This window comes from Astatotilapia calliptera, chromosome 8 (assembly GCF_964374335.1).
Source record: "Astatotilapia calliptera chromosome 8, fAstCal68.1, whole genome shotgun sequence".
Taxonomy (NCBI): Eukaryota; Metazoa; Chordata; class Actinopteri; order Cichliformes; family Cichlidae; genus Astatotilapia; species Astatotilapia calliptera.
In genome coordinates, this window is record NC_137429.1 from 2,358,808 (window position 1) to 2,585,981 (window position 227,174).

At 43.2% G+C, this 227,174-nt stretch overlaps 11 protein-coding genes across 21 annotated transcripts; 8 read left to right on the forward strand and 3 right to left on the reverse strand.

Moving 5' to 3' along the window:
• Positions 1-22,549: 22,549 nt before the first annotated feature.
• On the forward strand, positions 22,550-23,754 carry atoh1c (atonal bHLH transcription factor 1c). The gene has a single exon (XM_026177830.2). It carries the CDS (start codon positions 22,697-22,699, stop codon positions 23,261-23,263), a length of 567 nt encoding a protein of 188 aa, XP_026033615.1. The 5' UTR covers positions 22,550-22,696; the 3' UTR covers positions 23,264-23,754.
• A 2,236-nt stretch (positions 23,755-25,990) lies between these two features.
• LOC113027962 (wings apart-like protein homolog) lies at positions 25,991-61,130 on the reverse strand. The gene is made up of 20 exons (XM_026177828.2): positions 60,797-61,130; positions 59,670-60,133; positions 51,940-52,681; positions 49,805-50,193; positions 46,565-46,689; positions 40,185-40,280; positions 39,920-40,090; positions 39,694-39,830; positions 39,239-39,350; positions 38,708-38,953; positions 38,291-38,402; positions 38,099-38,196; positions 36,619-36,695; positions 31,647-31,783; positions 31,429-31,544; positions 31,110-31,283; positions 29,739-29,955; positions 29,562-29,650; positions 29,097-29,192; positions 25,991-26,415 (listed from the first exon to the last, which is right to left on the reverse strand). Exons 2-20 carry the CDS (start codon positions 60,109-60,111, stop codon positions 26,350-26,352), a joined length of 3,642 nt encoding a protein of 1,213 aa, XP_026033613.1. The 5' UTR covers positions 60,112-60,133; positions 60,797-61,130; the 3' UTR covers positions 25,991-26,349.
• Positions 61,131-64,470: 3,340 nt separating this feature from the next.
• Positions 64,471-66,140, reverse strand: LOC113028363 (nuclear factor 7, ovary-like). The gene has a single exon (XM_026178572.2). The coding sequence runs from the start codon at positions 66,003-66,005 to the stop codon at positions 64,602-64,604; it is 1,404 nt and encodes a 467-aa protein (XP_026034357.2). The 5' UTR covers positions 66,006-66,140; the 3' UTR covers positions 64,471-64,601.
• A 5,387-nt stretch (positions 66,141-71,527) lies between these two features.
• plekha1b (pleckstrin homology domain containing, family A (phosphoinositide binding specific) member 1b) lies at positions 71,528-96,389 on the forward strand. 8 transcript variants are annotated; one of them, XR_003273174.2, is made up of 13 exons: positions 71,528-71,633; positions 78,539-78,724; positions 80,126-80,182; positions 81,616-81,661; positions 82,364-82,461; positions 84,044-84,169; positions 85,180-85,317; positions 85,765-85,833; positions 87,298-87,362; positions 87,443-87,506; positions 87,875-87,964; positions 92,120-92,303; positions 93,327-93,466. XR_003273174.2 is itself a non-coding variant. In XM_026177835.2 (13 exons), exons 2-13 carry the CDS (start codon positions 78,584-78,586, stop codon positions 93,556-93,558), a joined length of 1,200 nt encoding a protein of 399 aa, XP_026033620.1. In that variant the 5' UTR covers positions 71,528-71,633; positions 78,539-78,583; the 3' UTR covers positions 93,559-96,389. The 8 variants fall into 8 exon arrangements, 7 of the variants coding, with proteins under 7 accessions (XP_026033620.1, XP_080161094.1, XP_026033621.1 ...); XM_026177835.2 differs by lacking the exon at positions 92,120-92,303 and adding an exon at positions 90,537-90,610 and having other exon boundaries at positions 93,327-96,389; XM_080304968.1 differs by lacking the exon at positions 92,120-92,303 and adding an exon at positions 90,537-90,577 and having other exon boundaries at positions 93,327-96,389.
• A 10,422-nt stretch (positions 96,390-106,811) lies between these two features.
• On the forward strand, positions 106,812-136,880 carry htra1b (HtrA serine peptidase 1b). The gene is made up of 10 exons (XM_026177837.2): positions 106,812-107,568; positions 116,389-116,488; positions 117,615-117,729; positions 118,559-118,648; positions 129,483-129,677; positions 130,555-130,587; positions 130,964-131,078; positions 132,783-132,840; positions 135,148-135,243; positions 136,248-136,880. The coding sequence occupies exons 1-10, from the start codon at positions 107,109-107,111 to the stop codon at positions 136,414-136,416; spliced, it is 1,431 nt and encodes a 476-aa protein (XP_026033622.1). The 5' UTR covers positions 106,812-107,108; the 3' UTR covers positions 136,417-136,880.
• An 11,588-nt stretch (positions 136,881-148,468) lies between these two features.
• On the reverse strand, positions 148,469-160,180 carry c8h10orf88 (chromosome 8 C10orf88 homolog). The gene is made up of 9 exons (XM_026177842.2): positions 159,997-160,180; positions 158,580-158,764; positions 158,224-158,421; positions 158,033-158,102; positions 157,760-157,951; positions 157,403-157,531; positions 156,462-156,585; positions 156,116-156,323; positions 148,469-149,531 (listed from the first exon to the last, which is right to left on the reverse strand). The coding sequence occupies exons 2-9, from the start codon at positions 158,726-158,728 to the stop codon at positions 149,309-149,311; spliced, it is 1,293 nt and encodes a 430-aa protein (XP_026033627.2). The 5' UTR covers positions 158,729-158,764; positions 159,997-160,180; the 3' UTR covers positions 148,469-149,308.
• On the forward strand, positions 160,159-166,837 carry asb3 (ankyrin repeat and SOCS box containing 3). The gene is made up of 9 exons (XM_026177841.2): positions 160,159-160,590; positions 162,904-163,074; positions 163,178-163,290; positions 163,705-163,837; positions 163,987-164,164; positions 164,243-164,461; positions 164,552-164,854; positions 165,467-165,600; positions 165,690-166,837. The coding sequence occupies exons 1-9, from the start codon at positions 160,389-160,391 to the stop codon at positions 165,920-165,922; spliced, it is 1,686 nt and encodes a 561-aa protein (XP_026033626.1). The 5' UTR covers positions 160,159-160,388; the 3' UTR covers positions 165,923-166,837.
• Positions 166,838-166,987: 150 nt separating this feature from the next.
• On the forward strand, positions 166,988-184,880 carry abca5 (ATP-binding cassette, sub-family A (ABC1), member 5). Its single transcript, XM_026177839.2, has 38 exons — positions 166,988-167,124; positions 168,196-168,365; positions 169,462-169,648; positions 169,743-169,916; positions 171,195-171,292; positions 171,420-171,646; positions 171,731-171,872; positions 172,008-172,196; positions 172,496-172,643; positions 173,339-173,516; positions 173,794-173,852; positions 174,060-174,346; positions 175,297-175,416; positions 175,503-175,641; positions 176,139-176,229; positions 176,374-176,513; positions 177,081-177,200; positions 177,305-177,506; positions 177,818-177,984; positions 178,456-178,583; positions 178,801-178,938; positions 179,021-179,134; positions 179,294-179,464; positions 179,548-179,661; positions 179,808-179,945; positions 180,080-180,148; positions 180,237-180,328; positions 180,547-180,670; positions 180,840-180,957; positions 181,051-181,142; positions 181,258-181,433; positions 181,601-181,676; positions 181,993-182,087; positions 182,253-182,372; positions 182,460-182,612; positions 183,724-183,803; positions 183,888-183,943; positions 184,035-184,880. The coding sequence occupies exons 1-38, from the start codon at positions 167,112-167,114 to the stop codon at positions 184,173-184,175; spliced, it is 5,046 nt and encodes a 1,681-aa protein (XP_026033624.1). The 5' UTR covers positions 166,988-167,111; the 3' UTR covers positions 184,176-184,880.
• Positions 184,881-189,914: 5,034 nt separating this feature from the next.
• LOC113027986 (uncharacterized) lies at positions 189,915-200,773 on the forward strand. Of its 2 annotated transcripts, XM_026177878.2 has the most exons (6): positions 189,915-190,117; positions 196,347-196,492; positions 196,568-196,642; positions 198,878-199,421; positions 199,538-199,707; positions 199,880-200,773. In XM_026177878.2, the coding sequence occupies exons 1-6, from the start codon at positions 189,997-189,999 to the stop codon at positions 200,411-200,413; spliced, it is 1,590 nt and encodes a 529-aa protein (XP_026033663.1). In that variant the 5' UTR covers positions 189,915-189,996; the 3' UTR covers positions 200,414-200,773. The 2 variants fall into 2 exon arrangements, with proteins under 2 accessions (XP_026033663.1, XP_026033662.1); XM_026177877.2 differs by having other exon boundaries at positions 196,347-196,642.
• Positions 200,774-204,337: 3,564 nt separating this feature from the next.
• Positions 204,338-212,669, forward strand: LOC113027983 (uncharacterized). 2 transcript variants are annotated; one of them, XM_026177860.2, is made up of 4 exons: positions 204,338-204,665; positions 206,205-206,291; positions 209,112-209,251; positions 209,688-212,669. In XM_026177860.2, exons 1-4 carry the CDS (start codon positions 204,484-204,486, stop codon positions 211,136-211,138), a joined length of 1,860 nt encoding a protein of 619 aa, XP_026033645.1. In that variant the 5' UTR covers positions 204,338-204,483; the 3' UTR covers positions 211,139-212,669. The 2 variants fall into 2 exon arrangements, with proteins under 2 accessions (XP_026033645.1, XP_026033646.1); XM_026177861.2 differs by lacking the exon at positions 204,338-204,665 and adding an exon at positions 205,329-205,470.
• Positions 212,670-216,693: 4,024 nt separating this feature from the next.
• Positions 216,694-225,911, forward strand: LOC113027976 (uncharacterized). Of its 2 annotated transcripts, XM_080304969.1 has the most exons (5): positions 216,694-216,919; positions 217,950-218,092; positions 219,056-220,477; positions 222,116-222,808; positions 223,839-225,911. In XM_080304969.1, the coding sequence occupies exons 2-5, from the start codon at positions 217,984-217,986 to the stop codon at positions 225,044-225,046; spliced, it is 3,432 nt and encodes a 1,143-aa protein (XP_080161095.1). In that variant the 5' UTR covers positions 216,694-216,919; positions 217,950-217,983; the 3' UTR covers positions 225,047-225,911. The 2 variants fall into 2 exon arrangements, with proteins under 2 accessions (XP_080161095.1, XP_080161096.1); XM_080304970.1 differs by lacking the exon at positions 223,839-225,911 and having other exon boundaries at positions 222,116-222,866.
• The last annotated feature ends 1,263 nt before the right edge of the window (positions 225,912-227,174 follow it).

The following is a 227,174-nucleotide window of genomic DNA, read 5'->3' on the forward strand; positions in this document are numbered from 1 at the left end:
ACACACACACACACACACACACACACACACACACACACACACACACACACTCCTTAGAGCACAGACAAGAACAAAGACAGTCATTATTTCCCACCTCAGAACTGTTCGTTACGCTTTCACAACAGCCTAACTTCACTCCAAACTTATTTTCATTCCACATTAGTCACTTGATTTCTGCTCCCATTGTTTCATTGACTAATTAACCGTTAATAAAGCGATTGCGGACAACTTTTGAACTCTCCCGTCGGTCCAGATGGTGAGTGTCGCTTTGTTAAACGCGTTTTTTGATTCACGTCGGCGTGTGCAGAAGGTGCGATATTTGTCTCATCTCCTTTCAGGCTGAGAGGAGCATCGTCGCTGTTTAATCCCACATTCCCTTCCAGTTTATTCCCACTGTCCCCGCTGCTTCATCACAGCTACACAAAAGAAACAGTAAGATTTTCTCTCATCTTTCAAAGATTTAACAGACTCCCAGTTTGCCCATCTTCTTCTGCTGCTACACCAGTGTGTTCCCCAAGTCTGGGGATAATGTTCAGTCTCACCATGGTGCTTTATGTTAATCTGAGAAGAGGAGGAGGAAGAGGTGCTGTACCCTTCCTCATTGATAGGCATTTAGAAAACTGACAGCTCTCCATGCATTTGAAAAAGCTACAAAAGAAGCTACAACAAAACTCAGAGTTTATGTGGAAGGTCATTCGTGATGAGGAAGTCACTCCCAAATCTGTTACAGTTAAGAAGTTAATTTAGTCATTTCCTGACCAATTAATAGAAATTCAAGTTATACCGTTATATATGAAAAGGGGAAAAAAAACAAAAAAAAAACGCTTGGACACTGCCAGCACGGGGCGCCCACACAAACGCAAAGCAGGAGATGAGGCATCGCTGAATATGTTTCCAAACCAACTTCATTCTAAGCCAAAGACTAGAAAATATGTTGGAGCAAATCTGCCCTTTGGCTTCACCTGCACAGGTGCCGAGGTCGGTCTCCCTGCAGGAGTGCTGGGCTGTTCAAATCACAGACAAACAGGATCCAACAGTTGTTTACATTTTTAAACCCATTTTGCACAGAGAGCCAGAAAGAATTAATCCAAACACATCCTGAGTAGAATGGGGGCCTTTTTTAAAATGTCAAGTCTCACAAGTTTTCAAAGCTTTTATGAGATTTGTCTGGCGATTCTTTACATGAAAGGAAATTTATCGACGTCTTGTTTAGGACAGAGCTTCAAATTAACTCACCAGATTTGTTCCCAGATGGCTGTTGAGTTACCTTTGTCTTTTTCCTCTGTGAGTAAGTGATTAACTGGCTGGAAACAGATGCAGCACACAAAAAACAAAAAAAAAAGGCAAGAAGAAGAAATAGATGAAGTGTGTGAAACAGAATAAGAAGCATATTTGGTTTGTGTTTGTTTTCCCTTTAAAGTGAATGTGTGTGCATCAGACGGCCATTAGAGCGGACTATTATGCTTTGATTTTCTTTTCTTGTAAAGATCTGTTGTTAAATCTTCTCCCTCAGTGACATTTTAAAAAGTTTAAAATATATACAAACAGGTTTCCAAATTAAACAGGATGTTGCCAAACAGAAACACAAAACCATGACCGGATCAATCGAAGGTCAGATTTTCTCTGGTTTCCTGTAAACTGGATTTTGGTCACTTCTGTCTTCATCTCGCCCAGATTCCAGCTGGAACATCTTTACATTACGCGGTGTAAATGACAGAGGTAGAGCAGCAGGATACACTGCAGGAATTCTTTAGTCTATGAATAATGAAGGACGCTTTGACAGGACGTCAAAACATGTCATATTGAATTCACTAAAAAGTTTGCCTTCGACTGCTGAAGAAACACCGACTCCGTTTCCTTCATCGCCGCTCTGACAGACCCGTGAGCAGCAGATGCAGAGCAACAGCTGTCAATCAAACGCGCCGTAGCCGAGGCCGCGATGGAGAAGGGAGAAGCGACTAAATCGCTTTTTTCCCCCCACAGCAGGAAAACAGAAGAAGCGATGACACATCTCAAACCCGGATGCTGCTGAGGAATATGAGATGAGATCTGGTATGCCAGTGAGCAGGAGTTACTGTTTAAGAGGTGGAAATGAACAAAAATAAGATACATCACAATACATCTCAGTATATGTAGTAATATAGATGAGAAAAGCGCGGAGCCACAACACCCATCAGACAGAGGTCACCTCGCTACCAAAGGCTCCACCGAGAGTTCAGCAACACGTCACCAAACAGAGACTTTAACCAAAACAATCAAACACCAACAAAGTCTAAAAAAAAAAAAAGAGGACGACACAGGGTTTCTTTTTTTTGATGATTAAACAAGAACATGACCTGATATTAAGACTAAGGACCACACATCCAATAGTCTCAATGCTTTTTCATTTGAAATGGTCTCCATTTCTGTGTCTCCTCAGTCTGGTAAGTCCCCTGTGTGCGAGCCCGGCACATGGCTGTATCAGTTTTTACTTTATGTAATTTTGACTTTGAAGTTTTTCAGATTTTTATGTTTTTTGTTGGGTTTTTTTTAAAGTTTCAGCCCTTTTAATTATTATAGCAGAATGATGGTGAGTGTCGCTTTGTTATATGTCGCAGAATCATTTCTCATCCAAGCCATTTACACACACCACCACCATCAGCAGCACCACCACCATCAGCAGCACCACCACCATCAGCAGCACCACCACCATCAGCAGCAGCACCATCAGGCTAAGAGCTGTTTCCTTTTTTGGAAGACTTCATGTAAACATGCAAAGGTTCAATTTCCAGAGTCCTGATTTCTGTTGCAACGTTATATGTTGTTTTGTCAGATGCTGCCCTCGTGCACTGCACGTGACGCATCTTTGGTGTCGGTGCTTTGATGCAGAAAATATTGGCTGCCAAGAGATAATAGGCTGGGACCTGGTTTCATGATTCCACTTGCTTGGCTAGTAATAGTCACTAACAATGACTTTGTTATTAGGTTTAAGTTTAATACACTCCCTAAATGACAGGCTGGGAAGGGACATCCTGTCTTTTTTAGTGACACGGTGCAGCCAACATTGAACAGCCTGCAAATAAACCAAATAAACCTGAAATAAGTGGAGCTGAAATACAATAAGCTTTAATAAGCAGCGGTGAGTGAGTTGGAGTGATTTTTGCCCGGGGTTTCACTTCTCAGGTAAATCAGGTTGACCTGAGAGGAAAAATACTGCAGCTGCTGCAGCCTGTGTTTCTCTTTCTTGATGGAAATCAATTCTTCAGTAAAACCAGTTCACCACGTGTCTTTGTACAGCTTCACTCCTGCTTCTTCCTCTCTGACTCCAGCTCTTTAAATAAAGTTTCACACTCCTGTGTCAGACTGACTCACAAGAAGGTTGAGGCTCCAACGCTGTCAGCGTGCAGTCTGTACGAGCCAACACTCGACTGGTCACCGAGCAGGCCGTGGCCTTTTGTGACCAGGTGGGAGCCAATCACTGCTCATTAAGCCTGTACTGCTTGTTTACCTGCTGCCGAGAGACAACACACAGAAGCAAAGTCTGTTACATACACGAACACCCACAGGTATCAAACAGAGATGGACAGAATTACCCCCAAGGCTATTCAACCCAACCCACACACACTACTGCACACTGCCAGTCCACAGCTGCAACACAGTTTTTGTTGTTTAATTTAGCACACATGTCATCCTCAGTCTGTACGTGCGGATGAGTCTCTACATTGCAGATACGCAGAGTTAGAAAACTAACTGCAGAGCTGTGGTTCCTTTCTCTGGCCTCAAACTGAAACACTCCAACTGTTCTGCAAACGATTGTTTTTATTTTTACTATACATCCAATGACCTGTGAAGGCTTTTCTTTTTTTAAAATTGTTAGTCATCAAAATGCATGATGTGATTTTTACATCTTATGTCACCATTTCTGATTTTTTAAGCTTCATCATTTGCAGCTAAAAGTGAGAATATCTGCAGAGAACAAAGTTTTCAGTCAACACTAGCACATGTTAATCCGTACAAACTTCACGGATGATCTTTACTACATGCCATCTTTTCTTTAAAAATACTCAGCTCAAACTTGCAGAGGTTTGCAAGGCGTAGAAGAAAACAAGTCCTAGAAAAATAAAAAGTGAGTGAGAGTGAAAATAATTGGCAAGTGGGCAAAAGGCAAAACCGAGTACAAAGCGCTGAGATCTGCAGGGGATGAGAATGGCGCTCCCCTGACTAATAAACCCGGGACTTATTCCACCGCCACCCCTCCAGCCTCCTAATGCAGTCTTTGCAGGTCTATAAAATCGGGCTGTTATTGTTGGTGCATCAAGACAGCAAAACAAAAAGACACTTTGTGTGAAACGCTGAGATGGACGAGGCATCTGGTAAAGCTTTTTACAACGTTAACTAAATGTTAAAAAGCTCACTTTCCTTCTTTTAAAAGGGTAACTGCCACATCTAAAAGGGGAAACCCCAGTCATCGCACTCTGCTTGTCCAGACTCAGGTCCTTCTGCTCAGCAAAGCTTTCTAGTTCCTCCTGGTTATTCCTGAGACCCTCTCAGGCCAAATGAGACAAATATAATCTCTCCAGGCCCGACTCAGGGTCTTCTCCCAAGAGGAAAGCATTCAGGACTGAAGCAGCTGATGTTCAAGCTCCGCCCCCTCTAAGGTTGAGCCCAGCCACCCTAAAAACGTCAAATATTTGTTCTAGAGGTCGATCATCTTTAAAACACAGCTATAGAGCACGAAGATAGTTTTCCAAAAGTGACCCATCAGTTCATCAGTCTCTGTTCACACTCGGAAGCTAATAAGCCTAATATCAGTGGGACAGGCTGTATTTGACAGACATTCTGCAAACCTCCCGTTTCCAGAAATCCAACCCACTGTAGCAGATGATGGAACCAGTCCACTGAACTTGTCTCCTTCCTGTGTGCTCCATGCTTGAGCTCAGAGTGCAGGTACAGCGATGTTAAAGCAGCGAGGCCAGGCACACCTTCCAAAAGATGCTCAGTGTTTTAGATTCCAGCTGCCTCGCCGGGCACTTACTGATATTACCTGTAACACCCCTGCTTCTATGGTAACCATTCAACCACAGCCTGTCAGTGATATAATCTAACTGAAAACACCTGTGTGAGTGGATCAAGTCTCTACCGCCACTTTCAGTAATCTCACTTCATCGGCTCTTCTGTTTCCATCAGAGAAAATGCTGCTGCAGTCAGTGTGCTGACAATTTGTACGATTTTCCCCTCAAACAGACAAATTGTCGCCTCGTTTTTTCAGCTCAATATTTACCTGCTTCACTCGCTTTTCCACTGAACATTCACACACACTCACACACAGCTAGTTATGCCAGGCAATCAAATCAGCATCTCATTCCCAGCTGGAGCTATAGCAGCAGGACACACTCACACACACAGAGCTCATCACCGGCCCTACTTTCAGCTCCCTGGTGCCTTTAACTAGCCTGGAATTTCAAAATTGAGGGAATCGATTTTCCACACACGGTACCGTACGGCTTTAAAAACACCAATGAGCAGGGAGCTTTTAGTGGCGACTGCCCACAGGTGCACCGTTCAAGTGACTGCAGCAGGAACTGATGAAACCGTGCTAGTGCCTGGCTCAGTCATTTCAAGCCACACGGGTCAGGAAAAGGAGATGTTGGATCCAGAAACAGGTGCGGTGTCATTTTTTATGAAACGCACATCACAGACTGAGCAGTGAACCACACAAGCCTCTAGGTGCCAATTTCAAGCTACATGCGCATACGTCCACGGGTCTAATGAGAGTGTTAGCTGTTGTATTAGGGTGATTAATTAGCAGAGCTGCTAAACAGACAGCATGATGAGAGTGAAAAGTTGGCTTGAAATGACAAAATTCTATATGTTTAGTAGCTGCAGGGGCACAACAATCACAGAGACTGTGTGTCTGGTCTGAGATTCTCTGTAACATCACAGCTCAGGCTAACACAGTCAGCAGAGCCCAGACCAGCAGAGAGTCGACAAGTTGACAAGTGTCAGTGGGGAAAGTTCAGTGGAGGATTCGGTACTGAGACAAAGTTGTGTGTCGTCAGCAGAGGAATGGAAGCAGAGACCATCGCGTCAGATGAGCTAAAGGGGAGCACGGAGACAGTAAAGAAGGGGTCCAAGCACAGAACCTTGAGGGACTTCCTCGGAGCCTCTCATAGTGGCAAACTGTGCTCAGTTGGAGAGCTTGGACCGAAACCAGGAGAGCTGTCAGCAGCAGTGAGAGTGTCTTTAGTTATTTTGACGACATACGGACATGGAGTTGTGTGGCTGCTGCTTTTTCCATGACGCTACATTTAACCTGGTTATCTTCATAACCCGACCGGTGTGCTCCGGATGATCTCTTAGCTACAAAAGTTACATGTTGATACGAGGTGTGAATAGATTAGGTTCTCAGAGCATGTGCTGACAAACTGACCGGAGTCTTCACTAAAATCTTCAACCTTTCCATCAAACACCGTCCCGCCCTGCCTCAAAACCTCCACCATCATCCCCATCGCCAAGAAGACAGCTGTGGCCAGCCCAAATGACTACAGGCCTGTTGCACTTACGCCTGTAGTGATGAAGTGCTTTGAGAGGCTGGTCTGTCAGCACATCAGGGCCGGTCTGCCTCCCACTCTGGACCCCCACCAATTTGCCTACAGGACAAATCGATCCACCGAGGACGCTATCACCATAGCGCTCCACACTGCGCTGAGTCACCTGGAGCACCGAGGAAGCTATGTGAGAATGCTCTTCCTGGACTTCAGCTCAGCATTCAATCATATCATCCCGGAGATCCTGGTCCAGAAACTGTCTCACCTGGGACTCTCCACCCCCATCTGCCTCTGGATCAAGGACTTCCTGACAAATAGACCACAGTCTGTCAGACTCGGCCCCCACCGGTCCAGCACCATCACACTCAGCACCGGGTCTCCACAAGGATGTGTTTTGAGTCCCCTCCTGTTTACGCTCTACACATCCGACTGCTCCCCTACCCATCTCTCAAACACCATCATAAAGTTCGCGGATGACACCACAGTGGTTGGACTCATCTCAAGGGGGGATGAGTCGGACTACAGAGATGAGGTCAACAGACTGACTGAGTGGTGTTCAGTTAACAACCTCCAACTGAACACCACGAAAACTAAAGAACTTATCTTGGACTTCAGGAAGGGCAGAGCAGACCCGGCCCACTTTACATCCACGGGAACTGTGTGGAGAGGGTACGCTCCATGAGGTTTCTGGGCGTGCAGATCTCCGATGACCTCTCCTGGACTGCAAATACCACGGCGGTGGTTAAAAAGGCCCAGCAGCGTCTCCACTTTCTGAGAGTGCTCAGGAGGAACAACCTGGAGGAGAGGCTGCTGGTGACATTTTACAGAGCCACCATAGAGAGCATCCTAACGTACGGCACAACAACATGGTATGCAGGGTGCTCAGGTGCGGACAGGAAAGTACTGCAGAGGGTCATCAACACAGCCCAGAAGATCACTGGCTGCTCTCTGCCCAGCCTGGAGGTCACTGCAAACTCTCGGTACCTCAGCAGAGCTGGCAATATCATCAAGGACCACTCTCACCCCAGCAACCAACTGTTTGAACTATTACCGTCAGGCCGACGGTACAGGTCACATAAAACCAGGACAAACAGATTCAGGGATAGCTTCTTTCCCAGAGCTATCACCGTAGTAAATAAGCACAAAAACAATTGAACCTATTCCATACCGTCACTGTCATTATATTATGCTGCTATTCATACTGTCATTATATTAATGCTGCTATCCTGTATATATTGTACATACTATTGTTTGAGTACTTACGATTGTTTTTTGTACTTTTTATATTTTACATTTATATTTATAATTGAAACTTGCACCAAGGGAGTGGCACTCCAATTTCGTTGTACTCTGTACAATGACAATAAAGGCTATTCTATTAATACGCCTTACTGTAACCAGAAGACAGCTTTCTTAACCATGAACATGAATCTAGTGAGCAGTTAAAACTAGAAATTTCTCACTCTGGTACACACACACACACACACACACACACACACACACACACACACACACACACACACACACACACACCTTAAATGAGTCTGACGGTCAGAGCACAATCACACACTGACAAACATCAGCATCGCTACTTTTACACTTAAAGTGTGAGAAGTGTTTAATCCATCAACTCTGTACAAACAGCGCCCTCTATTGGCCAACAATAACACTTTGAAACCTGCTGTGTGCAGGTGGAAATCACGTTTCTATATCTAAAAGAATAAAACTGATAGGTCATAATTTATTTATTTTCCATAACCTGTCAGCTATTTGTTTGTCACAGCCCTTCAGTCCTCCTGTTACACCTGCCTGTTTTTCACGCTCTCTCTCCTCTCTGTGTATGTGTCCATGGTAACAGCGCCCTACCTTTCAGAGGCGGGATCCTCTTAGTCCCCGCCTTCCTGTCTGTCACACCAGGAGTAATCAACTCACCTGCTCTTCATCTGACCGATTGACTGAGAACATTCCTTCAGCCTGTGATTAGGTGTTAAACTAGGTGCAGTAGATGCTCACCTGTGTTCATGTGTGCGCGCCTCTCATCATTCTCTCTTCTGTCCAGGAGCCTGACCTGTTTTCCACAAGGAAAAAGAGACGTAGTGGAATCTATCCAATCATCAGCTTGGATATTGTACACAGAGACAGTGGATGTCTTCCCTTTTTGAAGGACACTGTAAACTGTTTCTTTACATCACTGTAAATAAGTTCTGTGTTTTCAGTCCTTCCCCCTCTCGGAGTGACGTTGTTTTCCCCTGATTACAAGGCACATAAAGTGCATAAAGAGGTCTAAGATTAGTTTTGCCTTTCCTTTGACTAAATTTGTACTTTTTAACTTTCTTAATATTTTTTAAGATAGAAAGTTAACAGAAAGACCCAGGGGGCCCAGGCCCCGCCAGGGAGGGAGCTAGTGGGCTGAGCCCAAGGACCTATGTGCGCGTGTCATGAGGATATAATAATGAGAGTGTCTAAGCTGTGGAATAAAATATGGAGGCCATGAGGGCGCAGAGAAGGAGCACGCTCCGCCTGGAGCAGTCCTTCCCTTTAAATCTAAGCTCTCTTCTTCCTCTCCTGTCCCGTCTTTCTTATCTTTCTCCGTCTCTGAGTGACGTTTGCTCTCCTTCTTTTCTCTCCCCCTGAAATACAGCAGTTTTGCTAGAAACACACTGTGAGACAAACTGCACACAAGCATCCTAAAAGGCTGAGTCTGTTCATCTGGATGTAGCGTTTTCAGTGGGAGAAACGTTTCATCACTCATCCAGGTGACGTCTTCAGTCTCAGCTGACTGCAGGCTTCAATCTTATAAACAGAACATTTGCATAATGACTGAAACCAGCCCAGTGAAGGAACAATGGGCTGGGAGGGCAGTTCCTTTATCCACAGCCACTGATCATTCATCGATGGCCATGAGTCCCATTAACAGAGAGTTGGGGAATGGCTGCAATCACAGCATTGTAAGATGGGGACAGATGTACCCTTAGGCCCCTCCTCGATTCAGAGATGGTCTTTCCCTTTTCACATCAATGGCCTCTTTGACTCCGCCCTCAAACCAGCGTTCCTCCCTGTCCAGGATGTTACATCCTCATCACTGAAAGAGTGTTTACTGCACACAAACAGTTTGTGTGTTTGCTGATAGAAATGCTGCATTTCAAATTACCTAACACTTAAAAAACACTCACTTGTTTTCTCTAGCACTAGCTCGATGCTGAGGTAGCACAACTTATGGGACACCTGCAGTCGTTCCAGTGTTGTGCCCAAAGATAAAGAAAGACAACCCGACCCACTATGACACACAGCTTTGATCTCCTGGTGATTAATAAATGAACAGCACTTCCTTTCACGTTTTTCCTGTTTAGGCTCCAATCAGTTTGATGTTTAGAGGCTCGCAGTGACGTCAAACAATAACTCCACTAAAATCCGTTAAACCAAAAGCCTGTTTTTAAAGTGTGAGAAGTAGAAACTACAGATACTTGTTTAAAAATGTCACGAGTCAAAGTATAAAGTAGTCAGAAAAATAAATACTCAAGTAGAGTACAGATACCTGAAAATTCTACTTTGCTACTTCCCACCTCTGCCATTTTTAAAAATTCAGGTCAAAGTTTTCTTGAGTTGTTCATAACTGATGTAATATTTTTTATCTGCCTGATTCTACTTGTTTCACTTCCAAATGAGTGGACTGAGCTCCTCCACGGATGACCCAGGATGACCCAGAAGTACCCAAACCACCTCAGATCAAAGATCTCTAAATGTGATTTTTAAGAAACATATTCTAAGATAAATCTACAACGAAGAATAAGAACCAGGAAACTAAACTAAAGCTCATTTTGTGGCCATAACTCCACACGCTGCCTGAACGCAGCACCCTGTCTTCATTCAGGGTATCGACCCGGCGGGACGGAGACACACACTGTCACATTAAACAGGATGGATGCTCCTGGACTGCACACAGGGAGCTATTATACCCAGTACAGCATCATTTATAACCACAGTGCACAGTGAAGGGGAGGTGCGGTTTCCAATTTATTAGAAACACATAATACGACACATCAGAGGCAGATTTATCCAGTCCTGCCATCCACTTTAGTATTTAGTTTATTTTTTTTAGTTTTTAGAAGTATTGTACTTCCAATAATTCTACTTCATTTTAAAGAATATCACCTTCTAATACAGTCATTTGCCTCCTTTTGGTGCATTCAGGGACCTTTGGACACCTGATGTTTCCATTCATGCTAAATTAACAACAATGAAAGTGTTAAAATGGTCAGAGCTCACTATTCACTACTAAATCCTCTCAACATGTTTCTGTGTCTCTCCCACAAAGCCCTAAAGACTCCCATCCTCCTCCTCCTCCTCCTCTCAGTCCTGTCAGACAGTTTCTCAGAGCCACAGCTCCCTCCTTCGGATCGCTCGTGCACTCTTTTACTTGTGAGGACCCCTCTGAGGTAACTGTATAAAATAATCCCACTCTCCCCAACTCTTCACTTCCAAAAGGATCTCGGTCTGATTATCACTACTTTCCATAAATGTCCTCATTTTGGCAGCGCACTTGTTAGATTCCCATGCTCTCTCACCTTTCTTAAACTTCCCAAAAATTATCTTGACATTTTATCCATTTTTTTTTTTATTTTGAAATTTTCTGTACATGTCCTCATTTCTAAATGAGGACATGTCCTTCCCTTTTTTCCAAGTTATGTTGGTTTCATTGGACATCATTAACGGAGAGAGGCTGGGAAGCATGGAGGTGAGATATTGACATCAGGCATCATCATGATCATCATCGAGTCATTTGTCGTCTATGAAATGTATTATTCAAGAAAGTTTTGAATGTATTATTCTCACATTATGTGCTATGGGCAGCACTTGGAAACTGTAGGGAGAAAGAACTCCCATTTAACAGGAAGAGACCTCAAACAGGACCAAGCCCAGCCATCCAATGACCACAGGAGAGGGGCCTCATAGCTGAAGGCTCTGCCTCCCATTCACACAGAGAGCGGTACCTCCGTCTACGAGGTATTTAAGATTTTGTATGAGCCAATAAAGGGAACCTAATATGGCTAATGGTGCTCTTAGAAGACCCTCGTAAAAATGGATATCTGCTATCCAAGCAGGCTGACTGTGCTTGCAAGAAAGAGCCATCTTGATGATCTTGGACAACAAAAGAAGAGTTTATACAACCCAAAAATCTAGTCCCTCGCTTTCCAGATCTACATATTCATATCCAAACATCCAACTATAACATCCTCCATTTAATTTTACTTACAAACACAATTATTTTAAGGCAGAAACACATTAATAGAAACACGAAGAGAAAAGTGAACATTCAAAGTTGTAATTTGACTCCGCTTCCTCTGATGGACTCCCTCTCTCTCCTCTCAGGCAGTATTCATAATCCAGGCTGACGTTTCTGTCATCTCCTCTCCCTCCTGCCTCGCGCTTCTATAATTAATCGCTGGTTGGTGGAGGTTACAGGAGCAGCGTCAGTCGGGGAGAAACAGGTAGAGGCCAGAGGGTCAAGTTATCACAGTGAGAAAAACACGGATCGTCTGTCAAAGGCGGAGACAGCTGAGAAAAGTGGGAGAGACGCAGAGTTCAGAGTGGCAGGGAGGAGGAGCGAGGTCAATAAACAGCGGATAAAAGGAAATTGGAAATGGCAGCAGCAGGAGTGGAAGGGTGGGATGTGAGGTACAAAGGAGGAGGTGGGAGTGGTGTCGGTGCAACGACAAACACTTTGTTTGTTATAGCTGCAGTTTGCAGATTTCTGCTAACATGTCACATGCAGGCAGTCATAACATGTTTCCATCTCAGGACGGCGTCTTCTGGTGAAAGTGGGCGTTGGCATCATTTCTCTTATGCACCAAAGTTATGTTACTTTCATTCTGTGAGGACACTGTTATGGCTCAAACATTCAGTATGACTCAGCAGATGCGTTTGTAAAAAGCCAGCTCACTCGTCATGTTCGGTGGCTGAGAAATAAAAGAACTGACTCAATGATAGGATGACAACCTCCTTGTGACAGGGATAAATCGCCTGTTGCACTGAATTTATTTGCTTTCAGAGATGAACTGCAGGTAGTTCTGGTGACCAACCAGAGGCTGAGCATGCAACATCTCCACCTGATCACCCAGGTCACCTGTTGGGAGGCAACCTGTCTCCAAACAATAGCAGTCTGACTCAGACCGAGTTCAATTACACTCTATTTTGCACGTAATTGCATTTCAGGTTTCAAATTTAGACAGATTGGCAACACTTCCAATCGATCTGAGTCAGTTGGTTGATGAGTGTGACTCATCTGCAAAACGTTTGCCAACTAAGACAAAAACACATCCCTGCAGTGTTAGAGCCTTGCACTGGTTCCCTGTGCACTACAGTCCTGTACGAAGTGGCACTGTTTGTGTTTAAAGCTTTAAATGATTTTGCACTTAAATATGTGGTGGATATGCTACATATAGTTAGTCATTTTAAGAGGTTATTTAATAGAATAAAGGATGAATATTGTGCCGATAGTGTTAGGGCAGCTGTCCCTTTAAGAGTTCTGATACCTGGTGACATCACAGGAAGCAGGAAGTAGTAAGGTTTAGTGAAGTTTGCACATGGCCAAGGAGACTGCCATGAATCCACATGCATCTGCCTTCAATCCTTCGTCTTTTGGAGCATCGTCTGTATGTGTAACTTTGATACGTTGTTGAAACCACATGTTTAGAGCACGGCTAATGCTTATTCTTGCAGCTAAAGTGCTACGCTATGTTGATTTAGATTATTGTAGACTTGTAGGTACAGTGTATATGTAAGATTTAAAGAATATACTGTAATTATAATTGTGTTATGTTTGTTTCAGTTTCACACTTTCTACATCATTAAACCTGTGGACAAAGAGTAATGGTCTTCAGAGTCTTGATGGAAGAAAAGTGTTGAACCTTGCTGCCGGTTCCTCTTCTGTGCAGTGTGAAGAGGGAAAGACAGTACAAATATACATTCCAACTAACCATGTTTTACATATCTGGCCAAAAACCAGACACACGTGTAGTATGCCAAAAGTGAAAGACAACAGAAGTCGTTGGTGTTCAAACATCCACGATGTCCTATAACTAAACAACAGCTGGTTATAAGCTAACATTATGCCAGCTAATGTTAGACTCAAGTGTCCTAAAGATCACAGATTCCCTGTGATAAAGAGTTTGGTTATGTTCTGACATGATATGAGAGTTTATTCACTAAGTATTAAAAGACAACAATGTTAGATAAACTTCAAAGTCATTAATTGATGCAGGCTAGCAGCAGCTAACAGAGACTAGCAGCAGCTTACCAAGAGAAAAGTTTAGGCTATGCTCGATAACTCACCGCAGTATCAATGTCACTGGACAGAAGTGAGCTTCAGTGACTCTTCGGCTCATATTAGACTCCTTTCCCAGTTTTACAGCCGTCCCCAGAGTAAATAAAGGAGGACATGTGTCACCCGGCATTGTCAGCTGAGGTAAACAGTAGCCTGACAGCCTTGCAGAGCTATGGAAAAACTTTGGATCCAGTCCAGAGTCACTTTGCTATTTAAGTGCACTTACTACAGATGAAGGCTTGTCAGGGACACTGGGGTGAAAAATGTAAAATACTGCAAAATGTGTAACTGACCATTAATGGAGCGGATCCATGTCTTATTTCCTGATTTATGCACCAAAGTCTCTTTGAAGATGGCAACTGACCATGACACAGGAATTATACTTCTATATCAGAGATATGTTGCATTCAATTCAATTTTATTTATTAAGCACCAAATGAAAACAACAGCTACATCTAGCTGCTTTTGCCATGTTGTAACTCAGAGATTCCCAAAGTGTGGGGCCCGCCCCCCCCAGCCATTGCGGGGGGGGGGGGGGGGGGTATGAAAAGGGGAAGAAAAAACAAACAAACAAACGCTTGGACACTGCTAGCACGGGGCGCCCACACAAACGCAAAGCAGGAGATGAAGCTGAATATGTTTCCAAACCAACTTCATTCTAAGCTAAAGACTAGAAAATATAATGAAGCAAATCTTCCCTTTGGCTTCACCTGCACAAGTGCCGAGGTCGGTCTCCCTGCAGGATTGCTTTTCCTTTCGTCAGGAGCAGCTCTGGGCTCTTCAAATCCCAGACAAACTGTATTCCACATGCTTGATTTTTAGTTCACAAACACTTGTCGTAATGACTAACTACTCCTGACATGTTGGAGACGTTAGCTCTTTATACAGTAAAGTTACAGCGGGATACAAATAACATCAGGCTGATCCTGCCACGATTTGTTCCCCCGGTTCAAATCAGACAAACAGTATTCTACAGCTGTTTATGTTTTTGAACCCATTTTGCACAGAGAGGCATTTTTTAAAAATGTATTGACAGCAATGTTGAACATTATTACACAGGAAAAAACAACTACACGTAAAATAATCACACCGTGACGCCTCTGCCTTTCTAAATGGAGGGACAGTAACTGCGTGTGTATGTAAGCATGTAAAACTGAAGATAGAGACAAAATACTGTTAATTTTTCTGCTATTCTGCAATTCATCTCATGTAAACAATAACGTGGCGCACAGCGTGACGTGAAAAAAGGCACATACCTTCAACGTTGCGTGACGAACTCTGTATTCCTCGTCCACACGTAAACGCAAAAGAGGAGTTTTAAAAACGAGCACTGCGCGAACATTTTTCTTGTAAAACAAAGGGGGGGGGGGCTAGCAAAAAAGGTTTGGGAACCACTGTTGTAACTTATGCCACAACTGAAACCCCATTTTAACCCTACACATCATCCTTCTACGTAACCTGACGTGCAGCTCCTGATAAATTTAAGTACACATCGGGTCCACAATGACATGAATGCTGCGGAAGGTTGCGGTGTACGGATAAAAGGCATTTCCAGTTACGACATCATCAGGCTTGGCCAACTCCAGGCCTCGAGGGCTGGTGTCCTGCAGGTTTTAGATCACCCTGGGTCAGCACACCTGAATCACATGATTAGTTCATTACCAGGCCTCTGGAGAACTTCAAGATCATTTAGCCATTTGAATCATCTGTGATGGATCAAGGACACATCTAAACCCTGCAGGACACCGGCCCTCGAGGCCTGGGTTTGGACACCACTGGTCTAAATCAAGTTTAAGTGATCACAGACAAAGTCCCTGTTTTCAAAACAACTATTGCAACTTTAATGCACACAGTCGAGGGATTTTGCTGCAGTCTCCAACTGCTGCTCTTTATAATGTGACTGTGGCATAAGCCAACAAGGAGTCTTGCAAACACAGAAGCACAAATGTACATTTGCTTCAGGAGTGACAGTGAATGCATCACAGCACAGTCGAGAAACAAACCATTAATAAAATAAAAACTCACTTTTTACTCTCTAACATGCACACACACACACACACACACACACACACACAGACTGCAAACGTCCTGAGGGGGCGATAGAGGAGGCCGATCTTTCATTAGTGGGGCAACACGCCTGATTAAACTCCTCGTGGCCACACACACACACACACACACTCACACACACAACACTGAGCTGGACTGATCAATGATTAATGATTGGACCTGCAGGGAGAGAGAGCAGAAGGCTCCTGTGATGTGTAGTGAAACAAATAAGTGTGTGTGCATCTAAAGAAAGACACAATGAGGGAGGAAGGAAGGTTCAGTGGTGTGAAATGAGACAAATGAGTGTGTCGGGGGCTTTGTGTATGTGTGTGTTCACTGTAGTGTGAGGCTGTTCTTCCATAGGTGTTTGGCTATTGATCTGCGCTTGTTTTCTGTGTGTGTGTTGGTGGTTCCTGTGTAATCACAGTATCAAAGCATTTTTGTCACTCCTGACACACACCGAGCCGGCGGCCGTCGTGTGTGGACGACCGTCACCTGTAGCGCTTCCTGTGTGGCTCTGTCAGCATGTCAAATTGCACCTCTTTGATTGGCTCCCTTTTCTTTCTTTTTCATCTTTTGTGCAGCCGAAACTTTGTAGTCATGTTTGTTATATGAGACAGATGACACACACAGAACATGGTCGGCTGGTTCGGCTTGTTTCCTTCTTTCTTAGTTCTGTCTCCTCGTTCAGTCCGACATCTTTAGATGTTTCCAGCTCCGAACGCTTCTTCGGTTCAAAATCAAAACTTCAAATTGGTCAAAATTCCTGAAATAAAAGATCACTGTTCTCTCCACAGCTGTTACAATAATGTGTAGACGACGGTTAGTGACATACAGTTATGGTCAGAAGTTTAATGACTTTAAAAAAAACACGAAATAGGTGCACAAGTTTAAATTTTTCTACAGGGTCTACAGGAACAACACAGGTTCAAAGGTAACATAGAGGCTCAAATATACCAACATTTGGTTAAATTACACCTCGATCAGACAGTTTTGGTTTCCATCAACAAGTTTCTGGCATTTTCTTGGTGGATATTTGATTTTTAGAATTGATTTTAATTAGTTGGTTTATTGTCACTGTTTAGGTACAGTCTTAAAGGGCTTAGTATAAGTACTTAAGTATAAGTATAAAAAAAGAAAAATGACTACTCCATGTGAATGCTCACTGTTTTTAACGTGCTTTATAAATAAAGTTGGCTTGGCTGTTCTCCATCTAGCCATTGATTTGAGGTGAAGTTAAAGAATTTGGAGGTGGTCCTTCTTCTTCTTCTGCCAGTGTCACCAGTACCAAAACAGCCCCCGAACACGATGCTTCCACCACCATGCTTGGTACAGTAGTTTTATCTGACTGTACAAAACTTTACCAAAAGACAGTTTGGCAAGTTCTAGAAGAAGAGCCAAGTTACTTGGATGACACACTAGAATACATACATATTGTTCTTACGTAAAATTGTTTGTTTCACAAATGTGAATTGTTTGATTTTGGGATCTGCAGTTGTTTAGAAATGGCTCCAAGAGAGCTTCCACACTTCGACAGTTCTGATCTCCACTGAGTTACTTGGACTTTTAAACTGTTCTGAGTATTCATCAGTCCAACGAGTGCTGCCATTTTTATGCTGCAAAGAGAAACTACCAATGTTAGTCAATCACGGTCAAAGATACTGTAGAACCTTCAGCATGACGTGAAAAAAAATTCATTAAAGGCCCAGAATGACTCTGACCTTCATGCCGATGGTTGGACAGAAATGTCTGACCACAACTGAAATCCTGCTTTGTAGGGTGTGACTCAGAAGTGATGTGCCAATCTATGAGAACAGTGTTCACACTAAATCAAACCAGTTACTGTGATAGGCAGGAGGGGACCTTCAAGACCTTTAATTCCATTAATGCTCATTGAAACTGAGTCTTGGGATTAAACATGTCCAGTCAGCTTTCTCACTGAACACGTATTAACAGACCTCTCTGCACTGAATCATATCTGTTATTAACCTCTGTCTCTCTTCCACAGCATGTCTTTATCCTGTCTTCCTTCTCTCACCCCAACCAATCACAGCAGATGGCCCCGCCCCTCCCTGAGCCTGGTTCTGCCGGAGGTTTCTTCCTGTTAAAAGGGAGTTTTTCCTTCCCACTGTCGCCAAAGTGCTGCTCATAGGGGGTCATATGATTGTTGGGTTTTCTCTGTGTGTATTATTGTAGCGTCTACCTTACAATATAAAGCACCTTGAGGTGGCTGTTGTTGTGATTTGGTGCTATATAAATAAAACTGAATTGAATTGAGAATTAAATACATTTTATTGTCTTTTTTAATGAAAGTGTCAAACTTTATCGCAAACTTCTGACTTTTCTCAGCATTAGTAACAGCTCTCACGTCGTCCTACAAAAACACACTCTTTGCTCCACATTCACGTTTCGGGATCTGGTCACTCTGCCCGGAGTGAACTATCACATTAGTGTGTTTGGTGCTAAATTGACTCAGACTGGTTTGCGTTTTAGCCAATTTGGGTGACTTTTAGAGTGTAATGGTGCCTGGAAAAATGAGGAAGCTTGTTAAGATTTCAGCTTTTGGCAGATGGGTTTTCAGGTCGACAGACTGAGCGAAAATAACCTGCAAAGAGAAGCAAAAAAATGTAAGCATTTATCAGACAGCTGGTCTCTGACACAAGACACTGAAATGAACATTAAAAATTACAGAGTGATACCACTGCGGTCATGGTGACTGACATTCAGCCTGTCTGTTACTGACACGCTGGGCTTCCTGTTCACACTGCAGGCTTTTATTCCAAACTCAACAAAAAGAAGCAGACAAAGATGAAACGCATGCTTCGCCCAGGCGGACATTTATGATTTTAGAAATCTTTTTTTGGTCCCAGTATTTACAGCTGTGAGATAATTCATGTCTCTTTGGTATTTTATAGTTTTTTGTCAGCAGCAGTGAAAATGGAGTCATTGTGATAACGTGACCGTCTCGAGCCAGGATCAGGTAGCTTTGAACGGTGGTGAATAAATGTGGGGTAAAAGATTTGAGTTTATCTGGACAGAAATGACTTATTGTGTTAAAGTCCACTGTGGAGAGAAAGCTCAGCTGTGTTGCTTCAGCGACTCTGTGGGAAAAGGGTTTGATCTGCAGCCCATGTCGGTCCGCTGGCTCCAACGAGCCGTCTCATTGGGTTTAATAAGGCGCAGCGTGTTAACGAGTGAAGCCAAACCTCTTACCTCTAACTAATAAGCGCTCGTTCCATGTTTGCTTCCCAAACAGAGGAATGCAGATGTGCTTTCTGTCAGCATCAGAGAGCAATTCATTCTTTTCATTTCAGGGCTTTTTGTTGTTAAATTACCTGCACATCAGTTTAGGAGAGCAGCTCGTGAACTGAGCGCGCCTCGAAACCTTTTTTGTCCAAAAACTAATGGAAACACCCTCGTATTGCACTGTGTACACAAATAACTTAAACAAAAATAAAGCTGAAGGTGAAAGATGTTCCCACCTGTAGCTGGTGGCACATGTGACATGTTTGCTACCCGTTTCATCTACAGGAGCAGATCACCTGTATGCTTTCCTCTCCTTCCAAATAATAATAATAATAATAACTGCATTGGCATATAAATACTTAAAGGCAAACAAAGCAGAACAACATGTCAGGTTAGGTTGTGCATAAGTAATTTTGAGTACAGTGTAATTTCTTGGTAATTTTGTGGGAAAATACAATAATTGCACATCTTACTCTGCAGGTAGACTGTAGCGTTTGTCGTGGCCTTAATGATAAAGTTTCCCCAAAAAACAATAGCATGCTAAAAAAAGACCCCTCAGTAATTCGAATTAAACAAAAAGAATCAGTTTAACTTGAGAATATCAGAGGAATGTTTTAAACATGTGAGCTTGTGCGCTTTCAGATCTGTGTGAAATCAGCTGAAACACACACAAAGTGTTTTTCTGTTTAACTTTAAAAAAATTAGAAGTTAAACTTTTTGCAACAAGCCCAGAAAAAGCCAAACTTGCAGATGTGCAGCAGGTCGGTGTGGCGTGTACGTGTCATCTGCACGGGCGCGTCACAGCGGTGGGAGGGTTTGATCTGCGGCCTGTGTCCGCTCTCTGGCTGCAATGAGCCGTTTCATTGGCTTTAATAAAGCGGAGCGTGCCAGCAACTGTCAGCTAAGGCGTGAAGCCAAACCTCCCCACGTGCTCCAGATTGGAGGATAAAAGGAAAATGAGCCAGGGGCCCCAGACAGCGAGGGTCCCCCCCACCCCCGGCCATAAGGAGTCCATTATGCTCCCGTGTGTCACGCAGCCATTTTTGTGGCATCTCGGTGGCACGCTGTGGCGTTTGCAAAGGCCCGGCCCGCCAGAGCGCTGGCACACGGCGGCCGGGACACGCTGCTAAATCCCATTAGAGTCTGTCCAGAGGATACGAGGCTGCCAGCGGCTGTCAGTCATCGTCAGGCTTTAACCTCCGGGAGCACAACACTTTTAATTAACCTTAAAAGCAAGTTCCAGTGACGAGCTTTAATACATCAGACAAATGTCTCAGCAGCCTGCAGAGGGAAACTCAAGGACGCTGCAGCCGTGAAACGCTGAGCTTTTTAATCAAGTGTGTGATGCTAACATCATCCCCCAGCCATTTAGGAAAAAATACTATTAAACCAAGAAAATGTCTTCACCTACGTGCTCTGTGTGGCATTTATTCATGTCACTGTGCATGAATAATTAATGCTCAGCCCAAAGTCGGACAGGATTACAAGGCTGGGACGAAAACCTTCTTCTTCCTTAGTCCTTCGCTGGCTGGAGACTTGAATCTATATTTACACGTTTAGTTGCAAAGTGGAACAAAATAAGAATTTATTCAACTGCAGTCAAAATGATTTCTCCAGTGAAAGTGCGGTTTAAGGAAACAGATGTTGTTCCAGGGACCTGGAGGCGATGCGAGGTCAGAGATGTAGTAATCATCATGTCCTCTACTCCACCTGTCCAGGCGACTTGTCCACCTGTAGAGAGGCGGGGAGACATTTTTGTCCTTTGCTGAAACAGAGAAGAGGCCTAACGTCTTAGAACTTGGTTCTAAAGATGATCCAAACATCATTTGTTTCACAGTTTTCAAACCAGGGTTCTCTGCTGCAGGCTTAAATGTCCCAACACCGGCATGGAGGGAGAATCTGTTTAGTCTGGACACAAAAAGAAGGATTGAAGTTTTCTCCCAGCTCATTACAGACAAAACTTAGATTAATTCTGATCTGAAGGACAAATGTGTTCGCAGAAAAAAAAGTTACCTGAATTCTGTGGGGATATTACAGGTAACTTAAAAAAAGCCACATGAAAAACAAGATCCTAAATGACCGATTATGAGGGAAATTATATTTCTGTAAGAAATATAAACACTGTGGACTCTTCCTCACAGAGCGCGCCGGTGTTTCATCACCACAGAAGTAAGAAAACAAGTAAAATCTTGAATTTGAATAAAGTTTCTGCCTCAACACGTGAAAAAGAAACAGATGTGATGTCAACTTTCAATCAAATAACAGAAAATAAGACAAAAACCAGTGAAAACATCTGATTAATCACAATTAGAGATCATTAAACATGGCTGCTGTGTGACAGGGCGGCCTCAAACTTTCCATTTAAACATGCGCAGATTGGGAATTTATTAATTATTTGCTCCCAAACCTTCACTCGATGGTCAGCTGAACCTTAGAGTTAATAACCTGCGTCTCTTTTACAAAGTTCACATTTAAAATGTGATTTTCTGAAACACAAAACCTTCAGAGGAGGATGATTTAAAACAACAACAACAACAAACATAAACAACAAGAAAAAAAATTGTTGATGTAGAATTTCCTTCATCTTTGAATACTGAATGAATGATGCTCCGTCCTGTGTGGACCACAGTGCGCCCTCTGGCAGGCCAGTTCTGGTCCCAAACTACATGTAGATTTTTTTTCTTTTTTACTTTTCGGATTTATTTTCATGTTTGTTTTTTTATTTTAATTTTACTCTGCAGAGTAATAATGTTTGAATGAAGAAGAGAGAATCTATTCATCTGCTGTTTGTTTTACAAATGATCCCTTTTCACTGATCTTCATCAAATTAATTCATAACTGAAATTTTGACTTTTTTTAAATGTGTTTGCATTAAACTGGTCGTGCAGCTTCTCAGCATGAATGATTGTTCCAACTGTTCCATGTTGGGATGAATGTTTCTGTGTGGGAAAGAAACTAATTGTGCAGATTTCTGGTGACAGAACAGAGAAATACTTCCTTCACTAACATCTGTGTGGTGATGGAAGCAGTGGAAGTGTACCAGCTGTACTCAGACTAACATACAAACACGTTTTCTTTAAATCTGAGCGCTAAAATGTTTCACTGCTTCTTAAATGATCTGCTGCACGACACAAGTTTGCTTTCAGCTCCAAACTCTTATTACAAACTTTTTATAATTGAAAAACTGTACGTGAAGTTTGTGTGAGTGAAACTTCACACCGTGGCTGCTGGCGCTCTCCGTCCTCCTCCTCTTCAGCCCTCAGCGGCGCACTGAGACGCTTCTAATCCTCTTTTGATGAACTCGGTTAATCGACTTCCAGCTGCGCATCTGGCAAAGTTCACTGAGCAGCACACGACCCTGTCCACGCCCCCGAAGCACGCAAGGCCCCCCACTCCATAAATTCTCCCATCAATGCTGAGAAACGTGAAGGGTCCCGGTGAGGCTCAGCGGCTGTGGCCGTTTGGTGAAGGAGGAGAAGGAGACAAGAGGAGGAGAAGAGGAAGAAGTAGACAGTAGGACAAGGAGAAAGGGGAGAGCGGAGGAGGAGCAGAGATGCCTCCGCGTAAAAGCCTCTTCGCTCCCTTCGTGTCCGTGGACTCTGAGTGCGGTCCCGCGGCCTCGGCTCTCCATGCGGATCTCCACGCGCTGCTGCAGCGGAGCCTCGCACCGGACCGCTCCGGGGACTACCGGGACCCCCCGCGCGCCATCGTGGAGCTCCGGCTTGGTCCCGCCGGGGGCGCGCTGCATTACCTGCCGCCGGACACGAGCGCTCTAGAGCGCGCACAGAGACGCCGGCGTCTAGCGGCCAATGCCCGCGAGCGGCGCAGGATGCTCGGACTGAACGTGGCCTTTGACCGGCTCCGCAGCGTTATTCCCAACACGGACAGCGACCGGAAGCTGTCCAAGTCCGAGACCCTGCAGATGGCGCAGATCTACATCTCCACCCTCAGCGAGCTGCTGCAGCAGGGCGCGGGCGGAGCACGCAGCCCGGGCACCGACAAAGCGCCGGCGGCCGGGGATCCGCCTCGGCCCGAGAGGCACTTCCACACGGCCAGGAGCAGCGGCGGAGGCCCGGGGTGCCCCGAGGAGGACGTGCAGGGGGGACGTGAATATCTGTGATTCTTTCAGCGTCAGACATTAAAGGACCAAAACGTGTTTCACGTGTTCGAGGACTCAGACACCGAGGACGACAGAAAGAAAAACTCTGTGCCAGAATTACTCAAAGTATCAATTTTTATTATTTTAAAATTATGTACAGGTAACCAAAGACATCGGTCTGCAAATTGGTACAAAGATCAAGTTTTCCTGCAGGCGGCTCGTTAAGAAGCTCTCTGTCTGTCCAAAAACAACAACACGGCTGGGAGAAAAAGGCTTAGAAAAAAGAAAAAATAGAATCAGATTCAGAAAAGTAGAGTCTACGGTCTAAATTTAAATTTAACCCCGGCCCACCCACGACCCTCCCCAAACTGCCCCCTCCGTCCCAAACTCCCTCCATCGCTCCCCTCCTACATGAGGAGGTCCAATCTATTTACAGGAAACTATGTACAAAAAGCTCTTCCATTCATTCTTCCAGACGTCTGTGAATAAAGCTCTTGTAAACTTTTCATAAAGGAGTGTGAAGTTTTAACGTGTGTGTGTGTGTGTGTGTGTGCGCGCTGATGTCCACAGACAAACAAATACAAAACCACATGAACAATGACACAATCTTTAAAGGTCAATTCAATGTCATTTTTTTTTCCAGCTCTAAAGATGAAATCAAACAGCAGCAGGAGCTCACGGCGCTGATGACAAACGCCACAGAGCACAAAGGAACAGACGTGACAACTTTCAACGTTAGCTTGCTCAGACGATGCTCTCTCTCTCTTAATCTGGACCTTTAAAAAAATCTGTTTTCGAGAAAAGAAATTCAAAGGCGAATCTTTAGCTTAAAGCAGGAACGAAGGAAACCAAGCTAGCGTCAACCACTGCAGGTCCTCTAGCATCCACTTGAGGCTCCAAAAGCGAGTGGGTCCCCACACACTCGCATTAAAATGTGACAGATTTACAGCAGTAATTAACACGCGCAGACTGCTGGAATTTAAAAACCTGTTTTGGCCTCTATGGACAGCGTCTGTGTCCTTTATCTCACAGCAGTGACCTTTAGTGCCACGGGTTTCAGCGTTGATGAGCGACTGTGGGGACCTGAGCGTGGCTGCAGACAAAGAGCCAACACTAAAACGATGCTCACGGCCATCTTTCTTCTTTTCTTTCTTATTCAGGTTTCCTTTATAACAAGCTTATTAGCTGGAGGTCATTAAAGGGTTAATAAAGCAACTGAAGGGACGCCTCAGTTTGAGGCGCCCAGTGAGAGTTAGACCAAGGCTGTATGGTTTTAATGGAGTGGGCGGGGCTTATCCGAGACATCTTCCAATGAAATTATTGGAAAAAACAGTGTTTCTATTGTGTGAAAGACTCACATGTTCCCCTGGAGTTTCGCTCTTTTGAGAGTCTCCAAACTGACGAAATGTGACACTAAACTTAAATAACTTTTTTTTTAGCTTTTTAACAACAATGAGGCTGGAAATCTTTTCAAACTAACTCATATCTATTTATTCTATTAATAAAGCCTTTAGTTACAACGCTGCACTTGAAGGAAGGAGGAACAGAAATGACTCGTTTAAGGCTCCAGACTTCCCTTTCCCCCATCAGGGAACATCTCTGGAACTTCAGCTGCACTGACGGTGCACAGAGGACAGGAAAGGCCGGGGCGGGTTAAAGCTACAAGTGCAATGGCTGACGTGTAATGAGTGGCTGTTTGTACTGTAAGCGCTGCTGGAGTTTTGACTTCTTCACAGGTGCGCCATCTGAAAAGGCTTCAAAGATGAAAACCACAGAAGGTCCAACGGAAAAGCACGGGGCCGATTTCTATCATTTACAAATTCCCAATCCAACCTCAGCATCGCTGAAATGTACGTTAGAGAGTGATGCACTCTTGGAAAGTCCAAACACAGGATTTGGAGTTAAACTGCGGGTTTGAGGATCTTGAGCTCCAGCTACAGTGTTTCCTCCTAAAAACACCTGAGCAGGAGGGACAAACAATCGACCTCCTCTGTGAAAACCCCTCTGCTGGCGGCCCAGTTCAAAAGCAACGAGCCTGGCCTTCACCTGTCAGACTGGGGGGGCTTACTCGGCCGTCTTTACTGTAACTGAAGTCTCCACCATGAGCGGCGAGCTCAAAGGCCTGGCGGTAATTGAAAGGAGCAGGAGGAGGACCGGTTCTGGCCCAGGGGGCTCGGGAACCCGCTGAGACACAAAGCTTTTGATGTTGAGCGAGATCGATCGTTTGAAAGGGAAAAACTTTCTGCTTTTTGGAAGCAGAGGTTGTCCAAAGTTTCTAAAACCCCCAAAAGCTTTGAGAGTCAGGTGTGAAGTCGGCACAAAGGCGCCGCCACGAAACGAGGTGTCATACAAAAGCAAGCAGTCCCACCTCGACTTCACCGCGGGTCAGGCTTCCCACCCTCCGCCCACAAATGATCAATACGCGTGGTTTCTCAGCGCTAAAGCACCTCCTTCAAACAGAGCCAAGAGGTTACAGCAGCAAAGAGGAGAAGAAGAACACAGCGTGAGAGAAATGAGGCGGCCTGTGAGGAGCCGGGGTTGACGTTTTCAAAGTAAAAGCCATCTCTTCTTTTTAAAGAGCTCAGCTTGTTTGTTTGGCAGTTATCAGCTCCAAAAGGCCGCGCTCAGGGCCGCGAGGCTTTGATGGCAGGCTGGGGGGGGGGGGGGGGGGGGGGGCAGCTTCACTCCAATCTGCCATTGCTCAATACGAAAGGGGTTTTCACGAGGGAGGGGCTGAGAAGGTGAGGAGACGCTTTGAAATGGAATTTATCAGAGAAGAAGAAAAACATCGCTCTGAGCAACTTTTTTAAACTGAGGAAAAAGGAAGAAGTAACAACCAAATACTGACTTGGATTCTTCAGAAAAACAAAAGCATGTGATCTCTGCTGCAGCTTCAAAGGGTTTATCCTTTAAAGTCACAGAGGAAACGAGCTGTTTCCAGCGCTGCCGAGGTGAAGCTCCTTTAAAAGGAGGAAGAGGACGACGTCCCGTTAGTTTACTCCAGCGGTCGACTCTGAGGTGGTGGTGATGGTGGTAACGATGATGAAGGAGATGGTTGTGTTGCATGTGTCTTTTTGTGTGAGTACGTATTTGAGACAGACTTCTCTCTAGCAGTGCTCCAGATAGTCAATGACCCGGGAGATGGACTTCTGTCCTGTGGTGCCGACGTCACACTGCAGAGAGGAAGCAGGGGTCAGAACACACACACACACCTGGAAAATTAGACGTGCAGATCGTTTCTTTCTCACCATTTCAACAAACTCACTGCTGGTTTTTTATTTAAATCACAGATTTTACTCTTGAATAAACTTGTCTGATAATCGTCGTTGAATAATGAGCATTTTCTCTCATTAGTCTGCGTCTGACAGACGTCGGGCGGAGAGCAGCACAGGGCAGATGAAGGATTACGTCGAACACTAATCAGAATATATCAGTTTGATATTGTGGAACGAGTTTCAGTGTTGCGTTAGTCTGGACTTACAGCAGCCTCACGTCCACCTTTGTGAAACAGCGACTACGTTTCGCAGTCAGCAACAGCTGTGATAGTTCTGCTTGGAGGTAATGATGATGTATAAACTAGAGATGGCACGATACCACTTTTTTATGTCCGATACCGATATCATAAATTTGGATATCTGCCGATACCGATATGAATCCGATAGTGTTTTTTAATCAACAAAATTGTTGTTTTTTTTTTTAAATATCTTGCTGCATTTTGTATAAGTTCATACTCAAGTTTAAAACAACAACTACACTAAAGCTATTCTGTTATACCTGTATGCAAAAAAAAATTTCATAGTTCAGCAATACTGATCAATCTAATAAACTTAAACCTACACCATCCTCCCTATTCTGGTATTTTAAAGAGTACTTAGCGTAAATATTAAGCAACCTAACTAATAGGGTTCCAACTCCCAGCAACAACAAAAATAAATAAATAAAAAATAAGGAACCACCCCTCACGCTCCACCTCATGATGCTTAATCGACGTAATCAACCTTAATTTGATGCAGTGTGAAAAAAAATGCACAGAAATCAATTATTTTTCAAGAAATATTAAATAGATTCAACATCTTTCTTCAGCAAAATTGCAGACTGCACAGATGGTACCTTCCCAAAGGAAAAAGTACTATAGCTTACTAGGGTATATATATTAGACTTAATAGTCACTATATACAGTAATTGACTTCTATTCATTTTGCATCAAATTAAAACTTTGGGTGTAAGATAATTATTTATTAAAAGCTAGACATTTTAAATGAGAATAAGAAAGAAAAGTATGTCTTTGTGCCCCCTTTTCCCTGTTCATGCCCTATCGGCCCCCCTGGCTAAACTTTGCTAGATCCGCCCCTGCACAGTTACCAGCCGTCAGCTGTAGAAAAAGATCCTGGTGTAGAAAGTAATATTAAATAAATTCTAACAACAGCTGATCAAGCTTAAACGTGCTGCTGTTGTTCAGCCGCTGGTTTCCTCTTTCTGGTGCAAAGTGGGCCAAAAACAAACAAGAGACACGGACTCGAGACAGAAAAGCCGATCAGCTGATCATTGATCAGTTTCATGATTGAAGTAGCAGCCTGAGAGCGAGAGGCAGTCGCTCGTTAAGCTTAACGTGGGAATGCTTTACAAACATTCAGAGATGGACTTACACACTTGCTTTACTTCTCTCGGGGATAACTTTGTCGGAGATGAAATGCCGGGTTGCTAGCGAAGCTCCAAATGCTATCCAGACCACCGACAGGTCCCGCATGCCACAGCCGCTCTATCACGTGATGCATACTGCTCCGACGTGCTAACGTTCTGAGGCGAGTTACGGCGTGTTGCAAATTTTGTGAGGTGCTTTCGTGATATTTAATGGATCGGATTACTTTTTTTTATTTTTCTCCGATATCTGATCCAGTAATTTAGGTCAGTATCGGACCGACACGATACGTAATATCGGATCGGTCCATCTCTAGTATAAACACATTATGTTGAACAAGCAAATGCTGGAATTGTAGCTAATGTGTCCATTAATGTAACGCATAACAGCCAGTATGCTGTCAGAGTAAACGTACGCCGTTTTTATTGCCTTCACAGTGAAAACAAGCGTAGATGTAGCTTCATTCATAAAAACAAAGCCAGTTCCGAAGTGCCTAAAAACCTGCATTCTATCTGATGACCACCAGATGGCGATAACTGTGGTTGCAAGTCGACTTGTGGTCCTAAAGCATCCTATGGGAAAACGGCTCCCCGTCTAAGCCTCAGTACACAATTTCCTGCTTTCGTAAATCTTGGTCATGCCACGTTTCAACAAAGCCAGTGGTGCTTGCTCATTGGCTAATGGCTTGTGATTGACAAGTCTTTAGCCAATGAGCAAGTGATTTCAGGATGAGACCCACCCCTCCTTGTCACATCCAGTTTTTTGTGACAAAATGGCTTCAGAATAGTTGGCGTCAGCGTAGCGACGTCCCTCCTTTATACCGTGTTTTATCGCAGCTCTGATGCGTTTCTACAAACTCGCTCGGTTCTGAAATCTTCCCCCCTTCATGTATTTGGGTAAAACGACCCGCGCTTCCGGGTTTATGTGTCCAACATGAGCAGGATATACGGTGATTTGATAAACTAGCTTATAAAAAAGGCCAGGGGTCAAAATTTCAACATTTTTGTTTCTTATCTGCTTCAGCAACATTTCTTTATGTAAAACGATGATCATCTCCACAAGAAGTTTTAAGCTTTAATTTAAAAAAATACATAAATGATCCCCAAACATATTCAGAGTACGTTTGGATCCGAGTCATCAGGACTTTTCTCTCCGTGCTCACTAGAACAGAACTAAACACATTACAGGGATTCTTTTATTGAAGCTGTGACTCACAGTGAGGTTCATGAAGTTGAGGAACTTTTTCAGCATTTCTGTCATGATGGAGAAATCTCCTTTAGGCAGGTTCTCTCTCACAGTAGTCACATTCATCTGCAGGACAGTCAAAAGAAATCAATCACACACACGAAGATGAATCAGACAAATTCAAACGAGCTCTGAAGCCTCAGAACAACAAGTGCTGCTGTGAACTGTACGCCTCAGTGTGTCATGAGGCTGCATTTATGTGTTTTTGAGGGTAAATGTGTTTCTACTGTGTTTAAAATGCAGGTGAAAACTTTGAGAAACTGCCTACAGACACACAAATCTGTCAGTCGCATTATGGGGACATAAAGCACATACCCAGCATGCAATTCATTCATGTTTTGATGTTCGTCTCCAGGAAATAAATGAGTCAGGGTGACGTCTTCTCAACTTACAGATACACAACTCTGTGTGTGTGTGTGTGTGTGTCAGACTCACCGGGCTCCCCTGGCATAGGCAGCCCAGCAGCAGTGCCGTGTAGGAGGCCACAATACTGTCCTCCATGTGCTTCCCTGCATGCTGCAGAGCTGGGACAGAAACGAGGATCATGTCTCACTTTTTGCTGCTCGATGGTAACGATCGTCAGGAGTGATCAAAGCCACACTCTGGTTGTACCTTTGTTTAGGTCCAGCTCCTCGTCCTCCTCGTCCTCCTTCTTCTTCTTGCCTTCGTCCTGTTTGTCGGAGTCGTTGTCGTTGGCGACCCACTGGATCTCGCCGCCCGTCTCCTGCCACTGGCCGCTCTGGTCCAAAGCAGCTTTCGGCGCCTCCTTTATGAGGTCGTCGGTCTGGGCCTCGGCCAGGACGGCGGCCCGCTCCCGCTGCAGGAACAGCTGAGGGCGACAGAGAACATCAGAACCAAGGCCAAGCGATTTATAGGCTGTATATACACAATCATCATTTTGTGTTCAATAAGATTTGAAGCTAGCCAAAGTTTCCCAATAACTTCCTCTCAGATTTCGATACCATCTGATTGTTTTTACAGCAGAGGGGTCGCCCCCTGCTGGACAGAATAAAAGAGCAGGTTTATGCACTTTTCAAATGCAGAAACGACATCCATGAAAACAGTTCACAGATGGTTTCCTGACAGGCAGTGACTGATATTTAGGACCGACTTAATGGAGCTCATAGGAAACGCTGAGTAAGACGGCAGAAGAGAACAAAACGCAGACGAGACAAACTCAACTCAGAGGATCACGCGAGCATTAATTTTCACACTAAAACATAAAAGTGAGCTTGAAATATTCCTCACAGCTGCTGCTGGAGACATTAATCATGATTGTGCTCCATTAATCAAAGACGCAGTGAGGGAATGATCAGCCTTTTCTTTTAATGCTGTGAATCGTCTGAACACCAGGAGACAAATTCAATTCAGTCTGATCTTAACTGTTTTAGAGGGAAGCAGAAAACTAAACTCTACACCTGACAGATGACACCAAAACTACCCACGACGAGACGTCGCTCATACAAAGGTTTATTTTCTCCTTCCAAACTGAGAAGGGTCCACACTGAGCACCGAGATGAATCTGAATGAAGGTCGGCATGTGAGAAAGAATTTAAAAGCATCCAGTATTATTTTAGAGCCTATTCTGGGAGGGAAATTTCCCCTTTTCTGGTGAAATAAACCAACTGAAGTGACAGAGAGTGCAGCAGATCCACACTCGCTCCTCTCTGAGCTGCAGAAAGTTTTAATACAAACGAAAACTTTAAAAAAAATAACCGGATTTACAAAAACAAAACATTTTGATAGTTTGTTCCTAAAATATGGACATTTATGTTTGTAAAGTGGCGACTTCACTTCAGTACTCTGATGTCGAACCTCTGCTCCTGAGGAAGATACTGAGGGACTTTGAGAACACAGTTCAGAGCCGTCACTATCAAATCCTCCTGCTCTCCCGTCTTCGTGCTGCCCCACTCTGCAGACCGAGTTTCACACACGTTTATCGTACTCTTCTTTGGGTTTTTCCATCCACTCCTGAGTTTGTACCTGTACAAGAGCAGCGATGGCGCTCAGCGGGCCCGTGCTGGCGATGTCCTGGTGCTGAGGGTTGAGCAGGACGGTGGAGTCGCAGGGACCCTGGCCCCCTTCCATCTCCATCTCCATAAGGCAGTACCTGTTCCTGGCACTGTACTCCACCAGGTTGATGAGCAAACCCAGACCCTGAACGCAGCAAACACACAGTGGCACTCATGGGTCAGTCATTTTAACTCTGTTTTCACTGCTGTCAACATTAATACCACTTTAAGTCTAATTTTAACCCAAACCTGTGATGGAAACGGTCACATCACTCATGTTTAATACGCACCAGTACTCTGATGTCGAACCTCTGCTCCTGAGGAAGATACTGAGGGACTTTGAGAACACAGTTCAGAGCCGTCACTATCAAATCCTCCTGCTCTCCCGTCTTCGTGCTGCCCCACTCTGCAGACCGAGTTTCACACACGTTTATCCATCAGATTAATAATGTTTAAGTGTTTCAATAAGCCGCAGTAAAGTGTGTTTGGAGTGTTTTGGTGCACTAACCGTTGTCATGTGTCAGGTTGAGCAGGACTCCTATGATGGCCCTCATGCAGTCCTCCACCGCTTTCCCCACCGCGGCTCTGTCGGACTTCACCTCCCTGCTGTAACGCTGGATCATCTCCTCACACCTGCTCAGCGCCCTGACAGACAAAGAGAGGCCCGGTAACTTCACAGAACTAGGCTCAATATTTCTTCCAAATAATTACTGACCTTACTTACCAAGTGCTAAACACATAACTGAAAGGGCTGCACACTGATAACTCTGAACAAATGTCCCATAAACCTTTGTGTTACCAAGAAATTCAAGCTAAAATGAGCCGGTCCATGCGGGTTCACCTGGTCCTCCTTTTCATTTACAGTCACTTGATCGTCCTCAGTGCAAACTGCGCTCACATCCAGATGTCTGAACATGACTCGCCTCCTTCCTTTTCTACTCCATCATAAAACAGAGCAGCATTCACACACACTCACTCTTTCTTGAGGACGGCTGCAACCGCAGAGGGGCAAGGCAGGGCAGCAGCCTGATGTAAATAACCAAATTAAATCTAATGACAGTGGTGACTGAAAACAGAGCAGAAACCAGAGTCTGAACATCAGGACACAACGAGAGGAAGGAGAAAAAAAATGGCAGGTGGTGTGTCACAGGAAACTGATTGTGGGGTACAGAGAAGGGAAAAGAGGAGAAATGACTTAGACATGAATGTAAAAATGAGGCAGAAATACTTGGTCCACCTTTGGAAAATTAACGTGGAAACTTGCAAATGCTAAAAACTGCAGTTCCTCAAATGTCCACTCGGGGCTGGCTCCATGAGTGAGTCAGTCCCCACAGACTGCAGTGTTCAAATATCCAACTGTACAGCAGGAATGAACATGTTCACAGCCTGATACAGAAATACGGTTTAGTCCTCTCAATCGACCCCTTTCTGAAAATCAAGACATTTAAACTGTTTTAAGGCTTAAAGTTTGCATTATTAGGTGCGCGACTCATTGTACTGACACGGATGGCCGTCAGTGAACTGCACCTCTGCACCGTGCTTGTGCTACTGTAGCCTTTTAGAGCATTTTAATGCAATTGTCTGTCAAATAATAAGACCTGCTGTGCAGTTAATTTTGCTCAAAGACCATCCGAGAAACCTGAGCTCCAGGTTATCTGTGTGATGAACAACACTGTTTGTGTTGTTTGATAGCTCAGCTAAGTGCCTCTGGGTGGAAAACCCAACATGATTGTGACCAAAATACTAACACTGAGACAAAAAGGGTCAAAGATGTGACTGTATGGTGGCTACATCCATCTGTTAAAACACGCTACAGACGGCCCTGTTAGCAGGTTTGCTCCGACACAGAGTTTATGCCGAGTGTCCCTCCTGCCTTAAATCTCCCATTTATGGGGCGTGGAACCGACACCAGGACTGAACGAGCTCATCGCATTCATCGTCTCGCTGCAGCTCAGAGGTGCTTCATCAGAGTTCAACAGTTCCAGATTTGCTAAGTCTGGCCTTAAGCTGGGCTTTCACTCTTCTGGTTCACTTACAGGGAAATACAGTCAAGACAACAAGTGCAGGCAAAAATAAAACAAGGAGCATCATTAACTTCCTTTATATGATAATTCTATCAGCAATGAGTCCGGAGGGTGCAGCACACAGCTGGGCGCTCTGTGACAGGCTTCATATTCACAACTTTTACATTTCGCTCTGCTTAATTTAACAGAGTGATGCGTTTGTGTCCAGATGCAGACGAGGCTCGTCAATAAGCAAAAGGACGGGGGGGTGTGTGTGTGTGTGTGTGTGTGTGTGTGTGTGTGTGTGTGTGTGTGTGTGTGAGAGAGAGAGAGAGAGAGAGAGAGAGAGAGAGAGATGGGGTTGTTACGGGGCTTATTAAATTAATCCTGCAGACAGCTGAAAGTCTCAAAGCAGCTCAGGGTCGAGTTTGGTTTGAAACAATGAGGGCAGCGTGTGTGGGAACCAGGAGGAGTCAGGAGGAAGAGGAGGAAAACAGGAGTGAGTGATGAAGAGTAAACACTGTTGGAGTGTGTGAGAGTAACTTCACAGTTTCAGCTGCGTGTGTGAGAGAGAGAGCTTAGATGGCGGTGCTCGCTCTCCCACTCACCCCGCAGTTTCTGGGGTTAATCGAGTTAGCGCAGCGGACAGCTGAAGGCTCAGACTGAGGCCTGTGTCACCCGCCCGAGGGAACAGCAGCTCTTTGTCGAGCCATTCGACCTTCATCCTCATCATCCTCGACCCCCACCCTCACTGCAGACCTTCTGCAGAGGGCAAAGGTCCGGTCACACAAAGGACGCAAGAAGGTAAATTAACTCAGCGCAGCGCGACAGATGCTGGAGTTTGACTTGATGAACAGTGAGTACAGAGATTGGTGCATCATTCTGCAGCTGAGAGGAGCTTCAGTTTACCGACGGAGGGACCCGAGGCTGGGCTGACGTCAGGTGCTCACTTGACCGGTTCATGTTTACGTAGTCGGATCAGCTGGGCCTCGCTGTGCCGCGCATGTTCTCCAGGTGACTGCGTTAAGCCCCTCCCACAGGCCAAAGATTCAGGTGAGATTAAATGGTGCAACACGGCCAGAGGTGTGAATGTGAGAACGGGTGAATGCGACTTGCTGGATAAAGTGGTCATAAAGACCAGAAAAGCACTTTGTGCCAGTCGTATATGTAAAACCTGGAAAGCTGGTGGAAAATCAGACGTCACAGGACAGAAATGTGATGAATCCACAAATGATTAGAGGGAAGATTTTAACTGTTTATTCTTCAATACAAAACAGAGCATTTCACTGCTGTAGACAGCAGCGCTGACACAGCCAGCTGTAAAATTTCCTCAAACTTAGAGTTTGAGGAAGCTCACTAATAAGTTCTCTTTGTTTATTTAGTATGAATTATAATTAAATTCAACCAATGTATAAAATAAACCGTAAACGCACAAAATCTGGTCTGTCTGTATGAATCAGAACACCTCGACGACTAAAACACACTAAAGAATGAACAGAGACCAAAGCGGAGACTCTGCTGACAGCAGGGGTCAGGGTCGAAAGGTCACCGCTATGACTGACAGGATGTCACAACCAGGAAATGAAGCAACAAAAAGATGATGGCGATGACACACACAGGATATACAGGGAGTGCAGAATTATTAGGCAAATGAGTATTTTGTCCACATCATCCTCTTCATGCATGTTGTCTTACTCCAAGCTGTATAGGCTCAAAAGCCTACTACCAATTAAGCATATTAGGTGATGTGCATCTCTGTAATGAGAAGGGGTGTGGTCTAATGACACCAACACCCTATATCAGGTGTGCATAATTATTAGGCAACGTCCTTTCCTTTGGCAAAATGGGTCAAAAGAAGGACTTGACAGGCTCAGAAAAGTCAAAAATAGTGAGATATCTTGCAGAGGGATGCAGCAGTCTCAAAATTGATCTGAAGCGTGATCATCGAACAATCAAGCGTTTCATTCAAAATAGTCAACAGGGTCACAAGAAGCGTGTGGAAAAACCAAGGCACAAAATAACTGCCCATGAACTGAGAAAAGTCAAGCGTGCAGCTGCCAAGATGCCACTTGCCACCAGTTTGGCCATATTTCAGAGCTGCAACATCACTGGAGTGCCCAAAAGCACAAGGTGTGCAATACTCAGAGACATGGCCAAGGTAAGAAAGGCTGAAAGACGACCACCACTGAACAAGACACACAAGCTGAAACGTCAAGACTGGGCCAAGAAATATCTCAAGACTGGTTTTTCTAAGGTTTTATGGACTGATGAAATGAGAGTGAGTCTTGATGGGCCAGATGGATGGGCCCGTGGCTGGATTGGTAAAGGGCAGAGAGCTCCAGTCCCACTCAGACACCAGCAAGGTGGAGGTGGAGTACTGGTTTGGGCTGGTATCATCAAAGATGAGCTTGTGGGGCCTTTTCGGGTTGAGGATGGAGTCAAGCTCAACTCCCAGTCCTGCTGCCAGTTTCTGGAAGACACCTTCTTCAAGCAGTGGTACAGGAAGAAGTCTGCATCCTTCAAGAAAAACATGATTTTCATGCAGGACAATGCTCCATCACACGCGTCCAAGTACTCCACAGCGTGGCTGGCAAGAAAGGGTATAAAAGAAGAAAAACTAATGACATGGCCTCCTTGTTCACCTGATCTGAACCCCATTGAGAACCTGTGGTCCATCATCAAATGTGAGATTTACAAGGAGGGAAAACAGTACACCTCTCTGAACAGTGTCTGGGAGGCTGTGGTTGCTGCTGCACGCAATGTTGATGGTGAACAGATCAAAACACTGACAGAATCCATGGATGGCAGGCTTTTGAGTGTCCTTGCAAAGAAAGGCGGCTATATTGGTCGCTGATTTGTTTTTGTTTTGTTTTTGAATGTCAGAAATGTATATTTGTGAATGTGGAGATGTTATATTGGTTTCACTGGTAAAAATAAATCATTGAAATGGGTATATATTTGTTTTTTGTTAAGTTGCCTAATAATTCTGCACAGTAATAGTCACCTGCACACAGATATCCCCCTAAAATAACTAAAACTAAAAACAAACTAAAAACTACTTCCAAAAACATTCAGCTTTGATATTAATGAGTTTTTTGGGTTCATTGAGAACATGGTTGTTGTTCAATAATAACATTATTCCTCAAAAATACAACTTGCCTAATAATTCTGCACTCCCTGTACAGCAGATGAGGTAATCTGGGCTCAATGTGACCGGGTTTAAAGATTCTGCTGTTACATCACCACATTTACTGATTTTCACAATAACAGTGGAGAGCTTGCGTCCATCTCTGCTCAGAAACCCGACTGGAACGGCACAAAAAGATGATAAAAGAGGAAAAGGCAACAAAACAGCGAGTACAAAGTAGAAGTTTTCAGCAGACGTGCCACCTGATAAAAACTGCTGAATCTAAGCACACAGAGCCGAGCGGCTCCACACGAACACATCAGGGGTGAGGAGCGTGTGTAATCACTCACTTTGCAGAAGAGATGATGAGCAGCGAGTCCTTGTAGGCGATCAGGTAGCTCTGGTTCTCGGGGTTGTGGACAGTCACCTATGAGTGCAAACACACAGTCAGCAGGAGAGCACCAATGAACTCGCTATTTTTACCCTGGCTCTCTGCTCCAGTGTGAGGACGCTTCTCCAAACAGAATAAGTTTGAAACACCATCATCACGTTCAAGCCAACTGTCAAATTGAGTGATGGTTTTGATTTTCAAACATCAAAACAGGTGTTAAACCTTTTCTGAACAAACATGTCGGGAAACGTGACGACGAGCAGAAGCTGACAGAAGCTTCAACGTGACTGAGCGGGTGGGACCCAGACCTCCACGTCTAATCAAACTGCCCCAGCTGTACAATCAAAGAGGTCAGCAAATAGCTCATTGATGGTTCAAAAGAACCAGTAGTTTTATGCTAGCTAGGAAGAACCTAACTCTTCATCAGTATCATCTTAAGCCTCTTTTCCACAAGTACCTACTCAGCTTGGCTTGACTTGGTTTTTAGCGTTGCTCATTAGGTGGTAAAGCCTGGTTTTGGTGCCTGCTCAGGTGGGGCTCCAAGCAAGCTGAGAATGCAATAAACAGACAGCAAACTGCTGATTGGCCAGGGAGTGACATCACTAGATGAGTCATGAGAGCGGCGACTCCGCACGAATCAAACCCCCAAACAACGAGGGAAATGACCGCACACAAACCAGTGCCATGGTCCAGCACTGATTTAGCATCACCTCGGCGTCCTCCATTGCCGTGACGGTACGGGGCTTTTGGTCTGCGTTGCTATAACAACAGCACCCTATTTAAGTGGTACTCAGTCGTAACAGAAAACTACCAGAGGCGAGTGGAGCCGAGCAGAGCAGGTGCTCGTGGAAAGGAGGCATTTCTGTTGTTTGGATGTTTTTGGCCAGACCAAACTTTTTGGTGCTTTCTGGCTCAGCTGTAAAGAAATAAATAAATAAACTATGTGATCGGGAGGGGCACAGGGTGTAAACAGCATTTGTGCAGCGATGCCACTTTGCCACACTCAGGGAGCTGAGAGGTTGTAGTCGGTGGTCTGCTTGTCACGGTCGTCACTGGTACAAAACATTTGAGTAAGTGGACGTCAGCAGGCCCAAAGATAATTGTAAAACTTTAATAAGGTTTCCTCACAGTTCATTTCCCCCTCCCATAATTTAATTTGTCTTTGTGTAGGACAACAAACATGTCTCCCAGCGAAGGAAGCATGTCGGCTCAAACTTCCTCGCCTGTTCGCACCAGCCGAGTTTAACTGAACGCTTCTTTTCACTTTGATACTTTATATTCTCTGTTTTTGGCATCAAAGTAATAATGTGTGTGTATATCTGTTTTTTTATTTCCAATTACATTTTGCTCTGAGCCTCGCAGGCTTATAAAAAAGAACACAAGTGGACTTTAAAAACAAAACCCTGTCACGTCTTTTCTTATTTTGATTTGGCACTTACACTCTCCAGCACGCGTAAACACCGCTCAGCCCCCCACAAAGACGACACCAGCTTCTCCTTATCGTCCTCTTGGTTCAAGTTATCCACACATTCCTTCACTGTGGGCAGAGAAACCAAAACAAGGACACGAGGTGAGAAATGAAACGCTTGACAGTTTTCCTCTTTCTGCTGGACTTCTGTGTAATGGTCGACCTTTGTCTACTATGTGGTCCAGTCCTCCCAGCAGCCGCAGCTCCTCTTTGAACCAGTCACCTGCTCGTTTCGAAGTCAGAGACAGCAACGTCTCCATGGCCAAATGACCCGTCTGTAGGGAGAAGGAGGAGGAGTCAGGAGCTTAAATCTAAACTCTCAAGCATCACTTCACACGTTTAACACGTTGGAGTTATTCTGTGCACCGTGGGCAGCTTCCTGTGGTTGTAGAAGTTGAATTTTGTGTTTTTCTGGCTCAGCTCTAACAGATCTGTGAGAAACATCCTGACACATGTGGGAGTCTGTGAGTCACCCCGACTGGAGCAGTCGAAATAATCGCTCAAAGCTTTTTCCGCCCTCAAAATAAACCCCCTCTGAACACGTGTAATGTTAACGTCGCCACCGCGTGCGTTTGTGTACCGTGATGTTCTGCAGGTCCAGGTGCTTGTTGTGCACCGTGTCGCACAGCTTCCTGATCTTCTCCTTTATTTTGGCGATCTCCTTGGCACTGAAATGGACCGTGGAGTCCGCCCCATTCCCGCCCCCCTGGTCCTGGTCCAGTTCGAGCAGGCGGAGCATCAGGTCCAGGCAGGACCGGTCCAGATCCATGTTGAGCCGGTCTCTGCTCAGGATGTACATGAGAGAGGCTGTACACAGAGCCAAGTTCTGCAGAGGAGACAGAAAAAGAAACTTTAAATTATTTACTGTTGTTCTCAAACTTCCTTCAGCTCTCTCAGAGGTCGCCTTCTTTGGTTTTTTTGAACATTTGTTTCCAGATTACAGACACTGGATTTCAGCGTATTTACTCACTATCCTGACCCAGAATCAGTTCTCACCAAATTATTTGTTCATTCTGTTAAACAACAAATTCTGAATTTTGGATGTAAAACAACAAATAACAAAAGTGAACAGCACTGAGTCGGGGCTCAGTGCTCAGCTGCTGACCCTCACCGGGTGCTGTGGGGCATCGTTGAGCGTTTTGAAGACCTGAGCCACCTTCCCTCTGGCCCTGAGGTGCATCCTGAAGCTGGGCATGGCGCAGCGTGTAGCCAGGCTGATCACACTAAAGACACAACACAGAACATCAACACACAAAATGAGTGTTTGTAAGTGTGAAAACGAGGTTTAAATGTTGAAAATGTAACGCTCTGCCTCCTTCATTAGCGCCCCGATGCTCATCCCAAATTTCAAACACTTTATATCCCACTTCCCAAATCTGAACTCCGATACGTGTTAAGACACTGCAAGGCAACCTCCACAGCTGGTTTCATCTCATTTGTATTGTTGTTATAACCAGAAAGTGAGTGTACGAGGGGTGTAAATATCACCTGTAATCACTGGCTGCTGGACTGTTGTTGGTAAATATGGGAAAATTTTAACTTCCCATGGAACGTGGAGACTCTCACCTAAGGCATCGCGTGTTGAGAGGCTGTCCGCTCTTCAAACCAGTAGCTAGGTATTCAAAGTCATCGGTGAACTCCTGGTTTTCCCCGAACTCCACCACGTCGTTGAAATGCTTCACGTGTTGGACGACTGTGTACAGCTGCAAAGCACAATGAGAGACATGTTGATGTTTCTGGTGTTTCTTCAGCGTGATGTGCAACGAGCTCAAGGAGAACATTTTCTGTGCACCTCTTTATGTTCTTTGTGACACTTGAGTGCAGTGACGGTGTCCTGGTATGGATCTGTAGGGACAGTGACACACTTTGTGACCTTTGGAGGAGGGGGCGGAGCCTTGAACACACCATCGTCCTTCTGAGAGTTAGAGGGCTCCTTACTGGAGCCTCCAGCTGAGGCTGAGGCCTGGAGACGGAGCAAGGTTGACATGAGTAAGCTGCAGCTGCTTTGTTTTTGATGCAGGCTGAAATCGAATGTTTGGTCTGAAAGCGAGACTTACGGGAGTCGTCTGTGATCGCGCGAAGAAAGGCGGAAGGGGCTCTTCTTCGCTCTCCAATGTCCAGTGCCTGGCGTTGTACACCGCTTTGGTGGGAGACTGAAAAATAAACAAACATATAAAAACATAAACATCGCAGAAGCTGGAAACAGACATGCAGTTCCTCAAATGGCCACTTGAGGCTTCAGCGTGCACTGTGCTGTGGGTGCTTTTTACAGCAGTATTAATGAAATACCTGACAAACAACGAGCCCTGCTGTGTCGTGGGATGCTACTGAGCACACAAATATGTGTGTGTTTGCACAGCACCAGCAAAAGGATGCACTTGTACAAATCTAACACCGTAGTTAAAGTCAAGGCTTCAAAACCGGAGCCAACAAACCAAACAAAACTAAAGTGTGAGAAGATTACACTGAATAATTCAACTGTTACTAAAGCAAAGCATCTCAAATTCAGGAGAGTTTGGTGGATAACAGACAGAAACCAAGACGCTCGAATCCAGACATGTTCTGAACCAAAGTGTTTAATGTGAGAACCCACAGCAGAGGATTTTTAGGGCAATATGGTACAGGGTCAATATTTATTTTAAATGAGAACAAAAACTAAGCAGCCGTTGTGAACTCCGCTCCATTTATCTGGAACCTGTTATAACCGGTATGACATGCATTTCTGCACACGTGCAGTCGACGTGCCATTCTCAGGGGGGGGGGAGAAGAAAACTGACTTAATTTATATTTTTTAAACCTTTTCTGACTCCTGACTTTCTCCAAATTTCTAAAAATATTAAATTCAATATTTCAAGTTCTGTATTTTTACTGTGTCACCAGACAGAAGCCTTTGCTGTTCACCGTGGACCAACTGTTCTTTTGTATCTTTATGATTTTTTAAAAGAACTTTTGGAATAAAAATCAATAAATAAAATCGACTTGAAACAATCGAGGAGAGCAGATAAATAAAAGAGAACATAGTGGATAGAAACTGATGCTCAGGGTGAAGCAGAAACGGAGGAGGGGAAGCGCATTAAACTGAGCAGAGTTTGCCAGCGTTGATCAAACAGCAGGACACACACACGCACACACACTTAAAAAACAAACACACACACCCTCCCACGCCACCGTCCACCCTCATCCTTGGCTCATCTCCTGTCCTCTTTGTATATTTTTGCCAAACCTGTGGTTGGTGGTTGCCGGGGCATTCATAATGAAAAACAAAAGAGGACGAGCGGAGAGAGTTGGCTGAGGAGAAGAGCGGTGAGGAGGTGGGGCGGGAGGGGATTTCTGCACCGCGGGGTTAATAAGCAGAGACAAAGGGGAGTTTGGGGATGAGCTTTGCTGTGCTGGAACATCAACACACCAAATTAAAGCCTGCGACAGTAATCTGAATGACACAGGCAGACACCCAGCCCACCCGCCCCGCCCACCTGCTGCTAAGAAGTATGGGACAGATGAGAGGGGGGTGAACGTGCCGTGTCCCTGCTATGGGCCAGATTAAAAATATTAGAAAAAACAAAAGCACGCTGTTTTTGGCATTGCGGGTGTGCATTAGGAGCAAACTACAACTTCACTGCCAAACCTCGTGAATTAGTTATCCCGACTTCACCGGAGGGGTCAGAATGGCAGGAAAACCATGATCAGAATATGAAAGTAGTGTAGTGTGGGGAGCATATTTGGTTCGGACAGCTCTCTGATTCTGGCTTTCCCACCAGGGCCCAGTGCCAGAGTGAACATGGAACTGAGAAAGCGAAGAGCAAAGGGCCAACAGTTTGGAGACATTTCATGCATGCCTACAGATTTTCTCTGATAAACTTTTCTCTCCCCGTCAGCTTCTCCCTCTCATTATGCTCGGTTACCACTGATTGGTAAGCTTTCGCTGCACTGGCGCCAACGTAACACGTTGATGTTAACTTGATGAACATCGTTTCATTTCTCCCGTCTGTCCGCTCCTCTCTGCGTGTTTGGGCCGTAAATAACACTCAGTCTGCAGTAAAGACTCCCCAAACATCAGGACTGCAATCACAAAAAAACTTTGCCGTGGCGACGTCATCGTGACTGTGTCCATCGGCAGGACGGGTGATTACTCATTCCTGTCATCCTTCTCTGAAGCTCACTCCTTAGAGCACACGCACAGTTGGTGCTTTGCCACCTGCACAGCAGCAGACTCACGGAGGCGGAAAGTAAAATCAAATCCTATGTGAAGCGGATACCAGCGCCGTGTGACCGAACCATGGAAGTTAAGGCGGCGATGCCGCGTGTTACTTTGTGTTAAAGAGCAGGCACGCTCCAGTTATGCTGTTGTGTGCTTGTTTCACCCCCAGCACCCATCCTGTGTGTGTGTGTGTGTGTGGTAATTTTGTAGATTTTATACAAGAGTCTTTATGGTACAGCAGTGGAATGAACGACATTAGGACAGTGGAGAGGGTCACTGTTATGGATGTAATAACCGCTCGTCCCTTAAAAACATTCCCCAAACAAAGCCAGCGCCATCTCCTAAATATGGATGAGCCTGTCCAAGTGTTGTCATTATGGTAACATCTAATATCTCCCAGAGTCCTCAGCTCAATAACCTAACAACGCCCAGGCTCATCTGATGGCACAGACGTACAGTTTACTGTAATCAAAGCAGAGTTCTGACGACTCCACCGTAGGCCGCTCACTTCCGAGGGTTATTATTTTTATAATGAGCTGCACTCCTCTCTCGCTCTCGATCACGTTAATGGGAGATGGAGCGAGATCTGAGCTGTACTGCGGCCCGGGGGAGGGGGTAATACAGGGAGGTAAAAAGTATGATGAAGCGGTCAAGACAAAGCGATGGAGACAGAAATTCAACTGAGAGGGAGGAAAGTTATTTTAGGAGTCAGAGCATGAAACTGGAGAAGAAGAGAGGATGAGAGAGTACATTAAGTGCGTTATTATGCTCCTATGGGCACCGTGTCTTCTAATGCCATTACTGCTTGTCTGTAACAGGGAGGAAATTAACTTCATACTTTGGCACTTCAAAAGTTCTCTGCAGGTGCACAGATTCAAAAGCTATCTCATACCCAGGACAGGCTTCAGACTATCAGAGCAAACCAATCAGGTCATTTCAAAGCCTGCAACTAGACTGCAGTGCAATAAATACGTTTGTGCAGAAGACACGAGGAGCAAAATGAGCAAAGCATTTCCCCTTTCTAAAGCAAAGCCTGTATATAAAAGAAGGCTGCTGGAAGTGCTGTGGATTCTGAAGAATTTCAGTTTTAAAGTGTCTTGTGATTCGGTGTGAAGTTAGTATGTTTCCCACCTCCAAAGTTCCTTTTTCATGTCATACAACCTGTATGTATCGGAGATCTATGAGGTATGACTGTAAAGTTTACATATAATTAGTAGGGTTGGGCAATATGTACAAATTTGCCAACCCGCAATCGTCAGTCCAACAATCGCCGATGGACGATATATTCGCGCATGTGCAGACTTTTTGATGGGCGGAGCAATGTAATCACGCGCAGACTGATTTGTGCGTTTACAACACAGAAGTCGTCCAAACATAGACGAACTAATCCCCCCCCAAAAACCGCTGTCAGCGCTAACGTGGTTTAAACGCGGTCATCACGATTACAATTTTTAACGCTCTCGACCCATCTTGAGCGCAGAATTAACAAAATTAGGACAAACTGCCAAAATGCGTTGACAAGAGACATTTCAGGGATTTTGACTCCAGATGGGTTAATTGTTAATCGCTTTAGTCGTGATGACGGCGCATTAACGCTGACAGCGCTAAAAATAATAATAATAATAATAAAGTCACCAATTTGGGATTTCTTAGGTTTACGTCTTTTATTTGGTTTAAAGCCAAAGGATGTAACCAAAGCTGTGTGCCGCTCGTGCAGATGTATGGTGCGAGCAAAGTACTCAAACACTACTAACTTGCATGAGCATGCACGTGCTATGCTAGGCTATCACCAGCTTCTATAGCTCCATCAACAAGCACTTGGGCGCACGCTGAGGTGGGGGCATTTGCTCGCAGATGAAAGAGGGTGCTGTTAAAACAGCGCTATTATTTTTTTTTCTGTTGACTGCTTTTATTAGCGCCATCATTATTAGCAAACTCACTCATGGGCAATCAGATAAATAAATCCCCCTTGTAAAAAGTAGTCGTTATATTCGTCCAATCGTCCAACCCTAATAATTAGAAAGGAGGCCATGAAAACTCAAAAAGCTAAAACACAGGTAGCTATCACTGAAAGCAGTCATGCCTCTATAGGAAAAATTAAACAGGTGAGCAATAAGAAGAACACCATGGAGTCTTTGCCTGCTGCAAAATTCAACCGTAACTTTTAGAGGGAGCCTCAAGTGGACATTAGAGGAACTGCAGATTTTTTTCTTAACTTGAGGGTTTGTTGACAGTATAAGAGACATCGAACATTCAACGAATCCTGAGCTGAAAGCAAGTCTCCAGCTGCAAAGATGGGATGGAAGAACAACTTCCAGGTGGAAAACCCCTGCCACTGAAATGAAAGTTAATTTAGATAATGCCTCACATAGATCATTTTGGCATGGGACCCACCTGACATGCTGAAAGAGCATATGAGGTTGCATGAGGCAAATATGAGGCTAATTAGGCAGATAAGATCAGCTGCGATCAACACATCTTTCTTTTTAATCGAGTTTCAGGATTTCAGCTACAACTTTAATTCCTTTATTGGCTCTGCTGAGTCTGCTCACAGTGCTGCAGCGGTCCTTTGCCTTACACAACCTTATAATAAGATGACTCCAATGCATTTGCAGCATGTTAAAGTGAGGGGAAAACAATACTGGATCAGCAGATTCCCAAAGATAGGGCACTAAAAGGACAATCAGCGGAGCAAAAGCAGCCTGCGGTATTAACTCCAGAGGCAGAAACTCTGGTACAAATTACCACATTCCAACAAATCCTGACACGCTGCCGCAAAACTAATTTGGATGCAGAAATCAGTCTTACTAATTAAAACGATAATCACGCGTCACCTTTTCAAACAAAGTTAAAACGCCTGCAAACTAAAGAGAACACAATTAACACGCGGCTGTAATAGAGAGGCGTCGCAGAGCTCATTAGGACAAACTCGGAAAAGTACGGAAGCGGCAGAGAGGCCTGATTAAAAACACTCCTACAGTTTAATGCAAGTAAGTCCAATTAATCTCTCACTTCAAGTTTTTCACCTGATGAGAGGACAGGAGATAAACACCGCCTCAGGTATGAGACGCTGGCAACTCATTTACAGTAATATTAAGATGTGCACTTCCACCGCTGCGGCTCGCTAGCATCGATCCGTCTTCGCTATGAAACGGGGACCCGGCTCTTATGAGATCAATAGTCTGATTTGCAGACGGGGAGGTAGAGGCCATTAGCAGGCAGATAAATAAAAGACTAGGAGTCAAGAAATGTTCAGAAACAACTCTGTCTGTCCCTCATCGATGCACTGATAAACCTCAGCTCTGCCCGCCCCCGCACACACACACACACACACACACACACACACAGTACTGAGTCATACAGGACGTGGGTGGACAGTCTCGTCCCCACAGGTACATTGAGATCTCTTTCTGTAACAAGTCCTGGTTTTACATTTAGAGATGAGGATGTTTCTCTGAAGAGGTTCATATGGATTAACGAGCTTCTTGATGAAACTCCTTTGTGTTTGGTTTCAGCTGATTTTCATCCGCTCATTCCGTCTGAATTCTTGTTTTATGAAGATGTTCACTGATTGAATGAGAGTGAAGAGCCCGTAAAACCATCCTACAAATGTTTGCTATCAGGTTGGATGACACGCTTTCTTCTAGTGAGCACTTTGTTAAATGCTCCTGATTATAATTATGGTGACACTTTGACTCTAATCTCTGCATATCACAATTCATGTTATCCTTCTCATTATCCAGCACGAATATTACAACTGTACGCAATGATCTGCTACTTGGCCTCTAACTAAGCCTAAAGGAGACAACAGCACCAGTAGATTTTATTTACTAATCCATAATGTATGAACCGTATTATGATTTTGGCTCTTCTCAGTGGCTCCTCAAATCCTAACTCTTAAGTTTAACTAGACCATTACTTGTATGACCTTTATTGTGTAACTGATGAGCCAGACTTTCTATTATCCTCCATGTTTTCTGATGTTTATGTTTCATATCTTTGCAGCTCTGTAACTGTGTGCTTCTTTGGACCTGTCTCCGCTGTAAAGGATTTTACTGCCAAGGGGCTTCCTGGTTAAATAAAGGCAAAATAAAGTTTTAGTCTGGCTCTCTGCACGAGATTTCCTGGCCCACACGTTTGCAGTGCATCCAGGTGACATTTCAACACACTTAAGTCACTCAGCCTGTCACATAAACACTGCAAACCCTCATGTGACTCAGCAGCGGTGTCACGTCTGACCTTCTTTTGTGCACTGAAGATCCTCCGGAGGGTGTCCGGGTTCTTCTCTGCAGGTTTGCCCTGAGGCGGCCTCCTCGGGCCGCTGGCCACCACCCTGAGGCCGTCCTCTGAGAAGTCCAGGACATCTGCAGGGAAACATTTTTTTTTTTAAGTAATTAAATTTGAGATTATGTCACATCTATTTATACTTTTAAAGCCCTTCTCCTGGCCAAACTAATTATTTTTAACAGCACACATAGAAAGAAGCAATATGCTCATGAGCTGCCTGAATCTGAAAGCACACGCTTCTTCATCATGTTTAAATCCAGGAGTTTTTCCACATGAGAGAGAAAAAAAACCATGTTATTAGAAACAAGGTCAAATGAAACTGTGTGTTTGTGAGCTTTAGCTCATTTCCAGCAGTCCTAACAGTGAGCGCCTGCTGGATAGTGAAACAGGATTAGCTGATTGTGTTTGTTGTTAGAGTGTGTCCGTGTGTTCAGTCTATGCTGGCGTGTTGGCTTTCTCTAATGTTTATCCATACACAAAACAACAAGAAAAGCACACACAGCTCCAGTTTTATTCCACCCGATCGTGCCATTTTTACTTTATTCAGCTTTTTTCGTCTTGTCGTTTTGTAAATATATTCTATTGAGCTGTTATATTCTTCTGCATTTAAGATGAGTAATGTGAATGCTCCTCAAACCACCTGCGCTCATAGAAGGAAATACTGTAATAAAAAGGAAAATCCAGATTCAGAGACTCAGAGTTTGATGTAATAAAAGGTGTTTGCTTTAGTGTGCAAGAGACACGAAAAAGAAAAAACCCTACGAGCTGAATGAGGTGCAGGGCAAAATGTGTTGGTGTATTTTGTGACGCTAACCCACTAAAATAAACTGTTCAAACCTATTAAAATCTTTGCATTTCCCTTTTTAAACAAGCTGTGCTTAATGTTTTGGCTGCTGTTACACAGTAACTTCCTTACTTTTGGAATAAATGAAGTGTATCTCATCTTATTCCATTTCATATGGAATTACGGCACACTGTCGTAGCTACAGACTCTATGATGTGACCTTAAAATAATGACAAAATAAAAATCAGTGTTCACTGGAGGACCGCTAAGAATCTCACTCTCTCTTTAAAAGGCTGTTCCAGAAACAGCGCGACTGGCAAACTGGTGTCAGAGGGTTTTCCCAGTCAGACTCAGACAGGCATGTGTCAACAGGCTCAGGGCAGGCGTGCAACAACCCCGTTTTATCATCGCTTCACATTAGAGCTGGGCGATATGAGATTTTTTCATATCACGATATGTTTTTTTCATTTCAGGCGATAACGATATCTATCACGATATAACCCAAATAACTATATTTGTAAGATTTAAATGTGCCGTTGCTCACAAGTAAAATGTGAAATAATCAGCAGCTTGTTTTGATTTAAATATTTATTTCCCATAATAAGTTCAACAGGGTAGATGTACTTAAGGAACATGAGACTTTTTCAGATAAATAAAGGCAAATATTGCAAACTACACAAAAGGCAGCCGCTAAAGCGTTTAAGTTTCAAAATAGAACAAACGAAACAGACAAAACTGACTAACTTTTGTCAATATCAAAGAAACTGAGAACTAAAAGGAAATTCTCAATCTCTCCTTGTTGTATAGCTGAGCTTTTCAAACAGTTGTAACAGTTACTTTAGTCTGACAAAAGCCGAATGACGAATTAGCGCTTCCAGTCAGAGACTGAGGCTACGTCCACACGTACACGGGTATTTTTGAAAACGGAGATTTTCCGTTTTCGTTTTAAAAAATAATCCCGTCCACACATAAAGGCAGAAATGAAGGAAAACGCTGCTATGAACATGCCAAAGCAGCAGGTGGCGCTAGATTCCTAACCGTGCAGAAATGTTGGCCAATCAGAAGTCTAGAAGCCTCGGTGGGAAAAAGTAAACAAAGCTGCGGCACAGAAGCAGAACCGAGTCGTATGTGTGGAGGGACAGTAACTGTGTGTATATGTAAGCATTTAAACACTGCAGAGAGTAGAATTAACAGTATTGTAGAAATTCATTTCACCGAAACAATAACGTGGCGCACAGTGTGACGCATGCACCAGTTTATTGTATTTCCAGACTTGCTTTCGGCACAATTTACAGTGCACGCTACTCTGTTTTTTGTCAGACTTGAAATAGCCGAAATACCTTCACACTACGGAACTTCTATGGCTCTTCCGTTCGACAATCTCTCCGGCGTTGGAACCATCATCTGTTTTCTCTTCGGTCACGCTCGGTTGATTTTTCTAGTCGGCACACTCATTTCCTCCATTACGCGCTGGCTGCTTCCCAAACAAACACATGTGCGGCTTGGCACTTGTGCTGTACGTAACAAGTCACACGACGTGACGCTGCGGCTGTGATTGGTTCGGCTCTGCGCTACTTAGTTTGGATTGGCTAAACTTTTATTTTTTTTATTTTTTTTTATTTTAAGAGGACAAGAGCGGCGAGGTCTATCGCGATGGTTTAATTTCTCTATCGAGTAAAAGTTATATCGCGATACATATCGTTATCGTTCTATCGCCCAGCTCTACTTCACATATAAGGCGACGTCCAACTAAACTTGAACATCGTTTCAACTTTGCAAAACAAATAAATGTTATTCGACCAATTTATTCGCCAGAGTTTCATTTCGGTCTTCACTGCTGTCGCTGCAGTCCGTTCCCCTCTCCCTGCTCTCTGAGCACACACCTCACACACAGTGTGAAGCAAACAGAGGCGCCAGACATGAAATAACACAACAGGACCTTCCCAACAAGTGTTACACTGAAGAGATCGAGTGAGCGAGTCGAGCCGACGCTTTTCAGTCGTGTTGGCTTACGTTACCACAGATTATACTTAAATCAGAAATTTTAAATATGAAAAGACAAGAAGCACTCGGAGAATGCTTTTTAAGTAGCTCTATAAATCATTATCATCACTTTGACCTGCAGATCAATGTGTTGACCTTGAAGGAAAGGTCAAACTGAAGGAGAGGTCCATAATCAAGACACCTGATCCAGGTCGGCGAGCTGGGATCAGAATGTTATTTGATACTCAGCTCAGTCCTTCCTTAATTAATTGGATGATATGCACAGGATTAAAACAACAAGCCTGCTCATGTTACCGTAACACTTTGCACACGGCTCTGTGGCTGATTTTGTAAAAAAGGTGGTTTCACGAGATATCCTCATCACTACATCGGCGTTATCAGTCAGGCAGTGTTGGTGTTTTAACCTGTTCGTATCCTGCTCTCCTGCTTCTCAGAGTTCTTCTTGCTCTCCTTGACTGCCGGCCTTTCCTGGACCTCCAGCATCTCCTGGACCTCCAGCCTTTCAAACGGATCTGGCGGGTCATCAGCTGGCATTTCCTCTATGGTGACCACCGGGGTCGCTGTGGTGATGGCGGCCTTCTTTTTGGCCCTCCTCCTCTGCTTAGCCCTGCCGCCGTCGTCTTCAGCGCCGTCGCTGTCGCTCATGTCGTCGAAACCGAAGTATTTGATTTTGTAACTGGACCGGCCATCAGCGCTGTCGCTACTGTTCTCCTCCTGCTGGGCCTCCGAGTCCTCAAAGCCAAACAGGTCCAGCTTACTGTCCTTCTTCGACTTGGTCTGGGTCTGCCTGAACCTGCGGAGAGGACATCCAGAGGAACGGCGTTAATATTCTGCTGAGACGACTTAATTAAAACTGAATGTTAATGTGTAAAAGTATACTTGTGGAGAGGATTTTTCATTTCAGGCTTCAGTCTAACGTGTTTCATGATTAGCACGAACATGAAATGGCAAACCACCATATTCTAGTTAACACTTTCCCTCATAAAATGTATCGTTTTCAGCCCAGGTAATGAAAGCAAAATCAATATCAATTTGATTTCTTGCAGCATTTTAAAAGAAAAAAACCCTGCAATTCAGATGGATGGACTTTTTTCTGTGACCATGGTCATTTAATTCAAATGAAAAAAATTAAATCACCGAGCGCTCGTTCTTCTTGGCAAAACAAAGGGCATTACGCTAACTGCCAAAATATTACAGTGGAGTGGAAGTAAATGAAGTCTCAGCAACTGAAATGAGACCAAAGAGGCCCACGGCCTCACGCTGAGACGGAGATATGGTAAAGATGTAAAATGTGTGAAATGAAAGGCATCATAGATGGTTTTCACTGAATAATATGTCCCCGTGCCTGTGAGAAGTCACACAGCATAAACAACTACCTACATGCATTTTTATGTATTTGCTTTATGTTTTTCTCCTCTCAAACGTCTCAAACCTGATACTAAATGACTCTTTGCTTGTTATAATAAACTACTTTGAAACAGTCTGATTTAAATCTGTATTTTCTCTCCAAGTCTGTTACAAATATTTTATTAAGCAGTTTAATATAAAATATTAAAACTCAAAATATGCTTTTAGTGGCTGCAATTTCAAATGAAGTACTCTGGGTGCTTCGTGCTGGCATGTTCAGCATCCAGGTTCTGTTTATGGACCTACTGAATCACTTTCTACAGGTCTGCTGTGGATGTGGACTCAAGAGAATGATCATCAAGCTTTGTGTCCATCACCAGATGTCGCACAACTCAGTTACTTAAAAAAAAAAAAAAAAAAAAAAGAGACAGAGCGAGTTGTTTGACTGAGGGATGAGGTCGATCTGTTGTTCCTAGAGTATTTAGAAGTAGAATGGGAGGCAGAGCCTTTAGTTTTCAGGCCCCTCTTCTGTGGAACCAGCTTCCAGTTTGGATTCAGGAGACAGACACTATCTCTACTTTAAGATTAGGCTTCAAACTTTCCTTTTTGCTAAAGCATATAGTTAGGGCTGGACCAGGTGACCCTGAATCCTCCCTTAGTTATGCTGCAATAGACGTAGGCTGCCGGGGATTCCCATGATGCATTGAGTTTTTCCTTTCCAGTCACCTTTCTCACTCACTATGTGTTAATAGACTCTCTGCATTGAATCATATCTGTTATTAACCTCTGTCTCTCTTCCACAGCATGTCTTTATCCTGTTTTCCTTCTCTCACCCCAACTGGTCGCAGCAGATGGCCCCGCCCCTCCCTGAGCCTGGATCTGCCGGAGGTTTCTTCCTGTTAAAAGGGAGTTTTTCCTTCCCACTGTCGCCAAAGTGCTTGCTCATAGGGGGTCATATGATTGTTGGGTTTTTTTCTCTGTATCTATGAAGCGCCTTGAGGCGACTTTTGTTGTGATTTGGCGCTATATAAATAAAACTGAATTGAATTGAATCTGTTAGATGGAAAACTGGGATACTTTAGACTTCCTGTAGTTCTTGTGGGATATCAGCAGGTGTAGGCAGTTACACATCAAACTGTCCACACTGTGGAACACCCTGACACACAAGGACCGCCGGTGCCCGTTAACCAACCTTGTATTCTGTTGTTCCAACTTCTTCCGCTGCCACCCGGCCTCTCCCAGCTGCGTCGTGCTGCCTGAACCGGCGCTACCGCTACCACAAGCGGGTGCTGCATCAGTCCCAAACTCCTCCACCACTCGGTCCTGGATGGTGACGTTACACATAGATATGGAGGATGGGTGCAACACTGTGTAGTCCCTCGTCCTGCCCTGGCTCCCTCTGCCACCTGTCGTTTTGTTATTGCTGTCAGATGCGGATTTGGGAAGATCTGAGCCAAAAACAGTGGCTGCGAAGCTGCTGGAGTCCGAGGCTTTGCCCTGTTTGTTGGGCCTCCTGTATGTCCGACAGTTCGAGTTCCTTTCAAGTGACGATGAGGTCGACATCTGGGAGTAATCCGACGTCTCAGTGAGGTCAGGGTTGCCCTGCAGGTCGTCGCTGTCGCTGAGGAGCAGCTGTGGAGGAGAGGGGGTCTTCTCGTGCCGAGTTTGCACCGGGTCACAGCCGCCTGCCGTCGTGACGCCCGCCGAAGCCCATGACAGAGTAGGGGCAGGGTTGCGGGGTTCCTGTGTGGGAGAAGGTGGCCGGAGGCCCATTATAACATCCCACGAGTCATAGGTGGATTCTGCCTTGGAGCCAGTCTTCAGGGTGGTGGTCTGGGCGAGGGGCTTCTTGTCGCTCTCAGAAACGTTTTGGTACCACGTGTAGCTGTGCTGGTTCTCTGACGACGAGGACAACAAGCTCTGCTTGGACTTTCCTGAGAATGAAAACAGAGTTAGAGTCAGTGCATCAAAGTCACTGAAGGTACCGGTCATTTTTATGCTGGTCCAGTTCCAGTTTTCACAAGCAAATTTGTATTAAAGATCAAATGGACTAAACTTTAATATTTGAAAGAGGAAAAGGTGCTGCACAAATAACTAGAACAACAATGAAAATACATCTTTGCTGACTGAAAAAACATAAAAACTAGACCTGTGTGCTTATAAAAATAATGAAAAGAAGATAAATATACACATAAAATGTCAGTCTTTATATGCCTGGAGGGGGGAAAAGAAAAGACCTTCACACAGAACCTTGTCTGAAGCCAGCAAAGTGAATTAAAAACAGAAAAATAGTAATAATCATAATAACAACTAATTAAAAAAAAATATAATAACTGCAGCTTCATTCTCACCATGACAATGAACCCAAACACACAGCCAATGCATTACACCTGGACACACACACACACACACACACACACACACACACACACACACACGCACACCTCAACGTTACTGAAACTATCCCTGAAGACTACGATAGGAAAGTTGCCTCAGAGAGTTCAGGCTGTGCCGAAGGTTAAAGGTGGCCACACCCAATACTGACTTTCAGGTTCATTAGAATTTTAACTGGAATTTATGCTACTGAAGGAAATTTACGCTGCAGTTTGTGACTATTACTCTTATAATCAGTAAGTAAACTGACAATAAACTTCAGGGTTTAAAGGTGAGGCTTTGCTTTTGAAACCTGTTGCAGTTTGTCTACAAACCAGAAAACACAGAATTTAAAAACTAGACAAGAACATGTTGGTTAAACTGAGAAACTTTTCTGCCAACTTCCACCTCCAATGTTCTCTGAGCCGGACTCGAAGGAATGAGACACCGCGTGGTTCTGCATGATGTGTTCTTGAAACCGAATGCTCAAACTTGTTTAAGCAGCTTAGATCTGCTTAAACATCTGCTTGCCAAATAATTCCCCCTCATTTTATTTCTTTAAATTTGAAAAAAGAAAGCCCCCCAACCACACACACACTCTATATGCCCTACATTCACTTTACATTTTACCGCTGAACTTCACAGACACCTCGGCACAATGATGATGCACCCAAAGCTTACACCATTTCAAAAAACACCGTTACGCAATAAAAGCAGGTCACACACACACACACACACACACACACACACACACACACACACACACACACACACCTGGAACAGCAGCCAGGTCTCACAGCAAACAGTCATTTGCCAGCAGCTGTAATTCTTCAAGAGAATCAAAATGGGTCTGGAGCCACTTCCAGGACAATTCATGCCGTTTGGTTATTAGCACCCCCGGTTATTTGTGTCACTTCTGCCGTGGCACATAACTCACAATGCTTCACTTTCCCCTCTGAGCAAACAGGAAATTGCTTCACGCTGTAGCGTCACATAATATCAGCTTCTGCGGTTTTTGATTCAAGGTTGATTGGTAGCAAATTTGGAATGGAGGCAATTTCAGTTACTTCAGCTTATGATTCAGACTTTATTTGACAAATTAAAAATAAAGAGAGAAGATCAAACACACAGAACGAGCGAGGCCCCCAGAGGACTGCTAAAGGTCCTTAAAGGCCCCACACTCCAACGCCACCAAGGTGTGTACGTCTGTGGACACAGGTCTTTTTCTGGTTAAGATCTAAATGCTGTTTGTTCGTTTTTTCCCCAAAGTGTTTAATCTGATATCAACTGAGTGTAAAACGTATAAAGTGCTATGATTCCTCCATGACTTCAAATATTTTACTGTCCTTTCAAAGCGTGACGTGAACCGAGAGCTGCAGATGAGTCATTTAGTCTTTTCTTCTCAGCCCTCCAACGATTTCTTCTAACTTTATCAAAACAAGTCCACGTGAACGACGCCGTGCAGCTCTGAGGGTTTCCGTGGCTACAACTCAGGTACAGACACAGGTTAGCTATTAGTGTCTGCCAGTTCTACGAAAAACACTCAAGTTATTCTGACTAAATTAACCTAACACATAAATTAATTATCGGACACCTTCATGACGGCTAACCACAAGCAGGGTTGGAAGCAGGCCTTTCTGAGCGCCCTCCAATCCCCTTCTTTTGAACGTGCACGTGTAAAACGTCAAGTCTTAACTAAAGGATCCCAGATAAGCTCTGAGTTTGGCGTTTTTGGAAACCAAAGGGCTCGGGTTTGTTTTTCCAGTCATGTGCTGTTTTTACTGCTGACGCGGTTGCAAAATGTTCTAGTGATTAACACACTTTCAGTTCTTTGGCAGATGGCAGAGCGAGGAGCAACACACACACACACACACACACACACACACACACACACACACACACACACACACACACACACACACACACACACACACACACACACACACACACACACACACACACACACACACACACACACACACACACACACACACACACACACACACACACACACACTGTGTGTGTTCTGTAGCCTACGAGAAACTCAAAATGTTGCTCTGAAGCCGTTTGATGATGGAAGCTGATCGCCTTGCATTCCTTTAAAGCCGGGCAGATAAAAATAAGAGTCTGGAGAGGTGACACCTCGGGAAGGTGCAAAGCCGGCAGTTTGCGTACTTTGGCTTTGCGAGGCAGATGGGGCTTGATGTCAGTATGTGTTCCAGCCTGTGTGGGTGTGCGACTGTCTAAAGGGTTTGCAGAGCGGTGTATTAAAAACAAAAATTAGGCAGCACAGAGGTACTCTGTGTTTAATCTTTAACCAGGTAAGAACCACCAAGTCAGAAGGACTCTGGGCTCCAACCTGCACGAGCCTCCAAATGTTTGTCTTGAACTAAAAGATTCCTTCACTAAAGGAAGAAGAGTCCTACTCTCTGTTACCCTCAATATCATTTAATAACCCGTGTTCATTAACTGTGGAGCCAGCCATTTCCCCCATCAACGAAGACTTGGTTTGTCACCAGTCGGCTTCATTAGTTTCCCTTTTTTTTTTTTTCCCCTTTTTCTTTTTTTTTTTTTTTTTTTTTTTTAAATCAGCATTAGTTTAGGACCGAGTTTAGTGTTTGGTTTAGGCTCTCGTCTTTGGCAATAACTTGTCTTCATCTTATTAAAATGCCTTCAAACGCAGCAACTTTGTGAGCTCCAGTAAGTTGGATTCTTTCTACAGCAGTGAAACGTCACAGAAAGTGACTCTGAACTCTGAGAGCGCAACACGTCTGTGACGGGCAGATAAGAGTGAATGTAACCATTAAGATTCTTCTTAGATTCATTGTATCTGAACTTGCCCAGCAGGACAAGTCCTTAAGAAAAAAATTCTGTGGCAGATAAATTTAATTTTATTCCTCCAAACGGTTTTAAACGATGACGCAGCAGCGCTAAATGAACAGGTGTAGCTTCTCAGAATGCCAAATATGACAAACAAAGCAAATTTTCTCATTAAAGTTCAAAATAAAGCTGCATCTTAAAAAAAAAAAAAAAAAAAAGAAAGACTTCACTCTGACTCACCCTCACACTGCAGTAGTACAGTACAGTAGTTTGCATTTGCTCAGCTGATTATTAACCACCTGGTTTCGAATTGCTCAGTTTACCGGACAATCCGAGTCCCTTCAGCTTCAGAGCGCCCTTTCAAAACAGCACAACTGCACCACCACCACCACCTTCTTCCCCCGACTCTGACTCTCAGTAAATGTTGACACAAGAAGCCCAATTTCTGATCGTCTGTGGCAACAGAAGAATCGAGCTCAGCTGAGTGATCCCGCTAAAACATTTTCTCCTGCAAATTGAATCCTGAACAGTCTTCTCCTCTGTTCACATCAGTGGCGAGTCTTTGATGGTTTCTATTAGGGGTGGGTTTTTAATAATCGGTTTATCGATTAAAATCGATTCTGGACCTTGTGAATCGGAATCAAATCGATTCTAGAAATCAGTGACGACACCCAGCCCTAGTTTCTATCGTTGCCCGTCACATCACCACATCGCAGAAAGCACTTCCTCATCATTAAGTGCGAACGGTATGGGGAGAAATTTGACTCAAAATAGCTAATGCTACGGTATGATCCACAAGCGTACGCAAAGATTTACAAATATGTGTAGTGATTTGTGTGCAACGTTTGAGGACTCGTAAACGTCTGCGGCTTATGATGCAATTTAACTGCGCGTAAAACGTGCCTCAATGCAAACCTGAATAAATACTGATCACTTAAACACAATTTCTGAAGTTCAGCTTTACTAATGTCCCACGTGTGGGACTAATAAAGGTTATCTTATCTTATCTTAATCAGATTATTTTCTCTTTCTAAGACCTTTCTTTGAACGCAAATGTCTAAAACTAAACGTAGCATCCCCGTCACTCACAAAAGCTTAACTGCGTGTGGACGCATCGCCTGACACGCACAGATCACGTCACATGCCCTCGTGGGGTTTGGACACAAATTTCATGCTGCCAGCTTTGCACAGATCCACAAATGTAAGCTGCTGATTTATTGGTTTTCTTTGTTTGTTTGTTCAAAGAAAGCAGGCAGTCCTAAATAAACAGAACAGCCTGTGACCGTCGACTAGAAACAGAGTTAACAATTACAGAAACTACTCATTAGCCTGTGACAGTTAATACATGGCTTAAATAAGCTGCTGCATCCTGAAATGTTCAGGATTAGACATTAAGCTAACAATAATGTAAGCCTGCTGTTATTACAGAATAGTAAGATTAGCATCAAAGTGCTATTTCCATTGCCTGGATTACATGTATATTCAAACGGTACAGAGATCAGCTGCATATACTCACTGCGGAGCTCAACCATTACGCTCCCTCCATCTGGAGCTGTGCACTGACCCAGCAGAAGAACAACCAGCACGTTGCAGCAGCTTATTTAAATAATATTTTAACCTTTATAGCCGGGGTAGGAAACTCCAGGCCTCGAGGGCCGGTGTCCTGCAGGTTTTGGATCTCACTCTGGGTCATCACACCTGACTCAGATGATTAGGTCATTACCAGGCCTCTGAAGAACGTCAATACATGTTGAGGAGGTCATTTAGCCATTTAAATCAGCTGTGTTCGATCAAGGACACATCTAAACCCTGCAGGACACTGGCACTCGAGGCCTGGAGTGGCCTATCCCTGCTTTCTAGGCCCCTGCAGAGGTCCCAGTTTTACACTGGGACGTCAACAAAGCCTACATTCGTGCATCTGTGCACCACGAGGACATGTGAGGTGATCTGTGCGTATCGGGCGATTCGTGCACTCGTATTAGTTTTAGACATTTGTTTCCACAGAAAGCTTTTTCTAAGGGAAAAATCTGTTTGGTGAAACTGAACTTAATATATGGTGTTTAAATGACCAGTAATTATTCAGGTTTGCATGTACACATATGTAAACCAGTCCTGCATGTGGTCAGATTGTTTTGTATTTTGCATTGAAGAAGGTAATCATCTGGGAGTCTCCCAATGCTGCTGAGGATCAGACGATATGGACATAAAAAAGGAGAGCATTCGGGGAAGAGCGGGAAAACAAATCACAGAACTTCCTACAATTTCTAGAAATGTTTCAGTAACTCGAATCAGCTATGAGTTGTATGCTGGCGGCGAATATCTGTGGGTATATGAGGCAAAACCTCACTTCAGCGCACTCTTATGGGCCAAAACAGGGAACAGAACAACGGCAGAGTCCGTGGGAAAAACTTTGAAGATCAAAAATGCAGCCTGAAAAGCAGATGGTGGCTGCAGTGGACGCTTTTCATTGTTTTTAACACTCTTCTTCACTTTGCTCTTCTGCAGAGCTGACTGATGGTAGCTCAGACCTGTGTAGCACAACCTCAATCGACAACAGCTTTCTCTGCAGGTAGACGGACCATCCACAGACCGCCACTGGACTGCAAAGACGCTAACCCCACTCAACCACAATTCTACTCCAGAGGGTGAAGAGCTCAGAGTAGAGCTGCTGCTCTTCCATGAGGCTGATAAAGCAGTTCGGGAATCCGACAGGACGCCTCCTGGATGAGCTGTTTTGTGACATCTTTGCTGAAGGAGACCTGAGAGAGGTGTGTGCCTCTGCTCATATTAAATCTTTGTTAAATACAACCACACCAATGTTATGTAGGTCCCATAAGACATTAGAGTTTGAAAGGAGGAAAGTGATGAGGGTTAGACATCTGCCTTCAAGAACAGGAAAGTAAACAGCCTGCAGCTAACCTTGCTGGAGTCTGTTTAAAAACCACAATACCCCTCATCTCACCACTGCAAACACAACGGTGGCACGTTCAGCGTACCTGTGGTGTAATAAAGCCAGCCAAATGTGCTTGTTACTCACAATCTTTACAGCCCTTTGTAAGCTGACAAGCTTAAATGTACTTTTGATTCACAGCCACGTGCTATTGACTTGTTTAACTGTACAAACAGACCACTCTGAAAGAAGCTGTCGTCAGCCCTTTATTTTATAAAAAGAACCATTTCATCAATGACATCATCATATTTATCGAGTCAACATCTGCAGCCTTTGTATGCAGATAATACACATGTTTATGGCAGGGTTTAACTTCAGTGTCATGCTAGCTTCCCGTCAGTGTGGCTCGGTGTACCATCAGTGTGAAAACAGCCCTCTGAGCCATCTGAGGTGCTCGCTGGGGCAAAGCTCGCTGTGAGGAGCGAGCTCGCATCTCTGGCAGGCAGCCAGAAGCAGTCACAGAAAGCTGAAAGCGAGTCAAGCTGACAGGGAACGGCTGAGAGGGGTACAAACGGGGAAACTGATTTCTCTGTGTCTGAAATGATATCACTGCCAACTGAAAGGGAAGCAGCTGGAAGAAAATAACGAACATTAGACTTTTCTTCCAAGTTTAAATGACTTCACCCTGATGTGCTTGACACGCGATGCAAGACACCCGTGTCCTGAGCTTACTAGCTGGCTCATTTAAACTAGCAAGGCTGTGAATGTCACCTCTTTGGCGTTACACTGACACACTGCAGATTTAACTTTCAGGAAAATCTTAACAGACTGTGTATTACCTGTGCTGGCACTGCTGCTGTTGAAGAACCGAAGGGTGTCGTCCATCGCCCTCGGCTGGGTCTTAGATGCTCCCTGGAAGCTGGACCTGCTCCCTGTATCCGGGGACACCCCAGGTCGTTCTGCCTGGGGCGGCTCTGCTGAGGCTGGCTTGGCGGGAGACGACTTGCTCCCGCTCCGGGACGACACGGGCTTGGATTCCTCATCACTGTCAAACCCAAACGGGTCATCCAAACCGTCCCCGCATGGACGGGGCCTCTTATACACCTCCAGGACTGAGTCATTCTTGGGAGCGCCAGCACGCTTTGAGCCCACCTTGGCCTTGTAGGTGGTGTCACCCCATTTGGTGCTCAGGGTGCCTCTCTTGGTGGAGAGAACTTCGTCAAACTTGGACGTGCCCTCACCACCCTTGCGGCTGTAGGTTTTACCAAATCTAGATGTCATTGTTGCATCTGGGTCATATTCTCTGAAAGAGGAGGACCAAGGAGTAGAAAGAGAGGGCATCTTAGGCGAGACGAACATGTATGTGATTCTCTAAATGTAATTTACAACTTGATCCGGAGCCGCCAAGAGAAATACACAGAATCAATCAACATCTGTAAAATGAAGCTCTGCTTTTTTAAATTTTATTTACAGGCAAACTGACAATTAAAAAAAACATATTTTTTGAAAAAGAAAGTCGTTTATTCTTAGGTTAACACAGGGCAGAAGTGCCAGCTAACAGCCGGAGTACTTCTCAGCCAGCTGGTTATACAAAACAAGGCTACCATTAGCTTAGCACCATGCTAACCGTGCTCATTTGCAGCTTTCTGCACAGGTTGGTCGCTAGCATAAATATTAATGAAAACATAACAAATTTTACAAGTGGATATCACGTAGAGCAGACTGGGTTTCCATTTAAATGCGCGGTGAGAGCTCTTCTACATCCCTGAAGTTGGTATTCAAGCAAGTCGAGTGTCAGCCGTTAGCATAACCAGTAAGCTCAACACAGACAGCGGAGTTAGCTCGAGGCTAATGGCTAACAATAACTAAAAACTGACATGGCGTTACGTCGAAACTCCAAAAGAAAAACTCAGAGAATATCCTGCATTAAAACTGGCGCTGTCTGTTTTCTGGTATTTTCACTTACTTGGTGAGCTAAAGGGCCGATCCGCACAAAACACGCTCCAGCCGCAGGACGGCCGTTAAACGGGCACAGGAGAGCCGGGCCTGCTTCCCCGATTCAAGCAGCCCTGCACAGTATAAACAAGGCCGAACGGACGCCGTTAGAGGCCGATCGGTGAGTTTGAAACCGAATGTGACAAACCACAGACCAAGGCTGTTGAGAAAAGAAGCCCTTTAAAGATCCATCTAATGAAATCAGCTCTGCTTTCGAGTTAAATCTCACTCGATTGTCTCCTCCGGGCTGCGACGAAGGCTTCCATTGGACTCCCCCGCGGTGTCAAGCTAGCCGCGAAAATACTGTAACCGGAAGTCACGCGGCCGACATTTCAAAGTAAAAGCGTAAAATTGGCGCATGTGAACGTAATTTCCTTTAAAAGTAACTGATCTGAACGCTTTTGTAAAGACGGAGCAATTCGAAAATGTGGATTTAATGGTGAACTATTCGTCTATATATTATTCACTGTGACGCGGATTTATTATTTTGCTAAGTTTTTGTAAAAGCGAAGTTTTTTGTCCAATTTTACATTTTTTACATTAAGCGGAACTGCTTTACGTTACGTTTCAAACTTCACACAAGTGGCTTCATGAATCTTATCGTTTCAAATGCTGCGTTCAGGTAAACTCGCAAAATTCACTATTGTAGACACTAAATGCGACACAAATAATTGTAGAGGCTTTTAAAGTCTGCAAAAAAATCCAAATGAGTTCAAGAATCACCAAGTTAATAATTTAAACCAATCTAGTGAATTACTAACGTATTGTTAGTAACTTATTGTTAATAATTCACTGAAAATGCAAAACTACTGTACTTTTTGTTTACTTGGTAGTCACAGTTTAAAAAAGAAAAACCACAGTGATATACACGATGAGCAGTTTACTGAAAAAGCAATCTTCCACTGTTCACCAGGCTGTTCATCAGCTTTTAAATAAAAAGCAACAGAATCAATGCAAAAATACTCAAATCCATTAGTGCACCTTGTTTAGCCGTTCACATAAATAATACACAAACCAGCGTCGAACAAGCAGCAGTGTTCATTGTTGCCTTCTGTAAACAGATCCCTACTGTGATTTATACAGGTCTTATAAATATTTTCAAAGTGTTCATTTAAGGTACAACATTTGGCAAGATTACATTTAAAGTCAAAATCATTTGTTGTGCAACACAAATAGTTCCTCTGTTGTGTGTTTCATGCAACAACTGTAACCCAAACTGACCCAGTTCTGGATGGAAATATTCAATATCCTCTGTTGTGTCCCGTGGTGCAGTCCCACATGAGAGAGTGGTATCGATCAACCAGACTGAGGCCACGGCAGTCTCCACGTTACTTGTTAGAGGCTTGAAACTCGTTAGCTGGAGGAAAACAATGCCACTGTCACACCTGTGCTGGGTGGAGGGGGTAATGTCCTGTCTCTAAATGGAAAAGCTACACTGTGTGACAATTTGTCCACTGTTTCAAAGACAAGCTTCCCCTTATCAATAAAATATAACACACTCTTCTCTTCTCTCTAAATCCATCAAACACGATAGAAAGAATAACATCTCAGAACATGAAGCAGCATCTTTGTGTTTGTATTCTGGACTGTTGAGCGCTACTTTGATTATGTGATATGCCCTGAAAATCAAAAAGATTACATAAGATTAATGATAGCATCAAAAAAGAAACATTAAGATGATGAAACAACTGAACACTAGATGGTAGTTATACTTCATATAATTGTGTCAAAATCCATATTCGTGATGGTGATGAGTGTCTCTTTGAGGAACAGACAGAACGATGACAAATAAAAGAGTCTTAAGAAGATTCGCTGCTTCTGGTCCCCCATTTGGTGCTTTGACGATCAAGGTCACAGCATATGATCACTGAGCTCTATGTGAACTGTATTGTCATCCAGGAAGAGACCCCTCCCATTAGGAAAGGATGCTTTATCAAAGATTAAAAATAATCACTTCAAACAACCTTGCATTAATTTGTAATGAGCATTTCCTCTGTGGTGACCCAAAACATGGGACTATTGGATTTTCAGTTCTACGGTGTTGTTGTCACAGAATGGAGAAGCCTCTCTTTTTGCTTTTCCAAAATTAATGAAGTTCAATAGATGTTTTCGGCACAACTTCACCTGCTGGTGCAGGGAGTCGAGCACAGAGTCTGAAGAGTACAAAGTTCCAGCGACGCTGGAAGTGCACTGAACAAATCCTTTACTTACTCGTTTCATCAACACTTTAAACTCCGAGTGCTGCTTCTGCTTTAACCTCTTCAAGTTACTGGAACTTCCTTGGAGAATATCAGGGCCATCATCAGTATACAGTTATTGTTGAAAGGTCTCTGCTCCTTTTGAAGGCTGTCGCACTTGGTGCTGTGTTGTGTCAGCAGTGTTTCCACAGAGGGTGTCACCGGCTCACCTGGAAATATAATTTGTGCCCATGCCACCCACACCCATGCTGCCGGGCTACTGTTAATCTTACACCACTGAATAGTAGTGTGGAATTTAACTCAGTGCTTTTAGGCCTCAATCACACAGGCCTAGAGACCCGCTGGCAACCTCTGGTTGCTAGGGAAAAATCTGTATTCTCCGACCATTTGGAGAGTGATGGTAAATGGCCTGTATTTGTATAGTGCTTTACTTAGTCCCTGAGGACCCCAAAGCGCTTTACACTACAATCAGTCATTCACCCATTCACACACACATTCACACTTGTTAAGCAATTACAATCTGTCAAAGTGAAGAAACGTTCCTTAATTAATACCTTTGTATGATTCTTGTTCTAGTTTTCCTTATTTTCTCGTGTTTTCACCTGTACCAGTTTCACCTGGTTGCTCGACCTTCTGGCTGTCACCAGGTGAAATTGGTAGCAGACATTTCTGCAACAGAGCTCTCCGTGTTGTTGCTGCGGTCGCTGGCAGACTGCTGCTGTTAACTAGAGTTTGCATTAAGGACACAAAAACTTCACACTTACTCTCCGAGCTTTAGTAAAACTTTAGTAAAAGTGTGAGAGTTGGCAGAACATTTGGCCTTCTCTATGGAAACTACTGGTTACCGCGGCAACCTGCTATGATCAAACAATTTAGAGGAGATCCTGGTGCAGCTCCATGCACTTCTTTAAAAAACACTTTCGTGCCAGCAAAGTTTGTAAGCCACTCGTGAACAACCCAGGGGCTCACTGACTTTAGGCCTGTGTGACGGGAAACTTATTTAAATACTATTTACTATTTCATTCTACTTACAACCATTATATTCTACACTTAAAGCTTAAGCTAATTCTTATTTTTCAAATTTTAAAATATAGATCTATTAAATTATTGTGCTGTGTTGTGGGGGACAAAGCTTCACATTCATATAGACGTTGGTAAAATCATCTGCTGCTTAAACTTTTGTACTACTATTACTTTTGCTTAGGTAAAGAGTCATTGTAAAATGTTATTGACTACACTTCTTATCATCTGCACGAGTCTGTTTTCTGCTCCAGTTCTGGTCACTGAACAATCCTGGAAACACTCCTGGTAGCAAACTACGAAATGTCAACTAAGGTAGCACAGTGTATATAGTGTATATTTGCACTTCAGCTTGCCAGCATGTGCAAACTGAAGAGCAGCAGTATTTACACAGTAACAACGCGCCCTGACAAGGCTTTATGAAACCATTTCGGGCTATGAGCACGTTGACGAAGGATGCCAGATTTGTGTAATCGTGACTGTGCCTCCATCTGTCCTGTTTCTAATCTGTGATTAAAGCTGTGCTCTTACATGGTTAAAGCCCAGCTAGCCGTAACTTCACTCCTCCTGATCTGTCAGCTTTCTCACACACACTTTTACAGGCACTATTTTCAGAAGCTGTGGGTTCCTGGTGCAAAGATAGGGGCACAGTTTTTCAGTGAATATGTGTGTGAAAGTGTGAATGTGTGTGTTTGTATCAGGCTCCAAAAAAGACAGCTTCCCTTCGTCCCAGTCCAGATGAACTCTGACCTTCTTGACCTTCTCTGTGATGGAGAGAGCGATGTATTTGTTGGTTGGGGAGAACGCTCTGTATCCGGCATGGCTGCATTCTACGCTCCACACTGTGGAGCCCACAAATTCTCTCCTGCACATAGACTCTGCTATCACCCCAACCTCCCAGTCCTTGTTGTCTCCAACCTCCACGTCCCAGCTGTGAGTTCCCGAGTTAAAGCCCTCAGAGCCCAGGACAGAATCCCAGAATTCAAACCTCTCCGGGTTTTCTGGAAGGAGCCTTCTCTTTCCGTGCCTCACGCCAGTCAGATCTTCAGACAGAATGAGCTCTGGATTGGCTGAATTTGGATCCAGAATCACAGGACTGTAGGAGACCATGTCTGTCATCTTATTCCAGATGTTGAAGGTCAGGTTGCCCAGGTGTTTGGCCACATCTATCAATGCTCCTGAGCCCAGCTGTGGATCATCCAGCTGGGGGTGCTGCTGGACTCTTTCCACCACAGCCTTGTAGGTCCTCAGGAAGGATGGATCTCCAGCTCTGAGGTGCTCCTCTGTGGCTCTGACTGTGTCTGAAAGATTCGCCATCTCCCTACACAGAGCCTCCATCTTCTCCTTCATCACTTGGCTCTTCTGCGCCTCTTCCTCCCGCAGAGCTAACATCCGTTCCTCCTCTTCCTCCTCTAGGAACTGGTGAAGCTTCTTAAACTGCTCCTTAAGCCTCCTTTCTATCTGCAGAGCCTGCACTTTAATGTGCTCTGCTGTTTGATGTAAGTTCACTTTAACTTCATTAAAAAGCTTCAGCTTGTGCTGCAGAGGGTTCAGGAACGTGTGAAGCTCCTCTCTGTGTTCCTGTGCAACTTCATCAATGGGTCTGAACTGATGGTCGGCGTGGATTTTTGCATCCCGACAGATGATACACGCGGGCTGCTCATGGTCCAGACAGAAGAGTTTGAGCTTTTCAGAGTGCAGACTGCAGAGACTGTCAGACCCCGATGAAGCTCTCTGACTCTGCAAAAATCCCTCACAGAGGTTCTTCAGTGCCCGGTTACAAGGTGGATCACTCCACTCGCACACTGTCCGACAAACCAGGCACTCTTTGATTTGCTTCTCTTTCCACCAGCTCTGCAGACAGGCTTTACAGAAGCTGTGGCTACACAAGAGGAGGACGGGATCTTTAAAAATGTCATGACAGGCAGGGCAGCATAAATCCTCCTCTGAACGGAAAGCCATTTTCCCCTCAGCGACAAAGACACCTGGCAGAGACGGACAGCAGGGAGGAGGCAGTGCCAAAACCTTCCCAACAAGTCTTCGGCAAAATCTTTCCTTCAAGCGTTCTTAATTTGTAAGATCCCAGTGCTCCCGGTATTCTTGCTGCTGCTCAGCGCGTCAGTGTAAAGGTGACGCTTTCCTTCCCTTTACTGTCAAGAAGTCGTGTTTCCTGATAGTCGTGTTTGTCAGGTGAGCCAGAGTGGGTGGAGCTCTGTCAAATAACTGTAACACTCCAGAGACTTCTCTTACACCACTCTCTGGAAACTGCAGGTGCTTGCACCTTCCACATGCTCTTAGCTTTCAGTCATGCACAGACACCAGCGGCATGTGTGAGCATGCTGTAGATCCGTTAAATGAGATCATGAGATCTACAGCATCTCTTGGATGAGAGAGCGGACTGATAAGTTCAGCTTCTTCCATAAACACAGATGTCTGCTAATCAGTGCAAAGTAACGGAGTAATAAATAAGAAAAGTGCACTCTCTAAAACTGGAAGCTTCTGTACGCCACAGAATTCCTTTAAAGAAATGCTCCAAGCGGCACGAGCACATTGGAGAGGTCCAAGCTGTGTCAGAACACCTGTCAGTCAAAGAGACCACGCACTTAACTTCAGTATCCAGGCGAAGCTGCAGAAAGAAACTATTCAGGCTTTAAATATGTTTGTTTCAGCTGTAAATCTCCAAAGGTTGAACAGAATCAACCTTTTGGGATCTACTTACCTGGACGGTTGAGAATGCATCAAGACGTTTTAGCTGTAAAGTTTTCATCTCAATAAGTGTAAGAAAACTCCTTTTTGGTTAGTTTGCCACAAAAATCTCCTTTATTGAACTTAAATACACAATGACTTCCTATTTTTCTCCCTGGTTGTCTTTGCCTCACCTGCTGCATGTCGGTGGGGCTCAGCACACAGTTTGAGGAGCTTTGTTCCACATATTTATTTTGTCCATCTCACAGCGCACCCCCTGGTGTCATTTCAATAAATTGCAGTACAGTGGCATTTCTAAGAAGCGAGCATGCTGTCTGCAGACACGCTCTGCTGCTCTGATGTCTGACATGGTTTGTTTTGCTTGAAAAAAGCCAAATTATGGGAGCTGAAGATGCTTCCCTTTGGTTGCTGCATGTGCAGAAACACGTGGGAGATGTTAAAGTGGAAAGTGTTTCAGCTTGAACACAAAGCTTGCAGGTATGCTGACTCAACTTCACTTTAAAAGGAGGAAGGTGTGGAGGAGGCAAAAAACTGGGCTATCCGGTATGTTCCTAACTAACGCTAAGTCAGACCTGCCTCACACACACCCAGCAGGCTACATGTTACATGCTACTGCATTACACCATAGATGTATTACCATAAAGCAAACAAGAATTTTCAAGAAGCAAAATTTTTCCACGAAGTTGAAGCCGTGCCTCCATTATGTGTCACTGAATGTGATCTGTTCTGCTTCTCCTCATATTCTGTGTACACCTCTGATGGTGGATGTCTGTATTAAATATGGCCAAAGATTCAAATCATAATGTCCATAACATGGATGCGGCCCAGATTAAGATGCAGAATGATTATTTTTGAGCACCAAATGAGAATTTTGCATTTGAATGCTTTGTGAAAAACTAGTTTTTGAAGAGAGATGGGGGGACAACATCAGAGATGGATGGATGTCCCAGTACTTGTTGACATGCACCCCGCTGTGGCTGTCTGTTTCTCCGGGCCACTCAGGTCATGTTGGCAGCGACCCTGAAAAATCTTTCCAACAGTTACTGAGGAGCACTAAGCCTGGATGAAGTCCCTGAGTGGCATGCTGTGGCCCCTGTGCCAGCATCAGCCTTCCTGCCAGCCTTCAGACCAAAAGTTACTGTACCAGGAGGAGGTGGGGGTTTGATATTCTGACAATAAACAGATTTCAGATCTTCGCGCTGTTGCCAAACGCTCCCTGAGCAGGAGCTGGTTGTTGAGAACCTGGCAGAGCTTTGCAGTGACACCTGGAGAGTTCAGGCTTCACACAGCTCTGAAGAATAAGCTGGCACAGCAGCTGGCAGCAGCGCTGGCAGTGGCTTCTTTAAAAACAATTAGGCCTTTGACATTCGGCAGACAGACAAAGAGAAAGATGAGTGCAGCCAAATGACTTACCACCCAATCAACTCACTTTCTTAAAGAGATTAAAATAGAGGATTCTGGGCAATACAGTCAGTCTGCTAACAGCCGACAGAACAAACATCTAAGGGCTGAAACTGACATATAATAAATCATCGTCTGCATACAAAGAAACTTTTAGTTACAGAATAACCATTTGTCAAAAAAACCCCCAAAACACTAAACTAACAAAGACAGCTTGGTCACGAAGCAAAGCATCACACTCACAGGCAGCCTGTTTGTTTTATTACAATAGCTTTTATGTGAAGAAAATGAGGTACAGCATGAACAGGAAGTGGGAGGTGTTCAGTGTCCACGTCAAATATTTCACAAACTGCTTTGTTACACTGGAGCTGGATCATAGTGTTAGTGACTGCTTTTACCAAAGGAAGCAAAACTATCTGAATAAATGAATCTCTGCTCCTGGCTTTTATGATGTGAACCAATATAGATTTTGTTTTTTTGTTTTTTTGGCTAACTATGCAACCTATTCTCTGTTAAAGTTTGATTTTAAGACCCTCAGAGCTGGAAATATTAGGCTTCTGGACAAAAAGTGACATGGAAAGCCTTGTTTGGGCCCTTTTAATAGGTGGTAAAACACATACATAGTGGCTGAAAACCCATAATATCAGCAGCTGAAACATACCGAACAACATTCAGGACACAGAGGCATTCCCAGGTTGTAGGTCTGCTCCTCCCAGCTAGACACGAGGCTCTACCCTGTGGGCCTCTTCAATGACTGTCAGGCTTTCAGTCACTATTTACAGTCTGTGGCTGTGCTGTAGGTGAAGGCAGGAATGTTGATCGACCTGAAAGTGGTTCTAAATACATGTTTTCCCCCTCACACATCCTTCCACACAGATATACACAGGTACATCCTCCTGTTAGGCCTTAGTGATGGATTTATCACTGCAGTCATGTTGCCACAGAGTGAGTGAGCTCAAAGAAAGCTTTTAGCTATTCTATGCTGTGATTGAGCAGGAGTCTCGGGGAAGTTTGGGTCAGTTTTGCAACACTTCCAGCCGTAGATGTGAAAGAAAAGAAAAGGCATTTCGTCACTGTGATTCTAGTCTCTCACCACTAGATGTCAGAATTTACAAATAATCTATTTCTGCTTCATCGTCTTGTTCTTCTGCCTTCAGCCTTTTTATTTTTCCTTCATTTTGGAGCTGCTGATGTCTCAGTTTCTGTCAGTGTGTTTCAGGGGTAGAGATGTGCATTGTGACAGCTTCTCATACTAATAGCATATAAAGGAAAGTATTAAAAAATGCAAAAAAAAAAGAATGAGTTGCATTTAAAAAATCAGTGAAAAATAAAAATTTTGGATATTTGGGGTGGGAGCACAAAATGCACAGTTGAGCAATGAAGCGATGATTGTGTCTTAATGTTACCTGTCGTTGGTTTGAGGCTTAGGGTTCATGTGTGGTCAAACTTTCACAGGTCTCTCTGCAGTGCTGTGAAAAACGAAATACAACCCACAGCTCAGCAGCTTGTAGAGGCTCCTTCAGCAGCAGTAAGTCAAAGTCATTGATGTCTGCACGACTTTGTTGCTGTGGAGGAATTTTGTCTCACACTGCTTGACTTCAAAGAGGTTTTCAGTGTTCGTTTATGCACAGCTCTCTGAAGGTTGCACCACATCAGTTCTTTTTCTGCCATTTTCTTGTAGACTTGCTGCTCTGCTTTCATGACCTCATTTTGGCCTCATTTAGCTGTGAAGCAGGTGGCCTCACATTTGCCTCAAGAATAATTTGTTATGCAGACGAGTTCATGGTCAAATGAGTGACAAGGTGCCCAAATCATCATGCCTGCTCCACTGTGCTTATAGGTGCTGTGTGCTCTTTTTAGACAGCAGATGTTTTCTCCTGGCAGCCCGTCCAAACATGTTATGTTCAGTTCATAAGAAGATGTTGTGTAGAAGGGAGTGTTTTTATTAGAAGTGCTCGCAGCCTTTAGTTTAGACAAATGAAGACAATCAGGTCTGAGAGAGGTGACTGTAAACACCGCCTGCCTGTGTGTGTTTGCACGTTTGTTCGCCCACCTGTTTATTCGGCTCCGTCCTGTGTGTGTGTGTGTGTGTTGGTTTTGTTTTCTTCCTCCTCCTCATCGTCCTCACAAAGAGACTATCCACACGAGCAAACAAATGAAACAACACCCACACACACTTAAGGCCAGTCGCGGGCTCTGGGAAGTCCCCTGGTTGTGTATGAAATGGTATACCAGATCATGTGGGGTATGCATTTACTTTGGATGTTTGCAGTAACATAAAACATTAAAACAAACAGTCATTAGTTCCAGGCCTCAGGATTGTAATATCACAGCTTGAAACGTTTCCTTGTGCACATAGATCTGGATAAATACGTCCTGCTGAAGAGCCCCCCTTAAGCACGTCGCAGACTCTGTGCTCGCTGTCCTTCAGCTGACCTGCTGACATCCTGCTGCACAGGCCTCCGTGCTTACAGCTCTGTTATTGTTTCTGTGCATCTACCATAATCCTTTGCAAAGAGAGCGAGAGACGAGGAGGGAAAAAAACTTCATCTCAGTTGATTGGCTGGAAATCTGCAACATGATCAAGCTGCCAACAGTAGGAATGTGTCACATCTATGCTCCCTTCAAAATAAAAGCAGAAATGTGACCATTCAGACAAAATTCGGACTACATTTATATGTTTCTATGAATTATGAGCACTGGAAACAATATGTGAAAATTTTAATAAAGAAAGGAATGTAGACCTATGTTGATTCATTCACTTGTCTGTCTTGGACTGTATTGCTATTTCAAAAATAAATGTGAATAAAATATGACATAGTGTAAGGTTTTTCTTCTTTACAGCAGAAATTTGACATTTGGCAAAACAGTGTTTGAGCAGATTTTCCCCCATAATCACTGTAAACTAGGAAAACATGAATTAGCCTCCCCATTAGCACCCTTTACATAAAATACATTTCCCCCATAAATTAGAAAAATTGTTTCATTTAAACTTTGTGCATTAAACTCATCATCAAGGTTTTCAATGAGGTAAGATGACATCAGCTGTCTGTGTTACAGGAACTAAAACAGTGAAGAAAACAGTAACAAAAAATTAATAAAAAGGCAATAAAACACAATTACAAAATAAAATATCTCATCAGTTTTAAAAAATAATAATAATAATAATTTAAGAATTTAAGTTTAGATAATAAAACTGAATGTAATCCCATACAATCGAGTAGGAAAGGCTCAATTTAAAAAGAGAGCAAAATTATTCTCAGACAAAAGAAAGAAAATTGAAGCAAACGTTTACTTTATTTACTTTATTTACTTTATTTACTTTATTTACTTTATTTTGAAGTCCAGACGGACGTAACGCGGTCGTCAGCAGAAGCTTTTATTTCTAAAGGCTGTAAGCGGAAGCAGTGTGGGTTTATTGTGGTTTAACTTGACGCTGGTGCCGGACAGCTGCCACACTGGACTCGGACTGAGCCGGACTGTGTAAGTAAACCTGAAATCCGTCGCTTTTCCTGCCTCCAGACGGTCAGACCGTGTTTGTAGGGATGGTTTACCCGGGCAGCAGCGGCCTGGTTCAGGGCCACAGGCTGTCGGAGAGACGGTTAATGTAGGCGGGAGAGGAAATGGGTCGATGTTTTTAGGCCTGTGACTACAGTTTGAGCTCCACGGGGATGAATTGAGCACTGGTGACAGTTTAATAGGTATATTTACCACCGTGAGTATTATATCTGTACCAAACACGGGAAATGAAAAGCAGCGGATTCACAGCAGAAACACCTTAACTGATCCAGGTTGATCTGATTCATGAGGTGAAAGAGCTGTAAAATCAGGGTTTATTCAGCTTTGTCTGTAAAAGGTTCATATATTACCAGGAGCGACTGTAGGATTCTCATAGGGTGGCACAGGGACCAAGAACACTACTTATATATTAGTGTACTTGATTTTTAATATTTGTGCTACTTATGTTATTCAGCTCTTACATCGTGTTTTCAGATTTATTTTGTCCTTTATGTTTTATTTTTCCTTTTTCTGTCTTTAACTTTATTAATGTTTAATTTACTTTAGTTTCTTGTTTTACTATTTGTTTGATTTCAGCTCATTTTGGCTGTTTTGTTTGTTTTAGTTTTTCCATCTTTTTTGATAAACAAGTTATTATATATTGAAGGCCCAGAGGAAATCAGAATACCTGATCTGAAATAAATACAATGTAGAAAATTAGTATTAAAAAGATTAGGAGGTATTTTTAGGCTTACGTGCTGCCCTGTGGCTTCATGCAAATGTTCTTACACGAGAAGAAGTGAATAATTTTTTGTTCTGAATAATTGTTCAGGTCGTGAAACGAGTATTTAGACTCAGAGCTTTCTGTGGAATATCGATAAGAGTGTCCAATCGAGTGCACTTCTTGTCCTTCCTTTGTGTGTATTTTAATTTATACTTTTTATTTTCCCTTTACTTTAAATTATTACATTCTTTTATTTATACATGTATTTTATTTGTTTCATAAAGGAAGTCTTTGTAGGGTCTGTATAAAGTTTTTATTTGATGTGCCGTATTTGAATGCATCACTCGGGCAGATGTTCATTGTACACCTGTACGATGACAAAAACATTCATTCTAGTCTATTCTGTTGCTTAATCAAAAATTATAGTCCTATATAAGCACAGAAGTTTTAAAGTCAAAGTTAGGGGTCATCAGGTCAGCAGTATGTACTGTGACATCATCAGTCAGATGTGAGAACAAGAGAATAGCCGTGTTTTCCCCTGAGAACTTGAAGTAGCAGTTGAATGTAACTTCTTAACAAGTTTACAGTAACAGTACATCAACCTTGTGATCTCAACAGAAAGCCTTCTGCACGTCGTAAAACTGAAAGTGAAAAATATCGTTGTGGAGGATTTAAAAAAGAATCTTGGGTCAGGATTTTAAAGCTGCTGTTTAACCTCCATCAGTACTGTTTGCTCTTCCTGTCATATAGAACACAGCTATAGTATCAATACAGGGACACCAAATATCAGTATTTTATTAATTAATAAGAAACGCTTAGCTAACAAATCTACCTGCTAATTCAGAGCGAGCTAATTACTTTGTCACAAGGGTAACCATAGACAGCTAGCTGAGGCCGAGGGTGTTGCACACTCTTTTTTTACGACAATCATCATTAGGGGCTTAATAATTTTCAGTTGTAGACCTTATAAATGTGAATACTGTTAAGCAAATAGCTCCAATAATAATAATAATAATAATAATCATAATGGATTGCATTTATATAGCCCTTTTCTCTCACATTCACACACTGGTGGAGGCTACAGGTGTAGCCACAGCTGCCCTGGGGCAGACTGACAGAGGCGAGGCTGCCATATCGCGCCATCGGCCCCTCTGCCAACACCAGTAGGCGGTAGTTGAAGTGTCTTGCCCAAGGACACAACGACCGAGACTGTCCGAGCCGGGGCTCGAACCGGCAACCTTCCGATCACAAGATGAACTGACAACTCCTGAGCCACGATCGCCCAATACTTACTATGTAGTTATAAATATGCAAAATAATAAGAAAGGAAAAGCTGTGTTGGCACCAAAACACTAGTTGGTGGTAGAATTGCTGCCTTCAAGTCGATCCATTCTCTTCTAGTAGTTTGGACAGTGGAATAATTCGATGGAGATGCATCATCTGCTTATATTTCTATTTACAGTGTAGGGTTTCAGAGTACAACACAGATTTAACACAGAACAATTAATTCTCTGTAATTTGTGCTAGTTTAACGAACGAAGGGGGAGTTACCTGAGTGTCACTGGGTTTTTTGGTGTTTAAGATTTCAATCACTGAGGAGCTGCTGAGCCGGAAAAACCGTGGACTTAAAATAGCCACCGTGACATCACTTACTGGTCTGTGGATTATGGTTTTGAAGCTTTGCATCTGCCATTGTTGAATTTGAGAGCTTGCATGAATGAATGACAAGTGAAAGTCAACATGTGGTATGACCTCTTTTATTATTTAACACAGTCTGAACTCTCTGAGGCGGCTTTATTGTCCCTTCTTTAAGTAGTCTTCGGGAATATCTCCCCAGGCTTCTCCAAGAACATTCAGAGCTCTTCAGTTCCAGTAATGGGATTACATAATTCCATCAGTTTTGACAAAGCTGCCGTCAAACTGTTACAGAGCCTTCACTGTGTTTCACAGATGGCTGAAGACATTGTAAGAAGCATGAGGGGTGTCTCGAGACTTTTGCACTGAGCCGTTTCTTTTACCTGATCCCAGTTTGTTTTACTCCTTCTCTACTCGTGTGCTGAATATTTGCACATTTCCAAAAATAACCCAAATCTTTTTTTGCTCAAGTAATTCAAAGTGAAAATTCGAGGAACTGCGTTTGTGTTTTTTAACACTCATCCAAACAGTCCTAACTGGTGACACCAATACTTCCCCTGTTAGCTGAGGAAGGAAAGGCAACAGTATGAAGCTCTTAGAGACTTTTTTAGAAAGAGAACCTTATGAGTGTCTGCCACTTATCTGCTGTACAACTCAGACCAGGGTAGGTGGAAGAAAATGAATGGATGGACTTGCATTGCTAACATTCATTCACACTTATTGTGTTCTAAATTTGCATTCCCGTACCTTTGCTAGCTTTCTGTCTTTCAGCAACTCCTGCGTTATGTTATTTTCCTTTAATCAAACAAAAGGTTAAAGTGGAAAAAAAGCTAATTTTTAGTTGTTTTTCTGATTTTTGTGCTATTCTAAAACTCTCATGGCTTCATGTTTTCTATTGATCTCTAAGTCAATAGAGATCTTAAAACTGTAAGATCATTCAAGATTCATTCCCCCTTAAAACTGTAGCATCACCTCACTGTCAACCGTGTACATTAAACTAATATTCATACAAGTTTGTCATTGTTTAGGCATTTTCACCAAATTTAAAGAAAGTTGAAGAAATCTAAAGGCATGAAATCAGGTGTAAGATATATTCATCCTTCGGCGGTGCTCTGAACTGTTCCAACAGGATTTTTTCACTTTGAAATTGAAAATGAAAACCACAAAGTCGAGCTCTGTGACAGCGAGCCGCCTCCCTGTGAAACTTCTAACCTGCTTCTGCTGTTTTTTTGGCTTAAAGTCTGCTTTTACGGACCAAATTTTACTCATCCCATGATGGGTGGGTGTGCCTGAGACACTGAGGAAATTGCACACTCTTACAGCGGTGACTCGTCAGCGACAGGGTAGTCACACCCTGAAGCAGTGGTTTTCAGGCTTTTTGTGCACAAGCCACAGCAAACTGTCTGCCCTAATTTGAAGCCACACCTGTTTTCTGCTCAAAATAACATCAGAGTCATCTAGCGTGCCATCAGTTGTTCTTTTGATTGTCTTTTGTGGTTTCTTGACCGTGCACGACTCTTTTATGCCAACACATTAGCATAAAGGTTGCCTCCGACGTCTTATCAGACACAGCTCAGTGGACCAGTCCTGCAGCGTCTGCTTCAGACTTGACTAGACCAAGTTTGTCTCAGAGGGAATGTTTGTTTTCAGACTGGCTGTTTAGTTTGTTCGGCGCTATGTTAGCATTACCCAGATAACACACTCTGAAAATGACTGACATCCCCACTCCAGCTTCCAGTAGCTTTAGCTTTCCCCCCACTTCTTAGTCAGTCGCTTTGTTAGCTGCACTGGCAAATTGCAGTTTTCCATTTAAGAAAATGATCTATTTCCCTTTTATTGTCAATCAGGGCCTTTGATGTGTTATGTTCTAATAATTCCCACCATTGTGCAATAATGGGAATGGGCTGTGGTTTTCCTTTGACACACATTTTTTAAAGCAGTATTTTAGGGGAAGTGACTGTGTATAAAGTACTGATACAGTACAGTACATTATGCAGAATACAGCATGTGATATATGGCTGTCAAAAAATTCAAGGCTCACCTACTCTTGTCTGAAGTCACACCATTGTTCCTTGGACACCATCTGGGGGTCGGTCCCCTGAAGCATGCCCGGCCTTATTGCCTGTTTAAGTCTGCAGAAATGACAAAACGAACATCATTGTTGTAGCGATTGAAGCCTTAAACTCTTCAGGAAAATGTTTACTCAAGTACTAAATTAAGTTAGCAGTTGGACTATGTTTAGAGAGTTTTTTGTGGGTCGTTAACATCTTTTTTTCTCAACATCCATCTGTGTTATCTGCTTTTTAGATGCTAACATGTGAATATTAGCCTAACCATAGCTCTGTAGGTCACCAGGCATCACTAACCTTTCAAGTGCTGCAGGTTAGTTTTCATCTTTGTTTACGTCCAAAGTTAAAGCAGAACTGCGTGTTTAGTGTTTTTTTTAGAAATACTTAAGTCAGATATATCATCTTCAGATGGAAACCAATTAGATAATTTAATTGTAATTGTAACTTGGCTTAATGTTGTATATTCCCTTTTCTTGGGAATGTGAGAATATGTTTATAATATGTATTTATTGTAACACCCGTGGGAGTAGCTAAACTAGAATTTTGCAGGTATCTGAACTTGAATCTGGGTGTTAAAACTCTTTGTTGGCCAAAATGCTCAGGCAGCAATTGGAAAGAAAGGGAACACGTTTGGCTTTTCCTCCTGCTTTAAAGGAAAATTGAGCAAAGCTGGACATGACATAAGAAACGTGAAATGCAAAAATCTCGTTACTCCTGATGGCTGGAGCAAAGTTGAAGTTCAGTTTGGACCAGACATTCAAGGCAATTAAACCAGTCATTGAAAATGTTGATACATGGTGAGGTTTGAAGCCGCTCTGGGGTGAAGACACAACATAAATGTCTGTATGATTGATTTCAGCAGACATGTTGATTCTGGCATTGCAGTGTGAGAGTAAATCACAGAGCTGGAAATGGAAAACAATAGTCTTTTACCTCTTAGGGTGTGTGTGTGTGTGTGTGTGTGTGTGTGTGTGTGTGTGTGTGTGTGTGTGTTACTCATATTGTCACGGCATGAATCTGTTTGCATAGCCTCTATGGAAACAAAAGACAAGTCCCTGTAATGTAAATCATTAATTTTCATCCTGAAGTCCTGGCAGCATTAGGGTAAGGGTTGGATTAGGATTAGTAGAGTTAAGGTTAAGTCTGTTGAATGTAAATCAATCGAATGTCCTCTGAAGTAATGGAAAGACAAGGGTGTGTGTGTGTGTGTGTGTGTGTGTGTGTGTGTGTGTGTGCGTGCCTGAAAGTTTTTAGTGTGACAAACCACACTTTACATCTGCATGTTTCAATGACACGTTGTGTATTTGATGTGAAGAAAACTGTCATTTATGTATGAAAGGAATCCGGTGCACAAAGGATTCTGCACAGGAATGAGCGTTCATGTTTCCCCTACTTAAAGACAGTGGTATGCACTATGCATGAAGGAAACTGGTGAAGAAAAAGTAGATTCTGAAAGTGAAGGTTGGATTAGTATTATCTTCCTTATCTGGAAAACTTCATGCTGGGCTTCATTAGCTATGAAAAGGCTGCAGGCGTTTCAGCGACTTACCTGCCAGTAGAAACTCGGAGGGGACTGAGGCTTTTGAAAGACATGAATCTTAGCAGCCGGCAGTAAATTGCTGTAATTGTTTTTTATTTAAAATTAAACTTTGAGGTTACAGTTAAAAGCAGGTGAAACATGCAGTCCAGTAAAGTCCACTCCCACTGGAAGAGTGACCCTTCAGAAACATTAAAAAAACTTTGGGGACAGAGAGTGCACAGAGAGAGCAGTTTATGTGGAAAGGTAAAGACGATGCAGTAATACAAAGAAGAAGAAAAAATGAGAACGCCCCAAATGTGCAAGCACTTGGCAAAAGTAGAAAGAAAAAACTCCCCTTTAGAAGGAAGAGACCTCCTCCAGAACCAGGCCAAACCAACTTAATTGGCTCCTTTTATTGTGGAGGAGTTGCAGCTCTCCATGAGTTCCTGCTGAAGGACTGAGCTCTGCAGCACCCACTCACAAACAGGAACCCAAGATACTTGAACTCCTCCACCTAAAGCAGCAACTCCTTCCCACTACAGAGTGACGTCAGACTTGCTAATTCTCATTCCTGTCAGTTTTTACCTACTCAGCTGCAAACTGGAAGCTGGACGTCACGAAAAACCAGATCTGGCAGGCAAACCAGTCTTCCCATCCTTACTGGAAAAATGGAACACAAACTTTCACTTGTTTCACTTTCTCTACATGTTTTTGGGATACAAGTTTAGCAATAAGATAAAACAGAAAAGCAACAGACTTTGTAAAAACAGAAAAACACCCAAGCTGCCAACCACTGTTAATTAGACCCGTATGTCTGTACTGAGTCAGCAGTGTAAAGAAATGTGCATTGTTCACTAGTCATAGATCAGCCATAGATCAGTCATAAATTCCAAACCTAGCACCTTTAACCTGCCTTGACACTTGTGTCTAAATGTGTGTGCAGAGTTCCTGTGATGCCCCAGAGCGGGCTGAGCTGGTCGGGGTTGCGATGCCTTACGTGGACCGACAGAATCGCTTCTGCGGCTTCCTGGACATCGAGGAGAATGAGAACAGCGGCAGGTTCTTGCGCCGTTACTTCATCCTGGACACTGAGCAGGGCAGCCTGCTGTGGTACATGGATAACCCCCAGGTAAGGCTGTTTATGAGCTGAAAACATCTTTATCATCTGAAAAGAAACTGTTTTTATAGGTGTTTTCATCTGAGGTCTGGGTCATGATGTCTTGGGGTGTGTAGTAAGAACATAAATGTAGGCCTTTTATTTTGAAGTTCAGAAGCCATTACAGGTATTGACTTTGGTTTTCTTACCTCCAAGTGGCAATAAACAGCTCGTGAAAATCATCATGCAGGGACTTGAATCGCTTCAGGGATGTAATCCATCACATTGTTGCACAGCTCATATTTTAGATGCACCTTAAGAATCAGCTGCATGAAGCATCAAAGTCTTTATGCTACAGCAGCATTTTTCTGTTGTCGTGCGCTGACACCATGAAGCTCGGCTCTCGTATTGTTCTGCATTTTTCTACTACCTGAAAAGGTGCTGCAGACGTCTCTGCCCGTGACTCTGAAGCCCACTGCTTTTTTGCAACAGGAGGAAGTAGACGCTGTTGCACCGGGGAATACATTTTAATTCACTTTCACACTCTGCTGTGCAGCAGGATGGTGTGTGTGGGAGTGAGTCAAAATGAACTCCTCTGTGTGCGAGCTCATTGTGATGAAGGGACATGTCAGACACGTGAATCACACCACTGATGTGTTTTTCAGAGGCGCTGGAGCCGTACAGCCCCCTGAGACCCTCCCCCCTCATATGAGGACGTTACACTTTGGCTTTTCTGCACCTTATACTTCATTAAAGGGTTTTGTTAAGCAACGGTTACTTTAGAAAGAATGCAGGATTAGGGCACTTCCTCCTTGGCTTCACTGTTCAAATCTGAAATCTGATTGAGTAGTCTCACCTCTGCATGAAACCAAGCAGACAAACGGGAACCAGAACAGAAACAGGTTAGCGATAGCACTGAGATTTCCTACTGTTGGGGAATTTCTAAAACTCGTCGCATCCTCATGCAGAAAGCTGGTCGGACTGCCAGCGCACAGAGCTTTGGTATTTTCCAGATGATCTTCCCACATAGATGTTTATAACAAGTATTGTGAGATCAGAGAAGACTGAAACCAGTTCTGACCATTTTTTTTATTCATATCTGACTCTTTGGATGAAGTTAAGCTCTCTTATGACTCCACATCATCGTCTTTTACATTATTTTGTCATTTTTACTGAACATTACTGAAAGGGGAAAAAAGCAAACTCTTCTTAAGATCATAAATTTAAGAAAAAGAATAATTAATGTTTTTAAATATCATGTTGTGAAATCTGTAAATAAACGCAGGAAATACTGTTGTTGATTTCCATCATAGCAGGCAGCAGTGATGCTAGCGCTACGACCTTGTTCACTTCTGTTAGTTCTACGTCTTCTCGATGCAATCACGAATGGCTGATGCTTATACATTTGTGTACATTTGTGCTTTTTCTCTTCAGAATCTGCCCAAAGGTGCAGGAAATGTGGGCTCTCTCAATCTTTCCTACATCTCCAAGGTTAGTCCTCACTCTTCCACACACACCGTTTCACCTGCACTCTCTGTGCGTACAAACGTGCTTAAATCTGTAAAATCCGTTGTTATTTTGCCGTGTGATTTCTCTTGGTACCAGCTGTAGACTGAACAGAACATCTGCTGGATTATCGCCTCTTCCTTTTCATGACTCTATCCTAAAGCCTGTCGAATTCCTGTGGCGTCAGCCGGATTTTAAACTCAAAAAAATGAAATGTTATATCATAACAACCGAATAAATTCAGAAATTCATTTGAAAGTCACACAGTAAATAGATGCTTCAGAACAGGAAGAAACCTCCAGAGGAACAGGGCTCAGGGAGAGGCGGCCATCTGCCACGACCAGTTGGGGGTGAGGTGAGGGAGACAGGACAGACGATACACTGTGGAAGAGAGCCAGCGATTAATAATAAATTGGACTTTTCTAATTTTAGAGATGTTGCACAAATACAAGAAAGCAAGCCTACAGTTTTTTCAATATGTGCATTGAAGGACAACGCCGAGATTCCTCAAAGTGTTACTGGAGGCCGAGGTAATGCCATCCAGAGTTAGCATCTGTTTAGATACCACATTTTTATATGAATTTTGAAGCAGGAAGTTAAACCTTATTCTAAGATGGGCATAGAAGTGAAAATGTTTTCTGTGCTTTGTAATAATACTGCTGAAGGGAAGCATGTATAATGTAAACAGAACTGGTCCCAGCACTGAACCCTGTGGAACTCCATAATTAACCTCAGCGTGTGAACTCTCCATTTACATGAACAAACTGGAGTCTGACAGCTAAGATTCAGACCACTGCTGTGAGTGTAGCATCTTTATAGTATGATATGTCGTTTGCAGCACGGTGGCACGGTGGTTAGCACTGTTGCCTCACAGCAAGAAGGTCCTGAGTTCAATTCCACCATCAGGCCGGGGTCTTTCTGTGTGGAGTTTGCATGTTCTCCCCGTGTTTGCGTGGGTTCTCTCTGGCTTCCTCCCACCGTCCAAAGACATGCAGTTTGTGGGGATAGGTTAATTGGATAATCCAAATTGCCACTAGCTGTGAATGTGAGTGTGAATGGTTGTCTGTCCCTGTGTGTTGGCCCTGCGACAGACTGGCGACCTGTCCAGGGTGCACCCCGCCTTTCGCCCTATGACAGCTGGGATAGGCTCCAGCGCCCCCCGCGACCCTGAAAAGGATAGGCGGAAGCGAATGGATGGATGGATGTCGTTTTCCTGAGTTTTTCCCAAATGTGTGGTTTTCTGTAGGCCACATTCGTCTTGTCCCAGCCACAAGTCCACCTTACATCGGCTAAATGACAGCGGTGCCAGGATTTATCCGTCCCGTACTCTGCCATTAGCAGCATAGAATTATCACAGATGAGTGGGTTCATGTTTTTGGTGCTGACACATTCACCCTTTACTCTTCTCTCTCGCTAAGGTCAATGATGCCACCAAACAAAGACCAAAGGCAGAGTTCTGCTTTGGTAAGTTCATCTTTATTCCCTCTCACCCTGCACTGCGTCTCTCTGCCTCCTTCCTCTTTACCTGCGTAGTGACTCTGGCCACATACATTTCTCTTTGCTTTGCTTTTGACCTGTTTGTGTGTGGCTTTGTTTCCAGTGAGAGGAACTATCGGTGCTCCAACACGCTGACGTTTTAAACAATAGCATGCTTGTAACTTTGTGGCAGCAGATTGTCCCTTTCCTGTTTCAACATCACAATGTACCTGTGTGCAAACAGCTGTGTACGAGAACACAACCGGCCTGCACAGAGCCCTCAGACCCCACTCCTTCCTCACTTCCTTCCCAGTCTCCTTTGTCCTCAATCCTTCCTTGTTTCCTTCCTTCCTCGTCGTTCTGCCCTACCTCTTTTCTTTCTCACTCCCTTCCTCCCTCTTTTCCTCATCTGTGCGGTTTATTTCCTCTCTTTTGTCCCTTGCTACTTGTTGTTCCTCTGCTGTCAAACAGTAGGCCTTTGTCACTCAATAGGAGGAAACTGTACAATGACAAAGACCTGACCTCTGTGTGTGTATTTGCATCTGGATGGGATAATGGCACACACACATCCTCTGGCTCTGAAACAGAAATAAGACGATATTTTTAGATACCCATGGAGCTCGTTTCTCTTCTTCCTCTTGTGCTTTCGAGCCTTACACATTCCTCTCTCTCCCTCTCATTCGTTCACAGTTATAAATGCAGGAATGAGGAAGTTTTACCTACAGGCCAACGACCAGCAGGATTTGGTAGAATGGATCAGTGTTCTCAACAATGCCATCAAGATTACTGTGAGCAACACACACACACACACACACACACACACACACACACACACACACACTCTGTCTTCAGGCCACTGTGATAAAGATCAGTGCAGGCGTAGCAGCGTGTAAAGACACAGCAGCATTAAAGCCACCTGCAGCTGCTGTGGTCTGCAGTCAGCTGACAAGTTTTCTGTGCACACTTTCACCTTTTCAAACTCCCTGCCTCTCTATAATCAAGGAATCTCCGAACTCGTGCGCCGATATCGACGCACGTGCTGCGCTGGCCGCTGCTGAGTTGAGCAGGCGGGCAAAAATCTGTTGGGTTGCAAATGGAGGGTCCTGTAGAGATGCACGGCCAGCTGAAATGACACCGAGACATCGCTTGTGTCAGCAGATGCCATTTTCCTTTTTGTGTGCACCATCCTTTGCAAGGGCGACAACAGCAAGTGCATTAGCCTCACTAAAGGACTCGCAGCATTGGTCGGGTTATGTGCAAACAGTGACATCGCCACAGCTCTGTACCATTTATACCAGCGCTAAGGTCCTTGGGCTATTCTCCGGAGTACATCCACGTCAGCACAGGAGATGTTAAAAACCACTGAAATCACTTTGCTCCTGATTTTGACTTTCGAGTTTTGGTGGTAAAAACTGACAGTCGTACACGCTAAAACCCAGCAGGCCACCTGCATTAGATTACTGCATTAGCCGGCTGCTAAGCAGAAAGGCGCACTTGCTGCCAAAACTACACCACAGTGTGGTTTTCACCAGCAGATGTCATGCCACTATGTGCAGTCTCAGTAGCAGCTAGAATAGGCTGACCGACGCCATGCTGTGGATGGATAACCTCAGACGCTCTGGCTGAAGTCTGAAGTCTGTTTTCAGTGTTTACCTCTGCTTCTACTGAGAGCGATCCTCGTCATGTCTTCCCTGTGCTGATGTGCTTATACTAGGCTAACAACAGCTCTATAACTAGTCACCAGGTCAGTCCTCATACAGTTTAGACCACCTGTACGTGTAATGTCATGTTTCCTGTGAGGCTTTAGTGCCTTAACACGCAGGGTGTTACAGTATTGGCTGCTAAACTACAAAGTCGAGGTTATTAAATCACAGGGGTGGAGGGAGCATAGTGGGAAAAGTAATACCCATCACAGCAGTAACACTGCTTACTGAAAAATGATTAGCTGGGAGTGGCAGATTCACACCACCCATCCTTTTATCGTTTATTCCTTTTCCATCTATCAGAGTCCAGGAAGGAGTCTAAAACAGCAATGATTTTAAAGTTAATTTCTGGTGTCTGCTTGTTATTTTAAGCTGTGAGCACCTCTCCTTTAAAGGAATGGTACATATGTAACATGCTGGTTGCAGAATGAGCTTCCTGTCAGACTCAGACCTCTGCTCCAGTTCAAGGTGTGAAAATAACCATCGTCACTCTTTAAGACCAAAGCCAATAACTGATCCTAATAGCTTTTATCTCTATTTAATTAGCATTGCTAATGTAATGTCAATTCCTATGATAAATAACATTCAGAGAGTTAAGAAAAAAGGTGAAATAAAGCCCACGCTCTTAAAAATAGTGAGATGTGGAGCCTTTTTGCTCTGTTTTCAGGTGCCAAAGCCTGGCGAGGGCCACAACACCCACGCAGAGACTCCCCAGGAGCTGCTTGGAACCGTGAAACAGGTCTCCTACAAAACTGAGATCATCGGAGGAGTCCCCATCATCACGGCCACTCAGGTAACGCTCACAGCTGCGAGCGGCAGGAGCAGCTCGGCAGGTCCGGTCCTGCCTGTGCTGGTATGCAGCTGCAAATATGAGTCAGCTCGCAGGAACACAGGCGAGTTAAGGCTGGTTTAATTATGAGTCGGAGGTTTTAAAAATATCGAGGGGAACGCGCATCGACATTTAGCTGCTGATAGCTGAGGTTTGTTTTTATTTGTTAAAGGGGACCTCTGACAGTTTTGCACATCTGTGATTGTTACGCCGGTTTTAGGAAGTAAAACTGCAAAATCTTTGTAATCCATCGTTTGTTTATGATTGAGACTAGCGACCCCAGTCAGAGGAGTTGCATTATGGGTAATATATCATTGAAAACAATGACAAGAACAGGAAGAATGCATGGATTAAAAATATCATCGCTGACTGTCGTCTTATTTTTATTCTTGGACTCTCTTAGAGTAGCTTTGGATGATTCAGAGTTCATAATAATCCTTATTTGTTTTACACCGGGCTTTCATGCTGCCCCTCAGTTCATCCTCTGTGTGAAAACAACACGTTTAGCTCCTCCCTCTTAAAGTCTTTCAGCTTTCTTCTGATTGGCTGCCCCTCAAAACGCAAGATTGGATCAATGGGCTGGCAGGTGGCCGGTGTGTCGTGGTAGGGGTATCCCCTCTCGATGACATCACCGGGTGTCAGAAGTAAAAAAAAACAAACTGTGTGAAACCGAGTGTTCAGAGCAGTTTGAATTGGAGAAATGAAGTGTGGACGTGCTGACTGGACACGGCTCAGTGTGGAAGTAAAAAGTCCACAAACTCTTCAGCAGAGGACGACTTTAGAAATCAGTTGAAACTTTAAGACTTCAGTGTTTTATATATGTGAGAAAATCCCGTAAAATGAATCCAGATGAAGTCTAGTGTGTGTGTGTGTGTGTGTGTGTGTGTGTGTGTGTGTGTGTGTGTGTGTGTGTGTGTGTGTGTGTGTGTGTGTGTGTGTGTGTGTGTGTGTGTGTGTGTGTGTGTGTGTTTAAGGAGCAGGGAGAGGGGCACAATGGAGCTGATCGTGGAGGCGTAAAGCGGGCTCAGAATCAAATGCCCTACTTCCTGTCCAGAGGAGCGCAGGATCAGGCCATCATCAAAGCGGGATACTGTGTGAAACAAGGAGCTGTGGTGAGACACACACACACACTCAGGGTTATTCAGTGTCGTCATAATGAACCATCACGTTTGGTTGGATAAAATCTCACACAGTAATCAGATAAAAATACTTTTGTGTTATTAATGAGCAACAGTCGATGTTCAGAAGAGAAAAATCTTTGAAAATAACTCTGTCACTGGTTTCAATCTTAGAAAAACAAAGTAAACCTTTCGCTGCAGTTACCTGCCATATTAAAATAATGTTTTTTAACAGAAAATATTTCTTTCCAAAAATGAACAATAACCACAGTAAGAATACAGTCTGGTGCCTTATAAATACACCGTATGTACAGGTGCGGCACAAAAATGTTAGAAAACAGAAGGAAGTGGCAGGCGTAGAACTAACCTAACTGTATTTCAAAATAAAACAGAAAGCAGCTAAACAGAAACTTTGAAACGTGCTTTGCTTCTTCCTCTCAGATGAAGAACTGGAAGAGGCGGTACTTCGTCCTGGATGAAAATTCTCTCAACTACTACAAAACTGACATGGTGAGGAAACGGTGAAGAGCTCAAACACGGTGACATCAGTGCTCAAAGACGCATCACGTTGCTCCCAAACAGACACTGAAGAAGAAGAGAGTGAAAAAAATCTGTGCTTGTTGCAAAACTTGCTGCGTGTCTCCACATGCAGAGGCATGCGTCCTGAATACCTCCTCATGTCATCTACGTGTGGACAGATTAGCCCTAACTACGGCCTGTCTGTGCACATATATGGGCACACCCCGTGTGTGTGTGTGCGTACATATATGTGTGTCTGGCTGAGTGTTCACACCTTTTTATGTGTAATCATGTCCTGAGTGAGTGCAGCTGCTGCAGAGGACATTTGTTTGCATGCTATCGCCGCTGACTGCGAGTTATACAGACCGACACGATCAAGCATTTAGATCATGCATATCATCAGCACACGCGTGTCTTCATGGATGCTGATCCGAATGACACACGGGCGAACTATCTGACAGTCAAATAACCCCAGCCTTCAGCAATAGCACACACTGAGCACCGTTTATAGGTGATTTACTTAGTTAGCGTCGCCAAGTGCTGATTATAGGCAGCTCGTTAAGCCAGGTGATGCTGCACATCAGGGATGTCAGACTAATCTTCCATCGTGGTCACGTGCGCCCCAGTTTGATCTTAACTGGGCCAAACCAGGGAAGGTGGTGTTTCTGACAGCGTAAAGACATTTCATCAAACATTTAATCCCTGAAATGTCTTAATACATGAAATATAAGTGCAGGTTCAACAATACATCTCAGTTTTCTACCTGATAAATGTGTAAAATTACAGTCAATGTTCTGGCAGCTCATTGCTCACATGGCCTTTTTTTAACCCTGGAGCCACTGTAAAAAAATCAAAAACGTCTGTAGCAGAGTGGATAGTAGAAAAAGAGGAACTTTTCTGTCATTTAATTGTTTAACGATTATTTTACTACTTGGTGCACCATGAGTGTCCATGGCGAGGTCTTTATTGATTCAAAAATACAGTTAAAAGTCTAAAATTGATGCACTCGTTCACATTTTATTGCAGTGGGCCGGATTAGAGTCTTCGCTGGGCCGGTTCTGGCCCTTGGGCCTTACGTTTGACACCCTTGCTGCGTATGTTATGTATGTATGTTGGTGTAAGCCGAGGTGATGATCTCTGATCAGTGTAAAAGCATGCCGCTCACTGCCTTCTGTGGTTTGACAGAGTGTGAATATGAAAGTTCGTCAGCTCAGCCGTGGCGTGAGTCGTCCTTTGATTGCAGTGAAGCCGCCGCGCTGCAGAGCTGTGTCGGCTATCTAAACGTCTGACTTAGAGTCGCGTTTCCAATCGCTGTGAGACGACTGACGTTTTGTTCACTCGACTGACCACAGCAAAGATTTAAGCAGAGGTTTTTTTCTCACAAAATTTAAATGAAATCAAACGCAGACACTAAATATGCTTTTGATATGTACTTCCTCTCCTCCGTCGTCTCAGGAGAGGGAGCCGCTGAGAGCCATCCCGCTGAAGGAGATCCACAAAGTGCAGGAGTGCAAGCAGAGGTCAGTCAGCCTCCCTGTCAGCTCTGTGTTTGGGTTGATTCAGGGGAAGTTCACTAAAACGTCTCCTCTGTGTCCTCCAGCGAGCACATGATGAGGGACAACCTGTTCGAGATGGTCACCAGCTCAAGAACCTTCTACATACAGGTAACACGCATGAGGAGGACGCGGTCATCAGTCAGGAGAAGCTCTTTCTGCACCGTTGTCTCATCTGTTCTGCTTTGAGCCAAATGAGTGTAAATTAGATTCAACATTTGGATGATTGCTCCACGCCTCCATCTTCTGAAGGATTTACTCTCTCCGCTGTCTCCACATGAGATACTGATGAGGATGTACTGATGGGACATTTGGTCGTCTTTGTTCTTTCCAACTCTTCTAACTCAACTACTGAGAAGGAGTGATTTACTGACAGGAAGACTTCGTTTAATCGAGTTAAAGTCACCGTATTATGTCATATGTACGTGTTTAGAATCATAGCGTGCATTCATTTACATTCCTGTGTTTCTCTCTGTCAGGCTGACAGTCCAGAGGACATGCACAGCTGGATTAAGGCCATCTCAGGCGCCATCGTGGCCCAGCGCGGTCCCGGGCGCTCCGCTAACACTGTACGTATCATCTCAGGTGAAGCTACTTGGTAAAAGAGGTTTAGGTGACATGGAAAAGGATGAGTTTGATTTAGCAGGACACATGTAGCAGTTTTAGAACATGAATAATTCAGTTTAACTAAGATGGTACAAAGATGCTGCCATAATTGAAGATGCATTCCTTCTTCTCATTGGTCTTTAAAATGATATGAAGTGTTTCTTCCTGCTCACTTCACGCTGCAGCAACATGTGGCTGCATGAGCGAGTGCAGCAGTGCCACCATGTGGCAGAAACACAGCACTGCAGCAGCTTAATGAGGTCTATAACTCTGTAAACCTTTATTAGATTTCTTTAATTAATTCAAAGATTTTTATTAACAAAACAATCTTCAGATGATTTGGGTGCTTAACCCAGTGTGGGAATATTTTAATTGTAAATCTGTCATTCGGGATGAGACTGAGTGTGAAGTCATTTGTGTGTGTGTGATTTTAATACCCTGCTCGTGATTTTGTGACACTTTCACAGATGATGATGACCGTGACTGATGCATGTGTTTTTGTGCATTTCTGTTAAATCTTTCTCGCTCTCACACACACACACACACACACACACACACACACACACACACACACACACACACACACACACACACACACACACACACACACACACACCTAAAGAGTTTCCTTCCCAAACTACAAAAAACTATAAACATTCAAACCGAAGCTCGTCTGCATTACTGAAACCAACCTGGATCACGGTCTGAAGCTAAAGTCTTTTAACTTAACGCAGCGGTAAACTCCTGGAAGGATTTAAAGGACACCTCCTTGTTTTGTAGCAAATGAGGCTTTTTTGACTCAGAGCCAGTTTTGATTTTAACTTGCAATATTAACCAGATACAGTTTGTTCAAAACCTGAAATATTGTTTCACATGAGACCCAGATGCCAGACTGACATGAAGAGGAGTGGTGATTCTGCCAGTGATGACAGCTGGAGTGGAAATCAAACTGGTTTGTAAGAGAAAAACAAACCAGTTTATGGAAAAGCTCTAAAAGACGTCGATTTCAGACATTTTAAAGGTTTCTGATGCAAAACAACATTGTTATCTTTACCCTTGTAACTGGTGGAAGAAGCAGACCACAGACAGCTTAGACAACAAGCACCTCTGGACAGCTGTTATCTTAGATCTCTCTGTGAAAGTCCCGTCATGTCCTCTTGTACTTGTGCATCTGTGATTGCTGCTCCAGTGTATCAGACCTTATAAAAACCCGCCATTCTCCCGGTAACGCTCCTCGCCTGAAGCTATAACTAAGTTTGGAAACTATTAACTCCAAGTGAAAACTGCTCAGCTGTAGTCAGAGGTCCCCCCATCAGAGGAAATTCAGGCCGACCAAAGCAGAAGTCCATGACTGATGGTGAAATCACCGATTGCACAGTGCAAAGTGTTCAGAACGGGACGTCCGAGCACAGATTTCACAAACAGCAGCAGAGCTGGAAGCTGTGTGAACCTGCCCGGAAGAGGATTACAGCCGCTGAAAAAAATGGGGGAATTTGGGGATTTCTTTCTCAGAATTCTGGGAAAAAATTCCAAAAGACTCCTCACTCTTTTCACTGGCCCTAAACTTCCAGTAACCATGACCCTGAAGGGGGATTAGCAACTTTTAATTGAGCTGTCCTCAGAATGTCTGGATCACACCTCACACAGATGTTTGTCACAAGAAATAAAAGCAGGTTGGCTGGGTGGATGGATGGATAGATGGGTGGGTGGATGGATGGATGGATGGATGTGTGGGTGGATGGATGGATGTGTGGGTGGGTGGGTGGGTGGATGGATGGATGGATGGATGGATGTGTGGGTGGATGGATGGATGTGTGGGTGGGTGGGTGGATGGATGGATGGATGGATGGATGGATGGATGGATGGATGGATGTGTGGGTGGATGGATGGATGGATGGATATGTGGATGGATGGATGGATGGATGGGTGGGTGGATGGATGGATGGATGGATAGATGGATGTGTGGGTGGATGGCTGGATGGATGTGTGGGTGGATGGCTGGATAAATATGTGGGTGGATGGATGGATGGATAGATGGGTGGGTGGATGGATGGATGGATGGATGGATGTGTGGGTGGATGGCTGGATGGATGTGTGGGTGGATGGCTGGATGGATGTGTGGGTGGATGGCTGGATGGATGTGTGGGTGGATGGCTGGACGGATATGTGGGTGGATGGATGGACGGATAGATGGGTGGATGGATGGATGGATGGATGGGTGGATGGATGGATGGATGGATGGATGGGTGGATGTGTGGGTGGATGGATGGACGGATATGTGGGTGGATGGATGGACGGATAGATGGATGGATGGATGGATGGGTGGATGGATGGATGGATGGATGGATGGATGTGTGGGTGGATGGATGGACGGATAGATGGGTGGATGGATGGACGGATGTGTGGGTGGATGGATGGACGGATAGATGGGTGGATGGATGGATGGATGGATGGATGGGTGGATGTGTGGCTTCGCTTGAATAGGAGCTCTCTTCCGCGCTGTAACTGAGTTGTGCTGTAAACTGTTGTTTTCAGATCCGTCAGGCCAGAAGGCTGTCCAGTCCTTGTATACAGAGGTATACGCCATTCTGCAGCGGTGAATGCAGCACGTATGTGACCCCCGTGCCCTTTACCCCCAACCCCTGCACTCCGACCCATTCACCACAGCTTCCCCCTCACCGAGCCTTCACCCTGCGCACCACAACAGACGCGTTGTGGTCCTTCCTCACTCTGAGCTCTCTGTGCGTCGACGCTGTAGTGTTCATCCATCCTAAAGCTACAGCCAGGCTGAACAGTCACTCCAGCTGTTGCTCAAGCAGCAGGTCTTTGTAGCCACATCTGGAGCCTGCAGCACGTGCAGCTGGATAGTTTTTGCGTTTGGATGAGTCTCAGAAACATTCAGAGTTTGAGAGTTTACAGTTCATGCCTGGATCTCACCCAAACCTTTAGTCAGAACTCTGATTATCACAGAAGCATAAAAATCAAGTATTTCCTTCCTGTTTATGTGATTTATTCAGATCTTCTGTTGATTTAAGTTCTTTTCAGCTAATGAAAAGATATAAGACTAGTTCAGTATCAAAAACAGGTTAGAAAAAGTAAGAATAGTAATAAAAAAGGGATTTTAAATCCATAGCCTTGTTTCATTTGTTCAAATCTAAATGTTTAAGATTTATTCTACAGGATTATGGTATCTGAATCTAATTAAATACTTAATTGAATTTATTGGAAATGACCCATGTAGACCCTTGTGCAGTACCCTTAAAGCCCACCAGGGGGTGACAGCCTGCACTTTGTGACTCATGGCTCTAAATAGTGAAAGTTCAGATTTTCTTTCTGCCTTCATCGAAATGCATTTTGTTCATGAAGAAGACACTTTATGGAATAATTCAGGGTTTTTGGGTTTGACGCTTCATTTCAGACCTTCTGAATGATTCACATCCAGATTAGACTGAACTTAAACTCATGATAAAAAAATTAACAACCTAGATGATCAGATTATTTCCAGTCTTCCTTACATATTTATATCCTGTGGATGGGTTTGTGCCACAGTGTTGTCCAGTCACAGTCGTGCTGCCCTCAGCTTGATGCAGCTGGAAAAAACTCTGAAATTGAGTTGATCAGCTGACCTTTGACCTTTAACTGTAGCTCACAGGCTGAGATGCTTCCTCCACATCGACACTGACGATTTCTTCGTACACTGTTGTTTTGGCAGCGTCCTCCTCGTAACACGTTGACTTTTCTCTCTGGTCCTCCATCGACTGCCTTGGATTAACACGTCCATCCTCTCACATCACAGCTCGTCTCTCTGTCTTTCTTTTATTGATCCAACACGCTCTCGTGTAGGCAGAAACTTCAGCTCCACCCGCTCATGAACATCATCCTGCACCACCTGCACCATCATCTCTGAGGGTTTCACGTTGTTTCATTCTTCACTCCTGATTCAGATTTACAGCGTTCCCGACTCCCAGCAGGACTCCACAAGAGCCTAACTCATCCCGAGTCTCTCTTTTTTATCCCGCTAACACTTTGTCTTTCTGTTTTTCCTCCGTGTGTGTGTGTGTGTGTGTGTGTGTGTGTGTGTGTGTGTGTGTGTGTGTGTGTGCGCGTTTGCCTTACAGAGAGTAAGGTGTGACAGTGACGTACTAACCTTCCCCAAATGAGCCCCACCGCCGCCTTCTTCCTGTCCCTCCTCCTCCGCCTGCTGCTGCTCATCGTCCAATCACCAAGCCCCGATGCCTCAGCTTCTTTGCACCTGCTGCTTGATCCCGCCCTGCTCCCTGGCGGCTGCGGCGCCACCCATTCGTACGTGTTGCTTGTATCTGCATGAAGCCTTGTTTAAACTCACAGCATTTCACTCGTGTGTAACTGTTTGTCCATTGAGAGCAGGTTAGCCAGCTGGAGGATTGTGGGTACTGTAGTGTTTAGAACCCCCTCTCTCCATTAAAGTGGCAAAAGAAGGTCACGGTGCTTTAATGTGGCTGCCCGTGCTGTTAAATCATCAAAGAGAACGTCCTTGGCTTCACCTCTGTAAGCTATCATTGCTAGAGTAACTAATCATCATCTTTTACAGTGTTCATTGCACCCTCCCTGAAAGCTTACTGTCCAAGCACTGCCTAATAACAACTAATATTATTATTATAACACTGAGGAAGCTTCTTTGCTTTTGCTGCCACTTGTCTGTCTGCTACTTTTGCCTAGCAATAGGGATTATTGTGTATTTAATGGGAACCCTAAATATGCAGGCTGATCAATCAGGTCTGATTCTAATCTAAAATAAGGATTAGAAGATGGTGATGACTGATGAGCATCTTTAATATCAAGCGAGCAGCTTTCGTTTCACAGAGCCTGATCCGGATGTTTCCGATTAAATTGGCTGTAAGCTCCACGTTTTCACTGATTCTGTGACTCGAGCTTTACATTTTCCTGAGCCAACACAAGGAGTCTAATGTCAATACTTTCCAGAGCAGTTTCAGGAGTTTAGTCTACTTTAATCCAGGGAGCTGACGAGGACATGTGGTCACACAAAGACACGGAGTTTTAGTTTTAATGCTGTTTTGAAGAAAATGTAGGAAACGTCAAGTTTTTAGCAGCAAAGTTTTAGTTTAGACTTTCAGTTTTCTGTAGAGGAAGAAAAATAATGTGGCTGAGCTGCAGCTTGATGGGAAGCTCGGGCCTGAATGACTCTGACAGCGTTTCCTCTTTTCCATCTCCATCACACACTCATCCATCCACCCACCGAGCCCTCCATCCATCCATCTCTCCATCTGTCATTCATAGTCACCGCTTCTGCCTCACCTCCTCCTTCTCTTCCCTCCGTCTCCTCAGGAGCACAGTGACCACTCCCCTTCCACCTCCACCTTCTACCTCCCAGTCGATGAGGAACCCCAAGACTCGCAGTCCCCAGAGAGTGCTCAGCCTCGCTCTGGACACGCGCCATCGGGACAACTTCCTGGGCCTCCTCCCCTGGAGGCTGAGCGGGGTCCAGTCCGTGATGGTGCCCCTTCCCCCGGCGCGCTCCCGCCTGTCCCTGCAGGAGACGCTGCAGCCTTCAAAGTGAAAGAGGAGGACAAGCCGGCGTGGGGAAGCCCCAGCGGCGTCTCCGGGTCCCAGCTCCTCCTGGCTGAGGATCAAGATGTGCACATAACCCTGTTCTGACAAACTCTAATGGACACACACACACACACACTTGTGCACACTGTCAGACTCTGCGTGTCCTGCTGAACCTCCTGGGACCAGTTCTTTGTTTTGTTTTTTTGGGATGGGACCTTCCTCCGCTGTTTTCCCTTCTCCTTGTCTTCCCTTGTATCCTACAGTCTGTCACTCCAGGCAAACGACAAACACGGCTTGCTGTTACACGTTTCAGTGGCGCCGCGACTCTCACTTCCTGTGATGCACCAAAGTTTGTGTGTTTGCTTCCAGCAGCATGGAAGACTGACTGAGAGACTGACTAATCCCACATCTCGGTGTTTTTCATTTTAAACTCGCGCAGAGAAGCTCGAGGTCCAGATTCACTGAGCAGAGGTCGCTGAGCGGCCAGCTTTCATGAGCAGGTTTCCAGAGGTCACGCTTACTGAATATTTCCCGTCGTCAGTGATGGAAAAATGTGTCATTTTCTTAGATTAGAAAAGATGCTGGTCTGTCTCTTTCATAAGACAGCACTGAACACAAGTCACGCAGCAGGGTCATGCAGGCATCTGTGTCCGCCACGGGTGATCCTGCTGCAGGGAAAGTCCCGCATTGAGAAACTTTGGGTGGCTTCTGATCCCTGAAATGCAGAAGGACGGCCTAGCCTTGAGAATAAAATAATAGCTGTTTGTCTGAAGGAAAATAGAGGAAATACGCCTCTGCAGAAGCCTCCCCCGATAGATTTGATTAAGCTTCCAGCTTTAGTTCATTTACTTCATATTTGGTCACCGCGACTACAGTGCTTTAGAGCCTCTGCGATGAAAGACAATCATCTGCTTCATGTTTGCTATGGAAGATTTAAAGCTCTTTAATGAAGCAGGCATTCCCAAAGTGAAGTGTGCTGCAGCCCGTTTAAAGACGGGAAACTCACATGGAGCACGCCCAATCTTAAATCTTCACCAAAAATCAAAATACAAGTGATGTATTTGCTTAAAAATTATATTTAAAAAAAAAATACAAAAATCAAATTGGCTCCAATGTGTGAAACTTCAGCACCGAGCAGTAAATTCAGGTCAGAGTAATGAGTGATATCACTAACTGGCCATGTCATATTAGCAATTTTAAATCACTTGTTATATAAAGAAATACATTTATATTAATATGTGACTGTACATACTGTAGCACCTCTGGAGTCCACCAGGGGGCGCACACTTTCGGAATGACTGTAATAAGAATTCAAATAACCGGTAAATTTAGGCTATGATGGAACTTCCGTTTGTCAAGTGTGTCGTGACCTCTGTTTGCAGCGTTTCCACCTCCTTTTTTAAGCGCTTATTTAACCAAAGAAGTTTATTTGAAAGCTGCAGTCAGTGAAGGTTTATTTCAGTTTCTCATCACCGTCCTTCGAGAACGCTGCTAACGTCTGTGAGGTTACTTCTTCTTTCCAGCATGCTAACTGGTATCTCCAAACCAGCAAGCTTTTTTATTTGTCTCTCAGCACCAGCACGTTACCAGTTAGCTTGCTAAGTAGCCGCCAAGGTGCTCCAAACATCAGCAAGACTCCAGTGCAGCTTTGAAAGAAAGAAAAGCGCCTCTGGTGGTAAAACGCGTCGCTCTGGCCTGTTTTAAGCGAGTGAAGCCTGATCAAGGAGGTGAAAAATCTAAGATGGGCTTTAACAGAAAGCTTCTGCTGTCCTTTGTTTTTATCCAAGGTCAAGTCCTTCTCCTGGCTCTGTTGGAGGCCTCCAGCTGTTCAAAAACGAGTTTCTCTCCGTTTATTTGCTTGTAGGGGATTGTTTGATCGTCTGGGTTTTATCTTAAAGCGCCTTGAGATGGCTTGATGTGAATCGGTGCCTCTTACTTTGATTCCTGTTCATGTTATCTGATCCTCAGACTTGCACATAAGCCTAAAATTCAACCATGATTACTAAATAACCCTGAAGCACCCGAGGCTTTGTCGACTTTTGTGCGTCCACAGAGTTTAAGTCTTCAGACGTTTACGCCTCTGAATCCTGCGGTTGGGAATCTTTGCTCTGGCGTCAGGACTGAAAACGTGCTCGGCTGTTGAAACTGCAGCGGCTGTAATTAGTGAGATCGCACAGCGCTCTTTATCTCAGTTCTGTCCAGTTTCAGCAGTGAATTTAATTTCTTATTAATAAAGCCGAAACCTTCCATCTGCGGTCCAGTTGCTGCTTTGCCACATTTCCAGATTTATCATATTTTTTTAAAATCCAAAAGAGAAAATGAGTCTGGCTGAAGCTGTGTTCAGACTCCAAGTGTGACTGTTGCTTCTGTCCTCTCCCTCACTGCACATCCGCGCCGCTGTACTGCTTTCTAACTGATGCCGTATTTGTTTCAGTCTTTGGCTGTAAGATGTGGGGACGTGAAACCAAACTGGACGTGTAAATGAGACTCTAACGCTCGGCGGCAGGTTTTCGTTCCTCTCGGCGTCCGGCTGCGAGCTCTGGTTGTGGGTGTTTCTTTTTCTTCGGTTTCGATGTGCTTTTAGTTTCTATGATGATATTATTTACCGTGATGAAACATATATGTTGTTTACTGAGTTTTTTTAAACACGTGTGCGCGAGTGCACGCACACGGCCCTCCTTCCTGTTGTTCCCCGTTCACCATAAGCTGGTTAAAGTGCCTGCCTTGTTCTTACTAAGAAAAATGATATAACGATGAGCTCTTTTGACCCTTTTTAGTGTGAACATGATTCTAAAAACATGTACTCTATTTATTAAAAGAAATTTGGAATAATTTGAACTGGTTCATGTGTCTGCTTTACTTTAATTTTATGGGGCGATCGTGGCTCAAGAGTTGGGAGTTCGCCTTTTAATCGGAAGGTTGCCGGTTCGAGCCCCGGCTTGGACAGTCTCGGTCGTTGTGTCCTTGGGCAAGACACTTCACCCGTTGCCTACTGGTGGTGGTCAGAGGGCCGGTGGCGCCAGTGTCCGGAAGCCTCGCCTCTGTCAGTACGCCCCACGGTGGCTGTGGCTACAATGTAGCTTGCCATCACCAGTGTGTGAATGTGTGTGTGAATGGATATGTAAAGCGCTTTGGGGTCCTTAGGGACTAGTAAAGCGCTATATAAATACAGGCCATTTACTTTTATGGACTGCACACTAATTATTACACAGACGACATTTCTGGCACTTTTGCCAAAGTTGAGAAGGAAATTGAACAAAACAAACAGGAAGCGGGAGGCTGAAGAGACCATCCAATGAAGACAGAAGGAACAAAATAAAACACATGAACATGATCAAGCTTCAGAGGGCTGAATTCAAAGAAACCCTGAAAAAGTGATGCAGGAGGTCAGTTTTTCTGAAATGTCATTGCAGCAACAGAAAATGGTCCTGAGTAGTTTGGACAGCCCCGATGTGCTGGAAGCATGCATTTGTGAGAACATCGGGGCGTACTCCTACTGTGTGGGGATCAGTCAGTGGCAGTGATTGCTTCATCCTCTAGAATCTACCTGCATACTCTCAGCACGTGACTTGGCCAGAGAGGAGGAACCCAGCACTCACTGCACCAGCGTGGGGTCTGGATTTCATCCTGACACCTGATGGTAGTCAGGGTGCCGTTGCCTGTAGAGGTCTGTACGTTCGCTGAACGATGTTACAGCCAGCGTAATGTTCTCCACGGCTTCTCCAGACCCTTTCATGTCTGTCACGTGTGCTCGGGGTGAACCTGCTCTCATCTGTGAAAAGCTCAGGGCAACAGCTGATGTTCTACCGGCCTCACGGTGCCGGGCAGTGAGCACGGAGACCACTAGAGGGTGTCGAGCCCTCAGGCCACGAATTTTCTTTCTGATGGTTTGGTCAGAGACATATACACAACAGTGGCCTGCTGGAGGTCATTTTGTAGCTCTGGCACAAAGGAGCAGATACCAGTCCTGATGATGGGTTAATGGCCTTCTATGGTCGCCGTGCAGCTCTCCTGAAGTCACTGACTTTAAGACTGTGCTGAGAGACACAGCGAACCTTCTGGCTGTTGGACTACCTGTGCAACCGACCATCAATATCCCAGGAGTTTCACTGATGTGATTCTATAATCCAATTTGTTGCTTTCATTTTTTGCGCAGTATATAATGCGAAAACTAAACTTCAAAGTAAAACAGGAAGTTACTGTAGGACAAATAACAGGGCAAAGTTTAGTCCTGCTGGAGCCACTGAGGTTTACACCGATGTGCAGGCTGATTTCACAAGACCTTAAAAAGTAAAAGCTGCTTTTGATTTTAGACTTTAGCTTCTGAATTTTATCATGAATTCAATATTTTATGACATCTCTGCACCTATTGGAGACATACGAGAACCAGTCATTTAAAGAAGTATTCAAACAGGAAGTATCATTTTCTACAGGACTACAAAAAAATAAAACACCTGCCTAATGTTTGTGCGGGACCTGCTTGTGCCTGTGCATGGAGGTGAAACCACAGGGATGTGCGGTGCTGGCTGAGACTGGGAAATGACGGCAGATCCTGAGGGTTCAAAGTTTGCACTTCTGCTCCTCGAGTGACTGATCGGTGTATGTGTGATGCTGCTGTGAGAACTGGACTCACTGAAATGGACCTCTTTGTGCTGTTAGTGCATTTTTAACATTTCTGATAAATCATGTGACTTCCTGTGTCCTGCAGACCAACTCTGACCTCTGGCTCCAGTGTAAGGCTTCTGTCTTTTATATACAGTCTCATGCTGAGGTAAGCTCAGAGACACTTTGTAATCATTCCGAGTGGTGAAGCGCAGATAACAGTGAATACAACACATGCCAGAGTAGACAGAGAAATAGCAGTGCATGTGCAAGTGTGTCCACTAGGTGTCACTGAGCTGTATGCTGTAAGCCTCCTCACACACATAGGTGCCTCCCTTTAGGCACTTTGTCCTGACTTACAGTTGGAAGAAGCCTCCATTCTTCATGCAGTGGTTTCATCGGGTGGAGGCTCTCCAAACGAACTCTTGTGAGGTGCTCGCTGGTCATTAGGTCATGAGTTCCTGAGCATCAGTCCCTTAGCACCGTGAAGAGTTACATAAGATGTGTGATTAATCTGAGTGGACGCTCGATGCAGAGAGCACGTCCCCCATTGGCTCACTCAGACTGCAGTAATGAATCTAAGTTGGACTGCTCTCTGGGGGGGGGGGCTGACTGCATAACTGTGGGGAAGGATAAAGCAGCTCCATACAAATCTGTATCACATAAAAACTCATTGCCTAATAGTGTGTTGACCTTGTTTCACCAGCTCAGCTATGAGCCATCAGGGAGTGTCTGTGTTCCCGTGCATGCTGAGGATGTTCAAGTTCTAGCAGACTTTAATCTGTTTGTAGGGCTGGCGAGTTTCTCGGTTTCTTTTTATGCCACGTTTCATGGCCATAAACCTGCCGCTGCCACGTGGGACAGTCACCAGTGTAATAGACAGTGACCATTCAGAGTGTATGCTGCTCCACACTCAGCTTTAAACGCACACCACCATCCAAGTAGTTGTAGTGTGGCCCCCTGGGCTCAGAAATGAAGGGTAAATGCCAAAAGTGCAGTTCCTCTATTGGCCACTGGGGGCTCCAAAAATGCCTCAGTCTCCATCGGTCCCCATAGACTCTCATGTTAAAATGTACAAGTTTAGAGCAGAAATAAACATGTTTAGCTCCTGCTATAAGTAATGGTTTTGATTTCTACGGATAATTTCCTTTCATGATAACTGTGGAGAGGCATGACTTTATTCATAATGCATTCCTTTGGATGCTAGTAAGATCTAAAGTTCCATCCAAAAAGCTTCTGCCTCAGATTGGGTGTTGCTGTCTCAGAGGAGCGGCGTGTAACGCAGCCCAAAGACAGAGCTTAATACATACAACCAAGTATAAAATGAATGCAGGTACCTTTGGAAAAAATAAACTTCAAGACTGAAAATAATAAAATCGGTTTAACATTATTTTAAAATAAAGACCAATAAGGGAAACGTCTTCACATAGATGTGGGAGTGAAAATAATAATAATATTAATAATCTCAGCAGCCCCTCTGCATACATCAGAAGCTGCACAGAAATGGAAACATACAGCAGTTTAAACGTACATTCATGAGGATAAAGGGAAGCTCGTTTAGTCTGATACGTAAAGGCGCCAGGAGTTAATGGAGCTGCTGGTGTCTAAACACTGTCCTCACCTCATTATGGAGCAGCTGCTCTTCTCCAGCTGTTACAGGCAGCTCAGCTAGAGGAACTCTGGCTTCACATCGAGTTTATCTAAGCTTCCCTAAACCTCCGTTATTCATTTCTGGGGATAAATCAGACACCCGGCGAGTCTCTGAGGTCTTTTAAAGCATCTAATCTGTGTTATTATTAGCTAGCAAGACACAAAACAATAAAAATAGATTCACTGCTTTTGAAAAACTCGAGCTCCGTGTTTCACTCTGTAAATACAGATGGAAGTAAATCAGATGAAGTGCAGGGTTTGATTGGAGGTCTGTCAACAAATCCCCAAAAGGGACTTTTTATTTCCCCATTTATCTGCCAACTACTCCCAACATGAGCTCTACAACTGAATACAGTGTCGTCTTCTGTATTATTTTTGTGCTTCTTTCTCCAGTGACTCATTGATCCATTTAAACCCAAAGCTGTTCAAAGGTTGATGTGGCTGAAGTTCACTTCAGGTCAGCCCTTCAGCTCAGCCAAAGACCAGCTCAGCAAGTGCGGGTAATGGACCTTTTGGAGCGAGCAGCCTCCGTTACAGATGCTTCGCTCGTGTGGACTGTTTGTTTCTCCTGATCAAAAAAAGACCTGAAATCTCCTCCAGATGAAGTTGTTAGTTTGTCAATGAAAATAAGAGGATGTGATGCTACACGATGTGGAGATCCGGCCTGACCTTTGATTCAAGTGTGTGTGTGGTAGATCTCTCAGCTCAGCATGACCCTACCTCCCCAAGGTACAACAGAATTCAGCGTCCTACTGCCGCCATCTTTGATGCTCACCAGTTAATGCTTATTTCTTGCTTGTGGTTCAGCAGACTTTTTCTTAGTTGGGCGGTGTTACTGCCTGGAGTGCTTTCCCAGTAAAACCACAGCAGTTCTTGGTGCATAAATGCTCCACCTCTGGTTTTAGTACAGGGACCCGATTGGAGTCTTTGCCAGCCCAATTCTGGCCCCCGGACCTTATGTTTGACACTCCCAGCTTAAAGAGAAAGTAAAGAGATAAATTATTTTTCTTTTAAGGCAACAAAGGACGTTTGTCTGTCCGCCTGTCGGTCCTCCCATGTTCTTCTAATCTCACCTTAAGCTCAGTCTTCTGGTCAGGCTGACCTGATCAGAGCTCGTCTCACAGTCTTAATCTGACACACGAGGAAGCTTTTTTCTCCTTGTTGCACAACCTGCCGTCCTCCCCACGCTGGATTAGATTCAGTCTATGCTGATGTTTTGTTAGAGCTGGACTGCAGCCACCTCTCATCTGTTTAATGAAGACAAACTTAACAAAACAAATGGGAGTGAAGGATGGGCTGGCCCTGGATTTATATTTCAGTGGTCCCCTGCTAATAGAATTTAGGGGAAAGGACCTCGTGTTCCTTTACTGAAAGAGAGAGCGAGACAGAAACCAACCGGTGCTGCCAGCTGATGATTTAAGAAAAAACTGTGACACCACCAAGAAGAGGAAAGTCCCACTTCACTTTAAGACCCGTGAATCCATGTATCTCCACCTCAGAGATGATTTAGTGTGTAAACAGAGGCGGTGATGAGGGAGTGAGCAGCTGGCGTGCAGGTGGGTGTGGAGGTAAGGTGATGCAGATGGCGAGAACAGCGCAGTAACTACAGCCTCTGAAATGACCGCACAGTCATAAGCTCTCCAAATAATGACCACACTGTTGTTTTGTTCCGACTCCATGGAATGACCAGGCGGCTCCAGAATTCCAAATCCAGTGGTTGTGATGGTGGCTGCCGTCAGCACATATATACAAAATGACCAGAGGACATTTAATAACCGATCCATGCCGATTTATTCAAACTGAAATCCCGACGAGCATCATTTCTGGCTGTTTTGTCAAACTCTTGTCCTGATTTGACCAGCACGGTGAGGAAACTGCAGCTTCTTCTCTGGTTTTCTTGATTTCAGAGTTGTGATGTCTTTTTGTGGCCAATCACCTGCAGTCAGTGTGAGTAAGTGAGTAAACCTCAAAGACGATGCAGCCGGGAAGCAAAATGCTGCAGAGCGGCTCCAATGTGAAGACTTCAATCGGACTGTTTGGGCAGATGGGAGGAAGAGGAGGAGGTCTGCATCATCTTACGGACAAACACACATATACAAACACAGCCACACATATACACAGCACACTCTGTGCAGGCGCGACAGCTGCACGTTAACCTGCGCCAGCTCGGACTTTGTTGTTCTCTCTCTTGTCTTTTTCACACTCTCTCGCTCTCTCTCTGAAACTCGAACATGCACATGCATAAATCAAATCGTTATTGCTGACTGACTCAACTTGAGTGGAATTAGACTGCTTTTCACACGCTCACGTGCACGCTCTGTGTTTCTGGGAAAAGCAAAAATGTTTGAATTCCCTCCAACGGTCTTCACATCATAAACACGAATGATGAGCTGTCCAAGTGAAGCTGGAGCCGGGAAGAGGCAGGAAGGCCGAGGACAATTCCACCGGGACTGGAGCTTCTTGTACTTTTGTTATATTTTATCTGTTTAATATTAATTCTGACTCATTGTACACATGAGTCACGCTTCAAAATCGTGCCTCTAAAGTCAGTCATGAACGTCCAATCCTAACCACAGACATTGGTCGGGAAAGCTGGAATATGGTGAACGTTTGAAAACATCGTGTTCTGTTTCATATTCACTTAAAAGCTGCAGAGAAATTAAATACTGCAAAAAAGCTATTTAAAAGCATGGGATATTTGCCATGTTTGATCCTGAACAGAGAGGAAGAGGAGTTTATTGCTCCAAAGTGGACATAATTTCATTAAACAGTGGAAAGGTTCTGATGAATTCAGCCAAACTTCTAAATGTTCTTTACAGCTACAGCACAGGATCGTGTGACAGCAAATTACAGATCCAGCAGTTGGTGTGCGAGCAGAAGAATCACATTATGTTCGCTTACTCTGTGCATCCAAGATTTAAAAACACGTAAACTCTTGGCAGGACAGACAGGTGGTAAATTATTCCTCATGCTGCTGAGGATCCATGAACTCTTTGAAAAGTCCATCAAGATGACAAGTTTTTCACTCACAATAATTCCACATCCACAACTGAAGACGTAACTCTACTGGTCAGTAACGCCTCCTCGTAGTTGTCTGGTAACTCTTGAGTGACCACTGAGTGAATTGTGTTTTGGGGATCAAAGCCAACCAAATCCCTTATAGGATCACAACCCCCCCCATCTATATGAGCTGGTCAACGCTTCTTAAACCTCTCCAGTCACCAGTAGCAGCCCTTAACTGTCCCATGGGAGCCCTTCAGTGATCACAGAAACCCATTAAATGATCCTCCTCCTTCAGTTAGGAGTGGACCTGCGTTAAAGTCCAGTGAGTGCTCTAAGGACCATCTGAATCACTTAGATGATGGCTTTCAATCACTCAGTGAGCACTGGGTAAGACCAGGCACATTGAGGCCTGACAAAATGTGTCAGAAGTTCTTTGATTGATAGAAATAGCAGGTTTATATTCACACCTGAGCAAATGGGAGCGTTCAAAGTCTATCACTGAGCCTGGAAACTGTAGCAGAAAATCATGCAGGCCCTTCAGGCACCAAGCCCTCCAAGAATCCATGAAACTCATTCAAGAACACGTGAAACTTAAGTTTCACCTTCAAAACCCACATGAACCCTAAGCTCCTTAAGCAATGACCAGCCCCCCACCACAGCATCACTGTAACAACTTTAACGTCTCCATCTCCTTCAGTGACCACTGCAGTCTCCCAGTGGTCCAGATTCCCCCTCAAACACCCTTAAACTCCCTTTAAAGAACATTAAAGCCTCTCGAGGTCTTGAAATACTTAAAAACACGTACACCCACATCTTCGTCTTGTTAAGTTGCTGAGCCCTGACTTCATCCATGCAGACCCTCTCAAGTGCGTCTCTATGGCGATGAGGGTGGCAACAGGAACACACAAACACAGAGACAGAAAGATGGATGAAAATCCCCTCTGCATCATGTTTTTCTGGAGGTGAGGGGCTGCAGCAGGAGCAGCTGAACTGCCCTGAGGGCTGACGTCTTGAATCATTTGACAGGGTGTTTACGAAGTCACGCCGAAAGCCTAAAAGCCTCTCTACTGGCCTCCAGAGGCGGAACCGCTCATTACAACATCACCACACAGACCTTGCATTCAAACCCTTTGAGTTTTTAAGAACTCATCCATTGTGACGTCCTTAGAGTCACGATTACAGGTTCATTTGATGTGAATTTGTGAAAAGGGAGCCAGATTATATTGATCTGTGCTCGTCTATATAAAACAAATCGTCCTTCTCATATTAAAAAAAACTTTGATCATGTTTAATTTAAAAAAAAAGGTGACAAAAAATATGGAAAAGCATAACAAAAAAAAGATGTAGGTAGTGTTTGCTAGTTTTTCTCTACTTTAGCACAGGAAAGATGGAGGATGAACTTTGTTGATGGACTCTGGTGGGTGGAGACAAACGCCAGCACACGGCAGGAAGAAGACACTGGAAACCCAAACTTCAGCCAAGCGAACATCACTTTACACGGGTGGATTTCCCATCATGCTGAGAGGAGAGAAAGCTGCTTTTTATCCTGTTTACCCAGATAAAATCAAACCAATCATGAGCTTTGATTATAAACCCAGCTGAACACCTGACGATGCTCTCCACCATCATCAAACTTCATCTCTCCAGAGAACTGTATAGCTTATATGTGGAGAACAACACCGTCCCGAGATGCTTCATGCCAGCTTGTCCTTTCAAACTGTGTTTCTCACACATTTTGAATATTTCATGGGGACAGTTTATAGTCTGGAAACAGAAAATTTGTTAAAAACTGAAATATGAGTCTCGATCGTGCCGTGTGTGTCTGAACTGTTTGGTCACTAAAATGCAGAAACTATTTAACACATTAAAACCTGGACCTCAGCAAGTTTCAGCTGCATGTTTAGTTAAGACACACACACACACACACACACACACACACACACACACACACACACACACACACACACACACATATTCACTCTTGTGGTCAAATAAGTACATAACTCACTGCAGAGTACACACACATACACACACTGTGTGAAGCCTGGTGTAGAAAACTTAAAGATCAAAAATCACAGCTCTCACTTTCACCCTCTCTCTCAGATTTATGTGTCACCACCTTCATTCCAACACACACACTCAGTGCACACACACATACACACACACCCATCGCTGATCGGACTCTGAGTGGGTTTCCTTGGCTTCCTCCTGCATCGATAAGTCTGCAGCTGCTGGAGAGGTCTGACTCAGCAGGTAGTCGAGTCTGATGAAACTGGGGTTTCATTATCATAAATGTGTTTCATAAACATGAACTGAAACACAGCCTGCGTTTCAGCACCTCCAGCGCTGTCGCCTGCAGAGAACCCAAAGATCTGTTTGTCTCGCAGAGTATCAAACACTGGCATGCATTAATCGGATTATGTCACGTATGATGTCAGAGAAATGCTTTTCATTGAGCGTTCAGAGGTTTGGGACAATTGATTGTTTCCGTAACGAAGCTTCAACCCAGCTGTGACGTAGCAGCTGTCCTCTGCACAGATGTTACTGCTGCAGTTTCTGAGAAGGAAGCAAAGTTCCTGACAAATCAGAGACCGGGCTCGTAGAGAGCTGAGAAATGTGTTTTTTGATGGAGCTTATGTGATACGAGAACTCAGAGAGCAAACATCTGTAACTGTATCTGTTCGTTTCTGCTGGTTGCACAGTGTAATTTATAAGATTTATAGCTGGTTGAAGAGAGATTACAGGAAATGTTTAAAAGAACCAAACAACATACAAACAGCCTCTGCGTTTAACCAAAGTCCTTCCACACCAAAGTCTTGCCACTTAGCAGATACCTTGAAATCCTGCCAGGAGCTTAACTGGGCAGCTAATTTTACATTCACTTAAATTTCAGCGGTCACAGGACACAAAGAGGTGTTTATAGACTCAGCAGCAAAATCTGAAACCCTGCTTACAAAAAAGTGCTGAATTTGCTCTGAGTTTTAAGAAAGCTTATTTGTTCCCTTGCAAGGATCACTTCTGCCACAATCTCTGCAAATCCACAGATTTCAGTTCATGGTTTTCTTGATTCTCTCTCTCATAATGGATCTGTTCTTAAAAAGAGCAGCAAAACAACAGTTTTCTTGCACATGTCTGCAAAACAAATGCTGCTGGTACATTTGGACAATTCGAGCAGGCAAACATTTCAATCACAGTGCTGATCTCTCTCTGTTTTGCTGGAAAAATCAATCACTGTTGCATTAACTGACTGCAGGTCAATGATAAAGGGCTCCCAGCAGCAGCGCCTAATGCAGTATAAAATTACAAAACAAAAACGCACACAGAGGAATGAGAAGAGGAATTATAAAGCATCCGTACACTTTGTTTTAGCGCTGGAGTTTATAACAACTATCTGTATTCTTTTGCCCATAAAAACAGTTGTCATCCACACTTATATTAGTACTACTTCATACATGTATTTTTCTTTTAAAAACAAACAAACAAATAAATAAATAAATGAAATTATTTTCTGGAGATTTTTGAATAAACTTTTAGATTCGTTAAGTACTTCTAAGTTGAACTAAAAAAAATCGAACCGTTCACCTCACTTTATTTATAAACTCCAGTTCACAACAGTTGTGTAATATTGTGTAAAACACTTGATTATCAGACAGAAGAGCCCAACATTTGCATGATTCCCTTCCAACAGCTCTTGGCGATGGTGGAGAGGAAGAACTCCCTTCTAAAGGGAAAAGACTTCCAGCAGGACCCAGGCTCAGGCAGGGGCAGCCTTCGAGCCAATGATTTGAATGTAAAGAGAGAAGAAGATTTGACAGCAAAATCTATTTAAAGCACCAAAAGTCGGCAGTGTGCAGGCCGAGTATGTGATGCAATCTGTTTTTATATTGTTTAAAATACTTCATAAACCTTTTATGAACCCTTAAATCAGTGGCAGCATGTTTCATAGGCTGGTCACATCATAGCTGCACAGCTCTGAAATCAGATCCGTGGAGTTAAATGTGCAGCATTTGAAACACAATTCAATGTCATTTTTCTAAATATGTGTGTGCACAGCTTCAGTCACATACACCTCCACCTCCTCCTCCCTAACAGACGTCACTCAGGCCCACCAATAGCCTCCTGTGTTTATCCTGCAGCTTTTATAAACCGGCGCGGGGAGCGAAGCGCCACACTGCGTAAGCCAGTCCTCCGGTGAAGGTTCCCTGAGCTCCACGCTGCCCCAGAGCACACTTTAAGACTCTTACAGCAGAACTCCGTGTAAAAGTTAACTGCAGGTCTGAGTTTCTGTCGGACTGTCCCATCATGAGTCTCCGGTTTGTCCTGTGCGTAATGGCCCTGTTCGCCTCCTCTAGCCTGGTGGCCGAGGCGCTGAGAGCCAAACGCCTCGCCATCGGCTGCCCGGAGAAGTGCGACAAGTCTCAGTGCGCTCCCATCCCCGCGGACTGCCTGGCCGGCGACGTGCTGGACCGCTGCGACTGCTGCCCGGTGTGCGCGTCCGGCGAGGGCGAGCAGTGCGGCGGCACCGGAGACCGCGATTGCGCCGAGGGGATGGAGTGCGTGGTGAGTGACGGCGTGGAGGTGTCGGCCACTGTCCGGCGGAGAGGAAGCGCCGGCGTGTGCGTGTGCAAAAGCTCCGAACCCGTGTGCGGCAGCGACGGCGTCTCGTACCGGAACATCTGCGAGCTGAAGCGCGTCAGCAACCGGGCCATGAAGCTGCAGCAGCCGCCGGTGATCTTCATCCAGAGGGGAACCTGCGGGAAAGGTACGTGTGAGTGCGTGCGCGCGTGCACGAGAGAGATTATAGCTTAAGAAGAAAGAAAAGGTGAAGCAGGACTGTGGAAGTTTAAGTGCGCACACACAAAGCCTGAAATACGGCAGCAATGTGTGTGTGCGTGCATTCATTTCTTTGTGGGGACCAAAAATTGGAAGTTTACTGTACTTGTGAGGACCAAAATCCTGGTCCCCACAAGTTTCAAGGCGGTTTTGAGACTCAAAATGTGGTTTTAGTGTCAGGGTTACAATTGGGTCATGGTGAGGGTTAAGCAGTCATTATTAATGGTTAGGGTAAGGTGCTAGGGAAAGCAATATGTCAATGAAATGTCCCCACAAGAAACGAATACCCGACGTGTGTGTGTGTGTGTGTGTGTGTGTGTGTGTGTGTGTGTGTGTGTGTGTGTGTGTGTGTGTGTGTGTGTGTTGGCTCTGAACTTGTATGACCTCAGCAGGAGTCTGAGACTGAACTCTCGCCCAGCAGAAAATCATCAGACGAGCATCCAGAATGAACCCAAATCGCGTGAAGAATGCATCCTTAGATCTCAGACAGACTGGAGTTAACCCTGACTCTGCGTCTCCTCCCAGCATATAGCAGCACACAACCATAACCTCCAACATATAGTGTCTGATTAATCTGGTGGCCTGTGGTCTAGTAAACATCAGGTTTGGTCTCCAGCTACCTCGTTGTAGTTTTTCACATAGAAAGTAGAAGTAAAGCAGCAGAAGACTGTCACGTTTAAAAGCTGCAGTCACACAAACTGTACCATTAATGATCTCCCGATAAATAATTTGACGTCACCTTTCAGCATATTTCCAGCGTGACCCCCCCCCCCCCCCACAAACACGCACACACACACACACATACACATGCTTCACTACATTTCGCTGTTTATACAGCTTAGAGATAACAAGGTAATTAGTGATTTCTCCCAGAAGACAATCGTGTTAACTAAACCTAAATGTCTGCGGTGGTACAACAGGAAGTGTTTTGGAGGTTTATGGGAAAAAAAGCACTTTTGTTAGACGTCTATAGATAAAATCACAGTCAGTATATAAAAGATGGAAAGATGGATGTGGCCACTACAATGTCACCCACATTGTTCTGGCTGCTTGAGATTCTTTTTGAACATTTGAGTAAGAGATAAAATGCTTTCATTTAACTCTCAGTATCCTTAGTCCTTAAGCTTAGCCCCTACGCCTGAGAAGCAGAAGTCACAAGGCAAACTTGTTTGTAGTGAAGAGAAAGGCGCGCTGCCATATCGTAGCCTCTTCCTATCTGCTAGGCCTGACCTATCCTGATTGGAGTCACTGAGCTGGACCGCTCCACCGTGTTTGAGTCTTGCTGTGTGCTACAGCCCATCCGAGTTTGTGTCACCCTGTTGCACCTGTACAGTTTATGAAAACAAGCTAATCTAACTGGTAGCTGATAACTTCTGCCCTCTTGTTCATATTCAGCCAATTCTTTCTTGCAGGAAGCCAAAACATTTAAAAGTGAGCCTTCAAAGTCAGGTCCAAAACCAATGGGTGATGTGAAGCTGGCCATCTTTTACTTACAGGCTGTGGTGCTTTGACACCAATGAAAACCTCTTAGTGACGAATGAGGCTCTGAGTTTTTGTAGCTGCATGTAACAACAACAGACAGTTTAACTGCATTATAGTAAGTTAAAGCATTTATCTGACATCTGTCATAGCAAACTGCTCTCTCATTACATCTGCACCCTTCTCTCTTTCTCTTTACATCTGCTGATTGGCCCAAAACGCTGACATGGAACATGTTTCCACTAGGGGTGCAACGATATTCATATCGATATTGAACCGTTCGATACAGTGCTTTCGGTTCAGTTGTATCGAACAATACAACATTTGTAATTTATTTTATCAACTTTCCTTCTGACGATGCTGTCTGTGTTGAGCGCTCAGTGAATCTGCGTTCGACTACTCCGCCTAGGCTGCACTGTCGAGCGCAGATCCACTGAGCGCTCAACACAGACAGCATAGTCAGAAGGAAGAGAGCAGGGCAAGCTAGCAAGACAGAAGTTAAGCTCTCCTTGCAAGATGGACCTCCCCCACTCTCAGATCTGGCGTTTGGAATTATTTTGGTTTTCATGTGACGTATGACCCTGAAGGTAAGAGAGTCATGGACTAAAGTAAAACAGTATGTTGGATGTGCCGTGCAATGCTCAGTTACATGGGTGGGAGCTAGTGTGTTAGCGCAGTTAGCTCGTTAACACACTTGTTGGCTGTCTAGCCCCATGCACGGGGCTAGACAGCAATCGTGGGGCGATCGTGGCTCAAGAGTTGGGAGTTCGCCTTGTAATCAGAAGGTTGCCGGTTCGAGCCCCGGCTCGGACAGTCTCAGTCGTTGGGTCCTTGGGCAAGACACTTCACCCGGTGCGCATTCGCTGTCAAAATAAAAAACACGCACAAGGGTTAGGGTTAAATTTAAAAACTGTACTTTTGAGTTAAAATATATATATTTATAATTTTAATAAATGACAAATTAAAAAGGCATGAACATTTTTTTGTATCGAAAAAATATCGAACCGTGACACCAAAGTATCGAACCGAACCGAACCGTGAATTTTGTGTATCGTTGCACCCCTAGTTTCCACCCATAAACCTGCCTCCCTCCTTCTCTCGCAGGCTAATGTTATCTTAACGAGGCCATAATTTCTTGAAATTAGGCCAGGAAGTCCTGAGTGACTGCCCTGTGCTATGAAAACAAATAGGTTGTCCTGTGAGACTCAAAGAGTCATGAAAGGATTTTAAGAAGTGAAGCCACACAACCTTCAAAGCTACAGCTGTAAATACAGCAGTTTGCTGATGCAGTTTGATTCAGATTGTGTGGGGTGGACTTTCTCAAGCAAGGTCAGTGTCAGCCTCCTCCTCCTCCTGCGTCTTCTTTTCCTTTTTTCCTTTTATCCATCTAATGTCTTTCTCCCGTTCCCTTCCTTCACCTCTTCCCTTCCCAATCACTTCTCTGACCTATTTCACTGAGAGGGATGTCCAAACCTCTAAAACGCCTCTTTGCATTTGATTTGATTTGAACTTGAGTTTAGGGAAAAAATCTGGACGATGCCACAATGAGTCTGTGGTGATTCATCTCTTGGAGCTGATTGGCCAATTGTATAACTTCCTAAACAGACACAGATCTAGGTCACACAGATATTTAACCCAGATTTGAGGGGATCAAAATGTATTTCTCCCTTTTTTGTCTTTGACTGCTTCCATGTGCAGACTTGCGGGCTGTTTGCAAGATTGACAGGCTTGGATACAGAGTCAACAAAACACAGTCGCTTGGTGATTCAGCTCCTTCTTTCAGGAGCTGGAGGGCTCACTGCCTGAAAACCAGGCTACTGTTTGATGTTTGAGAACAGCACATGTAACTCCGTAAAAAATAAACCCACAAAAATACTAAAAGCGTGTTACTGGAACAGGTTAAAAATAGTTTGGTACAGCTATTAAAAGCATCCATATGTTTCATTTTCATAGTGTCAGAGACAAATCTTGCTCTTATATAAAATCAATAGCCAATAAATAAGCATTAATTACAGTTTTTAATTAAGTTACATGGACATCATGCTTTACAAACTATGTGAGAATAGCAAACAGTCTCTCTTTAAATATGTCCTGACTTTGTCACACTCAGAATTAGAGGTGCAGAAGAAGAACATTTCTATCTCTACAAGTACAGTATGCAAAAATGAACCTCTAAAGCTCATTACTGTACCTCAAGGTAATCATCTGTACCTTTCTGAGGGGAAAAACATCACATATCTGCACTTTTAAGGAGCAGTGTCAGTAGATATCTTTGCTCAGCCAAATAATTTTTAAGTTCTGGCAAGTTTCATTCTGCACTTGTCTTCAATATCAGCAGCGCAGTGGGTCAGCGGCAAACACTGTCTCCTCATAGACCATCTTTGTTCTCTCTGCACCTGCTGGGATCTTTCCAGCTGCTCTGGTTTTTTCGCAGCTCGACTCAAATTTACTTACAAAACACATTTAAAGACAACTCACTTTGACCAAAAGATAGAATGAGTCAAGAAAAAACACAATAGATAAGAAATGACTAAAATAATTGTTAGTAGCTGCTAAACATAGATGGTTGTGGGCATCACATGTTTAAGGCTGGTTCCTAAGAACAGGTCCATGCATATCTGCTTTAAAGACACTCAAGGTCATCTTCATGTGCACTTCTGGATTGTTTTCAGTGGCACTTCTATGGATCGCCCACTACATTTCCCCTGAGTGTTCTCCAAAGGACAGCTCAGGACTATACAGCAGAAGTCCACTCTGATCATCTGACCCCGGGGAATAAATTCATGGTGCACACTGCTGGTCGTGGCTGGAGACCCAGCTGTCGGCACACTGCCGCGAGCAGTGGTATCACTGCAGAGGCTGGGTTGGCTTAAATGAACAACAACAGCCATATCCATTTAAACTCTGTCATCATTTGTGAGCAGAAACTGAAGTGAAAGCTCTCCTTGTCGGACCAATCGGGGTCGCTGACATGTGAGCATTGGTTGTTTACAGTGTGCCGGCTTCAGCGATGCTCACTGCGCCAGTGTGGACATGGCCTCTGTTGACCTCACGGCGTGCAGTGCTGTTACCGACACCTGCAGTGCGTTTCTTTGCACATCTGACTGACTCCATTCAGTTCACTTCAAAGCTGCAGCAGCTGGCAAACCGCTAATCTGCAGCCGACCAGCCAAACCCACATCAGCACATACTGACGGTCAGCTGCAGCAGAGGCTCAGGAAAAGTCATCACAGACTCAGACTGACTCAAGCCTGGACTGGACTGATGTGAGAATGTGACAGCCTCAGACCTGAGTTGTGTCCAAGTGCGTGTATCCATAAACAGCTTCACAATAGTCTTTCTTCTTCTTTAACACTTTTTATGGCACATCTGCAGCAATCTGGACCTAGCATCGCACCTTCATTGTTTTAAGCACACATTGTACCTTTATCACGTTTTAAGACCACATTCCATCAAACAGTCTTGTTGCCTCTGGTTGAGATTAAGTGTTTTTTTGATCAGCCAAGCTCCTTTTAAAAGGGATCTTTGTTTTTTAAGTGCCCACCATGTTAGCATTAGCCAACCTCTGATAGATGATGCAGTCGGGCTGAGGGCTGTTGACATCCTCAATCCAGCTAAAGCCTAAAGCTTAGGGGTGGCTTTCACCATAGTTTGTGCTGACAGCATTTCTTCTTTTCTTAAAAAAATTGGGATTTGTGTGGATTTTTTGGGGACTGGTTCACACAAGAAAGTGATCTGTTTCCACTCTGTTTTCTTTGCCATGAGTCAACATCTTTAATGTGTCCATTCATTGCTTTTTGCACAGCTGCAGTAAAAATTGTTTGCCTGAAAAAAGTTACATCTTCATGTGGCTGTCAGTGTTTCCTTCCCTCCTTTGTTCTCTTTCCTTCCCTCGTTAGTGTCTGATTGAGTTCACCTGTCCCTAATTGCCCTTCTCCTCTTGGTGTTTGCATTTCATCAAAATGGCTCCACAAGTTTTAGTACCTCCCAACAAAAACTCGAGAGGAGAAACATGAGGACAGAGCAGTGGAGGCAGCAGCAGACTAACAATATAAAAGCCACACTTAGAGTCTCATTTTAAAGTAATGCCATTTAAATGCACAATAAACTGTTTCATTATGGCCGACTACCAGTGTAGAGGCTCATTTACAAATACAGTCTATTTTCTATCTATTTTGAGGTCAAAGGACAAGTTGCTTCTTGTCTTTTTTCCAAGTGAAAGCAGCGTTATCAGCAGAGCTGGTATGAACTGCAGCGAGGTGATCGCTATGAAGAATGAGGTCGGGATTCTTCATGATTCATGGAGATAAAATCTGCAGACATCTGAAATATGTGGAGGGAGTCAGCTGAGATATGATACAGTATGATCCTGAGATCAGTGACCCTGAGGACAAACAGAGATATGCCTTCACTGTCGCTCTGCTCTGTCTCGTGTAGTTCTTTCCAACGGTTTGCTCAAAAGGAACTCGGGTCTGTTCACACAGCTGCTAGATGGTGGGAATGTGACGCTTCAAAGGCCCCGATTAACATCAAGGAGGTTAATGGTGGAGAAATTGATCACTTATTGGAGAAAGCCACAACTAAACACCAATAAAGATGAATCACCACCTAAAAAAAGAAAAAAGTATTGTGAAAGTCTCTTTTAACTTGATCACACAGCCCGCAGCCCACCACATGGTGGGGGGAAGTGGCCTATTACAAAGATGGTGCCACAAGTTAAAGGAAGCACTTGAAATCAAACATCTCTTCTGAGAGAAACCTGGAGCACTTAAAAAGAGCCGGAGACAACAAGAAGATCCTTTTTTTAACTTCAGTGGTCAAAAACTACACGTATGGATTTACCAAAGTGGATCAAAACAGCTTTACAAAAACCACCCATCCATCCATCCATCCATCCATCCATTCATCCATCCATCCACCCATCCATCCATCCATCCATCCACCCATCCATCCACCCACCCATTAAACCCTCCATCCATCCACCCACCCATCCATACATCCATCCACTCATTAATCCATCCATCCATCCACCCGTCCGTCTGTTCATCCATCCATCCATCCATCCATCCATCCATCCATCCATCCATCCATCCATCCTTCCATCCATCCATCCACTCATTAATCCATCCACCCATTAAGACCTCCATCCACCCATCCATCTGTCGATCCATCCATCCATCCATCCATCCATCCATCCACTCATTAATCCATCCACCCATTAAGACCTCCATCCATCCATCCATCCATCCATCCATCCATCCATCCATCCATCCACCCACCCATTAAACCATCCACCCACCCATCCATACATCCATCCACTCATTAATCCATCCATCCATCCATCCACCCGTCCGTCTGTTCATCCATCCATCCATCCATCCATCCTTCCATCCATCCATCCACTCATTAATCCATCCACCCATTAAGACCTCCATCCACCCATCCATCTGTCGATCCATCCATCCATCCATCCACTCATTAATCCATCCATCCACCCATTAAGCCCTCCATCCACCCATCCATCTGTCGATCAATCCATCCATCCATCCATCCACCCATTAAGCCCTCCATCCATCCATCCATCCATCCATCCATCCATCCATCCATCCATCCACCCATTAAGCCATCCACTCATTAATCCATCCACCCATTAAGACCTCCATCCACCCATCCATCTGTCGATCCATCCATCCATCCATCCACTCATTAATCCATCCATCCACCCATTAAGCCCTCCATCCACCCATCCATCTGTCGATCAATCAATCCATCCATCCATCCATCCATCCATCCATCCACCCATTAAGCCCTCATCCATCCATCCATCCATCCATCCACTCATTAATCCATCCACCCATTAAGACCTCCATCCACCCATCCATCTGTCGATCAATCCATCCATCCATCCACTCATTAATCCATCCATCCACCCATTAAGCCATCCATCCACCCATCCATCTGTCGATCCATCCATCCATCCATCCATCCACCCATTAAGCCCTCCATCCACCCATCCATCTGTCGATCAATCCATCCATCCATCCATCCATCCATCCATCCATCCATCCATCCATCCATCCATCCATCCATTAAGCCCTCCATCCATCCATCCACCCATTAAGCCCTCCATCCATCCATCCATCCATCCACCCATTAAGCCCTCCATCCATCCATCCATCCATCCACCCATTAAGCCCTCCATCCACCCATCCATCTGTCGATCAATCAATCCATCCATCCATCCATCCATCCATCCACCCATTAAGCCATCCATCCATTAACCCTTCCGCCCGCCGTCCTACCTTCCATCCATCCATCCAAAAAAATCTTTTTTTCTCATAAGTTGTAATTCTTTAGTGCATGACCACGATTTCACTTCACAGCTTCTTTAACAGCGGTACGATAACGAGACTGCATGCCACAGAGCTGAACCTGTCAGTGCAACCATGTCACTGGCTAATATTTTTGGTCACCATCTTTGGCATTACTGAGTTCACCTGTATATGTCTATGCAGTAGCTCCATGTCTCCTCACTTAAACAAAGAAAGCTCTCTCTAGTTTGTTTAATGGTCACACAAGTGAAGTTTGAATGGTGACTGGACTGTAAGCACTGTTGTTTAACAACTGCTTTTATGTCACACCGCTCTGAGGAATCATGTTTACGACACACACAGATGGCAGAGGCTGTCTGCTAACTGGCCCCGGCAGATCTGAGTTTCCAGATGTTGCAGCACCTCTGGGTTGAACCAGGAGGGGGTTATGTAAGGCGACAGTGACAGTTATGCAGGAATAGCCCCGCCTCCCCCCCCCTGATACCTCCGCATCTTCTGAGGCGCTGAGTCATTTCCTTTGTTTTCTAAGCATCAGTGGGAGCAGCAGACAGGCTGCAGCTGCTCGCATACGTGCGCTTCATATACACTGCACTCCACATCTGGATGTGGTTTAACACAGCGGCTATGGTTTGGGTCTCCTGAACCTCATGCAGTCACCACACTGAAGCTGAAAGTCTGACTAATACTAGATGATGATTGTTTGCAACATTTCAATTTTCTTATCCAGCCTCTTATCTCCTCTGTGACTGCGGTCGGCCAAAATCCACCAGATCTTTCCTCCCCTACAGCTGCTGATTGCAGTCCCTTTCAGAATGCTCACAGTGGATTACTGTGTGTGTGTGTGTGTGTGTGTGTGTGTGTGTGTGTGTGTGTGTGTGTGTGTGTGTGTGTGTGTGTGTGTGTTACGATACAGTGACATGGTGTTTTACTCCCTTCAGGTCAGCAGAACCCCGACAGTCTTCGCTACAAGTACAACTTCATCGCTGATGTGGTGGAGAAGATCGCGCCTGCTGTCGTTCATATTGAACTGTATCGCAAGTAAGAGTGATCCAGACATCTGTAAACCTTTAAAATATGGATGGGAGCCTTTATAAAGTTCTTAATTGTCGGTTTAAGCAACGCATTGCCTCAGTGGTTGCTTGCCTGGATTTTTTCCAGGAGTTAGTTTCTTTGGCCAACGAAAAAACGCTGGGTTAACCCGGCCTGTTGTTACCGGGACAATCTCAGAGAGCAGAATTTTCTTTTTCTGGTTAAATCAATCAAAACAATCATAATGTGTTGAGTTCTTCAGGTTTTTAACTACCAGTTCTTTTCTAGAATGATCAGCATTTGTTTGGTTTTGGTAGATTCGCCACTTTTAGTCACAGTGAAATGTGATGTGAGGTTCGTGGATGCTGTCTTAATGATTTTAATGATCCTTGGACCTTTCTCAGATCATCCAATAAGCACAGTTGAATGGATTGGAGTACATTGTTCGCTGATGTTTATGTTCCAGAAACAATAAATTGAGACAATGTTGGGTCCTCTCACTGAGTCAAAGATCATTTTATTTTACAGCCAAATATCTTAAAACTAATGACACGTGTTTGTTTCTTTCCATGCTGAAGAGTAAATGTTAAAGCTACAAGCAGAACTTTAGACTTGGTTTTTCTTAAATACAGTTTAAAATACCTCTTTACACCCTTACATCAAAGCCTGCTCTTTCAAATTCAAATTCAAATTCAAATTTTATTTGTCACGTACACAGTCATACACAGTACGATATGTAGTGAAATGCTTGGACAACTGCTCGTGACCTAAAGAGAACAAAAAAGGAAAAGGCTATGAATAAGATAGGAAATAAATATGAAAAATTAAAAAGGGTAAATTTAACTAGGAAGGAATAAGATAAAGATAAATATATAAATTAAAGTTAAATAAAATAACTGTACAACAAAATACACAATATAGAACTATATAAGAATGTATGAAGAAATCTAAATCTAAATAAATATATACACAATAACAGCAGCTGTACAAGTATTAACCGGAAATGAAGAATATAGTGACCAGTGTTGTGCAAAACCACTTTAGTGATCGATCCATCAATTGACCATGTCCACTTGATGTTGTTTGAGATCAGAAGTCAGAGCCAAGCCTTTCGTCTCTCCCTCTCTCTTCTCAGGATGATGTTTTCCAAGCGGGAGGTTCCCGTAGCCAGCGGCTCCGGGTTCGTTGTATCAGAGGACGGACTCATCGTTACCAATGCCCATGTGGTGGCCAACAAGCACAGAGTGAAGGTACGCAAACTGTTGGAAACGTCTTCACAACATCCTATTTCACTAGCCATTATGTTAAAAATGTATAGCAATGTGTTCACATCAAAATAGCTTTTGATGAAAACTAACTGGACTCACTTAAGCTACAATCCTTATCTTGTAAGATGCAGTGGCTGCACAACCTGCCATATAGTCAGGACCAATAGAGAGTAGCATCAGTGACAACATATGAGACTAAAAAAGTCAAAAACAGCATGGAAAGAACAAGCTGGGGTTGGGTGGGTTGCAAATAAGCTTGCAGACCTGCAGGCAGAATTGTGTAGCTTCATTTCGGTTGGATATGTAGGTTTGTGGATAATGGCCTGAAATCCGTCTGTGCTGGTTTAAACATCATCATCATGAGACAAGGTGGATGCTGTGGATGCATGGACTGTAAATAAAAGATGGAAGTAGCTTTTGATTCTACTATACTAAGTGAAGCCAGTGTGAAACTGTCGTAAAGCTGTATTCTTCTTATGGGCAATTTCTTTGGCTGTAAACGATTTATAGTCTCTGGCCATTATTTTCTCGTCCTATTGAACACAACCTAATACATTTCTGTAAGTTAATCCTGTTTAATGTGGTGCCACATGGGCATGCAGGATCCCCCGGTGTCAGAGTCAGCTCCTCGGTCATCATCTGGTTACAACAAGCAACGACGCTGATGGCCGAAAATGCTCACCGCTTTAAAAACAGGACTTTGTTAACAAACTGGCAACATCCTGGTGGCCTCGTCCATCTTTTATTTACAGTTTATGACCATTTTGGATCAGGACATTGAGTTCTGATCAGATCTTTTAATTTCCTCCAGGTGGAGCTGAAGAGCGGAGCCACATATGATGCCAAGATCAAAGACATCGACGAGAAGGCAGACATCGCTCTGATCAAGATCGATACACCGGTAAGCAGGCAGACGCTTGGAGAGCGAGGACGCCCCTATTTCATTTTCTTTTTGTTCTTTTTTCATCTTCACGTCAGCTCCATCTCAAAAGTTCGCAGTTGCTGGAGCAGAGAAAGCGATCCGAGCGAGTTAGCTGGAAAATTTACTTTTGCAGCTTCATTTTTCCACCTTTTTTTTCTTTTGTGTATTTCTGTATTTTCTGTTTTAAAATTTAAGATAGAGTTTCTCATAATCCCTCGTTTCTTCTCACCTCTTTGCTTTCTTTCGTCTCACTCACTTTTATTTTGCAAAGCAAGCTGTTGAATATGTGCATTTATACCCTGTTGTGAAGCATGTTTTTTGTGAACATTTATCTGAACTTCTGCCTTTGATTTTGGCTCCGAAAGATCATTCTGGGGCAAAATAAAGTGATGAGTCATGAGAGTGGGTGTGAGTGGGGCAAGTGGAGACAAACGGAGCGATTTGGTTTGGGGCGACTTTGAGTTTTTGCTTCCTCACACTCTTTGTTTTTTTCTCTGGGATGACCGGGCAGCCAGATTCAAGCCAGGAAGAGAGGTTTTTACCGACATTTATGTAATGGGACGACATTTTTAGAATGAAAGGGTGGGTGCGTCCCATTATGTCCAGACAGTCAGAGCTGCTACATCCTGTGCAGAAGTCTGTCCTCACACGTCAAATTCATGTATTAAAACCTTTTATGTGAAGTTTCAGATTTAATACTAAAGTGAAAACAGGACAGATGCATCTGTATGCAGTCTGTGTTTAAAGACAGGTAGTTAAAGTCATTCATCATTAAAGCAAATGATGTCCAGCTGTACTGAGTTGCATAAAGCAAACAGAGTGTTTTATGCAACTGTGATCTGGACTGCTTTCATAAGACTGGAAACCAGAAGAAAAAAAAGCCATAAAATGCAGATACCACAAGACTCTGAGTCCGCGCACACAGGAGTTATAAAAGAATTTCTGTAGCAGTTCTAGGAGCTCCGAAAATGTGAGAAAACAGGAAATGAATTGAAGGAAATGAAGTCCAGCTGTACTTATGAAAGCAAACAGGGCGCGTTATACAAGCTCTGAGCCACACGCCGTTTTCACAATATCAAAAACACAGACTCCACGTGTTTATGCATTTGGAGATTAAATTATTATTGCACTACTAATCACCAATACCAAAGAAGAAAAGTCCACAGTAACATAAGAAGCACACACCAACATAAGGAAGTTCATATTCAGGCTTTAAACCAAAACCCCCAGTTTGTGATAACGGTATCACAACATCACTTATTAAAGTCTCTGCTAAGCCGCTGAGCACACTCACATGACACCTGCTGCCTGCTCTAACCAGAGACCTGATCACAGTGTGTCCAACTCCAGGCCTCGAGAGGCCAGTGTCCTGCAGGTTTTAGATCTCGCCCGGGTCAACACACCTGAATCAAATGATTAGTTCATTCCCAGGCCTCTGAGGAGGTCATTTAACTATATGAATCAGCTGTGTTGGATTAAGGACACATCTAAAACGTGCAGGACACCGTCCCCAAGCCTGGAGTTGCCGACCCCTGCCTTATCAGGTGAGGATGGTAACATGGTGAAATTTTTTTCCAAAGAACAAAAAAAACCACAACGCTTTTGCAAATAAGACGAGGTTCTTAAACATTTTGAGCTGGAGTTAATTAATTTTATCACATGTGTGCTGTGTGGTGCTGTTTATTTCTAACACACTGGGAGCTCAGAAACTTTAAACATTAAAGCTTAATGCCCGACAGCCTGATAAAGGAGATAAACAGCACTAAACAGACACTGTGATTGAGAGTATACAGCAGGGTCCCCAATCCCGGTCCGCGGGAGATCTAAAACCTGCAGGGCCGGTGTCCCTGCAGGTTTTAGATCTCACCCTGGGTCAACACACCTGAATCACATGATTAGTTCTTTAACAGGCCTCTGGAGAACTTCAAGACATGTTGAGAAGGTAATTTATCCATTTAAATCAGCTGTGATGGATCAAGGACACACCTAAAACCTGCAGGGACACTGGCCCTCGTGGACTGGGATTGGGGACCCCTGGTATACAGTATATACACACTGAGGTCTAACTGACAATTAGACACAGGTGAAGACAATCAAGAGGAAGACAAAGACGACAAGATTGTTGCAAAACCCTGGAATGGGACTTTACATCCTCAGGCCGTGGGTTTGAAATCACTTGTAGAGCTGAAACAATGTGAACCATTCCATCGACTTCTTTCTTGTAGTCAAAGCAAATCAATCTGCATGTAAAGTCCAAAACAAACTCTGGCACACGGTCTCTGCTCTGTGGTCTGTTAGACGTTTAGACCTCCAAAGGTCAGGTGCGTGCAGGAAGTTTCAGGAAGCTTTAAACACGAGTACGACTGGGACCCTGAAACTGATGGTGCAGCTGACTTTACGATGAGCGAACAGGAAGTGCAGAAACTGCAAACTCATTTCCAGATTTGAGGGCTGCTGAATGTGACACGATTTAGAGCTTAACCACGAAATCTCGTGAAATTAAGCAGGGTAGTGTAAAGCCTTATGAGTACTCAGAGGTTTCACCAGTTTATTCTGGCGTTTCAGCTTTGCAGCTTTCAGAGTGAGACATGATTGGACTTTATTCCCAGAAAAAAGCCTGAATCCAGTTACGTGTTCCAGTTCTTCACACTTACGTGATAAAGCTCCGCACAGAGACACCATCGCCGTAGGATGTGACGTCACGTTTTGCCCGTCAGAAGGAGACGGTGGTGGTTTCAAGTGGCGTGTTTGGCCGTCGGCGGGGTGTGTGTCTCTGTGTGCGCACTCTGTGTGAAGATGCACAAACTCACGGGGTTTAGGAACATCACATAATTTGCAGCACTGTTTCAGCAAAGGTGACTAGAAGCACGTGTGTGTATTCATGTCTTTGTGGGGACCAAAATCCTGGTCCCAACAAGTTTAAAGGCATTTTTGAGATGTGGTTTTAGTGACAGGGTTACAATTAAGTTATGGTGAGGTTTAGGGTAATGGGCTAGGGAAAGCATTATGTGAATCAGATGTTCCCTGTGTGTGTGTGATTCGGGCAGTGAGTGGTCGTGTCTTTGAGCGAGCGGGGTTCGTGTCCAGTGAAGCAGTGAGCTGGAAATGAACATCAGAGGCTTTATCAGCTTGTTTTTACTGATAAATCTGATCAGAAAAATATCGAGTAGCGTGCAGAAGAATCCAGAAACGTTCAGGTTTCAGCTCAGTGGAGACAGATTTGCATTTGAATCTTAAGTTTATATAGTTTTATAAGAATCTGTGTTGCCTCTCAGGTATGCATCATGGAAGCATGTGCAGACAGGAGCTACTGGGTGTTGTTTTTAATGAAGCCTCGCGGTGATATTCCACCTCAGTCCAACACTGATCATTTTCCCTGACACGTGCCCACAAGCAGCTTACGGGAAATGATCAGCTTTAACAGTCCAGGACGTCTGAAGGCCGAAGGCAGATTTGATCTGTTCTGTTAATAACACGGCACCAACAGCGCCACTGTAAACACTCCAAGCTTAGCATATAAGATACATCAGATGAAGTGGTGATAATAAGGAGTTAATGTGAGAGAGGGAGAGAGATCATTTTAGGGTTACAGAGATCTGCCGGAATTCTGCTGACACCATTGCTTCATGTCATTAATTACGAGGTTTGAATTCTCTGGTGTTATTTTTCCTTCACAGGCTTTATCCCCTCGGTGAATTCCTCAAAAAGTTGGCAAATCTCTGCTCTGTTTGTTTAATTCAACAGTTGAAAGGTCTGTCTGTGCCCTGCATGAAAGACAAGAGAGAGTGAGAGATGAGAGGAGCGAGAGACAAAAGGAGAACACAAGGAAAAGATGATGTTTTATTTGTTTTACATGTTCGTGAGATGTCAGGGCGCTGAGACAAACTGGGTCAAACTGCTCCATATTTATACTTCAGCTACACTTTTCATACTGTGACATGTTGTATTAACCTTTATCAGAGTAAGAGGCAGGGTGGTCTCAGTCAGGAGCGGTCTTACAAAGGACTTCTTCCTGCCCACCATCACCATGCGCTGCTGATCGGGGCTCGTCTAATTGTTGGGCTTCTCTAATGTTGGAAGGTCTTTACTTATTTAAATTCTCTGGTCCATTTCTTCATACACAACAACAATAGTTTTCTTAACAGGGACTGATTCTGCTCATGTCCAGCTTACTTTTGCTCATGACTCCACTACAGTAGCTTTGCATGATTCACAGTTTGAAATAATCCTTCTTTATCTAGCAGCCGCTCATTCGTATTCTGCTTATTTTAGATGTCTTTGACGTCAGTCCACTTTCCTCTGATTGGTTGCCCCTCATAAGCAGAAAGTTTGAACAGCTGGTGGGTGGGACTGATGTGCCTGAGATGACCATGTTTGCCAACAGTAGAAAAACTGTGAAGTTTAGTCAAAGGAGCTTGCAAAGAAAAGCGTCTGGACTTCTTTAAGTTGCTTGAAGATGTTTCACCTCTCATCCGAGAAGCTTCTTCAGTTCTAAGGTCAAATGGTGGGGAGTCCCAGATTTAAACCTAGTGGGAGTTTCCCCCCCACAGAGGGACAAAAGGACCCCCTGATGGGGGTCCAGGGGGTCTGAGAACCTTCACAGACATATGTGAAGTTTAGTGTTTTGAGGAGTTTGAACTTCTGGGTTACAGGAATTACTTTTGGAAACTTTGTCCATCCACCACTGTTGCAGAAGATTTCCGTCATTTCTGACAGAAAATGAGGAAAAACAGAGCAGATCCTCCTCAAAGACTGAGCAACACACGAAAAGCAGAGGAAGCAGTGACGGATAATGAAAAGGAGAGGGCTGATGATGACAGCAGAGGATTAAAGGGATGAACCGAACCGCTGCTGTCTTGCTTGTTGTGGTTCGTCTCGCTCTCCGCTGTGTCGCTGTCTCTTAAATTAATACCGACCCCGGCCCGTTGACTTTGTAATCTCAGCCCGGACAGCGCGCCGTCATCCTAAAAACCACAGAGGGGTGAACACGGTCATTTTCCTGGTGGGCGGAGCTCGGTGGGCGGTGCGTTGGATGGTGGCTTCAGATGTTTCGAGCTGTTTGTGGTTTAAAGGTCTGATTAGAACAGCTGAACGAATCCTTTCATAACCTGACTCACATTGTTTATGTCTGTATATGTTTGACAGCTTGTGCGTTAGCGTGTGTGTTTGTTTATGGGGACCTCATTGGAATAATGCCCACAGTTTCCTGTTGGGATTCATTATTTTAGCATTCTGTTGTTTACGTTTTCAGGTATTTGGGTCGCCGGTTTAAATGCACGTTAGTTTCAAGCAACAAAGAAAAGGAAATAAGTGAACAACTACACTGAATTTTTCTGCTGCCACCTTGTGGTGTTCACTGCATTTTGCAGAGAGCTTTTACAAAATGTACCTTTAAAGCATAAATACTGAGAAGTTTAAATATCAGGTTGTGTTGAGAAATCCAGTCGTCACTTTGTTTATTCCTATTTCAGTCACGTCAGCTGTCGAGATGATCCCACACTGACGTCTGCTGTCAATCAGATCCTTTGACCACACTTTTCCAACTTTTCCATTAATTTTTGCAAGATCAGCTCCACTGGCTGAGATGCAAACAATGGCAGAGCTTCCTGTTTTACAGTTGGCTGTAGACACTGTTGTACCTCTCTCGTGGCCTCTGTGATGATTTGAACCAAAAACATCACATTCATAACTGCATCAGACCCGTTCCCCATTTCTCCCTGTTTGCCTTCCTTGTGAATAGCTTCCTGACAGACGCCCCTCCCTGAGGTCACTCTGATCAGACTTCAGTGAACAGCAGATCGATCAGCGGGAGCTCCAGATGTGTCAGGTCTTTGCTGTTTTTTTCTTATTTCTTAACGTCGTGACATTCAGATACTGTTCATCTGCTGTACATTTTTCTTCCAGGCCTGACAATTCTTCTTTTGTCCTCACTCGTCCAGTTTAGTCAACTTTTTTTAAGAGCACGCTGCACCCTGTGCCAAGAAATGCTACATTTTTGGCTAATAGCACTTTGTGAATCACCTTCTTGGCACCCAAATACAACTTCACGGTGTTATGTCTGGCATTTTTCATAGATTCAACTAAAAAGAATGTGAAAAGGGTGTGCTCTTGCATTCATATGAAATGCATTCATACAAAAGCACAATAACAGTTTTACAATACAAATACTGTGAACATTAACAAATAATAGAGTAAAACAACATCTGTAACAGTGAATGATATTTTTACATGTGCTACTAAGAATTTTTTAATGATTTAAATAATTTGATTTGTGCAAAATTTGGTATTTTATAGAATTTATACACTTTTCAAGCTCATTTCAAGCACTGTGTGCCTTCACTGATCTGGGTGAGCAGGGAGACTGACATAAAGAACAGATTTCGATCTCACACTTGGCTTCTGTTTCAGGTTTCACTTTTTTTTTTTGTTTCCTCACCTGCCAGCATCCACGGGCCCGGGCAGCAGTCATGTACAAATGTGTCGATCATACCTGTGCTTTCGGGCAAGCTTTCACTGCACGCCCAGTTTCTGCTCGAGCTGAGATGCCTCCACATCTGTCACATCTGCTTCCATCCTTTCTGTTTTTCATCTACCCTTCATTCCTTTCTGCCCTCCTTCTCACCTTGTCCCTCCTTCACTCTCTCCCTTCAGAGTTTTTCTGTGTCACTCTCTCGCTTACAAAACCTTAAGCAAAAGTGGGTCAGAGCCTTCAGGCTTGTTACTTAACGGAGGAAATTGGCAACACATGTGTCTGTCAGCAGCAAAACAAACCACACACACACACTTACAGAGAAACAGACATTTGTCATGCTTGGTGGAGTGTGGTGTTGATAAAAGTTGGGTCCGAACATCATGACTGCTTTATGTCTCAGTTTTTCTGTTCCACGTCATCCATGTGGGGCTGAAGTAGGTTAGTAGGACGGCGTGAAGTGGGCCAGCGGGCAGTTCACGGAGGGTTGGCCTCCAGACTGCTGCGGGCTGGAGCCAAAGGTTCTTAGGATTTTAAATGCATTGAAGAAGGTGGGAATTGAACACCGAGTCAATGAACAACATGAAGCTACACTGTCTTTAATAGCCAATTTTAAAGTTTGGATTTTTTATTCGTTATAAATCTATAAATATTTTTATAGGCAGAAAAATTATGTTTTCAGGTACCTTGTGACCCAGTGATGTCCCTCTTCTCCAGCAGAATATCGGCCTTGCAGTTTGATGGTGAGGTTTGGGTTGTTTTACGGTTAGATTTCGGCTCGGATGTGCTACAGGAGCACCACACAAGCACAAGAGGTCTCTGCTGTGATATTTGCAGAGGACAGCAGTTTGTCAGATAAGGTTAAACCCAGATTCCACTTGGCATCACCACAGTGCTGACATGCCTTCGCCTCAGAAGACAAATTCTCGGTAAAACCCGTGTTGAGCTTTAGGTGATATCAGCATATCTGAAAACCAACTGCATGCCTCTAGATAAGAATTATGTGCATGGAAGGAAGAGGAGTTCGCCCAGGAATGAAGCTTGTGGCGTCAGTCTGCAAGGCTGTATGGCTCTCCATATCAGATAAACTGTATATAAGAGGGATGTAGTCTCTAATGATGACCTTCATGTAAAAAATAAACTTTAAGGATGGAGAAGGTGAGAAGTTCAGGGGGGAAAATGCTCTGGGTGGTCAGTGTGAGTCAAGCAGTTGGAACTGGGTTCAAATCAGTCGTTCTTTTGGACATTAAGTCATCGCCTGTCGAGATCAGCCCAGCATCTCCTCTGGGGGAGTGTGAGCAGTGTTTGCAGCAGTGCGACTCTGTGCATGAGATGCCAACATTGTGTTGCAGTTTTTGAACAGCGAGTATACCAAAGATGGAAGGAGACCACCCTTTTTTGCCTTTTATGAATATGAAGAAATTCACAGTGTAAGGAGGCGGTGTCTCAAGTATTAGTCTTGTAACCATCCATCCATCCATTCGCTTCCGCTTATCCTTTTCAGGGTCGCGGGGGGCGCTGGAGCCTATCCCAGCTGTCGTAGGGCGAGAGGCGGGGTACACCCTGGACAGGTCGCCAGTCTGTCGCAGGGCCAACACACAGGGACAGACAACCATTCACACTCACATTCACAGCTAGTGGCAATTTGGATTATCCAATTAACCTATCCCCACAAACTGCATGTCTTTGGACGGTGGGAGGAAGCCGGAGTACCCGGAGGGAACCCACACAAACACGGGGAGAACATGCAAACTCATCTTGTAACATTAAGGTCAAACATCTAAGTGTCATTTTCCTTGTTTCATTGTGTTTTCCTCAATGAAACTTTAAGGTCCTGAACTTTAAGCTTCCCTGAGATGTTGTGATTTGGCACAATGGACATAAAAGTGAATTGAATATTTAGCCTTAGTGTGTGTGTGTGTGTGTGTGTGTGTGTGTGTGTGTGTGTGTGTGTGTGTGTGTGTGTGTGTGTGTGTGTGTGTGTGTGTGTGTGTGTGTGTGTGTGTGTGTGTGTGCGTGCGCTCAGTCTGAATGTTTCCTGGATTTAATGAAAAGACCAACAGAGGAGGAGGAGAGAGCGACACTGAGTAAGTCGGGGAGTAATAAGAATCTATTAAAGTGCATTTAAACAAATTATTACTCATAAAAGTCCAAACAGTTCACTTTCACTGGCAAAATAAACTTTGCATTTCCAGTAGGAGAAAGGTGCACTCAGCTTTTCTTTTGCTAAACTGCAGTAACGAGAATGGAAAAACTCAAATTTAGGAGCCAGCTAATCAGAAGTGCAACCTGCATCCAACTGGATTCATTTTCAGCCTCGATTTGCATCCCAGCAATTTGTTCGAACTCTAAAAATCACCTCACACTTGTGCTTTAATAACACAGCAGTGTGACTTAACTTTTTTGGCAGCCTGAGCTCGATCATATTATTTTATTATTTTTATTTTTTGCAGTTGTACATGTGGCAATAAAGCATCAGCCAGTAGTACTGCCGTATGTTGGTGGGAATCGATCGATATGATGGAAAATGATGTGGAAACTGTGCCGAGGAATAGAATATGGACACCAGCCTGCCTTTATGGAAGACAGTTTTAGCAGAACTTCATGTCACTCTTTAAAAGAAAGATTAAGATCAGGAACAGTGTGTTTCATGATTTAACACAAACTGAAGTGAAGTGTGTTTCATGATCAGCACCTTATAAAAGTGCTGTGTTTGTAGTGTTTTCAGCACATGCTCTCTGCCTCTGTGAAGCAACTCATTAATGTACAGGCAAATGAGTAGTGGTCCCAAAACTGAACCTTGTGGAACCCCCACGAGTACTGCTCCTATTACGTAACAACTGTCTGGAAATATTTAATATTTTCCTTTAAGACGACACTTTGCCTTTTCTGTTGGCCATCTTAATCAAAGTCCAGGTTTTGGGTTTTTTTTGGAGAGGTGAAGAAGCTTATTTCTTTCAAGAAAAATGGATGATGATGGTCAGTGGTGTTAGTGATGCTGAGGGTGAAGGTGGGGGCGTAGTCACTAAAAGCCAAACTAAGAGGTGTAGCTCCAAAGAGGAAAATCTAACTAAAGTTACTCCAGCAGGGGGCTGCATTTAAGCTGAAAAAATGTGCTGTTTTAAAATATGCTAAAGTTCTGTTTTTACTTCTAATATTTCTTTCATATTCATTTCTTCACAATGTTTTGCCTTTTTCTGGCCGCCATTGTAGTTTAGTCTCCATGGCTTAACTGGTTAAGTCCACAGACTCAGTGCACCGCCTAGTGGTACAAACTGGTATTCGACTAAAGTGCAACCTGGTCCTAGTTCAACTTCAGTTTGCACCTCATTAACGCAATACTGTTGAACATTAGGTCATAACTGTTGTTTTGTCATAGTCTGATGCTCGGTTTGGTTTTGTAAGGTTTACATCAATTTGCAACACAGGAATATACAATAACTGCCTTTAAGGATTATAACTGTTAACTGGCAAACCTCCTTAAAAGATATATTAGAGAATAAGAGAATCATCTAACGTTTTTACACATGTCAGATGTATTAAGGTGAATAAGGTGAACTTTGCAGGCATGATGTACCAGAATGACAGCTACAGAGAACTACTGAATGAACCTCAGTCCTCAACTGTAGGGCTGAATAACTAAATACTTGTTACAGTTTGAGGTTTAACTGGAAGAGAGCGGTGATCCTCAGGGGCAATGAGGCTGCACGACTGAAATGGTGATTTGTATTTAAGAGTTTGGGTTTTGGGGTTAAGAGGAGGCTTCGTCGGAGTGAGAGAGCTGAGTCAGCTGTCCACAGGAAACGCACGTCTGTCTCCACAGGCCTAAAGAGAATAAACTGCTGTTTACGTGTGTGTGTGTGTGTGTGTGTGTGTGTGTGTGTGTGTGGTAACTGGGCTGCTGTTCCTTCAATCATGGTGCACCATCAAGGTTTTTCCCACATGGAGGCGTTTGTCATGTTCAGCAGCGTTGAAGTGAAACTGTTTACTTCTTGTTAAATGGGGTCAGTCGTAGTCATTTCTGATAATCCAACGACTAGAGAAAGAAAATGGAAAATGCAGGTTTCTGTCAAACAAAGAAAGACACTCAGTGATTTTTACAGTAAGAGGATCAGAGCTGTCACCCTTCTGAGCCAGGAAAACCTCGGATCATTTGTTTCACTTTCTGTTTTCTTTGCCCAATTTAGAAGAAAGACATGTAAAAGAAGACTTTAAACAAATCTAATGTAGCTTTGTGCACCAAGACCAGCACAGAAATAACCTCTTCCTTCTGTTCGATCAGCTGATTTGCATGTGTGGTGTCTCACTCTGTGTCCTGTCCGTCTCTTCTCTTTGTTGCAACAGATGAAGCTGCCGGTGCTGCTGCTCGGTCGCTCGGCAGACCTTCGTCCCGGTGAGTTTGTGGTCGCGATAGGCAGCCCGTTCTCCCTGCAGAACACCGTCACCACCGGCATCGTCAGCACCACCCAAAGGGGAGGCAAAGAACTTGGCCTGCGCAACTCAGACATGGATTACATCCAGACTGATGCCATCATCAATGTAAGGGAAGGGACAAAGTGTGTGGGTCTTATCAAGTCTGAAAAACACCTCTAATAATTCAAATTTAAGTGTTAGAATAATTTCAAAAAGGGAGACATATTTATATACTATACATGTAAGGAAGAAATTAACTGTTACCAGTGCCGAAGTGCCTAAAATCATGCATTCCACCTGAGGGCCACCAGATGGCGATAGTTGCAAAGGATCTCTGGTCCTATAGAAGTCTATGGGAAAATGGCACGTTAGCCTAACCTCTGTATACAGTTACTGCTAACTTTATGAGCTCGGTCATTCATTGGGTCATGCTGTCATACAGTCTTGGTCATACCATGTTTCAGAGTGAGGGATCATCTGTGATATGGTTTCACATTTTGACCCGCCCCTCTCGTCACATGATGGCCACAGTAAAAGAAACACTAGTCCTGAGGCTTCACAGCTCTTCAGAAACGGCGGATAATGTTGCCTCAAGTGGCCACTAGTGGAAGTGCACTTTCCAAAGCTTCTATGTTTTCGTCATTTTTTCAGCCATGGAGGTCGCTCTTAACTCTTTCCCCCATAAAGACGATATATGAAGACCTCCCCTGCGCCCTTAATGATGAATTTTGACACCTCAATATGTGTCAACAAGGATGCATTTTGATAACCATTGCAATAGGAGGGTTGCTGGATAGGAAGAGGCCACCCTCAGCATCCTCCGATGCACACCCGGTCGTTTTGTTCTATGAGCAGGTCTGAAATATGACAGAAACCGCTCAGCTCAGAAAAAGAGCTGCAAAAGTTTCTCCTAGTAAGCTTTCAATGGGTAAAGCATTAAATAATTGTTTTAATAATATTCACTGAATTCACATTAACTGTTTGCTTGTTTGTTTTCTTGCAGTACGGCAACTCTGGAGGACCACTAGTCAATCTGGTAAGTGAAGGAGAAAAAGTGAGATGACCTGTTTGAGCTGTATCCGTATCATTAAGAATGATATCTGTGAAGCAGAAACTGAGCTCTGCCTTTACTTGGACCACATCCACGTGTTGCAAAACGGAGAAATACATAACCTCATATAAATAAAGACCAAGAAGCATAAAGTCCTTATTAGGAAAGGTAAATAAAGAGTTTAGGTAACGCTTGGCGCAGGGTCCCGGTCCACAGCTGACTCTGATTAGAAGCTTGTTTTCAGTCAGCCACAGAAAAAAAAGAGGCGTCAGATTGGCTGTTTCACAAGCTTCATGTGGGACTCTGGCTTTTACTGAGAAACGCTGGCAAATTAAAGTTTGTTCCTGTGTGTGTGCTGCAGGATGGGGAGGTGATCGGCATCAACACTCTGAAGGTCACAGCAGGAATCTCCTTTGCCATCCCCTCGGACAAGATCAGACAGTTCCTGGCAGAGTCACACGACAGACAAGCTAAAGGTTTGTAGCAGTGTTATCACGGAGCTGATGTCAGAGAGACGGAGCAGACGAGGCCAAAGAGAGCAAGACAACGTGGCACAAGTCTCACATGCTCGAACACTCACACAAAGCTGTGCGTTTAAAAAATGGATCCAGACATAATTTACAAAAAGTAGACAAATGTCTCTTTAAGTTATAGAGAAAGACCCGTGCAGTTTAAAAGGCAATAAAAGCTCAACACAGATGAACAGAAATTCCTAACTGCTGTGAGCATGCAGTAACATTAAGTTATATTAGGAATATTGAGGTCATTCCTTATCAAAATAAACGTTCACACCTCAAATCAGATTTTTTAAAACTACATTTTCAGCTCAGATTTACAAGGAAACACTTCTTCATGAACTAAAGTTTTGTCATGTGATATAAGGGTTAAGGTTTCTCTCAGTTTTTCCGCTGCAGTAATCACTCATTACTTCTAAACTGAATCCAAGTTTATTTAAATGGCATCAAATCACAGCAGTTCTGTCGTCATTTGGTGAGAGCGTGTGGGCGTCCATGTGCCTGCGTGTTTTTTGTGGCTGCTCAAGCTTGTCCGTGAAGAATTTTCATTACAATGCACAAGCACGCACAACACGCCCCCACGAGCAAGCATTAGCTGACAGTGGGAAGGACAAACTGCCTTTTAACAGGAAGAAAGTAGAACCAGGCTCAGTATTTAAGAGGCGAGAGGAAAGAGACAATAAACAGGAGAGTATCGGGAACCACAGCTAGAGGATGAGCCTAGGATTAAATGTGGGTAAAAGGAGACCATGTGTTATAACTTATTTTGACGCCCACCTATCCCAGGTGGAGATGAGAGCCCTGAAAGTTTTCTCCAGTAAATGCCCAGAGAGCATCAACACTTATTGTTATCGCTCTAAGAGACAATTTTTTTACAATTTAGCTTTGAAATTACAAACAAAACCCAGATTTTGTCTCTTTAGATTGAAATACCTAAACTGGATCTAAAATTGACTTAAATACAGTTTTTAAATAAAGCTTAAAATCTGTTTTTCCAGTCCAGAAAGTTTCATGTGGAGCTCTGTGGATTTTAGCTGCTTCGCCCGGTTAAATAAATCTCGGTTTATTTTCCTCCTTGATGAAGTTTGTTTGTTTCGGTAATCATGCTCGGGTGCAGACCAAAACAACTGCACTGAGACCCTTTCAGCTAAACGTAACTCCAGAGTGGTTCGCTCATGGCCAGAACATGATGTGACCAAACTGTCAGCAGATTTGAGATTTGAACCCAAACCACAGCACCTTTATTTCTCTCACCCCAGACTGATTTAGCCAATAAGAAGACTGATGGTGGTTTTCAGTGATGCATTTTTTGGTTTTTTGGTTGCTTCCAGTTTTTCTGTTTGAAATGAAACCAAATCAAGAGAAAAAGCCACACATTTACAGACTCATGAACTGACTCTGACCAGAGTAAACAAGCTCCAGGCTTGTGCCACATCCACCTCCAGTACTCGTACCTGTACCTGAAACTCTGAGACGTTTGCATGGCTACGTTACGTTACGGTACTGTAGCTAAAACGCAAAGATAGATTTCAAAGCTGCCTGTTAAACATTTCACACTTCACTTTAGACTTGTTGATTTTAAAACTAGATAAACGTGATAGAAGAGGATGATGATGTTGACCATAACATGGACATAAAGGGTATTTTTGTTGTTATGTTCTGCAGGTAAAACACCACAGAAGAAGAAATACATCGGCGTCAGAATGATGAGTCTCACTTCATCGTAAGTCCCAGCTTCCCTCACCTCTACTTCTGACATCCACAGAAAAATCATCTAAACTGCATTTAAACAGGATTAAATTGTAAGATTATTTAATGTGTTGATTTCTGTGAGAGCAGCCTGGAAAATCTAAATCCCGACTCAGTGTGTTGTTGACGCTCCCTGGATCCCTAAAATGGATGTTTCTCAATCCTGACTTTCATACATAATCAGGGCGGTGATCATATCGACAGGGTGACGTTAGCTTTCGATACCCGCTGCCAAATGATCGCTTTAAGCAGGAATGTAAGCCGGGCCAGGCCGCGTTCACAGCCTTCGGGTCAGAGTACCCGCCTAAGCTGGCCCAGAGTCACAGCAGGAAACTCCCCAAATCACCAAAACAACCCTCACTTTATGACAGCTTGTTAATTTTAAACATGCCTCAGGTACTTTTAAAATGATCTGCCATCACATTTACGCTTTTCAAGTTTCACCCTCCATCCAAGTACCAACTTTTCTACATTTCACAACACTGCGCAAGAAGCCAAGATAATAGGTAACCTCCTCGAGTGATCATCAGTCAGCTTTATTCATGTCAAACCTATCGTGTGGTGATGCACTGTCAAGCCTGCTGCAAGTGAAAACATGCTGCTGCTGCACATTGGGACACGGTTGGCTGATGTATATCAGTCCTTACATGTTGGAGCTTCCTTAAATAAAACAGCCAGAAAAAACACAAAAGCTGAAATTTATCAATATTCATAAAAGGCTGAGTGCAAAACTCCAACGAGCACACTTGAGAGTGTAAAAGAAGGTTTGAGAAAGGGAAGGGATATACACTCACCTGTCACTTTGTTGGGGACACCTGCTTAACTCCTTCTTAATGTGAATATACAGTCAGCCAGTCGTAACAGCAGCTCCGTGCATTTAGGTGTTTGCACATGGTCAGTATGACCTGCTGAAGCTCAAACTGAGCATCACAATGGGGAAGAAAGGTGATTTCAGAGACCTTGATCATGGCGTGGATGCTGGTCTGAATAATTCAGATTGTCACAACCATCTCCATGTTTACAGAGAATGGTCTGAAAACGGACGATGTCCATCCCAGTGTAACCACAGTGGACCATCTTCTGATGGTTGCTTCCAGCAGGAGAAAGCACCTTGTCACAAAGACTCAAATGGCCACCACAGCCACCTAAACTTAATCCTGTAGTAGATCCTCATGATTTGGTGGAAAGGAAGCTTCACATCATGGATGTGCATCTGCAGCAGCTAAATGATGCTGTCGTGTCAATAGGGACCAAAATCTTTCAGCACCTTGATGAAGCTTCGGCACAAAGAGCAGTTCTGAAGGCAAAAAAGAGTGCTAGCAAAGTGCAGCTAATAAACGGGATCCAGGCAAGAGCAGGAGGTCAGTAACATCAGGGGAAAACAATCAATCAGTGACTCACTGGGATATAATCCAATCAGAACAAGGCCCCAAACCTCCACAGAATCACTCAAAAAGAATGAAAAGAAGAATCAAAACTCATAATTACCCATAAACTCAAATACAACCATACTGATTTTAAGTATTAAAAGAACTTGGTGTGAAGTAACGGCTCTGAACACACAACAATTAGAAAACACCTCCCAGGTTTGAGACCATTTCTTGTGAAAGACATTTTCAGAGGGATTAATGCTCTCAACATGGCTCCAGGGTGGAATATGCTGTTTTAGTGATAATGCAGTGTGAAGCACAGATGCCATTCTGACTGCTGTGAATCAGGACTTGCAACACAAATGTTATTATGACTGAGAAGATAAAACGCTACACAACACTTCTGCTGGTTTGGAGCACCATTTAACCGGCTGGAGACGCCAAATGTCCTTTCGCCAATCAGCATAATGAGAAAAATGCTGCATGTGTCATATTTTGCAGCATCTTCATCATATTTGGGGCAGTTAATCTCTTTTATTTTTGCTTACAAACCACAGAATACTTGACGGAGCCTTGGGCACTTCAGAATAAAATACTCTTTCTGACAGGCCTTAATTATGCTGACAGTCAGCGTGGTTCAGGCACCACACACATTTAAATCTGGGCCTGTCATTTCAGACATTTTGCTCCAGAAAGGTGGTGAACACAGTGACTGCATGATGCAGGTCATAGTTCATCACGTCGGCTTTGTTGAAGATGCAGCTTCTCAGAGTTTGCCCTGTCCTCAGGATGTCACTTCTAATCTGAGTGAAGTTTTAGAGCCCAGAATAAATCAAATGCATCAGAATGACGTGCTGAAAACATTCGGTGCAGAAGCTCATGTTCTCACTGGTTTTCTCCTCTTTTCTCAGGCTGGCCAAGGAGCTGAAGGAGCGGCAGTCAGACTTCCCAGATGTCACTTCTGGGGCGTACGTCATTGAAGTCATCAGCAGAACTCCAGCTGAGGCGTGAGTGTTTCATTTCACCCAGTTCACTGTCTACTAAGTTCACATCGGGGCATAAAAGTTCAGGATATGGACAGGATAGCTCTCTGTCCAGAGAGTTTTGTTTCCAAGGCACAAGTGGCACATTTGGCATCGGAGGGGTTCTGGTATGTTAAAGCAGGTACAAGAGTGCACGCTGGGTGGTTACAAACATGCTTCTGCAGACGGTTTTTGCTACTCAAGCATGCTGAAAGCAAACCGCAGCGGCCCACCTGAGGAAACAGCAGGCAGAGTTTGTTTTCTTGTTGTCTGCTTGGTTCATGCAGAACATAGACGGCACTCAGGAGGAGCCTCTGATCGTGCTGACTGCGGGGTATGGAGAGTTCACCTCTGATTTTAAAGCTGCTGTTTTCCTTTTTGGAAACATCCTGGAAGCCAGCAGCAAAACAGAAAAACGAGTGTTTCCCACCCAGAGCGTCCAGCTTGCTCTGGCAGGGAGGACAAACTGCTTCAGTCATAGCTGCGCAGATCTGGGTTTCTCTTTGGCATCGCTTCAGCTCTGAAAGTAGAGCCTCTGTGTTTAACTGTCACTTTGCAGGCATCCGAACCACCTCAACTAGCCTCCTTTTGGTGTGGAGGACTAGGTGCTCTGCTTTCAGCTCCTCGCAAATAAGTGAGCTCCCCACCTTTTCTCTAGGCTGACTTCAGACCCCTTTAGAGGATGTAGAGGAAGCTCATTTCCACTACTGTCAGTCTCATATTTTCAGTCACTACCACAGCTAATAATCTCTATGAGAGCAGAAACACGGTTTCAGTGTCATTTCCATCTGTACATTTTTATTCTTGGACTCTACTACAGCAGCTTTGTATGATTTGCAGTACAAAATAATCCTTCTTTGTATTACACTGGATCTTGTGCAGCCCTTCAGTTCATCCTTTCCCTGGAATATGGAGGTGTGTGTCAGGAATGCCTTTTTATTCTTGGTAGTCCAGAATAACTCGTCTTTTCTTTTCATTCTTTGTAACAGAGCCGGCCTGAAGGAGAGTGATGTCATCATCAGCATCAACGGCGAACGAATCACCTCTGCCAGCGACGTCAGCGCTGCCATAAAGCGGGACGACACGCTTCGAATGGTGGTGAGGCGAGGCAACGAGGATGCCATCCTCACCATCATCCCCGAGGAGGTCGACCCTTGACCTCTCAGCTGACTGAGCTACCATTCAACACAACACCTTAACCGCTCACGCGATCTCGAGCTGGCTCTCAGTGTTTTTCAGCCAATCATGAACACTTAAAAAAAGAACAAATATGTTAGGGTGTGTCTGGGGCCACACCTAGAATTTGTAATTATTAGTACTGCTACTCGTCTTTCATTTTTATAATGCTGACACACCTTCGGAGGTTCGTCACTCTGGGATCTGATGCTTCACCCCTGTCATTGTACGGCTCATATTAGCTCTCATCTTTCCTCTTTTCCATCCTCACAGACCTTTTATATCCTACTAACACCATCTGTCGCTACAAAGAGGTTACTGCAGGTTTCCGTAGTATCACTGTGTACTGTATGTTCTCCGTGGGATATTTTTAATAGTGTTTTTTTCAGTATGTGTTTGATGACAATGTTTTCAAAAAAGGGAATAAAATTATTTTTAAAAAAGTCTCTTTATTAATAATCATGATTTTCTATATTTATATTTTCCTATATTTACCCAACATTTGTACAAATATTCACTACAAATGGTGCATCGAGGGAAACCGCTGACATTAGTCACAGCCAATCTCAATAAGAACGCCAGGCTTTGAAATTTGTGTAACATTTTTGCTTTTTCTCACATTTTAACTGTTCCTGAACTCCAAGGAGTCCCCGAGTATTCCTCTTCCTCTTAGGCTACGTTCACACTGCAGGCGAAAGCGCATCAAATCCGATTTTTTGGACCCTATGCGACCCATATCCGATCATGGTATGACAGTGTGAACGGCACAAATCCGATATTTTCAAATCCGATCTGGGTCACTTTCGTATGTGGTCCTGAATCCGATACATATCTGATGTTTTAGAAAGCGACTGCTGTTTGAACGGTCATGTCGCATTAAATCCGTCTTTTACGTCACTGACACAAGACAGACACCAATTATCAGCTCCGGAGAAGACATCGCAAACGCTTCCTGGCCATCCAGTGTAGAGGTCACTGAAACTGTTGGGAAGACAACGTTGGGGAAACGTGAACATTTTATTTTCACGTATATTTTATGTACTGTATAATCTGCAACTATCCTTTGAAGCAGCGCTCCTCTAAAACAGCAATAAGGATAATTATTAGGTTATCTACATTATTATGTAAATAACTGAAGGAAACGGTTTCCAGGGCCTAATCCGTGGATCGGCTTCCTCCGAGGCGTGGACGTCTATCAGCAGAGAATGTCCCTTAGTCTGTAACACAGTCAAATATATTCTCAAGTAATATTCAAGCATGCCATTCAGCGTGTTAGTACGAGCTCGGGAGCAGCTTGGGAGAACAAGAAAACAGAGACTGCTTCAGATTGTCTTCCCAAATCGACTCAACTTTATTCACAAGTACAACAGTTTATATAAAATTCATGAGACAGCAGATTTATCAGTTTAAACCAGTACAGACCAAGATAAGGCAGCGTCTTCCTGCCCTTGGGTGAAGAAGCATCCTTTGTGTAGTTTATTAGTTCAGCTACAATTGTGATTATCTCAGCGACATATTTTCAAGGCACAAAACGAAGAGTTCTTACATTAGTGAAATCTGAAACAAACCATTTGGCCTCAACAGGCGTCTAAAAGATTAAGAAACTAATGTAGCTGAGGGAGTGATCTCTGTGGTATTTCAACCTTGTACCAGCCTGTGATTCTCACACATCAATTCTTGGGTCAAAGAGAAAAATAACTAAAACAAAGGGGCCTTATTGAATGACAGAGTTTTCCTGTATAATGTCACTATAAAACAATATCCAGTAAATGCTCCCATGGTACTAAAATACCTAACAATAACAAAATAACTTAAAGCAAAAATTGGGAAACGTAAAGTCCGAAGTCTTTATATTAAGGCCCATCAGTCACACAATACTGTTGCTCTGGGTCTAAACAGAGCGCGCTGTGTGTGACGTCTTCTTTAGCACATGCGGGCCGCTTTGAGCGTTCACACTAGAGCGCGTTTGCTGTCGCATTTTATTTGTAGTGTGAACGAGCAGACAAAAAAATCGGATTTGATCAAAAAATCGGAATTGAGCATCAAGACCTGCAGAGTGAACGTAGCCTTAGTTTCTCTTACGTAGGCTACGTCATCATGATGAATTTTCATCACTTCCTTGTCATAACAGGAAACTTTTCAAGCTTTACTTTGTTATCTTTACAAACCAATAGGAGCTTATTTAAACAGACTTTTCCTAACATGACAAATTATAACAAGAGTTTCTTTGCCTGAGGAGACTTTCAAAAACATAAAGATTTAGTTAGAACAAGAAGCAGAAAAGAAGACAGAGGGTCTCGTTCACTAATATGGGCAGGTATGTATGACCAGAATATTTATTCTTAACACTGCGTTTGTGTTATTGAATCAGTTTTATTCAAAATCCCCACACTTGTGTCCACTCTTGCATAATGTCATGCACCCAGTTCTATATTTATAAGGAAGAACAAATATCTCACGGTGCATCTGGGAGAAAGTGGTGGAGTTTCTCTGAGAGAGAAGCCCGCACAACTAAACAACAACAGCTGGAAGAAACTCCAACAAGTGTCTGAGAAGGACAGCCTAAAAGGCCAACCTTTCCCGAGCTCTTCCTCCAGAGTGCAGATGGCTTAAAAATCCAACTGACGCCGGACTGTGAACCGAGTTACAAACAAAAGACTGATTTGGAAAAAGAGGTTCGTGAATGAGGCTTTTTATGTTACAACAGTCTAGGAGCCCATCGGCAACTCTGCCTCCCTCTCTCTGGCCTCTGAGGACAAAGGTCAATATTTGAGCATAGGCTGTATATTATACTTGCAGAAAGCTAAAGGGATGCCACATAGTGATCTGTGACGTCCCAAAATAAAGCCATCTCCATTTTGGTGCTTTGAAACCACACATGACAAGTGACCACCCAAAACCACTGGATCCTGCTTTTTGGGTCTAATGAGGAGGCCAATTTACAAAGTCAACTTCTTTGTATATTTAATAAGAATTGTAGCTGTTATTTGAGCTCATAAACTCATAAGGACAGTGTTTACTGATGGCACAGAGTATAGCGTGAAGTGTACAGGTCTACAGTTTCTGCTCAGATTTATTCCTGCAAAACTGACTGAAGATAAAAATCTTCACAATGCAAAAGACAAATAGTAACAATTCCTTTGATGGCGCTGTCACTTGGTGGAAGCCGTGAGTCCACCTGTATTGTAAAGAGGTAGCTGGTATTATTATTTATTTTGTGAATAAAGTCGCTCCGAGACACACCTCTGCTATCCTGACGTTACTGGAAGGTTTGATTGAGATGATTTCAACAGGTCTTATTCTTTGTGTTGTTAAAACTAAATAGTCTCATGTATACTGTTTTTTGGGCAATCATGGCATATGTTTGTTTACTGTTTGCAAATGTTACATATATGATTGAATCTGTTAAGATATAAAGAATTTCCAACGGTAATCATGAGCAGATTAATCGTAGTGTTAACATTACTGCACAGAAATATTGTTGATGCTGGACAGCAGCAGAATTTATTGTAAATAAGGAGACAATCAGAACTGTTATTGTTCCAGGAAGCTGGACCCTGCCCCTCTTATCAGATACCTGCAGGGCGTCCCAGACGACTCAGAGCATTTCACACCTTGACCCAACAAACCCAAAAGGGTGAATGGGTGGGTCAACGACTCTGAGGCATCAGGAGAGGTTAAAAACCTGAGAAGTCATCAGAAGGTCTGCAGATGCTGTGCATTAAAATACTGTGACTGCTGACTTTAACTAATTTAATGTATGTACATGTAAATCTTCTGTGTATTTGTGGTGTGTAAAGATTGTAAACAGTGGTGCGTAAAATGTACTTGATTGATATACATTAAAATGATACCACATTTTCCTTAATGATTAAATAAACCCATTTCAGCTACTCAGATTTGTTGCTTCCTGTTGACTGAGGGTGAAGGATCATTGTTGAGTGTGTGAAACAAACTGCCTTTCACATCAGGACAACATTGGACACTTTTAAAATCTTCCTAAATGTCTTTTACTCGTCTAACTGTGGACGGTTTGGTTAACGGGTGCTGTTTCTTTTAATGTGCTTGAAAGTAAACTTGACTTGGCAACAAAGGAAAACCAGCAGCTGAGGTCAGGACCCAAAACCCCATCTGCACCTGAATGTAGAAACACATCAGAGCACAACAACTGGACCATTATGGCCTGATAAACTTTCACTCATGTGCCTTTAATGTCTCCCACTGCTGTTGGGTGCGTCAGAATTTAACACAAAGGCAAAATGAGAGAATCAACGACTCTCAACGATCCAATCAGATGATTAACTGCCGCCCTGCACCAGCTGTAGAGCCTTTGAGATCTGAGTTGAAGGGCTTCAGAAACTCAAGTCCAGTTGCCTCATTTCAGCACAGTGTAGACCCAAATTCTCAAAATTATTTAACAGATTAATTCAATTATGTTTTTAGAAGCTCTAATCAGCACATGTCAAGTCAAGTCAAGTTTATTTATAAAGCACATTTAAAAACAACCAAGGCTGACCAAAGTGTTGTACAATAAAATACAAATATAAAATACAATAAAACACAAGTACATAAAACACCTCACTGATAAAACAATAAGTTAAAACAGTAAGTTAAACCTTGCTAAAAGCCAATGAGAAGAGGTGAGTTTTAAGAGCAGTTTTAAAAGTTCGTAGGCTTGTGGAGAATCTGATGTGAGGAGGTAAACTGTTCCACAGTCTGGGTGCAGCCACAGCAAAAGCCCTCTCTCCCCTAGTCTTTAATCTGTACCTGGGAACATCTAAAAGCTTAAGGTCTGCTGACCTCAAAGATCACCTGGGGCGGTAAATGCTAAGAAGCTCTGCCAGGTAAGGAGGTGCAGTACCGTTAAGAACCTTAAAAACCAGCAGTAAAATTTTAAAATCAATCCTAAAAGCAACTGGAAGCCAGTGGAGAGAGCAGAGGACCGGAGTGATGTGGTCTCTCTTTTTGGAACCGGTCAGCATGCGAGCAGCAGCGTTCTGCACCAGTTGGAGGCGATGCAGACAGGAACGATCTAAACCAGCATAAAGGGAGTTACAGTAGTCCAGCCGTGATGTAATAAAAGCATGGACCACCCTTTCTAGATCGTTCCTGCACAGGTAGGAATTGACTTTAGCTAAAATCCGTAGATGATAAAAAAGATCCCTTGACTACGGAGCTGATTTGTTTATCAAATTTAAAAGTAATGTCAAAAGTAACACCGAGGCTCTTAATGGAGGAACCCCTAACTTTGGAAGTTAGGGGTCCCATAAAATCAAAGGAAAGGTCGGGGTCTTTAGGAAGCCCAAACACAATGACTTCAGTTTTACTTTCATTTAGATGTAGGAAGTTAAGAGCCATCCAAGTCTTAATGTCAGACAAACAGGAGAATAACGGCTGCAAAGAGTCCTTACAGTCTAACCTCAGAGGGAGGTGGATCTGAATGTCATCAGCAAAGGTGTAGAAGGACACATTAAATTTGCGCAGCACATCGCCCAGAGGGAGCAAATACAGAGTAAACAGCAGGGGGCCTAGAATGGATAACAGTATGGATAACAGTATGTTGTGATCGACAGTGTCGAAGGCTGCTGTCAGGTCTAAGGTTACTAGGACAGCAGCACAACCAGAGTCTACAGTTAAAAGCAAATTAAAAACTCTCAATAAGGAGAGGTTAAAAACCTGAGAAGTCACCAGAAGGTCTGCAGATGCTGTGCATTAAAATACTGCAAATCTTCTGTGTATTTGTGGTGTGTAAAGATTGTAAACAGTGGTGCGTAAAATGTACTTGATTGATATACATTAAAATGATACCACATTTTCCTTAATGATTAAATAAACCCATTTCAGCTACTCAGATTTGTTGCTTCCTGTTGACTGAGGGTGAAGGATCATTGTTGAGTGTGTGAAACAAACTGCCTTTCACATCAGGACAACATTGGACACTTTTAAAATCTTCCTAAATGTCTTTTACTCGTCTAACTGTGGACGGTTTGGTTAACGGGTGCTGTTTCTTTTAATGTGCTTGAAAGTAAACTTGACTTGGCAACAAAGGAAAACCAGCAGCTGAGGTCAGGACCCAAAACCCCATCTGCACCTGAATGTAGAAACACATCAGAGCACAACAACTGGACCATTATGGCCTGATAAACTTTCACTCATGTGCCTTTAATGTCTCCCACTGCTGTTGGGTGCGTCAGAATTTAACACAAAGGCAAAATGAGAGAATCAACGACTCTCAACGATCCAATCAGATGATTAACTGCCGCCCTGCACCAGCTGTAGAGCCTTTGAGATCTGAGTTGAAGGGCTTCAGAAACTCAAGTCCAGTTGCCTCATTTCAGCACAGTGTAGACCCAAATTCTCAAAATTATTTAACAGATTAATTCAATTATGTTTTTAGAAGCTCTAATCAGCACATGTGACATCAGGCACCACAAGAGGTTGGTGGTTTTTAAGGTTGACCTGTCGATCAACAGACGATGATGAGTTTTCATTCATTCTGTTGTCTAAAACAACTTCCTGCTCACATTAACACGTAGCTGAGGAAATGAAATATTGCTTTTGTGTAAATGATTTAATCACATTAGTACTTGGACTAGTTATAGTGGACAGGAAATATTTACATTCAATGTAATGTCCAGTTACGTTCAACCCCCTGCAGATTTGGAAACTAGGACACTGATACAAATGGATTCAACAGCATCTTTAGCAGAAGAACCTTTGTTCCAGTGATTACATTAACATTTAAGTGTTCACCTTCAGTTCACGGCTGTGGTGTGAAAGACGAGTGAAAGAAGTAACGACAGTTATGCTGGAGTAACTGTTATTGTTCCAGGAAGCTGGACCCTGCCCCTCTTATCAGATACCTGCAGGGCATCCCAGACGACTCGGAGCATTTCACACCTTGACCCAACAAACCCAAAAGGGTGAATGGGTGGGTCAACGACTCTGAGGCATCAGGAGAGGTTAAAAACCTGAGAAGTCACCAGAAGTCAGTCTGAACCGCAGGACGAGAGGAAAGATGTCTTCAACCATGGGTAAGTCCTGGCTGCCTGCTTTTTAGCACTTAGATGTTCGCTAAACTAAGTCATTCTTATTACAAATGTACAAAGTGATTCTTTTAATTCTATCACTGCTTTCATCATCATCTATTCCTGACCTAACCTTTCTTCCAAAAAACTTACCAAGTTCAGAAATAACCTTAACATTTATATTGTTCTGAAGGCTTCTTTTTAAAACAAAGTAGAAACATTTTATTTTTAATAGTTGCTGAGATGAAGTGATGCAAACCATCAGCATACACGTGATCTTGTCCTGTATCTTGGTGTTTACCAAAGAAACATCATGCAGGCGGCTTTGCTAATGACAGAAACGTCCAGTTTGAAGCTCCAGTCAGTGTACGAAACGATAACTAACGGCGAGAACTCATTTTCCTAATGAGTAAAGAAACTTTGATTGTGTTTCAGGGCCACACGGAAGAATTTAATTTTGTTTCTCATTGCATTGTTGCTCATACATTTGTGATGCTTGTACCTTTCAGATATTCAGCAGCTGTTACCAATCAAAGAAGAACCAGATGACTGGAGCCCTGATATGGAGCAGCAAGTCTCACAGCTCCTCAGCATAAAGAAGGAAGAGGAGGAGGAAGCTGACATCACTGATTTCCCGCTCGCTGCTGCTGCGGTGAAGAGTGAAAATGAAGAGAAAGTGCACTCACTGTTTCATCATGTTAAAAATGAATACAAGGACGAGGAGGAGACTCAGACCTGCAGCTCAGGTAACAAACAAATTAAATTGAACTATGAAACTGCACCAACATTTTTTCTCTGTGAGGAATCAGGTTTTATATTTTGTCTGCTTCTGTTGTGGCTTTGTTAGTTTCACTTCAGTAATGTTATTAAAATATGGAGGGTATTTTTAGGGCGAGATTTAAGAACAAGTGATGAAATCCATTGAATACAGTCACCTCACTAATTTGATTTGTTTTATTTTAGTTTCTCTTCGTTTTAACTTAGTTGGCTGTGATTCGATTGGATGATGTAACTCTGTGAGATGGGCTTTAGGTTAGAGTCCATTCTGCAGGATACTGGAAACCAGTGTCCCCATACACCCAGCATTTTGGCTTTTTTAAAATATGCTCATCCATCTGTGTGTACCTTGCAGGTGTCCATCATCTGTTTGATATTAAAGAAGAGGTTTCCCATGAACGGAGCCCGATTGAAGACTCGGACTTCTTCCAGGAACGCTGCATTGGCCAGGATGGACTGCAGGAGGATGACACACGTGCAACAGCTCCCAGAACCTTTCCGATGCCAATATTCAGTGTTGCGTCCCGCAATGCATTGCAACGCCTCAAATTTGAACAGAGAGAAAAAATCAAATTCTGCGTGAAAACCAAGATATCTGTGAAGAAAACCTTCAAAATGCTTCAGGAAGTTTACGGCAGCAAAGCAATGAGCCGATCAAGATGCAAGGATTGGTATTTGCGTTTCAAAAATGGCAGAACATCCGTCGATGATGAAATCAGGTCAGGGCGACCCAGCACGAGCACAACTCCCAAGCACATCCGAGAAATCGATCAACTTGTGCGCCAGGATTTCCGGATCTCTCTGAGGGAGATTTCTGCCATTCTCAACGTGTCATTCGGAACGGTCCAGGCGATCCTGACGTCCACTTTGAACCTGCACCAAGTGGCTAACAAGCTTGTGCCCAGGCTACTCACTCCCGAGCTGAAGCAGTATCGTTTACGAGCCTGCGAGGATCTCCGTCAACAGACGCGAGATGACCCAACGTTCATGTCCCGGATCATAACTGGCGATGAAAGCTGGGTGTACGGCTGCAAGCCTGGAAAAGCAAGGAGGGTGAATCCGACAAGGAGCCAGTTCAAGGTCAAGCTCATCGTCTTCTTTGACATTCACGGGGTGGTGCATCGGGAAGTTGTTCCCGACGGTCAGGCGGTTGATGCTCCGTTCTACCTCAGCGTTATGACGCGTCTCAGGAAGAACATCGAGGCCAAACGACCTGAACTGTGGCAGAAAGGCGACTGGCTGCTCCATCACGACGACACACCCGCCCACGACGCACTGAAAGAGTGCCATTATTTCTGCTACACCGACACAAATCTCATTCTTCACCCACAGCACTCACCAGATTTGGCCCCCTGCGACTTCTTCCTCTTCCCCAAAATCAACGCCAAGTTGAGGGGACATTTTTTTGACACAGTGGAAGAGCTCCAGCATGCGTCACTGATAGTACTGGATTCACTGGGAGAAGAGGACTTCCGCAGAGCTTTCAGAGCGTGGCAGCAGCGCTGGGTGTGGTGTGCTGCTGTGCAAGGCAACCGCTTTGCAGCTGATGGTGGCCAGATTTGAATTGAATACATATTTTTGTATATTTGTTTCATATTTTTTCTATTTTTATTTTTTTTGCATTAGCATGCATTTTTACTGATGTTTGATCTTGTTACATATAACTTTTTTTATTGTTTAAGTAGAGTGAAAATGGTAGGTGGTACATTGCCGTTGTAAATATGTCAGCATGTTCATATTTACAATTGGATCACTTTATAAAATGTAAATAACAACAGAGCAACAACAAAAAAGAGAAGGATGGGTCTTATTGTCATGATCAGAGCGATCCAATATTAATTCTCCAGATCCTCTGAATCTTTTGATGATAGGTGGTGTTGATGTTTAGATTGGCAAAGTCTTCAGTTTTACATTGATAGTTATTCTGAAACTGTTCCACAACTTTTAGATGTTTCTTGTTGTTTTTTGCAGACTGGTGAACCTTTACTTGAGAAATGTTTTTTTATTCCAGTCATGTTGTTGACCTGTTGCTGTAATTAGTCATGAAAAACTTCCTCCAGCTGTTTATTTTGAGTCCCTCTCGCAGCCTTTTTGAGATGTGCTGCTGCCATAAAAGCCAAACTGAGCGAATGTTTTTCATCTCAGGTCAAACATTTGATGTATTTTTTTGGGTTCTTTTGTGAATAAAAATATGGATTTGTGAGATTTGGAAGTCACTGCATTCAGTCTTTATTTTACACAGCACAGTTTTTAGTTTGTAGTTTGCTGGGCTCTGGGAACGTAATAGAATATAATAGAGGGTAGATTTTGCAAGAAAGTGCCTGCTCCCCTCACACTCTTCTTCCACATAATGAGGAAAAAACTCTCCAAACTGGACTAAAGTAAAAAACATACCGTAACTGAAACATGATGGACCAACACAGAAAGACAACCATTCATTCTCACACTCATATTGGAACTGCCAGGTATTCTAATCCAAGCATGTCTTTTGACTGTGGGATGCCCAGAGCCCACACAAACCCCGGACCCTGTGACTGCGAGGCAGTGCTGTTTACCACCGCTCTAACATGAGAGCCTAAATTACTGTCAGTACTTCTTTTCTGTTTTTTGTACACAAATAAAAATAGCTTTTATATATTATTTGCAAGATGATACTAAATCCTCTAAACTGTGTGAAAAATCATTTAAAAATAAGCAAATGTATCATGTAACCTGGTCTCATGGCAGAAAATACCCATATGTGAACAATCATATGCAGAGATTTTCTTCATGTGGTACCAAATCACAACAACTGTTGCCTCAAGGTCCTTTATATTGTGAGGGAAAGACCTTAAAACAATACAAAGGAAACCCCAACTATCATATGCCCCCTATTAGCAAGCGCACATAGGGGGCAAGGAAAAACTCCCTTTTACAGGAAGAAACCTCCAGTAGCTCAAGCAATCAGCCAACTTTGACACAAATGAATCCCAGCATTTTATATCTGCAGGCCATGTCTCCAGACAATCTGAACAAGGCTACAAGGGAAACAGCTCAGGGAAATAGGACACAGGTGAAGTCAGTCAGGAAAATAATAGAGGGGTAGCAAAAGTCAAAGCCACAAGAGTATTAAAGCAAAAGAGGAAATAACCCAAAAGATAGCAAGAAAGCACAGAGCCCAGAAACTACCGCTGACCACGAAACACTGACGATGCAGGAAGAATAAAGAGAGGATAACTTACAAAACTGAGCGATTAAACACAAAGCAAAACTCAGTATTCCCAGGGATCCACAGCATACTGGAATTTAAAAGGGAACAAATAAACATGAGCCTAAAAATACAATAAACAGAAAAGTGTAAACCTTGAACACTGGAGACGCAGGAAAAACCCCAAAGAAGCTCAAATTCAAACATATAACCAAAAATGTCTAAACTCCAGAGCACAGTGAAACCCAGAGACCTGGTTTGCACCGACTTGCAGACATTTTTTCCCATCATTCTCCACTGCTGACTCAGTGTCTGTCCTCCACATTTCCAAGACAACATCCACACATCATTCTTTACTTTGGCATCCTCCTTATGTAATCTGTGACCCATTTCCCTTCTGCTGACTCAGCTCGCAGCTGCCAGTGGTTTGCTGCATACCTTGGCAGCGTCCGCCCGCCATTTCTTTTCCTTCTCTTTGGGAACCAGACCTTTATATCTGTCCTGGACTGGACCGGCAGCTTTGGTTAGCGTGGAGCCCTTTCAGTGACCTTCATGGTTAGTTTCTTAGCCATTTATGACTCAGCTACTGGAATCGCTGACGGGAAACATCGGCTAATTTGATTTTGTCTTTTGGGAACATCTTGTGCAACATTTTCCTTCAGCTATTGTTGTCAGTAATTTTGGGCGTGTGTTAACAGTTGGAAAATGCACCGCTGGAGCCCAAAGAAACCAAATCAACCACCAAACTGTACTGACTGTAATAGCTACCCCTGTATTCTTCAGTTTCCCCTCATTTTTATATCTGAAACTAGGTGTGTTACTGTCTCATGTCACCGACAGTCTGAAATGATTTATTCACATATATCTCTGGTGGTGGCACCAGAATGAGAGATGTGATCAGAGGGATGCACACTAACACATCTGGAGCTGTGGGCCTGAAGCAGCTCACAGGCCTCGCTCGGTGTCTTGCACGCAGCCTTCTCAGGATTTCATGAGAACTTGTTTGCTTTACCAAATTCTCCAGAAATAAGAGAACCTGCACAACGTTTTAAAAACTTTATTAAGCTGTATAAATACATTTACTAGACTCACATCAGTACAGGTAAACATCACAGGTCAGCACAGCCGTTTTAATAGTTTACAGACATGTACAGTACTTAAAACATTACAGTGCCGTATTAAAGTACAGTTACACGTTCGATTTAGTCTCCTTAACAGGAGCAAGTTTTAAAACAAACTGAGCCGAGCAGGTCAGGCCCGAACAGCCTTCACATCACATCAGTGTCGTTTAGTCGTTTCTAATGTAAACCATGTAATCTTCTCTGACACGTGAACATCTGCTGCTTTTCTGTTTTACTTGTTTGAGACAGCTGATTAGACAAACCGAGACTTTTGAAGATGACTTTGTTTTAGTGCTGTTCAAAGACCAAACCATTAACTGTTTAAATAACTGGTACAATGATGAGTTTCAGTGCATATACAGAGGAGAAAAGAAGAGCAGGGAGAGATAAGTGGGTTGCATTTCAGCTGAACACTTCATGTAAGTCAGCTCTGCTGCACATCAACACTTTTTTGAAAGAGTCTCGTCCTCTTCCTGTACACTTCTCATGTTGTTCAAAATGCAGTGCAGCCATTGTAGTCGCGCTGACGAGACAGTCACTTTTTACAGGAGATAACATTTCTACAGAATATGAACTTACAGCAACACTGCTGGTTTTACATGTTAACCTCATATTTCAGGCTTCTAGTTTTATTGCTCCGTCTTTGTTGGCGTTTCTGTCCCGGCCTGCTTCCATCCCACGCTCGGGTCTGGTTTGAGGACGATGAAGAAGAGAATTAAGGCTTCCGGGGTTCAATGTTAGTCTTTTTAGTGCTTCTGGACTCAATGCATGGCTGGCGTCGGGGCGATCTGCTCCGCCGGTCCGGTATCTGCTGCTCCTCGTGCTGAGCTGCTCATGGCTCCGTGGTTAAGGGTGACCAGCGGCAAAGCGCTCAGCAGGGCCTTCTCCAGCTTCTGCTCCAAAGCATCCAAGCGGCGGTCCATGTGCTCCTTCAGCCTCTTCTCCATCTCCTCCAGACGGCGCTCCATAGCTGAGTCCAACTCCCTGAAGGGACATAAAAGAAACAGTAACACTTTTTGAGAAAGTTGGACTTAATAAAATCTGTGTGCATCAGCCGCTGGTGTTGCCGATTTATGAGGAGGTATACAGCTGAAGCCACTGTCAGACAAGTTGAAGTGTGCAAGCTGACACTGAATTAAAATAAAGGGGACTATTTAAGGTCAGTCAAACCTTTGCCTGATCATCACTAATCAGAGATGACGTTTTTTGACCAGGTCGCTGGTCTGTATGTGTATTTCTACTGTGTGATTCTGACAGAGCGGAGTGACTGTGGGCGATTCTTGAAAATGAAGCCACATCAAGAGACAAAAGCCTAAACATAAGCTAAACCACCTACACAGTCGGTGCTGACCATCATCTTCCTCAGACCTCACAATCCTGCTGCATCCACACTGATTCAGCCAAACCACCAGGAGGAAACTTTCTAAACTGAAAACACTAAAAAGATAAATAAATAATTTTTTTCCACCTTAAATATTTTCAGTCTTTTTGCAACATTTCTGTTTTGGTGGTTTACATGCAGAGTCCAACAGCATTACTATTTTGCCCTCAATGATCCTGAAAAATCCACAAAATCCTCCATTTTTTTCTTTCCTTGATTCAGTCACACCAGTCTGGCAGCTCCAGTAACTAAACCAAGGAAACTCCTGTTCAGTCAGTGAGCGCTGTCTCTGATCCTTGTCTGCACACTGATGGTTACTGTACGACATCCTCACAGGGCACTCTCCTGCTTTATGAAATATCAGAAGGTAAAAGTATGACAGGCTTGATGTACTGCGCTTCCATATCGGTAATGAAGGCCTCAGTCATACAGGCCTAGAGGTCAGTTGCTGACAATTTAGCAACCAGGTGCTGGGAAAAATGAGTATTCCACAACAAGCTGGCAAGTGGTTGCTGGCGATTGCTGTTAAGCTAAAGCCCCTTCACACAGGCTTGGAGACCAGTCAGTCGCCGCCGAACAACTACTCACCACTAGAGAAAAGTGTGTATTCTGTGAGTGATCAGCAAATAGTTACTGGAAGCTTCAGGCAGTCTCTAGAGTGACATCCATTGTAAAGAGATATGCAGAAAACCTCCTTACATTTCTTTGGTCGCTAGCAGAGGGCTGCAGTAACCAGACGTTTGCATGGAAAATGGTAAAATGGTAAATGGCCTGCATTTGTATAGCGCTTTTCTAGTCCCTAAGGACCCCAAAGCGCTTCACACTACATTCAGTCATTCACCCATTCACACACAGGCGATGGCAAGCTACATTGTAGCCACAGTTGCCCTGGGGCGCACTGACAGAGGCGAGGCTGCCGGACTCTGGCGCCACCGGGCCCTCTGACCACCACCAGTAGGCAAACATGGGGTTAGTATCTTGCCCAAGGATATTTGGCATGCAGCCGGGAGGCAACCTGGGATCGAACCACCGACCTTCTGATTAGTGGCTGACCTGCTCTGCCACCTGAGCTACAGTCACCCAAACACCAACTTATCTGCAAAAACTCAAAAACGACTCAACACACAGCAGTGAATCTTTAACACAAACTGGAAATGGAGACAATCCACCTTCAATTTTAAAGCTGGCAATCTAATTATGCATAATGAAGACTAGTTAAAAATGTCTCTGTGAAACTCAGACTAAGACGAGTCTTAGTTTGGAGCAAATAAATGAACCCATCTCAGATTACAGCAGACGTAAAGTCAGATAATCTACAAACAAGCTGTTATAAAAAATGTTATTAACCTTCACGCTGTGATAAAAAGGCAATAAAAAGTAAATGTGCACGTGAACTCCAGACAAACAGCATCAGGGGGAAAGAATAAACAAAGGAAGTGAACACACAGAGAGAAAACACAAGGAGCTAAACTTCAAAATAAAACAGGAAGCAAACAGAAATGGAGACCAGGAATAATCTCACATAAACACAAATAAACACAAACACGTGAGAACAGAGGAAAAACTACAAAAACACAAAGGAGCAGAAAAACTAACAACAGCCAAAGACGATTATAAAAACCGAAACAATTAACATCTACTGTTCAAAGCAAGCAAAGCCTTTAAGTAATCTACACCATTTATTACTTGTCCTCGGTTTTCTGGCATCACGCCTGAAGTCTTAAACTCTTTAAATATTTTAGTCCGACGACTCGTGGGAAAGACGTACCGTCGTGTCGCTGTCCTCGATGTGGAGTCACGCTCTGTCAGCCCACATGTGCTGCACAGATCTGACAGAGAGCCTGATTTATTGTGCAGTTTAACTCACAGAGACATTTTTATTTGAAGAGTGACACTAGGGTCAGCTGGAAAGTTACTCCAGCCACAAATAAATAAATACATAAAGGATTCTGTTTGTTCTGATGCAGCTTTTCAGATATTTTAATGAGTCACACAAACAGCGGTCCTGATAAATGACCTCTATTGTTTCAGTATCAGCCAGCCTCTAACCAACGGCAGCGCCTTCTGCCTACCTGTGCCTGTCAGCTGTTTAACAGCCAGAATGATTTTTGGGAATCACCACAGGAGAGATCCTCCCAGCAGATGTCATGATATCCATGAATATTCCAGCATGTAGGAAATGTTTGGGCGTCTGCTCATTCTTCACTAACACTATCAGCTAGAAATGTGACCTCAGACAATCAAAAGCATTGTTCTGTTGGACAAACGAGTCTCTGTTTAATCCACACGCTCAGAGCCTCAACAACGTGACTGTGCAACAATCACACAGCTGTGGTAACCGAAACACAGCAAACACAAATGCTTACTGTTCCGATAACAACAGCCATACCTCGCAGTTTTATATCATTTACATCAAGGCAAGGCAAGTTTATTTGTATAGCACAATTCAACAGCAAGTGATTCAAAGTGCTTTACAGAGACATTAGAAACAAAAACAAATAAAAAGCATGATTTAAAATTGATTAAAACAAGCAAACAAACAAACAAACAAACTAACTAATTAACAAACAAACAAACAAACAAACAAAACAGATAAAATCAAAACAGATAAAATCAGTAGTTAAATGTAAGTTTTGAAATTTAAGCTTAAAGTGTGGATTTGGTGCTTTATTCAAATGCAGCTGAGAACAGGTGAGTCTTCAACCTGGATTTAAATAAACTGAGTGTTTCAGCTGATCTGAGGCTTTCTGGGAGTTTGTTTCAGATATAAGGAGCATAAAAGCTGAATGCAGCTTCTCCGTGTCTGGTTCTGACTCTGGGAACTGATAAAAGACCGGATCCAGATGACCTGAGGGATCTGGATGGTTCATACTGGGTCAGGAGGTCATTGATGTATTTTGGTCCTAAACCATTCAGAGCTTTATAGGCCAGCATCAGAACTTTAAAGTCTATCCTCTGACGGACAGGCAGCCAGTGTAAAGACCTCAGAGCTGGACTGATGTGGTCCACTTTTTTGGTCTTAGTGAGGACTCGAGCAGCAGAGTTCTGAATGAGCTGTAGTTGTCTGACTGATTTTTTTAGGTAGACGTGTAAAGATGCTGTTACAGTAATCAAGCCTACTAAAGATGAATGCATGGACTAGTTTTTCCAGGTCCTGTTGAGACATCAGATCTTTTATCCTTGAAATATTCTTGAGGTGATAGTAAGCTGACTTTGTTATTGTCTTAATGTGTTTTTCTAAGTTTAGGTCTGCATCCATCACTACACCCAAATTTCTCGCCTGGTTTGTGGTTTTTAGATGTATAGATTGAAGTTCTCTGGTGACCTGTAATCGTTTTTCTTTGGCGCCAAAGACTATTACCTCAGTTTTGTTTTTGTTTAGTTGGAGAAAATTGTGGCACAACCAGTCATTAATTTCCTCAATGCATTTACCAAGAGCCTGTACAGGGCCTCGGTCTCCTGGTGACATTGTGATATATATTTGTGTGTCATCTGCATAGCTGTGATAGTTTATTTTGTTGTTCTTTATAATCTGTGCCAGTGGGAGCATGTAAATGTTAAACAGAAGGGGTCCCAAGATGGAACCTTGGGGAACTCCACATGTGATACTTGTCTGCTCAGATGTGAAGTTATCTGTTGATACAAAGTATTTCCTGTTTTCTAAGTATGCTTTGAACCAGTTTAGTACAGTTCCTGAAAGACCTGCCCAGTTCTCCAGTTGTTTGAGTAATATGTTGTGGTCAACTGTGTCAAATGCTGCACTGACATCATTAACAAGAAGAAAATTTCACCAAGTGGCTCCACAGTGTGAGGAAAATGTGACAGGCATGTGGTGAGCAAACACAAGTGTGAGTATGTTTAATGACGCCAGATGCAGGAGGAGCTTCTGGGAAGAAAACAATTAAATCAGAAGAAAAGGTCCCAAACACAACAGCAGAAACGGGAACGACTGACAGATCTGTGCATGTGAAAGGCCACAGCTGATAAAGCTGTCCAGAAACACACATGTTAGGTTAGGTGTTTATTCTAAATGAGCTGGGTGAGGTAGACAGAAGTGCGTAAGATAAAGTGCTGTATAAATGAATGTATGGTTGAAGTGTTGAAACAGCTGGTTTAATGTAGGAAAAAGTACAATTATGATGCATTTCTGCATTAAAAAAAGAGTGTCCCTAATATTCCGTCTGTGAAGACTTCTGCAGCATGTACACACAAAAACTGAAAACTGAACACCTACCAAGGAACGTGCATTGGACTCGTCCAATTTTAAGACACAGCTCCAGTTAAAAGCAGAAATCCTTGAGCCACTAAGAACCAAAGTCTTTAGTATTATGCAAAAAGCTGCTGCAGGATTCCTGTAATGATTCTTCATGATACTTCACCTACAACACCCCCCTCCTCACCCCACACAAAAAAGGATTTCACACCACCTCCTCCCACCACAACTCTTCATATTCATGAAGAAGGTGTGAGGAAGCAGTTTAAGAGTCTGAATGCTCGAAAAGCTCCCGGCCCAGACGGTGTGTCTCCTGCCACCCTCAGACACTGTGCAAACGAGCTGGCCCCAGTGTTTTCTGGCATTTTCAACTCCTCACTGCAGGCATGTCATGTGCCTGCCTGCTTCAAGTCCTCCACCATAATCCCTGTCCCCAAGAAACCTAGGATCACTGGACTAAATGACTACAGACCCGTGGCTCTGACATCTGTGGTCATGAAGTCTTTTGAGCGCCTGGTTCTCTCCTATCGCAAGACCCTCACGGCCCCCCTCCTGGACCCCCTGCAGTTTGCATACAGAGCCAACAGGTCTGTAGATGACGCCATCAACATGGCCCTACACTTCATCCTGCAGCATCTGGACTCCCCAGGAACCTACGCCAGGATCCTGTTTGTGGACTTCAGCTCTGCCTTCAACACCATCCTTCCAGACCATCTCCGAGGCAAGCTCTCCCAGATGAATGTGCCTGATCCCATCTGCCGGTGGATCACTGACTTCCTGACGGACAGGAAGCAGCATGTGAGGCTGGGAAAGAATGTCTCGGACTCCCGGACCATCAGCACCGGCTCCCCTCAGGGCTGTGTTCTTTCTCCTCTACTCTTCTCCCTGTACACCAACTGCTGCACCTCCACCCACCAGTCTGTCAAGCTAATCAAGTTTGCAGATGACACCACCGTTATTGGACTCATCTCTGACGGGGATGAGTCTGCCTACAGGAGGGAGGTTGAACGTCTGGTGTCTTGGTGCAGCCACAACAACCTGGTGCTGAATGCCCAGAAGACAGTGGAGATTATTGTGGACTTCAGGAAGCACACAGCTCCACTCCCCCCCATCATCCTGACTGACACCCCCATCACCTCTGTGGACTCATTCCGCTTCCTGGGTAGCACCATCACCCAGGACCTGAAGTGGGAGCCCACCATCACCTCCGTCATTAAGAAAGCCCAGCAGAGGATGTACTTCCTGAGGCAGCTGAAGAAATTCAACCTGCCAACACGGACGATGCTGCAGTTCTACACTGCAATCATCGAGTCCATCCTCACCTCCTCCATCACCGTGTGGTACGCTGGAGCCACTATCAGGGACAAACAGAGACTGCAGCGTGTTGTGCGCTCTGCTGAGAAGGTGATTGGCTGAAGACTCCCATCTTTGCAGGACCTGTACACCTCCAGGACACTGGGGCGTGCAGCTCGGCTCTCAGCTGACCCTTCTCACCCTGGACACAGTCTGTTTGACCTGCTCCCCTCAGGCAGGAGGCTCCGGTCCATTCGCACCAGAACCTCTCGCCATAAGAACAGTTTCTTCCCCTCTGCTGTTGGACACATGAACAATAACCATATGACTGTTCCCACCACTAACACATGACCCTACGCTGTGTCACTGCATCATTCCATGTTTGCACTGATCACCACCTGCACTCATGTATATATCATGTATATATCTATCTACTTAGCACTTTTAATTCTTATTCTCATTTTTATTTTCATGTCTATTTAAGCTTAATTTATAACAGTATTTATAACAGTATGTTTGCACTGAAGCACCGCAGCAATTTCCTAATGTTGTAAACCCGCTCAACATTTGGCAATAAAACCCTTTCTGATTTCTGATTCTTTTCTAACACAAGGTGGAGCCAAATCATCTGATTCCAACATGGAGCTGCTGTAGGAAAAGTGCTCGCTACACTCGACTCACCACGTGCCGTTTCTCATCATCTTCTCCTTCTCTGCTGCAGCATCATCCAGTCTCAGCTGGGTCACCTGACCGCAGACGTTCTGGAGCATGGGCAGAAGCTCGGGACCGGAGCCGAACCCCTGGTTGACCCCCTGTTCCTTCAGGAAGTGCGACAGCATCTCTGTCAGCTGAGTGTAGCTCATCGGGCCGCCGTTCTCACTGGGACTCGCTGGAGACGGATAAAAGGTTTTATCGAGGTGTTAGAGAATTACCACAAATAAGTTTTTCTACAAGTAGAAGCCCAAATCCACTCCTTAGTGACTACCATGTTCATGTATGTGACCATAACAGACATGATCATCCTTACTAGTGTTATCAGTGCTGACACTGGACATTGGCAGGTCTACGGAGGAGGGGGTGGAGCCCTCCGACATCACTCCGTTCTGGGTCTGTGAATCTTCATCTGCAGGCCTCAGGAAGCTGTCTGGAGGCTAGCGACATTGAAAAACATCTGACTTACAGAGTGTTTAAACATCTTCTGAACACACATTATATCTGCGTCAAGCTGACAGAAGCATACAGAGATGCAGGTGGATTTGTGTGCATAGTCTCTAAAAGGATATCTGACTTTACTTAACTTTAGTTGTGAATCTGAGCAGCTGGTGGAAGATTACCTGATTCCTTCACTGCTTTAAGCTGAAATACACTCACTGCACATGTGGACAAAACAAGCTAAAGCCAGAATCTGACTTTCAGATGTCTCTCTTATCATACATGTAAACAAGACAAATCTGAAATAATACTGTAGCACAAAACTAGTCGGACTAGCTGAGCTTAGCTAAAGAGCCTCTGATCACAGTGGCTTCTTTTTTTTATCTACCTTTAAATCACATTAGAATTTATAGCTGTGGCATCTAAAGGTTCCAAGAAAACATAAAAACCTCTAAACATCAATCAGCTTTCTTCTTTCTGTACAATTATATGCGGACAATTAGAATCACTCAAACATTTCACATAATAGAAAAACACGATCATCACAATCAATGAAGTGGTCCAAGGTTTTTCTTTGAGTTCATCAAACAGGCAGCATTAATGGATTAAAGTTCTGGCAGACACTCCAGACCAAACCTCAGACTCCAGCCAGTTTAGTTTTTCTGAACTTTCTTTGTTAATCCAGGCTTTCTGCTTCAGGCTCTGTTCACACTCACAAAATCACTTCACTCTTTTCTTCTGCACCAAACTGGTGTGGGCCGAGTTTTTAAATGGTCTAATCTAAGAACAAAGAACAGCACAAATGGGTTTTTGTACCTTAAATTCTGCAGGTCGAGGCAGAATATTGCCAGCTCCTGGACACATGCTGACTTCTCTCCCCAAACCAGAGAAAGCTCCACTGCCCATCAGGAGAGGCAGGAAACCAGCCAGAGAGCCGGTCTGATTCTGGAGAGACAAACACCAACACATGCTTCAGTCCCTGTTTCATTCTTTATGTCTGGTTAGTTCTTATGCTTTGGACACTCAGAGAAGCCGTTCCAGTTCCAGTAACAGTAAGATCTGAGACAGAGGCCTGAGGAGGTACACAGAAACTCAAATCCATAAGGCATACTCTCATCAGCAGGAAACACCCACATTATAAATGTCAGAGAGAGCATCTCTGAGCTAATTTACCTTCTGCTGGAACTGCACCATTTCCATGAGATTCTGAGCTCCTGGCGACAGGCTTGTTCCCATCTCCTCCATCAGACACTGCACTCGCTGCATGTCTATGCCCGGGTTTGGGGCTGGGCAGGACTGCAGCAGCTGAAGACTCACGATGACTTTAGCCACCATAACACTGCTCCTACCTGCCAGGGAGAGTAACTGGGAGAGAAGCAGCTCGTTAGATTCTCATACAAACACGACTGTGTAACAAACTGCATAAACTAAAATGTTCTGTTTTACCTTCACTTCACAGGCAGAGGATGGCTCCTCAATGATCAGCTGCTTCTTATAGAAAGGCCCTCTGTCAGCACTGTGATTCACAAACAAAAGAAGAAGCATCACTTCTTAACATCAGACAATCAGCAGCGTCTTTATCAGAAGACCGAAGACCCTTTGCTCATTGGCTCTTCTGACCTGTGCAGCCTGTGTACCTGTCTAGCTGGATGCTGTCGTCCTTCGATCCCCGTACAGTCCCACAGTACTCTCCGGTCTGGCTGTAAACCTCCATGGTTCGAGCCTCACTTATAACGAGCAGGCGGCTGATGGTGGCAGGTAAGCTGGGGTTGCAGTGGAACTTCAGGACACAAGGAGACCCTTCCTCCATCTGCTCTAGCAGCACTGGATCACCACTGTGTGTGGCAGATAAGTGGGAAATGTACCATTCACTTAAATAAAAGGAAAATCCACTTCTCATCTTTGCCTTCTGTGCGACTAGACAAAGATTAATTGCAACTGCCTATTGATTATAGCACTAACTGCTTCTTAATATCAGCTAGAAGCTTCTTACCAGTGAGTTTCTTCTCTGTCCAACTCACTGACTTCATCTTCTTCTTTGGCCGTGTTATTGATGTGAACAGGAAGAACGACGTCAGCCAGTTGACGCCCCTGAGTGTGACAGACCCAAGCAGATTCACTTTTCACAGAGATGTCCACCATAATGCTGCGGCTTGCTGTAACCTTTGAGCCAACGACCTAGGATACAAAATTGGAAACAATTAGGAGAACGGGTTACAGATTCAAGACAAGATTAAAGACTGAATAAAGCCACTGTAAGACAGAAACAATAAGAGTCATGTGCTTTTGTCTTTGGCAAAGATAGTGGATATACTGGAGCTGCAGCTCCAATATATCCACGATCCTTCCTCTGCACACATCCAAACCATCCCAGCCTCACTCTCTCTGTCTCCAGACCGCTCAGCCTCAGCTGTCCCTCTGATGTACTCATTTCTAATCTTGTCCATCTTTGTCACTTCCAGTGAAAATCTTAACATGTTTTGCTCGTGTTGTCTTTTTGTCTCCATCTTCTTCTTGTGCACTGTCCGTTGCTTGTATGGTTGACCCTAGGTATTTAAACTCATCCACTCACTCAGCCTCTTCCACCTGTCTCCCTCTCATTCATGCATGTATTCTTTCTCGCTTCTTCCAGCTCCCTCGTCTAACTGCGGATCACAGTGTCGTCTGCAAACATCATAATCGACAAACACTGCTGTCTGACCTCATCTGTCAGCCTGTCCATCACTACTGCAAAGGAGCTCAGAGCAGATCACTGGTGTAATCCCACCCTCAGCCCACCTGTCTCTCTTACCGCACACCTCACCACTGTTCTCTGCCAGAGTGCCAAAGTTCCTCTTTTGACACACTATTTTCCGCTTTCGCTGATCCATAAATAAAGAGTGAAGCTCCTTATGACCTTCTCTATATTTCTCCATCAGTACTCTCAAACATCACATCTCTGGAGTTCTTTCTCAGCATGAAACCATACTGCTGCTCACCGATCATCACGTCGCTGCCTAACCTAGCTTTAACAACTCTGTCCCAAATCTTAAGATATGACTCGTCATTTTGTTTTTACTCTCTGTAAACTTTTATTTCAACTAAAGTTTGCTTTTATGATCATTCTTTTTCTACTTTAAGTAATAGAAATGCTGTGCAGTCCCACACAAAGCGGGACCGCTGGTCTCCCTGGTCCACAGTTAGTCAGGTGGGCCAGATTTCAGATTTAAATGAATATGATGATGAATATGTGATATGTTTGATTTCTGACAGTTTGTTTTAAATTACAGGCACAAATGTTACTCTGAATGACGTGTAGTGCAGGAGTACACACAGTACTGATCGGTTGTATGTTGTCACATCCGATTCTTTGCTACAGCTGCAGTAACTCTGTGAACGTCTCGCCGTGACGGGAAATAAAGCGCGTTTACCTTCAGAGTGCCTCCTGAACCCGCTGAGAAGAAGCTTCCAGGCTCTTCTTCTTCACGTTTCTCCAAACATGTCTGAAAATCTGCTAATTTTAGCAACAATTAACGGCTAAACGATTAGCTGAAGCTACAGCTGACACGCGACGCTGGATCGTAGGATTGTTGTGGTGTGACGTCATCAACAGGCGCCGCTCGGAATGCCGTTGTTCCGTTCCTAACGTCTGTTTGGTAACTAAAGACACGTTTATTTCTTGATTTAAATTAAAAACTTTTCCGGACCCAACAGAAACGTGTACGTCGGGTTGTGCAAAATCATCCAGAGTAACTCTGAGGTTGTGTTTTGACTGTTAATCCTTGTTGAAGTTAAAATAACGAATGTCTCTGTGAACCTGGGCATGGACTTCACTGAGTGCTACCGAGACACGGTGTCCAGTGTGGCCGCTGCTGCTCGCTCAGGCTGCACTAGGCGGCTGAGGACGCTGATTCAGAGAGGCTGCAGTGTGGACTGTCGGGACAACCGAGGCTGGACCCCCCTGCACGAGGCGGCGGCAGCTGGCAGCAAAGTGTGCGTCCAGGAAATCCTGTCAGCTGTCAGAGGTAAGAGAGGCTGCTGCACAGGTATCCAGTACTACTTCCTTTAGGTGTCTCCAAAGGCGGATCATCTGCCTTCCTTCGTCTCACCCTATCCCAGCATCCTCCTCTGTCACACCAACCCTCTTCATGTCCTCCTTCACACGAACCTCCTCTGAGGTCTTCCTCTTTTCTTCCTGCCTGGCACCTCCATCTTCTGCATCCTTTGGCCACTGTCCGTCTTCTGCACATGTCCGAAAGGTCTCAGCCTTGCCTGTCTAACGTTGGATGCAAAGTTAGAAGAGACCCTAGTGTCCAACAGTCCCCATCGCTCCAAACAAGAAGGGGCTCAGAGCCAATCCCGGATCTTATCCCACCCTCACCTTCAACCCATCTGTCACTCCTACCCTCCTCCACCACTGTCTCACTGCCCTCTAATATGTCTTGCACCAGCCTCACATACTTCTCTGCCACTCCTGATGTTCTCATACAGTAACACAATATGTTTGGGCCCATTACAGTCATACTATGTTTGACTGGCAGATGTACCTGGAGCAGCTTCAAAGGGATGCGTGTCTACTCCCGGGATCGAATCAGGGAGCTTTCACTTGATAGAAAGTGAAAGCTGAGATTATTTATTGCTTTTTCATAAATACATGCTCATTTTGCATTTTTAGGACAGCAGCATGTTTAGTTCAAAAAACATTTAACAACAACTGCCAAACTTTTGAAAAGCAAAGTGCTTTCACATTGTTGCTCGATGTGGTATTTCAGATGGACGACAGGTCGGGACTACTCAAGTACATTACACAAGTACTTCTTTACTCAAGTAATGGTACAAAAGTACACACTCTGATATGTGCTCAAACTTCCACCTTCCATATTAATATTATAATAAAATATTATTTATACAAACTTTATTTCAACTTAAATTCAAATTCTAATAAATTAACTCAGCTTGAACTCCTGATATGCTGAACAAAAAAAGAAAGGGAATTTAAAAAGCTCTCTTTGCTGCTGACTGCACTTTAGATGTGTGACTTTGTCGTGAAACCCAAACAGTAAGATGACTATAGTGAAAGGTTAAAGTGGGATTTTACAGATTTTGTGCACAGCCTGTCATCAGCCGGCCCGTCCTGCTCCTCTTTATGGATTTATCCAGCAGGATATGAGCTGATGTTACATGAGCTGTCGTTTTATTGATTTACATGGATGCTTCTTTGTGAAAAAGATGTACTTGTACTTGTATTGACAGGCAGAATCTGATACTGTGGAGCCTTTCATTGAGCCAGGTCAGCTTGACACTGAAAAGAGCAGAATCCTAATATTTTCCATTACATGGCGTTCCCATTGACAGCATAAGGCTAGTGCAAAGGTGGAATCCAGTGTATGAATCAGTTTGTGGCTTTGATGATATTTCTTAGAAACATTGCATTTAAAATGTCTATTAGAAAATGTTAGTCTCTCCTCCTCTTCTGTAGCACAAGCCGCAGCTTATGGGCATCTGCACCAAAGAAATACCGTTCCATATCATTTAAGCCAGGAGTGAGGAAGTCCAGGCCTCAAGGGTCGGTGTCCTGCAAGTTTTAGATGTGTCCTTGATCCAACACAGCTGATTTAAATAGCTAAATGACCTCCTCGACATGTCTTGAAGTTCTCCAGAGCCCTGGTAATGAACTAATCATGTGATTCAGGTGTGTTGATCCAGCGTGATATCTAAAACCTGCAGGACACCGGCCCTCGAGGCCTGGAGTTCCCCAAACCTGATTTAAGCCTGATTGAATCCCAGAGTATACTGAATAAATAAATGATGCAAACTGTATTTTTTTTCCTCTCTGATCTCTTCATGTGCGAGCACCGGTGATGGATATTGTTCCTTCTGCTTGGGGTCTGATTAGTTCGATGTCTGGAAAGTACCCAAAGACAGGAAATAGTAGCTCACATATGTTAAACCTAAACAAAATCAGCCTGGTTAGAAAATGTAAGAAGTAGAGATGTTTGTGTTAAAATGAAGAGAGTAAAATTCAAAGTAAATGGCCTGTATTTATATAGCGCTTTACTAGTCCCTAAGGACCCCAAAGCGCTTTACATATCCAGTCATCCACCCTTTCACACACACATTCACACACAAAGTAAAGTAAAGTACAGAAGCACAGTATCTGTACTTCATTACTTCCCACCTCTGAGGGTATTTCTACTCCTTCTACTTCTCTGCTGGACTCCAGATGGATGTGAATGATTAATGGATAAATCAGTCACTTCAGCAGCTGTTTTAAAGTTATATGTGCGTTTCTCTTATTTGCGTTTTGTTCTTCCTCTTTGGTTTCCGCCTGTGTGCAGCACGCTCCTCCAGCTGTAGTCGTGTTTATGTGAACCATCTGACGCATGAGGGTGAGTCTGCCTGTTACCTGGCAGCGCAGTGTGGACACCTGTCAGTGGTCCGACTGCTCCTCAAAGCACACGCTGATATCAACCAGCTCACTAACGACTTGTCCTGTCCTCTTTATGAAGGTATTACAACTGCGCTTCACTGATGTTTAATTTTTTTCTGTTTTTGCTTGTCTAACCCTTTAAGCTCCTCTAACCAAATGAATGTCCCAAAATGTGCTTCCAGCTGTTAGCCACGGGCACACAGATGTTGTAGCACTGCTGGTAAGAAAAGGTGCTGAGGTCAACAGAATGCACACAGAGTCCGGCTGGACCTGCCTGCACCAAGCTGCATATAAGGTAGGCATTAGCATTAGCACTCACGCTCTTAAACGAACAGTTTTCATTTAACAGTAGATCATGACTTTTTGGTTTCGGTCAGGAAAGCATGGTCACATCTGTTGGGGATTTTCCCTTATTGCCCTTAAGTTTTCTGACTGGCTGCAAGGCACAGAGAGAGAGAGACTTTGTGCATGTATTAACCTTTTTATTACATTTCACTTATAAATGAACTCATTTTTTACCTTTGAACACCTGCAGAAAATGTGCAAACTGGCACATAAAAGTTCAGCAGAATGCAGGGATGCAGTGATTTCTTGTGATGCTCACTGTGAAGAATGTAGGGCTTAAACGTTCCTGCTCTCTGCTGCCAGCATTAGCTGTGGGGTCCTTGTGTGTTTGCTGATTGTATTTAAGATCATGTTTCTCCCAAAGGGCCACACTGAGATCGTGCGCATTCTTGTTAACAAATGCAACCTGGAGGAAGTAGATGATTACAGGATTTCCCCGTTATTTGTGGCTGCACAGTACGGACAGAGGGGGTGCCTGGAAATACTCGTTAACGCCGGTAAATATGATTTACTTTTAATGGTAGCTGTACATTTGTTTTCCTCCTTGTTAAAGGATCTCATGCTCCATGTCCTCTTGGCCTCTTCTTTAGGAAGTAATTAAGTAAAATAGATTACACAGTTAATTTTTAACCTGCTTTCACTTCAGGTGCCAACGTGAACACGCAGGCAGTTGATCTGAGTACACCTCTGTTCATCGCCTCTCAGGAGGGACACCAGGCCTGTGTGGACTTCCTGTTGGACCACGGGGCTGACCCTAACATGGTCTGCAGTCACGACTGGCCTCAGTTTGCCATTCACGCCGCAGCCCAGTTTGGTCACATCGGGTACTGACACATAAATTAACCTCTTTTAAAATAAGGCTGATTGTGTATTTTTGACATTTTGATATTCTGTCACTCCAGCATCCTCAGGAGCCTCATAGCTGTTACGGATCATGCGTGCGACCGTGGCGAGAGCATGGTGAGTCCGGTGTATGTAGCTATTAACAGCGATCAGACCAAGAGTGTGGAATTGCTGCTGAGGGAAGGTTACAGCCCAGACGCCCAGGACTGCTCACACACCCATGGCCTCCTCTCACCGCTCTCCCTGGCCTTGTATCGCACACCCCAGAAACCTTACAGGTGTGTAAGAATGCCGATTTTACCACCTTGCACATATTTGCAAGATAAACCAGATGGTTTATTTTAGTTTGATATTAAAATCTCTTTCAGTGAGTCGGTGAAACTGCTGATAGCTGCAGGAGCAAGGTTGAATGAGGAAGATTGGATTTATGCTTTGGCCACTGACGAAGCAGACCTGCTGCAGCTGATATTTGAGCACCGGTGGATACCTCGCCCAGAGGCTGTGACCAGCGACGAATCTGTACTGCAGCATGATGGGAAAACTGAGCTGAAGCTGAGAGAACTGAACGAGATGCTCTGTGTGGCTCTAAACCAAGTACATTTTGCTGGCTGCTGGCTTCCTCCTCTCCTGAAGGCAGGACTGGAACCATCTTTACTGCTTCAGCCCCACATGTAAGGCGCCACTCCACCTCTGTCTCCTTAGTTATCAACAAGCTGTAATAGGTTTGTTCCCTGTTCCCTGTTTGGGCCTCTAAAAATCAAAAGCTTGACTTTGTTTAATTTGGCCAGGCACAGTTTCAGGGTCACCCTCTCATGCACAGCTGCTGTTTGGAGAAATCACAGAGGATGTTCTAAGTAAACAGTTCTCTAACTTTCTGACTCGCCCACTTCAGAAGCCAAAATAAGGTCAAACCCCACAGTTAACAGGTTTTATTAGTCAGTGATGTTAAACGAGGATCCCAATTAAATTTTAGTGACATTAAGATTAGCACAGTAGCATTTGCATCAGCCTGTTTTTGCCTGCCAAAATCAAATTCACTCATCTTAATTGCGCTCCTTTTATTTTCCTACCTTCACTCACCAGCAGTGGCCGTTTCCCCCACCAGAAGAGGACTTCGGGGGAATAATCTTAAAAAAAAAAAAAAGCTTCCATATTTAAAGCTGTCTGGATATGCCTGAGAAAATTATTTTAAACAGGAGATCGGCTAAATTTAAGTCAGGATCCAAAGCTGGTTGATCACCCATCATCATTATCTGTTCCTTTGTGTCATCTGTCCTTTGTAGGTTGGAAGAGGCAGACAGCCAGGTGTTAAATTACCTCCTTGAGTTTGTAAACTGGTCGACTTTATCTCCCCATTTGAAACATATTCTGGATCGAAGGGTGGCAGAAAAGTCCTGGGATCCACATCCATGTTTCGGTACAGCAGTAAATATGCACTGCAGAGTTTAAATAACCTGCACGTGGAAACACTGCAGCGATTGATCTTTTCTCTCCACCTTCTTTCAGACTCCGTCCCCTGTCTTTCCCACATCTGCCGGCTGCAGGTCAGAGCACTGCTGGGACCAGATATCCTGATGAGGACCAATGTCGTCCAACAGCTTCCTGTCCCCAACCTGCTTCATGATTTCCTTAAATTCAGGGACATCCCAGAAGCTTCATACCCACACGCGCCACTATTGCCAATTTTACAGCGAATCGAGGAACATCGCAATACACACCAGCACAGACATGTTCTATGACCACATCGGTGTCTTATGTTCAACCCAAGAATCCATATTATTCCATTAAATGCAAATATTCAAGTCTGGTTCATCATTTTATGCACATTCCTATTTGGAGTATGGATGGATTGGAGGTTTAAACAGAAGAATGTCAGGTACAGAAGCGGGACAAATTAATAGAAAAACCAAAAAGCCTCTTACTAAGGTGTTGGACCACCAGAACAGCACTACTGCTCCTTTATGTTTATTCTTGAAATGTCTGGAAAGTCACTGGAGCGCTGGACACTATTCTTCCAAAAGATATTCCCTCATATGTTTTGATGATGTTGGAGAGGACCGTCTAATGGTCAAACATCTCCCACAGGCGTTCATTTGGATTGAAATGTTGAGACTGCACATGTGTGATTCACACCATTTTCATATTCTTCAGTGACCCTTGTGCCCTATGGATGAGGGGAATTCTCACTCTGGAAGAGAGCATACATTAGGATAAAAGCCAATCACATAGACAAACGTTGTATTGATTTGCAGTGATCCCTCCCCTTTTTGTGCAGGAAGTACAGCTAGTGTCAATAAACAGCTCACTAGTGGTTAAAATAACAAAGCAGCCAAGAAATATATATCATACAAATAGATGTAATTATCCAAACTCATTCATATTCTTCCTCCGTTTTATTGGCACCACATCATCAAAAGCTGTACGGGGACGATTAGATGGCTCGTACGAGTCTACGCACTGCAGGCGTGAAGGATTACGGGGTGTTTTTTTTCCTTTAATTTGTCATCTATCCGTAGCTTACTTCACCTGTTACTTTCTAGAAATTGTATTGTACTTAAGTGATTTGTAATAAATTTTATGGCTAAGCCTTTGGCATTAATGCTATGATTTAATAAAATTATTTTTCTAATTAAAGTGAAAATTTCCCCAAACAAGAGATATTTGTTCGCTTCATTTATCAAACGACATGCTCTGTTTGTGAAATGAAAATAAATGCCTGCTGCTGCATTCTGATTGGCGCAGACTTGCGTCAGCATCACCGAGACCAAATCTGATTGGCCGACATCACATTTCGGGGCGTTGCATCTGACAGAAGGAAGTAGAGACGCAAGAAACCAGCTCGTTTAAGGGGGTGTTTACCTGATACTTACAAAATAAAATCTGTAATGTAATGCCGTTAAATCGCGAGCTGAGGAAGGATATGTCTTAATGTATTTCATACGTGAGTATGCTGTGCTTGTTTTTCTGGAGCGGACGTGTTTTTAGCCCGGCGTACACACGCTGGCAGCTGTAGCCTGTTAGCTCGATGCTGCTCCGTGTGCCTGTGTTGCCATTCAGCGCGTCAGATTAGAAAAATACACTCAATCAGCCGCGGTTAATTCTGTGAAGAGGCTAGCTCACTCAGCTGCCTACACCTGTCCTGTTTTCCGGTCCGGGTGAGGACGAAGCGGCGACGCTAATGTCTGTTGATTTTTTTCTTCTTCTTTAGCATATGGAAATATCAGCAGGTAGCAGGTTAGCGCCAGTTGTAGCTAACATCGGAGCGCTGTTGGCGAAAACAAGGAAAGCGGGTTTAATTTGCTTTATTAGAAACTTCTGACAGGTGTCATAGTACACCTGTATACACCGATACTGGGTCTCGGTTAGTTAACTAATATATAATACTATATATTACTGCAGCAAACTCTAAGCAGAGCGGAAAGTCCTTCAAATGAAAGTTTATTGTATGAATCAGTCAGGGAAAAAATAAATAATTTCCTATAACTATATATTTGTAACCACCAACATGATGCTCTTGTTGTCAGAAATCTTTTGTAAAAGACCCAGATAGGCAGCACTTCAGTCAGCAGTATTTGTGCAGACCAGTAACGTAACGAACACATAAACACCACGTCACTGGATTTTACATTCATAAAGAAAATCAAGAGTTAGATGGTAAAACATCCAAAATGTAAACAAAGTTTGGGAAACCTAAATCATCAGAATATGTTGCAGTTTGAACAGACATCCTTAAAGTAACTGCCTCCAGGTCACATACATGAATCCTCCCCCTGAGAATTTGTTAATATTTTTTGCAGCAGTTTGGAGTCAGAACGAGCTGAAAGTTTAATATTAATCCTTTCATCATCACAAAGCAAAGCAGCCTTTAAGATGCTAGAGGGAAATAAAGCATCAGTTAGTCTGCGGGATAACTGCAGACTTGCTGTATTGATTCACTGTCTTAAGTCCTCCTGCTCGAGTGCATAATGTCCGGGGCTTTTAATTTCTTCTCTGCCATCTATGTCCCTTGCAGCTGAGGCCAGGATTAGTGAGAGGACCTCTCGTCCGTACGTTATCCACATGAGGAATGCTGGGAGCATGCAGCCCATGTACAGAAGAGACGCTGGAGTCTGGAACCAAACGAGAAGTCTTCTCTACAAGAATCTGCTCATCAAATGGAGGACCAAGCAGCAGAGCCTGCAGGTGCAGAAACATTTTATTTAAATGTGGCTGCCATCACCAGTGTGTGAATGTGTGTGTGACTGGATATGTAAAGCGCTTTGGGGTCCTTAGGGACTAGTAAAGCGCTATATAAATACAGGCCATTTACCATAAATCCAATAAATAACTAATGTTTCCAGAGTTTCTGAAACATGCGATTTTTACCATAATCTAGCAGCCTGATGTCGAGGTGTGTTCTGGTTTCTGGGGAAGTCTCGGCTTGTGTCACTAAGTCATTGAAAAGGTCGTGTTTTTACGCCTGTGTGCTAAAAGTCGCTAAAAGTTGAAGCCGCTCCATTGCTTCTTTCTGCTTTCTATTTCTGCTTTGTTAGACCATGCATTTTTTATTCGGCTCTAAGTTGCGTCTATGCATTTTTTATGTGCCTGTGTATCAGCTTTTCTTTTGACTTGGAGCTCTCTGGGACCGCCTCCATCTTCAACAGCAGTCAGGGCCGCCCTAAGCTCCGCTGTGAATAATACAGCCTGTTTATTTCACTCACAGACCCGCCGTTACCCCAAAGACTGGATTTGTTCTACATTTTTAGAATCTAGTAATCTGTTGCAGTGTTTTTGTGAGAAGTGTAGTTGTTCAACAGGAAACTTGAGCTTTAGTTGGGAGAAGAAAATGTTGACACCATATTTAGTTTGAGTTTTGTACACAGATGATGCCAAATTACCTAGAACATGCTTCACACTACATAATCATCTCTCTTCTCTGGTACTGTCTACCACAAGCCTCAAACTCTTGACATGCCCCCCTCTGAGTTCAGCCTTACAGGTTGTTTATCAATAGGAATATAATTTTTTTCTTTTTTTATCTCGCGGTTTGGTTTTGCAGTTAGAGCCGCTGCGTGCATGCAGTCATCAGTGAAAGTAATGTCTTTTCTCACTAAAATGTACCTGTAAATTCATTTCCTGTCCCACAGAGCATGAATTTTCACCAACTTTGGGTTGTAATGCTTTGGACATACACAAGAAAACATATTTAAGAGACGATGCTATATCTGATCTGACCTGGGGGATATCAGGGTTTACTGAGCAAACTATTCACATTCCTTCTGTGTCCCTGTCTGTGCAGGAATTGATCCTCCCTCTGCTCCTGTTGGGGCTCCTGATACTCATCAGCACCCTGAATCCTCATGTTTACTATGGCGGCATCAGCACGACAGAGCTGGAGAGTGACAGCCACTTCTTCAAAGGCCTCGGCTACACACCAATCAGTAACATCACCACTTACATCATGGAAGAGGTGGCTCAGAATATGCGTAAGTCTGAAAACCATCTGCGGGGTTCTGTGTCCGTTAGGTTTGTGCAGAGGGTTCGAAAAGAGCAAACCGAGCATTTTTTCCCCTCCTTCAGTTATGCAGGATCGTCTGGAGATGTTCTCCAGTGAGGAGGATCTGGAGAACGCCAGCCTCTATGAGCCCTCCAGCTACGTTGGCGTCGTGTTCATGGACAGCTCGGCCACATCTTACAAACTCCGTTTCCCGCACAACCAGCTGCCTTTACCCAGTGACTACACAGAGTCTATTGGTAAAGCCTAATTATTGAAACTATTATACTTTCTCCCGCTTTATTTTTATGGATTGGCTCAACTTTATTTTAAATGGGTACAAAGTTTCTACACTTCCCTCACAGTGACAGATCAGAAGCTCATTTGTGTTGTAGACTTGCATACATCTTCAGATGTGCTGCTAACTGCCTTTGAAAGAGTCCTTTGGTGTAAAAAAAACCTCCATAATGAATCGTTTAAAGTACTCGTGCTGGTTTAAAAGAAACAGCAGTCAGTGGGGGCATTGCACATGATCTTGGTGGTAAAATCCTTAAATGAGTTATCATTGTAGCCCTGGCAGGGCGCAGCAATGCTCTGCTGTGATTGGTACTTATTCTTTTTTGCCCTGGTGAGTGCGTCTTGCTCTTTCTCCATCTGTAGGTGCCGCCCTTCTACTGCTGGAGTTTTCTTTTTTGTTTTTTTAAGGGTTAAAGGCTGCTTACTCCTGGGCGTTGGTGACTTATTATTTTGTTTAGTGGCCAACTTCTGGGTTTTCCTTTAGTTTTGCCTCCTTTAGCTCCTTTTTTTTTTTTTAAACCCACTTTTTGTTAATCTCCCTGCTTCACCTGGACACTTAGGGGAACGTAACATGGACTAATAATTTGTTATTATGAAGATGTTGAAGGGAAAATAAGCGGGAACTATCAACACTGGATCTGGCTGTAACCCAGAACTTCTGAAAGCGTTTCCTCTCCATTAATCAGACATTGAAGGGAGAGAAAAAGTCGATTTAAACCTTAAACATGCTTCAGCTTTCTGGATCCTGACTTGTAGCTCTTTTGGTATGAAGGAATATAAAAAGATGGAAGAACACATGGAGTGGAGGAAGAGATGAACAGAACTGTAAAAGAGATGATTCCCTCTTAGAGCTGATGTGTGACGTGCTGTGGTGTTGTTTTATATTTCATACAGAAATGATCAAATTTAAAACAGAAGTGTTGAAATCTTCAAACTTTTAGCCTGGACTTATATTGATTCTTACACATTTACTTTAGTTTTTTGGACTTAAAGTATATTTATTCTATTTTTACTATATTAGATTTTTAGATCATTTACTTTTGTTTAATCTTTCCTTGTATTATTTTATTGAAAAGCTAGTTTAAATGTTATTTTATTGCTGTGATGTTTCATCTTTCTAATCTACTCTATATTGATGGTCATTGTATATTATTTGTTATGATTTATATTGAATCACCTTTAACAAAGGTCCTTTACAAATACATTTTGATTGATTGCTGTCGTTGCTTCGTCTCCTGCAGCCAGCTGCTTGTCGAGCTCGGTAAACTGCAGGGCTGCAAATTACTGGTACTCCGGCTTCATTCACCTCCAGTCTCTGATCGACGCAGCCATTATTCAGGTGAGACAGGCTGAAGCTCAGCTGCTGTTGAATTTCGGACATTTGAACTGCATTTTTCACACATGGATTTTCTTTGACTACGTTACTGAAAAAAGTTTTAAACTCTTTTATCATCTTTTGTGCTCAGATGCAGACAAAACGTTCGGTGTTGAGCGAGCTCGAACTGAAGGCGGTGATGATGGGTCAGCCCGGCTCTGTGGAGGTTCAGAAGTTCCCCCACGCCCTCATCTCCATCTACCTGGTCCTGGCTTTCACGCCCTTCGTCACCTTCCTCATCGTCAACGTGGCGGCTGAGAAAGAGCATCGTCTCAAAGACACCATGACCATGATGGGGCTTTACGACACAGCCTTCTGGTGAGGAGAAACGGCTTCGGCCGCTGCACATTCGGACACTCGGACCAAAGAAACTCACGTTCATGTGTACGTGTGGTTTGACAGGTTATCATGGGGCCTCCTGTACGCTGCTCTGGTGACCACCATGTCCATCCTGATGGCCATCATCGCGACGTACACAGCGTTGTTTCCTAACAGCAACTTCCTTGTCATCTTTTTCCTCATATTCCTGTATGGAATATCATCAGTGAGTAGAGCTGGGATGGAGGGAAAGCAAAGAAATAAATGAATAACATATAGCTGTGGCTATTTGATTCCAGCCTTTGTGTTGTTAGTAGTGAACGTTCGTTCCTCTCATCCATATCCTGACTCTGTTCCACAGATCTTCTTCTCCTTCATGCTGACTCCGCTGTTTAAGAAGCCCAAGTTTGCCAGCACGGTGGGATCCATGCTGACGGTGGTGTTTGGCTGCTTGTCGCTCTTCACCGTCCTCGTGAAGGATTTCCCACAGCCGCTGGTGTGGCTTCTGTGCCTGCTGTCGCCCAGTGCCTTCTCCATCGGCATTGCACAGGTACAAACACGCTCTGGTCTCCTCTGGAGTACTTTTCTCCTTCTGGAATAAATTAAATAGCAGCTTGTTGCAGTCCTCTCTCACCTCAGTGTTGATCCTGTTTTTGTTAATTGAATTAATTTAGATCATTTTTCTATTAATTGCATCATAAGTGATATTAGGTTCTTTCTGCAGCTTGCTAGAAATGTCAATATAATCTCTGCAGTTTTCCAGCCTTCATTTTTCAGAAAGATGAAGCTTTGTGCAGTAGATGCCACCGAGGCTGATCTCAGTGCGTATTTGTCTAATATCTATTTTAGGTTGTTTACTTGGAGGCACAGGGAGACGGTGCTGTATTTTCTTCTCTGACTAACGGGCCTCATCCTTTGTACGTGCCGTTGCTGATGCTGGTTGTGGACTGCATCCTTTATCTTCTGCTGGCTACCTACCTGGACCAGGTGCTGCCTGGTAAGAGCAAAAATATTTGAACTCAGTGCGGTCAAACACTGGTTTTTGCCAGAACAAATCCAGCAGCTATTAATTTAGTAAAAGTGTGTTTTTTTGTAGTCACCTTTTTTATCTTTTACATAGTAGCAAAACAGCTGAAAATACACATCGTTTACCCTCTATTCCCCCATGTGTCATAAGGCCCTCCTGGAATTATTTTGGTTGTAAAATTAGCCAAAAATGTAAAATTTTCAGGAACCATTTGAATTTTCTCTTTAGTTCAGGATTGGGGAACTCCAGGCCTCGAGGGCCGGTGTCCTGCAGGTTTCGGACGTGTCCTTGGTCCAACACAGCTGATTTAAATGGTTAAAATGACCTCCTCAACATGTCTTGCGCTACAGATCAGTAGAAGCTTTTGGGCATTGAGGAAAAGAACAAGCTGAGATCCCACAGCAAGTTTGAAAAGCCCTCCAGCGGTGTGCTGTGCAGCGAGTGGGAAATAAACTGTCAGATGTTTCCCTTTTCACCCACTGAGTGTGTGCAGCACTGCTCTGCAGATCCATCTGTACTTCAATTAGCGTTACACCACATTGATCGTGCTGCTTTAATTGACTGCAGCATTAAATCGCCCCACTGCTGGTCGAAGCTGATTGGGTTAGCAGTTCTGTTTGTTTTGTGTTTTCATTTTGTTTTCATGATGATTTTCTGATACGCAGGTGAGTTTGGAATGCGGAGGTCCTTGGTTTACTTCCTGAAGCCGTCCTATTGGTCCAAACACAGAAAGCGCTATGTTGAGGTGAGCTCGGTGTACGACACTGAGCTGAACGGCGCTCCTGGTGGGGACGAGTCTATCGAGCCGGTTTCTCCCGAGTTCAGAGGGAAAGAAGCCATCCGGTAAAAGCCTGAACTTACCAATATTTCATTTTATTCTTATGTCAGGGCTCACAGAGTACCTTTACTAAAAGTATGGATTCAGAGGACTGAGAGATGGAGGCCCTGAGAGCTTCGGGTAGATCAGCGTTAGGCTCAGCTGTAGCATCAGCTGAGGAGAGCCTGGAGGTCCAGCCTGTAACCTGAGAGCTGCTCTTCAACTGACTCTGCTGCTGTGTTTACGCTTCTCTCCTTTCAGTTTCACTGTTTCTTCATTGCTCGCTCGTTTTGTTTCCAACAGCATCAATAACATCCGCAAAGTGTACAAAGAAAAGGACAACGTGGTGGAGGCTCTGAGGGGTGAGTGCTTTTCTATGATTATACATGTTGTTCAAGGTTACAGCATGAGTCATGTGAAGGTGCTGTATAATGTGGGCTAAAGATCCAACCGCAGTAATAAGCAGAAAGCCTGATTTACATGGTTAGATTAGATATTTTTCCACATTCCTACAATGGACTGAAATAACATCCCGTATCTCCTCCTGTTTCTTTACCTCTCCTTCTCAGGTTTGACCTTTGACATCTATGAGGGACAGATTACAGCTCTGCTGGGACACAGCGGGGCTGGAAAGTCCACCCTCATGAACATCCTGTGTGGGATCTGCCCGCCGACGAACGGCACGGCCACCATCTACGGCTCGCCTGTGGCAGAGATTGCCGACGCGTCCGAAATGAAGCAGCTGGTGGGAATCTGCCCTCAGTTCAACATCATCTTTGATGTGCTCACGGTGGAGGAGCACCTGAGGATATTTGCTGCCATCAAAGGGATCCCACGAGCAGACATCGACGCCGAGGTAAATGTGACAATCGAAATGTTCCCGCAGTGCAAAGTCTGAAACATTCTGACATTTATCAAAGTTAAAACATACATTTGAAACATGACATCAAACCTACCGGTGACAACCTTCGACACCAGGGTTGATCGACGTTAAAAGGTGATTTGTAGTTCTTATAAACCAAATGTGCTTAAACTCGACGGCAAGAAGAAACTTGAACAGTGGCTGCGAATCTTGAGAAGAAATCTCTTTTCATCTTTAGCTGATGAAACCTATCACCACAGAGCTAATAACCCACAGAAACCAGGAAACTATCAGCCAATCACGTTGCTGCACTGGCATATGCACAAACACACAGTAGTTTCATTTCCTATAATTTCAGGGTGTGTGGTAGCAAACGTCTTCTTATCATCCTAATCTGTGGTTTCCACAGCAAAGCTGTAGGTAGATTAGAAATGTTCTTTGCTAATCATCAGACTGACATTTGTTCAGTGCTCTGGGGGGTTAGACTGAAGACCCCGAGATTAATTAATGAAGCGCCGATGTAGTTGAAGTATAAGTTAGAAGTATGTATAAGAAAAAGCGCTCTTTGTGAACAAATTTGCCACATTTTGGTGATTCTATTCATACAGTTTAATATATCCAGTAAGTGATGATGCTTTAAATTAGATGGGAACATCAAATTTATTGTAAAGATGACTGCAGAGTTGTGAGACTTGCTTCTAGAAGGTCTTTAAATCCACTGTTTAAAAAGTAAAAATGACACACGGATGGGGTCTGCGTCTATTTTCCTTAAGATTTAGATTTCATAGAAAGTTGTGGAAGGTGGCTAAACTCCAGAGCATGTTGGTGTCATAGTTTTCATGTATGTGCATTAGTGCTTTCAGCAGGAGAATATGTGACATTCTTGAGGTTGTTTAAAAAGCTGTGCTTGTTGAGCCTTAGTGTGATGTTTCCTTCTCTGACAGGTCACAAAGGTGCTGAAGGACCTGGACCTGGAGAAGATCATGACGGCTCAGGCCAAGAATCTGAGCGGAGGCCAGAAGAGGAAACTGTCTGTGGGCATCGCCATCCTAGGAGATCCAAAGGTACCTGTGCGCAATCTTACTTCAATTTTTCGAATCCAGACACCAGTCCTTCTTGGATAACGTGAGTTTGTGGTTGTTTCTGTCAGATCCTGCTCTTAGACGAGCCCACGGCCGGCATGGACCCCTACTCCAGGCACCAGGTGTGGTCTCTGCTGAAGAGTCGCCGGGCCGGCAGAGTCACTGTACTCAGCACGCACTACATGGACGAGGCAGACATCCTTGCTGGTACGAATGCTCCTTGTTGTGTAAGATACACAAACCCACACTTTGGACTGGAAATATAGACCAGAAATTGTGCTTTATTCTTATCCTGGATGATGGTATCTCAGGATCTTCTAGCTTGATCAATATTTTAATCAGGAGCTGGTGTTGCAGAAAATTTTCCGCCTTTCTTGATGATGTTTAAAATAAAACCGTTTGACCGGATGAACAGTTTTCACTCCGGTTTGTTGTGTATGCATATTTTAAAGTATGCTGCTGACATATGCTCCAGCTTGGTGATGTTATTCATCATGAGGTCAGCGCTGAGTTGCCTTCCTTGCTGCAGGAGAATTTCAAGAGTGAGATTCAAGGTGCAGAGGCGAGCAGAAAACACCAGCACAGCTTTATGTAACCGAGCAGCAGCTCCAGTTTTATACTCGACCCATATGAGAACAAAGGTTTATCTCCACGCGAGTTGAAAACATGTCTGATTTATTTTTTTTGAATGTTTGTTTCTGCAGATCGCAAAGCTGTGATCTCTCAAGGTCAGCTGAAGTGTGTTGGCTCCTCTCTGTATCTCAAGATCAAGTGCGGTGTGGGCTATCATCTAAGGCAAGGACCCCTTCATTGACTCTTACAAGAACCCAAAAGGAATAATTAATTCGATTGTTTTTGTTATTGCTGAGTTTAGAACGTGTATTAACCACGGGCGTCTTTATCGAACTAGATTTAGATGTTTTTCTTCATCCTTTGCAGAATGTCTATCAGCGAGGCATGTGACGCAGAGAAGATCACGTCTTTGGTTAAGCAGCACGTTCCCAAAGCCAAGTTATCCCGACAGCACGAGGCGGAGCTGACCTTCACTCTGCCCTTCGAGAGCATGGACACGTTCCCAGGTTCGATTCACAGGAACGTCCGTCGGTCACATTTAAAAAAAATCATGACACGAGTCGACCATACAGAGGTTTCCTTTGTGCGTGTTTGTTTTTTGAGCATTAAATTGTACTGATTATATTTTTAGTTTACAGTCGGGTCACGTTTTTGCACATTTATCCTGACCTGATTCTCTGATAGCTGCCTGCTTTCTGTAGCAACACGCATGCAGCTGTGCACACACATGTACTCCTAAATGTGCCCATCAGCAGTTTTTGGTTTACCTGCCTTGCTTTGACATTGTGCATTGTATAAAAATGTTTTTAAAAATCATAACTCCGAAGCAATCGACTGCAAATAAAGCAATTTCTTGAACCTCTGAATCTGCACTGGGGCAGAGCAGAGTGATACTGGAGCAGTTGTTCCTGCTCAAAGGGGAAAGTTTACTTACTCCTGGCCTTCATGGTTTCTTTAATATCCTTTAAAAATATCCAGACAGTATTTTAAAAATAGAGTATGACTCAGTCATGATTCAGCTTTGACTGTGAGCCACGCAGCGCGCTGAGCGGTCCTGAATTCATCTTTCGTAGGCCTGTTCTCGGAGCTCGACTCTCAACCCAGACTGGGAATAGTCAACTATGGTGTTTCCATGACAACGCTGGAAGATGTTTTTCTACGTTTGGAGGCAGAGGCTGAAGTGGATCAGGCTGGTGAGTGTGTCGCCAAACTGAAGATTGCTGCTGATTTCAGTTTTTCGAATGGAAAAAGTCTGCAGGAGCTCTGGTGTTGAGTAAAAGTCGTTTCATGTCTTCAGACTACAGCGTGTTTAATCGAGAGCAGGCGGACGACGAGTGCGACACCGCCTCCCTGGACGACACGGACCAGAGGCTGCTCACGTTCTCCGACACAAAGTCGGACGTTGTGACGGGTCACGCCCTGTGGCGGCAGCAGTTCAGCACCGTGGCGTGGCTGCACATGCTCAACATGCGCCGGGAGAGGAAGGCCTTCATTTACACGTGAGTGTTCTCCTTATTTTACTTTATTAGCCAATTTCTTTATTTTGAAGATATCATGGGTAATCCGGGCTTCTTATTTATTACCTTAATACAATACATGTTGTTTGTTTTTGTTGTTTGTATGTTAATCTGTCATATGATGGACACACATGCTCCATCTGCTCCTGTAGCTTAGAGTTAAAGAACTGAATGACATCCATAGTTTTCTGCCTCTTTGTCCAGTCACAGAAATAGGGATGTGTTTTGAGGCTTTATTCCTCCCATTTATCGAGACTTTCCTGACTCTAACCTCCCCCTTCCTCCTCTTCCAGTCTGGCCTTGTTCCTGGTGTTTGTGGCTGCAGTCCTGGTTTTGTCGCTGGCCACAGGAAACATCCAGATTCACTCCTCAGACCGCCAATTTCTGCCAATTTACCTCCTGAGGAGGAACCAGGCGCCCCAGAGATACGCCACAAGCCTCCTGGTTCAGAACTCAACTGGTGAGTGTCACAGATACAAACACGGCAGCCTGACGGTTTCTGTGTAACTGAGTTAAAAGGCTTGTTTCACTTTCAGTGGGTTTTTTCCCTGAATAAGACTCGAGATCTCAGCTCTATCACAAAGCACAACATGATGTAAACACTGTGATGAAGCATCGCACTTCTGCACGAGTGTGAAATATCCCACTAACCATAATCATTACAATATGTCCCGTGGGTGTAATTTAACCGACCTCCTTGATGTTGATTTAAATTGTTTTTATTGACACGTATGAGCTTCTACATGATGCAGTTTTATAGTTGCAAGCTGATTAAGCTTCCTCTGAGGGGTGTCTGGGCTCATGCTGAGTGGCAACAAACTCAGATTATGTCGAAGGAGGTCTGCCCATCTCTGCTTGGACCGCTGCCCCTGTGACGCAGCAGAAAATGGTTGTATGGATGATTTTAGCCGTGCCTTTTTCGTACCTACAGGCTCTGATATTTCCGATTTCATCCACAACATCGAGTCTCAGGACATCAAAGTGGAAATGATGAAGCAGAGCGACTACATGGCGGCGGCTCCCCACAGCGCTGCCATCAACGTAACAAGATCCAGCAAGGTCACTTTAATATTGCATAGATTGAATTTAATTACTGATATCAGATTAGATGAAACTGGAGCACCTCCACCTACATTTAATGTGTCACGGTGCTCGTGTTGCAGCCAAAGTGCTCTTTGTTTGAGGGCTGCTGGCTCCTCTAACTGAGAGCTTTCTGTTTAGATGGAGTGCTGAGTTCATGATGCTGTTGACACTTTGTTTCATGTGTTGTTAACAGGGTTTCAGATACAGCGTTGCATTTAACAGCACGACTGTTCACTCCCTGCCCATGACCGTCAATATACTGAGCAATGCTCTCCTAAGAGGTCTGAATGGGACCGGGCAGATCCGAACGTGGACCAAACCCTTTGAATATGTGAGTGCCTTTGACAAATATAGAGTCAGATAACAGAGGTCGTTTCCAAGACACTAAACTTTCCCTTTGTGATGCCCATCAGCAAATCCCTGATGCTACATCCTACGCGCTGGTGTACATAGAGGCGATCATACTGGGAATGCTGGCAGCTGGAATGCCGGCATATTTTGCAATGGACCACACTCGAGACCGAGAGGTAACCAGTTAGTCACAGAGATAAAAACAGATTCATCTTTTCAACAAAAGATTTAGAGGGAAAAAGAAACGTTGTCTGGTACAGTGAGAACATCGGGCCACACAGTCACATTTCTCGTCACTTCTGTGTTTTATTTTGGGGGTTTTGTCCCCTTTGCAGATAAAGTGTCGCTCAACTCTGCGCATCTCTGGTCTCGTACCGTCAGCGTACTGGTGCGGTCAGGCAGCGGTGGACATCCCGTTCTATTACCTCATCCTGTCCTTCATGTCCATCATCCTTTTCTCCTTCCACACCGGAAACCTGCTCAACTCCAGCAACCTCTCTGCGGTGGTGCGTCCAGCTGCTTAAAGACTTTATTCCTCTGTAATACAACACATACGTGACTTCATCTCATGGCTTCTGCCCCGCCTTAGGTTCTCTGCACCGTTGGCTTCAGCCCAGCCATGATTCTCTTCACTTATGTGTCGTCTTTCGGCTTCGCCCGAGTCCAAAGCAACAGGGATTTTTTCTCTGTCATCTCCATGATGGTGAGACTCAAACATGTGATCCTGAACAAGCCTGCTGCTGCTGTTTTTTCTTCTTCTTCTTTCTTCTTCTTTTCTTTGTTCTTCACATGACAACAAAAATGCTTTAGATTGAAACCTTTATTAAAAATAAATTGCTTGTACCTCAGGTGTGCGTCGTGTCAGCCTCGGTGGTTCAGTTGTCCTTCGTAAACAACAATCCAGCTTTGACAAGAACCCTGCACAACGTCTTGTGTTTGTTCAACCCGCTGTACCCTCTCATGGGCTGTCTCAACTGCATCACCAAGGTAGGAGCTCAGGGCAACAGCTGCTTTCTCTGTCAAGCATACAGCTGTGTTTTTCAAATAAATACACGATCATATATCATTGGGGCTGAGGCCGTTATTGGAGTCATGTTTGAGAGCATTTCTCCATTTCTCAGGCCACCTTCCTCCCGACTGTCTACGAGGAGAACTTCCTGTGGAAGAACCTGCTCATTTCAGTTTTAGCTGTATGTATCATATTTCATAACGTGGGGGAAAAATGTGATAAACAAATGTCAGAACTGTATTTAACTGTAACTGTGTGTCTGTGCTCAGCCTTATCTCCAGTGCATCGTTCTGCTTTTCCTGCTTCGCTGGCTGGAGATCCATTCTGGAGGAAGGACGATGAAAAATGATCAGCTCTGCAGGTGATGATCGCTTTCATAACTCTGATTACAGGAACCTCTGGTTTATTTATACTGAGGTTTATTGTTTTGATAAAGGTAGAAAAGTTTGTGAGGCTTTTGGAGTTACCCAGATCCCTGAACAAAATGTGGTCGCAACCGTTTTACTGCAGTAAAAACATATAGGTTTTGATGCCTACATTAAATGCAGCAGACCTAATTTTCTTTTAAAATGTTCACAGGATCTCATCCCAGTCCAAGGCCAAGGTGGAGAGGAACCTAGAAGAAGGCCAGAATGAAGACGAAGATGTCCAGATGGAAAGGGCCAGAGTCAAAGAGGCCCTCAGCTGTCAGTCCTGTGAAGAGGTAAATGTTTACAATACATAAATTAAGAATGCTGTTGAAGTCCCTGGTCCCTGTTGAAGAGTCAAGGTGTAATAAAGATTAATTTAGCCAGGCATCTTTAGTGTTTTGTTTCTCGTCGGTGATCTGAAGGCATTTTGCTCCTTTTTCTGTCTTTTCTGTGTCTGTTTAGAAACCGGTCGTGGTTGTGAGTAACCTGAAGAAGCAGTACAAGGGCAGGAGAGAAGGATTTTCTCTAAGCAAGAAGAGGAAGCTGGCCACAAAGAACGTCTCTTTCTGTGTCCGTAAAGGTACGCTTAGTCTTGCTGCTTTTTCTTATGCTGCGTGGTTCCCAACCGGCCGACTTCACCCACAGTCTGAATCCTACCCTGCTGTTTCCTCAGGTGAAGTTCTTGGACTGTTGGGCCCCAACGGAGCAGGAAAGAGCACCATCATGCACATGTTGGCAGGTGACACTGACCCCACTGCAGGCCAGGTACAGTAGGATGATACTGAAGCATTCCTCGGTCTGTTTATTTAATCATTTCAGTCATGTTACTCATGTGTTTAAACCAAGAAAACACTCTGAATCTTTGCTCGTCTTGGTCCAGGTGCTGCTGGGAGACTACAGCACTGAGTTTCGCTCAGTGGACAATCCTCTGGAGCACGTGGGCTACTGTCCACAGGTGAACCCTCTGTGGCCTCGGGTCACTCTGCAGGAGCATCTGGAGATCTACGCCGCCATTAAAGGCCTGAAAGGAGAGGACGTGCCGGGGATCATCAAACGGTAAAGTCTCGGTCTCATCCTCAGTACCGGTTTCCCCCTGACGTTTGACCACAGTGATTTCTATTTTTAACAGTCAGACAGTCAAAGATGATGTAGATCTTTAAATCTTTTCGAGAGAGAGAGTGTAAAGCTAATAACGGTTGTTGTGTGTCTGCCGTTGCTGTCAGTGTGGTGAATGCTCTGGAGCTGAAGGACCACTTACACAAACAAGCCAAGACTCTGTCTGCAGGACTCAAGCGGAAGGTGAGGAGACCCTCGGCTTGCCTATTAGTCTGCTCGATTATAATGTTAATGCTGTGTTTATCCTGCCTGATAATAAAGTATTTATCAGAAACCTGTTGGCGTTAACAGCAAAATCGACGTTTTACTCCTAACGAGTCAGAATATTTTAGCTTTTTAAGTTTCATTTTATTTTTCGCGGCAGTGACGTTTAAACGTCTCACTTCAAATGTAAAAGCCTTAAATGTATGTTCTGTCATGAAACACATGAGGTACTTCGAATCTTTTCTGTTATAGTTTTACAGTATTTGTATGATATTATTGTGTTGTATGTCTGCAGTTGTGCTTTGCCTTGAGCATGATCGGGAATCCTCAGATCGTCTTACTGGATGAACCTTCCTCAGGGATGGATCCAAAGTCCAAACAGCGCATGTGGTGAGACGATGTTTTCCTTACAGAAGCATTTTTCTGCCTTTTTCTTGTTTCAAATGTGAAGCGCTGAAGTTCTCTCAAATAAATGTTTCTTTTCTTTCACTGCCAAATAATGTGTTTAATTTCATAAGCAATGCTACCGTTAAAAGAAGCGTTTCCTTCGTGTAGGAGGGCCATGCGAGCCGCTTTTAAGAACCGTCAGCGCGGAGCCATCCTGACCACTCACTACATGGAGGAAGCCGAGGCTGTGTGCGACCGCGTCGCCATCATGGTTTCTGGGCAGCTGAGGTTCGCTCCACAGTTGCTTTCTCGATAATTTCTCAAACTTCCGAGTCTCGGCATAATGCCTCTTAATGCTTGGTCTCTTTACTGCAGATGTATCGGTTCCATCCAACATTTAAAAGGAAAATATGGCCGCGGTTACAGTTTGGAGGTGAAACTTAGAGAAGAGCTGACGGGGCTCCAGCAGGTGGCGCTGTTGCATAAGGAGATCCTACGAATATTCCCTCACGCCGCTCGGCAGGAGAGGTGAGCCCTGACCTGTCTGTGTCTGTGTGCAGTTCAGGGATGTCAGACTCGTTTTACAGCCCATTTTGATCTTAAGTGAGTTGGATTGGTAAAAATCCTTTTTCTGTCACATTTAATCCTTGTGCAGTTTCAAGTGTGTCTCAGTGTTTCTGCATGATAAAGAAATGCTGCTGTAGTTAATGAAAGACATCTGTGTGGCCACAATAGAAAAGCATAAATATCTCCAGAGAAGAAAAAAGCTGCAACTTTTCAGTCATTTAACTCTTCATTACTTGAATGGATGGACTTTGGTGCAGTATGAATGAAAGTGGGAAAGGTGTTTATCAGTAGGACAAGCTGTAAAATTCTTTAAAAGGCAGTCCAAAATGTATATCCTCCTATTTTTGATCATAAAGCCAGCGAGCACCGATGGCGGTGAAGAGAGCGGTCACATAACTCCACAGCAGCTAGTCCAGCTGTGAAACCTTCAGTGTTTTCTTCCTGTAGATGGCTTCAGTTGATTAACACCTGTCTTTCTTCCACTTCAGCTACACAGTGATGGACACTTAATGAGTGCCAACAGCACACTGTAAAGGAAAGCAGTGAACCTTATAAAAATGAGAAAGCAAAAATCAAATCCAGAGTAAGAATTTTGTCCTGACTGAAAGACAGAATCGTGCTTGTGATTAAAATATGATTAATGGAACGACCCAGTTTCAGCTGTTCACAAAAACCGTGTCAAACGTTAGAATGAACCGTGGAAGTCGAGCTTTAAGAAGTTAAACACTTCGTAAAGTAAAATAAAATTAACTTTTCCCTTAAAATAACAGTTGGGAGTAGATATCCTGTGCTCAACGTGTGGGTGTTCGAGGTTGTTTTTGGGGTAGAAGTAAATAAAAAGCTTAAATAAAAATGTTAAAAATCAATAAATGAGGCAAAACATGAGCTTTTATATGTATTTTTGTAGCTTATTATACCACTGATTAGATTCAGAGTCAAAACTAAAAGTCAACTAAGAGCGAAAAAAGAGAGGAGGAAGCATTATGGAAAATAGAGCTGTGGAAACACAGACGCGTGCTACTGCTCTGTGTGTCCCAGTTTAATTCTGTATGTATGTGTGCTGTTTTTCCAGCTTTGCTACGCTGATGGTTTACAAGATCCCCATGGAGGACGTCCAATCGCTGGCCAAGTCTTTCTCCCAGTTAGAGAGCGGTGAGTGAGTGCTGACCCGTCGTTTCTCCTCCACAGCTCTGCTCTCTCTCCCGTGTACTTAATCTTCTTTCCTTGTGTCGTCAGCCAAGCAAACCTTCAACTTTGAAGAGTACAACTTCTCCCAGTCCACCTTAGAGCAGGTAGGCTTACATGTCAGGCGGTCAGTTTGTACTTCCACTGGACCTCTGGATTCTTCACTCCAAGCTTTCCTTGTTTCCTTTTGTCCTGCAGGTGTTTATGGAGTTTGCCAAGGAGCAGGAGAACGAGGAGGACGAGGTGGGCTCCCTCAGCACAACTTTCCAGTGGCAGCGGCTGCGCCAGGACGGCTCCGTCTCGGTCAACCACACAGACAGCATCGTGCACCAGCTCTGAACTCCACCCGAGAGGGAGCTGCCCGGTAACTGACCAGAAACCCGAAACTGCCAGGCTTCAGCGCCTGAGGGCTCACGCCAGCACTGCCCCACAAACTGCACGCCCACCGCCTTTAAAATGATCGTCAGACCTGTGTGGGTGGAGGGGGCGGGCCTTGCATACACTGGGATTGACTGTGTGTTTGGGCTGTTGTGGCCTCTTCCTGTGGGAGCGCATGTGTGTGTTGCTGTCGTCCATCGGTGCTTTCTGATTCGCACTGACCGAGGGGCCTGCAGTCTTTCTCAGCACGCTGATGCCACACTTACTCCTCTTTCTAATGTTTTTTATCTTCACAGGGAGTCCGTTAAATGACAAAAAAAAAATTATATATATATATATAAGCTTTGTGATCCTTTCCGTCCGTCCTCCTGAGCAGGAGTGTTACTGTAAATGTGTTTTCTCGTCTCTTTGGGTGTGTTTTTTTTTTTTTTTTTTTTTGTTTACTACCGTCCATAATCGTAATGGTACCAAAGCAGCACATCTCTGAACCACACCTCCTCACGTATTGGCACTGACGAGTATCTTTGGTTTATTAGTGTTGGTAGCACGTGCAGAAATCGCTCTGTCGTTGATGTGAGCCTGTGAAGTGAACGCCTATCTACTAACATGCCTAAAGAGACATGGTACAGCTCTTTAAACCTTTAAAAAAACCAACAAAAAAATAAACTAACACCGTGTTTGCTTTTTATTCTTCTGAGGCTGAAGAAAAAAGTCCCTTCCCCTCATCTTACAGCAGCATCCTCATCTTAACGCCCCGACCTTGGTTCTCCATAGTGTTTCAGCATGCACGCTCACAAAGAGGAGGCTGGTTATTTTCAGAAGTGGTAGCTGGATTCTTTGGGGCGAGCGATGAGCGTCGCCCGGCAGCAGGATGCAGGAATATAGTGTAGAATATGCACACCAGTACATGTAGCACTCCGCCCTCATCTCATGGCACTAGAGAGACGAACGACCTCCGAGGTGGCGCTAGACGTTGGATCCAGGCGGGGCTCGTTTAGGCGTTCTTTTCGTAACAGATGTTGAATGTACGCTTGGCCTCCGGTGAGAGGAGGGTTCGTAACTCAGTGACCACTCCGTGGAGCTCCTGACAGCACTCGTGTTTCACGTTGGTGCCACTTTGGATCATGCAGCTGTGTTTTGTTAACTCTGTCTAGCTTATTTGATGTGTGTATATTGTGCTGTTTATAGTGTTTGTGCGTGTATTCTAGCACAGGGGTGTCAAACTCATTTTAGATTCTGGGTCCAGTTTTTCTTGATGCTGTTCCTTACAAACGTGTAAAGAAAGCAGATTTTTGCCTTTTTATTTGGTATGAAGAAGTTTAAACTCTTAAAGAAATCAGTCTGTAAAATAAGAAAGTACCAGCTGATCATTGCCTGGACTTTGATCTGTAATGAAAACAGAAACTTTTAGTTAATTCCCAGAATTTTACTTTTTCTTCTTTTTGCACAGTGGAAAAAATGCACATTTTCCCAGGATTCCTCCTGGATCAGAATGGGATTTTTAGGTGGTGACGATGCATGTAAGCACAATTACTCCACATACACTAAAGGCAATAAGAAGTCTATGCTATCTTACTTAACAAATCTCTCTTTCCTTGTTATTTCAGTCATTTCATGAAAAGAGGGGAGGGATTTAAAATATGTTCTTTTTTTTTTAGGGAAAGTGGTGCCAAATTGTTTTATATTTAGGAAAAACCCTCCTTACTTTATAGGCACAGTTTAGTTTGGAGGGGCAGAACTAGCTTTAGGAAGAAGGCGGTAAAGTGACCTCTGGCTCAGAGGAACTGGACGAGTCAGACTCTACTTTCTTAAGCAAAAAACGCAGTCCAAGCTGTAAAGCTTCTTTTAATCTTCACATTATGTTTGACACCTCTGATCTAGTAGATTTGTACTAGGGAGTAACATTGTTGGTGCACTACCTATCAGCAAACCGACAAATTGTAATTCTTTCATGACATTCAGGTGTGAGGATTGTGGCTTAAAGGGAATTTAAGACACTTTTTACGATGTTTGTTTTATTTCTTTAGTGATCATAAATGCAGTCAGGAGGGAGATTTTTCTGCAGATCATGAGTACATGTATTTTTATTTAATTTGAGAGCGTTGCAGAATGATGTGCCGGCACAGGGGTGGATCAGATATCTGGAACAGAAGTGTTGTGCAGCAACATCACAAACTCAGTCCTCACAGTTGGATTATCTGAGCTCACAGAGGATGTGTGGGTGTGTTTGTGTGTTGCTGGCGTGTTGGTGTGGTCCAACTCTGTAGCACAGAGTTATTACCTTTTCTTGGATTTCTTCTAATTTTCAGAAAACAGCCAGCAACATTTATTCCAGCATTTATTCTATTTCCTTTCCTGAGCCCGGTCGTGTGTGTGACTCTGTTTTTGAGGTGTCAGGGATAAGTTACATTTATGTGTTTATGCAGTAGCTGCCATTCATCTGTAAGGCGCTTTTTACTGGAGGTGAATAGGAGCTCAGTGTCAGAGCTGTGTTTGTAAAGATGTATTACATACAAGAAACATTGAAATATACCTTTGGTGGAGGAAATGAGTGGGATTTCTGCTATTATGTCCTTATTAAATGTGAAAACTGAAGCCCTGTGGGTATGTTTGTGCACACATGTAGCCTTTAGTCCGCAGACTGAGTAGAAACACTGGCTCTGCTTTAAGTTAAATGTGTGTGCTGAGTATCGACAGGTGGGCCTCTCTGGACTGTCCCATATACACTATTGTATAGAAACTCATTTTATATTCATTTTCCCAAGTGCAATGAAGAGTTTGTTTGCATGTGTGTGTTGTGTCTCAGTAACATGTAGCCATCCAGAAACATCTGCTCTCTTTTCACTCCGAGCCCTGCCTCCAGACCGCAGAGCATTTAGTTCAAAACGTTTCGCGTGACGAAAACCAAAATGCTCTCCGGCGGAGCGTTTAGACGACTGGCATCGACATTGGGGCAGGTTTTATTTTATTTTCCTGGTGGTGGTAAAATTGCACTATTTCTGGGAAATTTTATAACCTTTCTTTATATTATGCAATCTTTGTAAGATTATTTGTGCACTGACTTTATTTTTTAAAAGACTGTGGTTTAGCTGTGTGCCGTATTTTCCTCCTATCGCGCCCCTTTGAATGGACACTCGTCCCTCTATGGTCTCTACTCGACCTTTTCATGATTAAATGTTACTGTATAATATTTCTTGGCCTTTTGTTTGTTTTTGGTTTATTTGTAACAGACCATCCAGCCAGAGACAGTTTGGTGGATTGTGGAGATTTTTAGAGCGATGCACCAAAGGCAGACAGTGCGGAGAACTGTGCACGTGTCGAGCAGCTCCTCATTTCTTCATATTTCGCAAACATGTGGAAATATAGTGTACGAGGCAAAAAGAGTTTATACAAGTATAATTAGCTAGAAAATTAATGTGTCACCAGATTTATTCTTTTACAGTCTGAACTCTGAGGCAGCTTTCTGTTGTTTCTTTCTGGAATAATTCTCCAAACTTTAAAGGACATGTGTCTCCTTGGAAGCACAATATAAAGAAATGAGGGTTGGCTCAAGACTTTTGCACATCAGTTTATTTCATAGCAAAAGATCACACACTTGCAACAAAGTTTATAAACTCAGGAGTTCAATTATTCTCTTTTTTTTTTTTTAGCTATGCACCTGAGTTGGTTTCTTTCACAGCGTCACCAAACAGCAGGTAGCACTGAATCCTGACTGTATCTAAAAGATGGAAGTCGTACCCATGATGTCACTCGCTGTTTTTGGACTCTGCATTTTGAAGCCTAAATATTACTGATTTGGCTGCCACTGAATTAGGGTTCTTGGAGAAGTTATCATATTTAAGTGGTGTGTTAAATTAGCAGCCAGCGGTGGTGTTAATGTACAGACACAGTTACCTGGTGGTTTATTAGCAACAGACTAATAAAATACTATGAATTTCAGTCACCAAAACAGATTAATGAGCTTCTTTTGTGGTTATTATTTGTCTGATAATTCCATTAAAATGCTCCAGAAGGGACCAGCACCACATTTCAGTGAGGTGATGAATAGCAGACAGATGTGTCCTGTCACAGGCAGCTATAGCATAACACTGTCAGACCAGCCATGTCCCCAACTTTGAGTCTCACCATTATCCAGATCAGCACAGGCTGTCTCGCTCCCACCTTCAACACACAGCAGTCTTACCAGAGCAAAGTGGTCCACTGAGGATGCCACAGAACACCAGAGGAGCTCTGAGAGGATGCTTTTTACTGACTATACAGCACTATCATCCTGGACATCCCATCATCACATTTGCCTGTGATACAACGACTGACTCTGCCTACAGAGATTTTGAGATTGGAAAACAAAGGAGCAGCGGTGCAGACCTGGCCCCCTCTGCATCAGTGGTGCCAACCTTCAAATTCCTTGGTACCTTCATCTCCCTCAGCACGGCCAAACGTGTTTTCTGGCAAACGCTACAGACCACTGAGACCAAGAACAGAACACCAGCACCACAGTGACCCTCAAGACGCACCCAGGGACTCTGATCACAACCAAGACCAATATTCTAATTACTGAAACAAAAACCACTGTGAAACACATCATCAGTAATGCTCCTTCGCCTAGCATGATTGCATCTTACATCATTACCTTTATCTATTAGTTCACGCCCATTCATCTTAGAGATGTCACCTAAAGGAACAGTAAAGTATTTTTGTGCAGATATATTAATACTTTTAAACTAAGATTAATTGTGAAATTAATCTGGAATAGAAAAGTTATCCTGTTTAGAACTCGATTATATTACTTATTTAAAATTACAATAATAATAATAACATCGGATTCATGTTTTTGGTTTTTTGTTTTTTACTTTATTTATCACATTTTAGACATACAGTCAAGTAAAACAGGGATCACATAAAAGATGACATTGTGGTAGTACAATGAGGAACAGAAAGAGTGACAAGGACAGTGAGACAAAAGTGAGTACAAAAAATAAAATAAATTAAGGGGAACATAAATAAACAAAAGTTTGCAAGAGCCAAAATCAAGTTAGCAGTTTCAATTGGTTATAGATGTTAACAGTCTTGAGAGCCTTAGTGTTTTTTGATGAGGAGATTGTCCTTATATATTGTGCAAGTTCCATTTTTAATACAAGAAGTTCAGGCTTTCTGCCGAGGACTTTGCTTTTGTGTATATGAAATTTTGCCAAAAATAAAACCTAATTTATAAAGAAGAAAGCATCATTGTCCTTGTCTTTAAAATTATAATAGCCAAAGATAGCATCCTTATAGTACAGTTGAAGATTAGGGAGAACAGAGTCGGTAATAAACTTGTGGAAATCCTTCCAGAATTTACACGTAAATTTACACGACCAAAACAGATGAGAAACTGTTTCAGGTTGCTCTTGACAGAAGGTACAATTTACATTTATTTCAGCCATAAATTTGGACAAATATTGTTTGGTAGGGTAAAACTTATGAATCAACTTAAAGGAAATCTCTTTAATTTTGTTTGTCAAGAAAAACCTTTGTGGTAAAGTCCAAACTTTTTTCCATTTTTTTGCATCCTGAAAGAGAGATCTTAGTTTGGTATTTATAGACTTATGAGAGGAAAAGCAAACATTGCCAAGAGAAGAATGTATCGGATTCATGTTTACACGTCTCCAGTTATAACGCATGATGTCATCTGTAGACGCGGGACCCGAGCAGCAGTGACGTGTAAGTGTGCGACTGTGATCTTTTGTGCTGACTCCGAAGGAGCCTGCAGTTTATTGTGAAGCAGAAAATATCTGCGGACACCATGAATGGAGCGGATTATCTGCAGCAGCACAGCGCCGAGAGTCTGTCCTTCGAAGAGATGCAGCAGATTAACCCGCTCGGAGTCCATCAGCAGCAGAAAGACGAGGGCAGCCAAACCTCCGGTGAGAATAACGACAGATTTAATGTGGAGGAAACGGGCTAGCTGCTAACACACCAGACAGGGATGGCCGTGTGTGGTTTTTTTCTTTTCACTTCATTAAATCAGTTCACATTATCCTGGAACAGCTCGTAGGACACAAGTAACACCGGTGTGAGTTAAGGTTGGTTATGAGGAGGAGTGCAGCGATCCAATCTTTCCCAGTTTCCGATCTGCTTCAGGGTGGAGGGCTGATTCTGCATCTACAGCTGTGGTCACAGGTTTACATCCACTCATCATGGTCACGAATGTCACTGTCATATGGAGTTAGAGCTGGGCGATATGAGATTTTTTCACATCACGATATGTTTTTTTCATTTCAGGCGATAACGATATCTATCACGATATAAGCCAAATAACTATATTTGTAAGATTTAAATGTGCCGTTGCTCACAAGTAAAATGTGAAATAATCAGCAGCTTGTTTTTATTTAAATATTTATTTCCCATAATAAGTTCAACAGGGTTGATGTACTTAAGGAACATGAGACTTTTTCAGATAAATAAAGGCAAATATTGCAAACTACACAAAAGGCAGCCGCTAAAGCGTTTAAGTTTCAAAATAGAACAAACAAAACAGACTAAATTGTCAATTCCACTTAGAAACAAAATATTAATTCTAAAAATAAATCTTAGTTTGTTTTACAGAAGAACAGACAAAACTGACTAACTTTTGTCAATATCAAATAAACTGAGAACTAAAAGGAAATTCTCAATCTCTCCTTGTTGTATAGCTGAGCTTTTCAAACAGTTGTAACAGTTACTTTAGTCTGACAAAAGCCGAATGACGAATTAGCGCTTCCAGTCAGAGACTGAGGCTACGTCCACACGTACACGGGTATTTTTGAAAACGGAGATTTTCCGTTTTCGTTTTAAAAATAATCCCGTCCACACATAAAGGCAGAAATGAAGGAAAACGCTGCTATGAACATGCCAAAGCAGCAGGTGGCGCTAGATTCCTAACCGTGCAGAAATGTTGGCCAATCAGAAGTCTAGAAGCCTCGGTGGGAAAAAGTAAACAAAGCTGGGGCATAGAAGCAGAACCGAGTCGTATGTGTGGAGGGACAGTAACTGTGTGTATATGTAAGCATTTAAACACTGCAGAGAGTAGAATTAACAGTAACAGTATTGTAGAAATTCATTTCACCGAAACAATAACGTGGCGCACAGTGTGACGCATGCACCAGTTTATTGTATTTCCAGACTTGCTTTCGGCACAATTTACAGTGCACGCTACTCTGTTTTTTGTCAGACTTGAAATAGCCGAAATACCTTCACACTACGGAACTTCTATGGCTCTTCCGTTCGACAATCTCTCCGGCGTTGGAACCATCATCTGTTTTCTCTTCGGTCACGCTCGGTTGATTTTTCTAGTCGGCACACTCATTTCCTCCATTACCCGCTGGCTGCTTCCCAAACAAACACACGTGCGGCTTGGCACTTGTGCTGTACGTAACAAGTCACGCGACGTGACGCTGCGGCTGTGATTGGTTCGGCTCTGCGCTACTTAATTTGGATTGGCTGACCTTTTAAAAAAAAAAAAAAAAAAAAAGAGGACAAGAGCGGCGAGGTCTATCGCGATAGCTTAATTTCTCTATCGAGTAAAAGTTATATCGCGATACATATCGTTATCGTTCTATCGCCCAGCTCTATATGGAGTTTATCTGATCTTTTTGCAGCGTGGAATGATTGTATTTTTAATGCGTGTTTTTTTTCCCCTCTTCATCCACACAGGGTCAAAAATATACATACAGATTCAAATATAAACATAAAATCTAAACTTTTGGTTGGTTAAATGTCCCTTAACAAACTGCACTTCAGCTTTTTGTTGTTTTTGTATCCATCAACAAGCTTCTGGCATAATTCTGACTGAATATTTGACCACTCTTCCTGGCATAACTTTTGTTTTTAAATTGGTTCGTTCCTTGGCACAGATCAGCTCTTAAGTATAGTCCTCAAATAGGGTTGAGGTCGGAGCCACGTAAATCCAGATGTTTAATGCTAGCCTGCTTTATCCATTTCAAAACCAGTGATGTGTTTGGGATCGTTCTCCTGCGGAAACATCCAACCATGTCCAAGCTTGAACCATCAAGCTGTTGATCTGATGTGAAGTTGAGGGATTTGGAGGTAGTTTTCCTTCTTAATTATTCCATTCACGTTGTGTTATATACCAGTACCACTGGCAGGAAATGGGCCACAGCATGTTTGACAGTCAGTCTTCTTAGGTTTGAATTCTTCAGCTCGACTCTTGTATTTGTGACCAAACAGCTCAATCTTTGTGTCGTCTGACCACAAAAGTTTTCTCGAGAAGGCATTTGGCCCGTCCACGTGGGCAGCTGCACATTTCAGTTGAGCTTGAAGGTTTTGATTTTGGAGCAGAGGCTTCTTTGTTGGTCGGTACCCTGTAACCCTGGCTTCACTGTGGACAGTTGTGCTGGTGTTACAGTAGTTTCCAGTTCATGGCAGGTATGAGCCTCGATGTTTCCTGGGCTGTTCCTGAACATCCTAACCATAGTCCTCCTTTCTGAGTCTGACAGTTCTTCAAGACCAAAGTGGTGACACGTCTGAATAGTTTGTACTTGTGCGAGTGAATGTGAGTGCGAATGGTTGTCTGTCCCTGTGTGTTGGCCCTGTGACAGACTGGCGACCTGTCCAGGGTGTACCCCGCCTCTCGCCCTATGACAGCTGGGATAGGCTCCAGCGCCCCCCGCGAAGCTGAAAAGGATAAGCGGAAGCGAATGGATGGATCTCTGCAGATCCTTAAACATCCTGGTTTAAGCTGCAGCCTTAGGTCAGCTTCTACAGAGCACTGTTTACAAAAGGAGTCATCACAGCAATGGCTTCTTCCTCCAGGCTGGATGGACACTGAAATAACCCACTGTTCAGGCCATGTGCACATTGTACTACACAATTTGCACTTTTAAAATTAATATCTAAGGTTCATCAAGGTTGCACTCACCAGTATACAGACGTTTGTTATAGTTTGTATAGTTTTTTAAGACTTTCTGTTACTTGTATCCTCATATTTATGTTCTCCTTGTGAATATGTTGCTTATTTAAAATGGTTTCTTTTTGTATACAGAGAGCAAAGGGAACCAGAGTCAGATTCCTCATCTGTATGCACAAACTCGGCCAAATAAAGATGACTCTGAATCTGAACAGGCTTTGATCCTGACAACTTAAGACATACATTACAGCATCACTCATTAAAAGGCCAGAATCACCATGGTGTTCATGCCCTTGATGAGTGGATGGAAACTTCTGACCAGAACTGTAACCATAGCAGTGTTTTCTTCTGACTGAACACTCAAATTACTTTTTACTTGCTTTACAAGCCACATTCACACATTTACACACCACTTCTTACTGTGTGCCTTTGTGTGTCTGTGGAGCAGGGCATCAAATTAGCTCCACTTTTAAGGTGCAGCAGTCTAAGCACAGAAGCCCACGCGGTCTCTAAGGGCTGATTTGGATTTCTGTGGGGAGCTGGTGACGTAACCTACATAAGTGGCTGACATTTTTGCTGGCATTTACACTTGTGCTGGTGCATTATGGGTTAGTTGCAGTTTGTCCCGGTGTTTCATATGTAGTGCCAGCCAACAGAAATAAATAAAATACTGGGTCCTCACCTTTGTCAGAAAAACATGTTTTTCCCTCTAGTTTTCCCCCATTCTTTGTAGTTTCAGCATTCTCCTTCCAGGAATCTGCTGGTATTTGTGAGTCGTTATATTGATGCTGTAATTATTATTCCTTGTATCAAGACAGCGATTGTTATTCTCTCACTAATCAACAGTGCTGAACAGAACAACCACATTAGTTGGCAACTTTGACCTGACATGTAGTTACATTCCCCAGGAGGTGCATGTCAGGATTGCACACTTACACAGAGAGCAGAGACATCCTTCAGACGAGTCCTGTTTCTTCTTCTACTTTTATCTGCAGTGTCAATATTTCACTTCTGTCACTGCCCACAGCTCGTTGCCATAGGTGAGGGTAGCAGCATATCATAGGAGTGCACCAAACATAATGAGAAAGACAGGGAAGGTTATGAAAAAACCATTAGCAAATACACAAATAAAAGTTGTTGTTGTTTTGTTTGTTTTTGCAGTTTTCAGTTTACAAGTCAGGTCCATGCCAAATAGCGCTAATGGATATGTAACCATGACAATGTCATACAAAGAAAAAATGGACATGTTTCTCTTGAATTGGACTGAGTTGTAATTTATATGCAGTTTATTTTTCCTAACGTGTGACGTCTGTGTGTTCTTGATGGTTTTGCTTGTTTGTTTAAACTTCTTTTTTAATATGTAAGTGACCTCATTTCTTATGTTTGTTTGTTTTTATGCCTGTGAAGCTCTTTGAGCCTCTTTATGTGATTATGTATGAGGCAAATAAAAATGAATTGGACTGAATTGGATTTAGTGACCATTTGAATCTGTTTTTTTAAACGCACATATAATGCAAAACTGGGGGGAAAAAAACTAAACTAAACTGAGCAGTTAGCTCAGGTGATGAATACTGTATGTTAACATTCTTTATGTATTTATATCAGTATGTTAAATATATTTCCTGGGACGGAGTAGATTGCAGTCAGCTGTGTTCTGTCATCTTACCCCTCCCAGTTAAGTGTATAATCCTAGCTATCCGCCTATTAAGTCTGAGGTCATTAGTCATTTTTATTTTATTTTATTTTTATTATTTTTTATTTTTTCATTTTTATTTTTATTTATTTTTATTTTATTGTTTTTTAACTTTATTGCTATGTCTGGTTTTATTACTATGTGCATATTAGTATTGTACAGCACTTTGGTCTACCACGTGTGTTTTTAAAGTGCTACATAAATAAATAATTGATGATGATGATGATTTCAGAATCAGAATCAGAATCAGAATACTTTATTGATCCCTGGGGGAAATTATTTTTTGTTACAGTGCTCCATTTTAAACCAACATTAAGACAAGACAGACAATACGCTAACTAAGAATAGTACAATATATACATATATATACATACATACATACATACATAAGTTACTTATAAATAAATATTTGGAAAAGAAACATTTCCGGGTCCAAACTCCTCTTCAGGTCCCAAACAAACACTGAGAGATAAAAACTGTCTAAATTCTTTCATCTTTAATAAAATGATCCGTGTGGCTGCTCTGCAATAAAGTTTCAAATCCAGGCATCCACGAGAAACAGGATTTATGAAGTTTGAAGTTCTGAAAACATTCTGAAAAATTAAAAACATACAGCTCTGCTATCCAACATAAATGAAGACAGAAAACGAAACACCAGTGACGTTTGTAGGGTTGCTGAAGTTGGGCTAGCTGGTATATAATGTTGTGGTGGCTAGCTACAGAGCTATGGTTAGCATAATACAAACACACAGTGAAGCTGGAGGATGAACGCCAAATCTTTATCCCATCGATAAAAATTAAGATGAAGGTTCACGATTTTTAGGGACAAATGCAATCACATGGCAGGAGAAAGATGCTCTAATTGGACCAAACGTCACTCAGGAGATAATCCATTCAGAATTAGTCATTAATATACTGCTGCATGGTTTATATTACTCATAATTTAAAAAATCCCGATCCTCAGCTTCATGTACCCATTCAAATCTTTGTTGGCCTCAGAATTATTTTTTTCTAACCTGATCAAATATTTGATGCCTGGCAAACTGTGAGCTGCTGGGCTGTAGTTACACCGTGAGGTTTTAAAAACTGAGCTTTAAAACAAGTAATTTTGTAATGGTTTTGTAATTGATTCATTCTTTGCTGGAAGACATAATTACACATTATTCAATACAATATATATATTTATGAGTATAACATATATATCTAATTCCATGGCCTGTACCTTTAAATTATTATTTATATGATGGCTTTGAAGCAGGAATTCTCTTATAAACTCTGGTGAAGCAAAGTGAAAAAAAACCCAACTTGTTTCACTTTCACAAACTCCTTCATCCTGACAGCATTTCTTTTAAAACACTCACTGGAAGTACAATGATAAAGCATTTCTTTTATTGCAGGCTAAAAGTCGACTAGAAACACAAGCTTGCTAAAGATTTTCACTCATCTCAGTATAGTTTCATTCTTTCTTCTAATTTCTATCAGATTCCTAGAATACTCCAGTGCTACAATTGCCTTTATAATAATTTAACTCCATGTGTTTTGCTGTTTTCTGCAGAAGTTCAGCAGCTGCTGGAGATGAAAGAGGATCACCCTGAATGGAGCCTCGGTCTGGACCAGCAGGACCGAGAGTCTCTGCAGATAAAGGAGGAACAGGAAGAACTCTGGACCAATCAGGAGGGAGAGCAGCATAATGGATTGAAGGTGACTGATGTCACCACTTTCCCATTCACTATTGTTACTGTAAAGAGTGAAGATGATGATAAAGAGAAGTCTCAGTCTTTGCAGCTTCATCAAAGCCAAACTGAAGACAACAGTGAGATGGAGCCTCTGACCAGCAGCCCAGCTAAACAGGTAAAAACAGAGCCTGATGAAGAGGACTGTGGAGGACCAGAATCAGAAGGGAACCTTGATACACATATTTATTTACAACCAAAAACTGATGTAAAGGCTTCAGACTCTTCTGAGACTGAAGTGAGTAATGATGATGATGACTGGAAGGAGCCTGTATCAGATTCTGGACCTAAAACCAGACACAGTGATGATGTTTGGAAGGTGAGCAGGGAACTTGAGTCAGGCATAAAGAGTCAGGGGGCATTTAACATTTTAAACAAATCCTTTAGCTGCTCAGAGTGTGATAAAGAGTTTCTCCAAAGGCAGTCTCTTCAAAAACACATGACATGTCATTCAAAAATAATTATCCTCCAGCTCCAGCTTGGAAATTAAGAAATCTCATACAGTGAGGAAAAATGTAGAGTCTCAGAGGACAGACCACACCGAAGAGAAACCATTTGGCTGTAATGTTTGTGAAACAACTTTAAGACAGCGGTATAGTCTTGACAGAGACATGAGAGTTCACACAGGAGAGAAACCATTTGGTTGTGATATTTGTAGCAAAAGATTTTCATATTCACGAGATTTGAAAAGACACCAGAGTGTCCATACAGTAGAGAAACAATTTAGTTGTGGTGTTTGTTGTAAAAGATTCAAGCAGAAGATGCATTTCAAGGCTCACAGAAAAGTCCACACAGCAGAGAGGCCATTGGGTTATGAGCCATATAGCTGCGAGGTTTGTGGCAAAAGATTTAACCAAAACACTCATCTTAAGTCTCAAATAAGAATCCACACACGAGAGAAACTTTTCTGTTGTAAGATTTGTACAAAGAAATATAGACATTCTTCTACTTTCAATAAACACATAAAAATTCACACAGGAGAAAAACTGTTTAGATGTGATGTCTTTGGTAAGATATTTACTAATCACGAAAGTTTGAAGATTCACAAGATAGTCCATACTGGAGAGAAACCATATGGCTGTGGTGTTTGTGGCGAAGGATTCAACCGAGGAAGCAATCTGAAGAGACACATGCAACTTCATGTGGGAGAGAAACCATTTGGCTGTGAAGTGTGTGGGAAGAACTTTACATGATCTGAAAAACTGAAAAGACATGTGAAAGTTAATGTAAAAGAGAAACAGTTTGGTAGTGCAGAAATTTTTACGTGACAGGGAAGTCTGAGACACATGGGGACATGTTAATAATGTATTCCCAGTTGTTCACATTTCCATTATTTTGTACAATTAATTGCTACATAAATATAAAACAGTGATACTAGTTGTACTTGGGGTAATATACAATCTATCATTGGTAAATCAGTACTTATAGGTAAGAAATTAGACCTCAGTTAATTTATATCAGGAGAGATAGTTGGAGAAGATCACCTTTAGGACTTTCTGTTAGCTTCCTGGAAGTCATAATGATCAAGAAAGCCACTATAGGCTTTGGTGACTAAATGGGTCCAGGGCTTGCAAAATCGCTAGCCCGACGTCCCGGAGCTAGCGATATCTCCGGTCGGGCCACCAAAATCTGTCTCAGCCCCGCCCGTTGGGTTATCATATAGCCCAACGGTCGGGGCTGAGAAAGATTTTGGTGGCCCGACCGGAGATATCGCTAGCTCCGGGACGTCGGGCTAGCGATTTTGCGAGCCCTGCGGGTCAAAGACAAGACTTTTACAAGTTAGAGTGAGCCTTAATCCCACTGTGAAATGTATCTATTTCTGTGTTTACCTTTTAAAAGAATTTGTTTGACATGATTTGAGTTGAAGCAAACTTTCTTGGGAATATAATTTTATTTTGCACACAAACAGTTTTTGGCCTTGGATACTCTGCTATATATAGTTTTAAATAAGGTTTAATGTACTTAAACTTGGAATATAATTTTATTAATTATATGACCAACAATGTGAAACTGTATATAGTTTTTTTTGTTGCCTTATGCCCCTGTTACACAGGCCTAGAGACCAGTTGACTATCATCCTGCCAACCACTGGTCGCTAGGGTAAAATGTGTAATCCCCGACTGCTTGGCAAGTGGTTGCTGGCTGTCACGAGCTAAAATTAATGGCAAAGAGGTGTATTGTGTTGCACCAAAAACCTCATAGCGATTGCTTTGGTTGCTAGCAGATTGTTACCCATAGTTTGCATGGACACAGACACTCTGCAGACACTCAATAACTACTTGCCGAGCGGTCAGCGGGACTGGTTGGTGACCTTGAGAGCTTTTAATCACTTGACCTCTAACTGTAAATGCAGGTGTGCCGACAGCGCCAACAAGTCTACAGCCAGTCACCAAACATGATGCAAAAAAACGTGTCAAGATTCAGCATCCCGCCAATGGAAAGGAGGACTGCACGTAGATCCATGAAAGGAAGAGGGAGATGGCAGAAGTGCCTGCCTGCCAGTTCCAGTTCGGACATCACTCTTGCAACCTCTCAATACCAGAAGGACTCGGACGAAAACAGTGACCCCTCGCTGTCACTCATTGCCAACATGCCACACACAATGCTGGAGCCGGGCTCGTCAGCCAGCCTGCACGGACGTGTTGGCCACAGAGTTGTGACCGGGGAGCCAGAGTTGGAGATAGAGGATGAAAAGCCAATGGTGTCACATTGGCCCGGGGTCAAGAAGAGGATCCGGATGGAGCCAGAGGCGACTCTCTCGCCCGAACAGGAAGACCACCTCGTAGAGTGGTTTGCAGCTCACCCGTTCTTCTACGACCAGACAGCACGCGACTTCAAGGACAAGCGCAGGCGAGAGCAGCTGCTGGATCAGAAGGCCGAGGAGCTAGGAGTTACCGGTGAGCTATGTCTCTGTAATTTCTGTTGATGCTCAGTATCTTAAAACACTCTAACGTTTTTTATCTTTTTTTAAACGGGACATTTATGTTTGTGTTTTTTTTTCGACTGTGCTCAGGGAACTTCCTCTGGGGGTGGTTCCGCAACATGCGGACCGTCTATGGTAAACTAAGGAAGAAGAAGAATGAGCAAGCAACACGACCACTGACAGCCAGGCAGCGGTGGACTTCAGATATGTTCAAATTCTTGGACAAGCACATGACCATCCGCAGGAGCAGCCTGGGAAAGGTAGAGTAATATGCCCTTTTGTTTGTTTGTTTTTTTCTCCCTTGTAGCTGCTCTGTTTAATGGCGTTTCAGGGGAAGTAGTTAAGCAAAAGTAAATGTGCTATAAAATGTCTGCACTTGCCTTGTATGCATTTGATATTTATGTTAATGTTTGTTTGCTTGTGTTTAAAAAGCTTCAAGGGGCACAGTCCACCAATACCGGAGTGGAAGAGGAGGAGGAGGAAGAGGAAGAAGAAGAAGGAGACGAAGAGCCTGCGAGGTCATCAAGTCGTCCTGGGTCTCCGTCTCCTGTTCCCTCCAGTCAAACCCCAAAGTTAAAGGGCAAGAAGGCCAAGCTCGCCAGCCGCTGCGTCAACAAGGCAGTTCTTCAAATCCCAAACAGCATGTCCTCACTGCAGACGGCTATGAGGTCCCTGCAGGTAGCTATGGAGTCCCTGCAGGCGGCCGTTGGGGGGTTGAGCAACAACCGAGTCATGTACTGTCAATACCTGAGCACCGAGGTGGGCATGCTCACAGAGGAACAGTGGTCAATGTTTCAGCAGGAGACTATGGGGATGCTTATTCGTTTCCGTACTGCCCGTCAGCAGCGGCAGCAGTCCGCAGTTCCAGTCCTCCTCCCTCCGGGCTCCATGGAGTCGATTCCAGGCCCGAGCAGCACTCTGCTCAGTAGTTCCTATTTCCAGTCCCGGCCAGCACCGCCCCAGTAGCCTCTGTCCCAGCAAATTAATTTTTTTATTGAATTTGTGAACTATTTCACAATTTATTTACTGATCATAGTTGAGTGTTTATGTTAATAAACAATCATGTTTCACTGGTACTTACTTCTTGATTCCTTGTATCACAGTAGTAAAACTTGTGCCTTACAGCTGCAAGACATTTTAATTGGCGCAAATTTTACTTTGAGGCGGAGAGTCTCAGTTTCTTGTCGGTGTTATGTGTAAACTTGAAAAATAGAAAAAGCAGATGTTTCTCATTATATTGTACTTTATACATGGACCATTGTGACCTTTAAATTCTTATATTCTAAATTTGAAATTAAAATTTCAATTTCTTTTCATGTGAGTGAACTATCTTGTATTTTGTATTTATTACACTGGGATATAGGGATACCAAAAAAGCTAAAAATAATTGCCTTATTCATTCAAATCTCTCCACAGCCACAAGTTAGCCTACCAGGTTAGAGCTCCAGCAGTGTTATAGTCATGCTTCAGGTAGACTCGCTGCCTTTTGTCATCATGACTTCCTGCTACGAATATCTTGCATGACTGCCTCGTCTCTCCAGGCTTTGGGGATAATGTGTTTGGCATTTTCCTCATGATCCAGGACTGAACACAACATTTAGACACATGCGGACACAATCAAACTGATGACATTTGGCATTTGTTGAAGTTCTGTGGAGAGACAACAGAAGCTGTGGCCAAGTATCTCTTTTTTGTTTTCCACTATATTTATGCTTGACGAAAGTTGGTAGCTAAGGATTCTCTGGTGAACTGTCAAGCATTGACTGTCAGTACTCCGCACTCCATCAAGTGCCAAACTTCTTACTCACCTCCTGTCAACTGTCAAGGGTGCCTGGCATAGACGTGACACCATCTTCAGGGTGTCTACAGTGGCACCACAGAACAACACCAGAAATGGCGCTATACTAACCACAGACAGAAGACTAGAGTGCGTTAGCTGCTGGTAGTCACCAGGTACTGGGAGGTCGGTGCCATTTTGATGCCAGGTTAAAAGGACAGCTGCAGTTAGAAGATGTCTTTGTCAGGCAGACGATCTGCAGAAGCATGTGATACATGGCAGACTTAATTCTCAGGGATTAAACAAAGACAACCCTCTCCAATTCTGCCATCAAGTTTTCTTATTGAACTACTGAATTCAGCATGTTACCAATGCCTGAGGACAGCCATTACTACATTAAGGATGGAGAGTAAAGAGACATAATGAGATCTGAATTGTCCGGCAAGGTGAGTAGGACTGGAGTTGCTCTGAGGATCCTGCTACATATACCCAGTCTGGGTTGATCTCCCACCCACCAGGTGCTGATCACTGAAGAGTAGTTACCTGCCAATTGGTAGGGGAGGTCCACAACCAGCAACCAATCTGAGTCGATTCAGTTGCACAACCAGTCGCCAACCACCTAGCAAATGAAAATATGAACTTCACTTGATTTAGTGGTTGCTGGAGGTCATGAGTATTTGGGGCTGCCCACAGGTCTCTACACCTGTGTGACTGAAGCATTAATTTATCGGCAGCACTCGTGCTTACCTGCATTGTCAACCACCGAAGACACAATTTAAGAAGGAATATTAAAACACAAACTCGACATATTAGAAAGCCTTTCTGGCAGAAAACCCTCAGGTTTGATTTCTGCAGAAGGCAGCAGCTGTTTTGGGCTAAACCGAACACAGTGAGTGGGATATTTAATAAAGTTTAATAAAAATGCAATACTTGTTTCATTATGGATATAAATCAGCAGCACCTTAGGTAAAGCTTTACCAGTACCAGTATGTTGGATGTATCTGCTGAACCAGTGCTTATTTTGGGCATCAGGTTCACCTGGGAACAGTTTTAAACTCTGAACGACATAGTTTAGTGAGCAGAACTCGATATCAGATTAATTCAGTGGTGTATTTCAATGTTGTTAAAATTTAGTTTATAAAATTTTGATGACATGTTTTTTTTTTTCATTTTGAAGATTTTTCATGAGCATTGTAATTTAAATGGCAAAAGCAGTGTAATTCCTCCAGCTGACTGAATGTATTTGTTAGCAACTGGGTAATCAGTCATGTATGTGTAATGTCAAAGAGTATGATTATGACTGTGGAGGACCAGAGCTCCCAACAAAAAATAAATAAAAGACTAAAACAAACAACTTAATTTGCCTTTAAAACAAAGAGTGCTAAAATAAAAGTAGGCATGAATTAACACGTAAAATGTGACCAGTTGATATTTCTCTTGTATTTGCTTTTTGTGTTTATTTCTCAGTTTGCTGTCCCTTGCAATGTTCATTTAGATAGATCTGTTTCATTTCTTTGTTTCTTGAAACATTTACGTCTGTCTTCTTTTTGTGATGATGAAATGTAAACTAGACCCATTTAAATTCTTAACTGTTGAGCAACTAAAATTCTTTATGAAGCAAAAATTCAAAATGTGTATATCATGTTGTTGAATGCATTTTCTTTCATAAAACAACATTAAATACTTGACCTGTGTTTTGTAGTCACCAGTCTTCTTCTTTAATGGCTTTGTTTGTTTGTTAGGAGCTGCTGTATGGAGCTGATAAAAACTCCACAGGATACCTTTCAATAGAAGAGGTAATGCCTCCTTTCCCCCCAGCTGTTTTGAAACAATGTAAACATTTTCAAAAAGCAATGTTACTGATATCAACATTTAATGTGTTTTGTTTTTGAACTAGTTCAAGTTTTGAGGCTTTAAACTCTTTGCAAATGGCCTCATTCTAATTTTATTTACATGTTGTATTCCAACATTTGGAAACAAGTTTAAATAAAAAAAGTGGGTAGAAGAGGAACTGCATACTTTATAAACAGTGTTTCATTATATCTAATTTTATTAAATGGATGCTCAGTATAGTTACATGCACAGACCTGTTACAGGACACATCTTCAGAGGAAGATTTGAATATTTAAGATTAAAAATAGTATCCACCGGATTGTTTTTTTTTTTTAATGCTCAAATTTGTATTTTGAAGAAATAAAACTGCTTCTTTTGGGGTGTTTTTATTCTTTAATAAAGAAAATACATTTTTAAAAGTAATGACTGTGAAAATAAATTACGATTTAAGATAAACCGTTTTATTAAACAGCTAAGGATGCAGCAAAAGTAAAACAATAATTGTTTTTTTTACATTATGCATCTTAAATGTGTTCTTGTATTTTTTTGTGCGCTGTGCACATTTCACACAGTGCGTTATACTGTATATAAAAGACAAATAACCACATGTGTTATATAACCATATGTGTTTACTGTATGTTAATAACTGTATTTGCGTTTTTATTGTTCTTAATATGGACGTTAAAATGCTTTGTCCCTGTGTAATGTCTTGTTGTTGTTTTTTACATTAAAAAAACTTTTAAAAAACTGTAAGTGCGAATAACCTTTAATCACGCACAATGTTAAACCACAATTAGAACACATGTGCTGTGTGTGTGCTTAAGTAGTTCCATGTCATACTACTCGATATATTGAAACGACATAATGTATTCTGTATCCACTACATACAAATACATAAAATATTATTCTACAAATGTGTTGTACAGTAAATGGTAAATGGCCTGCTTTTGTATAGCGCTTTACTTAGTCGCTAAGGACCCCAAAGCTCTTAACACTACATTCAGTCACACACTGGTGATGGCAGCTACATTGTAGCCACAGCCACCCTGGGGCGCACTGACGAGGCGAGGCTGCCGGACACTGGCGCCACCGGGCCCCCTGAACTGTACTTGACCATGAAAACATTCCTCTCACCATCGTCTTTTTGATGTGCATCCTCATGCATCCCACTGAGGAAACCGTTTCGCCAGCAGACACTAGGTAGGAACCTTCTGCTGGTTCTCCGGTGTTGCTAGGGGGAACAAAATACAGATCGGGTTGATCATCAAAGAAAGGTCGGCTCTGTGTTCGTGTGGACCCTCCTGATGGAGGGGTTGTGTTGTCCCTGTAGAACCGCCGCTGGAGCTGGATAATCGCTTTGTTTGGAAAGCCGAAGCCTGGAAAACAAACTGAGGATGAAGAATCATTTTTAAGAGGAAGAAAAGCGATGGAGCTGCAGACCTCACCGTCAGAGCAGCGAAAATACAAAGACGCAAAACTAATCCTGGAAAGGACGCCTCAGGGAAGCACCAGGGTAGATCTCGGGCTTGCTTACTCCAGGTGGGCTGCACTGAAGAGGGACAGATGCTTCCAGACTGACGCTGAACTGGCCGCCTTTCTGCTGGACTGGTAATTTAAACTACCTGTGTGATTAAAAATAGGGTGTAGGCATCAAAATAAGATCAACAACAGGATCAAATTAACCGAATAATGTAAAATTAATATCTGCGCGCATTGGTTGGGATTGATTCAATCATCAGTTTATTCAAATTATTTAAATGCTTAAATACTGCACGGAAATGATGAAGCAAAAGTGTCAGCTAGTCCTTTAACACCTGTGCTGCTACATGATTGGACTGATATTTATGTCCCAAACACACATGAATGTGACTGGTTTGCTTGCTGGTTAGAGATGGATAGAAAGGAGCCTGCAGAGGCACGCACACACACACACACACACACACACACACACACACACACACACACACACACACACACACACACACACACACACACACACACACACACAGTCACAGTCGCTCACTCAGCCCATCAGTCAAGCTGACCTGCATCCTGCAGCACAGACTGCAGGAGAGCGAAGCATCTGCCCGTATGTTCACATGTAACGCTGGGCCTAAATCTCGGTAGTATGTATGAAAATTTCACACAAATCTATGTGTCATTTCTACTTTATTACCTGAACAACAACCACATCTACGAGTATGCTTTGCTTGCCTGCTCCCTTTTTCTCAGACGGCTGCTCGAGCAGATGGATCCGCATGTTTGATTTACAGCAGATGGCCTCCACGACTCAACCCTCGCCAAGGATTGCTCTCTCCTCCCAGTCTCGAACCTGGAGATTTGCATGTGTTCGCCACAATACTGCTGAGCTGCTCTACACTGTGGATCCTACTGTTCAGAATTATAATTAAAAGTAAATAGATAAAAAGATATTAAATTATATGTAAAACAAACAAAAGAAAAGTACTAACAGTTACATTTTGTTAGAAAATGAGACATATGTGCAGTGATTTATTGAAACATGTGCAAGCATATATAGAAATGCAGGATATGAGGCAGAAACAGTTTACAAGTGAATATTTGGTGTGAGCACCTTTATTCTACAACACAGACTCAGTGTTTCCTTATTTATTAATATAGAAGCAAGGTGTTTCATTTTTTTAATAGTACCAGCTGTCTGCTGCTGCTACACGGAGAATGACCTCCAACTCTGACCGAACTTCTTGAAATAGAAAAGGGTCAGATAAACAAACTGCTGTTTGCAGGGTCGTGCTTGTTATCAGGAGCACTCTTTTCATTTGCCGATGGCCTGAAGGTCATTGTGGCCTGCAGTGATCAGACTATGTGCTGTGGGTGAGGGGCTCAGCGTTGGCACGATGCTGGGTTTGAATTCACCGGCCAGCCGGAGCCTTTCTCTCTATTCTCTTCTTTTGCTTCTCCCCACAGTCCACAGACATGCATGTTAGGTTAACCTCTGATTCTAAATTATGCTCAGGTGTGAATGTAGCCTTGCAACCTGGCAGTCTCTCTAACACGTATCCCGATTTTCACCCTATTATGGCTGGGTTAGGTCACAGCTGGTATTTCCGTGTTATGCAGATGAGTCGTGTAGCTCTTGAAACTCTTAATTTGCTTTTGTTTTTGCAGTTACGAGAGCAGAGTCACAACATCAAGTTCCATGAATGGAAAACCTCCATCAGTCTCTCAATGTGAGGATTCTAGAGGGACAGAAAGGTGAGTCATCGCTCTGAAATAGCTCCTGTCATGTCACACATGTGTGAAAGCACAACCGTGGGCGATGTGCTTCATTCATAAACTGTGCATATGAATGTCTCACGCACAAATCTCTGGGTCATTAACATGTTTTGGTTTTTTGTGTACCTACAAATGATGCAGGGCTGAGTTTCTCAAACTAAGATTAATAGCAATCATGTTCATTTAGTTGTCTTTACAAGTTTTTAAACAATGTAAACAAGAAAGCTGGGAACAGGATGAATTAAACAAATGACTGAGGTCAACCATTCAAAGGAACAGACGGTGCAAGAGAGGTGAAGAAGACAGGGCAGGCAGGGTGGATTGGGTGGAGACGAGTGTCGGGGTGATTTGTGACAGATGGCAGTGAGATCTGATGGTTTGGAGATGGTGTGTCCTTCAAGCCGGGTAGAAAGAGATTGAAGTGTGCATCATTTTATTGGAGCCTTCTGTCCAGGCCACTAAAATCATCACAGGAGTTAGAAGTGAAACGATCAATAGGGGAGTTACCATTAACAGGTGGGGCTGATAGGATTTGACCTGCAGGGCTACTCAGGTCGCTTCATTTCAGGGTTAGCAGGGAAGACACCTGGACGATTTTGAGGTAGTTAATACTGGACGAGTCCTCTCACCCACATCAGCTGAACTCTGCAATATCTACTGGGTAAGACTCAAAGGATCAGAGATTAGGACTTTTTATTCACAGAACCAAAATCAACTTCCTGTATAAAGGTTTTGTGGGCCTGCGAGGCCGAGCTGATGTTGAGTCCATCAGAGTGACAGTGCAGAGTTAGAGAGGCGAGGCTGAGATGGTTTGGAGAGGTGAAGAGGAGGGAGAGTGGATATTTTGCACAAAGGATGTCAAAAATGGAGCTGCCAGACAAGAAGGAAAAGAGGAAGACCTCAGAGAAGATTTGTGGATGCAGTGAAGGAGCAACATGTAGTGGGTTAGTGAAACAGAAAAAGGATGCTGGCACAGGATGGGATGGAGGCAGATGATGCACTGTGGTGAACCCTAAAGGGAGCAGACAAATTAAGAAGAAGAAATCAAATTAAATATAATGAACTCCGAAGTCTGCTCTTTGTCACATATTCTGAGAGGCAACCCTGTCTCTACCAGAGGAAGAGAGATAAATGGGTTAGCAAAGTATGTCAAGCTTAAAGTCAGAGGATCCACAAAGGTTGCTGTCTCTTTATGTGGCTGGATCACCACGGCAACCTGGTCTGAACGTGTAACTTTCCCTTCAGCAGGTTCAGAGTTTGAGTGTAAAACCATCACGTTTTATTTATAATGTGCTCTAAGTGTAATATACAGTTAGGTTTTAGACAGTGGCACTTTTAAAAATATATATATTGGGGGCTTTTCAGCCTTGATTGCAGTCGGACAGTGGAGAGAGAAAATGGGAAAGTTGGGAGAATGACCGGGGAAGACGCACAGTTAATGGTCTCAGGGTAGATTGGAGATACATCGTCCTCAAAAACCTCACTTTCTTGTGGGTCCCCCAGGGGTCCATTCTTGGCCCAGTCCTTCTTTCAATTTACATGCTCCCTATGGGTTCATTAAAAAAAAAAACATGACATCTCTTTCCATTGTTATGCAGACGACTCACAGGTTTACCAGCCACTGAAACATGAATTTGTGAGTCCTCTGAAGGTTTCACTAGATTGTTTGGAGGACGTTAAGGCTTTAAACTTTCTTAACTTGAATGAACAGAAAACAGAGGTGATTGTGTTTGGTCCCTGTGACCACTACTACACTGGCCCTTTAGAAATTTATTTAAAAAAGAGGAGTGATTTTTGTCTGTAATCTAACGTTTGATAAACAGATTAATGCTGTAATCAAGACGAGTTTCTTTCATCTCCAGCTACTTGCAAAAGTGACGCCATTCCTCTGTTTCAGAGACTTTGAAAGAGATGTCGATGCCTTCATTTCATCTCGCCTCGACTTTTGTAGTAGTCTTTAATCAGTTAGCCGTCTGCAGCTGGTCCAAAACACTGCAGCACAGTTAATAACTGGCACACACAAGCGAGGCCACATATCTCCCATACTAGCATCCTTACACTGGTTGCCAGTTAGATTTCGATTGGATTTTAAGATTTTATTATTTGTTTTTTAAGGCGTTGCACAGGTTAGCACCCTCATACCTTTCTGATCTCTGCGGATCAAATGTTCCTAGCTGTCCCGAGGTCCAGTTTAAAGCACAGAGGAGACCGGGCCTTTGCTGTGACTGCCCCCTTCACATCAGGACCTCCCCAACCTCAGACACTTTCAAAACCCGTCTGAAAACCCACTTTTATTCCTTGGCTTTTACATCAGAATGAGTTTGTACTACTTTTATTTGTCTTATTTACTCAAACGTTCTCATTTTATCCTCCTTTTTCTTGTTTTTATTTCTTTTGATTATCTTAAATGTATGGCACCTTAGTCAACAGTTGTTGTTTTAAATGTGCTACTGTATATAAATACATTTGGCTTTGACTTTGACTTTGATGCAGAGGCTCGAATCTAGTCAGTCTTAGGTCAAGTGAAAGAGAAACTCTTTTTCACTGTTTGACTTAAAATCCGCTCTCTTGGTGTGCAGAAGTACTTATGGACCTAACTGTGGATCTTAAGCTCAGACATATTTAGTCTCTCACAAATAAATCCAGTCAATTGGACATGTGACCCCATTGTACAGAGTTGTGGTACACACTTGTATACTGCATATATATTTTGCACCAGTGATGAGTTAGTTACATTCATGCCTAAGGTTTGCCAATTGTAAGAAATACTAATATTAATGATTGATATTCATGTTTCAGGCAGCTGTATTCAAAAGTACAAAGCGGAGTGTCTGAAATAGAAAATCTTCGCCCTGATGAGCCCAGAGATGACATTTTTGTGTCTCCCACACTGGTCAAATCAGAAGAATCAGCGCAGATACACACCAGGAAAAGTCTGGGTAAAAGACGCACACATTTGTTTGCCTTCATTTTAGACTATAAGCATAGAAAAAATGTACATTTTTGGTAAAACAGTAAAATGTTACAAAACTGCATGAAATTGTAATTAAATTAATCTGTAACTGCATTATCTTTACCCCAGTTTTTCCAGTCGTGATAGTAGATGTGGTCTGGTATACTGACAAAGAAGCAGTCTTTTTACATTCTAGACTGTGGCGAGTAAATGCAGTCCTCCAGCCACAGAGACACCTTAGATACACCTCAGACATTAATAGAGAAAGACGTGTCAGAGTTCATAGTCATTATTGTCTAAATAGCGTAAAGGCAGACAAATGCTTGTCCATGAAATGTTTGCTCCTTAAAATATTATTAAACTCCAGAGAATCTCTGCTAATGTTTTAAATATTAAATGTATGCATGTTTTTGTTGTTTTAGTTTTCCCTTCAGAGGACGAGCAGGTCGAGCAGGACCAGAAGGACTCAGTCCTGCTCCACATTAAGGAGGAACAGGAGGAACTCTTGACCAGTCAGGATGGAGAGCAGCTTAACGGTCTACAGGAGGCTGATAACGCCACACTTCCATTCTCTCATGTTGTTGTGAAGAGTGAAGATGAAGAAGAGAAACCTCCGTGCACACAGCTTCTTCATAGCCAAACCGAAGACAACGCAGAGGCAGAGAGGCGTCAAATCAGCTGCTCAACAAAAATAAAAACAGAAACTGACAGAGAGGACAGTGAAGTAGCAGAGCCAGCTGGGAACCCGGAGTCAAATAACCTGTTACAGCAAAACACCAATGCAAAGACTTTTACCTCTGGTGAAACTGAAGTCAGTATTGGTGCTGATGATGAGGATGATGACACAGATGATTGGCAGGAGCCTTTGTCGGATTCTGGATCTGAAACTGAAGAAAGTGACAGTGACTGTAAGAAGGGCAGGGCCAAAGCCTTCATCTGCTCTGAGTGTGGTAAATGGTTTCAGTACAAGTGGTCTCTTCAGAGACACGTGACACGCCATTCAGGAAAAGCCTCTTTGGGCAGCTTCACCAATAAGAAATGTTTTCCAGTGAAGCAAACTGCAGATTTACAGATCAAAGTCCACACAGGAGAGAAACCATTTGGCTGCAGTCTTTGTGAACAAAGGTTTAGAGATCAGTATAATCTTAAAAGGCACATGAGAATCCACACAGGAGAGAAACCGTTTGGCTGTGGCATTTGTGGTAAAAGATTTAATGGCGAGGGAAATCTGAAAATACACAAAAGAGTTCACACAGGAGAAAAACCATTTGGATGTGGTGTTTGTGGTAGAAAATTTAAGCAGAAGTCACATTTTAAGAAACACATCATGGTTCACACTGAAGAAAGACCTTTTAGTTGTGATGTGTGTGGGAAAGGATTTAAATGGAGGATCCACATGAAGACTCACAGGAGAATCCACACAGATGAGAAACTGTTTGGTTGTGACGTTTGTGGTCGAAGATATAACTGTGAAAGAAATCTTAAGATACACATGAGAGGCCACTCAGACGAAAGACCGTTCGGTTGTGACATTTGTGGTAGGAGGTTTAACTGCAACAGAAATCTTAAGATACACAAGAAGGTCCACACGGGGGAGAGACCATTCGCCTGCGGTGTTTGTGGTAAGAGGTTTTCACAGGTAGGGGCTCGGAACAGGCACAGGAGCGTCCACACTGAAGAGAAACCATTTGCTTGTGATTTGTGTGGACAGAAATTTAACCGAGAGGGTAATCTTGAAAGGCACAAGAGGGTTCATACGGGAGAGAAACCATTTGGCTGTGACATTTGTGGACAAAAATTTACCCGCGAGGGAAGCCTAAAGAGACATATGAGGAACAAGGCAATAAACCATTTGCATACAGTGAAAGATTAACTGTGATCTCATGACTTAATGTTACATTACTAATACACTGCTCAAAAAAACTTAAGGAACAAGGATCAATATTTATACTCATATGAACTATGTAGTGTGTGAGGAATGAAAGAGTGCCTGAAAATCAAAGTGACATAATTTTGCTGCAGCAACTCAAAATGATGCTCAGTCGTTTGTACGTTCCGCACGTGCTTTTATACATGCCAGAGGTCTGTGCGTCCCTCCAGGGATACGCCTCCCCAGACCACCGCTGAACCAGTCATGCTGGACGATGTTACAGGCAGCATAGCGTTCTCCACAGCTTCTCCAGACCCTTTCACATCAGTCACATGTCCTCATGGTGAACCTGCTCTCATCTGTGAAAAGCACAGGGTGTCAGCTGGTTCTTTGTTTGATCAGACATTCACACCTGCTGTGACCTGCTGGAGGTCATTTTGTATCTCTGGCAGTGCTCATCCTGTTTCTCCTTGCACAAAGGTGCAGATCTTATTTCTGTCCCTGTCCAGGTCTCTGTACTGGTAGACACGTATTAATGTGCCATCTTGGAGGAGTTGGAGTACCTGTGCAACTTTTGTAGGATCTAGGTTTTGCCTCATGCTACCAGTAGTGTAAGGGTATTTGTTCACTGTGGTGCAATTTTATTCACCAATTTTTCCCAGTTCTGAATGTCACACCCCTCTGCAGCAGCAGTAATCAGTAACTGTTTGCCCCTAACAAGGTGTGACTAAAGACATGCCTGAGGTTGGCTGTTGGGCTCTCCTGGCTGTCATTTTTTACCAGAGAATATTTAGTCATTTAAAATAAAACCAAAGTTTGTACAAACTCTGGTGTCAGTCTGTTGTGGGCTTGTTTAAAGGCTCTGAGTGGTCATACATCAGCATCATGTTGTTATTATGGATGCATTTTGAATAATGACCTGAGTGTTTTGTACTGTGACCTTTAGTGTTGTGGAGACGTTAGTTCACTTTTGGTGGACCATGTGGTACTGGTATGTAATGTGTGGTATTAATGCTGTTTAAGTGATCTTTGTGGACAAAGGCATAGCTAAGGCTGGCTAGACCCCATCATGCTCTCATTTTAGTCATTAAAAATAAAACCTGGTTGTCGATGGTCTTTATTTATGTGAAGGAAAACATAAAGTATAATGAAGTAAATTGTAAATATGGTTCCACATTTTTATACTCTTGCAGTCTGCACTGTCCTCTTTTGTATCCTGCGTTCGGGAAGGTGACCTCTTTAAATGTCTCTCTTCATATCATAATGAATTTAAATTTTTTTTTATAATTTATTAACACCTGGATTTTTGGATGTTCTAATCTGTCTGCACATTCACAACGCGTCGTATATATCTGTGTTTTTGTCAGGAATCGAGTTCAGCTTCATTTTAACTTTAACAGACTGAAAACCAAAAAGGGCGGGCGATGTGACCTCAGGATTAGTCAGTGAACTAGCAACAACACTGCTAAAGACACAAACAGAAATAACTTATTGCTCAGTGTTGTGGAAAAATAAACTGAGAGTTGAAACCAAACTGTCTTTCTGAGATTTATTGATGAAATCTTTGGAAAAGGATAAACACAGCACGAACGCGTTTCATGACAGCTCCTTTGTACTTGCAGTCTTTCCATGTTTACTTGATAAGAAAGCCTCAAAACGTGTATCATGACCTTGAACACAGCTGACTGCAAGTTTCGTTTCATCATTGTATGAACCGGTTAAATAAGATTAAATGCAAAGTTCCCATTACATTTCCATCTTTTTGGATGAAATCACTTCACTCTTTTAGTAATTTTTTTTTTTTAAAGTAAGGTAAGAAACAGTAACATTTAATATTAAAACTTTGAGAAACGATGCTTACATGAGTGAAATAGCCTTACCCATTTTGTAGGGCATAGGTGTTCTAATGGATACTAGAAGCAGATTGATCCAAATATCAGTAGTATCAAAACCATTGGTACTGATATCAGATCAATAGTAGCAATGTAGGATACTTTATTTCCATCCTTCAGGTATTTATTTGGGCCAATGTTCGAACCTCGCTTCGGGAGGAGAAAAAAAGCAACAGAGCACAAATACTGCCAAGGAAGTACAACAAGTTCAGTTTTTATTAAAGAGAGGTAGCCTATCAAACACATCGGTGCTGTCACAGAAACACTCTGAGATTAGTTATTCTAGAAATAAGGAAACTAAAACTGACAAACCTTCCTTGTTCTTGTGTCTAGAGCTGGTGTAGCCTGTTGGAGACCATCGTTGGGATGGTGAAGTTATTTCATCTTGTAGTAAACTTTGTCATCTAAAGGAAAGAATAAAAGCTACAGCTTTGGCCTGGATATAGAATAATAAATTATATACAAAATTGCTTCTAACATATTTGATCATTAGCTCAAATGAAATCTGAATGACCCAGTTAAGTTCAGGGAATTAGTTAAATACACTGTGTCCCTCTGTGACCATCTCAGCAACGGCGCAATACGTAGTCAATGTCACCATCAGCCCTCGATGGAAGAGCTGATCCAGAAACGATGACTGCAATGGTTTGGCCACATCTGCCGCATGAGCAACCATCGCATGCCACTCCGCCCTCTGCTGCAGCAGCGCTCCGCCCACTGGAGAATCAAGCACGATGCGCCCAAGAAGATTTGGATCAAGCAAACTGAAGATGATCTTAAACAACGACGTCTAACCCTCATCCAAGCAAAGGTCAAGGCCACAGATCACAAGGCCTGGAAGTGCATCGTTGACCAAGATGGAAACCCTGCGTTACCCACAGCAACGTATTGGCTTCGTTGACGACCTCACTCGCTGATCACCAGAAGAAGAAGAAGTAAAATACATTGCAGGGCATTTTATTTTCTTATAATCCGAAAGTAGAGAAAGGTATAATCCTTTATGAGAAGTGAATTGAAATACACCCACATTCAAATATCATAAACTTTCACATGCACATCTGTAAGTCTATACTTAAATATTTTACTCATTGTAAACTACATTTTGTTCTATAAAGATAACAAGATGGTAATTTGTGACAGAATCGTGAAGGCTCAAATACTATTGATCTTTCTTATAAAACCCTGTCATCTCTGTTTGGGAAATATGTCAAACCACAGTAATTCATGCAGTTACAGATTTCTACATACGCTGATCGCTGGCTGCTTCAGTCTACGGAAGCACTTTTCATTTCTGAATACTCCTTCTGGTTGTTCATGTGTAATAAAATCAAAAACCTTTCTATTTCTCTTTCTTTCTGCCTGCTCCACTTCCCTCACACATATACACAAACTCAAGGTCACAGCTGCACAGATGCGCACACACACACACACACACACACACACACACACACACACACACACACACACACACACACACACACACACACACACACACACACACACACACACACACACAGTCTGGATTGAAAGATTTAAACATTGCAATTATTTAATTGCAATGATTCTATTCTTATTTAAGTTTATTGATTCTTGATTAGATTTCTGATTTGATTAAAGCAGGAAAAACTATCAGCAAAAGCACACACATAAAAATCACTCTGTGCTCTATTACACCCATAAAGGCTGAATTTTAGGCCTTTTACTTCTGGTTGGAGCTGAGCTGAGGGAGCTCCATCTTCTTGACAGGGATTAATTACTTCTTCTTGTAAGGCTGGCATAGCAACCATTATTCCTGACACTATGCGCTAAACTCAGCCTTAAACCTGTCAAATTGACAGTAATGAAGATGGATGATAAGGTCTGGGAAAAATCCCCAGAAAAGAGCAACTCGAGGGTTAAGATTAGGGTAGAGTAGGCAAGTGTCTGTCTGCTGCTTGTATTCAAGGCTCTACATCCCGGGGTTGCTTAACTTTGTGGCTCTGCTCACTAAACTCAACAAACTACTCAAAAGATCTTTTTGAAAAGTTTGATTTTTGATTGGAGCTAAAAGACGGAATCTACAAGTGATGGATCAGATGGAGTTTATTATTCTGGCTCCAGATTTGCAACCCTGACATCAGGTTGGTGGAGAGATTGGAATGTAAGAAACTGACTCTGTGGACAGGTGTGCTTTATACATATAACACGTTGAGATCAGGAGTATCTGAAATTCATACATTAGTTATAATGTATGTGGCACATGGGCACACAGCCAATCTGTGAAAAGTTCATTTCTTTTTATTGTTTTCTCGATAAAGGTAAACAACTTATAGTGCAAGCTTTTAGACAATATTGAATCTGATGAAGATCTGTGTAACTTGCAGATGTCCAGCAGATATTGCAAATGAAAGAAGAAAGAGGAGTAGCCCTGGAGTCTGGACCGACAGGACCCTCTCCAAAAGAGAGATTTTGACCATTAACTGATGAACCATTTTTATTTATTTATTTTTATCTCTAAAGGTTGTCTTAAAAAATGTGTTTGCTTTTGTAGTCGAAAAAGTTAATGTTAGAAATGTTGACACTGTGATTAATGGTGACACAATATCTAATACAAAAACCACTCAGAGAGCGCAAACCTCTGCAGCTCCCTCCTGTGCAGTGTTTGCGTTTAAGGGAGTAGCATTGTATTTTGTATATATTTATTTTGTTTTCTTTGTTCTTTTTAAATGTAATTTCTAAACTTTGTAGTGAAATAAAAGAAGGGACATCTCAGGCCCTCCATGGTATGGAGGCCTATCTTCCCTGCCAGTGCAAAAACAGGTGTACACACGGGAGCTCACACACACAAACTACACCCTTTTTGGCTCCTACCTCAAAGCACACTGTGCGCTGTTGATCCTACGTGCAGCACAATAATGTTTAATATTTAGTATTTACTGTTATATTCCCATAGATCATCGTCATGTTGTTTATTATATTGCTCTCTCTCTATTTTATTTTTTTTGCTTGTTTTCTCTTTTTTCTTTCTCAACAGGTGATCCAGGTGATTGATATATGTATTTTTTGTCTGTTTATTTTTGTTTTTTGCCCTTTATCACCGTTCCTCTTCCCCGCTGTTTTTCTTTCTCCCTTTTCTTTCCCCCAGTCATGTCTGTCCCGTGTGTAGCAAGTGAAAATAAAATACAATAAACAATAAAAGCAAAGGTGAATCAAATAGACCAATACGGCAAGGCCGGGATAGTCCATTTGGTAAAGTAAATCCGTTGGGCATCTTTCTTTGCCTTTAGACAATAATTCTGATGGCAAAAGAACAAAGCAGGACATGAAATTATGTGATAACAGATGTTTTTCTCCAGAAACAAATGCTTTTAAACCTAAAAAGAATCACTGAATTTCATTTATTAATGTCAGATAGGCTCTTTAGACATCCTAAATTAGAAAGATTTTAGTTTACATATTTATTAGGATGGAATTCTTGAACTGGGTCAAAACGGATCCACACCAAACTGTGAAAATATGAAATATGAACAACGTGTAAGACTTAAAGTTATCAATAATTAATGTCGCTTCAGGAATGCTGGAGTTATAAAGTACACGATCACTGCAGCAGGAAACTAAAAAAGGCGTGTGTAGGAACTTTCGGTTTGTTGTACTGTATTGCGAGGGGGAACAAAACAAAGGACGGACGGAGCCACAGAAAAGTGTCGGTCCTTTCGAAGTGTTTTTATTTTTCCACGTTTTACCAACTGCATGCAATACTTCATATTTAACCCACAGAAAAACGACAACTGTGGATATTAAAGGAGCGAAAATAGGAAGAAGCGTCAAACGCAGGAACCAGTGCGGCTCTCCCACAGCTGCACCACAGCTGTTCCCACAGTGACGCGGAAGTTACCTGTTTGCTGCTCAGCAGGTATTTCTACAGTCTGCTATGAGCATAATTAGCGACGAGAGAGAAAATATACAAATATTTGCGCTGAAAATGAAGGAAAAAGACCCGCCGAGGTGTCACTGCTCTGCCCACGGCTATTACTGCAAATAAACCCCACCCAAAATCTCCGTAGCTCAACTCAGCCAAACATGACAGCCAAACGAACAATTACCAGTCCTGTTGCACAAGTGTTTTCAATATCTATTCATATTTCTAATTAATAAATCAAAACAGTCAGGACGGTCGAGAACTCATCTGCAAAGTCTCTCAATATTGTTGGTGAGACAAAATTTCTGGGAATTTCACAGCCAACATTAAAACTCATTTATGCAAATACAGTGCACAAGCCTAAATATGAATGCAACAAAAGTATCTGCATATAAGTACAAAGTAATTGACTAACTTTACTGTTATACTAGATTCGTGTTGGATAATGTGGCAAAGTACATGTACAATATTATAAATTTATTATACACTGTTTGTCAAAGAAATATTGAATATATTCAGCTGTTGATGACAGGGGTGGCAGGGAGGGTGTATTATATAAGGTGCTCTGAAAAAAAAAATCTAAATATTTTAACTGATCATAATTATTAACAGCAAGAAAAAAACATGCTTCCGTCATGCATATAGCTTTCTAACTTTCCAGCTGCCACTCACACACACACACACACACACACACACACACACACACACACACACACACACACACACACACACACACACACACACACACACACACGATACCACCTCAGGTCCCAGCACATCTTTTACAGGGGAGACATAATCAGCTGTTGGAGCTCAGGTGTGTATCAGCCTCCCCTGACACGGCACCATGAACCAACTGCTCCAGCCGTATGCTGCACCTGAGCCACAAACCACACCCCGCCACAGGATGTTTTACACACAGAGAGCTGACATAGTGTTTTTTATGCAAGTGATCAGTCAGTTATATCTGCACAGATATACAGTTGATATTAAAATACTGATGTCTGTTTAATTACACTTTCAGACATTTGTACCTGAAAACTGTCAGTGGGATAGAGATGCCTCAAAGAAAGAGCCATCAACTGGGTGACCTCCAAGGGCTGCTGTCCCCGATATCTGCACCAACCACATCAGACACGGCACCAACACAAGTTAGGACAGGTCTCGGTAAGACAGATATTTTTTTTCTTTTCTTTTAACACACTACTCTGATATGTAATTCAAATTTTTGTCCTTTCTGGATATCATTTAGGTTTTTTCCAGCACTGGGCACAATGGAATTTGGGAACCTGTTAAAAATGTGTTAATGTCTTCTCTTTTTTTCTTTTCTCCTCAGTTTTGTACATTTCAGTCAAGAGCCAGAGTGAACTACAGTTATCAATAAAGTTTAGTTGCCAAAACATGAAAGAAAAAATATTGTGTACTGGACCATGTGTGACTGCAGTCATGGCTCAAATGCTGAGCTAATTAAGTCTTGAAGGATACTTGGGGGAAGGTGAAAGACACCTCCAGTACAGCGAGGTGATGAATTCATCACAGCATGTAGCTCTCTCCCGATCACAGCTTGTCCTTTGTTGATGAAGAAATTTTAAAACAGGATTCAGGACATCCCTACAGCTGCAACAAGTTACAATTTTTTCTCACTGGAAAAAAAATGAAAAATATTAGTCAAAGATTTAAAAGAATTCTTGTCATACAAAGTGAATAAATTAAAGAGCTCCATGAAGAAATATCTAATAAATAAATAATGCAAATGTTTTTATATGAGGGGGTGGAGTATTTCAGTACCTGTCCTTCTGTTGTCTTCTTCCCTTCAGCCTTTTTTAAATATATTAAAATATTGTTCAGAAATATTGTCAGGCAGGATGATACACCTGTTTTAATGTGAGGTCATAGCTGGATTCATGGACTGGCAATGCGTTCTGTGGTATTAGTGTGTTATAGGATTACTTTTTGGGTAATGAAATCTGAATGGAGATGGAAACGTTTTAGTGATTTTTGATTATTAAATTATTATAAATTCTTTCTAAACGGGTGACAACTTTCAATCATATTTAAGCTGCTGGATAAAAGTGTGAATGTAGTCACATCTATCCATAATATAAATGTGTGTTTCAATGTTGCCTGCAGATGTCCAGCAGATGTTGTTACTTAAAGAAGAGAGCTCAAGTCATGATCAGCAGGATTTGGTCCTCCTCCACATAAAGGAGGAAGAAGAGGAACTCTTGACCAGCCAGGAGGGAGAGCAGTTTCGTGGTCTACAGAAAGCTGATATCACCAGTTTCCCCATCACTGCTGTTTGTGTAAAGAATGAAGATGATGAAGAGAAACCTCACCTCCTACACTTTCATCAAACACCAGCTGAAGACAACAGAGAAGCCGAGCCTTCAACCAGCAGCTCAGTCAAACAGATTAAAGCAGAAGGTGATGGAAAGGACTACAAAGAGCCAGAACCAGCCACAAACCTGAATCCAAATAATAATTTACAACCCAATATTAATGTAAAACGTTCAGACTTGTATGAAGCTGATGATTGGCAGGAACCCCTGACAGAACCTGAACCTGAAAGTGAAGATAGTGAAGAGTCAGGTACAAATAGTGATGCCAAAAAGCCCTTTATCTGTTTTGAGTGTGGTAAGCAGTTTCTCCATGACTGGTCACTTCAGAGACACATCAGACTGAAGTCAGGGAAAAGAGCTTCAAACTGCGATGTCGGTGACAAAAGCTCTGGAGTGAACCAAAATGCAGATTCACAGGGGACAGTTCAAACAGAAGAGAAACCATTTGGCTGTGATGTTTGTGGACAAAGGTTTCAGCTGAATGTGAATCTTAAGGTGCACATGAAAGTCCACACTGGCGAGAAACCATTTAGTTGCAATATCTGTGAAAGAAAGTTTAGACATCAGTGTAACCTTAAGACACATGTGAGAATTCACACCGGAGAGAAACCATTTGGCTGTCGCCTTTGTGATAAAAAGTTTACACAGAGTGTACATTTAAAGACGCACATGAGAAGCCACACGGGAGAGAAGCTATTTTTTTGTGACGTCTGTAGTAAAAGCTTTTCACGACTGAGGATTCTGAAATCGCACAAGAGAGTCCACACAGGAGAGAAACCATTCGACTGTGATGTTTGTCATAAAAGATTTTCACATCTAGGTGATCTAAAGAGACACAAACGCATCCACACGGGAGAGAAACCTTTCAGCTGTAGTGTTTGTGGTAAAAGATTTGCACAGAGGATGCATTTCAAGACACACATGAGAATCCACACAGGAGAGAGACCTTTCGGTTGTGATGTTTGTGGCAAGAGCTTTAACTGTAAGAGAAATCTGAAGACACACATCAGAGTCCACACGGGAGAAAAGCCATTTGGTTGTAATGTTTGTAATAAAAGATTTTCACAGCCAGGAATTTTAAAGAGACACATGAACATCCACACAGAAGTTAGGAAATTTGTACCCGGTAAATCAAGAGGAGTCTATTTGAGGTTGCTCAAATCTAAACCAGCCACATCAGAAATGGAGCAGCTAGCCATCAGAAACAGACAAGGTAAGGGATTAACTTTCCTCATACTCTTGGTTAAATACCATTTAAATAACAATTTCTCCCAGTGCTGTTTCTTTAATGTATGACAGCACTTTCTTCAGGAAGGCTCGGTAATTTTTCCAGTGTCAGTGCCATTTAAGGTTTGGGACTTAGACCTAATTGAATCACAAATCCAAAGGGAATGGATTCATAAGTCAGATTAATGTGGATGTCAATGGAAGCACCAGTGAGACACAGTTTAGAAAAAGGCCAGCAGCGAAAATAATATTAACGATGTGCCTGTGATTCTGTGTGGACCCAGAAACATGTTTTCATAGGAGGAAATGACGTTTCAGTGTTAAGAAACCTTTTGCCAAATTTTAAATATGAGCAAACCCTAATGACAACAACGGCAGCACTTACTCTACAGTAAAATTTACACAGTAAAATTTGCTATGTCTGCCAAACTGATTTCATATTTTAAAATGCACAATAAAACAGAACAGCAGATTTACATTTTTACCTGTAGTCTGAGATGCCTTCGTAGCCTATGTATGTATGTATATTTGTATGATTACAAACACAAACGCATAGTATGCATGTAGCCACACCTGTAAAAGTGCAGAAATATCCATTTTTATATCCATCTAATAATGCAAAGCACCACCCAAAGCACAGCTACATTTAATACATTCATAAAGTGCTTCCCATCTGTGGCCAGGTTATAATCCCCAGTTAACCTAACCTGCATGGGTTCAGATTTTTTATCCTTCTTTTTCATTTTATTTTGTATCTTGTTCTGAACGCAGCCTTCTGATACTACCAGGTGCAGGTGATGTCCTTAAAACAATTTTTAAAAAGATAGTGGTATTTTCATTTCCAATTTGTATGTTTGCAGATGGCATTGTGATCATTGTGAGAGTAGCTACCAGGCGGAAGAGAGCATGGAGTGGTGGTCTTATGCTCTGAAGAGCAATATAATGAAAGGAATGTGTGAATAAGAAGGAGACATGGAAAAGTGAACCTGCAATGAGCACAGGTATTAAAGATAGATGAGTTTAAATACCTGGGGTCAGCCACCCAAAGGTGAAGACGAGAGTGCAGGCTGGGTGGAGTGGTTGAAGGCAAGTGTCAGGGGTGATTTGTGATGGAAGTATCATTTGGAGATGGTGGGACTGACAAAAAGGTGGTAGACAGTGGAGGGATAGTGGATAAGCTGGACAAAGGATGCTGAAGATGGAGCTGCCAGGCAGGTGCAAAAGAGGAAGACCACAGGGGAGGTGAAGGAGGATGTGCAGAGGGGGTGATGTGACAGAGAAGGATGCTGGGATAGGGTGAGATGATCTTCTATGCACCCCTAAAGGGAGCAGCTGGAAGAAGAAAAAAAAAAGAAAATTGTAATAAAATATTTATTTACAAATGCATTTGATGCTATGTGATCCAAAGTTTGTTATAATTTGTAATCCAACAATGATTACTAGCTAATTAAAAGACAACTGGTGGAACCAGGGTAAAAGACTTCGTCCAGTTTTGTTGTTAAAATCCACAAAATAGATCAGCAACAATTTGTTGTTCATTTTATTTCATATATTAAAGCTGCTGAGGATATGTATACTTACACCAGGTCTCCATAATGTGCATTTGTTTGAATGTGTCCTGCAGCTATCCAGGTTGATGAAGGTGTTTCCTCAAACCCCAGTCTGGAGCAGAAGGACCCAGACCTCCTTCACGTGAAGGAGAAACAAGCGAAACTCATCACCAGTCAAGAAGGAGAGCAGCTTAATGGTTTGAAGGAGGCCAGCCTCTCACAGCTTCATCAAAGACTGACCAAGGACCACTGCGAGGCAGATGTTCCATTCTTTAGCTGCTCTGAGTGTGATAAACAATACCTCTACAAGCGATCTCTTCAGAGGCACAAGAAAAGTCATTCAGCAGAAAACTCTGCCAGCTGTTTGGTTAATAAGAAAGTTTCCAGACTGGAGGAAAATGTAGTTGACACAAGCAAGAAAATATTTGGATGTGATATTTGCGAACAGCGATTTCATCAAAAATCCCATCTTAAGACTCACATGAGAATTCACACAGGAGAGAAACCCTTTAGTTGTAATATTTGTGGAAACATATTTAGACATCAGTACAGTCTCGACAGACACATAAGAGTCCACACAGGAGAGAAACCCTTTGCTTGTGATGTTTGCAGTAAAGGTTTTTCACATCTGTGGGATCTGAAAAGACACAAAAGTGTTCACACAAAGAGCCTTCCACCCGAGGAACCCAAAGATCTTGATAAGGTGGCCCCTATTTCACCATCAGCTATATCAGAATTAGTGCAGACACAAGTCAAGAAGGATGTAGGTAAGTGAGATATTTGTGTTTGCTGGAGATTAAAGAAATGTAAAGTATTTCCACAAAACTGTGTAAAAACTGCTTTGTCTATTCTTGCTGTTACATTACTGGCAAAGATTACAAAGGATTACTAACTTTTGCAAGATTAATTTTTGGATTCCTGCTTCCTGTTGTTATGATAAAATTACCTCCTACTATAAGTCGGAGAACATCTTACCAAACTACCAGTTTAAAAGTGTTAATAAGATCTGTTAAAAACATTTGCAAACTGTGCTGAAAATTAGGCTTAAAAAAACCCTTTTTTGTATGGAAGTTAAACCTTCTCCTCCCAAAGAGTCATTGGGTGTCTCGCTCTCTTATCTTGTCTATTATTATTTGAAATATTAGAATCTTTAAAAAGTTCTTAAATTATACAGGTGTGTGTAAACAAGTGAATAGCACTTTACACTTAGTAATATTTATACCCTTTATTTATCTGCTTTGTTGTATTGCCAGAATACAGATAATTTCTTCTAAACAATTATGGAAAGATGGGAAGTCTGGGCTTCTCTGCTCAGACTGCTGCCCCTGTGTTCCAAACCAGCAGTGGAAAATGAATGGATAGATATTATACAATATTATATTAGAAAAGAAAAAATAGACATACCAATTATGGTTAACCCAGATGATGACCAATATAAAACTATTAAGATGGAATTAATGAAATTGATTTAAAAGAGCCTAGGGCTCATAAGATCAGAAAAATATTTATTAGGGGTATTTTAAAATGTTCAAACACATGGTGTCATGTATCGCACACACATTGATAAATATATATTCATATTCCATCCATGCATCCATTTTCTTCCAGTTATCCTTATTTTCCTCAAATATAAAGCTATTGCTTTTGTTATGTGACCCAGTGGTTCAACTTCTATTGTCAAATGTACTCTTAACTGGCTAACTAATAACTGACCTGACTTTAACCAGCAAGTTAGAGTACATTTAATAATAGATCTTGAACTGAGGATGGTTCAAGATGGTTCACTGTTCCCTGCAGATGTCCAGCAGATGTTGCCAGTTAAAGAAGGGCTTCCTTGGACTCCAAGTTTCGACCAGCAGGACCCAGACCCACTCCACATAAAAGAGGAAGAGGTGGGACAGAAGCGTAACAGTCTGGATGAGGCTGATATCATCAAGTTTCCATTCACTGGTGAAGATGATGAGTTTGCGCAGCTTCATCAAAGCACAGGACAAACAGAGTCTCCAACCAGCTTCTCAGCTAAGGAGATTAAAGCAGAAAGTGATGAAGAGGATGGGGGAGGACCAGAACCAGCCTCCTACTTAGAACCAAATGTTAATTTACAAGCAAATGCTACTGGAAAAGCTTTAGACTTTCACCAGACAGAAGTTGATGTTAAATGTCATGTGCCTCTTTTAAATTTTGAATCTAAAACTGAAGATGGTGAAAAGGGTTGGAAGGAGAATGGACCATGTCAATCAGAGGTAAATAGTGATGTGGGATGTAAGGCCGCTGAAAAATCCTTTAGCTGCTCTGAGTGTGATGAGCAGTTTTTCTGCAATCAGTCTCTTCAGCAGCACAGACAATGTCAATCGAGAAAAGGGAATTCCAGCTGTTTGGTCGATAAGAAATGCCTTAAAGTGAAGCAAAATGCAGAAGAGAAACTGTTTTGTTGTGATATTTGTGGACAAACATTCAACAAAAATGCAAATCTTAAGGTCCACATTAGCGTCCACACAGGAGAGAAACCATTTAGTTGTAACATCTGTGAAAAAACATTTGGGTATAATTGTAGTCTTAAGACACACATGAGAGTCCACACAGGAGAAAAACCATTTGGTTGTAGTTTGTGTGATAAAAAATTCTCACAGAGGATACATTTAAAGACGCACATGAGTGTCCACACTGGCACAAGACCATTTGTTTGTGATGTTTGTAGCAAAGGATTTTCACAGCTCAGGATTCTGAAGTCACATATGAGCATCCACACAGGAGAAAAGCCATTTTACTGTGAAGTTTGTCCTAAAAGATTTTCAAAAACAGGGGATCTAAGGAGACACATGATTGTTCACACTGTGGAGAAACAATTAAAATCTGCTGATTGTGACAAACAATTCACACAGAGGATACATTTCAAGATGCACATGAGCGTCCACACAGCAGTGACACCGTTCAGTTGTGACATCTGTGGTAAAAGATTTAACTGTAAGGGGATTCTTAAGTTGCACAAGCGTGTTCATTCATAAGAAAGGCCATTTGTGATGTTTTTGGCAAAAGATTAAAGTCTAACAGCAATCTTAAGAACCACTTAAGAATTCACACAGGAAAAAGACCATTTGGTTGTGACATTTGTGTTATCAGATTTAATGAAGAGGGAAGTCTGAAGAGACACATGAGATGCCGTCATGTAATTGTGGGGAAAGATTTATGAAATTTCATAGTTCCGGTTTCAAAAGAAAATATGTAGATGATCTAAGCTGTGCAATTTTGGCTTTAGTTAAACTAGGAACTCGTCAGTTAAATAAAGTCTGCAGTAAGAGTATGGAGATGTTGCTTTCATGGTGTTAATCTGCTAGAAAGTCTACGCATCAGGTGGAGTGGCATGAAAAGTAACAGAGTCAAAGCAGGGAGGAATTCATTGTGGATCACTCACAGCATTTTGTTCCAGGAGACTGGGCTCTTTGTGAAACCAAAAAAACAGCATTTTTTTAACTTAATTAATGTATCACTTTCTTTTAAAAGTCTATTTCAAATCTAGGTTTGGATATGTTTTGATAACAAAATCATTTGGTTAGTTTTAGGCAACAAAACCAGGCCAGGTCAGGGTTAAAAATCGACCCATTCACATAATTCTCTGGTAGAAAACTGTAGGAAGCTGTCACTCATATGCATTCTGACCGCATGGCTCCAGTGATTCTATGGATTGGAACAAATTAGTCTACAGATGCTTAATTTGTTATGTCATCCAAAGGTTTGCTTCTTGGTGATGCTGCATGGTCACTCAGTAAACTGTTCTGGAACATAATCTAACAACCAAGACTGTCTGACCAGCACAGTTTTAATAAGTTTAACAGCCTCTGATGGAATAAAGAAAATATCTTGGTCTATAAACTCTGTTTTGTTACTAGAAACATTCACCCATGCACCATTTTACACAACAGTGGCATTTCCTGCTAATGGCAACATCATCTTTGTGAATTTTAAAATAATATTAAAGTGGAACAGTGGATAGACCTGTTGCCTCACAGGAAAAAGTTTCTGGGTTCAAATCTAGGAAAAAGATGGAAACTTTTTGTTCTACCTGGGCCTGCAGGACCTCTGTCCGAATGCTCCCCACCATGGTCCTACAGCAGGGGTGGGGAACTCCAGGCCTCAGGGACCAATGTCCTGCAGGTTTTAGATGTGTCCTTTATCCAACACAGCTGATTTAAACAGCTAAATGACCTCTTCAACATGTCTTGAAGTTCTGCTCAGGCCTGGTAATGAACTAATCATTTGATTCAGGTGTGTTGACCCAAGGTGATTGTGGTGGAATTAAGGCACGGGGGGACCACAGATCTGTGTTTTGAGCCATCTTTATTTAACATTTGTCACACCACCACAACAACCACCAAGCCCTGAGTCCCCGTGTTTTAACACGGTGGGTGTGATTGCGGGTGCCGTGCAGGTGCGTCCGCACGGCACCGCAGAACACGCCACACCACATACCCCCATCGCCCGATTGAGGCGATGTCTTATTCTATGTGATGGATGCAAAGTAGAGCCAGAATTGCTCAATTAGTGAAAGAAAACATGAATCTTGGCACAAGTGTTATTTTAAGTAGACTGAGCCATGGAGCCACCAGGTTCCTTAGCAACAGTTGCTAGGAAACTTAATTATCGTCACAACCTGATGCATCCTATCTGCTCTATTAAAGGTGGTGCTAGGTTACAGAACATCAAACCTTTATGCAGACATGTATTAAAGGAAAACTCGTCAAAAATAAAAACAGATGTTTGCTTTCCTGCTAAAGAAAAAACAATGAATTCATTTATATCACCATCTCCTTTATTAAAACATGTTTATCTTCAAATTAATATTAGAAACCATTTATACACGAGTTCATAATTGTTTTCATAATGTAACAAATTGAAGTTGTCTATTAGCCAAGTTGCCCTAGCAACCAGATTCGTGAAATTGCATAATGTGCAGTGCTGCCGCCTTCCTGATTTCTTACTTTTTTGCATATTTGTTACACTTAGATGTTTCAGATTATTAAGCAACTTTTAATACTAGACCTAGATAACAATTGTAAATACAAAATGCATTTTTTTTTAAATTATGATTTTATTTATTAAGGAAAAAAGCTATCCAAACCTGACCCTATGTGAAAA

Bases quoted from the DNA above. Each gene is read 5' to 3' on its own strand.
- atoh1c (XM_026177830.2), top strand. From the start codon at position 22,697: ATGCCTCCGCGTAAAAGCCTCTTCGCTCCCTTCGTGTCCGTGGACTCT.
- LOC113027962 (XM_026177828.2), bottom strand. From the start codon at position 60,111: ATGACATCTAGATTTGGTAAAACCTACAGCCGCAAGGGTGGTGAGGGC. The intron at 39,351-39,693 runs GTGAGAGTCTCC...TTGTGTCTTTAG, and splicing joins CTCAACACGCGATGCCTTAG to TGTGATCAGCCTGGCTACAC. The intron at 31,545-31,646 runs GTTAGTGCACCA...CTCGGTCTGCAG, and splicing joins CAACCTGACACATGACAACG to AGTGGGGCAGCACGAAGACG.
- LOC113028363 (XM_026178572.2), bottom strand. From the start codon at position 66,005: ATGGCTTTCCGTTCAGAGGAGGATTTATGCTGCCCTGCCTGTCATGAC.
- plekha1b (XM_026177832.2), top strand. From the start codon at position 78,584: ATGCCTTACGTGGACCGACAGAATCGCTTCTGCGGCTTCCTGGACATC. The intron at 84,170-85,179 runs GTAACGCTCACA...TGTGTGTTTAAG, and splicing joins CCATCATCACGGCCACTCAG to GAGCAGGGAGAGGGGCACAA. The intron at 87,507-87,874 runs GTAACACGCATG...TCTCTCTGTCAG, and splicing joins CAAGAACCTTCTACATACAG to GCTGACAGTCCAGAGGACAT.
- htra1b (XM_026177837.2), top strand. From the start codon at position 107,109: ATGAGTCTCCGGTTTGTCCTGTGCGTAATGGCCCTGTTCGCCTCCTCT. The intron at 132,841-135,147 runs GTAAGTCCCAGC...CTCTTTTCTCAG, and splicing joins ATGATGAGTCTCACTTCATC to GCTGGCCAAGGAGCTGAAGG. The intron at 135,244-136,247 runs GTGAGTGTTTCA...TCTTTGTAACAG, and splicing joins AGCAGAACTCCAGCTGAGGC to AGCCGGCCTGAAGGAGAGTG.
- c8h10orf88 (XM_026177842.2), bottom strand. From the start codon at position 158,728: ATGGTGGACATCTCTGTGAAAAGTGAATCTGCTTGGGTCTGTCACACT. The intron at 158,422-158,579 runs GTAAGAAGCTTC...TGCCACACACAG, and splicing joins GACAGAGAAGAAACTCACTG to TGGTGATCCAGTGCTGCTAG. The intron at 156,586-157,402 runs GTACAAAAACCC...CAATGTCGCTAG, and splicing joins CTCGACCTGCAGAATTTAAG to CCTCCAGACAGCTTCCTGAG.
- asb3 (XM_026177841.2), top strand. From the start codon at position 160,389: ATGGACTTCACTGAGTGCTACCGAGACACGGTGTCCAGTGTGGCCGCT. The intron at 164,165-164,242 runs GTACTGACACAT...CTGTCACTCCAG, and splicing joins GCCCAGTTTGGTCACATCGG to CATCCTCAGGAGCCTCATAG. The intron at 164,855-165,466 runs GTAAGGCGCCAC...TGTCCTTTGTAG, and splicing joins TTACTGCTTCAGCCCCACAT to GTTGGAAGAGGCAGACAGCC.
- abca5 (XM_026177839.2), top strand. The intron at 177,507-177,817 runs GTGAGTGTTCTC...CTCCTCTTCCAG, and splicing joins AGGAAGGCCTTCATTTACAC to TCTGGCCTTGTTCCTGGTGT. The intron at 182,613-183,723 runs GTGAGCCCTGAC...CTGTTTTTCCAG, and splicing joins CACGCCGCTCGGCAGGAGAG to CTTTGCTACGCTGATGGTTT.
- LOC113027986 (XM_026177877.2), top strand. From the start codon at position 189,997: ATGAATGGAGCGGATTATCTGCAGCAGCACAGCGCCGAGAGTCTGTCC. The intron at 190,118-196,346 runs GTGAGAATAACG...TGTTTTCTGCAG, and splicing joins CGAGGGCAGCCAAACCTCCG to AAGTTCAGCAGCTGCTGGAG. The intron at 199,708-199,879 runs GTAGAGTAATAT...GTGTTTAAAAAG, and splicing joins GCAGGAGCAGCCTGGGAAAG to CTTCAAGGGGCACAGTCCAC.
- LOC113027983 (XM_026177860.2), top strand. From the start codon at position 204,484: ATGGAGCTGCAGACCTCACCGTCAGAGCAGCGAAAATACAAAGACGCA. The intron at 206,292-209,111 runs GTGAGTCATCGC...TTCATGTTTCAG, and splicing joins GATTCTAGAGGGACAGAAAG to GCAGCTGTATTCAAAAGTAC. The intron at 209,252-209,687 runs GTAAAAGACGCA...TTGTTGTTTTAG, and splicing joins ACACACCAGGAAAAGTCTGG to TTTTCCCTTCAGAGGACGAG.
- LOC113027976 (XM_080304969.1), top strand. From the start codon at position 217,984: ATGCCTCAAAGAAAGAGCCATCAACTGGGTGACCTCCAAGGGCTGCTG. The intron at 218,093-219,055 runs GTAAGACAGATA...TGTTGCCTGCAG, and splicing joins ACAAGTTAGGACAGGTCTCG to ATGTCCAGCAGATGTTGTTA. The intron at 220,478-222,115 runs GTAAGGGATTAA...TGTGTCCTGCAG, and splicing joins AGCCATCAGAAACAGACAAG to CTATCCAGGTTGATGAAGGT.